Raw genomic sequence first — 252500 nt, 5'->3', positions numbered from 1 at the left:
CGTTACAGAATGGTCTTCCATTATAGAATGATCTACCATTACAGAATGATCTACCGTTACAGAATGATCTACCGTTACAGAATGATCTACCGTTACAGAATGATCTTCAGTTACAGAATGATCTACCGTTACAGAATGGTCTACCGTTACAGAATGGTATTTCGTTACAGAATGATCTACCATTACAGAATGATCTACCGTTACAGAATGATCTTCCGTTACATAATGGTCTTCCGTTACAGAATGATCTACCGTTACAGAATGGTATTCCATTACATAATGGTCTTCCGTTACAGAATGATCTACCGTTACAGAATGATCTACCGTTACATAATGGTCTTCCGTTACAGAATGATCTACCGTTACAGAATGATCTACCGTTACAGAATGGTCTACCGTTACAGAATGGTATTTCGTTACAGAATGATCTACCATTACAGAATGATCTACCGTTACAGAATGATCTTCCGTTACATAATGGTCTTCCGTTACAGAATGATCTACCGTTACAGAATGGTATTCCATTACATAATGGTCTTCCGTTACAGAATGATCTACCGTTACAGAATGATCTACCGTTACAGAATGGTATTTCGTTACAGAATGATCTACCGTTACAGAATGATCTACCGTTACAGAATGATCTTCTATTACAGAATGATCTACCGTTACAGAATGATCTACTGTTACAGAATGATCTACCGCTACAGAATGATCTACCGTTACAGAATGATCTACCGCTACAGAATGATCTACTGTTACAGAATGATCTACTGTTACAGAATGATCTACCGTTACAGAATGATCTACTGTTACAGAATGATCTACCGTTACAGAATGATCTACCGTTACAGAATGATCTTCCGTTACAGAATGATCTACCGTTACAGAATGATCTTCAATTACAGAATGATCTACAGTTACAGAATGATCTACCGTTACAGAATGATCTACCGTTACAGAATGGTATTCCGTTACAGAATGATCTACCGTTACAGAATGATCTACCGTTACAGAATGGTATTTCGTTACAGAATGATCTTCCGTTACAGAATGATCTACCGTTACAGAATGATCTTCTGTTACATAATGATGTACCGTTACAGAATGATCTACCGTTACAGAATGATCTTCTGTTACATAATGATCTACCGTTACAGAATGATCTACCATTACAGAATGGTCTTCCGTTACAGAATGATCTTCCGCACACATGCATATGTACAATAAATACATTTGTGTCAAATGTGACTTCCTATGAGGTCTTGTTTTTTACTCTTTAATGACCTGTAATGGAACAGAAAGTGATGCCAGCGGTTGATGTAACATGGAACTGACTGTTGTGGCAACACCAGTTGTGGTTGATATTACCATCATGTTGTTATGTAAGTGCCTAGTACTTGGCCTTCGCACGTGGCACAAGTTTTTTGCTTTCAACTGGAAAAGTTGGAATGCCACATCATACTTAACTTTTACCTCTAATTAAGTCACAAGCTGACCTCATTGAGCAGGGGATAGGGAAACATAGAACATATTAGATAATTACTGACTGGAAGCATAATGGGAATGTAGTAACATTGTAAGTGATTGGCTGTATTTGTGTTTAGCACCTTAACTATGCCATGTGTATTTGTTCAGCTTTTGTTCCAGAAAGGGATACAGTGGCTGTAGACGCTAAGGGAAATGTTATTAATTGCATATTAAAAAGTAATTTGACAGGCTTATGAACAAGAGTTGCGTGTCACAGACCTCCCTTCATAATAGTCTATTTTTACCTCTGTTCTGCTCTGTTTGGTCAGCACACCTTTTCTAATCAAAGTGTTTTCGACACAATTAAAGCTCAATTAAAACAGCTGAAAAAACAGTAAGGATGAAGAGATACACCCCCCCGTAGAAACCTTATGGAAACCTTATTATATTGTATCACGCTGGAGACGCCAAGCGTTAAAACACTGCGTGGCTTTGAAACAATACACAAGGAAGAAAACAGTTTAGTTTTGAGTTGCAGTGACTGTGCTCTACTCTATACAGGCACAGTCACTGCAACTCAAAACTAAACTGTGACAAGCCAAAGGGAAGATTGTGATTTTCTATGAATAATGTTGATCTTATCCAGAAGATTGGTGGGACTAAGGGCCAAAGCAGAAAATGCTGACGAGGGTGATTCTGATTTCATTCCGCCCCTTTTGTTGTGGAAGTAAGCAGTGGAATAGTAGAATCTGGCTATCATGAGAAGGAATTAATGGGAATTAGCACAGGCTTTATTCAAACTGACAAGGGGCTCTGCTTCTAACAATATGAGGTAATTGTCCATAAAGTGGACTCTTCACTTCATCTGTCACTAGTAATAAAAAAAAAATCTATGCCGAGCCTGGTAAGTGTGTGATGGTGAAACTGCAGAGTACGAGAAGCAAAACGAACTGTTGAGCTTACAGGCATAACTCAGTCTGCAGAAAGGTGAGGTCAGAAAACACTGCTTGACCCTACAGACGAGCCAGTATGCACATGATGAACGGAATTAAGCGCCGCAGGGCTGGAAGCATTTTATGGAGGGAAGGGGATTTTTACCCCAAATGTCTTGTTAAAAACCTTCTACATATAGTATTACGAAAATATAACCCATCTGCTTAACCAGTAACACTGGTGCTTTGCTAAAGCACTGAAGTACTGTAGCTAGCACCACTCTCCCTTGACACATGACATGAGTCATGCTAATTACCGATGCTTCATTTCCTGCAGATGTGCCATTCCTCAAGCAGCTTTCCCACCTTCACACTCTGGCCTCAGTATTTGTGGAGAGCAAGAGGTCTTTAGGTATCGCCTGGCTAACAACCCATGTTAAGTCAAATCAAATCAAATCAAGCATTATTTATACAGTACAATACACTACAGTACACTTGTTCAGTAGATAATGCGGAATTCAGATGAACAAAAGGACTTGAGTTCCTGTGTGTTGTTATGATTACACCACGACTCGTTAATCATAAGGCATACACCTCCGCTCTTCTTCTTACCAGAGAGATTTTTTTTGTCGGCGCAATGCGTGAAGAAACCAGGTGGCTATACCGACTTTGATAACGTATCCCAAGTGAGCCATGTTTCCGTGAAACAGAGAATGTTATAATCTCTGATGTCTCTCTGGAAGGCAACCATTGCGCATATTTCGTCTACCTTGTTGTCAAGAGACTGGACATTGGCGAGTAGTATACTCGGGAGCGGTGGGCAATGTGCACGTCTATGGAGCCTGACCAGAAGACCACTCCGTCTGCCCCTTCTGCGGCGCCGTTGTTTAGGGTCGCCTGCTGGGATCCGATCCATTGTCCTGGGTGGTGGACCAAACAGAGGATCCGCTTCGGGAAAGTCATTCCTCCCGGCTGTATGTAATAAGACTTAAGATTTCCTGGGGTACCAGTGTAAGAAGTAATACATAAAAAAACAAAAATACTGCATAGTTTCCGAAGAACGTGAAGCGAGGCGGCCATCTCTTTCTGCGCCGGAAGTACTTCATACTCTGTCTGCGCCCGAAGTACTTCATAGTACTGCTTGCTTGTGGTGCCCCTTGCTTAGTGGTGTTGCAGACTCTGGGGCATTTCAGAACAGTTGTGTATATACTTAGATCATGTGACAGATCATGTGACACTAAGATTGCACACAGGTGGAGTTTATTTAACTAATTATGTGACTTCAGAAGGTAATTGGTTGCATCAGATCTTATTTAGGAGCTTCGTAGTAAAGGGGGTGAATACATATGTACACACAACTTTACCGTGTTTTAATTGTTTTGAATTTCGCTTCACCAGTTTGGACTATTTTGTGTATGTCCATTATATTGTGTATGTCCATTATCCAAACAAAAATCTATTTAAATTACCGGTTGTAATGCAACAAAATAGGGAAAACGCCAAGGGGAGTGAATACTTTTGCAAGGCACTGTATATCCATATTTCCTTTGCGTGGTAGGCTACAGCACATACTGTCTCATCAAACTTCTCATCAGGTCTTTCTTGACTGATACCCACCCTAATGTCTTATCTTATCTCTGAATAATACTGCAATCTCATCACATTTAGAAGTGGAGGAAAGTTCACATAGGTTTGCAGGGATAGGATTTATCAGGCCATCAATTGTCGCGAAATGCACTCTCAAATTATTATTAGTGATAAAGTTAGGAAAATGTCTAATTGTCTTGTTATATATGCCATGTTGCTCTCTCAGAATATCATAATGGCCCTGCAACTTTCTCCACTTACGCTCTGCCTTTCTGCAAATTCTCTTTAATTTATTTGTTTTCCTCACTCATCCAAGGGGCTCTCCAGTTTGGATGTGGCCTTTTTCAACTTTACTGGAGCTATGGCATCAATGGTTGCCCTTAATTTGCTATTAAAGTTATCAACTAAATCATCACAAGAGGAAGGCAGAATAAATGGTGGAGTATTGTTCATACACTCAATAAACTCTGTAGCAACTTCAGAGGTAGGATAGTGTTTCTTAATAATGTATTCAGTATTACCCTGACATATGGGCAACTACGTAGTAAAATCACCAGAGTGGTGATCAGATAAAGCTACATCAAAAATAGAGGATACGTCAATAGAATTCCCCTTGGTAATAACCACGTCCAGAGTATGGCCGTGGTTATGGATGGGCCCAGTAACATGTTAGATAAAGTCCATAGAGCTCAAAAGATCCATAAATTCAATGGCCTTGGAGTCAGTCTCTTTTTCAACATGAATATTAAAATCGCCAAACACAATGAATTTATCATAGTTCTCAAGGAAAATATACAATAGTTCAGAGGGATTAGTAAAGAAAGTGGGGCAGTGCTTTGGTGGCCTATACAGGGTTATAGGCAGCACTGGTGGCTGACATTTAAACAGTATAGCATGATGCTCAAAATACCCAAAGTCACCAAGTGCTACAGTATGTCCTTACAGCTGAGAGCATTAGTAAAAATAGAGGCTGTCCCCCCACCCTTTCCCTTTTCTGATAGAGTATGAAAAGCTGTAGTCCGGGATGGAAGATTCAATAAGTGCGGCACTACAGTCTGAAGACAGCCATGTTTCAGTGAGAAACATGCAATCAACTTTGCACTCGGTTTTGAGGTCATTCATGAGAAAGGTTTTACTAATGATTGTTCTTACATTTAAAAGTTCCATATTCTGCCTCGAGGTAGCCAATGGAATAACAACCAAATTGCATATTAACGTTACAACCACGTTTTCTGAGTCTCCAATCTATCAGAATGGTAGGAGGTGACAGTTTGTAAAACCTAACTAGAAGGCAGAGTTAGAAGAACATAAATTAGGTTATTCACACTAACCATAGTGCCATTTCTAGGGGAGCTGATATGCTTTTCAAGTCCTCTGTTGCTTATTCTGACAGGGAGGACTGGAGCACTACCAGACCCTGTCTGTCAGTCTCTAAAATGGTTTGCGATGTTGCTGGAAAAAATCCTGGAACCGCTGTGGTTAGAGTGCTGGTTGCTTCCCACAGCAAATCAAAGTTGTCACAAAAAGAGACATTCCTGTCCTTGCAAAGTTTCTTGAGGTACTTGGTTAGGCCAACGAGTCAGCTGAAACGTTCTGAACCCCTTTGGTAGCATGGGAGGAGATAATTATTCTCTTCCCTCTGCTAGCAATGGTCAGTTCCTCAGATCGCCTAAAACTATCAAGGCTCAGGAGAACACCCAGATGCAGACAGTTTTGAAGTAACAACAGTTTATTACAGAAACAGGGGGCAGGCAAACAACAGGTCAAGGGCTGAGCTCAGTAATCCAGAGCGGAGTCCAAAAGGTACAGAACGGCAGGCCGGCTCAGGGTCAAGGTCAGGGCAGGCAGGCTCAGGGCAGGCAGAATGGTCAAAACTGGGAAAGCTGGAAAGCAGGAACTAGAGAAAGACAGGAGCACGGGAAAAACACTGGTAGGCTTGACCAAACAAAACAAACTATCAACAGACAAACAGAGAACACATGTATAAGTACACTGGGGATAATGGGGAAGATGGGTGACACCTGGAGAGGGGTGGAGACAAGCACAAAGACAGTTGAAACATGTCAGAGTATGACAAAAACGAAAGTCGTTAAAAACTATGTGAGTGACAATGGTGTCAACATTGGAGTAGTTGGCCAGAACCATGGGCAGGAGAGAGTTGATGTCATGGACACAGGCTCCTGGGTGACAGTGTAGGCAGGCCAAAACCTCTCACCATCAAGCTACCCATAATGAAGGTGATAGTGATGGAATCCGATGGGCCAGCGACCTGCTGTACTGTGTGGAAGGGTGTCACTGGGCGGCCACCAGTTGTTGGTATCCACTCGGGATCCGTGCTTTCTCCCGGGGCTGGTAGGTCTGTCTCAAGCGGGGCAAAGCTGTTTGATAGCTGGATCGGATCTCCTAGAATTGATTGGTGGCCAGACTTCCTCCCCGATCTCCTACGCCTGTATCCAATCTCCCATGGGGCCGCGGAGTTGAGCTGAACATCTGTCCGTAGTATTGGGACAGATCAACGCCGCCCGAGTCATCGACAGCTTTGCTATAGGAGGTTCGGTTTGCCTGGATTACAGCAAGGTTGGTGTACTTAGAAAGCAGGTTTTCCTTTTCTCGCAGCCGGGATAACAGCCAGAGGATCTGTTCCCTAAGATGGTGGTAAATTTAGGGGCAGACAAATCCCTGTGCATTTTCCAGTTCCAACTCATCTTCATCTTGTGTGGACATCATCTCACACCTGAAGCATTTGTGCCCAACCGTGGATAAAAAACACTTTGGGCTAGCACTGTTAGCATTAGCCTGTTCCATTTTCATGATGGCTAGCAGCTAACTGCTACTTAACAGGAATCTGGGATAAAAACTTGCGGTCCCAGCCGTAAAAAGGCTGACCGCTTTGTGGAATCTGTAGAAATACAAAAAAAAAAAATTCTATGATTCAAAATGATATAATGATTTAATAAAAGCAACAAGTTGAGGCTCTGATGAAATCTGTCGCATCACACTCCGAAAGAGAGCTTTTTGTAAGAGAGTCTGATTGGAGGTTGTGGTTATTACATCACATACTGTTATCTGTCTTTTCTTCTTTTCCATTTCAATGTATTTCCATACCCTTGAAGCCATCAGGGATCTTCACAGCCTTGGTGTCCGTATTAGGTACCTTGTAAAGTCTTGTCAAAATTCCTTGGCGTGGTGATGTTGGAAACATTTCCATTTTGAATGTGTTTTGCTTGCGCGTGTTAGTTTATTTGTTAGGGAGGGAATGTAAGTGGTGTCTGTGTACGTATTGTATGTATGTATGTGTGTTGGTGAGGCAGGTAAATTAGAGATTCCACGTGAGGTTCGTGGGGTTAACCTCTGAATAATTGCTCAGCTGCAGGGCCGTCAGTTGTGGTGACAGCACGCTACTGCTATTTTGCAGCTGCTCTCTTTATCATCACCAATATGATACAATTCAATTGGCCTTCCACCCACATACCAGAGCACTTAAAGTAGTTATATTTTCTCAGGCTTCGTATACTGTCAAAACAACACACATGGGAGAATTGTGTCTCTTATGTATTTCGAATCCAAACAATATTAGGTTAGGAACAGGCTTGAAACAATGCACTTGTGAGCTACACAGCAGGGTTGCGTTGAGGTCTGAGAGAATGCAGTGTGGATGGCACATGAAAAAAGAGCTAAGGGCATCCATAGCCTGACAAGCCCCTGAGACATTACCCAGATTCAAAAAGAAGCCCTCTCTATTTCTCCTCACCTCGTCTGTTATTTTAATATGAGGGTTTTATCATTTCACCAGATGGACATATTTGTGCTTCTGCAACAATGCTTCTGTTGCTTTTCCTAAGAGCACCATTGACATCATAGATAATTGGAATTGATCAGCCATGCTTTCCCTTAAATGTGGGATGCAGGGTGCCAGTGCAGGCAGGCTCCACAACCTCTGGGCATGCAGCCAGCCAGGCAGGACACAGGCCACGGCTGCCCTGGAGAAACGCCAGGCCCCTAGTCTCCTGTTGGCCAGCCCAGAGCAGGAACCCCACAACTTGGCAAGTTCTCCAAACACACATATAGACATACAGTAGAAAGACACACACACACACACACACACACACACATACACACACACACACACACACACACACACACACACACACACACACACACACACACACACACACACACACACACACACACACACACACACACACACACACACACACACACACACACACACACAGTACAAAGACACACACAGTACAAAGACACGCACACACACACACACACACAGACACACACACAGTACAAAGACACACATAAAGTACAAAGACAGACACCCAGTACAAAGATAAAGACACACACACACCCACACACACACACACACACACACACACACACACACACACAGTACAAAGACACACACAGTACAAAGACACGCACACACACACACACACACACAGACACACACACAGTACAAAGACACACATAAAGTACAAAGACAGACACCCAGTACAAAGATAAAGACACACACGCACCCCCCCCCCCCCCCCCCCCCCCACACACACACACACACACACACACACACACACACAGAGCACAAAGACACACACACACACACACATACACATACACACACACACACAGAGCACAAAGACACACACACACACACACACACACACACACATACATATTCAATAGGAAGAAACACTCATCCAAAACGGTGAAAAGGCATGGGGGTGTGGGGTGGGGGGTGGTCGGGGGCTGAAATGTTGGCCGGAATTACTTCGTAACTTAATGATGGATTTGTCCTCCTCTGTGGTGAGTTGAATGTTTGCAGGAAATGCGTCTCCACCAGACGTCTATGGGGGAAAAAAAGAGACAGAGGCAGGTTTCCCCTGAGAAGCTCCTGGATATAATGGTTTTCTCTGGCAATGGTGAAGAGAACAGAGGTCTAGAGATGAGAAGAGGAGAGGAAAAGAGAGGGGGGGGGGGGTAGAAAGAACAGCCTTATTCGCTGCATGTAATCTTACTATTTGTTCTCATAAAAGAGCTTTAGGCCTGTGGAGCAAGCAGGAGAGAAGACATTTTCGCTTTCTCCTCCCGAGTGACACTTGAATAGCCCTGTAGCATTCAGGGGTTGCAGGTGAAACAATTGATTTCATGGTATCTTCTGTGACGAGACCAACCATTGTCTTAGCGTGGGGGTCCAGAAGAGGCCATGCGACAGATTGCCATCCTTGAGTTTATTCGGAACTGTTTTACAAATTCGCCGGAGAAGACACAGAAAGAAAGGTTGTTTTAAATTGGTCTCGTGTGGTATTCCCCTCAGAATTTGTTCCTCTCATGGGTCAATTTCAATAGGTTAATGAACCCCCACCCCGCTTGACATTTGAAAGTATCTGAGTGTACCAAATGAAGCTTGAGCACTGAGCGAGTGCTGGATGAACTTTTGAACCCGTTACCTCGCCATTCTCCTCAGCGGCTGGATGTGAACTCTCACTGCCTTTGTGTGCTTTGCTGAAGACGTAATCTGTGAGGTTGGACTTTCACTGAACTTTTCTCATTATCCTAATGCCATTCCCCCTCTCCCACTCCCCCTTCCACCACCACTGTTGCCTTCTCCTTCCCAGACAATCCATACCACACCACAAGCATCTCGAAAGGAACATGGAGAGCTGCAGTTACCCCATGTGGAGCCAAGTCCAGATCAAAACCACATCCACACAAACAGGCTAGCTCAGCACCAACGCACAGGGAAGAACACAGAAGCACATGGAAGAACACAGACGCACTGGGAGGAACACAGACGCACTGAGAGGAACACCGACGCACATGGAAGAACACAGACGCACAGGGAAGAACACAGAAGCACTGGGAGGAACACAGACGCACATGGAAGAACACAGACGCACAGGGTAGAACACAGACGCACTGAGAGGAACACAGACGCACATGGAAGAACACAGACGCACAGGGAAGAACACAGACGCACTGAGAGGAACACAGACGCACTGGGAAGAACACAGACGCACAGGGAAGAACACAGACGCACTGAGAGGAACACAGACGCACATGGAAGAACACAGACGCACAGGGAAGAACACAGACGCACTGAGAGGAACACAGACGCACATGGAAGAACACAGACGCACAGGGAAGAACACAGAAGCACTGGGAGGAACACAGACGCACATGGAAGAACACAGACGAACAGGGAGGAACACAGATGCACTGGGAAGAACACAAACGCACAGGGAAGAACACAGACGCACTGGGAAGAACACAGACGCACAGGGAAGAACACAGACGCCCTGGGAAGAACACAGACACACAGGGAAGAACACAGACGCACTGGGAAGAAAACAGACGCACTGGGAGGAACACAGACGCACATGGAAGAACACAGACGCACAGGGAAGAACACAGACGCACATGGAAGAACACAGACGAACAGGGAGGAACACAGACACACTGGGAGGAACACAGACGCACTGGGAAGAACAGAGACGCACAGGGAAGAACAGAGGTGCACATGGAAGAACACAGACGAACAGGGAAGAACACAAACACACATGGAAGAACACAGATAAACAGGGAGGAACACAGACGCACTGGGAAGAACATAGACGCACAGGGAAGAACACAGACGCACAGAGAGGAACACAGACACACATGGAAGAACACAGACGAACAGGGAGGAACGCAGACGCACATGGAAGAACACAGACGAACAGGGCGGAACACAGACGCACAAGGAAGAACACAGATGCACTGGGAGGAACACAGACACACATGGAAGAACACAGACGAACAGGGGATAACACAGACGCACACACATGCATGTACATGCACACAGACAGGCACACATGCACACATACACACAAACGGTGAAGCATACAAACGTACACACACAACAGGAGATAGGTGGGTGACTCACATATAGTGAAGCAGAGTACACAGTGCGTGCCTCTATGATGATGATCTAGGGTAACCATCACATAGAGTATTACATTTTAACGACAACCTGATGCAGGATTAGGATGGAATAAGTAACACTAAGATTCCACCGACTTGGGTTTCAAGTCTTGCCCAAACACCTGGGCCTGTATATTAGGCACCAAGAAGCAGCTGGGAGATTTTGGTTTAGAAACTGATTAGACGCTTGGCTCTTAACTCCAGAATGCTGCCATCACGCTGCAAAGTTTCAGGGTGGAAACTGAGATGGTTCTGGAGTCATTACCCTCACTAAATGGGTTCAAATGTTTCCCTATGCAATGGGATGCCTCAACTAGCCCTTCCTGATATACTGGGGCACTTTTAAGTCATCACGCCAACCTTTTTGCTGTTGAGTAGATGCTTTGTGAGCTGACTATTCATCCATTTCATTATTGACTAATGTTATTGAAGAACTTGATCTGTATGTGTTCAGGTATCTTCCAAAGCTTGTAAAAAAAAAAATATTGCATTGTAGTCAGCCTGGAACGAGGCCATAAAATGACATGCAGCGATTAACATTTCTCATTTTCTACTACAGGTGTATGATTGAAATTTAGCTCTACAACAAATATTTAGAAACAAGTTACAATGCGATATCAACATGATCAAACACAAGTTAACCCTTAGCTACAAATAAACATTGTCAACTGAGAAACTGTATGGCTAAAACCAAACCTGTAACCAGATCAAAAACACATGTGATCCAGAACCCTATTTCACCTGTCACCTAACAAGAAGACAAAGATGCGTGTGTGCCCAGTTTAGACCCGAGATACTGCTCTGACAATTGAATAATGTACACGTAACTGCCAAAATAATGGAAACACTTGAGTGACTGAAGTATACCAAGTATATTAAAAGCAGGTGCTTCCACATAGGTGTTTTTCCTGAGTTAATTAATCAATTAACATCCCATCACCCCATGCTTAGGGTCATGTATAAAAATACTGGGCAGGCCATTATTTTAGCTACCATGAATATGCCCTCATAGTATGACAACGCCCCCATCCACAGAGCACGAGTTTTCACTGAATGGTTTGATGAGCATGAAAACGATGTAAACCATATGTCATGGCCGTCTCAGTCACCAGATCTCAACCCAGTTGAACACTAATGGGAGATTCTGGAGTGGTGTCTGAGACACCGTTTTCCACCACCATCAACACAGACGAACAGGGAGGAATGAGCATGGCCGTCTCAGTCACCAGATCTCAACCCAGTTGAACACTAATGGGAGATTCTGGAGTGGTGTCTGAGACAGCGTTTTCCACCACCATCAACACAGACGAACAGGGAGGAATGAGCATGGCCGTCTCAGTCACCAGATCTCAACCCAGTTGAACACTAATGGGAGATCCTGGAGTGGTGTCTGAGACAGCGTTTTCCACCACCATCAACACAGACGCACTGGGAAGAACACAGACGCACTGGGAAGAACACAGACGCACTGGGAGGAACACAGACGAACAGGGAGGAATGAGCATGGCCATCTCAGTCACCAGATCTCAACCCAATTGAACACTAATGGGAGATTCTGGAGCAGTGTCTGAGACACCGTTTTCCACCACCATCAACAAAACACACAAATGATGGAATTTTGCATGGAAGAATGGTATTGCATTGTAGAATCTATGCCAGGTGCTTAGAAGCTATTCAGTCTTGTGGTGGCCCTGTTAAGACACTGTATGTTGGTGTTTCTTTTACTTGGGCAGTTACTTGTAGGCTATGAGCAGCTATGTACAGTCTGCAATTTAGGGGAGATGTAGAACTAACAACAGTTTTGTACTGATCTCAGAGTAACCTTCCTTAAGAAAAAAAGAAAAACAGTAGTGATGAAGAACAACGTGAATGGCTATTCAGAAAACAAGTGTTCCTGGTTGCACATTTTATTTCCAAAGCTTGGAAGATGGAACAACATAAGTTGTATAATTGAAAGGTTTTTGTCTTGTGTTTCAATTGGTTTTATTTCAGTAGGAACGCAAATGTGTACATGTAGTCATACACCCACTGGGCACAGGACGTCAATTCAACGTCTATTCCACATTGGTTTAACGTATTTTCATAGAAATGACTTGGAACCAACATTGATTAAACCTGTGTGTGCCCATTGGGCGCATAAAGTATACAAGTACGATCCGTTTATTTGCACACAACAAATACATGTGGACTCATGAAGATGTATGACATCATCATAAAATCAAGCAATGTTAAAATGCTTCTAGCCCAGCTAACAATAGGCATATAGGTATCGCCGAACCGCTGTACAAAAAGGATTTGTCACTGAAAATGTTGTACATTCATAGAAAGTAAAACCAATACAAATAGTATCCAATTACTTTCCAATTGAATAGCCTAGTCATGTGTAAGGTCTTTGTTATTGCTGCATGTCATTTTATGGCCTCGTTCCAGGCTGACTACAATGCAGTAGTCAGATCTCACAAAACCTGGATAGATGTTAAACATATCGACTTACTGCATGAGATGATCTAGCAATATAAAAGACATGGTTACAATCAATCAATCAATCAATCAATCAATCAATCAATCAGACATTTAGGTCTATCTGAGGGTTGACTTGTTGCATATAGCATTTGTAGTGTCTGCATGTGTAAGCTGACAGGTTTCAAACCTGGGTCAAATAGAGACCTCAATATTGTCTTAGTCCACGAGTCACACGCATGCACACACCCTTAGCCCAGCTGACACGGCTCCTCATCAACAAGCGAGCCAATTGAGGCCAACATGACGTGGAGCCCTCCTCCCTCCTCTTCCCTGCTCTCCGCAGTAAAACAATTAAGCTGTTTACTGGGTGAGGGATATCCGTCGAGCTACCCCGCAAATTGGTCTCCAGTGAGGGGCCCATTCCCCGGCAGTGCGGCCGGACAGCTGGAGGTGCTGGCGGAAGCCGATGTGCTCGGACCATCTGGAAAAAGTAGCAGGATTCCAAGGCTGACGACGAGGTGAGGAAAAGTGCTTTCCCCTCTGCGCTTGCCGGAGCTGTGATTTGTACCGTGACGTTTTGCATGGAAGGAGCTGCTCTTTCTCACAGCAACCCTTTCTGACATCATTCACCTCCGATATATCTCTTTCTGTCTCTCTTTCTGTCTCTCTTTCTGTCTCTCTTTCTGTCTCTCTTTCTGTCTCTCTTTCTGTCTCTCTTTCTGTCTCACTTTCTGTCTCTCTTTGTCACATGTCAATGTGTGTTAAACAACACTACAGGTCACATTTTAACCCTTCCAAACAGGTACTCCCAATCACTGATATATGGGCATGTTTGTACCAGGTGTTCTAGAAAGCAGAAATATAGACAGGCTTGATCAGCAGTCCTACTTGAGATGATTTTAAACACAGGCCCTGGGTCTGTATCAACCCTCTTTGTCTCAACCCCAGAGGGTGACTCATTTTGGAAACCAGAAGCAGGGGCCCTCTCAACTCCCATCAGGATGAGATGGCGAGTGACGGGGCCAGGCTCAGAGGAGTTTAAGTGTGTGAAAATTGGGCAGCGATAACAGCTTTTGGGAATATGTCCACGAATTCCCTGTAAAAAAAATATAATAATAATAAAATAAATAAATGTGTAGCCAGGCACTGGTCTCTCAAACCCTAAACAGGGGCACATCATCCGTCATCCCACACTCTGCTCATGTAGCCATTGTCCAAAGGCATCGTTTCCTTTTTTTTTTATCTTATCTCTGACAGAAGACTGGAATGAAAGCATTATGTTAAAGGCCCAGTCGGTAATTTCAACATCCTAACCCCGTCACTTTGTTTGGTAGGATGGGGCTCTGGAAATCATTCTCAAATGAATAGACAGAGCCAGTGCCAGCATCTTCTATTATGTCCATTTTGATGGAACAATGGGTTTATTCACTGTTGTGTGTGTTTTTTTACGGGTTGTAATGATACTCTTGCTACTACTGCAGGTCACTAGAATGCCACTGTGCTGTTTTGAAATGTACATACCTTGTGGAAAATAGGCACCAGCGTACCACAAAATATACATTTTTTAACTACCATAACTTTTTAAATTGCGATTTAGAAACTAAATCAACAGTAACAGTTCCTTTTCTGTTAGCTTAATCCAAAACAAATGAAGACTGACGCATGAAGAATTTCCACTTCCTGTACTCAGTCCAATCAAAAGACATCCATCTCCATGGCCATGGCAGATGCAGCACAATGATGATGTCAAAGTATCAATCTGGGCTGGGTTTCCCCTATTCAGTCAGTGTCTGTTAGACCAGTAAGACCATAGAGGGACAAAAAAATGTATTTTCGGTGAGTATTGTATTACTGATCCACTATAGTAAGACACTATAGTATTTTATGTGATGAATCTTAATACCCTTGGGGGGTCAATGGATGTGGACCCACAATAAGTAAGACTGCATGATACACTGTGGGTCTGATTCAATTCGGGAAAAAAGTAGTTCCCCTGGACTTCCTTAGATTTCCTTCCCAACGCCTTCTAAACTTTCCTTGAAAACAGAGCTGGAGAGATCTTGGCACAGACCTCTACATATTTCCCTGAACACAGAGCTGGAGAGATCTTGGCACAGAACTCTACATATTTCCCTGAACACAGAGCTGGAGAGATCTTGGCACAGACCTCTACATATGTCCCTGAACACCGAGCTGGAGAGATCTTGGCACAAACCTCTACATATTTCCCTGAACACAGAGCTGGAGAGATCTTGGCACAGACCTCTACATATTTTCCTGAACATGGAGCTGGAGAGATCTTGGCACAGACCTCTACATAAGTCCCTGAACACAGAGCTGGAGAGATCTTGGCACAGACCTCTACATATGTCCCTGAACATAGCGCTGGAGAGATCTTGGCACAGACCACTACATATGTCCCTGAACACAGAGCTGGAGAGATCTTGGCACAGACCTCTACATATTTCCCTGAACACAGAGCTGGAGAGATCTTGACACAGACCTCTACATATTTCCCTGAACACAGAGCTGGAGAGATCTTGGCACAGACCTCTACATATGTCCCTGAACACAGAGCTGGAGAGATCTTGGCACAGACCTCTACATATGTCCCTGAACACAGAGCTGTAGAGATCTTGACACAGACCTCTACATATTTCCCTGAACACAGAGCTGGAGAGATCTTGGCACAAACCTCTATATATTTCCCTGAACACAGAGCTGGAGAGATCTTGGCACAGACCTCTACATATTTTCCTGAACATGGAGCTGGAGAGATATTGGCACATACCTCTACATATTTTCCTGAACACAGAGCTGGAGAGATCTTGGCACAGACCTCTACATATGTCCCTGTACACAGAGCTGGAGAGATCTTGGCACAGACCTCTACATATTTCCCTGAACACAGAGCTGGAGAGATCTTGGCACAGACCTCTACATATTTCCCTGAACACAGAGCTGGAGAGATCTTGGCACAGACCTCTACATATGTCCCTGAACACCGAGCTGGAGAGATCTTGGCACAAACCTCTACATATTTCCCTGAACACAGAGCTGGAGAGATCTTGGCACAGACCTCTACATATTTTCCTGAACATGGAGCTGGGGAGATCTTGGCACAGACCTCTACATATGTCCCTGTACACAGAGCTGGAGAGATCTTGGCACAGACCTCAACATATTTCCCTGAACACAGAGCTGGAGAGATCTTGGCACAGACCTCTACATATTTTCCTGAACACAGAGCTGGAGAGATATTGGCACAGACCTCTACATATTTCCCTGAACACAGAGCTGGAGAGATCTTGACACAGACCTCTACATATTTCCCTGAACACAGAGCTGGAGAGATCTTGGCACAGACCTCTACATATGTCCCTGAACACAGAGCTGGAGAGATCTTGGCACAGACCTCTACATATGTCCCTGAACACAGAGCTGTAGAGATCTTGACACAGACCTCTACATATTTCCCTGAACACAGAGCTGGAGAGATCTTGGCACAAACCTCTATATATTTCCCTGAACACAGAGCTGGAGAGATCTTGGCACAGACCTCTACATATTTTCCTGAACATGGAGCTGGAGAGATATTGGCACATACCTCTACATATTTTCCTGAACACAGAGCTGGAGAGATCTTGGCACAGACCTCTACATATGTCCCTGTACACAGAGCTGGAGAGATCTTGGCACAGACCTCTACATATTTCCCTGAACACAGAGCTGGAGAGATCTTGGCACAGACCTCTACATATTTCCCTGAACACAGAGCTGGAGAGATCTTGGCACAGACCTCTACATATTTTCCTGAACACAGAGCTGGAGAGATATTGGCACAGACCTCTACATATTTCCCTGAACACAGAGCTGGAGAGATCTTGGCACAGACCTCTACACATGTCCCTGAACACAGAGCTGGAGAGATCTTGGCACAGACCTCTACATATTTTCCTGAACACAGAGCTGGAGAGATCTTGGCACAGACCTCTACATATGTCCCTGTACACAGAGCTGGAGAGATCTTGGCACAGACCTCTACATATTTCCCTGAACACAGAGCTGGAGAGATCTTGGCACAGACCTCTACATATTTCCCTGAACACAGAGCTGGAGAGATCTTGGCACAGACCTCTACACATGTCCCTGAACACAGAGCTGGAGAGATCTTGGCACAGACCTCTACATATTTTCCTGAACACAGAGCTGGAGAGATCTTGGCACAGACCTCTACATATGTCCCTGTACACAGAGCTGGAGAGATCTTGGCACAGACCTCTACATATTTCCCTGAACACAGAGCTGGAGAGATCTTGGCACAGACCTCTACATATTTCCCTGAACACAGAGCTGGAGAGATCTTGGCACAGACCTCTACACATGTCCCTGAACACAGAGCTGGAGAGATCTTGGCACAGACCTCTACATATTTTCCTGAACACAGAGCTGGAGAGATCTTGGCACAGACCTCTACATATGTCCCTGTACACAGAGCTGGAGAGATCTTGGCACAGACCTCTACATATTTCCCTGAACACAGAGCTGGAGAGATCTTGGCACAGACCTCTACACATGTCCCTGAACACAGAGCTGGAGAGATCTTGGCACAGACCTCTACATATGTCCCTGAACACAGAGCTGGGGAGATCTTGGCACAGACCTCTACATATTTCCCTGAACACAGAGCTGGAGAGATCTTGGCACAGACCTCTACATATTTTCCTGAACACAGAGCTGGAGAGATATTGGCACAGACCTCTACATATGTCCCTGAACACAGAGCTGGAGAGATCTTGGCACAGACCTCTACATATGTCCCTGAACACAGAGCTGGGGAGATCTTGGCACAGACCTCTACATATTTCCCTGAACACAGAGCTGGAGAAATCTTGGCACAGACCTCTACATATTTCCCTGAACACAGAGCTGGAGAGATCTTGGCATAGACCTCTACATATTTCCCTGAACACAGAGCTGGAGAGATCTTGGCACAGACCTCTACATATGTCGCTGAACACAGAGCTGGAGAGATCTTGACACAGACCTCTACATATGTCCCTGAACACAGAGCTGGAGAGATCTTGGCACAAACCTCTACATATTTCCCTGAACACAGAGCTGGAGAGATCTTGGCACAGACCTCTACATATTTCCCTGAACACAGAGCTGGAGAGATCTTGGCACAGACCTCTACATATTTTCCTGAACACAGAGCTGGAGAGATATTGGCACAGACCTCTACATATGTCCCTGAACACAGAGCTGGAGAGATCTTGGCACAGACCTCTACATATGTCCCTGAACACAGAGCTGGAGAGATCTTGGCACAGACCTCTACATATGTCCCTGAACACAGAGCTGGAGAGATCTTGGCACAGACCTCTACATATTTCCCTGAACACAGAGCTGGAGAGATCTTGGCACAGACCTCTACATATGTCCCTGAACACAGAGCTGGAGAGATCTTTGCAAAGACCTCTACATATGTCCCTGAACACAGAGCTGGAGAGATCTTGGCACAGACCTCTACATATGTCCCTGAACACAGAGCTGGAGAGATCTTGGCACAGACCTCTACATATTTCCCTGAACACAGAGCTGGAGAGATCTTGGCACAGACCTCTACATATGTCCCTGAACACAGAGCTGGAGAGATCTTTGCAAAGACCTCTACATATGTCCCTGAACACAGAGCTGGAGAGATCTTGGCACAGACCTCTACATATGTCCCTGAACACAGAGCTGGAGAGATCTTGGCACAGACCTCTACATATGTCCCTGAACACAGAGCTGGAGAGATCTTGGCACAGACCTCTACATATTTCCCTGAACACAGAGCTGGAGAGATCTTGGCACATACCTCTACATATTTCCCTGAACACAGAGCTGGAGAGATCTTGGCACAGACCTCTACATATGTCCCTGAACACAGAGCTGGAGAGATCTTGGCATAGACCTCTACATATGTCCGTGAACACAGAGCTGGAGAGATCTTGACACAGACCTCTACATATTTTCCTGAACACAGAGCTGGAGAGATCTTGGCACAAACCTCTACATATTTCCCTGAACACAGAGCTGGAGAGATCTTGGCACAGACCTCTACATATTTCCCTGAACACAGAGCTGGAGAGATCTTGGCACAGACCTCTACATATGTCCCTGAACACAAAGCTGGAGAGATCTTGACACAGACCTCTACATATTTCCCTGAACACAGAGCTGGAGAGATCTTGACACAGACCTCTACATATTTCCCTGAACACAGAGCTGGAGAGATCTTGGCACAAACCTCTACATATTTCCCTGAACACAGAGCTGGAGAGATCTTGGCACAGACCTCTACATATTTTCCTGACATGGAGCTGGAGAGATATTGGCACAGACCTCTACATATTTTCCTGAACACAGAGCTGGAGAGATCTTGGCACAGACCTCTACATATGTCCCTGTACACAGAGCTGGAGAGATCTTGGCACAGACCTCTACATATTTCCCTGAACACAGAGCTGGAGAGATCTTGGCACAGACCTCTACATATTTCCCTGAACACAGAGCTGGGGAGATCTTGGCACAGACCTCTACATGTTTTCCTGAACACAGAGCTGGAAAGATATTGGCACAGACCTCTACATATGTCCCTGAACACAGAGCTGGAGAGATCTTGGCACAGACCTCTACATATGTCCCTGAACACAGAGCTGGAGAGATCTTGTCACAGACCTCTACATATGTCCCTGAACACAGAGCTGGAGAGATCTTGACACAGACCTCTACATATGTCCCTGAACACAGAGCTGGAGAGATCTTGACACAGACCTCTACATTTGTCCCTGAACACAGAGCTGGAGAGATCTTGACACAGACCTCTACATATGTCCCTGAACACAGAGCTGGAGAGATCTTGGCACAGACCTCTACATATGTCCCTGAACACAGAGCTGGAGAGATCTTGGCCCTGGACCTCTATATATTTCCTTGAACACAGAGCTGGAGAGATCTTGGCACGGAGTTTATTTTAATCAGAAACTTCTGACTCTATTTAATTAAGTTGGACCGAGAAGAGAGATTTTGCAAGAGTGTACTGCAATGAAGCCTTGCCAGTTTTGGTATTACAGTAATCCATTAAAAAGTGCTGCAGAATTAGTGTAGTTGGGCGGAATTACAAGAGATGAAGAATTTAGTTAAGACGTACCCGCTAATTAAGACTATTCTTGAAACTTGGAAGTTAACACTTGTTTTGAGAAACAAGTGTATTGGAGTACTTTGACAATTAGATGCTCTGGATATAGGCAAAGCTTATTGAGGATGCTCCTATCATTCAAACCTCAACTGTGTTTTTTGTGGGACAATTTTATTTGTAGTTTATACTGAAGAGAAAAGAGAAAAGGAGCTTTCCTGTCAATCACAATGCAACCGTCAGCTGACTAAGGGAGACCTAAGTCTCGGAAAAAACTTGCCATTCAGAAGAACTTCATGTATGTTCCAAAGTTGGAAACGGGTCTACAGTATAATGTACAGAGGATGTTAGAGGACAGATTATCCCAGGACAGATTATCCCAGGACAGATTATCCCAGGGATTATGCTTATCCTGGGGCAAGGAGGAACTCTTTGTCCTAAGATTTTAGTGCAGTGGGCTAAATCAGGGTCACACAGAGTGTTTAATGGAAGTCTGAAACAAATTTACTTTGAGAAAAAAGTATACACCTCACACATATGGTTATGAATTTAAAAAAGAAGAGACCTGTACCATGTCAGATATAGAGTTGAAATGTATTAGATTTTGAGTTTGCATCCCAATATTACACTTTATATACATTACAGAAGACCGAAATATAACAAAACCGTTTGACATAGAAACACAGAATTTTCTGCAGTTTTTCATTTAGATCATTTTTAATAATTATGAAATTATGAAAAATATGAATAACATTCCACCGTAAGGCTACTAGAATGTGATTTGGTCATTTGACTGCAGGAAGTGTAGGCCTATAGCTAGAGCTGTATATTATGATTGGTTGACTTTTTGTATTTGGCTAAGATTGGTAATACACTCAGAAAAAAGAGTCCCAAAATGGTTATTTGGCTGTCCCCATAGGATAACCTTTTTTGGTTACAGGTTCCACGTAGAACACTCTGTGGAAAGGGATAACTACATACAGAACAGAATAGCCTCAATTCGTTGGGGCATGGACTCAACAAGGTGTCGAAAGCGTTCCATAGGGATGCTGGCCCATGTTGACATCAATGCTTCCCACAGTTGTGTCAAGTTGGCTGGATGTCCTTTGGGTGGTGGACCATTCTTGATACACACAGGAAACTATTGAGAGTGAAAAACCCGTTGCAGTTCTTGAAACAAACCAATGTGCCTGGCACCTACTGTACTACCACACCCCGTTCAAAGGGACATATTTTGTCTTGCCCATTCACCCTCTGAATGACAAACATACACAATCCTTGTCTCAATTGTTTCAAGGCTTTAAAATCCTTCTTTAACCCGTCTCCTCCCATTCATCTACACTGGCTGAAGTGGATTTAACAAGTGACATCCATAAGGTAGTGTAGCTTTCACCTGGATTCACCTGGTCAGTCTATGTCATGGAAAGAGAAGGTGTTCATAATGTTTTGTACACTCAGTTTATGTCAGGGATAGGGCCTAACTACTCTATGCATGAATAACTATTTTGGGAAAAATGGAACATACTGAAATTTAGGGTTAATGTTATGATATTGAGAATCAATGGTGTGAGGTAGGTTGAAACAATCATAATATTGACTTGTTTATTATAAATATACTTTAAATTAAGAAACCTAAAGGTCCAATGCAGCAGTTTTTATCTCAATATCAAATCATTTCTGTATAATAATGACGTATCTTACTGTGATTGTTTTCAATTGAAATAGTCAAAAATAAACAAAAATTGCTTCTTAGCAAATGGCAATTGTTCAAGCAAGATTTTTCTTAGGACTGTCTGGGTCTATGAAACAATTTACAGCCTGGTGTTGACACCAGGCAGGCCAAAACTCCATCCCACCAAAACATGCTGAAATTTCTGGCAGTATTTTCAAACAACTCCTACACTACAATGGCATTATCATAATTTCACAGCATTATTCCAACCTTATTTGGAAGTATTTATAAAACACAGTAAAGTCACGTTTTCGACTGCACTGGGCCTTTAATTGTTGTCTGTATAATACTGCCCTCTGCAAAAGTCATTAGCCAGCAACAGCCATGAGTGTACCTACAGTCATAAAAACATAGTAGAAAGGAAGGGCTTATTGTAATACCAGATTAATGGTATGTTATGATAATATAGCCAATTATCAACACTAATTAGACGCAAAGACCCCGGAGGGAGTGGTTGGCAACAGTCTGCTGCTGGGCCGAGACTGCTTCCTCTGTCACCACAGCAACAAGTAAGCAAAGCTGTCCTTCATTTCAGAAGTCCACACTGTTATGGTTCCCTGTCAAACGAGAGACCTTACATACTCCAGTCTTTTATTGACTACCTGTCTTTTATTCATTGACAAGTACCTGTATGTTTAAACATATTGCATTTTTAGAAACAAAAGTTAGGTCATTAAATAATGCTAAATATCTTAAAGTATACAGTATGTTATCTACTCCCACGGTTGAATTTTTCGAAGAACTTTACATGGAAGTTTAAATGTCTTTTTAAGTGGTTGTGGTGTAATTGCATATCATAAAGTGAAATGTTTGCTTTAGAGCGAATGTATTTTAATGTCGAAGGCAACAAAGTGATATTCTGAGCTCAACTGGAAACCAGGAATGGAAACCACTTGTATCTGTAAGACATTCCTTTTGCTCAGTGGTGTACCATTTTGTTGGTTTGTGACCTGACTATATTATGTTGTTAAGGATTATCTTGTCTGTCTACGTAATTTAGAAATTGTCGTATAGCTTCACAGCCCTATTTTTCCAGTGTTGTAAGCAGTTCCCTCTCTTCTGCAGTGATGTAAACCGTTCCCTCTCTTCTGCAGTGATATAAGCAGTTCCCTCTCTTCTGCAGTGATGTAAGCAGTTCCCTCTCTTCTGCAGTGATGTAAGCAGTTCCCTCTCTTCTGCAGTGATGTAAGCAGTTCCCTCTCTTCTGCAGTGATGTAAGCAGTTCCCTCTCTTCTCCAGTGATGTAAGCAGTTCCCTCTCTTCTCCAGTGATGTAAGCAGTTCCCTCTCTTCTGCAGTGATGTAAGCAGTTCCCTCTCTTCTGCAGTGATGTAAGCAGTTCCCTCTCTTCTGGAGGGAATTTCTTCTGAGACTTTTTAAGGCTATTCCTGAGTCAAATTGTGCTTCATATATACTCTGTAAAAATGTAAATTGTCATGTAGGGTTAAGTAAAATACTAAATGCAAATGAAATGCCACATGCAGGCATAGCACAGTACATAACATACACTTCCATGTGTAGTATTTCAATGTTTTTATGAATAAGCAATTTAAATATGCAAATCAAGTGTGTATTTTTTGTAATTTGTGCTATACCATTATTATGCTTTAAAGCCATCATTCCTTGCCTGTCGTACCTCAACTTTGGAGTTCATCTACTTTATACCAATGGATCTATCGAGTGCTGGAGATTTCAAGTTGAAGATTCTTAGGCTGAGTCATCGTTTCCACATGTACAGTAATTGATCCCCCTTCCCAGCAAGGAGTGCTGTACAAGCACCTTCTCATTATGTGGGTTGACTATCTTCACACGCTGACGAGCAGTGCAGGTAATTGAACCACCATCCTGTTTATATGGAGTTTCAAACAAAGTTGGGTGAGGGATTTGCAGACCTCGTGCAATCAATCACAGGTTAATGTGGTTTCGGCTCTTACCATCACTTTTATTCTGTCTTCAGTCACCTTTTCACCTTTCCCTCTGCTCCTTCCCCCATCTTCTATGTACACCATGCTAGCAGTCAACAGAAAGTCATTAAAATCACATTTCCTAAGAATGCCTTGTGCATAAAGTCAATACTACATAATTGGTTACAAATGCAGGATATGAAGTGCCTAATATAGGTGTCAATTGAAAAGTGTGTCAAAAAAGGTTGTATGACTTAAGAAATTAGATGCAGCAGAATTTCCCTTTCCTCAATGAATGTTCTGCATTTCTGAACCAAGGCCTTTGCTTGCACCCTATCGAATTGCCATCAAAACCAAAAAAGGTTACTGGTATGATAAAAAAGGTATTGTATCAGACCCATGCTGGTTTTATGTTTTTATCTCATAATATGTACAGTGCCTTGCAAAACTATTCACCCCCCTTGGCGTTTTCCCTGTTTTGTTGCATTACAGCCTATAATTTAAATTGATTTTCATTTGGATTTCATGTAATGGACATACACAAAACAGTCCAAACTGGTGAAGTGAAATTAAAAAATATAACTTGTTTAAAAAAATATATAATGGAAAAAGTGGTGCGTGCATATATATGTATTCACCCCCTTTGCTATGAAGCCCCTAAATAAGATCTGGTGCAACCAATTACAATCAGAAGTTACATAATTAGATAAATAAGATTAGATAAATAAGGTCCACCTGTGTGCAATCTAAGTGTCACATGATCTCAGTATATACACCTGTTCTTAAAAGCCCCAGAGTCTGCAACACCACTAAGCAAGGGGCACCACCGAGCAAGCGGCACTATGGAGCTCTCCAAACAGGTCAGGGATAAAGTTGTGGACAAGTACAGATCAGGGTTGGTTATTAAAAAATATGTGAAACTTTGAACATCCCACGGAGCACCATTAAATCCATTATTAAAAATGGAAAGAATATGGCACCACAACAAACCTGCTAAGAGAGGGCCGCCAACTCACGGACCAGGCAAGGAGGACATTAAGCAACAAAGAGACCAAAGATAACCCTGAAGGAGCTGCAAGCTCCAGAGCTGAGATTGGAGTATCTGTCCATAGGACCACTTTAAGCCGTACACTCCACAGAGCTGGGCTTTACGGAAGAGTGGCCTGAAAAAAATAGGCAAACATGTTTGGTGTTCACCAAAAGGCACGTGGCAGACTCCCCAAACACATGAAAGAAGGAACTCTGGTTAGATGAGACAAAAATGTAGCTTTTTGGCCATCAAGGTAAATGCTATGTCTGGCGCAAACCCAACACCTCTCATCACCCCGAGAACACCATCCCCACAGTGAAGGATGGTGTGGTAGCATCATGCCGTGGGGGTGTTTTCCATTGGCAGGGACTGGGAAACTGGTCAGAATTGAAGGAATGATGGATGGTGCTAAATACAGGGAAATTATTGTGGGAAACCTGTTTCAGTCCTCCAGAGATTTGAGACTGGGTGGAGGTTCACCTTCCAGCAGGACAATGACTCCAAGCATACCCAAGCATACTGCTAAAGCAACATTCGAGTGGTTTAAGGGGAAACATTTAAATGTCTTGGAATGGCCTAGTCAAAGCCCAGACCTCAATCTAATTGAGAATCTGTGGTATGACTTAAAGATTTCTGTACATCAGTGGAACCCATCCAACTTGAAGGAGCTGGAGCATTTTTGTCTTGAAGAATGGACAAAAATCCCAGTCGCTAGATCTGCCAATCTATAGAGACATACCCCAAGAGACTTGCAGCTGTAATTACTGCAAAAGGTGGCTCTCCAAAGTATGACTTTGGGGGGTGAATAGTTATGCACGCTCAAGTTTTCTGTTTTTAAGTCTTATTTCTTGTTTGTCTCACAATTAAAAATATTTTGCACCTTCAAAGTGGTAGGCATGTTGTGTAAATCAAATGATACAAACCCCCCATAAATCAATTTTAATTCCAGGTTGTAAGAAAACAAAATAGGAAAAATGCCAAGGGGGTGAATACTTTCACAAGCCACTGTAAATGGTCAGATAACACCTGGAAACACCTCTCTCCTCCTGCACTATGAGGACTGATGGAAACACCCCTCTCCTCCTGCACTATGAGGACTGATGGAAACACCCCTCTCCTCCTGCACTATGAGGACTGATGGAAACACCCCTCTCCTCCTGCACTATGAGGACTGATGTAAACACCCCTCTTGCAATGCACTATGAGGACTGATGGAAACACCCCTCTTCTCCTGCACTATATGGACTGATGGAAACACCCCTCTCCCCTACACTATGAGGACTGATGGAAACACCCCTCTCCCCTAAACTATGAGGACTGATGGAAACACCCCTCTCCTCCTGTACTACATGGACTGATGGAAACACCCCTCTGGAAGGCAGGTAACCTAGTGGTTAAGAGCATTGGGTCCGTAACTGAAAGGTTGCTGGTTCAAATCACGAGGTGACTAGGTGGAAAATCTGTTGATGTTCCCTTCAGAAAGGTACTTAACCCTAATTGTGCCTGTAAGTTAACCATCAACCAACACCATCATGTATTTACCAGACACTTTTAACCGAAGCAACTTACGGTTATGCATACATTTAACGTATGGGTGGCCTAGGAAAGAAACGCACAACCCTGGAGGTGCAACGGCCATACAGGACCAACTGTAACCTATCCTCTCAAGGTCACTTTTGGACATGTTAGACAAACTGTCAAATAACATTATACGGCTAAACATTATACGGCTAAAAACACTCAGTGGCAGTGTTAAAACACAGCTAGCAACATCACAGTCCATGATATATGGACCTAGTTGGAAATATGATGTAAAGTCTGCTGGTTGAATTGGTGAGCACCATAGAGGTGCCATCCCATTGTCTTGCAGTTTGAATAGCTGAGCACCATAGAGGTGCCATCCCATAGTCTTGCAGTTTGAATAGCTGAGCACCATAGAGGTGCCATCCCATAGTCTTGCAGTTTGAATAGCTGAGCACCATAGAGGTGCCATCGCATTGCAGTTGAGCATCACATGCCGTATAAGCGCCCTCCCCATAGTGTAACTTGACAGGTACGTATGTACAGATCTGCAATCTTCATTTGATTACTCTGTTGTCGCAGAGATTTTTCGTATGCAACAGGAAATGCAAATTGTAGTTTAATCAAGGTTTAAACAGGCTTCTAAAGTTTGTAATGTCAACTTAAAATTCCCAGGCTTGATTTCCACTCTAATGACAAATGTATCACCCCTACAAAAAAATGATATAAATGACAATCCACATAACAATTCAAATTTCCTGTTGCTGAATGACTATTTTCCTGCTTTGAGAAGCAGGGTCAAATTAAGACATTGCATATGAATGGCCCTCAAGTCTGCAGTTTGCTTTAGCCAGTGCTGTACACTCATATCAGGCAGAGCTGACTCATACTTGGTGGTCCTGGGCTGCTGGACACTGTTCAAGCCGGGTCTGCCGCAAGGGACCTGCCTGGATCAGCTGGGGCTCGGTGGGGAGAAAATAAGGGAGAGAACAAAAGAGGAGGAAAAGCAAGACGAGGAGGGAGAGACGGAGGGAGAGAGAGGGGAAGAGGGAGAGAGGGATAGGGAGAGAGGGGGAGAGGGATAGGGAGAGAGGGATAGGGAGAGAGGGGGAGATAGAGGAGGAAAAGCAAGACGAGGAGGGAGAGACAGAGAGAGAGAGAGGGGAAGAGGGAGAGAGGGATAGGGAGAGAGGGGGAGAGGGATAGGGAGATAGGGGAGAGGGATAGGGAGAGAGAGAGGGTTAGGGAGAGAGAGAGAGGGATAGGGAGAGAGGGAGAGAGGGGGAGAGGGATAGGGAGAGAGGGGGAGAGGGATAGGGAGAGAGAGAGAGGGATAGGGAGAGAGGGGTGAGGGATAGGGAGAGAGGGGGAGAGGGATAGGGAGAGAGGGGGAGAGGGATCGGTAGAGAGAGAGGGGGGATAGGGAGAGAGAGAAGGATAGGGAGAGAGTATTAGAGGGAGAGAGAGAGGGGGAGAGGGATAGGGAGAGAGGGGGAGATAGAGGAGGAGGGAGAGAGAGGAAGAGGGAGAGAGAGAGAGAGGGAGAGGGGGGAGAGAGAGAGGAGGGAGAGAGAGGAGGAGGGCGAGAGAGCGAATGAGGAGATCTGGAATGGGCTTGGATATTCTAAATTCACACCAGCTGTAATGATGACAGTAGGCAGCTCCTCTAATATCCCGGGCCTCCACGGCGCGACAGCTGCGTATAAATCTGTGTTCTCAGGTGCGTCGTTTGAAGTCAGCTCAGGTTGGAAAGGGAGCCTTGTCCCAGGCCAAGCCCTCTTTCTCTCTCTCTCTCTCTCTCTCTCTCTCTCTCTCTCTCTCTCTCTCTCTCTCTCTCTCTCTCTCTCTCTCTCTCTCTCTCCCTCCCTCCCTTTCTCTCTCTCTCCCCCTCTCTCCCTCTCTCTCTCCCTTTCTTTACCTTTCCCTCTGTCTCTCTCCCGTACTCTCTCTCCCTTTCTCTCTCTCTCCGTCTCTCTCCCTCTCTCTCTCCCTCTCTCTCTTGCTCCCTCTGCCTCATTCTCTGGCACGCCTTCTTCCCATGAACCTAAGCCCCAGAAACAAAGTGGGGGACGAAATGATCTCCCTCTGACCTAGCGGGACTGTGCCTTCTTCAGACTTATTTTTCTCTCTCTTGCATTACAAATCCATTGAGTCCAGCACTTTGATATGGCAATGCGGTAGTCTCCGTAAACACAGCAAAGGTTGTTCAAATATATCATCATCACATTAGGATTTGCCATCTGTTTTGTTAGGAAGACGACTTGAGAAAAGCCTCCGTTTGAACTGTTGCATCGACTAAGACAATGTGTTAAATCTACAGGCGAATTAGAGTCGCTGCTTATCTGAGAACTTCATTTTGTCGATGCTCACGAGGATTGTTCTTGATAGTGTTGAAAAAAAATTCAAATAATAAACATGCCTCACAAGGCTGTTCCTGGGTTTTCAGAAGCCAACAATCTGAAACCATTCAAATCTCAGAGGTTTAACTGCCTTGGATTCAGTAGGCCAGGTATTCAAATCAAATCACAATTTATTTGTCACATGCCTGGTAAACAACAGGTGTAGACTAACAGTGAAATGCTTACTTACGGGCCCATCACAACAATGCAAAGTTAAAATAAAGCAGAGGAACACTGCTTGTGTAGACAGGATGTTTAAGCTTCAGAGCCCTGTGAGTTTTATCAGTGACCCTGATTTTGATACTCTAACCCTGTGAGTTTGATACTCTAACCCTGTGACTTTGATACTGTAACCCTGTGAGTTGTTTTTACTGTAACCCTGTGAGTTTGATACCATAACCATGTGAGTTTGATGCTCTAACCCTGTGAGTTTGATACTCTAATCCTGTGAGTTTGATACTCTAACCCTGTGAGTTTGATACCATAACCCTGTGAGTTTGATACTGTAACCCTGTGAGTTTGATACCATAACCCCGTGAGTTTGATACTCTAACCCTGTGAGTTTGATGCTCTAACCCTGTGAGTTTGATACTCTAACCCTGTGAGTTTGATACTCTAACCCTGTGAGTTTGGTACCATAACCCTGTGAGATTGATACCATAACCCTGTGAGTTTGATACTCTAACCCTGTGAGTTTGATACCCTAACCCTGTGAGTTTGATACCATAACCCTGTGAGATTGATACCATAACCCTGTGAGTTTGATACTCTAACCCTGTGAGTTTGATACTCTAACCCTGTGAGTTTGATACTGTAACCCTGTGAGTTTGTTACTGTAACCTTGTTAGTTTGATACTGTAACCCTGTGAGTTTGATACTGTAACCCTGTGAGTTTGATACTGTAACCCTGTGAGTTTGATACTGTAACCCTGTGAGTTTGATACTGTAACCCTGTGAGTTTGATACCATAACCCTGTGAGTCGAGTTGCAGTCGTTTCAAGGGGCAGGCAACAGGCAGGTTGAGGAAAGGCAGAAGTTAATTAACCAGGTCTGAAAGGTAAAGTGGGGCAGGAAGGCTCGAGGTCAGGCAGGCAGGCAGGCTCAGTGTCAGTGCAGGCTGAATGGTGAGGCAGGTGGGGTCAGGTCAGGCAGGTGGGGTCAGGTCAGGCAGGCGTGGTCAGGTCAGGCAGGCGTGGTCAGGTCAGGCGGGCGGGGTCAGGTCAGGCGGGCGGGGTCAGGTCAGGCAGAACAGGTTGGAACCGGGAGGGCAGGCTTGACATGACAAGACGAACTGGCAACAGACAAACAGAGAACACAAGTATAAATACACTGGGAATAATGAGGAATATGGGCGACACCTGGAGGGGGGTGGGGACAATCACAAAAACAGGTGAAACAGATCAGGGTGGAGTGAAGACAAACACAAAGACAGGTGAAACAGATCAGGGTGTGACACCCACTTTGACAGCCAACTCAATGTGAGTGCCTGTAGTTGTTTGACTGTAACAACTTGAAGTGTATCCAAGTGTAGAAATGGGCAATCAGGATTCTAAGGTGGAGAGCTGGAAGCAGTAAAGCATTTTGGCTTTACAGATTGACTTGCAGACATCGAACAGATTGATTGGATTTAGCTTTTCATTTCAAGCTAAATCCCAATGTTGCTGTATCCTTAACTTCTTCAGGGTGATCTTGTGATATATCAATAAGTTAATGTTAATCAAATGTGAATCAATCACACCAACTGGAGACTAGTATGCCTTTTTGGCTTCCTAAAGCTATCCATTAAACCTTAAAGCTCAATGCTGGCATAAGTTGAAATAATAATACTCACAATCTCTTACATAGGCACCAGTTTAGCTCAAATCCCCTTTTTTTCTGCATGTTTTATAAACTTGAAATGCATTTACCAAAATGTCTAGTTATTATATCAGCTGTCAGATTCTTACTTTTGATAACACGAGTCATCTGACGACATCTTATTTTGATAACACCAAAGGTAATTTGGATTAAGCCTTGATGGCTGAGGTGTGTTCTGACGCCCCTGCACTGCCCATCCTGTGACGTCCACAGAAACAAGGAGTCCACCCAAACAGGATGACACGTATCTAACTGGTGGCTATTCACCTCTGACCTGGTTCAAAGTGGAGAGGAGTTCAGTTTAAGGTGGCTCCTCTAATGCATGTACCTTACACTCCTAGAGGAAATGGTACTATGTACTGTAATAACAACATGAGGTGGTTCTATTGTAGGAGGCTTACATTGTGTTGTGCTCATGCTGTGTTCAGTTACTTCTCATACATGAAGAGGTAGTTCAATTAGCCTTCATACATTATGGTTTAACGTGACCAACACAAACTATTCCGGCCAATAGAATTTAGGAAAGTTCATTCCTCAATCCTGCGGTAATGTACAGCTTTATGAAGCACTGTTCTATCCAGTGAAGGCCAGTGAGACAGTGCTCCTCCTAGAGACCAGTAACCACTTCCTGCCACTAGCCAGTCAGAGCCGCCGATGCCGCCCTGCTCTAGGGATCCCGTCCAGGATGCTTGAGGTGTCATGGTCCTGCAGCCTCCGTAACGGCCGCCGCGCGGGCTCCCACGCTCAACCCCGACATACTTTCCTCACCGCCAAGCTAGGATTACACAGGCACAGCCCTTGTCGAGTACCCAGAGTACATCTTGCCAGCCTGGTGCCTTAAATTCCTGGGTGGTTTTTACATTCCTCTATGGTCGAAGAAAAACACCCGTCCACTTCTTAAAAGAAATAACAGCTTACAGGGGTTACGAGCCAATTTATATTCTCTTATACTATTAGAAAAAAGGCCAATTTCCATGTTACTGGTGGATTTATGCTGCACTGTCTCCAGACAGTGCCTTTAAAGATTAGCAGAGCCCTTTGATTGGGTGTGTTGCGTTATGAATGATGTGTCTCTGAGATGGCACAGCACCAGTAGTGTAATAATTATCCCAACCCAAGGGAGACAAACTCTGTAGCACTAACCACATGTCGTAACTGACCATTGGCCGTAACTAGTCCACGGTCAAAACTTGTCTACGGGCCATTAAGAGGGGGCAGCTTGGGATTGTGGCTAGAAAAAAAGGACTCCTGTTAATAATTTCTTCCAAATTGTAAAGAAAAGTTGGCTGTGGGGAGAGCTATTTAATAGGAGCAATATCCAAAGCAAACAGAACCACTCCCACTACTAACATCGAGATAGGCAGCCGTTACCCCCTGTGCCTAACCTGGCTTAAAGAACAACCCTCAACTCAATACATAAAATACATATACCACGATATTGCCCCCAAAAATACTGTACAGTGTGTTACAATTCGTACCTTTCACAGCAATATAGATCCACATGGACATTATATTGCAGTTGTAAAAGATAAGGCGCCATTTTCTGGAGTGACAAGATGAGGGAGGACTCTAATGAAAAGAGAGGCTCAAATGATGATCGGAGCAATGCTACTGCAATCCAGAGAGGTTCATTACAGATAAGTAGGTGTCAGTGCCATTTATGATGAGGGAGGACCATGGTTCAACCCTACAGAGTGCTGTAGAGGCTACTGTAGACCTTCATTGCAAAACAGTGTGTTTTAATAAATTATTTGGTGACTTGAATGTATTTAGTATAGGTTCATCTAAAAAGGATAACTTTTTCAATGTACTTCCTGGAGGATGGTCCTCCCTATCCTCTTCTGAGGAGCCTCCACTGTTACAGATAGTTCCCAGAGTTCAATACCGACGTGGCCATGAAGTTTATGAGGTTCCATTCGAAATGAATGGAACCTCCACAACAAACCAAGGACGATGGCTCCTGACACAGCATACTGTACATCCATTAAGAATAACTCAACTAAAAAGAAAGGAGAGCCTGAGAGCCCAACTTCTAATACAACCGTTCAGTCATGGCTCCATTGCATTGACTCATTGGATTTTTGTGCATATTTTCAGATAAAGAGTTGACAACGGTACTGGTACTGTCGCGTCAGTATGACACAGCGAGGACAGTGCTGATCTTTCTTGACTTTCTTGATGCGGAGACCTTCAGATGACATGACAGGCGCTTAGCACGGACTGCATCAGTCAGAGATCTGACTAGGAGCACAACACCAACACGAGTTGTCCTCATCCACACATCCAATTACTCAAACTGAGATGGCACAGCACCATCATCAATGTGTTGAGTAAAAGTGATATGAAATCAGCCCAAATGTTTATCTCTTTCTTTCTCACAACAGGCAGGGGCATGAGAAGTTGAACATTTTTAAGCTGCAAAGCACCTACCACACCATGTCAGATTGAAGATAATTCAGAACAAGTAAAAACCAACTGTTGAAGAGCCTGCAGCTATAAAGTGTGTTGCCAGTGCATGTAACTGAATGCAGATAGTCTGTCAGATGCTCATTTCCCTCATCGTCAATTCAAGTCAAGAGAGTATTGCAAGAGCTAATGCTTCATTCCTGTCAAGCCCTCTTAAATCAGCAGCTCACACATTTTGCATTAACATTTTAGTCATTTAGCAGACACTCTTATCCAGAGTAACTTACAGTGGCAATTAGGGTTAAGTGTCTTGCTCAAGAGCTCATCGGCAGATTTTTAAGAAATTTGGCTCAGAGATTCCAGCCAGTAACCTTTCGCTTACCGTCCCAGTGCTGAGACGAGTCTTATTCACCTCAGTTCAATCAACTCTTTTAGTGCCTTCAGGCGCAATTATGACAAACAAAACTGGTGCTGAGAGAAGAGACACACTTGAGTTAGGCTACTACAGGATACTTCTTACGTAATTGACCCTAATCCCCGCCCCCCCTTGGTTACTGTTGCAACCTCGGACAACAATTTCCCGGGAAACCCGATTCCACCTTCGAAATCCCTTCACAATGATCTCAAACAGTGTTTCTAATACACAATGAACACAGACGACACCTCAGGGAACTCTCGAGTGTTGTGGTGTACGGTCATTACAATTGCTTCACAGGAACCTGGTAAAATTATGTTTATAGTGTAGCTAGCCACTGTGAATGGCTCGGAAGCATCACTTTCAGCTTGGAGTCAAAGCTACTAACCACTCTTGGAGTTAAGTGTTGCTCTCAGAACATATCCTGTTGTCAACAGCTTATGGGGTTTGTAATAAGAACATGGCTAACAGCTAGCTAACAGACATTTCTAGAAAACAAGTTATATTCATTAAGTGGCTAGCTGCATAGTGTTAGCAACATTTGGTGGTTAATGAGACTAAGAGCTAGCTAACCAGCTGAGCTAGCAAACAATGTAACAAAAAATATAAATACAGATTCAAAATACATTCCATCAACAGGCTCTGCCTTTCAGGGATTACATTAGCAGGTACCCCTGGTGTACTGTTCAATTATTTAAAGCTACAATATGTAACTTTTTGGGCGACCTGTCCAAATTCACGTAGAAATGTGACATACAGGTCTTTCATTCCCGTTGAAAGCAAGTTTAAGAAGGGATAGATGTGCTATTTCTATGCTTCCCATTATTACGTTTTGTTTGTGCGTGTTTTACTTTGGGTTTTGTACACCAGCTTCAAACAGCTGAATGTACAATACTTTGGGTTGTAGAAATGATATTATACAGTGGTTTAGATGGTAAAATTATTCTCTACGCAATAACTGCTTGTTTTGGCACATAAAATAAATTTAGGCCAACTATTAGAATTTTAGCAACCAGGAAATGGCCGAGCAAATTCTGCATAGTGCATCTTTAACAATTTAAACAATGTATATATATATATATATATATATATATATATATATATATATATTTAAAAAAAAAATATATATATATATATATATATATATATATATATATATATATTTTTTTTTTTACCACTGCCCTCATTGTGTTTCACACATGAACTTGTCCAAGGTGTCGGACTCAACGACAGTTTCTATCCATTGGAGCGCTATGATTGGTTCCTCAAAATTCTGGGGAGGAGTTTGGCAAAGGATACATTTTACAGAGAATATGCGATTAAAGTTTTCATTGATGGGATTATTGTTGAAGATAGTATAAAATAGAAAAGCTTTGCAAAATGTTTTACTGAAGCATGATAGAAATTATTATTTTCTGAAAAGAGTACAATTCTTTGCCACTAATCTCAAATAACCAAATAATCCCACAAATCAAATCATTTTTTAAATATGCATAGGAAACTGTATTGTACGTGTGAAGAACTAACATAGAATCACACATATCCGTAAGTCACAACGAGGTTGCATCAGCCTTTTTGCAAGCTCGACACACACACACAAACAAATGCACACACACACACACACACACACACACACACACACACACACACACACACACACACACACACACACACACACACACACCCACACACACACAGAAACAAATACACACACACACAAACAAATACACACACACATACACTAATTCATTTGGGAGAAACCACAGCAAATAAACCGCAGCAAAGACTTGACAAAATGTTATAAGCAGCCTCAGGAAAACCTCCTACTACTCGGAGGCGGCAACTGTGCACTCCGTTCAAGAGGAACTGCAGTGCATGTTTTACCAGGCATTTATGGGTCCAAGTGAGAATCCTTGTGGGACGTGGGGGTGGAAGGTGCGGGCCACTGGAGTGGCAGTCTGCCTAGGTTAGGTGTGTTTTAAATAGCGAGACAGCAAAGTTACAAGTCTGGTAATGGCGAGGAAGTTGCGTTACACCGAGTATGGACGGCATTAAAAAGCCTTGCCAATCATTACTGTATCAAAAAGGCATTGGACTTTTCAACCCTTGTTTCTCTTTTTTTATACCAGTAGCCAACATCTTCAATAACTTCCACAAGTTTTTAAGATGCTCCTATTTCATGGTAGGCTGAAGGATGTTTACGATTCCTTTTCGTGTATTTAATAAAATACAGCACTTGGGCTAATCAAGAAGTCACTATATTTCCCCCATCATTGTCATCATCATTTATACATTGTAGTCCCTTGTGCTGACAGCATCTCTCTCTCTCTCTCTCTCTCTCTCTCTCTCTCTCTCTCTCTCTCTCTCTCTCTCTCTCTCTCTCTCTCTCTCTCTCTCTCTCTCTCTCTGTCTCTCTCTGTCTGTCTCTGCCTCTGTCTCTGTCTGTCTGTCTGTCTGTCTGTCTGTCTGTCTGTCTGTCTGTCTGTCTGTCTGTCTGTCTGTCTGTCTGTCTGTCTGTCTGTCTCTGTCTCTCTCTCTCTCTGTCTCTCTCTGTCTCTCTCTGTCTCTCTCTGTCTCTCTCTCTCTCTCTCTCTCTCGGCTGTGCGTTTCTGTTAGAACATGTCTATTTATCTTGATATCATGTGTGAACAGACTTCTGGCAGCCCTGTGTTGGGACTTGTAGCACACCGGTCTGACAGAGATGCTTCCAGCATTACGTCATTTGTCAGAACAAAGGCACAGTGGGGATGGGATGGGTGGGGGTTGTGAGGAGGGGATGGGTGGGGTTGTGAGGAGGGGATTGGTTGTGAAAAGGGGATGGGTGGGGTTGTGAGGAGGTGATAGGTGGGGTTGTGCGGAGGGGATGGGTGGGGTTGTGAGGAGGTGATAGATGGGGTTGTGCGGAGGGGGTGGGTGGGGTTGTGTAGAGGTGATAGGTGGGGTTGTGTGGAGTGGATGGGTGGGTTTGTGAGGAGGTGATAGGTGGGGTTGTGAGGAGGTGACAGGTGGGGTTGTGCAGAGGGGATGGGTGGGGGTGTGAGGAGGGGATAGTTGGGGTTGTGAGGAGGTGATAGGTGGGGTTGTGCGGAGGGGATGGGTGGGGTTGTGAGGAGGTGATAGGTGGGGTTGTGCGGAGGGGGTGGGTGGGGTTGTGTAGAGGTGATGGGTGGGGTTGTGAGGAGGTGATAGGTGGGGTTGTGCGGAGGGAATGGGTGGGGTTGTGAGGAGGTGATAGGTGGGGTTGTGCAGAGGGGATGGGTGGGGTTGTGAGGAGGGGATAGTTGGGGTTGTGAGGAGGTGATAGGTGGGGTTGTGCAGAGGGGATGGGTGGGGTTGTGAGGAGGTGATAGGTGGGGTTGTGCGGAGGGGGTGGGTGGGGTTGTGTAGAGGTGATAGGTGGGGTTGTGTGGAGGGGATGAGTGGGTTTGTGAGGAGGTGATAGGTGGGGTTGTGAGGAGGTGACAGGTGGGGTTGTGCGGAGAGGATGGGTGGGTTTGTGAGGAGGTGATAGGTGGGGTTGTGCGGAGGGGATGGGTGGGGTTGTGAGGAGGTGATAGGTGGGGTTGTGCGGAGGGGATGGGTGGGGTTGTGAGGAGGTGATAGTTGGGGTTGTGAGGAGGTGATAGGTAGGGTTGTGTGGAGGTGATAGGTGGGGTTGTGAGAAGGTGATAGGTGGGGTTGTGAGGAGGTGATAGGTGGGGTTGTGAGGAGGTGATAGGTGGGGTTGTGAGGAGGTGACAGGTGGGGTTGTGCGGAGAGGATGGGTGGGTTTGTGAGGAGGTGATAGGTGGGGTTGTGCGGAGGGGATGGGTGGGGTTTTGAGGAGGTGATAGGTGGGGTTGTGCGGAGGGGATGGGTGGGGTTGTGAGGAGGTGATATTTGCGGTTGTGAGGAGGTGATAGGTGGGGTTGTGCAGAGAGGATGGGTCAGGTTGTGAGGAGGTGATAGGTGGGGTTGTGAGGAGGTGATAGTTGGGGTTGTGAGGAGGTGATAGGTAGGGTTGTGTGGAGGTGATAGGTGGGGTTGTGAGGAGGTGATAGGTGGGGTTGTGAGGAGGTGATAGGTGGGGTTGTGAGGAGGTGATAGGTGGGGTTGTGAGAAGGTGATAGGTGGGGTTGTGAGGAGGTGATAGGTGGGGTTGTGAGGAGATGATAGGTGGGGTTGTGAGGAGGTGATAGGTGCTGCTGAGAACGGAGGGAGAAGTCATCATTGGAAGTAAGGAAGAAGGAAGGAAGGAAGGAAGGAAGGATGGAAGGAAGGAATAGCCGTGGGAGGATATACAAACTTAAGGTAGGTTTAAGCTAGGCTGTTGATAAGAGAATAGAATCACTCTCATTAAAAAGCTTAATTTTTTTAATGTGCTTAAGTTCTCTTTCATGTGAGAATTGCCTTAGTTGGCTCTACAAGCAACATTCCGAGTAGATTTTTGAACAGATTTAATAGGGACATTCACAGCGTCTGATTTTTAATGGTCCTATATAGACTGATTTGGTACTTTAGTTCAATACTTTAGTTATCACACGATTCTAATAACTTTGTTTGAAAATGTTTGGCAATGCAGATTATTATCTCAACTCCATCACTTTGCAATTATTAAAGTATGTAGAAGTCTATTGCAGTATGTCATCTTAAAATAATAGGTCACATTCTGATCGTCCGGATCGTCCATCTATAGATGTTCCTAATTCTAAATTGCTTACGTTAGCAATATAACCATATAAATACAACTTTTAAATTGTTTCCAAAATGTGACAAAATGTTAAATGATGACCACAAATATCACAAATGAATGTCCAAAACCGCAGTATATTGTCCCTCACACATCTTGAGAATACTCACTATAGAAATGACACACCCTTTCAATCTCCTAGATCTCTGTTTAGAAGTCATTATAAGGACATAGCATCTTTTTTGATCTGTTGGAAATATAGGCTAGATCTTTTTATCTTGCGGCTAATGCATGTATGACATCTGAAGAGAAATTGATTGCACAGGATCTTTAAATTTAGAACTATAATAAGAACTCACAAACTTGAATTACTCAAGGTCTTGTTTGAATTAGAAGCAAAGGGTTAACTCTGTACTAACAAATGGTCACGTTCGTCGTAGGAGGAGACCAAGGCGCAGCGTGAATTGAATACATGATATATTTTAATGAAGACGGACACTAAACAAACTACAAAACGAACGTGAAGCTATACTACAAATGTGCAGACACAGGCAACTAGACATAGACAGTACAAAAAACACATACAGTGCCTTGCGAAAGTATTCGGCCCCCTTGAACTTTGCGACCTTTTGCCACATTTCAGGCTTCAAACATAAAGATATAAAACTGTATTTTTTTTGTGAAGAATCAACAACAAGTGGGACACAATCATGAAGTGGAACGACATTTATTGGATATTTCAAACTTTTTTAACAAATCAAAAACTGAAAAATTGGGCATGCAAAATTATTCAGCCCCCTTAAGTTAATACTTTGTAGCGCCACCTTTTGCTGCGATTACAGTTGTAAGTCGCTTGGGGTATGTCTCTATAAGTTTTGCACATCGAGAGAATGACATTTTTTCCCATTCCTCCTTGCAAAACAGCTCGAGCTCAGTGAGGTTGGATGGAGAGCATTTGTGAACAGCAGTTTTCAGTTCTTTCCACAGATTCTCGATTGGATTCAGGTTCGGACTTTGACTTGGCCATTCTAACACCTGGATATGTTTCTTTGTGAACCATTCCATTGTAGATTTTGCTTTATGTTTTGGATCATTGTCTTGTTGGAAGACAAATCTCCGTCCCAGTCTCAGGTCTTTTGCAGACTCCGTCAGGTTTTCTTCCAGGATGGTCCTGTATTTGGCTCCATCCATCTTCCCATCAATTTTAACCATCTTCCCTGTCCCTGCTGAAGAAAAGCAGGCCCAAACCATGATGCTGCCACCACCATGTTTGACAGTGGGGATGGTGTGTTCAGCTTTGTTGCTTTTACGCCAAACATAACGTTTTGCATTGTTGCCAAAAAGTTCAATTTTGGTTTCATCTGACCAGAGCACCTTCTTCCACATGTTTGGTGTGTCTCCCAGGTGGCTTGGGAAATCTTTTTATATCCAAATCCGGCTTTAAACTTCTTCACAACAGTATCTCGGACCTGCCTGGTGTGTTCCTTGCTCTTCATGATGCTCTCTGCGCTTTTAACGGACCTCTGAGACTATCACAGTGCAGGTGCATTTATACGGAGACTTGATTACACACAGGTGGATTGTATTTATAATCATTAGTCATTTAGGTCAACATTGGATCATTCAGAGATCCTCACTGAACTTCTGGAGAGAGTTTGCTGCCTGAATGTTGGTTTGAAGCCTGAAATGTGGCAAAAGGTCGCAAAGTTCAAGGGGGCCGAATACTTTCGCAAGGCACTGTACATCACCCATGTCACACCCTGACCTGACCAAAACAATGAAGAAAACAAAGAATACTCAGGTCAGGGTGTGACACAAATATCAAGTTTTAATTCAAATATGAAGTTAGCTGAAGCCTGTTTCCTTGGACCATACTATTTTTAACATAGTATGATGGACTGTGTTGATCCATTTTCAGAAACATTGACACATTCAGACACATTGAAACATTGAAATTAGTCAAAATCTATCTTGGTGGGCACATGTTGGCACAAATACAGACATGTTTATTTGTTCTCTCTTCACTTTGATTACAGTTTGCAGAAGTTATGGGTCTTGCAACTGTGAAAACTTCACGTTCACATGTGGAATTACAGATTCACGTGTAGGATTTAAATAATGATATTCTCTGCACATGGCGGCTCTCAACACCTGACAACAGAAAGATTTGGCCACTACTATCCAAGAGATTGTTTGAGAGGATATTACCTCTGCCATCCACATGCAATTAAACTGATCAATTCATCTCTTGAACTGCTAATTTCTAAAGTGGACACCGACTCATAAAAAGTGGAAAGTTTGGAGACATTGACCAATGTGACAGAAGGTAAATTCCATGACCTGGAAAATAGCGCGAACTGAGCTAGAAGGGGAATTCAATATTCTAATATCTCCCTCAAAAATCTTTCCTGTAAATTCAATGTGCGGATCACAGGACTTGAAACTGCTGTGGAAGCGAGCAACCCAACTTCATTCATGAGTAATCATTCTATGAACTGTTTGGGCAGGAGAATCCGGGTCCCATGCCGCTGACAATCTATAGTTTTGAAGTCAAATGGCAAATTGTTCGCCTCACAGCAGAATCGGGGGCTCTGACCTATGCGCAGAAGAGTATCAGCATATACCCAGATCTGAACTGCTAAAACAGAGGGCAACCTACAACGTGGTGAGATCCCAGCAGCTAAACCTGAGATGCTGCTTCGTCTGAACTGCTAAAACAGAGGGAAACCTACAACGAGGTGAGATCCCAGCAGCTAAACCTGAGATGCTGCTTCATCTGAACTGCTAAAACAGAGGGCAACCTACAACGAGGTGAGATCCCAGCAGCTAAACCTGAGATGCTGCTTCATCTGAACTGCTAAAACAGAGGGCAACCTACAACGAGGTGAGATCCCAGCAGCTAAACCTGAGATGCTGCTTCATCTGAACTGCTAAAACAGAGGGCAACCTACAACGAGGTGAGATCCCAGCAGCTAAACCTGAGATGCTGCTTCATCTGAACAGCTAAAACAGAGGGCAACCTACAACGAGGTGAGATCCCAGCAGCTAAACCTGAGATGCTGCTTCATCTGAACTGCTAAAACAGAGGGCAACCTACAACGAGGTGAGATCCCAGCTGCTAAACCTGAGATGCTGCTTCATCTGAACTGCTAAAACAGAGGGCAACCTACAACGAGGTGAGATCCCAGCTGCTAAACCTGAGATGCTGCTTCATCTGAACTGCTAAAACAGAGGGCAACCTACAACGAGGTGAGATCCCAGCAGCTAAACCTGAGATGCTGCTTCATCTGAACTGCTAAAACAGAGGGCAACCTACAACGAGGTGAGATCCCAGCAGCTAAACCTGAGATGCTGCTTCATCTGAACTGCTAAAACAGAGGGCAACCTACAACGAGGTGAGATCCCAGCTGCTAAACCTGAGATGCTGCTTCATCTGAACTGCTAAAACAGAGGGCAACCTACAACGAGGTGAGATCCCAGCTGCTAAACCTGAGATGCTGCTTCATCTGAACTGCTAAAACAGAGGGCAACCTACAACGAGGTGAGATCCCAGCTGCTAAACCTGAGATGCTGCTTCATCTGAACTGCTAAAACAGAGGGCAACCTACAACGAGGTGAGATCCCAGCTGCTAAACCTGAGATGCTGCTTCATCTGAACTGCTAAAACAGAGGGCAACCTACAACGAGGTGAGATCCCAGCTGCTAAACCTGAGATGCTGCTTCATCTGAACTGCTAAAACAGAGGGCAACCTACAACGAGGTGAGATCCCAGCAGCTAAACCTGAGATGCTGCTTCATCTGAACTGCTAAAACAGAGGGCAACCTACAACGAGGTGAGATCCCAGCTGCCAAACCTGAGATGCTGCTTCATCTGAACTGCTAAAACAGAGGGCAACCTACAACGAGGTGAGATCCCAGCTGCTAAACCTGAGATGCTGCTTCATCTGAACTGCTAAAACAGAGGGCAACCTACAACGAGGTGAGATCCCAGCAGCTAAACCTGAGATGCTGCTTCATCTGAACTGCTAAAACAGAGGGCAACCTACAACGAGGTGAGATCCCAGCAGCTAAACCTGAGATGCTGCTTCATCTGAACTGCTAAAACAGAGGGCAACCTACAACGAGGTGAGATCCCAGCTGCTAAACCTGAGATGCTGCTTCATCTGAACTGCTAAAACAGAGGGCAACCTACAACGAGGTGAGATCCCAGCTGCTAAACCTGAGATGCTGCTTCATCTGAACTGCTAAAACAGAGGGCAACCTACAACGAGGTGAGATCCCAGCTGCTAAACCTGAGATGCTGCTTCATCTGAACTGCTAAAACAGAGGGCAACCTACAACGAGGTGAGATCCCAGCTGCTAAACCTGAGATGCTGCTTCATCTGAACTGCTAAAACAGAGGGCAACCTACAACGAGGTGAGATCCCAGCTGCTAAACCTGAGATGCTGCTTCATCTGAACTGCTAAAACAGAGGGCAACCTACAACGAGGTGAGATCCCAGCAGCTAAACCTGAGATGCTGCTTCATCTGAACTGCTAAAACAGAGGGCAACCTACAACGAGGTGAGATCCCAGCTGCCAAACCTGAGATGCTGCTTCATCTGAACTGCTAAAACAGAGGGCAACCTACAACGAGGTGAGATCCCAGCTGCTAAACCTGAGATGCTGCTTCATCTGAACTGCTAAAACAGAGGGCAACCTACAACGAGGTGAGATCCCAGCTGCTAAACCTGAGATGCTGCTTCATCTGAACTGCTAAAACAGAGGGCAACCTACAACGAGGTGAGATCCCAGCAGCTAAACCTGAGATGCTGCTTCATCTGAACCGCTAAAACAGAGGGCAACCTACAACGAGGTGAGATCCCAGCAGCTAAACCTGAGATGCTGCTTCATCTGAACTGCTAAAACAGAGGGCAACCTACAACGAGGTGAGATCCCAGCAGCTAAACCTGAGATGCTGCTTCATCTGAACTGCTAAAACAGAGGGCAACCTACAACGAGGTGAGATCCCAGCTGCTAAACCTGAGATGCTGCTTCATCCACCTGGAAAAACTCATCCAGAATATAACACACACATTTTCCACTGCTGAGGACGCTAAAGACTTCTTTGAGAAGTACATCAAGCCCAACAGACAAGGGGTAGAGCTGAAAGATCTAGGCTAAACCCATTATGACTGGCTCAATATTCAGGTATGATATCCACGCACAATCACACAGCTGTGGCTGTGATGCTGCCCTCAGCATAAGTCAATGATGAGTACACCCCCTCAATTGGGTAAAAGAAACACTATTATTATTAATAATATTATTTTTATTATTATTATTATTATTATTATTGCTGAACATTGGAACGTGTTATTGTTTTATTGCCTATGGTCCAGGGCCCGGTTTCCTAAAAGAATCTCAAGTCTAAGTTCACTGTTAGATTCTTTGTAGGAGCATCGTTAAAACTCTGAGCTGTTTCCCAAAACCATCGTTATTATTAATGTTGATCTTGAAAACGCTCGTAATCTAACGCCTGCCTCAGACTGCTTGTAGAAAAGCTAAGTGTATAATTTATGCACAGAAAATTTCTGCTAAACATATAATCACATGGTTTATCATCTCTTTGTGAACACTGATAACTTGAGAACAAAGTTGACTACAAAAAAACATTGTCTTTGCAAATGATACAAACAACAACGTCTAAAAAAGATGCTTCAAATGACAGCAAAGACAAATGCTTTAAAATAAACACTGAACAAAAACATGAACGCAACATGTAAAGTGTTGGTCCCATGTTTCATGAGCTGAAATAAAACATCCCCAAAATGTTCCATACACACCAAAAGCCTATTTCTCAAAAATGTTGTGCACAAATTTGTTTACATCCCTGTTAGTGGGCATTTCTCCTTTACCAAGATAATCCATCGACCTGAAAGGTGTGGTATATCACGAAGCTGATTAAATAGCATGATCCTTACAAAGGTGCACCTTGTGCTGCATACAATAAAAGGCCACTCTAAAATGTCCAGTTTTGTCACACAACACAATGCCACAGATGTCTCAAGTTTTAGGGGGTGTGCAGTTGGCATGCTGACTGCAGGAATGTCCACCAGAGCTGTTGCAAGAGAATTTTATGTTAATTTACTGACTGGTTTTCTGATCCACACCCAAACCTTTTTTATGTATCTGTGGCCAACAGATGCATATCTGTATCGCCAGTCATTTGAAATCCATAGATTAGGGCCTAATGAATTTATTTCAATTGACTGATTTCAATTGACTGTAACCTGTTAAAATCTTTGAAATTGTTGCATGTTGCAATTATATTTTTGCTCAGTATATATGCCAATCCCTCAGCCATAGTCATAACAGGAAATATCTGATTTGCTCTGCTCAGAATCACTAGAAGAAGCAGACACGGTGATCCAATTGCGCCTTTGCTATTCTTATTATCCATGGAACCCATGGCCCAGGCAATTTGTCAACCGAGGGAAATAACACACATTTTCCTAAAACCGAATGATCACTTCATCTCATTAAACACAGACAACATTTGACTGTATCTAGACAATGTATCTCAATCACTTACAAATGCATTGAATATCATAGATTAATTTTATAGTTTGAGATGAAGCTGAATTTATCTAACCAAATGAGCCCTACTGCCGCTCAAGACCCCGATGGAGGACTCCATCTCTGCTTATGGATTCCCATTCGTTTCCCATTTTACATATTTGGGAGTAGATATACTACCTTGCTTAGATAAAACTATTGCCAGAAACTTTAACAGAATGCTCAAATCAATTCAATCCGACCTCAGCAGATGGAATATTATCCCAAATGCTTCAACCGGCAGAATATCTAATGTCAAAATGAATTGATATGGTTCATCACTTCCCTTCTCTCCCCGTTCTGGCTATTGGGATACATTCATAGTCTGCTTTCAAAGTGTATATGGCGGAAAAAAATCATAGATAAAATGTAATTATTTACAAAGAGAAAAAGACGTAGGAGGATTATCTGTACCAAACTTTCAATTCTATTTCCAGGCACTAGCATTTCACTGCATCCTAAAGTAGTGAAAAACCTCTTTGGGATGCAATCCCGTTAACGGGATGATATGACAACAGCCAGTGAAAGTGCAGGGCGCCAAATTGAAAACAACAGAAGTCTCATAATTAAAATTCCTCAAACATACATGTATCTTATACTGTTTTAAAGGTAGTGTTGTTGTTAATCCCACCAGTGTCCGATTTCAAATAGGCTTTACGGCAAAAGCACCACAAATGATTATGTTAGGACAAAAACTTCAAAAAGTTATATTACAGGTCGAAGAAACATTTTAAACTAAGTACAGAATCAATCATTAGGATGTTTTTATCATTAATCTTCAATAAAGTTCCAACCGGAGTATTCCTTTGTGTCTTCAGGAGCCATGGAACGCAGGTCGCTATCATGTGAAATGTGCGTGACCAGAAAATGGATGACTGCCAGACACCTGATTCATTCTGCTGTCATTCAGTCCCACAACACAGTAGAAGCCTCATTCAAATTTATATAGACGGTTGACATCTAGTGGAAGCCCTAGGAAGTGCAACATCATTAAGATCTCAAGGGGATTTCAATGGGAACTGTGTTGAATACATACCGACCTCAGATTTCTCACTTCCTGTTTTGATTTCTCCTCAGGTGTTTGCCTGCCATATGAGTTCTGTTATACTCACAGACATCATTCAAACAGTTTTAGAACCTTCAGAGTGTTTTCTATCCAATACTAATAATAATATGCATATATTAGCAACTGAGACTGAGGAGCAGGCCATTTACTTTGGGCACCTTATTCATTCAAGCTACTCAATATAGCCCTTCAAGGCAATGATACCAAAAACGAATTGAGTGTATGTAAACTTCTGACCCACTGGGAATGTGATTAAAGAAATAAAAGCTGAAATAAATCATTCTCTCTGCTATTATTCTGACATTTCACGTTCTTAAAACAAAGTGGTGATCCTAACTCACCTAAGACAGGGAATTTTTACTAGGATTAAACGTCAATAATTGTGACAAACTGAGTTTAAATGTATTTGGCTAAGGTGTATGTAAACTTCCGACTTAAACTGTATGTGTTTGAGCACACACACACACACACACACACACACACACACACACACACACACACACACACACACACACACACACACACACACACACACACACACACACACCCCTTCTTGGCATCCATGGCAACCCCCACGGGAACCTTTCCCCAATAGAATCTTTTCCCACAGGAACCACACCTGTTGGCATTCTCACAAACAATCACAACATTGTTTCAATAATATATATAACTTTTCTCACAGTTCTGGTATTTAAAGCTTTTTTGAGGCCTTACTCACAATTCATTCTGTGGCAGCACAATGACCTAACAATATACTGTATGTGAGGCTCTTGATCATATATTTGATCATGAGACTGGTGAGGAGGAGAAATTCCTTGTTAAACATTGACACAAAGTAGTTTGTGATAAATAGCACAATATGTTTCATCTGAGTATTTGTTATAGTCAAAATAATCCATACATTATGCTTTTTTTTACTCAAAAACGAGTTGCATGAACTCTGGTCAATGAGGCCTACAGGTCATAAATATCAAATAGAAGTTCAAAACTTGTAATGTTCACAAGAACTTAAGTTGATAAAAGATCTAATACAACATTCAATGATAATATATGCATTATTATGGGTTTATTATCAACTATAATGGGGCGGTCATTTTGGACAGGGAACACAGAATTAATTAACATGAAACAAACACAACAGTAGGGTTAATTAAAGTTCCCACGTATGCTGAGCACTTGTTGGCTGATTTTTCTTCACTCTGCAGTCCAACTCATCCCAAACCATCCCAATTGGGTTGAGGTGGGGTGATTGTGGAGGCTAGGTCATCTGATGCAGCATTCCATCACTATCCTTCTTCATCAAATAGCCCTTACACAGTCCGGAGGTGTGTTGGGTCATTGTCCTGTTCAAAAACAAATGATTTGTCCCACTAAGTGCAAACCAGATGGGATGGCGAATCGCTGCAGAATAATGTGGTAGCCATGCTGGTTAACTGTGCCTTGAATTCTAAATAAATCACAGACAGTGTCAACAGCAAAGCACCCCCACACAAAAAAGGAAGAGAGACTTGCTTGGGCCAGGAAACATGAGCAATGGACATTAGACCTGTGGAAATCTGTCCTTTGATCTGATGAGTCTAAATTTGAGATTTTTGGTTCCAACCGCAATGTCTTTGTGAGACGCAGAGTAGGTGAATGGATGATCTTCCCATGTGTTTCCCACCGTGAAGCCAATTTTTTTAGGGGGTTGATCAGCTTTAATATTGCGGATAGATTGTCGCCGGGGGCAAACTACGTTCCCGCCAGGACACCTACAGCACCCGATCTCAAAAGAAGGCCAAAAAGATCATCAAGGACAACAACCACCCAAGCCACTGCCTGTTCACCCTTCTACCATCCAGAAGGCAAGGTCAGTACAGGTGCATCAAAGCTGGAACCAAGAGACTAAAAAACAGATTATATCTCAAGGCCATCAGACTGTTAAACAGCCAACATTAATACAGAGAGGCTGCTGCCTACATACAGACTTACACTCATACATCACTCATTGGCCATTTCTATAAATGGATCACTAGTCACTTTAATAATGCCATTTTAATTATGTTTACATTTCTTGCATTACCCATCATATATGAACAGTATATACTGTATTTTATGCCATCTATTGCATCTTGCCTATGCCGCTCTGTCATTGCTCATCCATATATTTACAGAGGCTTGGCATTTTTCGTATTTGTTGCCTTACAACCTGGAATTAAAATAGATTTTTGGGGGGTTCGTATCATTTGATTTACACAACAAGCCTACCACTTTGGAGGTGCAAATTATTATTTATTGTGAAATAAACAAGAAATATGTAAAAAAATAAAAAATAAATGAGAACTTGAAAGTGCATAACTATTCACCCCCCTCCCCCAAAAGTCAAAACTTTGGAGAGATACCTTTGCAGCAATTACAGCTGCAAGTCTCTTGGGGAATGTCATCTCTATAAGCTTGGCACATCTAGCCACTGGGATTTTTGCCCATTCTTCAAGGCAAAAAGGTTGGATGAGTTCCGCTGGTGTACAGCAATCTTTAAGTCATTCCACAGATTCTCAATTGGATTGAGGTCTAGGCTTTGACTAGGCCATTCAAAGATATATATTAAATGTTTCCCCTTAAACCACTCAAGTGTTGCTTTAGCAGTGTGCTTAGGGTAAGTGTCCTGCTGGAAGGTGAACCTCCATCCCAGTCTCAAATCCCTGGAAGACTGAAACAGGTTTCCCTCAAGAATTTCCCTGTATTTAGCATCATCCACCATTTCTTCAATTCTGACCAGTTTCCCAGTGTCACGTTCGTTGTATTGATGAGACCAAGGCGCAGTGTGAAATGAATACATCTTCTTTTAAAGAAAGAACACAAAACAAACTAACAAAATGACCGTGAAGCTAATACGAGTGCTGAACATACAACCACAAAACCAAAATGGCAAATGGCAACCTAAATAGGATCCCCAATCAAAGAGAACGATAAACAGCTGTCTCTGATTGGGAACCAATTCAGGTCACCATAGACCTAGATATACCTAGACATACTAAAACCCTATAGATATACAAAAAAAACCTAGACAGGACAAAAACACCAAGACAATACAAAAACTAAACCAACCACCCTTGTCACACCCTGATCTAACAAAAATAATAAAGAAAACAAAGATAACTAAGGTCAGGGTGTGACACCCAGTTCCTGACGATAAAAAACATGATGTTCTCGGGGTGATGGGAGGTGTTCGGTTTACGCCAGACATAGCATTTTCCTTGATGGCCAAAAACCTAAATTTTAGTCTGATCTGACCAGAGTACCTTCTTCCATATGTTTGGGGAGCCTCCCACATGCCTTTTGGCGAACACCAAACTTAAAGCGGTCCTAAGGACAGATACTCCAATCTCCGCTGTGGAGCTTTGCAGCTCCTTCAGGGTTATCTTTGGTCTCTTTATTTCCTCTCCGATTTATGCCCCCCTTGCCTGGTCTGTAAGTTTTAGTGGGCGGCCGTCTCTTGGCAGTTTTGTTGTGGTGGATAATTAATTAATAATGGATTTAATGGCACTCCGTGGGATATTCATAGTTTCAAATATTTTTTAGAATCCAACCCTGATCTATACTTCTTCACAACTTTGTCCCTGACCTGTTTGGAGAGATCCTTGGTCTTCATAGTGCCTCTTGCTTGGTGGTGCCCCTTGCTTAGTGGTGTTGCAGACTCTGGGGCCTTTCAGAACATACTATATACTGAGATCATGTGACACTTAGATTGCACACAGGTGGATGTATTTAACTAACTATGTAACTCCTGAAGGTAATTGGTTGCACCAGATCATATTTAGGGGCTTCATAGCAAAGGGGGTGAATACATACAGTATGTACAGTGCCTTGCGAAAGTATTCGGCCCCCTTGAACTTTGCGACCTTTTGCCACATTTCAGGCTTCAAACATAAAGATATAAAACTGTATTTTTTTGTGAAGAATCAACAACAAGTGGGACACAATCATGAAGTGGAACGACATTTATTGGATATTTCAAACTTTTTTAACAAATCAAAAACTGAAAAATTGGGCGTGCAAAATTATTCAGCCCCTTTACTTTCAGTGCAGCAAACTCTCTCCAGAAGTTCAGTGAGGATCTCTGAATGATCCAATGTTGACCTAAATGACTAATGATGATAAATACAATCCACCTGTGTGTAATCAAGTCTCCGTATAAATGCACCTGCACTGTGATAGTCTCAGAGGTCCGTTAAAAGCGCAGAGAGCATCATGAAGAACAAGGAACACACCAGGCAGGTCCGAGATACTGTTGTGAAGAAGTTTAAAACCGGATTTGGATACAAAAAGATTTCCCAAGCTTTAAACATCCCAAGGAGCACTGTGCAAGCGATAATATTGAAATGGAAGGAGTATCAGACCACTGCAAATCTACCAAGACCTGGCCGTCCCTCTAAACTTTCAGCTCATACAAGGAGAAGATTGATCAGAGATGCAGCCAAGAGGCCCATGATCACTCTGGATGAACTGCAGAGATCTACAGCTGAGGTGGGAGACTCTGTCCATAGGACAACAATCAGTCGTATATTGCACAAATCTGGCCTTTATGGAAGAGTGGCAAGAAGAAAGCCATTTCTTAAAGATATCCATAAAAAGTGTTGTTTAAAGTTTGCCACAAGCCACCTGGGAGACACACCAAACATGTGGAAGAAGGTGCTCTGGTCAGATGAAACCAAAATTGAACTTTTTGGCAACAATTCAAAACGTTATGTTTGGCGTAAAAGCAACACAGCTGAACACACCATCCCCACTGTCAAACATGGTGGTGGCAGCATCATGGTTTGGGCCTGCTTTTCTTCAGCAGGGACAGGGAAGATGGTTAAAATTGATGGGAAGATGGATGGAGCCAAATACAGGACCATTCTGGAAGAAAACCTGATGGAGTCTGCAAAAGACCTGAGACTGGGACGGAGATTTGTCTTCCAACAAGATAATGATCCAAAACATAAAGCAAAATCTACAATGGAATGGTTCAAAAATAAACATATCCAGGTGTTAGAATGACCAAGTCAAAGTCCAGACCTGAATCCAATCGAAAATCTGTGGAAAGAACTGAAAACTGCTGTTCACAAATGCTTTCCATCCATCCTCACTGAGCTCGAGCTGTTTTGCAAGGAGGAATGGGAAAAAATTTCAGTCTCTCGATGTGCAAAACTGATAGACATACCCCAAGCGACTTACAGCTGTAATCGCAGCAAAAGGTGGCGCTACAAAGTATTAACTTAAAGGGGCTGAATAATTTTGCACGCCCAATTTTTCAGTTTTTGATTTGTTAAAAAAGTTTGAAATATCCAATAAATGTCGTTCCACTTCATGATTGTGTCCCACTTGTTGTTGATTCTTCACAAAAAAATACAGTTTTATATCTTTTTGTGTTTGAAGCCTGAAATGTGGCAAAAGGTCGCAAAGTTCAAGGGGGCCGAATACTTTCGCAAGGCACTGTACCTACAACTTTTCAATTTATTTATTTATAATTTTTTGAAACAATTCATTTTTTAAATTTCACTTCACCAATTTAGGCTTTTTGGTGTATGTCTATTACATTAAATACAAATACAAATCCAGTTTGATAAAATACATTTTTTTTTATTGTAATTTTGGGTAGAGCAGACAATTCCATATGTCTGTGTTAGCTGCATGTGTGACATAACTCCACTAGTAATGTTTATGATGTAATTTACAAAGATGATACCTTTTAATAACATTTTATCAACAAAAAAAATATCTTTATCAATTAGTATATTTGAGTTTAACCTCAATATTTGTTGTATTATTTGTTCTGATTTTCAGGTGGATTAAATTGAATTTGCAACAAACTTTCTATGGCTTGTTTAAAAAATAACAATATTTTGGAGATATTTATTTTCAAATAACCCAAAGTGATCTGTTGTAATCTGAATAAAGGGAAAAAGGCAATTCTTGAACATGGGGTGAAACATTCTTACTAATTTACTAGAGAACCAGTTTGGATTTAAGTATAACTTTTCTATGACTGATACATTTAGATTAATTATATGAATAGGCCCTTTTAATTAGGTCTGGCTTGCCATTCCAAATAAAATGGAATATTTTTTGCTCATATAATTTAAACAGCTTGCTCGATGTAGGCAAAACCATAAAAAATAGGTAAACTGTGATATGACTAAAGAGTTAATCAGGGTGATTTTCCACAAATCAACAGGTATTTTCCTTTCCATGTAGCAAGACCTTGTCTATTTTTGCAAACTTTCTATTCAAATTTATTGGAGTGAAATCATTTCTTTATTTCGGGATATGTATACCGAGTGTGTCCACATCCCCGTCAGACCATTTCATTGGTAAACCACACGGTAATGTCTTTTTTTGTCATCCAATACGTAATATAGTCATGATTATCATGATTTGGTTTTACTCCAGAGAGGTTAGAAAAAGTATCTAGATTCTCTATGAGGCTGTTGAGGGATTCTAATTGTGGATTTAAAAGCAAACATGAATCATCAGGATACAATGACACCTTTGTTTTTAAGCCCTGGATTTCCAATCCATTAATATTATTGTCGGATTGAATTTTAACAGCTAACATTTCAATGGCAATGATAAATAGATATGCCGATAGTGGACAACCTTGTTTTACTCCTCTTGACAGTTTAAAACTTTCTGAGATGTAGCCATTATTTACTATTTTACACCTAGGGTTACTATACATAACTTTCACCTATTGAATAAGAGATTCTCCAACATTGAAATATTCCAGGCATTTATATATAAACTCCAGATATTTCATAGTGTTCTATTGTTTCCAGTATTTGTTGTTTATTATCTCCAATGTATTGTCCATGTAGAATTTTTGCATCACAACATTGAAGTGTAAGAGGCCTCCATTTTTTTTTAATGACTGGATCTTTATATATATCAATTGGATCCTGTTTCAGTAACAATGAAATCAGACCTTCTTGTTGAGTGTATGTTAATATACCATCTATATAGGAGTGGTTAAAACATGCTAATAACGGTCCTCTGAGTATATCAAAAAAAGTTTGGTATAAATCCACTGGTATGCCATCCAGCCCTGGAGTTGTCCCAGACGTAAAGACTTAAATTGCATCAAGAAATTCCTCCTCTGTAATTTGGCCTTCACATGAGTCTTTCTGTACAGATGTTAATTTTACATTATTAATAGGAAAAACCTGTTAATTGAAATGCATTCCAGGTAACTACCTCAATAAGCTGTTTGAGAGAATGCCAAGAGTGTGCAAAGCTGTCATCAAGGCAAAGGGTGGCTACTTTGAAGAATCTCAAATATAAAATATATTCTGATTTGTTTAACACTTTTTTGGTTACTACATGATATGTGTTATTTAATAGTGTTGATGTCTTAACTATTATTCTACAATGTAGAAAATAGTACAAATAAAGAAAAACCCTCAAACAAGTAGGGGTGTCCAAACTTTAACTGGTAATGTATATACTAGGCGTTGTCCGAGGAAGGCCCAAAAAATGGTCAAATACTCCAGTCACGCAAGTCATAGACTGTTCTCTCTGCTACCGTACGACAAGTGGTACCGGGGGGTCAAGTCTAGGTCCAAAAGGCTCCTTAACAGCTTCTACCCCCAAGCCCAAAGTCTGCTGAACAATTAATCAAATTGCCACCCAGACAATGTACATTGACTCCCCCTTTGTTTTTACACTGCTGCTACTTTTACACTACTGCTATTTATTATCTACGCATAGTCACTTTACCTTCATGTACAAATTACCTCGACTAACCTGTCCCCCCTCACATTGACTCGGTACCCGTAGCCCCTGTATACAATATTTCCTCATTACTGTGTTGTAATTTTCTTGTGTTACTTTAGATTATTTTTTTTTCTATAATTAATTTCTTAAATATTTTCTTAATTACATTTCTTGAACTGTATTGTTGATAAGGGCTTGTAAGTAAGTGTTTCACTGTAAGGTCCACAGCTGTTGTATTCGGTGCATGTGACAAATACAAATTGATTTGATTTGAGTTGCATATCTACCATCTGTAGATCATCTATAGTGGACCATCCTAATAAAGATCAAAGCTATTAAACAAGATGGCCTCTCTTTCATGTTAGAAAGATAGAGAATAAGAGGAAGGAGATACAGACAGACTACACAGACAAAAATGCAGACAGACAGACAACACAGACAGTTCAGTTCAATTCAGAAATGCAGGACTGCAGAGCTATGGTCCATATCCAGACTCTATGACAACTTAAGCTTTGGTAAATGAGTTGTCTACTCTATGACAACTAAAGCTTCAATGAGTTGTCTAGAGACTATAACATCTAAAGCTTCAATTAGTTGTCTAGAGACTATAACATCTAAAGCTTCAATGAGTTGTCTAGAGACTATAACATCTAAAGCTTCAATGAGTTGTCTAGAGACTATAACAACTAAAGCTTAAATGAGTTGTCTAGAGACTATAACAACTAAAGCTTCAATGTGTTGTCCAGAGACTATAACATCTAAAGCTTCAATGAGTTGTCTAGAGACTATAACAACTAAAGCTTAAATGAGTTGTCTAGAGACTATAACATCTAAAGCTTAAATGTGTTGTCCAGAGACTATAACAACTAAAGCTTAAATGAGTTGTCTAGAGACTATAACAACTAAAGCTTAAATGAGTTGTCTACAAACTATATGACAATTATAGCTTCAATGAGTTCAACATTCTGAACAGGTGCAAACATGAAGTAGATCTCACCCAAACAGACAGACAGATACACACGCATATCTCCATCTTGACTTTCCTTACTAAGGTTGTGATCTGCCTTCCAGTGAAGCCCTACGTTCTGGAACACATGCCAGGCAGCGGATGGGGTGTCTTGTTGGCCTAGAACGTGGTCCAAAATGCCAGTCATGGATTGAATGTAGGACATACCTGAGATGCCCAGAATAAAAGCTCTCCCTCCCACTGTTAGTGAACTGTTCAGCAAGCTGGCCTTGGCAGAGGGATGGGCACATTGACATAACTTCGATGGATGGTACCACAGGGCATCAGATCGTATTCCACCCAATGAGTTAGAGGAAAGGGAAATCCTACAACACTACATTGTGTGTTCTGTGTAGAAGCAGAATATAATTATCATCATTCTGTTCTGCTTTTGAATACAACTGCTGATTCAGCATTACCATCAAGAGGAGGGTTGTCAATTATCACAAGTGTGAATTGTAAAATGTTCAAACATTGTAGGGCTACATGTTGATGGTGCCACAGAGCACAGATCTGTTTAAAAAAATACTGTATAGTGTTATTTTTCCTTTTCACAATGAAGTTGTGTAGGCAACTGATGTTGACAGATAAGTCATGCAAGCCTGTCAGATGGTTCAATTTACAATCAGAATAATCACAATGAAACAAGTACTTTATATGGAGGTTATTCAATATAACATTCCATCTGTCTTCTCCACAATGCCAAACTGGGAGACCATGTGAATTATGAGCACTCATAAAGTATTCAGACCCCTTGACTTTTTCCACATTTTGTTACATTACAACCACATTGTAAAATGTATTAAATTACCTTTTTCCATCAATCTACAGACAATACCCCATAATAACAAAGCGAAACAAGGTTTTTAGATTTTTTTGCAAATGTATTGAAAATAAAGAACAGAAATACCTTATTTACATAAGTACTCAGACCATTTGCTATGAGACTCAAAATTGAGCTCAGGTGAATCCTGTTTCCAAAGATCATCCTTGAGATGTTTCTCAAACTTGATTGGAGTCCACGTGTGGTAAACTCAATTGGTTGGACATGATTTGGAAAGGCACACACTTGTCTGTATAAGGTCCTACAGTTGACAGTGCATGTCAGAGAAAAACTAAGCCATGAGTTTGAGGGATTGGTCCATAGAGCTCCAAGACAGGATTGTGTTGAGGCATAGATTTGGGGAAGGGTACCAAAAAATGTCTGCAGCATTGAAGGTCCCCAAGAACACAGTGGCCGCCATCAATCTTAAATGGAAGAAGTTTGGAACCACCAAGACTCTTTCTAGAGCTGGTGGCCCGGCCAAACTGAGCAATAGGGGAGAAGGGCCTTGGTCAGGGAGGTGACCAAGAATCCGATGGTCACTCTGACAGAACTCCAGAGTTCCTCTGTGGAGATGGGAGAACATTCCAGAAGAACAACCATCTCTGCAGCACTCCACCAATCAGGCCTTTATGGTAGAGTGGCCAGATGGAAGTCACTCCTCAGTAAAAGGCACAGCCCACTTGGAGTTTGCCAAAAGGCACCTAAAGGACTCAGACCCTGAGAAACAAAAATTCTCTAGTGTGATGAAACCAAAATTTAACTTGTTGACCTGAATGCCAAGCGTCACATCTGTAGGAAACCTGGCACAATTCCTATGGTGAAGCATGGTGGTGGCAGCATCATGCTGTGGGGATGTTTTTCAACGGCAGGGACTGGGAAACTAGTCAGGATCATGGAAATGATAAACGGAGCAAAGTACAGAGATCCTTGATTAAAACCTGCTCCAGAGCTCTCAGGACCTCAGACTGGGGAGAAAGTTCACCTTTCAACAAGACAAAGACCATAAGCACACAGCCAAGACAACGCAGAAGTGGCTTCGGGACAAATCTCCGAATGTCCTTGAGTGGCCCAGCTAGAGCCCGGACTTGAACCCGATTGAACATCTCTACAGAAGACCTGAAAATAGCTGTGCAGCGACGCTCCCAATTCAACCCGACAGAGCTTGAGATGATCTGCAAAGAATGGGAGAACTCCGCAAATACAGGTGTACCAAGCTTGTAGCATCATACCCAAGAAGACTCGAGGCTGTAATCACTGCCAAATGTGCTTTCACAAAGTACTGAGTAATGGGTCTAAATACTTATGTAAATGTAATATTTCCGTTTTAATTTTTTTAATAAATGTGCTAAAATGTTGGATTGATGAGGGGTAAAAAATTATTTAATCGATTTTAGAGTAAGGCTGTAACATAACAAAATGTTGAAAAAGTCAAGGGGTCTGAATACTTTCCGAATGTGCTGTAGATACGGAGAAACAGGATGCAGATTCAGAATTTAACCGACAAAATGAGGCCTCAGGTAAGTCTTCTCGGAACTGAAGATTAGAAAGAGAACAAACAAATATCACCTTTTAAAACAGAGCCAAACTCTAGACTTTTTTAAATTTAGGGACTGGGATCCGACTACAGTAAAATCACCTTACCGAACTCACACACACACACACACAACACACCACACACCACACATACACACACACCATACCACACGCACACACACGCACAAACACACACACCACCACAGGCCACACACCACACACCACACACACACATACACACACACCATACCACACACCACACACCACCACACATACACACACACCATACCACACACACACACACACATACACACCACCACACACCACACACCACACATACACACACACCATACCACACACACACACACACACCATACCACACACACACACACACACACACACACACACACACACACACACACACACACACACATACACACACACACACACACACACCACCACACACACCACCACACACCACACACACACATACAGGGAGATAACTGCTTCAACATACAGGTAACTGCCAAAATAAAGGAAACGCCAACGTAGATTCTACAAGTTTCTGGAACTCTATTGGAGGGATTTGACACCATTCTTCCATGACAAATTACATCATTTGTGGTTTTGTTATGGGGTGGTGGACTACACTGTCTCAAACAAGCACGCACACACACACACATACTCTGTGATGAACAAATAACTGACAAAAATATATTTTTAAGGAAAGTTACAATCATCATTCGGTTTTACCCAAGCCTGCATGCACACAGCATGTTTATGCTGATGGATTTGTGGTGTGAGTGAGGATTTGTGGTGTGTGTGAGTGAGTGTTTGTTCATGAGTCATGTGTATGGATTTGTGGTGTGTGTGTGTGGGTGTTTGTTTATGAATCATGTGTATGGATTTGTGGCGTGTGTGTGTGGGTGTTTGTCTACAGTGGGTATTGTTTGTATATGTTTCTGAATCATGTAAATGAGTAGAAAGTAGGAAAGGAAAGCGTTAAAGGCTCAGCTCTATAACAGTCTCTCCTCTGTAGGGAGCGAAGTATCACATGACATACACACACTTTAAACAGACGCACACACCTCATGCACGACACACTCAGAACCAAACTCCATGCATACAGTGCCTGGCAAAAATATTCATCCCCCTTGGCATTATTCCTATTTTTTTGCATTACAACCTGTAATTTAAATATATTTGGATTTCATGTAATGGACATACACAAAATAGTCCAAATTGGTGAAGTGAAATGAAAAAAATTACTTGTTTACTATGTATTTGCTATGAAGCCCCTAAATAAGATCTGCTACAACCAATTACCTTCAGAAGTCACATAATTAGTTAAATAAAGTCGACCTGTGTGCAATCTAAGTGTCACATGATCTGTCACATGATCTCAGTATATATACACCTGTTCTGAAAGGCCCCAGAGTCTGCAACACCACTAAGCAAGCAGCACCATGTTTGGCAAGCGGCTCGCCAAACAGGTCAGGGACAAAGTTGTGGAGAAGTATAGATTAGGGTTGGGTTATAAAAAAAATATCAGAAATTTTGAACATCCCACGGAGCCCCATTACATCCATTATTTAAAAAATTTAAAGAATATTGCACCACAACAAAACTGCCAAGAGAGGGCTGCCCATTAAAACTCACAGACCAGGCAAGAAGGGCATTAAATCAGAGGCAACAAAGAGACCAAAGATAACCCTGAAGGAGCTGCAAAGCTTCACAGTGGAGATTGGAGTATCTGTCCATAGGACCACTTTAAGCCGTACACTCCACAGAGCTGGGCTTTACAGAAGAGTGGCCAGAAAAAAGCCATTGCTTAAAGAAAAAAATAAGCAAACATGTTTGGTGTTCGCCAAAAGGCATGTGTGAGACTCTCCAAACATATGGAAGAAGGTACTCTGGTTTGAGGCCATATGTGATGGGTACAGCATTAATGATAAATTGGACTATATCAATAGTGACAATGCTGCCGACATGAGAAAAGCATTCACGGTGTGCTTCCCCATTGAACAACGAGATGAAGTACATGACGAAGATCACCTTAATGACCCAGAGCTCTGGAATGACCTAACCCTTGAAGACAGCTCGATGCTGCTATTGCAAAAAAAAACAGTGTTTGCAGTGTTTTGCCCACACTCTCCAGCTGATGGTGGGAGATGGCTTGAAAGAAACAAAAGTGACGACTCCTTCGCTTTCAAAGTTATCAAAAACCAGCTCACTGCTGCATACAATCACAACATACAAAGAGGTGTTTGAGGCTGAATGTGGGGAAAGAGGCATCCCTGCTGCTGTCAACACAAGATGGATCTCAACACTGAGACAAGTGAAGGCAGTTGTTCAATGTGACCATCTAAAGCTCAGTCATGTTCTAGAAAAGGCTGGGCACAAGGAGTTGTTGTTCATAGTACAGGAGTGGAATAAGTTGAGGGAGTTGTTGGACATCCTGAAGCCATTTGGAGAAGCAACAGATATGACACATGGGGAGAAGATGGTCACAATCAGTTCTGTTATTCCCTCGGTCCTGTCCCTGAATCATCAGCTGGAACAGCGGAAGCCTCAAGTCCATTTCCTGAGCTGCCTGTCCAGGCATCCCTGGAATCTTCATCAATGTGAAAATGGCCAGGACACAAGATGGAATCACTGCCCCTTTTTCAGATCCAGTCTACCTCAAAGCAGCTGCCTTGGATCTGGCTTTTTCTCTGTGGGTGGAGCACCATGTGCTGGTCAAGGAACAGGTGGCACAAAGAGTGAAAGGTAAATATTATTGACTTTAATGTGACTTTATATCAGAATTTAATTCAAATGACTGCAACAATAATACTTGTTCAGTTTAACCCACTGCATCAACAATACTCTAATACCGGGCTTTTTGGTTCTGCTATGCTTTTACATGTTTTGCAAGAACTGATTCTGCAAGATGCTGCAGGGACTGAGCAAGCTGTGCCTCTTGTTGATGAGGAAGAGCGAGAGGATCATTGTCTTGGACAAGAAGAAGGGCTGTTTGCAGCATACTGTAAGAGGCAGAAGAAAGCTGTTGGGACCTCTCCAGCACTACAGCTAAGTCACTACCTTGACATATGCGAAGGACAGAATGCTCTCTTGTTCTGGGCAATGAACAGGAAGGCTCTTCCTTCACTGTGCCGAGTGGCCATTGGGGTCTTGGCAGTGCGTCCAGTGCTCCGGTGGAGCGTGTCTTCAGCCATGGTGGCATCATACCGCAGCCTCATCATGCACAAATGACTGACAGATTTTTATCGAATTTGGTCTTCTGCAAAGGCAATGCATCATAGGGCCCTGACATAAGATAAAAAAATGTAACCGTTTATCCATTGTACACACACACGTAGTCTCCATGTTCAGGTTGGGATCTGTATTTTCTTCTCAGACATTCAGGCCACTGTTCAAATTGTAGCTCTACTTGAAGTTCAGTAGCAGTTGTTCTGATGTAACTTTTAATAAATGATTGTAACTTTATGTCAGGATTTATTTAGGTGTGTAGAGTGTATCTGGAGAGAGAGCACTACAATATGTTGTTTTTGTTGTCATATTGATGTCTTTCTCATGGCTACCCATGTATTTCCATGGAAATATAATGTTTATTTGGAAAGTAATATAAATATATATATATATAAAGTTTATTTGGAATATATATATTACTTTCCAAATAAACATTATATTTCCATGGAAATACATGGGTAGCCATGAGAAAGACATCAATATATATATATATATAAAAATATGTATTCATGATTTCCGTAAACTTAATATACTAACTCTTACTCTTGTTAAATATGACATGGTATTAAATTTGGTGAAGAACACATTATGAATTGTTTAGGACTTGAGACTTGACTTGCGACTTGTCTGTCTTGGCTTGAGACTTGACTCGGACTTGCCTGTTTTGACTTGGGACTTGACTTTGACTTGAGTGCTAAGACTTGAGACTTACTTGTGACTTGTAAAACAATGATTTGTTCCCACATCTGGTGGTTAGATGTGCCAAGCTTATAGAGACATACCCCAAGAGACTTGCAGCTGTAATTGCTGCAAAAGGTGGCTCAACAAAGTATTGACTTTGGGCGGGTGAATAGTTATGCACGGTTTTCTGGGGGGTTTTGTCGTTTGTTTCACAATAAAAAATAGTTTGCATCTTCAAAGTGGTAGGCATGTTGTGTAAATCAAATGATACAAACCCCCTAAAAAGTATATTTCAATTCCAGGTTGTAAGGCAACAAAATAAGAAAAATTCCAAGGGGGGGGTGAATACTTTTGCAAGCCACTGTACAGCTCAGACAGGCACATTTACAGCACACACATGATAGAGAGAGTGAGAGCTAAGATCAAGCATGGATTAACATAATCAAATCATTAGTTAAGACATTCTTTAAACAATGCAAAGGCCACAATAATTTGGTATTTATTTTTAATGAAATTAGCCACCGCTGTGCTATTGACATTTAAAGACACTAACATATTTCCATAGAAATGAAAGGTCTGACCCCATTGCCACACTGACATGAAAATAACAAATTAATTCATCTTATAACACTCATCCACAGCTGACTAATGGGGAAATTCAGTTTCACCCACTTCTATCCCTCGATCTCATTCCCTAGGAACAGGGATTGGAAGAAGCTGTTCTCTTCTTTGTTTTGGCTGAAAATAAGTCATCTATTTAGTACAGTATGTCGTGACAGCATACACAAAGAAATGAAACAAAAGTCAACATTTTCTAACTGACGAAACAACACCCATATGCAGCACTAGTCTAGAATGATTCAAATGTGGAACCGGTCACAAGGTTTCACACCTAAATATAGAAAGACCAGTTTTGTTCCTGAGGTTGTCCATGTGTTACTGTATGTTTAAGACTTTGTCTCAACAAAAGTGAAAGATTTGTGGTTTTATGAAACTGCAATTCACAGTGAACCAGGTGCATCAACAAAGAGTTCTGGAGGTCTGATGTCTGCTGTCTGTCTTTAGTCAGAATCACGTTCACACTGGAACGTGACGGACAGATCTTACCCAAGGGTTCAAATGGTCTTGAAATGTGAAAAAGTCTGCTGCAAACTGCATACATTCGTAAGGAATTTTCTCCATCATATACTTGAACAGTGGTTTACGCAGTCTTGCCAGGTTTAGATTCCTGTGGATGGAAATGGCTTCAAATGAGAAATCTACTGTATGTTTCAGTGTTCCTCGAGGCTCTATTCTCAGGCCACTACAGTCGGTAACCCTCACTGACTCCTGGCCCTTGACCCCTGGTACTGTGGTGAGGAAACCCCAACAAAGCCACGGAGGGACAGTTTGATTACATTTCCATAACCTGTTTGCTATGGTGAGTGGACACTTCACTCTGGAAAAAAAAGCCAACATGGCAGCAACCCTCCACACCACGGCCGCCACAGAGCCGGCATCAAGTCACTTGTGACAGTTTATCTCCTCATTAGTGACTGGATGACATTTCCAGCATCTTTCCAACCACTTCTGTGCTCGGGTTTTTCTGGCGAGTTTCAGTTTCTTTCCAAGGTAAAGAACCAAGGAAGGCAGACCAGGGGCAATCCGACACCTTATATGATGGGAATGGTAACCAAGTTCAGACCTCAGTAAGTGAGCGTTATGGTTAACGCAGAGGAAGACACAGGGAAAATGAGAGCCATGTAGGACAAACCTTGCCCAGATACAGAATGAGGGGAGAGCCATCCATGAGAAACTTGCCCAGATACAGAAGGAGGGGGAGCCTTCCATGGGAAACCTTGCCCAGAAAAGGAAGGAGGGGGGAGCCATGCATGGGAAACCTTGCCCAGATACAAAAGCAGACTTTGCCCGTGCTTCTGCACCTGCATTGCTTGCTGTTTAGGCTGGGTTTATGTACAGCACTTTGTGACATCAGCTGATGTAAGACGGGCTTTATAAATACATTTGATTGATACAGAAGGAGGGGAGAGCAATGCTTGGGAACCTTGCCCAGATACAGAAGGAGACTTCCCTGCAAACCAAAATTGGTTCTGTGAATGTTCCCAGAACATTCATTAGGTTACCCCAAAAGTTCTAATAACACAAAAACTGTCCAGTTGTGTTGATAATTATACAATGTTTGTATAAAACATTCTCCTGATGTTGCAAGAAGTTTCCCAGGAACATTATTTGAATGTTTTTGGGATGTTATCATTCTAATGTTAGATACAACCCTGACTATGACCTAATGGGAACATTAACTAATGTTCAGGGAATGTTAGCTAATGTCCTGGGAACGTTAGCTAAGGTCCTGGGAACGTTAGCTAATGTCCTGGGAACGTTAGCTAATGTCCTGGGAACGTTAGCTAATGTCCTGGGAATGTTAGCTAATGTCCTGGGAAAGTTCCACCATGTACAATCTCATTTAATGAATGGATCAGAATAATAATGAATGATATTCTTCAAAGGAATAGGCACTATATCATGCAAAATGTATTGTCATCAGTTTTATGAAATGACACTGCAGACTTGTTCTCAAGTGGTTTTGACACCTTTCTGTGTGGCGCTTGTACAGAAGGTTCATTAGAAACAAGTACGGTAGTGCTGCATAGTTAATATTCATGTATCACAATAAACGTTGTAGTTAAATAGGTCAAGTGTAAGACTCACAACATGAAACATAACACTTCTGTTCGTCTGTCTCCCCCTTTTTTCCGATTGATTTACATTAAAGCATACAAGCATTTTGCTACACTCACATTAACATCTGCTAACCATGTGTATGTGACAAATAAAATTTGATTTGATTTGACATTGCAACAGGGGCGGACTGGGACCAAAAATCGGCCCTGGCATTTCAAGCACACTGGCCCATTTCCTTCCTCAATGCCATCACACCGGCCCATTTTTTGGTTGAGGCCTCCATTATTAGTTCAGATAATGATAATTGTGTTGTTTTTTAAGTTAGAGGACCACTAGGCAAAACATGAACTCATTTGCCCTGCACTCCATACAGGAGGCAACATTCAAATCACATCCTGTGGCTGCCTTCATATTCCCTGGCAGGCCATTTCATTCAGTCAGCCTTGCACACAGTGGTGATGAATATTGACATTTCAAAGATAAGCTGATTGTTGGTGATTTTTTGGGGACAGATGTGTGGAGCTTGTTTTATGTGAACTCCCATAATGAGCTCTGGATATTGGAACCATAGTGAGCTCTGGTTATTGGTCCAATAGTGAGCTCTGGTTATTGGTCCAATAGACAGCTCTGGATATTGGTCCAATAGGGAGCTCTGGATATTGGTCCAATAGGGAGCTCTGGATATTGGTCCAATAGAGAGCTCTGGATATTGGTCCTATAGTGAGCTCTGGATGTTGGTCCAATAGAGAGCTCTGGATATTGGTCCAATAGAGAGCTCTGGATATTGGTCCAATAGGGAGCTCTGGATATTGGTCCAATAGAGAGCTCTGGATATTGGTCCAATAGAGAGCTCTGGATATTGCTCCTATAGTGAGCTCTGGATATTGGTCCAATAGAGAGCTCTGGATATTGGTCCAATAGACAGCTCTGGATATTGGTCCAATAGAGAGGTCTGGATATTGGTCCAATAGGGAGCTCTGGATATTGGTCCAATAGAGAGCTCTGGATATTGCTCCTATAGTGAGCTCTGGATATTGCTCCTATAGTGAGCTCTGGATATTGGTCCAATAGAGAGCTCTGGATATTGGTCCAATAGGGAGCTCTGGATATTGGTCCAATAGACAGCTCTGGATATTGGTCCTATAGTGAGGTCTGGATATTGGTCCAATAGACAGCTCTGGATATTGGTCCAATAGAGAGGTCTGGATATTGGTCCTATAGTGAGCTCTGGATATTGGTCCTATGGTAAGCTCTGGATATTGGTCCTATAGTGAGCTCTGGATATTGGTCCAATAGAGAGCTCTTTACATTGGTAACAGCTCCTCCTAGTGGTTAATTGTCAAACTGACTCAGCAAGAATCTCCTAATAAGTGATGAACGAGTGAGTGACATAGAATGTTTCAAATTCAGAAAAAACAAGACAGCAGCCTTCACTTAGCCAGTTTTTGTGGGGGGGTGGGGGGGGGGGCATAACAGTCTGTACCTAGGTCAAAGGTTACTGTAACTGCAGAGTGTTTTTTGCTGAAAGCTACTGGAATGGAAACATCACAGTAAATGATGTAGTTTAGAATTATATTGGTTGAGGAACACATGCTTAAGTGATCCTAGAAGGCTCTTGTGTATGAAATTATTGTCTCATTTTGAATTGGAGTTGTCAGACCAATAAGCATCTGCATAAAAGGGTCTGAGTCACTCTCCCACCTCCCTCTGAAAGTAACAGGCACATGTATGTGCCACGCACCCGCCCACGCATGCATGCATGCACGCACACACGTATTTAACACAGTCAGTTGGCTACCTTCATATCAGAAATGGTGTCCAATGGAGAGGACAGGTGTAGGCTTTAGAGTGAAATAGGCATCCACAACCAGCGTTATTTAAATACAAAACAGAGATCTTAGCATGGAAGGCAAGAGCAAAAGTATCCTGGCATTGCCTGATGGTTACTGTACATTCGTGAAGGCCTACTGATCTAAGTACAAACATAGTTTAAACAACGACATTAACACATTCTTACAGCATGTTTGGGAAATTAAATGTTAATAGATCATTCATACTGCATGACCCCACCACTGGTCCTCATAACAAGTTTGATAGTGTGCAAGATAATGCTTTCAGTAGCCTATCAAACCAATACAGTGCTTGTATTTTCATTATAGGATAAGCCTATTCACATTATTCGTTTATGCAGAATGTAGTGACATTGATGGCTGTGACAGCTATTGGTTCTCACCCCGACATTGTAGCCAAAGTATTGTAGTTGATAGAAGCAGCCAAGTGCTCTATTCTCTCCATGATCATTCATTCTAGCAAGACCTTCATTCTGGCTCAAACGTTATTATGATCTAAGAAAACAGTTTTGCGCTTCGCATGTGTAGGATTAAGTCAATCGATGTGCACCGCTTCATCTGTGAGACGAGGCGGAAAACATTTAGGGGTAGAAAGAAGTGTGTGCTCGCCAAGCAGAAGCACGTATTCAGTACCCCTGGAATCTAATCATGCCTCCAGATTGAGTGTTTTTATTTCAATGTGTTGATTAAGGTTGCGTTGGTGTCTTGTGTGCGCCCTCGCAGTTGGCACCATTTCAGCCTTTAGCGTGAAAGACTGATCCTATTGCTGAAAAAAGATTGGCCACTTGCCAAGAAATGGAACAAGTGCGCCTCCCTTCCCTAGTTAGGCGTATTCATAGTTAGGGGTTTGGCCGATTTTAAAAAGGCAAGCCTGGTCCGAAGTTGATCAGTCTGCTCAGAAAACTTATCCGGAGGGAAAGTATTAGAATCGGTTTCAAAGGAGGAAAAATCCAGGTTTTGTGCAAAGAATTGCATTGCAACCAGAGAGGACATAACTTCTGTCAATTAAGAGAAACAATATTGCACCCCGAAGTGTAGTCTTTGGTGATATTTTTACTTGTTCTGTGAATACTTTGATTTGTAAAGAATATATTTTTTCGTTTATTTTGACTGAAGTGTGCTGAAAGCACTCTCTCCATTTGGATGCGGACTGGTTTTTAGCTTTATAAATTGGATAATTTAACGCACGGGCATTGCCTGTAAATTATATTCACATTTGGTGTTTATCAATTGCAAGACGAATATGTTTCTCAGTTTTTGTCTACTGCTGACATTTGTCTTGGGGCTGACCGGGTCCTTTGGCTCATATGTACCATGCGAGCCGTGCGACCAGAAGGCGCTCTCTATGTGCCCCCCGGTCCCCGTCGGTTGTCAACTCGTGAAGGAGCCTGGCTGTGGTTGCTGCCTAACCTGTGCCCTATCAGAAGGTCAGGCGTGCGGTGTTTACACCGGAACATGCACCCATGGCTTGCGCTGCTTGCCGCGGAATGGAGAGGAGAAGCCCCTTCACGCGCTCCTTCACGGCAGGGGGGTGTGCACGAACGAAAAAGGATACAAACCCCTCCATCCACCCATAGGTAAGGAGACGCAGTGAATGCATGCGATTAGAGGAGCCACAGAAGATGGGGCTGTGTAAAATACAACAGCATGATATTGTCGCAGGGTTGAAATTCTGTTTCAGCTATACTGGCCCCGCTAAATGGAATTGTAAATGTTTTCGTTACATTTTAACAGAACGTTCCATTTGGTTCTTCCATGACCCCTCGCAAACGAACTTCTATGCTGTTTCGGGTTTTGTGAAGTCATAGTTTCACAGACAACTGTTGTGAGCATTTACATTAGCATACTGAAGTTTGGAATCCACATTTGAAATAACTGCCCAGGTAACGTTACATGAGCTGCTCTATACACTGTCTGATTTGTCAGTCTTATTACGGCAAGCTTTATTGTGAATCTGGGTCTTTATTCAACCGCAAAAATGTATCCGATTCATCACAGTGCCACAATAACAGCACGTGCGAGGAATAAATCCGTTATTGCGTAGCCTTCCATAGCAATAGCAAGTGTGATATATATGCAAATAGGCCTACTGGTGAGTGTTGTTAGTGTTGATCTTATCCGTGTGGGTATGTGCTTAAAATCAACATTCACAATAAGTTGCTGCTGGCGCACTTGTCAGTTTAGTTTTGAGTGAGTTTGTGTGCGCAGCAGTGGACTGTGCTGCGCTCTAACTTGCAGTCGCTGTATAGTGTTCGTTATGGATACAGTATTGTAGACTGAAAGCGTTCTGCTGAATATCTTTCGAAAGGGCTGTCCCCCCACAGACACGTGCCTGTCTGGACGTACATTCTTGTATGATAACACATTGTAGCCTATGTGGAAATACGTAATTGCTGCTATTCTAATTAGTTGACACATCTCACTTTGTTGGACACCTGCATTTCTTGCAAACATATTTGCGACCTTCAAAGAATATCAATATTTTCCAACATATGGTAACCCATCCTGTTATGTTCTGGGATACACCAGGAGGTGCGGTTTCTGCAGGTACCAGAATATATTTAAAACACAGTCTCCGGCTCCAAGGGCTGTGTTCCATCTCAGTGCTATGCACTCGTGTTTTGTTATTGTGTTTTAAGACTTTACCTACCTTTAACTCTTGACGTACCCACCCCCGAATAAATGATTCAACGTAAATTGATCGCTAACCTGAACCATTCTGAATGCATGCCTACATTTAAATGTTAGTTTCACTTTTGCCGAGTTTGACTGACAGCTAATATGACACCACATGGTGTAATTAAAACCTCAAACCATGGTTTAATTATGTTGCTGCAGTTCCACCAAGGGTTGGCGTTGTATTGGGAGATTGGGTTGGGTTCTTCTTATAGTAATTGACTGAAGAGGCCTCTGATCCTGGAGCGACAGACCTTTTTAAAACTGATTTGAGGTTTAGTCCCTGTGGGTGGTGTTGAGAGTCGGATTATCACTCAAAGATTACATTTGATTTTGTGTGTGCATGAGTCTGTGCACACTTGTACATCTTGGATGTGTGTGCACAGTGGGGAAAGAGGAGTTAGGTTTGAATTAACCAAACGTCAACATTTAGAGGTCATAGCTGGTATTATATTATTCATGATTTAGATTGTCACTTGTTACCAGATCATATTAGGCTAAATACGTTTTTTGGTGACAAACCAAATGTGATTAATGCCAGTGGTTTAGACCTATTCTTTGTTTGGCCAGGTTGAAAGACTCAGGCTATGCTTTGGATACACCCTACATGTACTGTACCTCCCTTGGGGGACAATGCATGAAATCACAACAATGGATTTCAGCCCCTTCAAGAGGTCACGATTGTCTGTAGTACTGGCAGCAAGGCTATACATCCCATAAATACTTGCAGCAAGAACTGAAATAAACCCAGTACACGTGTCTAGCAATAAGTATCACTGATCCAGGACATTGAATTCCAACACGCACTCTATCTGAAGCCGGTGCATGTGTGCAAATGCTAACTTTTGGCACTGAGTGGTAACAGGAGCTCGTCCGTCTTTCTGCCCCTGGCCAGACAGTGTGACCGCTCAGGCACAGTGCAGTGATTCAGCAGAATGCCTCCGGTTGCTCTTCTCTGAAGGGCCGTCCATCAAGGGCTCCTCTGATTGGAGTTAGACATGAGTCTTTAGTTTCCTGCCGTGTAGGGTTTCAACCTGCTCTGATCAGCTGGCAAACACAGAGAGGACAGGCCAAGTGTCCAAAGACGGATCCTCAGGGGACCCAATAGTTTCCATCTCTGGGCTGTATTCATGCAATTCTACCACGTTCTTGCAGAAGAAAAAGCCACTTTGGACCCAGTTGAACCCATCTACATATTATAAAGACTTAATGCATTTAAAGGGGGACTGCCACTTTAAATACCAGATCTGGATATGTTTCTTGAACGAGATGGAATTACATTGAATTATCTCTGTATTGGCATGACATGGGTATAACATTGTAATGCAATGTTGTCAAACTACACACTACCCTGTTGTCTCTCTCTTATATCTACAGAAGTCTGGTGTCACCCAGCATCTTGACTGTTGACTGTGTTGCAAGGAAATTATGCTTAGCTCGGATGGCTGGGCATAGGAGTTGGTTTGTGTTGCCGGCCACTCAGTTCACTGTGTTAGCCCAGAAGAATAAGAACCTGGAACGCATGCCAACAGATATGATTTCATGCCAACAGATATGACTACATGCTAACATATATGACTCCATGCTAACATATATGACTGTGCCAATAGATATGAGTCTATGCCAACAGATATGAGTCTATGCCAACATATATGAGTCTATGCCAACAGATATGACTCCATGGCAACAGATATTACATCATGGCATAAGGCCTCTTGCTCTCTGAGCTTGTGAAATATCCTTATGTTTGAACAGGTTTCCCTTTGCCAAGAAACAAGAAGATGATTAAAGAGACTGTATGAATCTAGAAAGCTTGACTTGCACATCAACATGCACGCAGTACTCTATAAACATAGCATCAGCCAAAGCCCAAAAGAACAGAACCATTTTGAGTTCAGGGTTTATTTTTGTGCCCCATGATAGTTTTTTATGCCTATTTGGTGGTGCATTTACAAGTTTTAGTGCAATCACAAGCCAATGCAATGAAGCCCGTTTGTCACCTGTCTTTGTTACCACAATTTACAATGGCTATGGGACAAAATAAACACTGGCACCCCAAATGTGGTGTTAACTTGACAACTTAATGCATGCACCAAGTGATTTGTGGCTCTGTACTCTTCTTGAAAGGCTATAACTAAGGGGATGAGCAAGTATTATTTTTAAGATACAGCCCCAGCCATCTTAGGAAAACATTTTACAGTAGCAGGGTCAACTTCAAGTATTCTTTTTAAGATACAGCCCCAGCCATCTTAGGAAAACATTTTACAGTAGCAGGGTCAACTTCAAGTATTTTTTTTTCTGTGTTCTTGTAATTAACCATCCTCCCTCATACAGCTCCTGGATGCTCCACACCAATTGTCCTCATGTGAATTGAACAGACAGACCAGCGTGGGTTGGTTTTAGTTAGCGTTACACATTGCTACTGCAATGTTATATTCCCAAATACATCAGACAATCTCTCTTAACAAAGAGGCCAGTGACAATACACATTGGTGTGAGGCAGCTTGGTTGGCCTAGCTACAATAGATGGCATACTACTGTACAGTAGACTATTAGTCCTGCTCCAGTTCAACCAGAGATGGCCCCAGCTGTTTGATGGTTTAATGGCTAGGTCATAAGGAGAAGAACATTGCTGAGGGAGATTTTGCAACTCACTCACCCTGATCCCTCTCCTCACAGAAGTGGATGTTGTTGTTGAATGCTAAATATAACCAACCTCATCAGATTCACATGAGAGAGTTTATCATGTACTCTTCTTCTGGTTTTCTAGAATGCTGTGCCATTTGACACATGTGTTAATCATGGGAAACCAATTGCCAGTGTAAGGTCTACTAACATGCTCTAGGACCAAGCTATGGCACTTTTCCCATGCACAGTATTCAAGCTAGAGAACTTATGTGGCAGTTTGCACGCTTGAATGAGTTTTTCCGGTGAAGTTTTACAGCAATCAGTCTGACACCATTGGATGCTGGTGGTAGGAGCTATTGGAGGATGGGCTCATTGCGATGGCTGGAATGGAATCAATGGAACACAGTCAAACATGTTGTTTCCATATGTTTGATGTGTTAGATACCGTTCCATTCATTCCATTCTAGAATTTGCAATGAGCCCGTCTTCCTATAGCTCCTCCCAACAGCCTCCACTGGCTGACACTTACATCAGGGTCATGCCCAGTAGAGAACGCTTTGCAAAGGACAGCAAAAAGGATTGTGTCGATAAAGTATTACCTTTCTGTTTCACTCCATTTCAATAATTTTTTTCCCTACTGGACATGACCCAGGACAGCACAAGAATAGTATCACTTACCACAGAAGAACCTAACTCATTGAAAGTCACTGTCAGGAGCTCAAGAAAAAAATCCTGTCTCAAGTTTCTATTCTGAATGAGAACAACAGATGTCCTAATCTCTATTCTGCAGCCTTGGTGCCTGTTTCAGCTCCAAAATGTGGATTTTGTCATTTTCACCCTAATGTCTCTGGCCTGAGTGTATGGAGAAGAGCTTTGGACGGTGGATGAGGAGGTTCCGTGTAAGCCAAAATAGCATCCTCTTCCACCAGGGAGTCTGAATTTCGTCACACCCCGGCAATTGTGTTGTGTTGACGGTGACCCAGAAAGGCAGCGTCCGAGTGCCTTGTAAAAAAGATAAAATAAAAATGATGTGGAATGAGATCTCAGACCCTAATTAGGCTTGCATACGAGAGCAGTGGCATGTAGCATCACGGAGGGGTGCTTTCAACTGCTGTCGTACATTTATTTGACATCAACAGAGAAATGTTTTCGGTACAGAAGTTGCAAGAGGGGCAGTGAGGTGCCCTACTTGGAAGGGACTCCCATCACCACGGAACAAGTGTTGCTTGAATTTTTAATCCCTCAATTGTTCCTGCTGCTATTTTTTAACTCTGAATCAAAAAGCAGGAAACGTTTTGATTGCACTGTACATATTTGTTGTTCATGGTACCTTGGGAAAAGTTGCTGATTAAGTCAGAATTCAGTTTCAGGAGAGACTCCCATGGTACGGACCGTGTATATCGATGTGGCTGTAGTGGAGCGGGTCGAAAGTTTCGAGTTCCTTGGTGTCCACACCACCAACAAACTATCATGGTCCAAACACACCAAGAAAGTTGTGAAGAGGGCACGACAACACCTCTTCCCCCTCAGGAGACTGAAAAGATTTGGCACGGGTCCCCAGATCCTCAAAAAGTTATACAGCTGCACCATCGAGAGCATCGAGACCGATTGCATCACCGCCTGGTATGGCAACTGCTTGATATCCAAGCTTATTTTGCTACAGAGGGTAGTGTGTACGGCCCAGTACATCACCAGGGCCAAGCTTCCTGCCATTCAGAACCTATATACTAGGCAAGTCATAGACTGTTCTCTCTGCTACCGCACCGCAAGCGGTACCGAAGCGCCAAGTCAAGGTCCAAAAGGCTCCTTAACAGATTCAAATCAGGTAGTAACCATCTAAAAGTGTCAATAAAGTGAATTGAAAGGAAGTTAAACATTGACTATCCACCAGCACTTACATTGGAACTATCTCAGCATCTTTTTGAGTTGATGATGTCACAGGACTAATGTTCTTTTAAATGTGTCCGCCTGCTGCCCATCCGAAACAGTTCGGGACAGTTTGTGCATATGTTATGATGAGATTAGGTGACATGTTTGTTTGTTTTGGTCTACTGCAAGAGATATTTCAGCTGTTCGTGCACACCAAAAAATGTATTTTAGGCAAGCTCAAATTGTTAGCTGAAGTCTACACCCCTTCGTCCAAGATTGGTCAACAGTAGGGATTCTTCAATGAAGTTGTCATTCAAAAAGACACGACTCATTTTCATGCTAATTTTTTCACTTGAGAAATAATGCAACAAACATTTTAGTTATTTGTAAAATTATGAGACTAAGAGCTCCTCAGCAGAAACGTCAACATTAATGACAGACATCTTGACTTATCTTAGATTAAGTCTGACTATTTTAAGGAAGTGAATACTGGCTACGGCGTCTCAATATGGACAAACAGTGCTATTGCCGCTTTTTTCTTGTTTTTTAATCAAACTGAAGCATGCTTTACACTGTATTGGGAAATGCAGTGGTTGAGTTGTGCCCCAACGAGTAAGCATTTTGCAAGGCCATTCGATGTGGTATTGAATGTGCTCCAATGGCTTTACATTTTGTTTAGATCCCTACACAATGAATGCTGTTGGTCTGGATCACCTACCTCTAATTGAATGACTGAAGTGCAGTGTTTCATTCTGGTCCAAGGGCTTTCTATATCTCCTTCTCTGTGCTACAGTGGTAGGGGTATCAGGCCATGGATTCTGTCCAGAAGCCTTGAAATATTAAGCAGCGAAATAAGACGGGGCAGGGTAGCCTAGTGGTTAAAGCGTTGGACTAGTAACCAGCAGGTAGCCTAGTGGTTAGAGCGTTGGACTAGTAACCAGCAGGTAGCCTAGTGGTTAGAGCGTTGGACTAGTAACCAGCAGGTAGCCTAGTGGTTAGAGCGTTGGACTAGTAACCGGAAGGTAGCCTAGTGGTTAGAGCGTTGGACTAGTAACCAGCAGGTAGCCTAGTGGTTAGAGCGTTGGACTAGTAACCAGCAGGTAGCCTAGTGGTTAGAGCGTTGGACTAGTAACCAGCAGGTAGCCTAGTGGTTAGAGCGTTGGACTAGTAACCGGAAGGTAGCCTAGTGGTTAGAGCGTTGGACTAGTAACCAGCAGGTAGCCTAGTGGTTAGAGCGTTGGACTAGTAACCGGAAGGTAGCCTAGTGGTTAGAGCGTTGGACTAGTAACCAGCAGGTAGCCTAGTGGTTAGAGCGTTGGACTAGTAACCGGAAGGTAGCCTGGTGGTTAGAGCGTTGGACTAGTAACCGGAAGGTAGCCTAGTGGTTAGAGCGTTGGACTAGTAACCAGCAGGTAGCCTAGTGGTTAGAGCGTTGGACTAGTAACCAGCAGGTAGCCTAGTGGTTAGAGCGTTGGACTAGTAACCAGCAGGTAGCCTAGTGGTTAGAGCGTTGGACTAGTAACCAGCAGGTAGCCTAGTGGTTAGAGCGTTGGACTAGTAACCAGCAGGTAGCCTAGTGGTTAGAGCGTTGGACTAGTAACCGGAAGGTAGCCTAGTGGTTAGAGCGTTGGACTAGTAACCGGAAGGTAGCCTAGTGGTTAGAGCGTTGGACTAGTAACCAGCAGGTAGCCTAGTGGTTAGAGCGTTGGACTAGTAACCAGCAGGTAGCCTAGTGGTTAGAGCGTTGGACTAGTAACCAGCAGGTAGCCTAGTGGTTAGAGCGTTGGACTAGTAACCAGCAGGTAGCCTAGTGGTTAGAGCGTTGGACTAGTAACCAGCAGGTAGCCTAGTGGTTAGAGCGTTGGACTAGTAACCAGCAGGTAGCCTAGTGGTTAGAGCGTTGGACTAGTAACCAGCAGGTAGCCTAGTGGTTAGAGCGTTGGACTAGTAACCAGCAGGTAGCCTAGTGGTTAGAGCGTTGGACTAGTAACCAGCAGGTAGCCTAGTGGTTAGAGCGTTGGACTAGTAACCAGCAGGTAGCCTAGTGGTTAGAGCGTTGGACTAGTAACCAGCAGGTAGCCTAGTGGTTAGAGCGTTGGACTAGTAACCAGCAGGTAGCCTAGTGGTTAGAGCGTTGGACTAGCAACCAGCAGGTAGCCTAGTGGTTAGAGCGTTGGACTAGTAACCAGCAGGTAGCCTAGTGGTTAGAGCGTTGGACTAGTAACCAGCAGGTAGCCTAGTGGTTAGAGCGTTGGACTAGTAACCAGCAGGTAGCCTAGTGGTTAGAGCGTTGGACTAGTAACCGGAAGGTAGCCTAGTGGTTAGAGCGTTGGACTAGTAACCAGCAGGTAGCCTAGTGGTTAGAGCGTTGGACTAGTAACCGGAAGGTAGCCTAGTGGTTAGAGCGTTGGACTAGTAACCGGAAGGTAGCCTAGTGGTTAGAGCGTTGGACTAGTAACCAGCAGGTAGCCTAGTGGTTAGAGCGTTGGACTAGTAACCGGAAGGTAGCCTAGTGGTTAGAGCGTTGGACTAGTAACCGGAAGGTAGCCTAGTGGTTAGAGCGTTGGACTAGTAACCGGAAGGTAGCCTAGTGGTTAGAGCGTTGGACTAGTAACCAGCAGGTAGCCTAGTGGTTAGAGCGTTGGACTAGTAACCGGAAGGTAGCCTAGTGGTTAGAGCGTTGGACTAGTAACCAGCAGGTAGCCTACTGGTTAGAGCGTTGGACTAGTAACCGGAAGGTTGCCTAGTGGTTAGAGCGTTGGACTAGTAACCGGAAGGTTGCCTAGTGGTTAGAGCGTTGGACTAGTAACCAGCAGGTAGCCTAGTGGTTAGAGCGTTGGACTAGTAACCAGCAGGTAGCCTAGTGGTTAGAGCGTTGGACTAGTAACCAGCAGGTAGCCTAGTGGTTAGAGCGTTGGACTAGTAACCAGCAGGTAGCCTAGTGGTTAGAGCGTTGGACTAGTAACCAGCAGGTAGCCTAGTGGTTAGAGCGTTGGACTAGTAACCGGAAGGTTGCCTAGTGGTTAGAGCGTTGGACTAGTAACCGGAAGGTAGCCTAGTGGTTAGAGCGTTGGACTAGTAACCGGAAGGTTGCCTAGTGGTTAGAGCGTTGGACTAGTAACCAGCAGGTAGCCTAGTGGTTAGAGCGTTGGACTAGTAACCGGAAGGTAGCCTAGTGGTTAGAGCGTTGGACTAGTAACCAGCAGGTAGCCTAGTGGTTAGAGCGTTGGACTAGTAACCGGAAGGTTGCAAGTTCAAACCCCCGAGCTGACAAGGTACAAATCTGTCGTTCTGCCCCTGAACAGGCAGTTAACCCACTGTTCCTAGGCCGTCATTGAAAATAAGAATTTGTTCTTAACTGACTTGCCTGGTTAAATAAAGGTAAAAAAAATAAAAATAAATAAGACTGGGGGAGTCATGGGTGGCCAGTGTTGTGGCTTAAAGATAATGACAGAGGACTTCCTGCTCCATTATCACTATCTCACCGCATACACCCCCCCGTCCTCTGGATTAACAGCACCTCTACTCAAGACCTATGATCTTGTAAAGGTGTCATTTCAGAGGGTGTTCTGTGCTAGCATTGATTAGGATACACTCAGTGGTGTAAGGTGTGTGAGCCAATGAGAATTTAAGCATCTCATTGTTGTGACGCATTTTCTGCCCAAAGTTGTATGACTGTGAATTCATAACGACCTGTTAGAGAGAAAAACAACTGAAAGAAGAGTGGCTTGTCTTTCATGCTTAGGCTTCCTGGCTGAAAGAAACTTGGGATATTCATGAAGCATAATTGCCCTGCACACGTGTTAATTTTTAAACAGAGGCATATGCGTTGCACATTGTTTGCCTGTCCCGTTCCTCTTGTCTTAATGAAAACTTTAGCGCAAGCAGCGGGAGAGATACCAATACCTCTTCAGCCGGTGCTGAGTGGAGGTGGCTGCATGTGACTGTGCTGTCTTGGCTGGAGGCCAGCATCTTGGCAGTGTTTCAGTACTTAAACACAGGCCTGCTAAGCCTCTTTTACAAGCTGGGGACCATAAGCATGGAAAAACTTTGTTTTTTGAGAGAGAGAGATACCCCGTTGTCTGCAAACATACTGTCTCCATGTCTTTGAATTGCAGCACAGCTTGTGAATTGGAAGTGTAACAACATTGTATTTGATGTTCTAAAATAATGGCACATTTGGAAGATGCTCAAATGTCTTGAAATCAGTATCACAAGTGTCTCCCATGCTGCATTTAAAGTAGGCCTATGATGTAGTGTGTGTTGTATTTGTAAAATGGAAGGGGGGGGATGCATTCTCGTGTTTGTGGTAAGTCAATTCCCAGTAATAGACCTCTCAGTGGTGACATACCTGTCCTTTTTTCCAAGGTGGCCATGTAAATCCAGTCCAGTGGTGCCTATACTTAAGATAACATTGAAATGTGGTTTGTTTTAATAATTTTTAATCATCCCCTTCTTCAGCTATCTGTCAATGTCCCGTGATTGTCTCTCCCCAACAATACTTGGCACATTCACTCAGCCCCAGAATTCCAACCACGCCCTTCCCCATGGCCATCGCTGCACCCACCCGCGGGTTTCCTCACTGGATAAATATAACCCCCGTCGTCTACAGGCACTGCGGCCACTCGCCAGTTGGGGCCTGGCAAAATCCCATGACAGCCTTTGGGGCCTTGTGTGCTTATGATAGAGTAAGCACAAGCAGGAGAGGAGCGCTCATCTCTGTGGCCTCAGAGAACCTCAGGCAGGCTAGGGCTCTTGACTTATGGGGGCTGAGCCCTGAGGAGGGACTGGGGGAGAGGGGATAAGGGATCAGGAGCCCAAATCTCTAGCCTGGGGAGACCTCAATATGTACCTCTAGGACTGTAGGTACCTCTGGGGGGTAGGATGGGGTAGGGGGAGAGCAGTGGCCTTTCTTCCTGGCTTCAGTTCTGTTCTTGATATGAAATGATACAGTACATTCAGACTAGGATGTGTCCACCTCTGCCGTAGGCTTCAGTTGCCATGGCTCCTCGGTTACCATGACATCAACGTCTCCAAGTATGATCTGTGAGAGATGTGACGTCTTTGATTAGACCCCATTATTTTTGTCTTTGCATGGACGTGCCAGATACTGTAAGTATGTATTACTAAAATAGCTTATGATCAACCTAATAAGCCACTGTGTCACACACAAAAGACTCCACATACCTCCTTAATATGATGTAGAAGAGACTGAGCTAAGATTTTGTATTTTTCAGTCAGCATTCAGACTTGTTTAACCAGACTTACTTTCTTTGCTTTGACCTCCATTAGTAGATGCTGGATTTGATGTTTTTGTATGGTGGGGGCTGGGGTGCAGTATGGGTAGAGGTAGTTAATCAGCTGTCGATCCTTGATCCTGCCCTCTCCTTTGTAAACAAATGGGAAAGCAACATTTGTTGGCCCAAACCCTGGGAAAAGCATCTGGTAGTCCATATTTTCGGTTGGGCAAGAATAACTTTTCTAACATTTTAGGTGGGGGTAATGTGACAAGTATGCTGTGTCTTTCCCCTGTGTAGATCATGAGTCTCTGGAACACGAGGACACCCTGACGACTGAGATCACGGAGGACCAACTGCAGCCCGCCAAAGTGCCGCTCCTCCCCAAGCAGGACCTCATCAACAGTAAGAAGATCCAGGCCATGCGCAAGGACAAGGAGCGCAAGCGGGCGCAGGCCAAACTGCGCTCCATTGGCCCCATGGACTACTCCCCACTACCCATTGACAAGCACGAGCCAGAGTTTGTAAGTACAAGAGTGGAGAGAAGGAAAGAGGGGAGCTAATGTTGAAGCTGTGCTGATGCTGATGTTGTTAGTGTGAAAACATATCCAACTCTGATCCTAGGAGAGCTGACTGAGTGCAGGATTTTGTTCCACCTATGGTGCTAGCACTGGGTGCTAATGTTAGTTGTGCCATTCCTCCACAGGGTCCTTGCAGGAGGAAGCTGGATGGGATCATCCAGGGAATGAAGGACACATCCCGTGTCATGGCCCTGTCCCTGTACCTTCCCAACTGTGACAGGAAGGGCTTCTTCAAACGCAAACAGGTGAGCCCTCTGTCATCATCCTTATACATGGTTTAACACATAAGTTATACATATTAATAATATTTATGCTTACACTCTCCCTCTCTCTCTCTCTCTTTCTTTGCCACCTGTCGTTGCACATCGATTGTCTCTACAGTGCAAGCCCTCTCGTGGCAGGAAGCGGGGCATCTGCTGGTGTGTAGACAAGTACGGCTCGCAGGTTCCCGGCACAGACTACAGCGGGGGGGACATCCAGTGCAAGGACCTAGAGAGCAGCAGCATCAACGAGTGAATAGGTGGCTCCGCCCCCACCCCGATCACCTGACCCAGGGCCTCACCTCCTCCTTTCCCTCCCACCTGTCTGCTTCGCCCTCCAGTCACTTTTTGAGATTTTCAAGATGAAAAAAAACAAGACAACTAAACAAATCAAATGAATGAACGAAAGGACAGGCTTGAAAAAAGGACACCTGAAATCTTTTTTATTTTTTGGACCGTGCGCTCATCTCTTAAAAGACGGAACCCAGCAGGTTTTAAGCCCTTGTTTGACCCTCGGGCCCCTCCCCCACTAAGAGCTGGGCTCGGGCCCCTCCCCCACTAAGAGCTGGGCTCGGGCCCCTCCCCCACTAAGAGCTGGGCTCGGGCCCTTCCCCCACTAAGAGCTGGGCTCTGGCCCCTCCCCCGCTAAGAGGTGGGAGCCTCACTAACAATTCATGAAAATATATACTTGTATTGATATATTTTTATAGAAACACCAAACTTTGTGTCATTTAAAGCTAACATAAAATGGATGAAAAAATGAATATAAGTCACTTTGATTATAAACAGGACTGTTTTGATCTTTCACATCTATTGCTATTGAGGTGTCAGAGGAGATAGCTGGACCTTCTATTGAGGTGTCAGAGGAGATAGCTGGACCTTCTATTGAGGTGTCAGAGGAGATAGCTGGACCTTCTATTGAGGTGTCAGAGGAGATAGCTGGACCTTCTATTGAGGTGCCAGAGGAGATAGCTGGACCTTCTATTGAGATGTCAGAGGAGGAGGAGGTAGCTGGACCTTCTATTGAGGTGTCAGAGAGGATAGCTGGACCTTCTATTGAGGTGTCAGAAGAGGAGGAGGAGGTAGCTGGACCTTCTATTGAGGTGTCAGAGGAGATAGCTGGACCTTCTATTGAGGTGTCAGAGGAGATAGCTGGACCTTCTATTGAGGTGTCAGAGGAGATAGCTGTTCCTTCTATTAAGGTGTCAGAGAAGATAGCTGGACCTTTTATTGAGGTGTCAGATGACATAGCTGGACCTGCTATTGAGGTGTCAGAGAGAATACCTGGACCTTCTATTGAGGTACCAGAGGAGATAGCGGGACCTTCTATCGAGGTGTCAGAGACAATAGCTGAACCATCTATTGGCAGAAAAAAAAAACTTGAGAGGGTCTTTCTGATACAGTTGACTCTATCTGGTATTTGGTTCTGTCAGAGCACTTTTGAATAAGGGAACCTGCTTGGATATGTGTTACTTCACTAATTTTGTGTGAGCATGCATGCATGTATGTGTGTGCGTGCGTGTGTGTGTGTGAAAGAGAAAGGGAGTGAGCTTAACACAAGAATGACCTTTTTTTCCTCTCGCTCTCTTTTGTTGTTTTTTTACAACAACAACATTTATGGCTGGTGCTTGAAGTAGTCTTGAGGATGGCTTTCTCCCACTAGGCTATGTAAAACTAGGTCTATGGGAGATGGAGAAAGTTCGACACAATAATCAGATCATTACAGACAAACCTATGTTAGTGGCTCATTGACTCTGCATCTAGCCTGACATGCCAACTGTGCCTATTGTTACCATACACTGCCATGCAGGGCAACAGAGAACTTATCGGAGAACGCTGCCCCTACTGGTGAAGGGAATACTGCCACAAAGTGCTCATACTGTCATCTGATGTGAGCTCTGCTTGGCCCAACAACCGGGACTTAAAGAATAGTGGAATGAACCCTACAGTCCCGCAATAACTAACAACAGTAATTCTTTGTTTTGCTAAAGTATGGGCAAAAATTGTAAGTACAAGGATTAAGCATGTTTGCGGACTTGCATTCACCAGTGAGGTTAGCTGTTTTTTTTTGTCTCAGTTGCTCGAGGGTGTTAGTCTTGTGTGGTTTTGTTTGTACTGTTGTGTAGTAACCGCCCACTTTTGAGCCGTGTTCCTTAACCAACGGGCCTGCTACCATGGTCACCACGGCTACAGTGGAACCTTGGTGTATTACTTTTGACTATAAATTAACTCATGTTTTCTTTTTTTAACTAAAGAAATACAATGTACTGTTGCTTGGGAAAAAGACGTGTGCATTTTAGCCTGTGAACAATTTGAATGGTTCCATGATGCCTGGCCATCCTTATTTGAATATGAGACAGTCAAAAAAAGCTATATCCCACCTATTTTCTCCCCCCTTGGCTTGCATGCCGCCCCTCCTCGACAACTTGTTTTCTATACAACACAACATTACTTGCATTCGAAATGGTGAGCAGTTTTCCTTTTATTTTTATTATTATTATTATTATTATTATTATTATTATTATTCTACCTTTATTTCAACAAGGAACACAGACTGAGACCAAGGTCTCTGTTAGAGCTGGGCCCTGCGTATACATGTTTACACATACAGTTTAAGTACAATGATTAAGAAACTACACAAGACAAACAAAACGATCACAGACAACACACAAGAATACAGCAGCAGATTGTTTCATTTACACACAGGTTATTCCCCTAATAGGTTATTCCCCTAACAGGTTATTGCCCTAACAGGTTATTCCCCTAACAGGTTATTCCCCTAACAGGTTATTCCTCTAACAGGTTATTCCTCTAACAGGTTATTCCCCTAACAGGTTATTCCCCTAATAGGTTATTCCCCTAACAGGTTATTCCCCTAACAGGTTATTCCCCTAACAGCACAAGAACTTGCATTACCCAAAACAGTTACAAGCAACACAAAAGGGAATACCTCTTCTGCCCAAGTGGGCTTCTTTGACCACTACCTGCAGGGTCAGTTGAAAGTGTACTTTTATGTCGTCTGTGTGCAAGTCGCAGTGCCTTCTTACATGCATATCCACATTTAAATAGTGACGCGAACGTGACGTGGTAGCTGTCTAAGGGACGCAAACCCTGCTGAGGCTGAGGCCCTCAGGGTAGTAGTTTTCTAGCCTGCCATGACGAGAGGTAGCTCTTGTGGTATAACTCTTGCCACAAACACATTGTGAATCTGTTGCTAATCCCTCCCTGTGTTTGAGTGTGATGGCAAGGAAGACCAGAGTGCCCGTCTCTGTCTCTTATTTTCAAAAAGCACTAAAACGCTAGAGTATTGCTTTCAAAGTTGACTGCTAATGTATTTGATTGCCAGAGAATAGGCAGGTGATGTTAGAATTTCGAGGCACATCATAGTTGATCACGCAGACTAGCATACTACTGCCTCTCCCAGTAGTCGGAGAAGAGATGGACGAGGCATTACTAGCCATCAGATCCTATTCCACAGCTTGTGTGGGTGGTCGTAATTACTCTAGCCAGGCCATCAACAGACAACAAATTAGGGAGCTTGTACTCCAGCCTCAATTAAGTCTGTAGTCCAATAATGACGTGATATTATCAGTTTTCGTAATACAAATGTGTTGAATAGGATACTGTTGTTTTTAATGGCTCATAAATTAGATGCTTGTAACATCAAAAATTGATTGATCTAAATGTCAGGCTTTATAGCCTCAGTTACTTTGAGAGAGAATTTGTGGGAAAAATAAGTTACTATACCCTGCTACCTTTCACATCCAAAATGTCTTCTTACATGGAAGTGAACTCCTCCGCCTTTTGGTAAATCCCAGATAAACTAGTTTGTCCTATACCCAATGCAGCGTAGCACCCTTCCCCACCTCCACCCAGTCCACATTGAAAGAAAGCAGCTTGCACTTATTGATAACACAGATAACATACAGTAAAACTGCCACTTGGGTAGAAAAACAAAACAAGCTAAACATGTAGTGTGATACAGGTTAAGGGTGTCTGCAAGGTCCCCTGGGTAATTGTTGACGGGGGCTTATGTGGTCCATACCTGGGAATTCTATCACCAACGTCCAATAAGAATAAAGGGATAATAACACACCGTACAGTACATTAACAACCACACAACAGTCCCACTTTCATATGTCTGCTGTCACACACAGACAGAGACAGACAGAGAGAGAGAGCGAGAAAACCATGGACAGTGGCCGCATTTAGGGGCTAGCCACACCCTCATCACGGAGGGCTCACCAATCGCATGACAGTAGACACAGTTAGGAACAGACACAAGGAGACCAGGGAAATCTGAGGAATAGGAACACAGCATGGAGTTTAGATGTTGACTCCCTCTCCAGCTTCCATTTGAGCACCAGACCATCAGAAGCCTATTGAAGCAGTTGGCCAGCCATATGGTGTAGTCTAACGGGGCGTTTTCTAAATCAAGATTTGTCTCTTGGGTCAAAGAAATTGTGGATAAGGGCATTGAATCCTTTGGCGTCAAATTAACCAATTGACACAATTCAACCAAGCTATGAATTGTTGAAATTTTCTTTGCGGTATGGTGGTAGATTGAGGTGTTGGAGAGGTTATATTGAAAGCTTATCCTCCTTTTAAAAGTGTAATTTACATCTGTTTCCAACTCGTAACACTGCCTTATTCAGATTCCTCGTCTCACACCTGGTTATGTACTCATACTCACAGTTCATGATACAATAGTAAGTAACTACAGCATTTATTTTTATGCATAATGTTTTTATTGATGAAATGAGACAAATGCAATCAGTTACTTTAATAACATGTGGTGTTAACTGGCTTGTGATTAAAATATCCATTGGTGCCAGAGGACAGTGCCGTAAAATGGTCAGCATTTGCAACTCCTCGTGAAACAACAACAATTAAAAAAAAAAAATACAAAAAATCTCAAACTATTAAAGTGAATATCACTGTGTAATATTTATTCAACTTGTAATTTATGTACTCTTTTAACCGTTGTCTTTTTTTTGTTATGACAAAGCATTTTATTTAAATAAAGTGATGTAATTCATTTAAAATCTTGGTAGTGATGTGTTTCTGTGATGTGCATTTTGACCTCAAAACCTAAAAACGGTTCATCAACCTATCTTCCAGGTACCCCAAGGCACTAACATATTGTCACATACAAAAGATACTGTAGATGAATACATTGGGGTGTATAGATAAAGACTGGTGGAGGTCTGGAAACTCCGATCACAACAACATCAGTTCTCAGAGTAATCCTAGCTATTCAAAACAACCCATGCAAATAGTTTCTTCTTTCTGATGTAAACTCAAATCTGGAAAAAAGAAACACAGGCACGTCTTGGTCGCTACACTACAGAAGAACAATGACAAGTAAAGCCCCATACGCAAAGCCCTCGGCCAATGAATTGCAAACTTCTACCGACACGCCCCCTGATTAATATGGCTACAACCAATGAAAATACTTCCTTGTTGTTGCCAGGAGCAGTGTGTATGGAGCCTAATGGTGTGGTGATCAGAGATGACATGATGAGGTCATATCTGCACACACTGGCCATGACATTAGTTGCAGGTTTTACATCTTACTTTTTGTATACTACATACATTGTTAGAAAAAAAGGTTCCAAAAGGGTTCTTTAGCTGTCCCTATAGGAGAACCGTATTTTTCCCCAGGTAAAATCATTTTGCTGGTTCCAGGTAGAACCATTTTTGAATCCATAAAGAACCCTCTGTGAAAACAGTTATACATGGGAACCAAACGCGTTCTACTTGGAACCAAAAGGGTTCTACATGGAAGCCAAAAGGGTTCTACCGGGAAACCAAAAGGGTTCTACTGGGAAAGCAAAAGGGTTCTACATGGAAGCCAAAAGGGTTCTACCGGGAAACCAAAAGGGTTCTACTGGGAAAGCAAAGGGGTTCTACATGGAAGCCAAAAGGGTTCTACCGGGAAACCAAAAGGGTCACCAGAAAGAAAGAGTGAGGGCAGTAGGAAGCTCTGTCATCCATTTATATACAGATGATAAAGTATTATACTTACACTCAGCTGGCCCATCCCTGGATTTAGCCTTGTTCTGAACATCTCCAAAACAAAGGTCATGTGGTTTGGTAACCACCGGTGTGGTTACTACCTCTGAGGGTTTAGTGGTTGAGGTAGTCACCTCATACAAGTACAGTGCCTTGCGAAAGTATTCGGCCCCCTTGAACTTTGCGACCTTTTGCCACATTTCAGGCTTCAAACAAAGATATAAAACTGTATTTTTTTGTGAAGAATCAACAACAAGTGGGACACAATCATGAAGTGGAACGACATTTATTGGATATTTCAAACTTTTTTAACAAATCAAAACTGAAAAATTGGGCGTGCAAAATTATTCAGCCCCTTTACTTTCAGTGCAGCAAACTCTCCCCAGAAGTTCAGTGAGGATCTCTGAATGATCCAATGTTGACCTAAATGACTAATGATGATAAATACAATCCACCTGTGTGTAATCAAGTCTCCGTATAAATGCACCTGTACTGTGATAGTCTCAGAGGTCCGTTAAAAGCGCAGAGAGCATCATGAAGAACAAGGAACACACCATACTGTTGTGAAGAAGTTTAAAGCCGGATTTGGATACAAAAAGATTTCCCAAGCTTTAAACATCCCAAGGAGCACTGTGCAAGCGATAATATTGAAATGGAAGGAGTATCAGACCACTGTAAATCTACCAAGACCTGGCCGTCCCTCTAAACTTTCAACTCATACAAGGAGAAGACTGATCAGAGATGCAGCCAAGGGGCCCATGATCACTTTGGATGAACTGCAGAGATCTACAGCTGAGGTGGGAGACTCTGTCCATAGGACAACAATCAGCAGTATATTGCACAAATCTGGCCTTTATGGAAGAGTGGCAAGAAGAAAGCCATTTTTTAAAGATATCCATAAAAAGTGTTGTTTAAAGTTTGCCACAAGCCACCTGGGAGACACACCAAACATGTGGAAGAAGGTGCTCTGGTCAGATGAAACCAAAATTGAACTTTTTGGCAACAATGCAAAACGTTATGTTTGGCGTAAATGCAACACATCTGAACACACCATCCCCACTGTCAAACATGGTGGTGGCAGCATCATGGTTTGGGCCTGCTTTTCTTCAGCAGGGACAGGGAAGATGGTTAAAATTGATGGGAAGATGGATGGAGCCAAATACAGGACCATTCTGGAAGAATGGAGTCTGCAAAAGACCTGAGACTGGGATGGAGATTTGTCTTCCAACAAGACAATGATCCAAAACATAAAGCAAAATCTCCAATGGAATGGTTCAAAAATAAACATATCCAGGTGTTAGAATGGCCAAGTCAAAGTCCAGACCTGAATCCAATTGAGAATCTGTGGAAAGAACTGAAAACTGCTGTTCAGAAATGCTCTCCATCCAACCTCACTGAGCTCGAGCTGTTTTGCAAGGAGGAATGGGAAAAAATGTCAGTCTCTCGATGTGCAAAACTGATAGAGACATACCCCAAGCGACTTACAGCTGTAATCGCAGCAAAAGGTGGCGCTACAAAGTATTAACTTAAGGGGGCTGAATAATTTTGCACGCCCAATTTTTCAGTTTTTGATTTGTTAAAAAAGTTTGAAATATCCAATAAATGTCGTTCCACTTCATGATTGTGTCCCACTTGTTGTTGATTCTTCACAAAAAAATACAGTTTTATATCTTCATGTTTGAAGCCTGAAATGTGGCAAAAGGTCGCAAAGTTCAAGGGGGCCGAATACTTTCGCAAGGCACTGTAGTTTGGAGTATGGCTAGACGGTACACAGTCTTTCTCTCAGCACATATCAAAGCTGCAGGCTAAGGTTAAATCTAGACTTGGTTTCCTCTATCATAATCACTACTCTTTCACCCCAGCTGCCAAACTAACTTCATTCAGATGACCATCCTACACATGCAATATTACGGAGACGTAATTTATAGATCGGCAGGTAAGGGTGCTTTTGAGCGGCTTGATGTCCTTTACCATTCGGCCATCAGATTTGCCACCAATGCTCCTTATAGGACACATCACTGCACTCTATACTCCTCTGTATACTGGTCATCGCTGTTTACCAATCGCAAGACCCACTGGTTGATGCTTATTTATAAAACCCTCTTAGGCCTCACTCCCTCCTATCTGAGATACCTACTGCAACCCCATCCTCCACATACAACACCCGTTCTGCCAGTCACATTCTGTTAAAGATCCCCAAAGCTCACACATCCCTGGGTCAGTCCTCTTTTCAGTTCGCTGCAGCTAACGACTGGAACGAGCTGCAACAAACGTTCAAACTGGACAGTTTTATCTCCATCACTTCATTCAAAGACTCAACCATGGACACTCTTACAGACAGTTCTGGCTGCTTTACATGATGTATTGTTGTCTCTACCTTCTTGCCCTTTGTGCTGTTGTCTATGCCCAATAATGCTTGTACCATGTGTTGTGCTACTAAAGGCATAATTGTGCTTTTAAAGGCATAATTGACTCAAAGAGGCACACACACACACACACACACACACAAACATGAACCCACACAAACACAAACGCAGGCAAACACAAATGGATGCCGCACAGGCATACACACACCTAGTCAAGAGTGTTGGCAGGGGTTGAAAGGGCTTAACAGTATGGATGTTGAAAGGGCTTAACAGTATGGAGGTTGTTAAGGGGTAAACAGTATGGAGGTTTTTAAGGGGTTAACAGTATGGAGGTTGAAACGGGTAAACAGTATGGAGGTTTTTAAGGGGTTAACAGTATGGAGGTTGTTAAGGGGTAAACAGTATGGGGGTTGTTAAGGGGTAAACAGTATGGAGGTTGCCCCATGGTTGGTATGTCAGGTATGGAAGCAATGACCGTTCTGCCCATGTTAAGTCCCAGTTTGCTTAGGCAAAAGTTCTGCAACTGTGTTATAAATCTTGGCTCTCTTTCTCACACACACACACACGCACGCACGCACACACACACACAGAAACACACACACACACAGAGAAACACACACACATATAATTTGTGGGCTCAATAACAGGAAAGAGGACGGTATTATCAGCTCTTCTTGTACACTCCTTCCTCTGAAGGGAGTCTTGCTTGTTTCGGGGGAGAGGGCCGGGTGGAGGGGGCATTGCTTTCTCATGGCTTCCAGGAAGCGACATGACGAGACAGGGATGTTGAGGTAAATTAGTTCTTCTCTGGGGATGCTAGGGCTTGACCAGCTCCAGATGTGTGTGATTGACGCAGCGTCGGCAAATGGGCACTGAGGGAGGAGCACTTGGTACCTTGGTTCGCCTGAATAGGCGTCAGTATTATAAGGTGAAGCAGGGTAGATTTTGGGGAAGTGGGACATGTGTAGGGGATTTGATTTGTGAGGTAGTGAACATGACAATTACTATTGCCTTCAAAGAAACTGACAACCACACTTAGGGCTTTGAAGCATTCATGCCTCTTTTATTACATAATTAGACCAATGACTATGGATTACTACATCTAATTGCAACATCGGCTTCGCTACACCAAACCTGTCCCAGAACAGGGTGATTTACGTCAAGTATTTGAGGTTTCTGAGGTTTATCGTCCTACAAACTCAAAGGTTTGGGAAACGTACATGCTATGGGTCTGAAATCACATGACTTAAAGGACTGTATACCCCAATGCTGGTCCTTTAAGACTAGAGTCCGTGAACACCGGGACATCTGATCCAATGTCTTCCAATCAAAAACTATCAGAGGCGGGATTATGTTTGGCTGGGAAATGTTCTAGTGAAAATGTCACCTAAACTTAATTTCAACGCATTCAGTAAAGTGCCATGTTCCACATCTTTCAATATTTTATAACATCAACTGTTTTTGACAACCAAAATACTATATATACAGTAGCTTACACAGATCAGAAAGACTGCTAGAGGGTGCAACCTTAACATCAAACATGGAGTGAAAATAAGAGGAAGAGGAAACAACCGATGAATGTACTTGGAAGGGCACATGCTTGTTTGCTCTGCTTAACCCTTGTGTTGTCCTGAGGGTGAAAAATGACCCGCCACTATGTTTAACAGGAGAGAAAAACCCCTAAATGATATTTTTTCAACTTGAAATTTGATGACTCTTCCCAGAGTGACCCCAACATTAGAAAAAGTGAAACATCGCCTTTGTTCACATTTCCATGAAAGCTGTACACCACCAGGGTACAAAGATTGTCTAATACCCTGACTACACCATTCGCGTCGCATGCGCGAGCGTTGCAAAATAAATGTAGAAATATATGTTATTCAATTACCGCACCCACACTGCTCTCGCGCGCCAAGGAGCGTCTGCGTTGCCAAGGGCTAAAATAGAAGTCCTTTCTATTTCTGACACAGATCGCGCTGCAAGTCCTGCCTCTCCCGTCTCCTCATTGGTTTATAGAATCAGGTACCCATTCAGGGAAGAGAGCACCGCCCCGCACAGCAGCCTCTGCAGCGCTTGTGAAAGCTGTTCAGGGGGCTGAATCTTGTCCTGATCCACCCGAGGCTGTAGCTGGGGCAGGCAAGAGGAGGAGATGCCAATTCTGCCCCCAAAGAAGGACTGGAAAATAAATACTATGTGCTGCACATGTGAGAAATACATCTGCAAAGTCCATGTACACACACTTGCATACTGTCCTACATGTGCTAATTAGAGTTGAATGATTTATGTTCTTGATGTTTTGTTTTGTATCTATTATCTTATTTTATTCTTATTTATTGTTGTTGTTTATACACCTTATGGGTCAGGGCAATGGTTCAAAAAATGGGAGAAGACATATTTTGTAGTTGAATTTCTCATTGTACAGTACATAAGAATATATCATTATGTTGGCAAAAAAATTCAAGACTGTTATTGCTTCCCTTCGATATAATGCATTCAAAACTACTTTCTCCACATTACTGCTACTTTCTTAGGCTATACAAGTGCTATCTCTTGCTAAAAAACATATGTTTACACCTATGCAGTCCCTTTAGCAATAATAATAATAATAATAACCCACTACTTTAGTAAAGAAAACAATAATGACAGGTGTGTTGTAATAAAAACGAGTGGTGTCCACTTATTAAATGCAGTCTTTCTGCATTGTGAAGAGGGAATCCCCAGAAATTCACAAAGTTTTTAATGAATGACATGTTGTTTCTTCATGCAAAATAGATTTAGGGTTCAAAATTCAATTAAGCTGCTTTATTTTAGGGGTTTAGTGAAGGCGGGTCATTTTTGACCCTTAGGACAAGAGGAGTATACAGATTGTTAAGGCTACACAAGGGTAGAATTCCCTCTGTCACCCACAGTGTGGTTCTTCAAACACAGGGACCTGCTCTGATAGTTTTACTCTGCTCAATGCCAAAACCCTCCCCACCGGGCACACATACACACACATACACACTAATCTCACACACACACACACACACACACACACACACACCACTTTAGCCCACTCTGACAAATCAATATACCCCAAAACCACAGGGATTAGTTTCTCTTTGTTTTCAAAGTAGGCCAGCGTCAAACTAGCGTGAAATGCAGTACACTACCAGAGGGTACAGAGAGATCTATACAGGAAATGAGCCAGAACTGTCAACATCCTCAAATAACTGGAATCCCCCTAAACACAAGTAATTCACCCTACCAAAAGGGAAAATGTCAGCCCTAATAGGCAGGTGGAATGGTTGGTGATGCGTTGTTAGACGACTGGCACCATCCCGGCAGACTGGCACTGACCTTTTGACCTTTTGCCAGCATGGTGCCAGTCTCCCATGCTGGCAGACTGGCAATCCAGAAGGTCATCAGGTCACCCATAGTATGGTTCTCCAAACACAGGGACCTGCTCTGATAGTTTTACTCTGCTCATTGCCAAAACCCTCCCCACCGGGCACACACACACACACACACACACACACACACACACACAATCTCATACATATGTTATTGTTTTGACCTGTCTTTCTTTGTTTTAGTTGCAGATCATTACATTGATACATTGATATGGTAGGATATGGTAGGACATGCTTGCCTGTTAGTCCTCGTATCATCATTTGGTCAATGAGCTGTTGTGTATTGGGTGTATTGGTGGTGGGCATGTTAAGAAGTGTGCAAAGACACTACCAGATATAGTATGCGTGCCCCATCGGTACGGATGGTCAACTGCCAACAGCATGTGTAAATAGCCTAAACTTACATTTCCGCCTCCTCGTTATTGGATTGTACTTTCATCACATCATGGACATAATATGGGTATCTAAGACACTCAGTGGTTGGCTGTCAGAATTGTGGACAGAAATCCAGTTCCAGGAGTGGTTAAAATAGGGCAAATTAGAGCAAGACCCACCTGCTCCCACTGAACCCTCCCTCCCTCCCTCCCACCATCCCTCCTTCCCTCCCTACGGCTTCCCCTTCTCCCTCCCTCCCTCCCTCCTTCCCTACCTACGTCTTCCCTTTCTCCCTCCCTCCCTCCCTCCCTCCCTCCCTCCCTCCCTCCCTCCCTCCCTCCCTCCCTCCCTCCCTCCCTCCCCTTCTCCCTCCCTCCCACCATCCCTCCCCTCCCTACGGCTTCCCCTTCTCCCTCCCTCCCTCCCTCCCTCCCACCATCCCTCCCTAAGGCTTCCCCTTCTCCCTCCCTCGCACCAACCCTCCCCTCCCTACGTCTTCCCCTTCTCCCTCCCTCCCTCTTCGACCTCTGCCTAGCAGTGTGGATTGGAGGTTTAGCATCCATGCCCCAGCGATGGAATAGTGGACATACATACATTTGAGAACCTGCTTTTATTATTAGACACTTTGTATCCCATTTGTCAATGTCAGAACTTGGTTCTAATCTCTCCCCACTGTCAACACTTCATTACAAATCCATCAACCTCAATGTACCCTTCCCTCTATCAACCCCCATTGATAGAGAGATGGGAGGAGTGGACAGAGAGAGAGAAAGGAGGAGTGGACGGACAGGGTGCAGAAAGTAGATTGATTGGTGAAAGGTGAAAGGGAGAGTGGCGGGCGGTCATAATTATGGAGAGAGGGAGAGGAGACACCAGGTGGATGATATAGAGGAAGAGAAAGAGTAGAGGGGTGACAAAGAGGAAGAGAGAGTAGAGGGGGTGATATAGAGGAAGAGAGAGTAGAGGGGGTGATATAGAGGAAGAGAGAGTAGAGGGGGTGATGTAGAGGAAGAGAGAGTAGAGGGGGTGATATAAAGGAAGAGAGAGTAGAGGGGGTGATATAGTGGAAGAGAGAGTAGAGGGGGTGATACAGAGGAAGAGGAGAGTAGAGGGTGTGATATAGAGGAAGAGAGAGTAGAGGGGGTGATATAGAGGAAGAGAGAGTAGAGGGAGTGATACAGATGAAGAGAGAGTAGAGGGGCTGATGCAGAAGAAGAGAGTAGAGGGGGGTGATATAGAGGAAGAGAGAGTAGAGGGGCTGACATAGAGGAAGAGAGAGTAGAGGGGCTGATGCAGAAGAAGAGAGAGTAGAGGGGGGTGATATAGTGGAAGAGAGAGTAGAGAGGGTGATAGTTATCTGAACAAAATGTAAAATGACCTAACCTTGGTTGAAGGGAGGGGCCTACATGATACATTCATGCAAAGGCGATTTGACCTAATATGTTTTTAGGGCAGCGCTATATCAACAACACAAATGTGGAACTGTACACCAGAAAGAGAAAAGATAAGAAGACAACGTGTATTAAAAAAAGGCAAATTAGGAACATATCATTTCCCCTACAGAAATCTCTAAACATTTCAAATTAACAAGAAACAATTCGGTAACACTGTACCTTAAGTTGCCCCTACAACATACCTATGTAACTACACAGTAATACCTGTATGGAACTGCTTTGTAATTACATGGGTAACAGAATGCAGTGGTGTAGGTCGCTATGGTAAAGCGCTGCCAACAATTAAAATTAGCATTAGCATGTAACTACATCGTCATCAATGGAATGATACACTTAAAACAGATTAGTGTGTTTATGATATATGGACATGAACATAAAGTGTCACCCAGGGTCCATTAGTTTGGTTCTCTATATGCCAGGGGCTTCATGTGAGGCTTTGTGAGTCCTCCACACATATCGACTGGATGTGATGAGAGAAAAGGTTTAATAAATAGATATGGAACGCGGTATGGAAGGCAAGCAGCTGCAAAAACGGGAAGTTATCTGCCGCCTGTTAGAACCAATTGAACCAGATGCAGCGAGAGCCCTGTGATTAGCATAGTGTTATCTCCGGCATTAAATGCTACTCCCAGCACCTATCCTGCGAAAAGCTGGGGACAGCTCACATAGATATGCACACACACTGTAAATACATCTTTATGAAACCTGCTTTGAATTGTAGTATAGATAATGTCTGATGAGCGTCATTGTGATGATGAGCCCAGGCATTCTGGGCGGAGGCTAACTACAGTTTAGTCTAAATTACACTATAGTACCTGGAAATACGATGACATTGCGAAAGTAGGCAAATATTTAGTAGGAAACAACTTTGCCATCATTAGCATGTCGTCAAATTTACTTTAGACAGTTGGCAATGTTGTCGTTAGCTAGCAAGCTTTGTCAAAAATAGCTATCATTGCTAACATTAGCTAACTAAAATCCAGTGTTCTCCCGTCAATCTTAGCTAGCTAGCTAATGTAATAATGTATCTAAAGTCAATCTGGCAACATCGAAATGGTGACAAAAGGTTTTTCCTATTAATTATTTGCCTCCTTGTTGTGACATATCATTGTATTTCCAAGCTACTGTAATACACCTCTGATGAAATATTCATCAGAACTCATTGACAATGCATTGAGTATAATGCTCAGTTGGGCATCAGTCCAAACTGAATGTTCAAAACTATTTTGTGAGGAAACATGCAACTCATGAACGCAGACAACAACACCCCACCTATGCATGCACTTAAACAAAAACATGTAAGCTACGGTTATATATTTGTTTTATTACTATTCATGTTTGGAAGTTGGACTTTAGCAAGTATAGCAGGTTAGCACGTAGGGCATATCGATTGGTATCACCTCGTTAGTCAGTACGGGTTACACCTGAATATTTGAAATACACCTTTGTGATAGAGTTTATGTCACTGACATCCACCTTGAGGGGTTATAAGATTGGTGGAATCATTTCTGAAAGTTGTATAAACACACAAGCTTATAAATAATAAAGCCATGGACTTTAAGTTGGAAGCATTTGTGGAAAAGCCTAAATGGGAGATGCAAGATAAAAGTACTAAGGTGAATCTGCTCTTTTTTGCAAAGCATTATAACATCAGTGACTTCTTGTGCAGTAATCAAAGAGTTGATCGGTACTGTTTTGGTGGAGGAGGAAATTCTCTCTGAGAGAGAGGCTGATGAAATTAGCACTACGGATAATGGCGTGAGCCCCATAGACGTGCTACTGTGAAAGGTAGAACTAAAGGCAATGATGGACCAACAGAAATAAGAGCTTGAAGACAAGGAAAGGGAAAGAAAACATGAGGAGAGACTACAGCACAGGGAAAGACAAGATGAGTGTGCAGCCAAACAAGAAAGACTTGAAAATTCCATTTGATTACAAGAGAGGCCATCCAGTCAAGCCATCCTGCACCCTCAACAGAGTTTGATCTTGGTCGAAACAGCTGACTTGTACCGCCTTTCAACAAAAAAGGAGGTGGACGTATATTTTACTCAGTTTGAGAGGATTGCCACATCCCTAAAATGGCCACGAGATATTTAGTCACTGCTCCTTCAAAGTGTTCTTGTGGGAAAAGCTCAGAAAGTGTACGCTACTTTATCTCTTGACCAGAGTTCAGATTATGACACTGTTTAAGCAGCTATCCTTCGGGTTTACGAGTTGGTCCCAGAGGTATACAGACAACAGTTCCGTAAATTGTGAAGACAGAATCACATAGCCATGTTGAGTTGGCAAGACAACAAGCATGTCTTGCAGATTAGTTTGTGTTGACACATAAAACTACCTTCACAAACAAAGCACCCAGTAGTAATCCCTACGCAAGAAGCAATCCAGAGAACTCACCTAATACTGCAAGATTTTAGTCAATTTCTACAGTACACAAAGATAAAGATCGGCAGAAAACTGTTTTTTTCGTATCCACCAGCTTGTCATTACTGCCGTTAGAAAGAACAAACTGTCTCTGTGTCCTGAGGTGAAACATAAAATGAGAGAGAGAAAAAGCCATTTCTTCTTGTGGGAGCACACCAGCACATTAATTATGTGGTTGGGACTGGTGTGTCTCCTAAACAAGATTTTGGATCAGGTGTGTATGAACCCTTTGTTTCAGACGCGTTTGTGTCTCTGCAGAGTGGAGATGCTGTTAAGCAGCCGGTGAAGATACTGTGAGACACTGGGCCAGCCCAGTACTTCATTTAGGAGGGTGTTTTGCCTTTGTCGGACACTTCAGCAACTGGTTACAATGTGTTAGTACAAGGCGTGGAGATTGGTCGCATGAAAGTTATTTTGTATAACTTGGAACTCGAGTCTGATCTAATTTCTGTTTCCATTGTCGGTGGAGTGAGGCCTAGACTACCGGTGAAGGGGGTCTCATTCATTTTGGGAAATGATTTGGCTGGAGAGAAGGTTGTGCCAAATCCCGTCATTTGTAAGGAACCCAGAGTAGAGGAACCTGATGGGTTATCAGAAAAGTATCCTAGATTGTTCCCAACATGTGCCTTTACACATACTATGTCTAAGAAAGTTGCAAGTAGCCAGTCTAGTGTTGAGGAGAATGGCAGTGATCCCACCATGGTTGATCTGTCCGAGACGTTAATGGGTGATTCTGATTTTGCTAAACCACCTGAGTTTACCTCTCCTTTGAAAACCACAAAGGTGTGCGAGTTTGTAGGACCACTGAAGGAAGAAAGGGTACCTACATGCGATGCTTCGATGACTAGGAAGCATTTGATTGCTGAGCAGAGTAAAAATGTTTCCCTCTTCCCTCTTTTTTGCTGATATACATCCAGAGGAGGAGTTTGATGAAGTTCATGTGGGTTACTTCGACAGAGATGGTGGTCTAATAGGCAGGATGATTGGCCCAGTGTGTCTCAAGTCATTCCAGTTGCGCTTTGACAAGAGATACGGAGGTTGGCTCACAATGGTAGTATGGCCGTCTTGGGCTCAACAAGACCCATAGTCTTGGGCTCAACAAGACCCATAGTCTTGGGCTCAACAAGACCCATAGTCTTGGGCTCAACAAGACCCATAGCCTTGGGCTCAACAAGACCCATAGCCTTGGGCTCAACAAGACCCATAGTCTTGGGCTCAACAAGACCCATAGCCGTGGGCTCAACAAGACCCATAGTCTTGGGCTCAACAAGACCCATAGCCTTGGGCTCAACAAGACCCATAGCCGTGGGCTCAACAAGACCCATAGTCTTGGGCTCAACAAGACCCATAGCCTTGGGCTCATCAAGACGTATGAATGTATTTTGCGTAACTTCTTCTGTCCTGGTCTGAAACAGGATGTTGTGGTTTACTGTAAATCATGTTGCATTTGCCAGATGATGGGTACACCGAACCAAGCTGTTACCAGTTGCACATTTGCAGTCTGTTTCTGCTTTTCACAACCCTTTCAGCAGGGTTCTGGTGGATTATGTTGGTCCTTTGCCCAAAGCAAAGAGAGGTTAACCATTTCTCTTGACCATCATACGCGCTGCCACTCGTTTCCCTGAGACCATTCCACTGAGGAAAATCACGAGAGGAAAGTTGCTACCAATATTGCAAGAGTTTCCCCCTTGAAATCAGACATGTCCATGGTAAGGACAACTTGATTGCTGATTGACTTTCAATGGTGGGCAGTCAATAGGTTGTGTTTTGTGTTTGGTCGGTGTGTAGCCCGGGCTCACAATTTGTTTTGACTAAACGTTTTGCTGTGTTGAAGATGACTATTGTTTTGGTTGCACTCGTTCCATAGGGATGAGAGTGTTAGAAACGTATATTATTTTACCCCCCATTTCTCAAAAAAAATGTAGTTTTAGGCAAATACAGTGCATACGGAAAGGATTCAGACCTCTTGACTTTTTCCACATTTTGTTACTTTACAGCCTTATTCTAAAATGTATTAAATTGTTTTTTTTCCCCTCATCAATCTACACACAATACACCATAATGACAAAGCAAAAACAGTTTTTTTGAATTTTTAGTTAATGTATCAAAAATAATAAACTGAAATATCACATATCACATTACATAATCATTCAGACCCTTTACTCAGTACTTTGTTAAAGCACCTTTGGCGAGTTTATCTTTCTTTTGCATCTTAGTGGGCAAGGGACAGGGAACGTAACAGCTACATTGAAAGAAACCCATGCACATGACAACTATGTCAGCTGTCAGTCAATTTGGACCGTTCCACTGTGGGTGGTGGGGGTATCTGTGTGTGAGTGAAGTGCTGTTATATCTCTGCCATCTGAAGGACGGCAGTGGACTGTGTTCCAGTCTCCATCTCCTGCTCCTCCACATACTGGCTGCAGTTGGGGTCCCCCCGCACCTTGGTGGACTGGGCGATCTGGACACCCGTGAAGGGGTTAACGCACCAGCACTCGCCCCGCTGACCGTGGGTGGACATGTGGCACTGGAACAGACAAGGGGAAAATGAGAGAGAAAAGGGTAGGAGGACGATGGGGTGATGGAGAGAGGTGGAGGGTTAACGAGGCCCTGGATCCAGTCAGATGGGGCGTTTTCAGGGGGCGGGTGGGGGCGACGTAACAGGAGGGCGTTTGCGTTTAGATTGGCCGGGATGAGGTGAGATGGAGGGGTGAGGCTCTGCCCCCCCCCCCCCCCAATAACAGCCCATCCTCATGTCATGCCCCCCATCCCCCCTGTGTCAACCACCCCATCCCTGCTCCCCATCCTCCCTGTGGAGACCCTCCTCTCTACCCCGAGAATGAGGTCATAACTCTACTGCGCGGGACTGGATCCGGGGGATAGGGACATAGGGGAGGAGAGAGAGAGCCAAAAACACACTTCATTTTTTTCCTTCAATGAGAAAGAACAAAAAGTGACAGTTACAGTATTAACCAGAGGAACAAGATGATTACCGAACGATTAAGTGTTGTTGGAGGTGCAGTATTTTTTGAGCCCTGGGAACCGAGGGGTTTTGTCATCAAAACAATGCCCTCATTCATTCTTTCTCTCTCTTACAACTTCAGACAGGTGCCTTGATGCTGTATGTATGTTCAGAATACAGATATGTCATATCATTGTTTTGACCACATTCTAAAAATAAGTGGGTCGTTCCAGCAACAAAGACAAGCTTGCAGAGGAAACTGAGAAAATTATCATTGGTAACCAATGTTTTGACTGGTGTAGTGTGGAAATCTTCCCAATGCCTGGCTACAGTCTGTCTGCAAATATTACCTTGTAACTCTGTTAAAAACATCACCCCATTCTCGGGCTTAGGGTGGGTGAGAGTGAGGGCGGGGGGTAAGGGGGTATACTTTTACACACTGTGCCTCTACCCTGTGTGTGTGTGTGTGTGTGTGTGTGTGTGTGTGTGTGTGTGTGTGTGTGTGTGTGTGTGTGTGTGTGTGTGTGTGTGTGTGTGTGTGTGTGTGTGGATAAAAAAGAAAATCACGACAACATTGTTTTTCTTCAACCATTTTCAATTGACCCTTTTACCAGAATGATAAATTGCATTAAACATATCAACGATTGGAGACTTACCTGTTTGAGATTGTACTGGCCTATCTTTTCACAGTTGGGGAATTTGAGTTGGTACAGATTATCAACATGTCCCCTGTTATCATGGAAGCTCATCTTGGAGATCTTCTCCATCACCTTCTCCAGCTCCTGTGCACAAGGGCCCTGAATAGTTCCGACCAAATACAAAAGTTCAGAAATAGACCATCAGCAGCACAAGGCAGGCCTACTGTAAGATATTATTGTCTGCTATGGCAGCAAGTTGTCTCCATGAATGTTAAACTTAGACATTCGAGTCAGCACCATACAGCAAATAAAGGATTGCATTGTATGACAGGTGCCCAGAGTAACAGAGCTGAGGGCTGAAGGTTTGTATGACAGGTGCCCAGAGTAACAGAGCTGAGGGCTGAAGGTTTGTAGGATAGGTGCCCAGAGTAACAGAGCTGAGGGCTGAAGGTTTGTATGACAGGTGCCCAGATTAACAGAGCTGAGGGCTGAAGGTTTGTATGACAGGTGCCCAGAGTAACAGAGCTGAGGGCTGAAGGTTGTATGACAGGTGCCCAGATTAACAGAGCTGAGGGTTGAAGGTTTGTATGACAGGTGCCCAGATTAACAGAGCTGAGGGCTGAAGGTTTGTATGACAGGTGCCCAGATTAACAGAGCTGAGGGCTGAAGGTTTGTATGACAGGTGCCCAGATTAACAGAGCTGAGGGCTGAAGGTTTGTATTACAGGTGCCCAGTAACAGAGCTGATGGCTGTAGGTTTGCTCTATATTGTACAGTAGTGTATCTGACAAGTATCATAATGGGTCAAAGTGTGTCCTTTGATGGCTTGGCCTGATAGGAGTGGGGCATGGCCTGCCAGCGATCTTATTTGGATCTTACAATACCATAAGGATGCAGAGTTCTAACACATTCTGTTGAGGGAAGGATAATGTAGAAAAAGCAGGCTCCTCTAAACTTCACAAGTCTTCTAATCTCTAGTTGGAGAAAATTATGATCTCACTATCTACCTCATACTCTGACAACTCACGGAAACAGAAAACCCATCTTTAACCATTCCAGCAGGCTGTAAAAATAGTGAATCTTCAGATTAGTTGTCCCTCTGCAAACCCACAACTCGGCTTTGGTATTTCTACTTTGTAATAGAAATGTATTGAAGGTCAAAATGCTGTCCATTTTTGACGGTATTTCGCAACAGTTATACCAATTGCAGTATTAAAATAAATAATCTGAATAATTTATATGAATAAATAACAATCTGTGTGAGCGTGCCAGCGTGTGTCCAGGCGAGGGCACTGCCGTACCAAATACCATGCCGACCAGGGTCACCACTGACCTCTGCATTAAGGCCAGTATTCAATAAACTACGGTTGAATTACAAATACCACTTTCTATACTGTAATCAACTTACACAGCAGCATGTTTAGGGAGGAAGGGAGGCTCCTATGACACAGTTCTAGAATGAGTTAACCCTAGCAAAATCCAACGCTTAGAGCTAAACTATGTAGTTCGAAAATACTAATGCTCATTAAGTTTCTGAATTGTATCTCTCGAATAGCAGATGTGAACAAAGACGTGTTTTACTTTTTTTTGTAATGGTTTTTCCTGACCTTCATGGGCTGCTGGGTCTTGGGTTCCTCGGGACAGTTGTTGGTCTTCATCTTGGTTTTGAGCTCGTTCTGGGCCTGCTTTGGAGCCATATCTTTGGACCATATCCAGATCCTGACATCTTTGGTCGGCTTCTTCATAGTGGGGCCCTCAGTGCCCGGCAGCTCCCCTATAGGTCCACACACACACACACACACACACACACACACACACACACACACACACACACACGCTTAGTTCAGTGCCTTCAGAAAGTATTCACACCCCTTGACTTTTTCCACATTTTTGTTGAGTTACATCCTGAGTTGAGTTGAGTTTAATTGGAGATTTTTCTTGTCACTGTCCTATACACAATACCCCATAATGTCAAAAGTGTGACATTTTTACCTTATAATAAAACATGAAAAGGTTTAAAATGTCATGAGTAAATAAATATTCAACCCCTTTGTTATGGCAAGCCTAAATAAGTTCAGGAGCAAACATTTGCTTAACAGGTCACATAATAAGTTGCATGAACTCTGTGTGCAATAATAGTGTTTAACATGATTTTTAAATGAATGCCTCATCTCTGTAGCTCACACATTTATCTGTAAGATCCCTCAGTCGAGCTGTGAATTTCAAACAAAGATGTCCAGGGAAGTTTTCCAATGCTTTGCAAAGAAGGGCACATATTGGTAGATGGGTAAAATAAAGCAGACATTGAATATCCCTTTGAGCATGGTGAAGATATTAATTACACTTTGGATGGTGTATCAATACACCCAGTCACTACAAAGATACCGGTTGTCCTTCCTAACTCAGTTGCTGGAGAGAAAGGAAACTGCTCAGGGATTTCACCATGAGGCCAATGGTGACTTTAGAACAGTTACAGAGTTTAATGGCTGTGATAGGAGAAAACTGAGGATGGATCAAAAACATTGTAGTTACTCCACAGTTCTAATTGATAGAGTGAAAAGAAGGAAGCTTGTACAGACTAAAAAATATTCCAAAACATGCATCCTGTTTGCAACAAGGCACTAAAGTAATACTGAAAAAGACGTGGCAAAGCAATTCACTTTTTGTCCTGAATACAAGGGGCAAATCCAATACAACACATTACTGACTACCACTCTATATTTTCAAGCATAGTGATGGCTGCATCATGTTATGGGTATGCTTATAATTGTTAAGGACTGGGGAGTTTTTCGGAATGAAAAATAAACAGAATGGAGCCAAGCAAGGCAAAATCCTAGAGGATAAACTTGTTCAGGCTACTTTCCACCAGACACTGGGAGATGAATTCACATTTTAGCAGGACAATAACCTAAATCCCAAGGCCAAATCTACACTGGAGTTCCTTACCAAGATGACTGTGAATGTTCCTGAGTGGCAGAGTTACAGTTTTGACTTAATAAATCAACTTGAAAATCTATGGCAAGACCTGAAAATGGGTGTCTGGCAATGATCAATAACCAATTTGATAGAGTTTGAAGAATGTTGAAAAGAATGATGTGCAAATGTTGCACAATTCAGGTGTAGAAAGCTCTTAGAGACTTACCCAAAAAGACTCAGAGCTGCAATCGCTGCCAAAGGTGATTCTTAATGTATTGACGCGGGGTTGTGAAATATTATCTAAATGAGATAAACACTTTTCACGTTGTCATTATGGATTATTTTTTGTAGATTTAATACATTTTTAGTTAAGTCTGTAACACAACATAATGAGGAATAAGTAAATAGAGGCTGAAGGCACTGTATTTGCAAAGAATACAAATCAAGGACATATGCACATAACAAGTTAATATGCACAGGAAACTCGTTCCAAACAAGGAAGGTGAGTGGTGAAGATAATTTTTCCTGTATTGGCTCTCGGGTTTGCAGAACACATGACATCTGTTTTCTTAGCTCCTATACACGCCCTTAAGTCAAGCAAAACGGAATCTGTGCCCTGAAACAGTGTGTATGAGTTCACACACACACACACACACACGCACACACACACACGCACACACACACGCGCACACACACAAAGGTCGTTACTAAAGCACTGTGTTTCTAATGACACGTTTCTGTAAACATTGTGTTGTCACGTTTAGAAGACAAAGATTCACATGGGCTGCCTCAATGCACCGTCCTGCTGGTATGTGTCTCACACACTCCTGCTGGGCAGTGAGTGTCAGAAGTGGTCGGGACTATAGTCTCATAGGCGACGGTGTGCACAACTGTATATACTGTATAGTACAGGTTTTAAATAGCCTGAGATTGGTTGTGCTGTTAAAGTCACAGCCCTCTGCACATACTGTATACAAGCCTCTGCCTGTGCGATATCAGAGGGCCCGCCTGTCTTCTGCTTCTCATCCATCTGTACAATTCATAAATAAATGATGAACTGCCAATCTATGTTTGGTCCACTTGAAGTTTTACCATCTTTGGTCACCTTGATGTATAGCTGTAATCAAGGTAAATGGTGGCTATTTGAAGAATCTCAAATAGAAAATATATTTTGATTTGTTTAACACTTTTTTGGTTACTACATGATTCCATATGTGTTATTTCATAGTTTTGATGTCTTCACTATTATTCTATGTAGAAAATAGTACAAATAAAGGAGAACCCTTAAATGAGTAGGTGTTCTAAAAGGTTTGAGCTGTAGTGTATATACATGTACATATATTTTGTAAAAAGATATTTCACTTTTTACTTTCCAACCACGAAACTAGTGAGCAACAATGCTTAGGCCTCTACTTCCAGCTTTGTTTTTACTTCTGTCCTTCCTCTACTCTCAACCTCTCCCATCTATTTCTGATGTCCTTCCTCTACCCTCAACCTCTCCCATCTATTTCTGATGTCCTTCCTCTACCCTCAACCTCTCCCATCTATTTCTGATGTCCTTCCTCTACCCTCAACCTCTCCCATCTATTTCTTATGTCCTTCCTCTACCCTCAACCTCTCCCATCTATTTCTGATGTCCTTCCTCTACCCTCAACCTCTCCCATCTATTTCTGATGTCCTTCCTCTACCCTCAACCTCTCCCATCTATTTCTGATGTCCTTCCTCTACCCTCAACCTCTCCCATCTATTTATGATGTCCTTCCTCTACCCTCAACCTCTCCCATTGATTTCTGATGTCCTTCCTCTACCCTCAACCTCTCCCATCTATTTATGATGTCCTTCCTCTACCCTCAACCTCTCCCATTGATTTCTGATGTCCTTCCTCTACCCTCAACCTCTCCCATCTATTTCTGATGTCCTTCCTCTACCCTCAACCTCTCCCATCTATTTCTGATGTCCTTCCTCTACCCTCAACCTCTCCCATCTATTTCTGATGTCCTTCCTCTACCCTCAACCTCTCCCATCTATTTCTGATGTCCTTCCTCTACCCTCAACCTCTCCCATCTATTTCTGATGTCCTTCCTCTACCCTCAACCTCTCCCATCTATTTCTGATGTCCTTCCTCTACCCTTAACCTCTCCCATCTATTTCTGATGTCCTTCCTCTACTGAAAGTGAGAGTTTGTAATCTGAATAAAGAGGAAAATGCCATTCTTGAACATGGCGTGAGACATTCTTACTAATTTGTTAGAAAACCAGTTTGGATTTAATTATAACTTTTGTATGACTGAAGCCTTTAGAGAGAGGTCTAATGCTTTAATATTTAAACATTTCTGCCCTCTGAATTCATATTCATTCCTATTCATATTCATTTTATAAATAGGCCCATTTAATTTTGGCTTGCCATTCGAAATAAAATGTAACATTATTTTCTCAAATTATTTCAATCACTTTTCACTAGGTGTAGGCAAGACCATAAGCACAAAGGTAAACAGGGATATGACTGAAGAGATATGACTGAAGAGTTCACCTTACCATGGTAGCAAGATCTTATCTATTGTTGATAACATGCCTAATCTGTATTACCACATGGTCAAGCTGTGTCCAGTCTCTTGACAACAAGGTTGATGAAATCCGAGCAAGGGTAGCATTCCAGAGAGACATAAGAGACTGTAACGTTCTTTGCTTCACAGAAACATGGCTCACTCGAGACACGCTATCGGAGTCGGAACAGCCAGCTGATTTCTTTACGCATCGTGCCGACAGAAACAAGCATCTTTCTGGTAAGAAGAAGGGCGGGGGTGTATGCCTTATGATTAACGAGACGTGGTGTGATCATAATAACATACAGGAACTCAAGTCCTTCTGTTCACGTGACTTACAATTCCTCACAATCAAATGTCGACCGCATTATCTACCAAGAGAATTCTCTTCCCCCCCAACTAGACACATCGACGGCCCTGAACAAACTTTATTTGACTCTATGTAAACTGGAAACCACATATCCTGAGGCTGCATTCATTGTAGCCGGGGATTTTAAAAAAGGCAATCTGAAAACAAGACTCGCCAAATTCTATCAGCATTTTGATTGTGCTACCAGGGCTGGTCAATCCCTGGATCATTGTTATTCTAACAGCGATGCATATTTTTTTTTAAACATTTTTTATTTCACCTTTATTTAACCAGGTAGGCAAGTTGAGAACACCTTTATTTAACCAGGTAGGCTAGTTGAGAACACCTTTATTTAACCAGGTAGGCCAGTTGAGAACACCTTTATTTAACCAGGTAGGCTAGTTGAGAACACCTTTATTTAACCAGGTAGGCCAGTTGAGAACAAGTTCTCATTTACAATTGCGACCTGGCCAAGATAAAGCAAAGCAGTTCGACACATACAACAACACAGAGTTACACATGGAGTAAAACAAACATACAGTAGAAAAATAGGTCTATATACAATGTGAGCAAATGAGGTGAGATAAGGGAGGTAAAGGCAAAAAAAGGCCATGGTGGCGAAGTAAATACAATATACAGAGTAAAACACTGGAATGGTAGATTTACAGTGGAAGAATGTGCAAAGTAGAAATAATGAAATAATGGGGTGCAAAAGAGCAAAATAAATAAATAAATAAATAAATACAGTAGAGGGAGAAGTAGTTTTTTGGGCTAAATGATAGATGGGCTATGTACAGGTGCAGTAATCTGTGAGCTGCTCTGACAGCTGGTGCTTAGAGCTAGCGAGGGAGATAAGTGTTTATATATATAAGGACCTTCCCCGCCCTCCTTTCGGAAAAGCTGACCACGACTCAATTTTGTTGCTTCCAGCCTATAGACAGAGACTAAAACAGGAAGCTCCCGCGCTCAGGTCTGTTCAACGCTGGTACGACCAATCTGATTCCACGCTTCAAGATTGCTTCGATCACGTGGATTGGGATATGTTCCGCATTGCGTCAAACAACAACATTGATGAATATGCTGATTTGGTGAGCAAGTTTATTAGCAAGTGCATAGGCGATGTCGTACCCACAGCAACTATTAAAACATTCCCAAACCAGAAACCGTGGATTGACGGCAGCATTCGCTCGAAACTGAATGCACAAACCCCTGCTTTTAACCAGGGCAAGGTGATCGGAAACATGACCGAATACAAACAGTGTAGCTATTCCCTCCGCAAGGCAATCAAACAAGCTAAGCGTCAGTATAGAGACAAAGTACAGTCGCCATTCAATGGCTCAGACACAAGAGGTATGTGGCAGGGTCTACAGTCAATCACAGATTACAAAAAGAAAACCAGCCCAGTCGCGGACCAGGATGTCTTGCTCCCAGACAGACTAAACAACTTCTTTGCTCGCTTTGAGGACAATACAGTGCCACTGACACGGGCAGTTATCAATCAATCATAATCCCAGTCTGCTGTTCCCACATGCTTCAAGAGGGCCACCATTGTTCCTGTTCAAATCAAATCAAATCAAATTTAAGAAAGTTAAGGTAACTGAGCTAAACGACTACCGCCCCGTAGCACTCACTTCCGTCATCTTCCGTCATCATGAAGCGCTTTGAGAGACTAGTCAAGGACCATATCACCTCCACCCTAGACCCACTCCAATTTGCTTACCACCCCAATAGATCCAAAGACGACACAATCGCAAACACACTGCACACTGTCCTAACCCATCATTTTGCACACCCAATTTTTCAGTTTTTGATTTGTTAAAAAAGTTTGAAATATCCAATAAATGTCGTTCCACTTCATGATTGTGTCCCACTTGTTGTTGATTCTTCACAAAAAAATACAGTTTTATATCTTTATGTTTGAAGCCTGAAATGTGGCAAAAGGTCGCAAAGTTCAAGGGGGCCGAATACTTAGAGAATAGAGAACACTGGTGACTAAATTGTTGACTAAGGAGCGAAATGTCATGGGAAGTGAGCACAGAATAGTATGGAAGCACTTTTAGTCTGGTTTTCTTGCTGAGTTATGACTCTCTGCCTGCCTTCTCAGGGGAGGTGAACTACCTGCCGGGGGCACTGTGTGAGCATGTGTGTGTGTGTGTCTCACTCCACTAACTCTTATCTGTAATTAGGGAGGCACAAACTGAGGAGTATGTCTTTGAGACATTAAATCACTCCCGGGAGGGAGAGCAACCCGATGACTCGACAAAGGTATTCATACAGAGTACAGTGACCGTGCCTGAGTGTCTGAGAGAGAGCAAGAGTGAGAGAGAGAGAGGGGAAGAGTCGGAAAGAGAGAGAGAAAGAGGGGAAGAGTCGGAAAGAAAGAGAGAAAGAGGGGGAGAATCGGAGAGAGAGAGAGAGAGAGAAAGAGGGGGAGAGTCGGAGAGAGAGAGCGCGAAAGAGAACAAGGGAATGAGAGAAGGGCTATTCATATCTAGTTTGGCATGACTTTACTCAGTATGCTTCTCCTCAAAATGTCAGGGATGGCTGTCAAAATGTCAGGTCAAAATGTCCTCAGCAGTAGAGAGTATAGTGTTCTGGCAGTCCAAATAAAGGTGACCCAGATTCAATGCTAAAATGCACTGTGGCAGAAGCTGTTGAAATTACACTTTTCAAACAGAAATATACACGTTTCAGCTTGTTAGAGTCACTTTGCAACACTAGTGGTGATCCAATCTTGGCCATAGAAACTGCATCTTACCTGTGGAAAGTCATCTGAACTGGGGACTTGTGAATGATTTTGGGTACACATTCCACTGCTCAAATCAGCAATATACTAAGAGTGAGTAATATACAGTGTTTACAATGTCATTTATGATGTTAGTTTCTTTTCTCAATAGTGGTTGTCATTTACAGTAGAACTGTGCTCTCAAAATGTGGTAACTACAGTATGTTCCAAATAAAACCTTCCTTGTCTGCCAAGGAAATGTCCATACTTAAAACAGTATTAGGCTACACTCGAGGCTAAACCACTTCAAACAAGTTAAATAATTGAGTAGGTTTTGTCGAGCCAAAAAACCCCGAACATTAGATGAGTTGCTGCTTCTTCCAACTCTTCAAAGTCTAAAGTCCAGAAGTCTTGTATTTGATGACTTAGCAATTATTCCAAATGGGAAGGAGAGGCATGGCTGTCGTATGTGTCAATTGCAACGTGGCTTACTTATGGTAAAAAAAAAAAAACAGGAAGTTCACAAAAAGTCACACAAAGTTATCCTGCGGGAATAGTCATGATGTGCCTAACCTTGTCCCCGGGCTAATTGTGCATATGAGCCTGGAACACCAGTAACAAAAAGGTGTCCTTTATGGGAGTGAACTTAAGTATTCGTCATTATTTGAACATAGCGAATCACACGACTGTGAATCAGAAACATGTGGTGTGCTAGCAAAAACATTCATTCAACATGACTTGAGTGGCTGAACTCTAGCTGGCTTAATATAGCAGCCTTGCTGGTTATATATATATCATCCAAATCTGTGATCAATATGTGCCGGAATCGTTGGGAAAACTAACAACCCTAAAAAAAAAACGACAGAATGGACTCAAACAGCAAGCTAAATTTGATGAAATCTCCACGTTGCATCAGACGAGCACAGAAAAGGCGAACATACACAGACATACACAAGACAGGGGAGGTGTTGTGGGTGATGATTGATGAGTGTTAAGCCAATGGCTATGCATCTGGACTTTCTCCCTGACTCTTTATATTAGCTTATGGACATTTTCCAGAACTTTCCACTGGCCCAACAAAGGCCATGTTTGAAGTGTTGGCCTACCAGACCTTCTGAGCACTGGGAGGAAGTCTGATGAACAAGATTAGGATGTGCTAAAATAGGCTAACTTATGATAACAAGTTGCTGACTATTGTGAGCTCTGTCTTTAAAACATACAGTATTTGATTAGTTTAGAAAACCACATTTTTCAACTGGTCTCCATCCTGTTTTGACCTCTAAATGGCTCATAATTCTCCTGGCCCATAGCTTCTCCTTTCACAACAGGTTCAATGTAAAGCTAATTGCATTCAATTAGGGAGAACATCAGCTGATTGCCTTCCTTGAAAAGGGAGTTCTTTATCCTCCTAAAGTGTGTGTCTTCAGGGTCACATGTACTAAAATGCAGCTTCCACCCAGAGCACTCCATCCCTCTCTATCTTTATCTCTCGCTCTGTCACACACACACACACACACGCACACACACACGCACTCACTCACTCACTCACTCACTCACTCACTCACACACGCACACGCATACACGCACGCGCGCACACACACAGTAATAAAACACCTGTAGGGGTGTGAGAACACCAAGTCTGAGCACACCATTACCTGCAGGGCTACAAGGATCAATGCCCGTCCAAAGACAACACACTGAGAGGAGAAAGAGAGAAAATAGAGATACAAAAATAGGTAATAGATTTAGGGTCGCAAGAGAGGGTGTATTATTGAAAACATTCTCAGTTTACCAGTAAACCATCTTTCAAGGATTGTAATTTATCACAAGACATCTAGTGGCCCTGTTAGGTACTACAGATTATCACAGGTGTCTGTAAGAATGTTCTGTTCCTCTGTGTGGCTTTATCACGTGTAAAATAGATATGAAATAATTAAATAAGATGATTTTAAAATAAAAAATAGAAAGCCAAAGCTGTAAAACATTATCCTAAATACAAACCAGGAACTTTGTGAATACCTTTGGTGTTCAATGGGAGGGTTTCAGCATCAAATATCCTTTATGCATTTTTCTTTTTTACAATGTATTTATTTTACTATGTCAATATGTGTTTGTTGTCAATATTTTGTGACAACTGGTGGCAGTTGTGAAAAAAATACAATATTTGGAAGAGTTGCATTGTTATTTAAAAATAATAATCATTGTTGATGACATGCTTTTTAAAAATGAGTTAAGCCATTTCCTCTTCAACCATATGGTCAATCTACTAGAAACTCATGGACAACATGGACACAAATATAATACACAAATACTATATGTGCAATTATTTAATTATAAATGATCAAAGCTACGATAATTTGCCATAGATGTTCTGTTCATTACCAAAGGTAGTGAGGTCTGCACAACGCATCACCGGGGGCAAACTACCTGCCCTCCAGGACACCTACACCACCCGATGTCACAGAAAGGCCATAAAGATCATCAAGGACATCAACCACCCGAGCCACTGCCTGTTCACCCCGCTATCATCCAGAAGGCGAGGTCAGTACAGGTGCATCAAAGCTGGGACCGAGAGACTGAAAAACAGCTTCTATCTCAATCAGACTGTTAAACAGCCACCACTAACATTGAGTGGCTGCTGCCAACACACTGACACTGACTCAACTCCAGCCACTTTAATAATGGGAATTGATGGGAAATTATGTAAATATATCACTAGCCACTTTAAACAATGCTACCTTATATAATGTTACTTACCCTACATTATTAATGTCATATGCATACGTATATACTGTACTCTATATCATTGCCTGTATCCTTATGTAATACATGTATCACTAGCCACTTTAACTATGCCACTTTGTTTACATACTCTTCTCATATGTATATACTGTACTCGATACCATCTACTGTATCTTGCCTATGCTGCTCTGTACCATAACTCATTCATATATCCTTATGTACATATTCTTTATCCCCTCACACTGTGTACAAGACAGTAGTTTTGGAATTGTTTGTTAGATTACTTGTTGGTTATTACTGCATTGTCGGAACTAGAAGCACAAGCATTTCGCTACACTCGCATTAACATCTGCTAACCATGTGTATGTGACAAATAAAATTTGATTTGATTTGATTTGAGTTTCTGGTAACTTTGGTAAAATGCAGGTAACTTTGCAACCCTAAACAGACTTATGGTCAAACATCAGTCATGGAGCGACAACAGGAAAATGGATTTGATTGCTACCAAACTGCCACTATTAACTCTTCCACATCTGGGAATGTTTTTGTGTCGGAACAGTGTCTTTGAGAGACTGAATGCAGCTCCAGCCTGTGCAATGTGCACTCAGGCAGAAGAGGACAAAGGTTTAAATATCCATCCAAGCACATAATCCCTTTAAAGTGATGAGTGAAACCATTGAGTTAAGGGTGTACTGTGTGTACTCTCAAGTTTTTTTTGTTGCGTGTATTGGGGAACGAAAGCACATGGTGCATGAGTTCATGCAGCTCTTCAATTTGCTACAAGATGTGATGTCATGCCAATAACAGCAACTGTTATCAAACAAACACAAGATGGAGGGTGAAAAGAGGAAGACTCTGTATGGGTGTATGACGTGATACCTAATTAATGAGGATGTAGAGAGCCCCAAGGTGGTAGATCTGGGACATTTCCTCTCAAGTAAAAGACAACTGATAGCACCTCTGTACACTTGACTGGCTCGTGAAATGGAAATCTGATGTGAAGGGTATGCTGTATGTCAGATGGCACAGAGTTACTGCCAGCAGTATTCATGTTTGACCTCTGCTCTGGGAACTAGAAAAGGGGGGAAATTGTTAAACATTTACTTTCCGTTTAAAGAAATCTGAGAAATGGGGTCAGCCAAACATGATTAGCAGTTCAACAAAATATATATACTAATGGATAAAAAAAAATATATTTTTGAAAACAAAAAGAAGTATAATCTTTGTAAATGATGTCATAATAGGACAGGTGGAGTTATGTCACATGCAGCAAACAACAATATATGGAAATGTCTGCTCTACTCAAAATTACAACCAACTAATTGCAGCATTACAGCAAAAATGGAAGAGGAAAGTGGAAAGGGGAGAAAGTAGGGAACTTGTCTGATGACCCTGCATTAAAGACCATCATTGGCTAAAGAAAATTGTGCTAAATAAAAAAAATAGACCAGTTTCATTTAAGGACCAAAAAATTGACAGCTGTGTCATATAGATTGTAAAATAATTGGGAAGAGATTTTCAATGTACTGATTCCATGGCACATGGTCTATGAACTGATACACAAAGCAACGCTGGAATCAACATTTAAAAAAAAATTATATTTCAATTCTTCTTAAATTATTATACAAAATTCTCGCAACCAATAGAATGTTATATTTATGGGTGATACAACAATCCCAGCTCTGCAGATTTTGCTGCTATGAGACAGAATTATTTGATCATTTGTTTTGGTACTGTCCATACGTAGCTTGTTTTTGGTTGCAGGTTCAGGAATGGCTGAATAACTGCAACATTTACCTGGAGATAACTCTGCAAATAGCACTGCTGGGTGATTAAAAAGTCATAGTCAATCGATTAATAATATAATAATACTCTTAGCAAAAAATGTTGTCTTTAATTTACAATCTGTAGAATCTGTGAGCCTAGAAAGGTTCAGAACTTCTGTGAAACATCACAGCACAGTTGAAACATGTATGACAAAAATAAATCAAATCTTGATGGTGTTCAGAGATATATATTTTGGTACTTATTTTCTCCTTATTGGAGTAAACGAATGGATAACTCTTAGGCTTCTACTTCCAGCTTTTACATACTACAGTATATACATTTTACGGACACAGTATAATTTACAGTAGTTATCTTTTGTTTGTTTTTAGTCCCATCCTCCACTCAACATGTTTTTTTATGGGGGATTGGAAATGATGCAGACAATTACATTGATGGAAGGTACAATCTACCTGCAATATTAAAGCTGATCTACTCTCTAAGAAACAAAATGATATGAAAAAAAAAAGAAGTTTGACAAAAGAGGTTAGCTTGTTTTGCCTCAAAGATCAATATCATCTACCAGTTAGTCCAAACATACCATGTCAACATTTATTCCCAGATATCAATAGTGACCCATTTGAACACATATTTTGGTTTGGAGAAACAAAATACATGTTTTGCCTCTGGCCTGGTGCCATTTACAACTAATGAAGGAATTGTTGCATGCTGCTTAACAATGGAAGCCATTAAAAAAGACAATAGATATATTGCTGATCTAATTATGATAGAAACACCCAGAGAAGCAATATATATTCCGTATAATACCAGGTTATGTGACATGACATTTAGCAGATGCCATGCACTTTCATTGTGTGGAGACCTTTGTGGCCAATTAAATAACTCACACACTATGTTTTGGTTTATCATGTCACATGACCTGGGTTTTACTCTTTATTTAAATCATTTTCATTAAACTGACCTCTTGTTTTTTATGTCAGATGGTTCAGCACCATCCTCAGACTCAGACTCAGCTGTAATTTGTTGTCTAATTCTCATTTCTGGAAAAAGCTTAAAATAAAGGTTCAAATCCAGATCATGTGACATGATTAACCAAAACACAGGGCCCTGTGTATAACACAGAATACCCAAAATTAATGATAACCTTCTCTTAGTGACAGTCTAGTTACTTACCACTCGTGTCCCGGTGCTCTTCAGTGCGGTTGGGTACTGTGTCCACTTTTTGTGAGCATCGCCCTAACCCCTGAACCAGCTGCTCCAAGGGCAATTTTGAATCTACAGTGGGATAACAACGCAGCCCTGTGGAACACCTCGGTGTGTAGACGCCACAGAATTCACCTTCTAACCGGGCACACACCGGACAGCAGCCACAGGCGGGCTCCCTGACTATCTCAGTACAGTTGGTGGCGAGCTTAGGACATGCAGTTTGGCGCTCCGCAGTGCATTTAGGACAATAAAATATCAAGTCTCCGAGCAATAGGCCCGGCAGAACAAGTAACGTAAGCAGAAACAAACCGCAGCTAAAATATAGCACCATTCTGCCTCTAGCTGTACTGTTTATTAAAGAGTAACATGAAAAGATAAGGATGTAAACGTTGTGTCCAAAAGTGCAACTGTCATCTGTGTTAGCATAGCAAACAGGAGAGAGACCCAGTGGTGCAAGCCTCAGGGTCCTATCACCTGTCATGTTTCTGATAGTGTATGTCAGAATCGAAGGTGACTACATGCATCTAGTAGTGGGTTGTCTCTTACATAACGTTTGTGTGCAATGGATTACAAATTATTGAAGGAACAAATTGTACAATGTCAATATTTGAATAATTATGTGCTTGTGTGTTAATATCCATGCTTCTATAATAGCAAGAGCCTGCTGTGTGCTTTCTAATAATATTATCTCTAATAAGAAAACATTATATTTTATCTTAGGCTGCACTGCTGTCCCTAGTGAAACATTATCCTAAGCATTCATACGATTCAGCCATTATGTCAAGATAAGTTTTGCTCTTCATAAGAGTATGTTTAAATGACAAGCATACAAAATAATATTACAGCGTGTGCTGAGTGTCTCTGACATGACCACTCCATTTCTTGCATGTTCATTGACACTTAATTAAAGATGTGCCTTTTGGACCCCAAAAAAATGTCTCTCCCTCCCCAGTACGTCCCATTGATTTCTTGGTAGCGAGTAGCGGTTGTTGTGCTTATCCACCAAACAGGCTTCTGTAAACCCATACAGGGTGTCTGTATCTCTTGGCCACCGTTGAGAGCAATGGTTGTTGACTCAAGGGGGAAAAGATAGCACGTTTGTGTACATACATATGTGTGGGCAGCAGGTTACCTATCTGGAATGAATTGTGAAGTGAAGGAGGAGGAAACTGAGAAGCTAGTTTGGATGGAGATGTCTATTTATGTAGAACCTTAAACCACTTATTTAAAAGCAACTTATCAACACACAGTACATTAATTTGAGGATTCACAATATGCTATACAGATCTCTCAAACATCTACAGTATGAAACTAAATGTAATTTACCCACAAAAACATCAACTTTCACATGACAAGCAAAGCAATCCTGTAGCTGGGAGCCAACGATACATCAGCATTTGAGGGGTCAAAGAATGCTTTGGGGGCTTAGATTACACCATATGTTAATATTAAGAGTAAATTAAGAATAATAATTTGACAAGTTTTGTTGCAAAATAATCCTGCATCAACAGGATTTTTATGTTAAGTCCATAATGTGTTTTTTAACTGTGGTTAGGCTATTAGCTGGCCAAAATTAGGCTACATGAAAAGTACAATACTGTGTCAGTTAGTGTGTGTTTTCAGTGAATTTATGTACAGTGCCTTCAGAAAGTATTCAGATCCCTTGACTTTTTCAACATTTTGTTACGTTGCAGCCTTATTCTAAAATTGATTAAACATATTTTTTTCCTCACCAATCCACACACACAATACGCCATAATGACAAAGCATAAACAGGTTTGTAGAAAATGTTGCTAATTTATAAAAAAAATATAAAAACTTAAATACCACATTTACGTAAGTATTCAGATCCTTTACTCAGTACTTTGTTGAAGCATCTTTGGCAGCGATTATAGCCTCAAGTCTTCTTGGGTATGATGCTACAAGCTTGGCACACCTGTATTTGGGGAGTTTCTCCCATTCTTCGCTGCAGATCCTCTCAAGTTCTATCAGGTTGGATGGGGAGTGTTACTGCACAGCTGTTTTCAGGTCTCTCCAGAGATGTTAAATCGGATTCAAGTCTGGGCTCTGGCTAGGCCACTCAAGGACATTCAGAGACTTGTTATTAAGAAGCAACTCCTGCGTTGTCTTGGCTGTGTGCTTAGGGTCGTTGTCCTGTTGGAAGGTAAAGCATCAACCCAGTCTGAGGCGCTCTGGAGCAGGTTTTCATCAAGGATCTATCTGTACTTTGCTTCATTCATCTTTGCCTCGATCCTGACTAGTTTCCCAGTCGCTGCCGCTGAAAAATATCTCCACGGCATGATGCTTCCACCACCATGCTTCATCGTAGGGATGGTGCGATGTTTCCAACAGATGTGACGCAAGGCAGTCAGGCCAAAGAGTCTATTCTTGGTTTCATCAGACCAGAGAATGTTGTTCCTCATTGTCTGAGAGTCTTTAGGTGCCTTTTGGCAAACTCCGAGCAGGCTGTCATGTGCCTTTTACTGAGGAGTGGCTTTCGTCTGGTCACTTTACGATAAAGGTATGATTGGTGGAGTGCTGCAGAGATGGTTGTCCTTCTGGAAGGTTCTCCCATCTCCACAGAGGCACTCTGGAGCTCTTTCAGAGTGACCATAGGGTTGTTGGTCACCTCCCTGACCAAGGCCCTTCTCCCCCGATTGCTCAGTTTGGCCGTGATGCCAGCTCTAGGAAGAGTCTTGGTGGTTCCAAACTTCTTCCATTTAAGAATGATGGAGGCCACTGTGTTCTTGGGGACCGTCAATGCTGCAAAAATGTTTTGGTATCCTTCCTCAGATCTGTGCCTCGACACAATCCTTTCACAGAGCTCTACGGACAATTAATTCCACCTCACGGATTGGTTTTTGCTCTGACATGCACTGTGAGCTGTGGGACCTTAAATAGACAGGTGTGTGTCTTTCCAAATCATGTCAAATCAATTGAATTTACTACAGATGGACTCCAATCATGTTGTAGAAACAGGATGCACCTGCACTCAATTTCGAGTCCCATAGCAAAGGGTCTGAATACTTATGTAAATAAGGTATTTACATATATATATTTTTTATGTAATCCATTTAAGGTTAAGGTTGCAACGTAACAAAACGTGGAAAAAGTCAATGGGTCTGAATACTTTCCAAATGCACTAAATCACAACGCTTATCTGCACTTCCTGCAGGAAAATTCTCACATTTCGTGTGACCAGGACTCAGGGTAGCCACATAATATTTGCAGGATGCCACGCTGGGCAATCAGGTGAGAGGGAGAACACCGGTGTACCTTTTCCAGTTGACATACTTTCCCACACTTCCTGTGTCTAACCCTGGAGTGGGCACTGGGATTTCCAGCCTACAACGTAGCCTTGCCTGTCATGTCAAAGCTGGTCTCTGTGTGCCCTTACCTGGGACCAGCCTGGGAGGCCTCCACTGTGCCCAGCATGTGAGGTAATGTCTCTCTGTCCGTCCATTCTCTCATCACCATGTCTGTCCATACCTACCCTAATACCCTTCAGCAATTGTGGATCAGACCTGGGTAAAATAAAAGTCTACATATGGTCTCACAGTTGACAGTGCATGTCAGAGCAAAAACCAAGGAATTATTACATACCTGCGTCTGATTGTGTCGCCGCTGAGCGCAGCTTTACACTTTTGGAACTATTCCATAAATTGGTTCCATTAAGCCAGGCAAGGTCAATCAACTAGTCTTTCAAAAGAAACCATGGACCCAGGTCTGCCATGGATATGCTGTCTTGGCAGTGGTCACCCTTTAAGGGAACAGTGAATACTCACTAAATGTGCATTGTGTAATGTGTTATTATATTTAGTATGCATATGGACCACAGGAGGCTGCTGAGGGGAGGATGGCTCATAATAATGGCTGGAATGAAGCCAATAGAATGTAATCAAACATGAGGAAACAATGTGTGTGCTGTGTTTGATGCCATTCCCCTGATTCCTTTCCAGCCATCACCAGAAGCCCTTCCCCCCCAATTAATGTAGCAACCTCCTGTGACATGGAGAGCAGAGACTTACAGGATAATCTACAGCAGTGGATGCTCCTCAGAGGAGGACCATACTCGTCAGTGAATTTTCATAAAAATGTAAAAACTGAAGCATTTAAAAAGTTATCCTTTTTTTAGATACAACAATACTAAATATGTTAAAGAATTAGAGAAACGCAAGGCAACGTACTGGTCTGTGGAGACATGCATGCTAGTACAGCTGAAGAACTAGACACTATTAACAGTCACAGAGACAAACACCTACCAGGAAGCAACAACCTTTCCCTCCCCACATACCCCACCCCAGAAACAACTATGACAAAGTGAAAAACAAAAATGTAGTACAGCTCCTGAAGCTCTGTCGAACGCTGGGTCACAGTCAGCCCACTAACACCTCTCTCAGACCACAGTAAAATCACAGTGTATCTGAGAAGAGCGGAACCCAACCATGAAGCATCACGGCCCAATAAATTACATTGTACTAAACAGGCCTATAGATGGAATGCAAACATTACAGAAATCTACCAAAAAGCAATTAGTAGCAAAAAAAATACAATCTCTCCTGGACAACTTTTTAGCCTTAACATTCTCCACAGCCGTTTGGAACATAAACTTAATTTTTTTTACAAATTAGCCTCCTTGGCTAATGTAAAGAAACATAAGAGAAAACCAAAAAGAAGAGAAAATGAAAAATGGTTTGATAATGATTGTAAAAAAAACATCCTTACTGCAGGTATTTCCCCCAATATTTGGAACCAAGGATTGGTCACACTAATGTAGACAAATTTGACCAAAATAATTACAGAGGAACTTGCGTTAACAGCAACTTGGGGAAAATTCCTTGCAGTATCATAAATAGCAGACTATGTCATTTCCTTGATGAACACAAGGTCCTGTGCATTGGATGTCTAAAAAGTTATCGTACAACAGACCACAAATATAAAAAAACAAATATAATGAATTTCAAAAAAGGTCAGAAAATCTGGCTCAAAATGTTTCAATCAGTTACAGAACCAATTGCTCTATATGGCAGCGAAGTATGGGGTCCGCTGTCTAATAATGAATTTACCAAATGGGACAAACATCAATCGATGTACTGCATGCAGAGTTTTGCAAGACTGCATTGCAAGTGCAAAGAAAACCTCCAAATAACGCATGTGGAAGAGAATTGGACCAATACCCCGTCCTTATTCGAATAGAAAAAAGAGCCATCATATTTTACAACCATCTAAAAACAAGTGACCCCAAAAACATTCCATCACACAGCTCTACAATGTCAAGAGGTGAAACAAGAGAAGAGTCCCCTCAGCCAGCTGGTTCTGAGGCTCAGATCACTAACCCAAACCAACCCCATAGAGCCTGACATCACTCAGAAAATCTGGCCCAAACAAATCATCACAAAACAAAAATAAAAATATATCACCTATTGGAAAGACACCACAAACTCAAAGTCAACTTCAATGCTATTTGGCTCTAAACAGACAGCACATGGTGGCTGATTATCTGACCACTGTGACTAATAGAAAACCAAGGAAAACATTGACTAGGTACAGACTCAGTGAGCACAGTCTGTCTATAGAGACCGGTCGTCACAGGCAAACCTGGCTACCCAGAGAGGACAGGCTGTGCTCACTCTGCTCCAGGGGAGGGGTAGAGACAGACCTGAATTTCCTGTTACACTGTGACAAATACTCAGACCTAAGAGAAAATGTCTTTCCCAAAATGATTATTCAGTACAAAGAATTTGAGACTATAAAAGATGAAGAAAAATTGTGAATATTCATTGGGTGAAAAGCCAAATATGTCCTGCCACAACCTGAGGGACAGCCAGTGAAAAGTGCAATGTAATGTCAATAATATTTCCCGTTTAGTTTTGTTTTGGCTTTTATACCATGTCAGGTGGCTTCTCAGGACCAGTAGACTGGTCTACTACTATTGCTTTCATGTATTGTTATTCTCATTAATATTGTTGTTGTAGTTGCTGTGAATAGAAATCCCATTTCCACTACCACTATTATTATTGCTGTTGGTCCCCCCATTTTTGCTCTATGTATACTTTGACAATGTAAGTCATTTAACTTGTCATGTCAATAAATTCTATTGAATTGAATGGAGAGAGATTTCATATGTTTTTCTTTTACTTAGCTAGCTAATGCAGCCTACTCAAACATCCGGCCCAAACAGAGGGGGATGATATGTTAGCTAGCTGGCTATGGTTATCCAACACTAGAACTCTTTCAAGTCAAGGTATACGTTTGGTTTTACTCATTTATTGCCACCAGGGACAAGGCGACACCTGGATGGGGTAGAGACAATAACAGGGACAGGGGAAACAGATCAGAGCATGACAGAAACATACATTTGCCCAATTAAAATTCTCGTTTGCAACTGTTCAACTAATGATTACACCCTAGATCACCTAGATGCACGCAAGAGTGTGCAAGGCGGTATTGAATGCATCACCAACTGTCACCTCAACATGTTCTCTCAAACTATGTGCACCTACGTTGTAAACTTTCATTCATAGGCTAGGTTGTAGCAACCTCATGATGGGTACAGGGAACATTCTAGCATCACGTAGTAGTCTAAACCTATCGATGTTACATTGAACTGGGTGAATGGAATATGAATGGCAGTCATCCAGTATGCTCTTATAGAAATAAGGCTATGCTCATAAAGACAAATGTCTGTCCTCCCTCATCTTAAATGGCACCAACTGCCACTGTTCTACAGTAATATCCTCAGTGCTGAAATTATCCTTAGGCACATGTATAGAATGAGCTTATACCTTCCCCAATATCTTACCCTAACCACTAGAAAGGGAAACACAAAACTAGGGGTAACTTCATATCCTCAAAGTGTTGGGGTGGCAGGTAGCCTAGTGGTTAGAGTGTTGGGGAGGCAGGTAGCCTAGTGGTTAGAGTGTTGGGGAGGCAGGTAGCCTAGTGGTTAGAGTGTAGGGGAGGCAGGTAGCCTAGTGGTTAGAGTGTTGGGGTGGCAGGTAGCCTAGTGGTTAAGAGTTTTGGGGAGGCAGGTAGCCTAGTGGTTAGAGTTTTAGGGAGACAGGTAGCCTAGTGGTTAGAGTGTTGGGGAGGCAGGTAGCCTAGTGGTTAGAGTGTTGGGGAGGCAGGTAGCCTAGTGGTTAGAGTTTTGGGGAGGCAGGTAGCCTAGTGGTTAGAGTGTTGGGGAGGCAGGTAGCCTAGTGGTTAGAGTGTTGGGGAGGCAGGTAGCCTAGTGGTTAGACTGTTGGGGAGGCAGGTAGCCTAGTGGTTAGAGTGTTGGGGAGGCAGGTAGCCTAGTGGTTAGAGTGTTGGGGAGGCAGGTAGCCTAGTGGTTAGAGTGTTGGGGAGGCAGGTAGCCTAGTGGTTAGAGTGTTGGGGAGGCAGGTAGCCTAGTGGTTAGAGTGTTGTGGAGGAAGGTAGCCTAGTGGTTAGAGTGTTGGGCCAGATCAAATCCCTGAGCTGATGAGATAAAAATCTGTTGTTCTACCACTGAACAAGGTCGTTAACCTGCTGTTCCTAGGCTGTCATTGTAAATGAGAATGTGTTCTTAACCGACTTGCCTACTTAAATAAAAGGTTACAAATATATGTAAAAATAATAACGTACATATGCAAGTGTGAGATTTTAAATGATCATCTTAATGTGTATAAGAAAAGGGATAATATGGACTCTTCTGTGGATGGTGTTTTTACCGTACATGAGAACAGTCTTAATAGTCTGTGGATATACAGCCACAGGTCATGATCAGTTGTGGAATGTATAATCCTGGGATTATTTCATATGATTAGGAGTGAGGGGGTTATACCTTCCGGTTGGAAATGTGCAGTAATATTACCTGTTTTAAAGTCAAATCAAATCAAATCAAATGTATTTATATAGCCCTTCGTACATCAGCTGATATCTCAAAGTGTTTGATCACATTAAAGCTGACCTCTGACTTCATGACAAATCTTTTCAGTCTCCTGAGGGGGAATAGGTTTTGTCGTGCCCTCTTCACGGCTGTCTTGGTGTGATTGGACCATGTTAGTTTGTTGGTGATGTGGACACCAAGGAACTTGAAACTCTCAACCTGCTCGACTGCAGCACTGTCGATGAGAATGGGGGCGTGCTTGGTCACCTTTTTCCAGTAGTCCACAATAATCTCCTTAGTCTTGATCACATTGAAGGAGAGGTTGTTGTCCTGGAACCACACGGCCAGGTCTCTGACCATGATTGGGAGTCCCATAGGGCGGCGTACAATTGGCCCAGCGTTGTCCGGGTTTTGGCCGGTGTAGGCCGTCATTGTAAATAAGAATGTGTTCTTAACTGACTTGCCTAGTTAAATAAAGGTTAAATAAAAACATTTAAAAATTAAGCATGACAAGCCCCAATGTGCACAGGCAAATTCAATGACAGATGGGTGGAGATTTAGATTTTTATGTAATAAACGACTGCCAATAACCAACCAATGTCTTTCTCCCTGAAGTTTGAGTACAGTGGTGAGCTGAAAATACAGCACTGTTTCCACCCCTCAATTAGCTCACCAGTCCAGACAGTTTACCAAGTATTCATTTGTTGCTGATTCACATGCTGTATGGAATGTCAGTCCCCTGACCCATAAGGTCAGATGAATGATAATATGTGGAGTGTGTGAACCTTCTCACAGTGTACACATTTCTCAGCCCTATAATTAACTTTTACCCAAACAACACAGTCAATTTGCTTGATGTGGCCTTTACGAGGCCTTTGAACTACGAGCTGACCCATGGCGACCCTGCTTCTGATGCCAAAATACACAGGCAGCTTATTGTGCAGGGATATAAATAATGTTGCTGAGTAAGGAGAATGGAATTAGCAGTCACCCTGGTCACCTAAATGCCATCTGTGTGGATGAATCATCATCAGTGCTATGTAAAAGTGTACTGTACTATGTGTCATCAAGCAACACGTAGCAAGCCGTGTCATGGTGATTCATTATATTGTTCTTTTTCTTAATGATGAGGACACAAAAGTGGGTTGTGCTCTCTTGGGACATTCATTGTTTTCTTGTATTGGCTTGTGTACAGAGAGTTAAGGACAGTCACCACTGTAGTTACAGACTGGGTTAAGGACAGTCACCACTGTAGTTACAGACTGTGTCAAGGACAGTCACTACTTTAGTTATAGACTGTGTTAAGGACAGTCACCACTGTAGTTATAGACTGTGTTAAGGACAGTCACCACTGTAGTTACAGACTGGGTTAAGGACAGTCACCACTGTAGTTACAGACTGGGTTAAGGACAGTCACCACTGTAGTTACAGACTGGGTCAAGGACAGTCACCACTGTAGTTACAGACTGTGTCAAGGACAGTCACTACTGTAGTTACAGACTGTGTCAAGGACAGTCACTACTGTAGTTACAGACTGTGTCAAGGACAGTCACCACTGTAGTTACAGACTGGGTCAAGGACAGTCACCACTGTAGTTACAGACTGGGTCAAGGACAGTCACTACTGTAGTTACAGACTGTGTCAAGGACAGTCACCACTGTAGTTATAGACTGTGTTAAGGACAGTCACCACTGTAGTTATAGACCGTGTTAAGGACAGTCACTACTGTGGTTAACTATTAATAAAGAATGTCTCCGTCTTAATTTGGTTGGTACTGGTAATAAACACAATTTGCAGTCATACATGACTGTGTGTGTGTGTGTGTGTGTGTGTGTGTGTGTGTGTGTGTGTGTGTGTGTGTGTGTGTGTGTGTGTTCATCGTTGACTAAATTAGGTGGAATGAAAAGAAAGACTTAAACTAAGAAACTAAATCAAATATGGGTGGTATCACTTCTGAGGGGCCTAATGTGAGTCTGGAGCATTGTCCAGGATTCATGAGGATGCATCCCCCAGGCAACAATCCATTTGTTGGGTTGAATGTCCATCTGGAGGCCCAGGGATGAAGGACTCCCTCAACCCTGGGAGTATGAGCAGGAGGCAGCCTAGACTTGTACCCCAGGATGAGTGTCTCTTGCTGGGTGTCTATGTGAGGGACAACAGGCTAGATAAGATGGATTCACTGTTTGGAGAGGTTGAGGCTCTCAGGCTTTGAAGGGAACCTGTTACCCATACTGCCCTCCATGGCCCATAGTGTCTCCTCTTGCTGTTTGCATCGATCCCTCACCTAGAAATTAGGGAACACAGTAGATTAAAACACTGACAACTGTGTTTTCGATTGAAGCTACAGTTTTCACATGTTTAGATTACAGCTCAGATTTTTCCAGATTAAACCAGGCTGATGGAAATAGGACACCACAATAGGGAATTTTGGATAAGCATTTATGTCAGAAGCTTAAACGTACGGTATCCATATTAGGACAGCCTGAGTCTGACTCCAACTTGTCCATATTAGGACAGCCTGGGTCTGACTCCAACTCGTCCATATTAGGACAGCCTGAGTCTGACTCCAACTCATCCGTATTAGGACAGCCTGAGTCTGACACCAACTCGTCCATATTAGGACAGCCTGAGTCTGACGCCAACTCGTCCATATTAGGACAGCCTGAGTCTGAGGCCAACTCTTTATGACTCTGATGCTATCCGTACACGGATACGATGCCAGCTAGATGACATGTGAATATTCTTTTTCACTTCTCCACTCACCATATCAGTGTAGCGTATGAGAACTGGGCGAATCTTAAGCTGCATCAGCAGGTCTCCCAGAAGTATCTTCTGATGGTACCTTTCCATCCTCAGCCTCCTCTCCAGCTCTAGACTTGGGTTGAGGACCAGCTTCTCTGTCTTCCTTTCTCCCACATCACTGGCCTCCTGCTGGGCCCCACTTTCTACCATCAACCTCTCCTGTCGGAGCTTGGCCTGGAGGTCCTGGATCCTGTAGGTGGCTTTCTCTAACCTCACCTCCAGAGATAGCACCCTATGCTCTTTCCCGGCCAAAGCCATGAGCTCCATCCTAGACTCCATCAGTCTGGCTTGGGCCTCTCCGACCATTCCCTCCCCTCTCCTTTCTACCTCAGCCAGGATATATTCATCACTCGCTTCCTGGCCAGTAGACCTCATTGGGGCTGTCTCGGTAACCTCCAACCCACTGGCCCCTACTCTTCTACCCCTGTGCCCACACTGGTGCAGGTTCACCCACTGATAGGCAAGTTGAGCAGCCCTAGAGCTCTTATAGAGGATATCTGGTACAAGCCATTGGACCTTGGCGAACCGCTCAGTGAACCGCTCAGCCCCATTAGTATTGGTCAGTAGACTGAAGTTCTCTGCCTTGATTGGACCAGGGGCGAGCATCAAAGCCCATCTGCGTCGGAGAACAAGGAGCTCATTTGCCACCTTAGTCACAGATGTATGAGGCGGGCTTTGAGGGTCAGAGGTGAAAGGGACAGTCTGATCAGAAGAAGCGACAGTGCTCTCGTCTTCCTCAGTTACGTACAGGTTCTCGCAGAGAGGGACTACCACTTTCTCGTCAAAGGTCTCTTTCATGGTGCCGAGATATTCCACGAAAGAGAGAAGCCAGGTGATGCAACGCTTTATTTCCGAGTCTCTGTAGCCACTGACCTCCACCGCAGGCTCCTCTTGAACCTTGGAGAGGAGAACCCGCAGCTGCTCCAAGGTGTGGATTTCATCCGGCTGTTTTGTGGTTAGGGCACTCAAGACTGGGTGAAGAGCGTCCATGTTGAAGGAGTGTTTGCATTGCTGGACATGGTCCTGGAAGGAGGCTATCTCTCTCTTGAGGCACGTGTACAGGTTATCCATGGCTCGTGCTTTTCCACCGAGCAGCACCTATCTGAGACAATATTTTCCATTACACCAATGAGACACACTGTCCAAACAACACATTAATTCACTTTCGCAAAAAAAAACGTTTTTAGTTCGGACCCTGTCCTGTCTATACCGTATGTTTGCTCTGACACTAATGGTATTATGCTGACAACTAAGTGAAATGGAAACATTTTCTTATGACCCCTCCTGCACATTTCTCCAGCTGCAAATGCGTTGTTATTATATCATGTGTATGTTGCCTAGCAACTCAAGATGCATTAGTGAAATCGTCAAATCATTCAATTTTGCACTTAGGGAAAAAACAACTGACAGGGGTGATGAAAAGTGTTTTCACAGGACTCCTGAAAGGTCCATCTTTTAAGTGGTCGTGTAGTCGAGGCAAATGAAACACTACACAATGGTGTTCAAATTTTCCATTGCTCATTCTTGAGTTTAATTGAAAGGAGCAGAGTGAATGGACGGGTGCTGTTTGGACCAAAGCTAACACCCAAGACAGAACATTAGACTGACGAGATGAAAGGTTTGAGGGGAAAATGTTCCAGCTTTGCTTTAATTTCTTGTTGAATTGTAAAGAAACAGTGGGGACCTTCAAGTCTGAAGGCTTTAAGATGAACACTGGCCATGAGACTTAAAAATAATTAGACAGGCAGCACAGTATAAGTAAGAATGCGTGTGTGCATATGTGTGTCCATGACTTACCGTGGTAGGGCTGGATGCTGGTCAGATCCTTCTGACATTTGTGATGTGCAATCCAGGCCTCTTGTCATTCTTCAATCCATCTCAGGAACATTCCCAGAGTGCTGCATTCCAGAAGAATTGTCCTGAGATCCGAGATGTCACTAGAAAAAGACAGACTTCTTGAAAAGTTTAACCATTCTCTCCTAGGAAACTTCTATAGCCACACAACCCTAAACAGACACTTCAAATTGTTTTCAAATTTAATTCATATTCTTCATAGTTTAGAGAACAGATTGCATTAACTTTTGGGATTCAACAATAACATTGTCAGGTATACAGAGGGGATGGGACTGTATTGTTGTACAAGTGGTTGCCAAGGTAATAAACATGTCTCCCTCACAGTGGCAACCATAGGCTCAAACATGCGGTCTCTAAGCAATGACAGGGGCGTGATATCACTTCTGTTGCACTGGCTGTCTGGGCCCTGTCAATGTGTTGAGAGGTGAGTGTCACAGTCTGCAGGACTTCTAAAAGCTTTTCTGTTTACACAGCTCTATGTCGGTTAGCTGTGTTTTAGATAGTAAAGAAAGAGGCAGACAGGCATGGACTTAACCATGGGCTTATGAGTGAATGAGGCTTATTCAGACATTGCAGTAGCCTACTGCTCCTTTGGGTTTAGTATAGTATAATATAGTACAGTATTGCATTGCATGGTACTGAATAATATAGTATAGCATAGTACAGTACAGTATAATATAGTATAGTATAATATAATACAGTATTGTATTTCATAGCACAGTATAATATAGAATAACAGAATACTGAATAATATAGTACTGTATACTATAGTATAGTATAATATAGTACAGTATTGTTTTGCATAGTACTGTATAATATAGTAAAGCATAGTACAGTATAATATAGTACAGTATTTTATTGAATAGTAATGTATAACATAGTATAGCATAGTACAATATAATATAGTATAGTACAGTGTAGTAGTCGATCAAGAGCAAAGACTGAGTGTTGTCTTCAAGCATTTAGGGCATGCTCCTTTTTTACTATTAGATAAAAAGGAGCAGAATGAGAAAAAAATTAAGTGATTAAAGTTTTTTTTAAAGACTTCTGTGGAGCATATTGACAAAGAGATGACCAAAAGTATACAAGTAAACCTTTTGCTTGAGCAGTTTAGGCAGTGATTGAGTTGTGTTTGGTACATTTTACATTTACGTGACTTAACAGATACTCTTATCTAGAGCGACTTACAGGAGAAAATATGGCTAAGTGCCTTGCCTCAAGGGCACATTGGCAGATTATTCACCTATTCGGCCCAGAATTTGAACCAGCAACCTTTTCAGTCACTGGCTCAACATTCTTAATCGCTAGGTTACCTACCTTCCAGCATTAGGATTGAGAAACTTTTGGGTGAGTAATATGAAGTTGTCCATCTCAGTCAGTGTGGTATGTGTGTTGAAAAACAGCTTGCCTAATACTGTGCGTGCTTGAAAAACATCTCTCACAGTACACTTAAGCAATAAGGCCCGAGGGGGTGTGGTATATGGCCAATATAACACGGCTAAGGGCTGTTATGTGCCTGGATACAGCGTTTAGCTGTGGTATATTGGTCATATACCACAAACCCCCGAGGTGCCTTATTGCTATTATTAACTGCTTACCAACGTAATTAGAGCAGTAAAAATACATGTTATGTCATACCCTTGATATACGGTCTGATATACCATGGCTTTCAGCCAATCAGCATTCAGGGTTCGAACCACCCAGCTTATAAAATCCAGTAAATGAAAACAAATCAAATGTTCTTTGTCACATGCGCCGAATACTACAGGTGTAGTAGACCTTACAGTGAAATGCTTACTTACAGGCCCTTAACCAACAATGCAGTTTTAAGAAAATAAAAAAATAAATAAAAAAAAAGAGATAAGAAAAACAAATAATTAAAGAGCAGCAGTAAAAGACAATGCCGGGGGAATATACAGGGGGTACAGGTACAGAGTCAATGTGGAGGCTATATACAGGGGGTACAGGTACAGAGTCAATGTGGAGGCTATATACAGGGGGTACTGGTACAGAGTCAATGTGGAGGCTATATACAGGGGGTACTGGTACAGAGTCAATGTGGAGGCTATATACAGGGGGTACAGGTACAGAGTCAATGTGGAGGCTATATACAGGGGGTACTGGTACAGAGTCAATGTGGAGGCTATATACAGGGGGTACAGGTACAGAGTCAATGTGGAGGCTATATACAGGGGGTACAGGTACAGAGTCAATGTGGAGGCTATATACAGGGTGTTACGGTACAGAGTCAATGTGGAGGCTATATACAGGGGGTACGGGTACAGAGTCAATGTGGAGGCTATATACAGGGGGTACTGGTACAGAGTCAATGTGGAGGCCATATACAGGGGGTTCAGGTATAGAGTCAATGTGGAGGCTATATACAGGGGGTACCAGTACAGAGTCAATGTGGAGGCTATATACAGGGGGTACAGGTACAGAGTCAATGTGGAGGCTATATACAGGGGGTACAGGTACAGAGTCAATGTGGAGGCTATATACAGGGTGTTACGGTACAGAGTCAATGTGGAGGCTATATACAGGGGGTACCGGTACAGAGTCAATGTGGAGGTTATATACAGGGGGTACTGATACAGAGTCAATGTGGAGGCTATATACAGGGTGTGCCGGTACAGAGTCAATGTGGAGGCTATATACAGGGGGTACAGGTACAGAGTCAATGTGGAGGCTATATACAGGGGGTACTGGTACAGAGTCAATGTGGAGGCTATATACAGGGGGTACAGGTACAGAGTCAATGTGGAGGCTATATACAGGGGGTACAGGTACAGAGTCAATGTGGAGGCTATATACAGGGGGTACAGGTACAGAGTCAATGTGGAGGCTATATACAGGGGGTACAGGTACAGAGTCAATGTGGAGGCTATATACAGGGTGTTACGGCACAGAGTCAATGTGGAGGCTATATACAGGGGGTACCAGTACAGAGTCAATGTGGAGGCTATATACAGGGTGTTACGGTACAGAGTCAATGTGGAGGCTATATACAGGGGGTACGGGTACAGAGTCAATGTGGAGGCTATATACAGGGGGTACTGGTACAGAGTCAATGTGGAGGCTATATACAGGGGGTTCAGGTACAGAGTCAATGTGGAGGCTATATACAGGGGGTACCAGTACAGAGTCAATGTGGAGGCTATATACAGGGGGTACAGGTACAGAGTCAATGTGGAGGCTATATACAGGGGGTACAGGTACAGAGTCAATGTGGAGGCTATATACAGGGTGTTACGGTACAGAGTCAATGTGGAGGCTATATACAGGGAGTACAGGTACAGAGTCAATGTGGAGGCTATATACAGGGGGTTCAGGTACAGAGTCAATGTGGAGGCTATATACAGGGGGTACCAGTACAGAGTCAATGTGGAGGCTATATACAGGGGGTACAGGTACAGAGTCAATGTGGAGGCTATATACAGGGTGTTACGGTACAGAGTCAATGTGGAGGCTATATACAGGGGGTACCGGTACAGAGTCAATGTGGAGGCTATATACAGGGGGTACTGATACAGAGTCAATGTGGAGGCTATATACAGGGTGTGCCGGTACAGAGTCAATGTGGAGGCTATATACAGGGGGTACAGGTACAGAGTCAATGTGGAGGCTATATACAGGGGGTACTGGTACAGAGTCAATGTGGAGGCTATATACAGGGGGTACAGGTACAGAGTCAATGTGGAGGCTATATACAGGGGGTACAGGTACAGAGTCAATGTGGAGGCTATATACAGGGGGTACAGGTACAGAGTCAATGTGGAGGCTATATACAGGGGGTACAGGTACAGAGTCAATGTGGAGGCTATATACAGGGTGTTACGGCACAGAGTCAATGTGGAGGCTATATACAGGGGGTACAGGTACAGAGTCAATGTGGAGGCTATATACAGGGTGTTACGGTACAGAGTCAATGTGGAGGCTATATACAGGGGGTACGGGTACAGAGTCAATGTGGAGGCTATATACAGGGGGTACTGGTACAGAGTCAATGTGGAGGCTATATACAGGGGGTTCAGGTACAGAGTCAATGTGGAGGCTATATACAGGGGGTACCAGTACAGAGTCAATGTGGAGGCTATATACAGGGGGTACAGGTACAGAGTCAATGTGGAGGCTATATACAGGGGGTACAGGTACAGAGTCAATGTGGAGGCTATATACAGGGTGTTACGGTACAGAGTCAATGTGGAGGCTATATACAAGGTGTTACGGTACAGAGTCAATGTGGAGGCTATATACAGGGGGTACAGGTACAGAGTCACCAGTGTCGAGGTAATTGAGGTACTATGTACATGTAGGTAGAGTTATTATCGTTCAGTAATAGATTTGTAATGCAATGATACTGTCGGTCAAAGTGTTAAACTGAATCAAACTGTAGACAACATCTGTAGGCCCAACAACTACTGCAGATAGTTGTTGGGCCTATTTAGGTCAAATCAAATGTAGCCCAAGTTTTATTCACAATTCACAATTCACACAGTTTTACTCATGAAACAGAACAGCACACCATACTCCCCATTGCCTTCTGGCTTGCTAAGCTTCTGGAGACCCAGAGGGTTCAAGAGCAGGACTAAGAGCAGATTTACGGCATACATTTACTCAGGAGATAGCAGTAGGGGGGAGAAAACACAGCCCCTCAGAGAGAGTGCTACTCTCAGATAAATCTATTGCCTCTCCCTACAGTCCAATACATTTAGGTAGTAGAGAACTGAAATACGATGCTTGAAACGAGACAATATGGACATGAGGCGAGGGTGTAGACCTGGGTTGTCAATTTACGTCTTTAGAAAACTATTATATTGGAAGCTGTTTGTGTGTGTGTGTGTGTGTGTGTGTGTGTGTGTGTGTGTGTGTGTGTATGTGTGTATAGACACAACCTCTGTAGGCCCAACAACTACTGCAGATATCAAATGTAGCCCATGTTTTACTCACGTCACAATTTACACATTTCAATCAAAGCAGAACTTCAGCGAACTTTCGCTCTCCCTGATCTGTCATTCATTACAAAATAAATAAGCAACAAAGCCTGCATCCATTTGAGTGACTATTATCTGCTCCGGAAGTATCCTAGTAACCTTTTGATGATTCTTGAGGGTGGAAGTGGAGTGTTTATTTGGGAAGGCAAGTGTTTTAACTGCAACGAGCTGGAGGGGAAAATTGCATGGAATAGCAATGGCTGACAATGACCAATGTATTTTTCTGTAGGCTGGTTCTTGGACCAGCCTACAGTCTTGAACTCTATTGCTAGAGTACAACTTAGTCTCCACCCAAAAACTATATTTTGGTATTTATTTCATTAGTCCATTGTTGACATAATGCCAAAAATGTTTTGCTTGTTAGCAATCAAGTTTTCAAGATGTTTCAAAATACAGAAAACATCAGTATGATGCATTTTGCATAATGATGCTGCGTTTTGCCTTATATGTGTGCATTTTTGCATCAAATACAGTGTTTGGGTGGAATTTCCCTTTAATTAAATGGAATTTTATTTGTCAGATGCGCCGAATACAACAGGTGTGTAATGAACACGATGGGAGACAGAGAGCTGGTTTCAAGCGCAGGGCGCATCAGGTGTTTATTGTAGAGGACCACAGGAGGAGGCAGGTAGCTGGGTCCAGGGGCTGGCAGAAGGTCATACACAGGAGGAGGCAGGTAGCTGGGTCCAGGGGCAGGCAGAAGGTCATACACAGGAGGAGGCAGGTAGCTGGGTCCAGGGGCAGGCAGAAGGTCATACACAGGAGGAGCAGGTAGCTGGGTCCATCCGCAGGCAGAAGGTCATACACAGGAGGAGGCAGGTAGCTGGGTCCAGGGGCTGGCAGAAGGTCATACACAGGAGGAGGCAGGTAGCTGGGTCCAGGGGCAGGCAGAAGGTCATACACAGGAGGAGGCAGGTAGCTGGGTCCAGGGGCAGGCAGAAGGTCATACACAGGAGGAGGCAGGTAGCTGGGTCCAGGGGCTGGCAGAAGGTCATACACAGGAGGAGGCAGGTAGCTGGGTCCAGGGGCAGGCAGAAGGTCATACACAGGAGGAGGCAGGTAGCTGGGTCCAGGGGCAGGCAGAAGGTCATACACAGGAGGAGCAGGTAGCTGGGTCCAGGGGCAGGCAGAAGGTCATACACAGGAGGAGGCAGGTAGCTGGGTCCAGGGGCTGGCAGAAGGTCATACACAAGGGGTCCTAAAAGGCAACAGTACAGGCAGGGAAAAGACAAAAAGGTGTCGTTAGTGAGGAGGGCCAAAACTATCATACAGAGGAGGACTAATACCTAACAATACCTAACAATGACAGGGTGCAAAGAACTGAACTAAATCGTGTGTGTAAATGACATACAGGTGTGTGAGCAGGTGATCAGAATTCAGGTGATTGGGATCTGGAGAGTGAGCTGCGTTCAGGGGATCTACGTGTTTGAGAGTGTGAGGTGGAGAGTGAGCTGCATTCAGGGGATCTACGTGTTTGAGAGTGTGAGCTGGAAAGTGAGCTGCGTTCAGGGGATCTATGTGTTTGAGAGGGTGAGCTGGAAGCAGATGTTACAAGGTGTAGACCTTACAGTGAAATGCTTACTTAGAAGCCCTTATCCAACAATGCAGTTTTTAGAAAATACCTAAAAATATATAAATAATTTAAAAGTAAGTGATAAGAATAACAAATAATTAAGAGCTGCAGTAAATAACAATAGCGGGGCTATATACAGGGGTTACCGGTACAGAGTCAATGTGCGGGGGCACCGATGTCGAGGTAATTGAGGTAATAGTAATTGAGGTAATAATAATGCCAGCTAGATGCCTGAACTCTTTACTGACAAAAAAATAGATGGTAGATGTTGATGATACTCAGTAAGACTCTAGACATACTATCTGCACACCTGAAAGGTAGTTTCAGGCAGGGCTGGATTTAAGACTAAGGCTATAGCAGTCTAGAGCAGTCTACAGCAGTCTAGAGCAGTCTACAGCAGTCTACAGCAGTCTACAGCAGTCCACAGCAGTCTAGAACAGTCTACAGCTGTCTACAGCAGTCTATAGCAGTCTATAGCAGTCTAGAACAGTCTACAGCAGTCTAGAGCAGTCTATAGCAGTCTAGAGCAGTCTAGAGCAGTCTAGAGCAGTCTACAGTAGTCTACAGTAGTCTACAGCAGTCTACAGCAGTCTAGTCCATTAAATGTTAGAGCAAAAACATACAGCAAAAATTCCAGTTACTTTTCACAAATTCTGTGGTTTTCCAGAAATCTCGATCAGATTTCCTGCTTATTTCCTTGGAATTCCAGACATCTTCCAACCAGGATTTCTGGAAGACCGGGGAATTTCAGGAAAGCTAGCTGAATTTGGCAACCCTATTCATCAGTAATGGATATCAGGCTGTTGATGGTGGGCGTTGAAAGCGGTACGTCTCCTATTTCAAATAGAAGAGCTTTGTGATCCAACAGTCGCTTTCAGTTTTTAAATTACCAAAAAATGATGGAAAACACATTGTAACTAGTGTTGACTGGAAGAGTCATGCGGGACATTGGAATATTTCACGTCCTCTTCTCTCACTCCCAAATGGTCTGTGATTTATTTGAAACATAATTTGTTTGTAGACACAGCCAGTTATAGACATAAAATCACCAACCCACTGCCTATACTATCCAGTTCTAATGAATGGTTATAGTTATTTCTCTTCTTTTTGAATACATGTGAATAAACACACATGCACACGCACACACACACGCACACGCACACGCACACGCACACACACAATCATGGGGCCCTGAGCTCTCCATGACATATTCATGGCTGATGAGTGAGGGCAGAGGAAAGGGATAAGTAGAGCCGCATAGGACCATTGTTTTTGGTTTGTTACTGCCTTTCGGGAAAGACGTACAGCCTTTAGTCTGGGAAAGTTTTGTCCTGTCTCCTGGGAGTTTTCTTTATGTTGAGAAATTACATGTTTTTTGTGTTGAGATAATGTTTTTGTGTTGAGATAATGTTTTTTGTGTTGAGATAACACATGTTTTGTGTTGAGATAACACATGTTTTGTGTTGAGATAACACGTTTTGTGTTGAGATAACACGTTTTTGTGTTGAGAGAACACATGTTTTTGTGTTGAGAGAACACATGTTTTTGTATTGAGAGAACACATGTTTTTGTATTGAGAGAACACATGTTTTTGTATTGAGAGAACACCTGTTTTTGTGTTGAGAGAACACATGTTTTTGTGTTGAGAGAACACATGTTTTTGTGTTGAGAGAACACATGTTTTTGTGTTGAGATAATACAGGGATTTTTTGGGGGGGGGGGGGGGGGGCTAATAAACATGGGTAGCCACAATGTTCCGGATCATATTTCTCCGACATCACATGTTTGTTCAGAGCGAAGCTGTAGTGCTAGTCCATTAAATCAACTGTTGACATCGCCTGCGGGGCCCAGGCCAGGAGAGCTACATGATGTGTTAGGACGGTGTATTAACACGATGAACAGCATGACCGGTCACACCCTGACATTTGAGAGATTGGTACACGGTAGTCCAGGCTGTTTAGTACATGCTACATTTATTAGTCGCTTTTGTCAGTGAATCCCAGACAAATTCTTTACCCGTTCTCCCTGAACTGTGCACTTTTTCACTACTCAGTCCCCACTAAAAGGAATGGATTGAGTGAGAGAAGTAGAGAAAAATGGAACACTCCTTCAGCTCATAAGTAGTGTTGAAAAACAGTGTGGACCACGGGACCAACGTTACCAGTTGTTTGGGGCATTCACTGAAGGATGTCATTTTCCTACAGGTGCACCAGATGTTCTTCTCAATCTGCTCCTCCCCCTGATGTGTCCACATCACCACTCTGCCCCTCCCCCTGATGTGTCCACATCACCACTCAGATCTCAGCGATCACTGCCTCATTGCCTACATTCGTAATGCGTCAGCGGTCAAACGCTCCCTGAAACACTTCAGCGAGCACGCCTTTCTAATCGACCTGGCCGGGGTATCCTGGAAGGATATTGATCTCATCCTGTCAGTAGAGGATACCTGGTTATTTTTTTTAAATGCCTTCCTAACCATCTTAAATAAGCATGCCCCATTCAAGAAATGTAGAACCAGGAACAGATATAGCCCTTGGTTATACCCAGACCTGACTGGCCTTAACCAACACAAAAACATTTGATGGTGTTCTGCATTAGCATCGAACAGCTCCCGTGATATGCAGCTTTTCAGGGAAGCTAGAAACCATTACACACAGGCAGTTAGAAAAGCCAAGGCTAGCTTTTTCAAGCAGAAATTTGGTTCCTGCAACACTAACTCAAAAAAGTTCTGGGACACTGTAAAGCATGGAGAATAAGAACACCTCCTCCCAGCTGCCCACTGCACTGAAGATAGGAAACACTGTCACCACTGATAAATCCACTATAATTGAGAATTTCAATAAAGCATTTTTCCTACCCCGGTCAACAGCACTATACACCCCAAGGCAACTCGCCCAAGCCTTCCCCATTTCTCCTTCTCCCAAATCCAGTCAGCTGATGTTCTGAAAGAGCTGCAAAATCTTGACCCCTACAAATCAGCCGGGCTAGACAATCTGGACACTTTCTTTCTAAAATGATATACTACCCACCATTGCGACCTGTACGCTCTCGTTGGCTGGCCCTCGCTTCATACTCGTCGCCAAACCCACTGGCTCCATGTCATCTACAAGACTCTGCTAGGTAAAGTCCCCCCTTATCTCAGCTCGCTGGTCACCATAGCATCACCCACCTGTAGCACGCGCTCCAGCAGGTATATCTCTCTGGTCACCTCCAAAACCAATTATTTCTTTGGCCGCCTCTCCTTCCAGTTCTCTGCTGCCAATGACTGGAACAAACTACAAATATCTCTAAAACTGGAAACACTTATCTCCCTCACTAGCGTTAAGCACCAGCTGTCAGATCAGCTCACAGATTACTGCACCTGTACATAGCCCATCTATAATTTAGCCCCAACAACTACCTCTTTCCCTAATGTATTTATTTAATTTATTTTGCTCCTTTGCACATTCTTCCACTGCAAATCTACCATTCCAGTGTTTTACTTGCTATATTGTATTTACTTTGCCACCATGGCCTTTTTTTGCCTTTACCTCCCTTATCTCACCTCATTTGCTCACATTGTATATAGACTTGTTTCTACTGTATTATTGACTGTATGTTTGTTTTACTCCATGTGTAACTCTGTGTCGAACTGCTTTGCTTTATCTTGACCAGGTCGCAATTGTAAATGAGAACTTGTTCTCAACTTGCCTACCTGGTTAAATTAAGGTTAAATAAAAAATAAATAAAAAAATCGGTATCGGCGTTGAAAAGTCATAATCGATCAACCTCTAATTTGGAGGGCGAATTAGTTAGGATGTCATCTATGAGGGTGCCCATGTTTACTGATTTGGGGTTGTACCTGGTAGGTTCATTGATCATTTGTGTGAGATTGAGGGCATCAAGCTTAGTTTGTAGGATGGCCGGAGTGTTAAGCATGTCCCAGTTTAGGTCACCTAGTAGCACGAGCTCAGAAGATAGATGGGGGGCAATCAATTCACATATGGTATCGAGGGTACAGCTGGGGGCAGAGGGAGGTCTATAACAAGCGGCAACAGTGAGAGACTTGTTTCTGGAAAGGTGAATTTGTAGAAGTAGAAGCTCAAATTGTTTGGGTACAGACTTAGATAGCCTGCAGAGTTCTGTAATACTATCTTTGCAGTAGATTGTAACACCGCCCCCTTTGGCAGTTCTATCTTGGCGGAAAACATTATAGTTAGGGATGGAGATTTCAGGGTTTTTGGTGGTTTTCCCAAGCCAGGATTTAGACACGGCTAAGACATCTGGGTTTGCAGAGTGTGCTAAAGCAGTGAGTAAAACAAACTTAGGGAGTAGGCTTCTAATGTTAACATGCATGAAACCAAGGCTTTTACGATTACAGAAGTCAACAAATGAGAGCACCTGGGGGGTGGGAGTGGAGATAGGCACTGCAGGACCTGGATTAACCTCCACATGACCAGAGGAACAGAGGATAAGTAGGATAAGGGTACGGCTAAAGACTATACGAACTGGCTGTCTAGCACGTACAGAACAGAGAGTAAAAGGAGCAGGTTTCTGGGCACGATAGCATAGATTTAAGGCATAGTGTACAGACAAAGGTAAGGTAGGGTGCGAGTACATTGGAGGTAAACCTAGGCATTGAGTAATGAAGAGAGAGATATAGTCTCTAGAGATGTTTAAACCAGGTGATGTCATCGCAGATGTAGGAGGTGGAACAACATGGTTAGTTAAGGCATATTGAGCAGGGCTAGAGGCTCTACAGTGACATAAGACAGTAATCACTAACCAGGACAGTAATGTACTAGGCATATTGATATTAGAGAGAGGCATGCGTAGCCAAGTGAACATATGGGTCCAGTGAGTGGTTGGGCTGGCTGGGGACACGGCGATTCAGACAGTTAGCAGGCTAACAAGCTAACAGTTAGTAGGCCGGGGCTAAACAAGCTAGCAACTAGTAGACCGGGGCAAGCTAGCAGTTAGCAGGCCGGGTTAGCAAGCAGTTAGCAGACCGGGCAGGCAAGCTAGCAGTTAGCAGACCGGGCCCGGCAAGCTAGCAGTTAGCAGACCGGGTTAGCAAGCAGGCAGATAGCAGGGGCTAGCAAGTTAGCCTTTGGGGAACGTCGCGATTGGGGTAAGTCTGTTTTTAACTCTTCGTGCAGTGACGTCGATAGACCAGTCGTGGAATTAGTAGGGTTCCAAGTAGCACTAGGTAGCTAGCAGGCCTAGCTAGTTAGCATAATGGGCCTTCAGCGGGTGTCGCGCCTCAGGGGCCTGTTGGAGTCCTCGGGCAGATTATGTCGGTATTCCGGTCATAGGGGATCTGCGGGGTTCCATGCCTCGTACCGGCTGTAGAAGGGGTCCGGATATTGTAGCCCAGGAGTATACTTCGGTGGTAGCACAGGAGCCCTGGCCGGGCTAGCTTCAAGCTGATTGGTGCTTGCTGCGGGATTGCGGTAAGCTAGTTGTGAAGATCCAGATGAAAATGTTCAGTTTGCGGTAGGAATCCGGGGATAAAAATAACAGGTCCGTTTTGCTCTGGTTAGAGTCACGTTGTTCGAACTGACGAGAGCTTTCCGAGCTGAAGGTTAGCTGACTAATAGCTGGTAGTTAGCTGGCTAGCTTCAGTTGAGGGATTCCAGATCCGAAGTAAATATAAATACTTTAGGGAAAAAAAAAAGCAGATCCACGCCACATTGGGTGAGGCGGGTTACAGGAGAGTATTTAGATGTTGAGGTTTAGCAAAATATTTTAAAGGACATGCGAAGAAAAAGATGTGTAAAACGATATATACAAGGGACACGACAGGACAAAGACGTCTGACTGCTACGCCATCTTGGATGACCAAACCATGGTGCTAATAGTGTTGTATTATATTGTTATGTACTTAAATGAGTATAGAATATAAAGAGTTGATAGATTTATTTGAAACACATAATAAATATTTATTTTCAGACAAAAAAATAATTTGTTTTACAGTAGTTTGAAAACGCCTTTACAATAACAGCAGGCTGAATTGCTATTCAAGTATCCACATAACATAAGTACATTTCGGTATTGCTAATGCTAAAGTAATGAATAATTTACCATAAAATATACTCACGTAAAAAAAAATTCTCAGACCGACACACCACACTTCGTCATTATAGTCAGGTATCGTTTTCAGAGCAGAAAGAGTTATATCTCTGTTTGTGTGTGGCAATATGTTTATGTGTGTGTCACTATATTTGTGTGTGACATGACTGATTTTACCACACAAGTATAGCATGTATAAACCATTCAAATTTCTACATGAAACTAAAGTCATTGTCCTGTATTGAGGCATAAATAGTACGTCATAAGGGCTTCATTACAAGTGGCCTGCAGGACATATTTTCAATGCCTCAAGACCCTCAATTAAAGTACAATTCCCCTTTAAATAATCACTGACCTGACGTTTAGAGAATTCTGAAGAGAATAATAACTATTTAAAGGGGAGCTTCACCTTTATAACATCATATTAATTACATGGCGCAAACAAGTTGGGAATGACTCATTAATTCAAATGAATATGCAGTACAAAAAAGGACTGGGGAAATAGGAGCTCATTGTACAACAGGATGTCGCCACAGGGTTAGCGGTTCTATCATATTCCTTATGACAGTAGATACATAAAGATATACAGGAGTACATTTCTGATTGTCTACTTATTAATAGCCTTCACAAGTGTGCATAATGTACAGACAACAAAAACGTTCCTGGTCCTGGACATCCAATCAAATGAGGGAAAAACGGGCTCGGAGACTTTCAATCAAGCGAGAGGTCTAGGTAATGTCTGTTCAAAAATGACAAGGCTATATTCCTAGATTTTGGGTGGGTGGTCTGGTCTGTGCTAGCATGGAGGTATCAGGTGACGAAACATTGTGGATTCCCAACGTCTAACATGCCAGGCCTTTTTCCCGGCCCCATAACAATTCGATTTTCTTGTTCCTGTTCCAACACTCAGAGAATACTGACAGAACAACCCTTATTATCCTCTTGAATAATAACCACAATTCCAATTCTTCATTTTTTCCCCGACGACTGATGATTTTTTTTTAGTGTCTGTCTTTCTTCTGTCCCCTGAACACAATACAATGTCTATTCCACGTTGGTTCAACGTCGAACAATGTTGTCGCAACCAGTGTGCGCCCATTGGGTAGGCCTATACATTCAATAAGTCTCACATGGTGTGGGGCTAAGTAGGTTGTCCATACACAAAATGCATTCAATAAGTCTCCAATCCTAGCATCTAGCGTTAATACAACCAGTCAAAAATGGTTCTGCAACACAGCTCATGAAAACTTACATTTTAAATACACAGACATTCTGTGTGGGGTATAAACTCTGAACCTTGAGGCAAAGAGTCCATTCCAGTGACTTTACATGTTAATCAAATGCTAAGTTGTATAGAATCGCTTCTGAACCAACTGTGTATAACTTGAAAAACATTTGAAAATGTCATGACTGATTTGTGTTCACAACAGGAACAACAAACTATTGGTCAATGATCTGTTTGCAGTTCAAGGGTCAGGGTTCATATGAAGCTTCAGTACCATTCACATCCAACAGTTGCCCTCAGAACATGGAAGTACACAATGACAGTGGTGCTACACAGTGATTTTGATAACTGTGGCATAATTCCAGTGACTGGGACAAAGGTTTCAAATAAAGTTATTCATTGAACAAACAGACATTTAGAAAGCATCCCATATGTCAATATGGCTTCATAGAATTTTGGCAACTAAAACAACAACATAGGTAATATAACATTTCATTCGTATGGTCACAAATACTAAATAAACAATTTAAACGTACACAAGGTCAGCAGATCACAATGTGTTCACATATACATCCACAGTGACATCATTGGACTGGCATGTAATGCAGAATATACCTCATCAAGAAAAACTGCTCCAACACACACGCAGTCCTCAGTGCATCTTCGTTTCAGAGGAAATGCATTGAGAGGTCTCATCCAATGATTCTTCTTCTGTTCTTGGACCAGGGGACTGGTGTGGCAGTGCAGGTGAATCGCAAAGGTCAAAGATGAACGTGTCCTGCGAGTAGCAAACAACTAGAAACAAATAAAAGGGAACGTCATACTGTTTGGTTAGCGACGACATCAAACTGCACTGATAATGCCTACAGTATGAAGAGGAGGGGGAAGGCAGTTACGCTGAGGAGGCAGTGGAGTATTGGCTCCTGGTGAAACCTGTGAGGCTGTCGTACAACCAGTGTTCATCCCACCGGTGCCCCCAAAAATATGGGACTCCAACACTGGGCGAGGAAACCAACCTACTGGAATCCTTGGGGTTGTCGACACGTACGCCTGGACCGTTGAAGGAAATGGGGAGGAACCCATGTCCAGAGGGAAGAGGGTTTTTAAATGACTGGTCTGTGTTGACATGGTGCATTGTCCATGTCACACACTTTAGGATTCCTCACCCACACTGTCACAGTAGGGCAGTAGAGTTGATACTGACCTTCTGAGAGAAAACATCTATAGTTGGAGCAGGACACACAGAAACAAATCATAACAGTGGGGTTATTCCTTTACAGCATTTTTAGATCAAAGAGGAGCAAGATTTGAATATATACGTACACACAGTAATATACACATATAATATATATATATATATATATATATATATATATATATATATATATATATATATATATATATGTATACATTCTGTTTCTCTGTTGGACAAATATTCTACCCTCAGCACATCTGTGTGTGTGTGGGGGGGGGGGGGGGGGGGGGGGTGTTGAAAAACACAGCTACCCAGACATTATAAGGTTTGCCTTCCAAAGAAGCGTGCTCGTAATTGGTTCGTGTTGGAAGACAGAGAGAGCCTATTGGGCCTCCCCGTGTCACGTGTCTACACAAGCATGTGAATCTCGTTATACTCGTCCCGACCATCCTCATCAAAGTTGGGGGATGACTCGTCTTCCCCGTCGAGCTGTAGAGGGAGAGGGTGAGGGAGAGAGTGAGGGTGAGGGAGAGAGTGAGGGTGAGGGAGGTTGGGATGTCATCAACATCTGAATTAATTAGATTAGTGTCTTGATGCGTTGGGCCAATATAGTGAAACACACCACACACACACACACACACACCATTATCCTCTGTGTTTTGACAAAGTCCATTCTCAAGTTGGTTGTCATTTAGATCATGAGGTTTGGAGCCTTGATTTCAAGGACAGAAATATTTTAACTGAAAAAAAATTATGTTTGAATAGTCAAATGAAATACTACAGTAATATAGTAAGTGTGTAGTGTAGTTGTGTATCTTCCACAAACAAACACAAATTCACTGAGAATACATGGTATCCATGCTACAACTTTTTTAAAAGTTTTTTTTAATTAAAAAAAAATATATTTAATTAAGGGGGTAGATCTGCTTTAATATTGCAGATAGACTGTAGCTTCCATCAATGTAAGTCTGCATGACTTCCAATCCACCCATATTTTTTTTTGCTGTATATAGATATATATAAAACTTTCCCTCTATTATTTTACCCTAAACCTACCACCCCTCCCTAATTGGAGCTAACTAATGGACAACAATATTTAGGCTTCTACTTCCATTTTATACATGCTACACAATATACATTTAATGGACAGTATATTTTACATTAGTTATATTTTGTTTGTTTTTAGTCCCATCCTTCAGTTACCCTCAACCCCTCCCATCTATCTATGAAGACCTTCCAGTCCCAGCCTTCAGTTACCCTCAACCCCTCCCATCTATTTCTGAAGACCATCCAGTCCCAGCCTTCAGCTACCCTCAACCCCTCCCATCTATCTATGAAGACCTTCCAGTCCCAGCCTGCAGCTACCCTCAACCCCTCCCATCTATCTATGAATACCTTCCAGTCCCATCCTTCAGTTACCCTCAACCCCTCCCATCTATCTATGAAGACCTTCCAGTCCCAGCCTTCAGCTACCCTCAACCCCTCCCATCTATCTATGAAGACCTTCCAGTCCCAGCCTTCAGCTACCCTCAACTCCTCCCATCTATCTATGAAGACCTTCCAGTCCCAGCCTTCAGCTACCCTCAACCCCTCCCATCTATCTATGAAGACCTTCCAGTCCCAGCCTTCAGCTACCCTCAACCCCTCCCATCTATCTATGAAGACCTTTCAGTCCCAGCCTTCAGCTACCCTCAACCCCTCCCATCTATCTCTGAAGACCTTCCAGTCCCAGCCTTCAGCTACCCTCAACCCCTCTCATCTATCTATGAAGACCTTCCAGTCCCAGCCTTTAGCTACCCTCAACCCCTCCCATCTATCTATGAAGACCTTCCAGTCCCAGCCTTCAGTTACCCTCAACCCCTCCCATCTATCTCTGAAGAACATCCAGTTTTGATTTCAAGCCGCCATCATTTTTCCAATGTGCTGTGAAGTTTCACAAAAGTTCTGAACCTTTAAATTCTCATAGTTTCTAGACTGTAAATTAAAAATAAACATTTTTTCCTAAGAGTATTATTATATATTATTGACTGTTATTGATCAAATCATCCAGCAGAGTTATTTGCAGAGTTAGCTCCAACTAAATGTTGCAATTCTTCTGCCATTCCAGAACCTGCGACCAAAAACAAGCTACATATGGGCAGTACCAAAAACAAGGGATCTAATGACTGTGTCTCTTCGCAGAAATATCTGCCGAGCTGGGATGGTTGTTTCCCCCATATATACTGAATAAAAATATAAATGCAACATGTAAAGTGTTGGTCCCATATTTCATGAGCTGAAATAAATAAAAGATCACAGAAATCGTCCATACGCACAAAAACCTTATTTCTCTCAAATGTGCACAAATTTGTGCTTGTGCTAGGGACAATAAAAGGCCACTCTAATATGTGCCGTTTTAGAGTGGCCACTCCAGTTTTGAGGGAGCGTACAATTGGCATGCTGACTACAGGTATGTCCACCAGAGCACTTGACAGAGAATTGAATATTAATTTCTCTACCATAAGCCACCTCCAACAACATTTTAGAGAATTTGGCAGTCCGTCCAACCGGCCTCACAACCCCAGACCATGTGTAACTATGCCATCTCAGGACCTCCACATCTGGCTTCTTCACCTGGGGATCGTCTGAGACCAGCCAGACAGCTGATGAAAATTAGGAATATTTCTTGTGGGGAACTCATTCTGATTGGCTGGGCCTGGCTCCCCAGTAGGTGAGTGGGTCGGCCTAAGCCCCCCCAAGCCCACCCATGGCTGTGCCCCTGCCCAATCATGTGAAATGCATAGATCAAGGCCGAATTCATTTATTTCAATTGACTGATTTCCTTATATGAACTGTAACGCAGTAAAATCATTGAAATTGTTGCTTGAGCTTATATTTTTGTTCATGTATTCGACATTCTATTGGTTGCAAGAATTTCTTAATGCGGTGTCGTTTTGTGTATCAGTTCATAAACCATGGGTCATGGAATCGGTACATCGAAAATCTCCTCCAACTATTTTGCAACATGTAAGGCGCAGCTGTCAATTTTTGGGTCCTTAAATGAAACTGGTATACTTTTTTACTTATAACAATTTTGGTCTTTAATGCAGGGCCGACATACACATTTCTTACCTTCTTCCCTTTCCACTTCTCCTCCATTTTTGAGGTAATGCTTCAATAAATTGGATGTGATTTTGAGTAGAGCAGATATTTCCATATACATTTGCTTGCTGCATGTCTGACATATTGCCACCAGTCCTATTTATGACAATTTACCAAGATTATGCTGTTTTTATTTTTTTCCCTCAAATCTTTTAAATATATCTTTACCAATTTGTTTATTTTAATTTAACCCTAATATTTGATCTAATATTTGTTTAGTCTTTTCTGGTGGATTAAACTGAAAGTTCAACCAGCTTTCTATTGCCTGTTTTAAAAATAGAGATATTTTGGAGATTATTTAATTGTCAAAAAAACGAAAGTGAGAGATTGTAATCTGAATAAAGGACATTCTTGAACACGGGGTGAGCCATTCTTACTAATCTGCTAGCAGTGGTTCTCAATCCTGGTCATGGGGACACAAACGGGTGCACATTTTTGTTTTTGCCCTAGCACTACACACCTGATTCAAATCATCAAAGCCTTTTGATGAGTTGATGATTTGAATCAGCTGTGTGGTGCTAGGGCAAAAACAAAAATGTGCACCCGTTTGTGTCCCCAGGACCAGGATTGAGAACCAGTGTGCTAGAGAACCAGTTCGGATTTAAGTATAGCTTTTGAAAGACTGAAGCCTTTATTGAGAGGTCCAATGTTTTAATATTTCATCATTTCTGCCCTCCAAATTCAAATTCATTATATAAATAGGGCTGTTTAATTTTGTCTGGCTTGCTGTTCCAAATAAAGTGGAATATTTTTTGCTTATCTAATTTAAAAAGCAAGTCGTTAGGTGTAGGCAGGGCCATGCTACTACTTCTAATGTGCGACCCAATGTTGCCCAGACCAGATGATTGGGCCAGAATTCAGATAATTCCAGGAATGTCCACCTACCGCCTGGAGCTCACGCTCCTCAAAGATCCGGGAGAGGATGAGGCGGCGGAGCGGCACGGTCATGATGAGGATGAAGGGGAAGGCGAGCGAGACCACGGTGGACTTGACCACCCACAGCAACATGATGCAGGCCAGCTGGATGATGGTGAACATGTTCATACGCCACGTCTTCACCTGCAACACACACACACACACACATACACACACACACAATTATGGGGCTATACATGCTTATGACAAGCCTAATGTATTATACCTGCATGCTTTAAGTACAGTGTTACGAATTGTATTGAATTCATACTTTATTGCCAATTACCAGTGTTTGGAAATAATTTATTTAGGGATAATGTTCTGGGCAGGACAATTGACATGCTAGACATACAGACAGATAGATGGGCAAAAAATGGTTGGTACCCTGCATATGGAATTTGTTATATAGAATTAGATGGATTGAGCTCCATCTACTGGGTGGATCTCCTCTAGTCTTTTACTTACATTGATCAGAAAAGTGACATTATATCAATGCCTTGGGGCAACTTCATCATATTGTTATTGATTTTTATATATATTTTTTACATTTTATTACAAATTAAGCCAACACACACAATCTCAATAAAATCACAAACAGACCAGGAATAGAAACCAGACATCTATAACAGAAACGGATCATCATGTTCTGGTAGAGGGAACACCTTGGTCACGTAAAGTATATGTGGTTAGACTCTCCATCATATTCTGGTAAAGGGCTCACCTTGGTCACATATATGTGGTCGGGGTGGTGCTTGGCGGGCGTGAACATGAGAGTGATGCGCTCGTAGAGCTGGATGCCGGTGATTGACGTGACGCCCATGTAGAGGAAGATCCCGAACAACACGGCCAGCGGAATGTGACGGAGCACATCTGTCATCACGAGGGACATGCCTAGGGAAAGTCAAAGGTGAAAGGTAAAATGTGTGACATCTAGGTTGCCTAGGGATCTGTAGGGTAGTTAATCTCAGTTAACCCAAGACTAAATGTTAAACCAGAACTAAATGTTAACCCAGAACAAAATGTTAAGCGAGAACTAAATGTTAACCAGAGCTAAATGTTAAACCACAACTAAATGTTAATCCAGAACTAAATGCTTAATCCAGAATTAGATATTAAAAAACAACTAAATGTTAACCATAACTAAATGTTAAGCCACAACTACATGTTAACCCAGAACTAAATATTAAGATAGAACTAAAGGTTAAGTAAGGACTAAATGTTAACCCAGAACAAAATGTTCATCCAGAACAAAAAAAATCGACAAGCTTTGTGTTCAGGTGGAACACCAAACAGGAACGTAAATACAAGGTTGGTTAGTTTTAATCACAGAGGAAGCCTCGTTATACACAGATAAATAACACCTCTACAACCAGAGGAAGCCTCGTTAAACACAGATAAATAACACCTCTACAACCAGAGGAAGCCTCGTTATACACAGATAAATAACACCTCTACAACCAGAGGAAGCCTCGTTATACACAGATAAATAACACCTCTACAACCAGAGGAAGCCTCGTTATACACAGATAAATAACACCTCTACAACCAGAGGAAGCCTTGTTATACACAGATAAATAACACCTCTACAACCAGAGGAAGCCTCGTTATACACAGATAAATAACACCTCTACAACCAGAGGAAGCCTCGTTATACACAGATAAATAACACCTCTACAACCAGAGGAAGCCTCGTTATACACAGATAAATAACACATCTACAACCAGAGGAAGCCTTGTTATACACAGATAGAAAACACCTCTACAACCAGACTGAAGTCACTGTCAACTCATTATCTGTTTATTTTCCAATTTCTTGTTTTGCTTTCTATGTTACTTTCCTGAGTCCCAATGGTAAAGTACACCTCACAAGGTACCATAGTCAAAGACACCTCAGAATGGACCACTATCTACTATGAGGAACAACTTCCTTCACATCACAACAACCACCCCAGGACCTAGATATCCAATCCAACCCTTTCCAGAACAACAGCATCCTCCTCACCCACGAGCACGGCGACTACAAGGCCCGTCAACCGCTGCTCCTTCACCTCCTGGATCACAGGCTTCTCGCCGGGCGCTGTGGCCTTGCTCATGACAGTAAGGGCGTTGACGTGCGTGACAGAGCGCACCGTGGCGGCGGTGAGCCAGGGCAGGCCTAACAGAGGGCACATGGCGCCCAGCGTGACGATGAGCAGCAGGTCCAGGTGGAAGCCAGAGCCCTTGACCAGGCGACGCTCCTTCTTGCTGACGATGAGTCTGCGGTGGGGGGAGAGGGGGGGTAAGGAAAGTGTAAGGGAGGTATAAATAAACACACACATGCAGAAACACATTTGTGCAAGATCACACACACACACACACACACACGCATAAACACAGACTATAAGTGCAAAATCACACACACAAACGTGAGCATGTTCACATAGTCACAAGAAAATGCACAGCACATATCCTTTATGTGGTCCAGGACACCACAAGTAGAAAGAAGCCCTATATTCATGTTCTTATTTGTTGGTTATAGTTACACAGAGTATCTGGTTCTGTGCCTGTGATATGAAGATCGTAATTGTGTAACGTCTTTCCTCTTCACTTTACTACAATCTGATTGGTAAATTCAAGAGGTGGATCAGATGCCTGTTGGTTAACACTAGAAGTCAAGGATATGTTTTGTACAATTCTACAAGTCCTCGGTAAAAAAGTCGGCCTATAGCCTATTTTAGTTTCCGTAACAATAAAAGCATGACAGTGTAATCCATTTGATCAACTTTATTTGTATATTTGATTAGTAATAGAGTTATAGAAATGATTAAAGTCCAGTTACAGAATCTTTTGAAAAAGTTGAAAAGAAAAAGATAATAATAACTTAACCAGCCAGTTCACAGGTGACATGATTTGCCGTATTCCTAAAAAAAAGCACCAGTGCATGAACAAGTGTAAAGGATGAATTGCATAAATAAATATTCTGAAGCGGTTGCGTGGCAGGGTCTCTCTGAAAGGGTTGCGTGGCATGGTCTCTCTGAAGCGGTTGCGTGGCATGGTCTCTCTGAAGCGGTTGAGTGGCAGGGTCTCTCTGAAGCGGTTGAGTGGCAGGGTCTCTCTGAAGCGGTTGCGTGGCAGGGTCTCTCTGAAGCGGTTGCGTGGCAGGGTCTCTCTGAAAGGGTTGCGTGGCAGGGTCTCTCTGAAGCGGTTGCGTGGCAGGGTCTCTCTGAAAGGGTTGCGTGGCAGGGTCTCTCTGAAAGGGTTGCGTGGCAGGGTCTCTCTGAAGCGGTTGAGTGGCAGGGTCTCTCTGAAGCGGTTGCGTGGCAGGGTCTCTCTGAAGCGGTTGCATGGCATGGTCTCTCTGAAGCGGTTGCATGGCATGGTCTCTCTGAAGCAGTTGCGTGGCAGGGTCTCTCTGAAGTGGTTGCGTGGCAGGGTCTCTCTGAGTCGTTGCGTGACAGGGTCTCTCTGAAAGGGTTGCGTGGCAGGGTCTCTCTGAAGCGGTTGCGTGACTGTCTTGGTATTTTTGGACCATGATAGTTCGTTGGTGATGTAGACACCAAGGAATTTGAAACTATCGACCCACTACAGCCCCAATGTTAATGGGGGCCTGGTCGGCACACCTTTTCCTGTAGTCCACGATCAGCTCCTTAGTCTTGCTCACATTGAGGGAGAGGTTGTTGTCCTGGCACCACACTGCCAGTTCTCTGACCTCCCAATAGGTCGTCTCATCGTTGTCGGTGACCAGGCCTACCACTGTTGTGTCGTTAGAAAACTTAATGATGGTGTTGGCATCGTATTTGGTTACGCAGTTGTCGGTGAACAGGGAGTACAGGGGGTGACGAAGTATACACCCCTGAAGGGCCCCAGTGTTAAGTGTCAGCGTGGCAGACGTGTTTTTTGCCTACCCTTACCACCTGGGGGCGGTCCTTCACAAAGTCCAGGATCCAGTTGCAGAGGGAGGTGTTTAGTCCCAGAATCCTTAGCTTAGTGATGAGCTTCGTGGGCACTACGGTGTTGAACGCTGAGCTGTAGTCAAGGAACAGCACTCTCACATAGGTGTTCCTTTTGTCCAGGTGAGAAAGGGCAGTGTGCAGTGCGATTGAGATTGCGTCATCTGTGGATCTGTTGTGGCGGTATGCAAATTGGAGTGGGTCTAGGGTGTCCGGGAGGATGCTGTTGATGTAAGCCATGACCATCCTTTCAAAGCACTTCATGGCGTGAGTGCAACGGGCGATAATAATTTAGGCAGATTACCTTCGCTTCCTTGGGCACAGGGACTATGGTGGTCTGCTTGAAACATTACAGAATCGGTCAGAGAGAGGTTGAAAATGTCAGTGAAGACACTTGACAGTTGGTCCACGCATGCTTTGAGAACACGTCCTGGTAATCTGTCTGGCCCAGCTGCTTTGTGAATCTTGACCTGTATAAAGGTTTTGTTCACATCGGCTACCGAGAGTGTTATCACACAGTCATCTAGAACAGCTGGTGCTCTCGTGCATGCTTCAGAGTTGCTTGCCTCAAAGCAAGCATAAAAGGCATTTAGCTCATCTGCTAGGCTCGCGTTACTGGGCAGCTCGCGTCTGGTTTTCCCTTTGTAGTCCGTAATAGTTTTCAAGCCCTGCCACATCCAGCAATCGTCAGAGCCGGTGTAGTAGGATTCAATCTTAATCCTGTCTTAACGATTTACTTGTTCAATGGTTTGTCTGAGGACATAGTGGGATTTCTTATTAGCGTCCGGATTAGTCTCCCGCTCCTTGAAAGCAGCAGCTCTAGCCTTTAGCACAACACCAACGTCCTACAGAACATTGTCTTGGAGCCTGGAAGAGTACAGCTGAAGTCAGAAGTTTATATACACTTTAGGTTGGAGTCATTAAAGCTAATTTTTAAACCTCCACAAACTTCTTGTTAACAAACTATAGTTTTGGCAAGTTGGTTAGGACATCTACTTTGTGCATGACACAGGTAATTTTTCCAACGATTGTTTACAGACCGATTATTTTACTTATAATTCACTGTATTACAATTCCAGTTGGTCAGAAGTTTACATACACTAAGATGACTGTGCCTTTAAACAGCTTGGAAAATTCCAGAAAATGATGTAATGGCTTTAGAAGCTTCTGATAGCTGTGGATGTATTTCAAGGCCTACCTTCAAACGCAGTGCCTCTTTGCTTGACATCATGTGAAAATCAAAAGAAATCAGCCAAGACCTCAGAAGTCTGGTTCATCCTTGGGAGCAATTTCCAAACACCTGAAGGTACCACGTTCATCTGTACAAACAATAGTACGGAAGTGTAAACACCATGGGACCATGCAGCCGTCATACTGCTCATGAAGGAGATGCGTTCTGTCTCCTAGAGATGAACGTTCTTTGGTGCGAAAAGTGCAAATCAATCCCAGAACAACAGCAAAGGACCTTGTGAAGTTGCTGGATGAAACAGGTACAAAAATATCTATATCCACAGTAAAACAAGTCCTATATCGACATAACCTGAAAGGCCGCTCAGCAAGTAAGAAGCCACTGCTCTAAAACCGCCATATAAAAGCCAGACTTTGGTTTGTAACTGCATATGGGGACAAAGATAGTACTTTTTGGAGAAATGTCCTCTGGTCTGATGAAACAAAAACTGTTTGGCCATAATGACCATCGTTATGTTTGGAGGAAAAAGGGGGATGCTTGCAAGTCGAAGAACACCATCCCAACCCTGAAGCACGTGGGTGGCAGCAGCTTTGCTGCAGGAGGGACTGGCGCACTTCACAACATCGATGGCAACATGAGGTAGGAAAACTATGTGGATATATTGAAGCGACATCTCAAGACATCAGTCAGGAAGTTAAAGCTTGGTCGCTAATGGGTCTTCCAAATGGACAATAACCCCAAGCATACTTCCAAAGTTGTGGCAAAATGGCTAAAGGACAACAAAGTCAAGGTATTGGAGTGGCCATCACAAAGCCCTGACCTCAATCCCATAGAACATTTGTGTGCAGAACTGAAAAAGTGTGTGCAAGCAAGGAGGTCTTACAACCCTGACTCAGTTACACCAGCTCTGTCAGGTGGAATGGGGCCTACAAACCTGACTCAGTTACACCAGCTCTGTCAGGAGGAATGGGGCCTACAAACCTGACTCAGTTACACCAGCTCTGTCAGGAGGAATGGGGCCTACAAACCTGACTCAGTTACACCAGCTCTGTCAGGAGGAATGGGCCAAAATTCACCCAACTTCTTGTGGGAAGCTTGTGGAAGGCTACCCGGAACATTTGACCCAAGTTAAACAATTTAAAGGCAATGCTACCAAATACTAATTGAATGTATGTAAACTTCTGACCCACTGGGAATGGGATGAAAGAAATACAAGCTGAAATAAATAATCCTCTCTAGTATTATTCTGACATTTCACATTCTTAAAATAAAGTGGTGATCCTAACTGACCTAAAACAGGGAATTATTACTGGGATTAAATGTCAGGAATTGTGAAAAACTAAGTTTAAATGTATTTGGCTAAGGTGTATGTAAACTTCCAACTTCAACTGTATGCATGAGCAAACCTGTATCCTGATCACAAGCTGATCTAGTCTAACACATCTGACAAGCACCACTATATGGATTGACACTCTCTTCACTGAACAAAAGTGAACTGTGTTACCATAGCAACCTGCAACACTTACGTGGTGATCTGTGTCTCCATGAAGATGAGGATGAAGACGAGGAGGGCGGGCACCACCGATGCCCCCATCATCCACGCGGGGAAGGGCTTGAGGTCGCCGAACGGACTGATGAACCAGCCCCGCTTGTCAGGAGACGTGACCGAGAAACCAGACGGTACATTCAGCTTCTGTAAAACCCCAAGCGACAGAAACAGGACCAGTTGTTATGACGAGGAAGTACAGGAGAGTTGGTTGTGAGAGACGTTATTTAAATATTCAATGTGTTAGTGGTGTGTGAGTTAGGGCGTGTAGTTATCAGGGATGGAGTGTAGCCTTTAGATATCTGTACGGATAGATGTAGGAGTTAGTTGTCATGGTTACCTGCGTATATGTGTCGGGGACGGAGTAACTCAACAGTACAGAGAACAGGATGGAGATGGGGATCCCGAAGTCTCCGATGATTCTTCTGGCCTTGGGGGGGGGGGGGAAATCACATGATAAAATGTAATTCTTCAGATCATAGGGTCAATTGCAGAGATCATATAGGCCTAAAATAGGAAATTCATACTGCATCCATGACACTTCAAGTTTTTTGTTATCAAATTGTTATTGTAATTTGTAAGACAGATACACATAGACAAAAACTTGACATGAGCCCATGGACAACACACGAGGGGTTTCTGAGAAAATGGCTGCGATAGGTTACCTTCCCGCCCAGGAATCGACTGTTGCGCAATTTCCTAAGGAAGTAGGCCACAAAGAAGGTACCAAGCATGAGGATGAAAGACATCAGGGCTGTGTTGGGTTGGTTTAGGATGGGGCCATGGGGGTCTGTGGGGTTGGTGAACTCCATGCCGGGAAGGCCAAAGGCAGGCGGGTAGCTTCTCATCAGAGGATGCTCCTGGAACACCTGTAAAAAGGACAAAATATCCATGTCACAGTCAACTGGACGGATCCCATGCAACCAGCTGGGACTTACCATAAAATGATTTATTTAAATTTCCGTCATTATTATATGTCAAATACCACATCTGGTCAATTTGATCTATTCTATTATTTTCCAAAGAACAACGAAGTTACAGCCCTTTAGACTGTCGTCATGTAAAACATTGTCTACTGGTTGTACCTTGATGAGCTTGGAGAAGGTCTCGTAGATGAAGATGAGTGAGATGAGGAAGGCAAATATTTCCTGGGTGAAGGGTGAGATGTATTTAACCAAGAAGCTTCCCTCGGCCGCCACTATCAACAGCACTATGAAGACGAGCCAGAAGCCGACCCACACCCGGCCCGTCAGGTACTCAAAGCCCTGGGCCTGGCAGAACTAAGGGTGGAAAAGGGAGGGAGGGAGGGTTGAATAGATGTTTAACCTTTTACTGCAGAGGGCTAAATCAGGGTTACACAGTGTGTTTGTTGGTAGTCTTAAACAAATCTACTTTGAAACAAAAGTATACACCTCACACACATGGTTTTTGCCTTAGAATAAAGAAGACACATGTACCACGTCAGATATAGGGTTGAAATGTATTACATTTAAAATTTGCATCCCATAATTACACTTTACATACATCACAGAAGACTGAAATATAACAAAACCGTTTGACATAGAAACACTTTTCAGCGGGTTTAATTTTTTTTTAAATATTACTTCTCAAAAAATGTATAACATTCCACCCATGAGGCCACTAGGTCATTTGACTGCAGGAGAGGGCTATTAGGCTCAGAATAGGAGAAAATAGGCATTCAAATGGAACATGAACTTTCCTAACGTTGTCATGACAATTTTTTTAATGCATAAAATGACTGTGATTTTTGGATGGATTAAAATCTACCATCGCCATGCTGTAAATATGTTTTTGTTCAGGCACCTTGTAGAAGGCCTCCTCAAACACCAGCAGGGGTCCTGAGAAGCCGATGATGAGGAGGGGCTGTCCGGCCATCAGAGAGAAAAGTACCCCCAGGGTCGCTGTGGAGATGATGAGCTCCGACACTCCCATCATGCCCTCTGTTTTCTCTCCTGTTTAAATGGAAAGGCAGAAGGATATTGACTGACAGTTTTAAACTTCCTCTCATTCAGTAACAGCTACTTTCTAGTTAATGAGAACACTACAGTATCAATGAATGAATCAGTGTCTAAAACCTACAGTGACATGTACAATAGAGATACAAGGAAATGGAGACGCCCAGGTAGCTAGGTCGTCACAACATTTTTTTCCAATTTGAGGATCTATCAAGCTAGCTGGTTATTTAGCTAGCTAGCTCTTTTTGGAGTACACATTCTCTTAGGACAGATAGCAAACATGTCAGTCAATCACATTCTTGAGGTAGAAGAAAAACAATTATTGTGGGCATGAGCCCCCATGCTCTCTTACCCAGCAGCCCTCCAAAGGTGATTGTGGGTGAGAGGGCGGCGAAGTAGATGAAAATGACAGCGGCGATGCACTGTGAGTCCAAGGCGTCCTTTATGTCGCTGGCGTAGCGCGGGTAGCGCCGCCTGATGTCATGGATGAGGCCTCCGAAGGGGATGCCCGACCTCTTCATGGGGTCCACCTCCTGGTCCTCTTCCTCTTCCTGCTCATCCTGGCTCACCTCTGGTTTGGACAGACGGACAGACAGACAGACAGACTTGCACATTCATTCATTCTACTTGCACATTCATCTTCTGCACATCTATTTAATTGCTAAATTGTAATTATTTCACCACTATGGCCTTTATTGCCTTACCTCCCTAATCTTACTACATTTGCACACACTGTATATGGATTATTCTATTGTGTTATTGACTGTACATTTGTTTATCCAATGTGGAACTCTGTTGTTTGTGTCGCACTGCTCTGCTTTATCTTGGCCAGGTCGCAGTTGTAAATGAGAACTTGTTCTCAACTGGCCTACCTGGTTAAATAAAGGTGTTCTCAACTGGCCTACCTGGTTAAATAAAGGTGTTCTCAACTGGCCTACCTGGTTAAATAAAGGTGTTCTCAACTGGCCTACCTGGTTAAATAAAGGTGAAATAAAAATAATAAAAATAAAAAAAAGACAGACAGAAACTTACATATATATGCCTGGGATTCTCAATCTAGTCCTGGGACCCTAAACGGGTACATATGTGCTTCACACATCAGCTGAATAAACAAATGGTCTTAGAACATATACCCTTATTGTTATATAAGGACTGTATGAATACAAAAAAATACAACAACAAAAAATAATTCAATCAATCAATCAAAGACATTATAATCACCTTTGGTCTCCTGGTCTGTCCAGGGGGTGGTGTGGGTCTTGATGTTCTCTCTCTCCTTCCTCTTGCGCAGCATCTGTTTCTGGAAGGAGGCCACTGTCTTCAGCAGGTCCTTTCCTTCCACGTCTGACGGGGGGATGACGATGCTGCAGTCCAAGAACTCATTAATGCCGTTCAGCAGGTCCTGCCGGTCGTCCGCAAAGTAGGCCACCTCGTGGAAGTTCTGCGGAGGTTTTTAAAGAGATGGGCAATGGTCTGTAAGATCTTGAAGAGCTGATTCCCTGACCCAGATTTAGCTTAGTTCTTGATTTAGAAGCACTTTCAATGGAGGTTGATTACTGATGATTTTTCTGTCCAGGACTAGTTTTAATCTGACTCTGGGAAACCAGCCCTGAATGGAAGTACTATTGGTACCATTTACAGCTCAGAGGAATTAGGGAAAAAGTTTTGTGACATTTTTTGTTGTTGTTCAGGTTGGCTACCTTGTCAGACATGAGGGTGGAGAAGGAGCGTCCAATCTCATGGTAGTCCATGTTGGACTGAGCGGGTCCAAGCAGTGCAAAGAGGAAACGAACCGGCACCGGCACCTCCAGGACCGACTCCAGCAGGACCGCCTCACTCAGCCTGATGAAGGCCATGGCTGGCTGCTCCAGGAACTCCACGCAACCTGAGGAATGACACACAGTGGAGGATCTCTGGGACCAATGCTTGTACTGATGGGTGATGGCTAACAAAGCATGGACTGAATATATACAAACGGGTGATTCCAGGGCAGCTATTTTGTTTGAGAAATCACATTTGCTATCACTGTCAGGGGAGAGGTGAGTTGTGCCAGCTAGAAATTATATGAATTGGTATACAGGGTTCACCCCAGGTTTTTTGAACAAGGTGGTACTGCTGAGTACGGCGAGGGGCGGAGCATGGGGTGGGGGGGCGGAGCATGGGGTGGGGGGCGGTGTCTAGAGCGATTCAGATAATTATTTATTTTTTAACACCTGTAACTGCCATTTCCTGCAATCTAGAGCAAAACATTTTGTTACTATATTAAGGTATGGTGCATGGCCTTAAATGATAACAATTAAAGTAAAAAAAAATATATCTATATATATATATATATATATATATATATATATATATATTTGACATAGTGGCACAGCCAGTCCACAAGATGACGCAGCACCACGCTTGCATTCTTTGGGGAGAACCCTGGTACACAACGCCTTAGGCCTATGTCGTGAACGGAAAAAGTCAATATTTACTAATGTAGCCTGGAAATACATGTACATCCAAAACGCACGCACACGAAACATACATTCATACAAACTCACACACAAACACACACACACACGTCACACACTCCTGCACAGATGCTTGCACATAGGCACCCGCACCATCACCCACACAATCCTTAAGCTTACCCACTAAGACCACGGTTGCTTCTGCGTCCTTGGGAATCTTGGCTAGGAGTTTTGTGTGTTTGGTAACCTGTTGTTGGAGAGCCATCGGCAGGGGGGGATGGAGTGATTTCTGATGTGATAAACCAGACAAACGTTAACAGGTGGGTGAAAGATAAACATGAACATTTCATGTGAAGCCTGTGTGCTAACACAAGCTTTTACCAGACATTCACAGCACATGCACAGGCTCTTTCCTCAGTTAGTCCAAAGCTCACAAGTCCAAAGCTCACAAGCCTACATTTGTCAATTTTACAGACTGTTATGAATCTCGAAGAGTCGAACAGTAAAACAGTCAAACGGTGATTGTCAGTGTTTAATGAGCATACACCAGGGGTCAGCTAGATGCCAGTGAGGGATTTTTTTAGGGTCTCCACAAAGTTTTTGTCATAAACAAGACTGTAAAATCACTGTAAAATCACCAAGAATTCAGCAAAAAAATATATATATTTCGGAAATGTTATCCCAACTATTCCCACAATAAACAAAGAAACATACGTGATCATGTCTCAATGTAATCAAGTTATGAATTTATTGTTAATTTCAAATACAATCTCTTTTTGAGCTTAGTTGTGATCAATTTGCAGAGTACAAAATATTCTAATTATGTTTCGGCCCCCTGACCATCCACTCCGACAAAGATCGGCCCGCGGCTGAATGTAGTTGTCTACCCCTGACATACAGAAATCGACAAAGTGACCAAGGTACGAAATGTTAAAATCCCTGTTAAACGTTTTTAATACGACTGGAGTTATTGATTTTTTATGAGTTGTTTGAAATGTTCCAATGTTTCAAGCCACGGGGAACATTACAGTTTCACAGTCAAGAAGTTTTAACAAAGAGCACATCTGTAAGCTGACTAAGAACCTAATTCGCCACATGTGGAGTGGCTAATAGGAGCTCTCTTTCTGTTTCCAATTCCAAGAACTATCTGTGTTTCTCGGTTTCCCACCTTGGCTGCATAACTGCACTAGTCGCATATATCTGATGTTTTAGTACACTCGATAATGCTCTCAAACTCAACTCTGGACCTCAAAGCCAGTTCCATTGCTTCTTTAAATTGTTTCCCTCTAATCAGGGACATATTTCGACTTGGGACACCATGTGGGTGTACTTAATGATCAGGTAGAAGATAAAACCAGCAGGCTGCGGACCTCGTAGGGTCAGGGTTGAATACCCCTGACCTAATGTATGTTATAGACAGGTGTGTATAATGGGGTCAAAATAGAATACGATATGACATTTCGAGGTGGAATTTTTGTAATATCCTCCTAGTCTCAGTACTTGTAATCATCTACTCAGATGACTCCTCTACTGTTTTCAGAGGAATTGGACAAGGCTATTGAGCCAAGAAGCAGTGTCGTCTGTCCACCTGAAGGACGATTCGGGCGTGTGACTCAGATGCAGACACAAATATAAAATTATAATTGTCTCCGCAACTCTAACTGTACTGGACCACAACTATAAACATCCATCTCCACTCCAGCCTGCTGATTAAGATGAAGAGCTACTGGGCTCTATTCAATACGTATAATGGAAGTTCAGCGTTACAGCTGTGATTGGCAATGTACCTGCATTAGCGCAGACTGCATTCAAGGTTAATGCTGCCTATGTCGGCTCATTCTGAAATTACCTTGACATTTCTATCGCACAATCTGTAACGCTTCGGTGATTCAGATTAATTAGAGCCCTTAGATGACTTTATTGGTCAATTGCACACAAGGTCTAATTGAAATTTGACTTCTGCTTTTAAACCAACACTTCCAAAAAACACACCTACATTTTTACCCTTTATTTAAATAGGCAAGTCAGTTAAGAACCAATTCTCATTTTCAATGCTGGCCTAGGAACAGTGGGTTAACTGCCTTGCTCAGGGGCAGAACAACAGATTTTGTACCTTGTCAGCTCAGGGATTTGATCTTGCAACCTTTTTGGTTGCTAGTCCACCACTCTAACCACTAGGCTACACTGCCGCCCAACATACTGCATGGTCGGAACTAGAAGCACAAGCATTTCGCTACACTCGCATTAACATCTGCTAACCATGTGACCAATACAATTTGATTTGATACACAGGTTTTGGAGAGGTGCGTGGAGCTGCCACACTGGGCACACTAACCACTAGGCTGCCCGTCTAACCACTAGGCTGCCCGTCTAACCACTAGGCTGCCTGTCTAACCACTAGGCTGCCTGTCTAACCACTAGGCTGCCTGACTAACCACTAGGCTGCCTGACTAACCACTAGGCTGCCTGTCTAACCACTAGGCTGCCCGTCTAACCACTAGGCTGCCCGTCTAACCACTAGGCTGCCCGTCTAACCACTAGGCTGCCCGTCTAACCACTAGGCTGCCCGTCTAACCACTAGGCTGCCTGACTAACCACTAGGCTGCCCGTCTAACCACTAGGCTGCCCGTCTAATCACTAGGCTGCCCGTCTAACCACTAGGGTGCCTATCTAACTACTAGGCTGCCTGTCTAACCACTAGGCTGCCTGTCTAACCACTAGGCTGCCTGTCTAACCACTAGGCTGCCTGTCTAACCACTAGGCTGCCTGTCTAACCACTAGGCTGCCTGCTGGCAGAAACAAAGAGCAACATTCTTCCTAAGCAGCAGCCAAGCAGCCTCCAAGCAGCAGCCAAGCAGCCTCCAAGCAGCCCCCAAGCAGCCGCTAAGCAGCCGCCAAGCAGCCTATAAGCAGCCTCTAAGCAGCTCCCAAGCAGCTTCAAGCAGCCCTCCAAGCAGCACCCAAGCAGCACCCAAGCAGCTTCAAGCAGCATCCATCTCCACTCCAGCCTATAGATGTGCACTAAACTAAACAGACAAGCTCACAAACACATCTCTGCTCTGCTGCTTCTTTTCATGGTGGAGGGCCTCTGTAGGATCTTCAGCCACTAGGGGCACCGTGGTTTCGGGAACGTGGTTGTGGTTGCGTTGAAAGCTGCCGTGAAGGCTTTTAGTAGAGTGGTTGCGGTGGAAAAGGCCCTCCTTTTCGTCGTTGGGGTGGCTGGAAGCAGGAGATACAGGAGGCTGTATTACATTAACAGCGTGGGGCTGGGAGAGGGACACAATGCAATCGGATTGGAACTTCATGAAGGTTGTTATACTATATAATGTGTTCCTTCAATAAGTTGGTGAGTGGCTGATAGTTTATACAGACAGAAAGGAAAGGAAACAGAAAGGGAACAATCCTCCATACATACTGTTCAACAGCTCTTTCAGCATATGGGCTCCACTGGATTGTAATGGGTGTGTCCCTGTTAACAAAGACACTGCAGTGTGTGTGTGTGTGTGTGTGTGCGTGCGTGCGTGCGTGCGTGCGTGCGTATGTGAGAGCAGACCCCTCACAACACACAGACAGTTTGATCACACTCCCGCTCCAACCCAAAGGTGACATCACCACCATCATTAGGTCCGTTTGCTCTCGTTACCCGCCTCCCGAGTTGGACACAAAAGCGCAACAAAACAAAGGAACAAGGTGTGACACCACACCGGATTGTACTCAGGCAGCGCCCAGACTGAGTAAGCCATGAGCTAAATTCTACAGCCACCTTGATGTCTTTCTTTCCACATCATCAATTCCTATGTTGAACTGGCTCAGCCAATTAGACAGCTTTTTCCCATGGAAAGCAGCTGGTAACATGGTGGGAAGCGGTGCCGAAAGGTTTCAACTGATGGGGTGTGTGTGACGAGGCCTGGTGGCGTGGGTGTTGATCGCCGTCTGTTATGTGTGTAATGTGTGTGTGTGTGTGTGTGTGTGTATGCTGCACATACAGTGAATCTCTCTGAACGATTGACAGAGCTGCCACCTGGCCCAGTTTGCTCTATGGTTGGTGACAGACTGTCAGGTGACTTGTCACTGACCCTTGGTGTGACATGGCGTACAGGGAGGTTGGCATCATAAGACAGGGACTAGGCAGGTGCTACTTCTGGGATGAAGCCAGAATACCTTGACAATGTATGGGACTTAATACAACTGAAACCATATTTGTCCTCAAGCTTTACTATCACAACTAGAAAAAGGACTTTGACTTTCATAAGAGACACTATTGACGCTATTTCCCTATTGTCCCTTCTGACAGACTCGGAAATTAGGTGATTGTAACCGATTCCAATCCAAATGCTCTGTAGCAACAGGTCTAAAAGAACACACTAATACAACACAACGATCGATCTCAGACACTGACCACAAAAGGCCTAGAGTTATCCATCCAATCATCCAAAAGGCATACCATTAAAATAAAAATGGAATATTGCTTGAAGCAAACCCCAGGAACACACCACAATAGTAGTCAGAAAACCATGACTGTTGAGTCTCTGTAAAACATTCATGATCCACCACAGAGGAACTGGAGACACCATGTTAAATGAATACTGTTGATGGACAAACATGGTACCATTCAGTCCTCTTCTTCACTGGAGGGCTTGGGGACAGAGCTGGGACCAAGCTGGGCCTAGGGACCAAGCTGGGCCTAGTGACCAAGCTGGGCCTAGGGACCAAGCTGGGCCTAGTGACCAAGCTGGTTCTAGGGACCAAGCTGGGCCTAGTGACCAAGCTGGGCCTAGGGACCAAGCTGGGCCTGGGCCTAGGGACCAAGCTGGGCTTAGCAAAAACTGAATCTGAGGTCAGGAGACCGATAGAAGGGAGGGTTCACACATATTGAAAAGGTGTGTGTGCATGTGTATATTTTGAGATGCATTGATGCCCCATAGGCCTGTGCACAAACGTAAGGCAACTTTTGGGGTTGTACTGAACTGTGGAAAACCCCCACATTGAAGACAACAAAATACACATAGAGAAAGTCTTCCTTTATCCTTCATGCATGTGTTCATCCTGCTCTGCCCTCAGCCTAATTACATTTGACTGCTGATATTCATTAAGCCTTTTTTCTCCATGATACTGTATAATTCCGGTTGAAATCTATCATGTGCCGCCAACGCAGCAGCTCTGTTAGGGCAAATGGTAATGAATAGATAGATAAACCAATGGAGGCTGGGAGGTGAGGGTTGGCATCGGGGTGATACTCTTTTGTATTTTCATGTAGGACAGAAATTACTTATATTTGAATGACTTAAAACTCTGCAGTAGCTTATTTCACTGGGGAAGTCACATTGAGATTGACATCTCTTTGTCAAGTGAGATTTTTTTTTTAACAAATGTTTTATCTGTTTTATGCAACAATCTCTGCTATCTACTGTTGATCTCCCACTTAATCCCACGTAATCCTGGTTTGAGGTCCAACATCACTTACTACAACCCCTGTAGATGTGGCCTCTCAATGGCACTCTATTCCCTAAAATGTCCACTACTGTTGACCAGAACCACAGATCCTATGGGCTTTGGTAAACAGTAGGGCAGTAAAAAACATTTTTTCCTTTAGTTTATTTAGTAAATATTTTCTTAACTCAATTTCTTCAACTGTATTGTGGGTTAAGGGCTTGTTAGTAAACATTTCACGGTAAGGTCTACTACACCTGTTGTATTCGGCGCATGTGACAAATAAAGTTTGATTTGATTTTTGAAAAGTAAGACACTACATAGGGAACAGGGTGCCGTTTGGAAAACAGCCCTAGACTTCCTTTCTCTGATTGACATCTGATTAAGATGATACACGTTCTTGACAGAATGTATATTAACGGGTGTGGAATCTTAACGTCCTCTGAGCTAAAGCCTTGGTAGATGACCACTCACTGGTGTTTGAGCAGCAGGGCACGGAGCACGTTGGCCCGGTCCTCCGCTCTGATCTGGTCTGAGATGATCATGGTCTCCACCACCAGGTTGGCAATGCCAGGCAGAGTGGTCTGCTCCAGGTCCAACAGGACCACACCTTAGAGTGGCATAGAGGGGGAAGACAAGGTTTTATGACTGGGTGTGTATCTGTGTGTGTGTGTGTATATCTCTGTGTGTGTGTATGTGTGGTATATCTGTGTGTGTGTGTGGTATATCTGTGTGTGTGTGTGTGTGTGTGTCTGTGTGTGTGGGGTATATCTGTGTGTGTGTGGTATATCTGTGTGTGTGTGTGTGTGTGTGTGTGTGTGGGGTATATCTGTGTGTGTGTGTGTGTGTGGGGGGTATATCTGTGTGTGTGTGTGTGTGTGTGTGTGTGTGTGTGGGGTATATCTGTGTGTGTGTGTGTGTGTGTGTGGGGTATATCTGTGTGTGTGTGTGTGTGTGTGTGTGTGTGTGTGTGTGTGGGGTATATCTGTGTGTGTGTGTGTGTGTGTGTGTGTGTGTGTGTGTGTGTGTGTGTTACCATGTGTGATGGTCCTGCGAAGCTCCAGCAGGCTGCGGAAGGAGAGTGAAGCCACATGGGGTTTTCCCCAGCGGTCTGTCTCCTCCTCCACGTCCTCCTCAAACTTGATCCAACGAGCCGTCTCCTTCCAGCGCATCTTCTGGTTTTTATCCACTATCAGCTCGTTGAGCTCCACAAACACCTACAGGTACCAAACAGACAACTAGTTATCCATAACTTCACCTACAGGTACCAAACAGACAACTAGTTATCCATAACTTCACCTACAGGTACCAAACAGACAACTAGTTATCCATAACTTCACCTACAGGTACCACACAGACAACTAGTTATCCATAACTTCACCTACAGGTATCACACAGACAACTAGTTATCCATAACTTCACCTACAGGTACCAAACAGACAACTAGTTATCCATAACTTCACCTACATGTACCACACAGACAACTAGTTATCCATAACTTCACCTACAGGTACCACACAGACAACTAGTTATCCATAACTTCACCCACAGGTACCAAACAGACAACTAGTTATCCATAACTTCACCCACAGGTACCAAACAGACAACTAGTTATCCATAACTTCACCTACAGGTACCACACATACAACTAGTTATCCATAACTTCACCTACAGGTACCACACAGACAACTAACAGACAACATAACTTCACCTACAGGTACCACACAGACAACTAACAGACAACATAACTTCACCTACAGGTATCACACAGACAACTAGTTATCCATAACTTCACCCACAGGTACCACACAGAAAACTAGTTATCCATAACTTCACCTACAGGTACCAAACAGACAACTAGTTATCCATAACTTCACCTACAGGTACCACACAGACAACTAGTTATCCATAACTTCACCTACAGGTATCACACAGACAACTAGTTATCCATAACTTCACCTACAGGTACCAAACAGACAACTAGTTATCCATAACTTCACCTACAGGTACCACACAGACAACTAGTTATCCATAACTTCACCCACAGGTACCAAACAGACAACTAGTTATCCATAACTTCACCTACAGGTACCACACATACAACTAGTTATCCATAACTTCACCTACAGGTACCACACAGACAACTAACAGACAACATAACTTCACCTACAGGTACCACACAGACAACATAACTTCACCTACAGGTATCACACAGACAACTAGTTATCCATAACTTCACCCACAGGTACCACACAGACAACTAGTGATCCATAACTTCACCTACAGGTACCACACAGACAACTAGTTATCCATAACTTCACCTACAGGTATCACACAGACAACTAGTTATCCATAACTTCACCTACAGGTACCAAACAGACAACTAGTTATCCATAACTTCACCTACAGGTACCACACAGACAACTAGTTATCCATAACTTCACCTACAGGTATCACACAGACAACTAGTTATCCATAACTTCACCTACAGGTACCACACAGACAACTAGTTATCCATAACTTCACCCACAGGTACCAAACAGACAACTAGTTATCCATAACTTCACCTACAGGTACCACACAGACAACTAGTTATCCATAACTTCACCTACAGGTACCAAACAGACAACTAGTTATCCATAACTTCACCTACAGGTACCAAACAGACAACTAGTTATCCATAACTTCACCTACAGGTACCACACAGACAACTAGTTATCCATAACTTCACCCACAGGTACCAAACAGACAACTAGTTATCCATAACTTCACCTACAGGTACCAAACAGACAACTAGTTATCCATAACTTCACCTACAGGTACCACACAGACAACTAGTTATCCATAACTTCACCTACAGGTACCAAACAGACAACTAGTTATCCATAACTTCACCTACAGGTACCACACAGACAACTAGTTATCCATAACTTCACCCACAGGTACCACACAGACAACTAGTTATCCATAACTTCACCTACAGGTACCACACAGACAACTAGTTATCCATAACTTCACCTACAGGTACCAAACAGACAACTAGTTATCCATAACTTCACCTACAGGTACCACACAGACAACTAGTTATCCATAACTTCACCCACAGGTACCACACAGACAACTAGTTATCCATAACTTCACCTACAGGTACCACACAGACAACTAGTTATCCATAACTTCACCCACAGGTACCACACAGACAACTAGTTATCCATAACTTCACCTACAGGTACCAAACAGACAACTAGTTATCCATAACTTCACCTACAGTTACCACACAGACAACTAACAGACAACATAACTTCACCTACAGGTATCACACAGACAACTAGTTATCCATAACTTCACCCACAGGTACCACACAGACAACTAGTTATCCATAACTTCACCTAGAAGTACCAAACAGACAACTAGTTATCCATAACTTCACCTACAGGTACCACACAGACAACTAGTTATCCATAACTTCACCCACAGGTACCACACAGACAACTAGTTATCCATAACTTCACCTACAGGTACCACACAGACAACTAGTTATCCATAACTTCACCTACAGGTACCAAACAGACAACTAGTTATCCATAACTTCACCTACAGGTACCACACAGACAACTAGTTATCCATAACTTCACCCACAGGTACCACACAGACAACTAGTTATCCATAACTTCACCTACAGGTACCACACAGACAACTAACAGACAACATAACTTCACCTACAGGTACCACACAGACAACTAACAGACAACATAACTTCACCTACAGGTACCACACAGACAACTAGTTATCCATAACTTCACCTACAGGTACCAAACAGACAACATAGCTTCAGTAGGTCCTATGATTGAGTGTCGTCTGGCCCAGAAGTGTGAAGGTGAACGGAAAGGCACTGGAGCAACGAACCACCCTTGCTGTCTCTGCCTGGCCGGTTCCCCTCTCTCCATTGGGATTCTCTGACTCTAACCCTATGGCTGACTAGTGCTCTTCCATCCCGTCCCTAGGAGGGGTGCGTCACTTGAGTGGGTTGAGTCACTGACGTGATCTTCCTGTCCGGGTTGGCGCCCCCCCCTTGGGTTGTGCTGTGGGGGAGATCTTCGTGGGCTATACTCAGCCTTATCTCAGGATGGTAAGTTGGTGGTTGAAGATATCCCTCTAGTGGTGTGGGGGCTGTGCTTTGGCAAAGTGGGTGGGGTTATATCCTGCCTGTTTGGCCCTGTCCAGGGGTATCATCGGACAGGGCCACAGTGTCTCCCGACCCCTCCTGTCTCAGCCTACAGTATTTATGCTTCTTCCTAGGTTCTGGCCTATTCCAGGGAGTTTTTCCTAGCCACACCTGCATTGCTTGCTGTTTGGTATTTTTTAGGCTGGGTTTCTGTACAGCACATTGTGACATCAGCTGATGTAAGAATGGCTTTATAAATACATTTGATTTAGTTATCAATAATTTCACCTACAGGTACCAAACAGACAACTAGTTATCCATAACTTCACCTACTTCTCATACAGTCTAAAAATAAATCTCCTAAGCTCATGACTGAGGGCTTAGACCTATGTCATGACTGAGGGCTTAGACCTATGTCATGACTGAGGGCTTAGACCTATGTCATGACTGAGGGCTTAGACCTATGTCATGACTCCAACAGGAGATTCTGGCAACACGCGTCCTTACTGTAAAGTCCCCTGGCTTTAGAGCTGCTTAATCTTTAGTAAAAAAAATACTAGGAAGATTGTGTGTTATTAATTATCTTATGCATCCAATCAATCAATTTATCAATTAACCAATCAACAACTAGTCTGATGTCTCACCTCATGGGTCTTCTTGTCAGCCACCCTCTTCTTCCTCTTCAGGCTGGACTGGGGCGGAGAGCTTTTGCTGTTCTGAGTGAGCTGGCATCGAGACGACTTCTTCACCAGATGACGCCTCATCCCAGGGTTGTCCTCGAATCGGTGACCTTAAAGCACCACAACAGAAGCTATTGTTAATGACACAGAGGTCAGCTGCAGAAAAGGTCGACTGTGTTCACTCAAAGGCCTACGATAGTACACACTCAGGTTGTCCAACTGATATAGGACACATTTGACATTTGTTTTATTTTGTCTGCACAACAGAACCGTCTCCATCTTCCTCTTTTTTTAGCACAATCATTGTGCCAAATGCGTTATACAACCTGTGTGCACTAGGGCCAAAGACTGGCTGAGCACTTTCTCTATGGCGGTGCTATGTCTTGTGACAATAAGAAAAATCTGATTTTAGATGTTCATTAAAGTTTCCGTTGGAAATAAAGAGAACATAGAAATAAGGGGAAGCAGCAGGTACATGAGGTAACTGAGGTTCTGTGCACAGCTAGGGTAACGCACAGGGGTGCTTATTTTGGGTGGTTCTTCGTCCACAACAGACCTGTAGAAGCTAAGAAATCCTTATTAAATTTTAAAGCTCTTCAAGCCACAAACTATATTTTATTGAATTTTGCGTAAATGGCATTATCTACTCATCAGGAGAGGGACCATAGCGAGCATGTAGGGGGAGAGGGCCTGGTGAGGCTATAGGGGGTGGAACAAGGGAGAGGGCCTGGTGAGGCTATAGGGGGTGGAACAAGGAAGATGGCCTGGTGAGGCTATAGGGGGTGGAACAAGGAAGAGGGCCTGGTGAGGCTATAGGGGGTGGAACAAGGAAGAGGGCCTGGTGAGGCTATAGGGGGTGGAACAAGGAAGAGGGCCTGGTGAGGCTATAGGGGGTGGAACAAGGAAGAGGGCCTGGTGAGGCTATAGGGGGTGGAACAAGGAAGAGGGCCTGGTGAGGCTATAGGGGGTGGAACGAGGGAGAGGGCCTGGTGAGGCTATATGGGGTGGAACAAGGCCCTCTTTTCCCCTTTTGGGGGGAAAAGGCTAGCCAGGTGTGTGAGTGTGTGTGTATGTGTATGAATCCTTGTGTGTATTCAGATGCTCGACCGTGGGCTGTGTCATCTCCTTGGGGAATGGGGGTGGGAGCTCACTCACAGCTTTGTGTAGATGATAGGTGCATTGCCAATCAGAGGTTTTGCAGACAATCTGGGGAGAAGACCAGACCACCTCTAGGCCTCAGCTGCTTTGTGTGGTGTTCTAGACACACCCACCACAGAGAGGGCCAGAAACAATGTTCCCTTTCTCATCCTCCATCCCTCTGACCCAAAATTCATCCCTCCATCCTTCCATTCTTCTTTGTGTGGTTCTGTTCAGACAATATATTCATAATAAAAAAGGCTCTATGCTGACAGGTCTGGGAGTGCTCCCAGGGAGAAGTCGGTATTGACCTGGAAGAGACGCCCTTTGGCTGGACTCGCCCTGAGCTTTGCTAGCTAAGTACACGTTCTTCTGCTGCTCGTAAAATGCATTCGCTTGAAAACAACACAACACACATTCTTTTGACAGATGCCATTTCACAGTACATTTGTCTCACCGGTTAATCATAATAAGAAGCCATTGTTGTGACTTCATAATGGGATAATATATTGTAGCTAATTCAGGGTGTCACCCCAACTGGGACTTGAACCCAGGGCCTGCGACTGTCAACCTAATACCTTATCCAAACCTCTCGACAAGGACACTATGTGTTGGGTTAAGGTCGCTACACTACCCACGTCCTTCAGGGGAAGCTCCGTATAGCTTTTCAATCCAACAACTTAGCGGCGAACGCCAAGAAATCCTTGACGAGGCCGATAGCTGGTGGGTTAATGTCGCTACAATATGCATGTCAATGTAAATTCAAGTCGTCATCATAACTTCTCAATGTATCGCCCGTGTCCTTCAGTAGTCCCTATCGTCCTGTCTGCAGGCTCAATCTGGTCTCTGTGTTTCAGAGTCCCTATTGTCCTGTCTGCAGGCTCAATCTGGTCACTGTGTCCTTCAGTCGTCCCTATTGTCCTGTCTGTAGGCTCAATCTGGTCTCTGTGTCCTTCAGTAGTCCCTATCGTCCAGTCTGCAGGCTCAATCTGGTCTCTGTGTCCCTTCTAAACCCTCTATAAAAGCACTTCTCTCACTCGGTCCTTCCCATACCCTCTTTGTTCCACTGAATATGCCCTTGAGAACGCCACTTTTCCCCGTCTGCCCCTTCGATTCTACAATTACCAGTCTGAATGGAACAGCTTTGATTCAGATTAACACAGTAGTGGAAATGGACACCCCACTTCCTTGGCATAGTCTCTACAACGTAGCACCCCATATAGCTGGTCTCTTCTCCTGTGAATCTTCTATCGCCCCTTAGTGAGGAAGTAATGTTCATTCATTCTGTATTCTACCACAGGTCTCGTTGTAGCCCCTCTATTGCCTTTCATCAACAGTGTAGAAGTATTGCACAAATGCGTATGATGTGGTTTATACATGTAGCATATCGTCAATTCCTGACGACAGAGTGACTTTGTGACTTTTCCAATTGGGAAAATTTAGATATTGATCGATCATCAACTCATCATCATCATCATCACCTTCTCCTCTTTAGTATAGTGTTGTGTGTCCCTGTGTGTCACGTGGGAGACTGGGGTTCAATTCTCTGACAGAGAGGAAGGAGTAGCCTGTCCTTATAAACAAGAATGTGTTTGGAACTGACTTGCCTACTTAAATAAATAAAAATCCCTGGGGCTGGTTGTGTCCCTAAGGTAACCCCTATACGTACCCTATGGAAGGTGTAACGTATAAACAGTATGGCTCATCTATCCAGAGCCAGCAATTAGATTATACATCCTCTGTCTCTCTCCCTCTTGCATGATTCAATTCAAAAGCGATTTATTGGCATGGGAAAAATATGTTTACAATACCAAAGCAAATGGAATAGACAAACAAGAAGGGAAATAAACAATAAAAAATGATCAGTAAACATCACACTCACAAAAGTTTTTAAATAATATAGACATTTCAAATGTTATATAAATGTCTAATGTACAGTGTTGTGACAATGTGCAAGTAGTTGAAGTATGAAAGGGACCATAAAGAAAGAGAATGTAGGTTGTATTAACAATGTTGCTTGTGCTCCTCTGGTTGCTCTTTTGTCATGGCAACGGGCCACACATCGTGCTGCTGTGACGGCACACTGCGGTATTTACAACAGACATGGGAGTTTAGGAATGTTTGATTTGTTTTCAAATGATTTGTGGGTCTGTGTGAACTGTGGGAAATGTGTGTCTCTAATGTGGTCATACATTTGGCAAGAGGTTAAGAAATGTAGCTCAATCCCGGTGTTAACTGTGCCACTAGAGATTCTGGGTTTGAGCGCACAATTGGCCCAGCGAAGTCCGGGTTAGGGGAGGGTTTGGCTGGCAGGGATGTTCTTGTCCCATCGCGCTCTAGCGACTCCTGTGGTGGGCCGAGCGCAATGCATGCTGACATGGTCGCCAGGTGTACTGTGTTTCCTCGGACACATTGGTGCGGCTGGCTTCCGGGTTATGCAGGCATGGTCTCAAGAAGCAGTGCGGCTTGGCTGGGTTGTGTTTCGGAGGACGCACAGCTCTCGAGCTTTGCCTCTCCCGAGTCCGTATGGGAGAGGCGAACTACCAATTGGATACCACGAAATTGGGAGAAAAAATTTAAATAATAAAAAGAAACTCAGTTTCCACCTCATTTTGTGGCCGTGGGCACATAGCCTGTCCTCTCTAGAGCCAGGCATGCCTATAGCAGCCTTTCTCAATAGCAATACTATTCTGACCGAGTCTGTACATAGTCAAGGATTCAATTGGGGTGTTGAGTTTTATGTTCCTTTTGATGGTATAGAAGGCCCATCTTGCCTTGTTTCTTAGATCGATCACAACCTTGAGAAAGTTACGTGTGGTTTCAATGTTTAGGCTGAGGTAGGTTTAATTATTTGTGTGCTGTAGGGCAACGGTGTCTAGATAGAATATGTATTTGTTGTCTTGGCTACTGGACATTTTTTGGAACAGCATTATTTTTGTGTTACTGAGATTCACTGTCATGGCTCAAGTCTGTGCAGAATCTATGCAGAAGATCTAGATGCTGCTGTAGGCCCTCAGTAGCAGGAGATAATCTGCAAACACTAGACACCCGGCCCTTCCAGTAGGGTGAGGCTGGGGGCTGCAGACTGTTCCAGTTAATTAGCCCTTGCCAATTCATTGATATACATGTTGAGGAGGGTGGGGCTCAAGCTACATCCCTGTTTCATCTCATGGCCCTGAGGAAAGACATCTGTGTGTTTATTGCCAATTTTAACTGCACACTTGTTGTTTGAGTACATAGATTTTATAATGTCATATGCTCCCCCCCCTCCCCCAACAACGCTTTCATGAATTTGTATAGCAGACCCTCAAGCCAAATTGTCCTGCCCTCCCCCCCTCTCTCTACCGGTCCTGTCCCCCTCCTCTCTCTGTCCTGTTTCCCCGGCCCCCCCCCCCTCTCTCTCTCTCTACCGGTCCTGTCCTGTTTCCCCGGCCCCTCCTCTCTCTGTCCTGTTTCCCCGGCCCCTCCTCTCTCTGTCCTGTTTCCCCGCCTCCTCTCTCTCTCCCTATTTTTCTGTCTCTGTCTCTCTCGCTGAGGAGATCTTTAGGAGCTTGTCCTTCATGTCCATTCTATCCATCGTTGTACAGCAGCGCTACATCAGAGGAAGCTGGTGGGAGGAGCTATATGAGGAAGGGCTCATTGTAATGCATGAATTGGAATTATTGGAACGGAGTCAAACATGTGGTTCCCATATGTTTGATGTGTTTTAATACCTTTACATGAATTACATTCCAGCCATTACAATGAGCCGATCCTCGCATAGCTCCTCCCAACAGCCTCCTCTTTGCTACAATGCCATCGTGACCAGCACCTAGCTATCCCTCATAGCACTACTGCAGAATACCAGTGTGTCCCAATCCAATGTTAGTCAGAAAAAGAGCCCTACAGTTTGTCAATGGGATATCTTTCCAGTCCAGTAAGTGGAGAGGCCCCCCAGGGCCAAACGATCAATAGGTTAGCAGGGAACAGTGAGAGGTAGAGAGGGTGCCAATTCACCCATGACCCAGGACTTGAGAGAGCTTTGATTTCCACACCACCATTGCCAGGCCAACCAAGCATTGGCATTAATTAGCTTGTGTTTGTTTCTACATTCAAATCAATGAAAACAACTCTGAATTCTCCCCAATCAATCGCCAATGTCAGGGCTTTCCACCAAAAGGGCAGAGTGCTATTCCATCACGTCAGACTCACACTCGTTAGTACGGAAACAGCTATGTAATATTACTGGAATGCTGGAGTTGCTCTGAAGTACATTAGTGAATGGGAATTATGACGCACGTCTGTAAACAGAGATACAGTGTTTATAGCCAAGGGAAACAATTAAGTGTACCAATAATACAGGGTTTCCCCAAAGTGGTTCTCGGGATCCCAAGGGCTGCACATTTTGGCCGAGCACTACACAGCTGATTAAAAAGAGAATCACCTAATCATCAAGCGTTGATCATTTGAATCAGCTGTGTTGGGGGGGGGGGGGGGGGGGGTGACACACGACTAAACGTGTAACCCTTGGTGTACCGAGGACAGAGTTTGGGAAATGCTGCAATAATGTGTTTCCAAAAATCCAGTGTATGTCAATGAAAAAACAAAACAATTAAGCAAATAGTAACTAGATATATCAACAGTTACACTTTACATCAGACATGCTTGAATGAGACCCATGCATCTGAGAATAAAACGTTCTAATATTGATAAATAAGAACCTATTCTGGAAACAGTATACCAAACAAAAAAGGTTATCACACACTGACTCCTCATTCGTGATTAAATCATACAGTCACATTTTATAGAACTCTGCCAGAGTAACTAGCAGAGGAACTAGCAGAGGAACTAGCAGAGTAACTAGCAGAGTAACTAGCAGAGTAACTAGCAGAGGAACTAGCAGAGGAACTAGCAGAGGAACTAGCAGAGTAACTAGCAGAGGAACTAGCAGAGGAACTAGCAGAGGAACTAGCAGCAACATAATGTATGTATGATTGTCATTTACTTATACAGTTACCCTAGCCTAAATGAAGATCAACGTAATGCTAAGTTTCCCATTCTTCCATGGCCACACATTGCTTCCCTCTGGGGGGGGGGGGGGGGGGGGCTGGTACTTACTGATGGGTCCCAAGGGTTCTGGGTTCTCAGGGGATCCCAGCTGGTCATGGTCGGGCTCCAGGGGGACTGCGTCCTCAGGGGACCCCAGGTGGTCATGGATGGATTCAAGCAGGTCGTAATCGTCAAAATTCAACACAAACTCCTCAAAGTCCTCCAAGCCCTCCATGTTGAACTGAGAGGCGCGGTGCACAACCTCTGCTCCCTCGTTGTGCCGGTGGTTCACAGAGGGGCGCTGGTGTGGGGTGCCCAAGGTCCCTGGTGTGTGAATGTTGGTGGTCGTCTTGGTTTTTGGGTGTTTTTCCCCCACCACCACCACCTCTGGACAGGGGGCTGGTGGTCCCTGGTTCTCCTGCCCCATGGGGTCTGTCATCTCCTGGGTCTGTGACGGTGTCTGTGGTGCCTCTTCCCCACCCCACTCCGGGTGGGCGCCCTGCTCATCCAGGGTTCTGACGTTCTCTCACCTGCAGCTCCTCACCGTTTGTTGGTGTTAGCTGTAAGCCAAGCCTGAGCCTCACGGAACCAGAGAGCGGTTCTGTGTTTTGATGGGGTTGATATTCGTCAGGAACAGAAGCTCCAGCACAAGCCAAGCTGAAGTAGTGGCTGCTGGTTACCAAAAGGCTACATCCAATCTGCAGACTACTATAAATAGGTCCTCGTATGAAGTATCTGCTGTCACTGGAAGTCCACTCTAGATAACGGTTTGGGATTTTTTAAAAAGCTGACAAAAAAAGACTACTAAAAGGAGATATTTATCTTCTTAGCGTCCCAATCAAACTCAAAAGTGGAAGAGAAATGTCACACTGCTGCTGTCCTCTCAGTGGCATAGACAGAGGTAATAGTGGTTTCTCTAGTAGATTTCGGCTGGGCACGATTCAGCAGCAGACTGGCTCAAGCTGTCATTCCAAAAATAAGTATTGATACAAACTGCAGCACTTGTTTTCAGACCTTCCTCTAATCTATTGGGCTAATTCACCAGTTTCCGTGGTGCCGGCCATCCATTGATCCTGGGATAGATGCTGGGATGAGGCGGGGCATGCGGGTGGGGTGACGCACCCCAGTTTTGGTTTCCATGGCACCCTGTCACAGCCAGGGCAGGCAGCAGGAGCACAGTCAAGGCTAAATCAGAGGCTCAAGAAAAAAACATGGAAGTGAAAGCTCTCTTCTTCTCTCAGAAAACATCCAAACAACTGAAAAATGCATTATACCCTATCACAGACACAGAGACAGAAAAACTGTAGTCATACTGCCTCTGTACAGAATGGAACTCTGGTTAGGAGCAAGAGCCTGTCTCCAGCACTGTCTCCATGGAAACGATGATTACTTCTAATGTCCTGTCATCCTTCGCCCGCAAAGGGTACCTGAGTTGAACACTGACCTTTCCTCAAACCTGTGTTTACAGTGTGTGTGTGTGTGTGCGAATGTGTATGTGTGTGTGCGCGTTTCACTTGCTTAGAGGCATTCTGAACATAAGCACATGTTGATTATGCTTCAATGCAAGCCTGCTCCACGGCATTGTGTCAAGCATGGTCGCTGGTAGCCAACATCAGCCATTGGTAGCCCACACCAGCCATGTTACTCACAGTGAATGAACAAGTACACTCTCAGTGGGGCAATGGAACTCACAGTGCCTCGGGCAAGACAGGGCAAACCTCTGTCAACATTTGAAACGGTTGTCATGACTGCTGCAGTTCTAGATTAAACTGCAGTACTATACTGGACGTTTTACTGTGACAAGACTCTGCTGAACAAGTCGAACAAGTCAATGGTCACGCAGAGAAGTTAAATTTGTTTGGAATAGTAATTAATGAAAGTTATGTCCTGTTAAAAAAATCTATTCTACGGCTTACATAATGTCAGTTAACCATCCCAAAACTTCAAACCATCAAACAGTAACACATTATACTATCATCCTGCATGATAAATACACTTCTGTGTGCTGTGACTGAATTACAATATGTACTCATCGAAGTGGAAGAGGTGGAAAATACATGAGCTAATGGATATATGCGGTAAAGCCTGAAATCTTTCTGTCCGTCCCATCTGATAGCTTGTCTGTTTCTGGTTCTATTTTAATCTAGTCTGAGCGGCCGGTCAATGATTCCCATGCTGGGTGGATAAAAGCAGGAAGAGCCTGGGGCAGGGTCGCTGTCAAGGAGAATCGATCACTGATCTCGTGTTAATTATTGCCGCAGGATCATGGGATAGACCAGAGAGTGCTGCCCATCCATTTGCCAAAATGGTCCATCCTCTCTCCCTCTCTTTCTCCCAATTAAAATACATTCAAAAGGTGTTGATGGCCTGGAGAATGCAATCAAATATATTCTCCCTCTTTCTCTTTCTTTCTCCCTTTCTCGCTCTCAATTCAATTTCAATTCAAAGGGCTTTCCTGGCATGGGAACATTTACATTGTCAGAGCAAGTGAAATAGATAATAAATAAAAATGAAAAAAACAAAGAAATAAACAATAAAAATACAATAAACATGATACTGATTCAAGTATTTTCTCTCTCTGCTCTGCATCCCTCTCTCTCTCCCTCTGTTCTGTTTCTCTCTCTCTCTCTCTCTCTCTGATCTGCATGTCTCTCTCTCTCCCTCTGTTCTGTTTCTCTCTCTCTCTCCCTCTGTTCTGTTTCTCTCTCTCTCTCCCTCTGTTCTGTTTCTCTCTCTCTCTCTCTCTCTCTGCTCTGCATCCCTCTCTCTCTCCCTCTGTTCTGTTTCTCTCTCTCTCTCTCTCTCTCTGATCTGCATGTCTCTCTCTCTCCCTCTGTTCTGTTTCTCTCTCTCTCTCCCTCTGTTCTGTTTCTCTCTCTCTCTCCCTCTGTTCTGTTTCTCTCTCTCTCTCTCTCTCTCTCTGCTCTGCATCCCTCTCTCTCTCTCTCTTGTCTGTTTCTCTCTCTCTCTCTGCTCTGCATCCCTCTCTCTCTCCCTCTGTTCTGTTTCTCTCTCTCTCTCTCTGCTCTGCATCCCTCTCTCTCTCTCTCTTGTCTGTTTCTCTCTCTCTCTCTGCTCTGCATCCCTCTCTCTCTCCCTCTTGTCTGTTTCTCTCTCTCTCTCTGCTCTGCATCCCTCTCTCTCTCCCTCTGTTCTGTTTCTCTCTCTCTCTCTCTCTCTGCTCTGCATCCCTCTCTCTCTCCCTCTGTTCTGTTTCTCTCTCTCTCTCTCTCTCTCTGATCTGCATGTCTCTCTCTCTCTTGTCTGTTTCTCTCTCTCTCTCTGATCTGTGTCTCTCTCTCTCTCCCTCTCTGGTCCGTTTCTCTCTCTCACTCTGATTTGTCTGTTTCTCTCTCTCTCTCTGATCTGTATGTCTCTCTCTCTCTGATCTGTATGTTTCTCTCTCTCTCTCTGATCTGTATGTTTCTCTCTCTCTCTCTGATCTGTATGTTTCTCTCTCTCTCGCTCTCTCTCTTGTCTGTCTCTCTCTCTCTCTCTGATCTGTGTCTCTCTCTCCCGTCTGTTTCTCTCTCTCTCTCACTCTGATATGTATGTCTCCCTCTCTCTCTCCCTCTGGTCTGTTTCTCTCTCTGATCTGTATGTCTCCCTCTCTGGTCTGTTTCTCTCTCTCTCTCTGCTCTGCATCCCTCTCTCTCTCCCTCTCCGGTCTGTTTCTCTCTCTGATCTGTATGTCTCCCTCTCTCCCTCTCTGGTCTGTTTCTCTCTCTCTCCGGTCTATCTATATTAAATTCAAAGGGCTTTTTGGCATGGGAAACATACTGTATGTTTACATTGCCAAAGCAAGTGGAATAGACAATAAACTAAATGGAATTAAACAATCAGAAATTGAGAGTGTACATTACACTTACAAAATGTGTAAAATAATAGACATTTCAAGTGTTATATTATTGGATATGTACAGTGTTGTAACAATGCGCAAATAGTTGAAGTATGAAAGTGAAGATAAATAAACAGATAAATATGGGTTGTATTTAAAATGGTGTTTGTTCTCCACTGGTTGCCTTTTCTCTTTGGCAACAGGTCACAAATATTTTTGCTGTGGTGGCACACTTTAGTATTTCACCTAATAGGTATGGGAGCTTATCATCAAGAATGGATTTGTTTTACAATTATTTGTGGCTCTGTGTAATCTGAGGGAAATACGTGTCTCTAATGTGGTCATACATTGGACAAGTTAGAAAGTGCAGCTAAGTTTCCACCTCATTTTGTGGGCAGTGTGCACATAGGCTGTCTTCTCTTTGGGAGCCAGGTCTAACGATTGCGGCCTCTCGAATAGCAAGTCTATGCTCACTGAGTCTGGACATAGTTAAAGCTTTCCTTCCTTTTGGGTCAGTCAAAGTGGTCAAGTATTATGCCACTGGGTACTCTCTGTTAAGGGTCAAATATTATAGTTTGCAAATGTTTTTGTTAATTCTTTCCAATGTGTCAAGTAATTATCTTTTTGTTTTCTCATGATTTGGTTGGGGCTAATTGTGTTGATGTCCTGGTGCTCTGTGGGGTATGTTTGTGTTTGTGAACAGAGCCCCAGGACCAGCTTGTTTAGGGGACTCTTCTTCAGGTTAATATCTCTGTATGTGGAAGGTTTGGGAATCGCTTCCTTTTAGGTGGTTGTAGAATTTAACGTCTCATTTCTGGATTTTGATAATTAGCGGGTATCGGCCTAATTCTGCTCTGCATGCATTATTTGGTGTTTTACATTGGAAACAGAGGATATTTTTGCGGAATTCTGCATGTAGCGTCTCAATTTGGTGTTTGTCCCATTTTGTGAATTCTTGGTTGGTCAGCGGAATCCAGACCTCCCAACCATCAAGGGCAATGGGTTATATAACAGATTAAAGTATTTTTAGCCAAATCCTAACTGGTATGTTGAATTTTATGTTCCTTTTGATGGCGTAGAAAGCCCTTCTTGCCTTGTCTTTCAGATCATTCACAGCTTTGCGGAAGTTACCTGTGGCGCTGATGTTTAGGCCAAGGTATGTATAGTTTTTTGTGTGCTCTAAGACAATGGTGTCTAGATGGAATTTGTATTTGTGGTCCTGGCAACTGGATATTTTTTGGAACACCATTATTTTTTACTTACTGAGATTTAGTGTCAGGGCCCAGGTTTGACAGAATCTGTGCAGAAGATCTAGGTGCTGCTATAAGCCCTACTTGGTTGAGGACAAAAGCACTAGATCATCAGCAAACAGTAGACATTTGACTTTACATTCTAGTAGGGTGAGGCCGGGTGCTGCAGACTGTTCTAGTGCCCTTGCCAATTTGTTGATATACAGTATGTTGAAGAGGGTGGGGCGGCAGGGTAGCCTAGTGGTTAGAGCATTGGACTAGCAACCGTGAAGGTTGCAAGTTCAAATCCCCATGCTGACAAGGTACAAATCCCCATGCTGACAAGGTACAAATCCCCCAAGCTGACAAGGTACAAATCTGTCATTCTGCCCCACTGTTCCTAGGCCGTCATTGAAAATAAGAATTTGTTCTTAACTGACTTGCCTAGTTAAATAAAAAGGGTGGGGCTCAAGCTGCAGCCCCACAGCCCTGTTTTAACTGCACACTTCTTGTATGTGTACATGGATTTTATAATGTTGTATGTTTTTCCCCCAAAACCACTTTCCATTCATTTGTATAACAGACTCTCATGCCAAATTGAGTCAAAAGCTTTTTTTAAATCAACAAAGCATGAGAAGACTTTGTTTTTGTTTTGGCTTGTTTGTTTGTCACTTAGGGTGTGGAGTGGTCTGTCGTACGGTAATTTGGTAAAAAGACAATTTCACATTTGCTCAGTATATTGTTTTCACTGAGGAAATGTACGAGTCTCTTGTTAATGATAATGCAGAGGATTTTCCCAAGGTTTCTGTTGACGCATATCCCCCGGTAGTTATTAGAGTAACATTGGGGTGATCTGTCCTTGGTTCCAAATATTGGGGAAGATGCCAGAGCTGAGGATGATGTTACAGAGTTTAAGTATAGCCAATTGGAATTTGTAGTCTGTATATTTTATGATTTTATTGAGGATATCCAAACCTTTTTGGTTTGGAGGGTTGGTATTTTGTCATGTAGTTTATTCAATGTAATTGGAGAATCCAGAGGGTTTTGGTAGTCTTTAATAGTTGATTCTAGATTTGTATTTGATCATGTATATGTTTTTGCGGTTTGTTCTTTGTTATAGGGACAAAAAGATTGGAGAAGTGGTTTAATCTCCATTTTGGATAGAGAACTCTGTGTTGTTGTTTGTTAAGTTTGTTCAAATTTTCCCAAAGTGGTTAGATTGTGTAGAATCTTCAATTACATTGAGATGATTTATTACGTTGTCTAAAAGGGATTGAATTTGTTGTTGCCTAATTGGCTTTTACACTATTTTCCATCCATCTACATTATGCAGTTCCTTTGGCTTTGATGCATCATGACTGAGTATTGCTCTGTTCAAGTAGACTGTGATTTTGCTGTGATCTGATAAGGGTGTCTGTGGGCTGACCGTGAACACTCTGAGAGACCCTGGGTTGAGGTCAGTGATAAAGTAGTATACAGTACTACTGCCAAGAGATGAGCTATACGTGTACCAACCGTAGGAGTCCCCTCGAAGCCTGCCATTGACTATGTACATACCCAGCGTGCGACAGTGCTGCAGGAGTTGTGAGCCGTTTTGTGTCTAGGGGGGTGGGGGGGGCATATGGGGGAGAGAATGCTGTCACCTCCAGGCAGGTGTTTGTCACCCTGTATGTTCAGGGTGTCAGGTTCTTGTCCATTTCTGGCATTTAGGTCGCTGCAGACTAGTACATGTCCCTGGTCCTGGAAATGATCGATTTCTCCCTCCAGGATGGAGAAAATGTCTTCATTCAAATATTGGGATTCTAGTGGGGGGGATGTAGGTAGTACACATGAGAACATTTCTCGCCAAAATTTCTAGCCAAATGTAAAATGTAAAATGTAATGGAGTGAGTTAGGTCTGCTCTATACCAAATTAGCATACCCCCTGAGTCTCTTCCCTGTTTCACAGCTGGTAATTTGGTGGATGGGACTACCAGCTCTCTGTAACCTAGAGGGCAACCAGTGGGTCCATCTCCTCTATACCATGTTTCTTGTAGGATGACAAAGTCTATTTGTCTCTCTCTTTGGAAATTTCTCTCTCGATTGCTCTCTTGTGACAGGCCAGTTTCCTGCCATGTGTTCCCCAGACCTACACAAACAGGTCCTAAACAAAACTCTCACCCCCAAACAATGACACTTGCACAGTCCGGCAAACAAGCACAAGCCTCCTGACATTCATCTGTGTGAGGGACAGTAAACAACAACAAGCGTATCAGCTTCCTGATTTCCACACTCATATACTGTAGCATTCCCTTCCCAAGGGCCTAATATCATACATACCACCCTCCTACAGGCCAGTAGACAAGCATCCCACCTAAGGTCAGGGCATGACAGTACCCCCCCCAAAGGTGCGGACTCCGACCGCAAAAACTGACTCTATAGGGGAGGGTCCGGGTGGACATCTAGCTTCGGTGGCGGCTCCGGTGCGGGACGTAGACTCCGCTCCGCTCGCGGATCCGCCAGCTTCGGACCGTGGATCGTCGCCGAGGACTCCGGACCGTGGATCGTCGTCGAGGACTCCGGACCGTGGATTGTCGTCGAGGACTCCGGACCGTGGATCGTCGTCGAGGACTCCGGACCGTGGATCGTCGTCGAGGACTCCGGACCGTGGGAACCGTCGCTGGAGGCTCCGGACCTTGGATCGTCTCTGGAGGCTCCGGGCCATGGATCATCACTGGAGGCTCCAGGTCATGGATCATCACTGGAGGCAAGACTCCCTAAATTTTATCAGCATATCGATTGCGCAACCAGGGGTGGAAAGACCTTGGATCATTGTTACTCTAACTTCCGCGACGCATATAAGGCCCTGCCCCGCCCCCCTTTCGGAAAAGCTGACCACGACTCCATTTTGTTGATCCCTGCCTACAGACAGAAACTAAAACAAGAGGCTCCCACGCTGAGGTCTGTCCAACGCTGGTCCGACCAAGCTGACTCCACACTCCAAGACTGCTTCCACCACGTGGACTGGGACATGTTTCGTATTGCGTCAGACAACAACATTGACGAATACGCTGAATCGGAGTTCATTAGAACGTGCGTTGAAGATGTCGTTCCCATAGCAACGATTAAAACATTCCCTAACCAGAAACCGTGGATTGATGGCAGCATTCGCGTGAAACTGAAAGCGCGAACCACTGCTTTTAATCAGGGCAAGGTGTCTGGTAACATGACCGAATACAAACAGTGCAGCTATTCCCTCCGCAAGGCTATCAAACAAGCTAAGCGTCAGTACAGAGACAAAGTAGAATCTCAATTCAACGGCTCAGACACAAGAGGCATGTGGCAGGGTCTACAGTCAATCACGGACTACAGGAAGAAATCCAGCCCAGTAACGGACCAGGATGTCCTGCTCCCAGGCAGACTAAATAACTTTTTTGCCCGCTTTGAGGACAATACAGTGCCACTGACACGGCCTGCAACGAAAACTTGCGGTCTCTCCTTCACTGCAGCCGAGGTGAGTAAGACATTTAAACGTGTTAACCCTCGCAAGTCTGCAGGCCCAGACGGCATCCCCAGCCGCGCCCTCAGAGCATGCGCAGACCAGCTGGCCGGTGTGTTTACGGACATATTCAATCAATCCCTATACCAGTCTGCTGTTCCCACATGCTTCAAGAGGGCCACCATTGTTCCTGTTCCCAAGAAAGCTAAGGTAACTGAGCTAAACGACTACCGCCCCGTAGCACTCACTTCCGTCATCATGAAGTGCTTTGAGAGACTAGTCAAGGACCATATCACCTCCACCCTACCTGACACCCTAGACCCACTCCAATTTGCTTACCGCCCAAATAGGTCCACAGACGATGCAATCTCAACCACACTGCACACTGCCCTAACCCATCTGGACAAGAGGAATACCTATGTGAGAATGCTGTTCATTGACTACAGCTCGGCATTCAACACCATAGTACCCTCCAAGCTCGTCATCAAGCTCGAGACCCTGGGTCTCGACCCCGCCCTGTGCAACTGGGTACTGGACTTCCTGACGGGCCGCCCCCAGGTGGTGAGGGTAGGCAACAACATCTCCTCCCCGCTGATCCTCAACACTGGGGCCCCACAAGGGTGCGTTCTGAGCCCTCTCCTGTACTCCCTGTTCACCCACGACTGCGTGGCCACGCACGCATCCAACTCAATCATCAAGTTTGCAGACGACACAACAGTGGTAGGCTTGATTACCAACAACGATGAGACGGCCTACAGGGAGGAGGTGAGGGCCCTCGGAGTGTGGTGTCAGGAAAATAACCTCAAACTCAACGTCAACAAAACTAAGGAGATGATTGTGGACTTCAGGAAACAGCAGAGGGAACACCCCCCTATCCACATCGATGGAACAGTAGTGGAGAGGGTAGCAAGTTTTAAGTTCCTCGGCATACACATCACAGACAAACTGAATTGGTCCACCCACACAGACAGCATTGTGAAGAAGGCGCAGCAGCGCCTCTTCAACCTCAGGAGGCTGAAGAAATTCGGCTTGTCACCAAAAGCACTCACAAACTTCTACAGATGCACAATCGAGAGCATCCTGGCGGGCTGTATCACCGCCTGGTACGGCAACTGCTCCGCCCTCAACCGTAAGGCTCTCCAGAGGGTGGTGAGGTCTGCACAACGCATCACCGGGGGCAAACTACCTGCCCTCCAGGACACCTACACCACCCGATGTCACAGGAAGGCCATAAAGATCATCAAGGACATCAACCACCCGAGCCACTGCCTGTTCACCCCGCTATCATCCAAAAGGCGAGGTCAGTACAGGTGCATCAAAGCTGGGACCGAGAGACTGAAAAACAGCTTCTATCTCAAGGCCATCAGACTGTTAAACAGCCACCACTAACATTGAGTGGCTGCTGCCAACACACTGACACTGACTCAACTCCAGCCACTTTAATAATGGGAATTGATGGGAAATGATGTAAATATATCACTAGCCACTTTAAACAATGCTACCTTATATAATGTTACTTACCCTACATTATTCATCTCATATGCATACGTATATACTGTACTCTATATCATCGACTGTATCCTTATGTAATACATGTATCACTAGCCACTTTAACTATGCCACTTTGTTTACATACTCATCTCATATGTATATACTGTACTCGATACCATCTACTGCCTATGCCTATGCTGCTCTGTACCATCACTCATTCATATATCCTTATGTACATATTCTTTATCCCCTCACACTGTGTACAAGACAGTAGTTTTGGAATTGTTAGTTAGATTACTTGTTGGTTATTACTGCATTGTCGGAACTAGAAGCACAAGCATTTCGCTACACTCGCATTAACATCTGCTAACCATGTGTATGTGACAAATAAAATTTGATTTGAGGCGCCGGACCATGGATCATCACTGGAGGCTTCGGGCCATGGATCATCACTGGAGGCTCCGGACTGCAAAACGTTGCTGGAGGTTCCGGAATGTGAACCATCGCTGGAGGTTCCAGGCTGGGAACAGTCACTGGAGACCTGGTGCGTAGAGCTGGCACAATGCGTCCTGGACAATTGACCACCTTCGCATGGCAAGTGTGGGGAGCTGGCACAGGACGCACGTGGGCTGTGAAGGCACACTGGGGACACTGTGCGTAGAACCGGAAAACATGGCACCTGAACGGTGACCAACTCCACACGGTGAGTACAGGGAGTTGGTTCTGGTTCCCACCTTGGCTCCGCCAACCACCCCGTGTGCCCCCTCCAAAACATTTTTGAGGCTGCCTCTCGGGCTTCCTTCGTGGCCGCGAACCCGGTGTGGTTGTTGTTCTTCGCTGCCTCCGCATGCTTCCATGGCAGGCTTCTGTCTCCTGCCATAATCTCGTCCCACGTCCAGGATGTCCTCCACTCCTGGCTTTCCTCCCAGGCCCAGGATCCCTGCTCCTACTAGGCACGTTGCTTGGTCCATGGGTGGTGGGAACTTCTGTCACGATCGTTGGAATAAATGGACCAAGGCGCAGCGTGCGTAGAGTTCCACATGTTTTAATAAATGAAACTCACCAACAACAAACAGAACAAACGAAACGTGAAGTAAATGCAGTGTTCACAAACACGACACAAGATCCCACAACAAACAGGTGGGAAAAGGCTGCCTAAATATGATCCCCAATCAGAGACAACGATAGACAGCTGCCTCGGATTGTGAACCATACCAGGCCAACATAGAAATAACAAAACTAGAATGCCCACCCTAGTTACACACCCGACCTAACCCAAAATAGAGAATAAAGGATCTCTAAGGTCAGGGCGTGACACACACATTCTTGAAAAAAAATGTACCCCCCTTTTCTCCCCAATTTTGTGATATCCAAATACGATCTTGTCTCATCTCTGCAACTCCCCAAAGGGCTCGGGAAAGGTGAAGGTCGGTCATGCGTCCCCAGAAACTTGACCCGCCATAACCGCGCTTTTTAACACCCGCCCGCTTAACCCAGAAGTCAGCCGCACCAATGTGTCGGAGGAAAAACCGTTCGACTGACGACCGCAGTCAGCCAGCGCGCTATAAGACGACACTGGGCCAATTGTGTGCTGCCCTGTGGGACTCCCGGTCACGGCCAGTTGTGACACAGCCTGGGATCGAACCCGGGTCTGTAGTGAGACCGCTGCGTCACTCGGGAGGCCATACGCACCCTATCAAATCCCAGTATTCACATACCCACCCTATCAAATCCCAGTATTCACATACCCACCCTATCAAATCCCAGTATCACATATCCACCCTATCAAATCCCAGTGTACACATATCCACCCTATCAAATCCCAGTGTACACATATCCACCCTATCAAATCCCAGTATGCACATATCCACCCTATCAAATCCCAGTATTCACATATCCACCCTATCAAATCCCAGTATTCACATATCCACCCTATCAAATTCCAGTGTACACATATCCACCCTATCAAATCCCAGTATTCACATATTCACCCTATCAAATCACAGTATTCACATATCCACCCTATCAAATCACAGAATGCACATATCCACCCTATCAAATCACAGTATGCACATATCCACCCTATCAAATCACAGTATGCACATATCCACCCTATCAAATCACAGTAGTCACATACCCACCCTATCAAATCACAGTATATCAAATCAAATGTATTTATATAGCCCTTCGTACATCAGCTGATATCTCAAAGTGCTGTACAGAAACCCAGCCTAAAACCCCAAACAACAAGCAATGCAGGTGTTAAAGCACGTTGGCTAGGAAAAACTCACTAGAAAGGCCAAAACCTAGGAAGAAACCTAGAGAGGAACGAGGCTATGAGGGGTGGCTAGTCCTCTTCTGGCTGTGCCGGGTGGAGATTATAGTATACACATATCCACCCTATCAAATCCCAGTGTACACATATCCACCCTATCAAATCCCAGTATTCACATACCCACCCTATCAAATCCCAGTATTCACATACCCACCCTATCAAATCCCAGTATTCACATATCCACCCTATCAAATCCCAGTATTCACATATCCACCCTATCAAATCCCACTATTCACATATCCACCCTATCAAATCCCACTATTCACATATCCACCCTATCAAATCACAGTATTCACATATCCACCCTATCAAATCACAGTATTCACATATCCACCCTATCAAATCACAGTATTCACATATCCACCCTATCAAATCACAGTATATCCTAGTACTAAAACATAGCAACACCATGTATTACACTCTCACATAAGGACATATACATCGGGACAGATATGTCCTATATTGTTACGTCAATAGAGGGTGCCCTAAACTAGCAGATTTTCCATCACTTGTTACGTTCACGAATATGAACTATGGTAATACAGTACAGTATCATTAAACATATTGCCACACTGGCATTATTGCAGTACATCAATCTTGGGGTGTAAGTGATTTATATTTTATATTTTATCCCAGTACTCAGACCTGCTTCAAACTGTCACCCTCAAACTGTCCCACAGCAGAACAGCTGGGAAGGCAACTGGAGCATTGCATCCAATTGGTCTGTCCATCAAGAGGCACCAAATGAGGAACCCGAAAGTTTGGTGAAAATATATTTACTAAGTCTCAAGGTATGCATTTTTTATTTAAACCTGCAACCAACGTTACTTAGTATTAAATTACACTACCTTTACCCTCTACTTTCATTAGAAATGGTATGCCCTTGTTCAGGAAAAAGGGGCTACACCAGGCAGGGGTGGTCAACCCTCCTCCAGCAGCTGGGTATGCAGGCTTTTGCTCCAGCCCTACATAAATACACCCGATTCAACTAAAGTCCCGATAAGCAGCTGATTAGTAGAATCAGGTGTGGTAGATTAGGGCCGCAGGAGGGTTGCTCAACAGCAGGAGGGTGGGCTAGAGGGGTTGATTTGGGAACGGTCCGTTCTCTCTGGTGTGTATGTGTGTGTCTTACTCTTCATGTCGTCCAGGTCGGAGCTAGCCAACATCTGAGCCTCAGCCTCGTCGGTGGGCACCTTCCGGTACACGGCTGTTTCCACGGCTGTCATGCTGCCGATACAGACGCGCTCCCGCATGTCGTAACTGGTCCGCGGTGCAGGGTGGAGAGGATTCCTCCTGAACCAGCCACGGGTGTTCATGCTAGGGGGGCCCGCAGAGGTGGGGCACCAGGGGAGGGGAACACAGGGGGGAATCACGGAGAGTGCAGAGGGAATACTTGAGTACGTGTGAAAACCCATCATAGAGATCATATTGTATTTGATTCTTTAAACGTTTACTTTTGAAGTATGTCAGGTAACTAACTATCTGTTATCTATTGTGTCAACTATCAACTACCAGTTTCATCTCAATCTCTTCATTCAAAGACTCAATCATGGACACGCTTCCTGACAGTTGTGGCTGCTTTGTGTGATGTATTGTTGTCTCTACCTTCTTGCCCTTTGCGCTGTTGTCTTTGCCCAATAATGTTTGTACCCTGTTTTGTGCTGCTACCATGTTGTGTTGCTACCATGCTGTGTTGTCATGTGTTGCTGCCTTGCTATGTTGTTGTCTTAGGTCTCTCTTTATGTAGTGTTGTGGTGTCTCTCTTGTCATGATGTGTGTTTTGTCCTATATTTATATTTTATTTATTTTTCTTTTTAATCCCAGCCCCCGTCCCCGCAGGAGGCCTTTTGCCAGGCATTCATTGTAAATAAGAATTTGTTCTTTACTGACTTGCCTACTTTAATAAAGGTTAAATAAAATAAATAAATACAAATCATGAAGGACCATCAGCCATAAACCAGTTCAGAATTAGATTTTTTTTTGTCCCAAAGTGTTAGAACTCCAGAATATACTAAATCCTTCTTTAAAATTAACATGGTATCAAACGTCAACCCAGTCTATACGAACAAACATCTTGACTGGCATACACAAACACAGTATGAATAATCTTGGAGGGGTCAGATTGTTGGGTGTAGTGTGGTCCATCATGCAACAGAGGGCACCAGAACACAGCACAGCACTGCAACACTGACTTCCTCACCCAGTGAATCGTTGGCTGCTTTAACTCAGGCAACAATATCCTAACCTTACATGACATTGTGACTACGTTCCTTTTTTGCTGCTGCAATAATAATAAATCAGTGAGATTAACCGCCCTGCAGAGAGGGAAACAAGTACCCTGGTTGTATTTATTAGGCTACAAGCGGAAGAAAACAAAATGAAGCAGGGAGGGACTACCTGGAGTTGTCCAATAAGAAAAGTACATTTTCTGTTTCCGTTGCAAGATATTTTTCTATGTTGAGCCCTAATGAATATGACCCTCGACTCCATAGTCTCTGCCGTCCCATGATGAATGCATATATTATTCAATCCATTACCAAATACCAAATATACTCATAGCTCTGTGTTGATGAGTCAGATAGGATCTTTATGAGCAAACCTATCTAGGACACGAGACATGATGGTGACAGGCAAAAGGTTTCCTTTTATAAATGTTTTGATTGTTTTTAGATGTTCACTTAAAAACAGATAAATCTACCAGAAGAATCGGGAGAAATGAGCACGGAATTTTTGAAGTTTTTAAATGAAGAGCATTGTAGAAAGAGCTGGGCTCCTTGTTTGATGAGCCCTTTAAATATCTTCAAATATTGAGTACCGACCTATAAAATAAATATTGTATGCACTGTCCTATTTTTAGTGCACTCTAGTTCTGTGTTTTCTTAGTTCACAATTCATGAAGCATATCATCCTTCTAGTTACATCCCAGGATCACCTTGTGTCTTACGGCGAGCTTTGCTAACAAAATAAGTGATGGTTGCTGGTTGCTGCATATTGAAGTGATCCATACAATTGGCTGATTTGAAAAAACATTGTTTCACCACACAGCCAAGTTCCTGTGCCTAATCTCCTGCTAGCTACCGTGACATCGCTTTATGCATCCAAACATCTGATTCTGGGCACACCTGTTGGTGGGCTCTTCATCACCCTCCTCATCCTCTGGCTGCTCCCGAATGTCCTGTTGCGCCTCTTCCAACTCCCCCTCCACCACCTCTGCCGTGGCCAGTGTGGCCTTCTCCGGCGGCGGATGTTGTTGTTCGCTCTCCATGTGGAAGGAAGTTAGTGGGACGGTCGGCTCCAAATTCTCCTCACTCCCCAGGCTAAACTAAGAGGAGAGGGAGTTGGTTACATTGGTCTTAGCATCTCTCCCATAGAGTGGCGCACAATTGGCCCAGCGTTGTCCGGGATAGGGTTTGGCCGGGCTAGCCGTCATTGTACTTGCTCTTAACTGACTTGCCTACTTAAATGAAGGTTAAATAAAAAATAGATGTACAGTGTTTTCAACAATGTGCAAATAGTTGTAGTATGAATAGTATGGGAAGATAAGCAAACTCTCTCTCTGGCACCTGTTAGACTAGTACTAACAGATCTTCATCTTTCTTGGGTCAGCTACTGCCTGCTCTTTGTAAAACGTCTCAAATTACACAGGAGACCAGAATTCTCTGCCGCCTTCACACAAAACATGTCATGTGTGACAGACATTTCTCTCTGGAGTGTCTTTGAAATGAATACACTGAATGAATATATAACAAATGAATAAACTAAACTTCTACTTGCAACATTCCAAACATTGTATTGGACTCTATAAATAATAAAAGATCAATAACAAAAAGAGGTATTCCGAAAGCTGTCAGACATGATCACACATTTCTCTGTTATGTTACCTGCTGTTGGTCGTCGGGCTGCTCGGTGGGCGTGGCTGCCAGGTCCCGCCCCTCTGTCTCAGACTCCTCCTCCTCGTCTACCTCATGGATGGTGGGTGTGACCTCAGAGGGCGCCATGGAGGTCTTTTTGTTCTTGCGCTTCTTCTTGCGCCGGCGTTTGCGGTCCATGCTGAGCACCCGCTTGCGTAGGCGCTGGGGTGGGGGTAGATGGGTGGACAGCGGGTGGTGGGTGTGGTGAAAGGTGTGCCGGTGATCTGTGAAAGGAATGGTAGGCGTTTAAGTGAAAATACCGTCCTCGCCTGCCGGCATAATGAATGCAAGACTTGTCATAAGCAGTTACAACCCTTCTATAACGTTTTTGAACTATCTGACGGTAAAAGAAAACTCATACAGATCCTGACAAAATACTAGACATTTTAAAGCAATTGAATTGTTGATGAACAGACAGAAATGCCCCTGATATTACAAAGGCTATTATGCTTATAACAACTTATGAAGAATTATACTGGCAGGCTTAAGTTAAAGGCCCAGTGTCAGTCAAAAACGTGATTTCCCTGTATTTTATATACAATGAACAAAAATATAAATGCAACATGTAAAGTGTAGGTTTTATGAGCTGAAATAAAAGATCCCAAGATTTTACATACCTCACAAAAAAACATATTTCTCTAACATTTTGAGCACAAATTTGTTTACATCCCTGTTAGTGAGCATTTCTCCTTTGCCAAGATAATCCATCCACCTGACAGGTGTGTCAAAAACGCCCCCAACGTCATTTTAACCTCTCTAGCATTCAGAATTTTGGATGAAAAGCATGCCCAAATTAAACGGCCTACTACTCGGGCCCAGAAGATATGATATGCATATAACTGGTAGATTTGGATAGGAAACACTCTAAAGTTTCCAAAACTGTTAAAATAGTGTCTGTGAGTATAACAGAACTGATTGGGCAGGCAGAAACCTGAGAAGAAATCCATCCAGGAAGGATTTATTTTTGTTTGTTGTAGTTTTCTATTCAATGCCATTACAGTATCCATTGACTTAGGACTCAATTGGCAGTTCCTATGCCTTTCACTAGATGTCAACAGTCTTTAGAAATTGTTTCAGGCTTGTATTCTTATAAATGAGGGAGTAAGACCAGTCTGAATGAGTGGACCCTACCGTGTCGCAGAGCTTTTTCATGCGCAATCCCGAGAGAGTGCATTTCTTGTTTACCTTTTATATTGACGACGTTATTGTCCGGTTGAAATATTATAGATCATTTAGGCTAAAAACAACCTGAGGATTGAATATAACTTGTTATGGCTGCAATCCCAATACCGGGATCGATATGACAACTACCAGTGAAAATAGAGGGCGCCAAATTCAAACCACAGAAATCTCATAATTACAATTCCTAAAACATACATGTGTCTTATATCATTTTAAAGCTATTTCGTTGTTAATCCCACCAAAGTGTCCAATTTCAAATAGGCTTTTCAGCGAAAGCACTACAAACGATTATGTTAGGTCTCCACCAAACCACAATAAGCACAGCCATTTTCCAGCAAAATATAGCATTCACAAAAAGCATAAAGACAAAATGAATCACTAACCTTGAATTATCTTCATCAGGTGACACTCATAGGACTTCATGTTACACAACACATGCATGTTTTGTTTGATAAATTTCATATTTACATAAAAAAATCTGAGTTTACATTGGCGCGTTAGATTCACTAGTTCCAAAAACATCAAGTGATTTTGCATAGCCACATCGTTTCAACAGAAATACTCATCATAAATGTAGATGATAATACAAGTTATACACATAGAATTATAGATATACCTCTCCTTAATGCAACCGCTGTGTCAGATTTCAAAAAAGGTTTACGGAAAAAGCAACCCATGCAATAATCTGAGACGGCACTCAGAACAGTAGCAAAATTAGCCTCCATGTTGGATACATGATAAATGTTTCCTTACCTTTGATGAACTTCATCAGAATGCAGTCCTAGAAATCCCAGGTCCACAATAAATGCTTGATTTGTTTGAAAATGTCCGTTATTTATGTCCAATTAGCTACTTTGGTTAGCGCGTTTGGTAAACAATTCCAAAGTCACAAAGCGCGTGACGAAATGTCCAAAAGTTCCGTAACAGTCAGTAGAAACATGTCAAACGATGTACTGAATCAATCTTTAGAATGTTTTTTACATATATCTTGCATAACGTTCCAACCGGAGAATTAGAATGACTTCAGATGAGCGATGGAACGCAAATCCTTCCCCTGTGAACGCGCCTGGTGAAAGCATGGTCCACTCATGGCTGTGGTGACTATTTCCTGTGTCAATCGACCCCCCTTCACATTAGAGTCATCAGACAAAGTTCTATTGACTGTTGACATCTAGTGGAAGGCGTAGGAAGTGAAAACTCATCCATATCTCGCTGTAATTTCAATTAAACCTTGGTTGAAAATCTGCCACCTGCAGAAAAAAACAGGAAGTGGAATTTCTCAGGTTTTTGCCTGCTATATGAGTTCTGTTTTACGCACAGACATAATTCAAACAGTTTTAGAAACTTCAGAATGTTTTCTATCCAATGTTCTGGGCTAGGTATGTTTTGGGCTAGGTATGCTTTCGCCGAAAAGCATTTTATAAATATGACACTGTGGTTGGTTTAACAAGAAGTTAATCTTTAAACCTATGTAAAATATGTTTTGTTTTCTGAATTTTTATAATATAGCATTTCTGTATTTGAATTTGGCGCTCTGCAATCTCACTGGATGTTGGCCAGATGGGACGCTAGCGTCCCATATACACTAGAGAGGTTAAAGAATTTGGCAGTACATCCAACCGGCCTCAGAACCGCAGATCATATGTATGGCGTCGTGTTGGCAAACGGCTTGCTGATGTCAACGATGTGAACAGAGTGCCCCATGGTGGCAGTCGGGTTATGTTATAGGCAGGCATAAGCTACGGACAATGAACACAATTGTATTTTATCAATGGCAATTTGAATGCACATAGATGCCATGACGAGATCCTGAGGCCCGTTGTCATGACATTCATCTGCCGCCATCACAGATTCATGTTACCATTGATTACTTTACATGTCCAAGGAATGTATGTGTTGGAGTCAGTGGAGTGTGGATAATAACTAGGTCTATGGAAAGTTACTGAGTGAGAAAGGGGGAGGTAGAAAGTTTACATTCTGTTAAAAAATGTTACCGTTAAATCTCATGGATCCTATGGAGGTCTGGTTTCAGTCACTGATAAGGTAGGACAGTCGTGGATTTGGGAGGAGCAAGGAATTCGGCCGAGGTCAGATGAAGTGAGAAGGAACAGCCCTATCCCACACACATATATTTCCACACCCATGAAGGTTCTAGCAGGAGGAAGGGCCATGACTACACCAGGACCTAGCTAATGTATTTAAATTGACTGATTTCCTTATAAAATCTTTGAAATTGTTGCATGTTGTGTTTATAATTTTTGCTCAGTGTATATTTCCACACTATGAGGTTGGATTCATATTATGAAATTGTGAAAATTATGATAATGCCCTTTTAGTGTAAGAGCTGTTTGAAAAGACCGCCTGAAATTTCAGCCTGTTTTGCTGGGATGGAGTTTTGTCCTCAGTAGGCAGTACATTAGTTAATAAACCAATAAGAAAGAGAATTCCAAACCTCTCTGCCGATAACAGTTAGTTTCCTGTTTCCCCCTTCCCACTCAGAACACTACCAGACAGTCCTAGTAAAATTATTGCTCTTTGTTAAGAAGCTATGTCTTTCTTTTTGACCATTTTAATTGAAAACAATCAAAGTAAGGTACTTACATGCTACCCAGAAATGGTTTGATATGGAGATAAAAACTTCCTTTAAGTGATACCAAAATATAATTTAAGCCAAAACACATTCCTGTTGGCAAAAATTGATATTCCAAAAACTATGGAGAACACCCCCAAAAAACTGGGTAAGCAGTAGTGTTGCACGAAACTTTGGTACTTTGTCGATTTAAAAAAATCATAAAACGGTACTAGAATTTTTGTTATGTTCAAATGTTGTCTCACGTGATCAAGAGGATTAAGTCTGTCTCAGAGCGATGAATGAGGTAGTGGAGCTCTTTGCTCTTCATAGGTTAAATGGATTGCAGTCTGGGCTGCATTAGCTCTCCGGGCTGCATTAGCTCTCCACTCATTCTGCACAGAAGTTAACACACTTAAATAATGCAACACAGCATGTGGAACCTGTTAATTGCTGTTCTCAAAACAATGTTCCTACAGGCTAGAACACTTTACAATGCAAGAAGATACCGGTAGCTTCTAGCTTTATAGGCAAACTTTCCTTGCTAGCTAACAGCTGAATTTCCTACAGCTGAATTCACTTTTTCATCTCCCTTGCCTATCATCTGGTTTCCACTAGATTCCATAGCCACAAAGTCAGATTCCACAGCCACTTTCTGCCTAGAAAATGAAGTCATTACTTTCTTAAAGAGACAGCGCACACATTTATAAAAGAAGCGATTGCTTCTTCTATGCAAATGTTGTTTATCACTTCAATAAAATAATATGTTCTAATAGCAGTTGGCGATAAAATAAGTCCTACATTAAAGGGAACATTTGTCATCTGTTGCCCCATGCTATCAGCTAAAACATGCTGAATAACTCAATGCACACACACTCATATTGAATGATATGCATGCACAAACTCCTATTGAATGATATGCATGCACAAACTCCTATTGAATGATATGCATGCACACACTCCTATTGAATAATATGCATTAACCTGTATTGTGAATAGACCTAGTCTACATCTTGATTTACTCAGTTTATCAATAGAGATTTACCATTCAAATAAACAATTACCATTATGTTATGTAGTTAGATGGGTGAAAACCAAGTCAAATTGATTGGATGATTGTACAGTTGATCAAATTAATGCATACATGGCTGTCTCAACTACAAACAAGTACATAAAATGTTCAGATTAAATGATATTGAACTCACAAGATGCCCAACAATTGAACAGAGTAGGAGCCGAGGTTATCTGTCTGGAGCAAGTGGCATTCTTTCACTAATTAGGCTTTTTTTTGTGGTATCGTTTAGGTATGGAGTATCGTAATGGTCTCAAGTATTGTGATAGTATACCTGGTATCGGTACTGAAATAACAATTCTAGTATCTTGACAACACTAGTAAGCAGACATTCATGGAATGTTTACTTTGTGTTCTACAAAAGCAGAGAAGATAAAGAAGACTAAAGACTTACACTCAAAATCCTTCTCGTTGTAGTTGGGGCCCATTTTTTCTCCGCCGCTGATCGCGGAGTCAGTGATGATGTTCCCGAACCTCTCCACTGATAATGCATTCTCCCAGTCCTCGTCCTTCTCCTGCTCCTCTGTGGAAAAGTCATCATCCTCCTCCTCCTCTTCTTTCACATTAATCTGTACAGAGAGAGAGAGAGAGAGAGAGAGAGTTCTTTCCACAGGGCAGGGGGTGAGACAGGGATGCAGCTTAAGCACCACCCTCTTCAACATATATATCAATGAATTGGCGAGGGCACTAGAACTGTCTGCAGCACCCGGCCTCACACTACTATAATCTGAAGTCAAATGTCTACTGAGTCTAAGGAGGGCCTACAGCAGCACCTAGATCTTCTGCACAGATTCAGTCAGACCTGGGCCCTGACAGTAAATCTCAGTAAATAATGGTGTTCAAAAAAGGTCCAGTTGCCAGGACCACGAAAACAAATTCCATCTTGACGCCATTGCCCTAGAGCACACAAACTATACATACCTCAGCCTAAACATCAGCACCACAGGTAAATTCCAAAAAGCTGTGGAAGTTATGACATTAAAAGGAAAATAAAATTTGACATACCAATTAGGATCTGGCTAAAAATACTTGAATCAGTTATAGAACCCATTGCACTTTATGGTTGTGAGGTCTGGGGTCCACTCACCAACCAAGAGTTCACAAAATGGGACAAACACCAAATTGAGACTCTGCATGTAGAATTCGGCAAAAATATCCTCTGTGTGGAATGTAAAACACCAAAAAATTCATGCAGAGCAGAATTAGGCCAATACCTGCTATATATCAAAATCCAGAAAAGAGCCATTAACTTCTACAACCTCCTAAAAGTAAACGATTCCCAAACCTTCCATAACAAAGCCATCACCTACAGATATATTAACCTGAAGAAGAGTCCCCTAAGCAACCTGGTCCTGGGGCTCTGCTCACAAACACAAACAGACCCCACAGAGCCCCAGGACAGAAACACAATTAGCCCCAACCAAATCACGAGAAAACAAAAAGATAATTACTTGACACATAGGAAAGAATTAACAAAAAAACTGAGCAAACTAGAATGCTATTTGGCCCTAAACAGAGAGTACACAGTGACAGAATACTTGACCACGGTGACTGACTCAAACTTAAGGAAAGCTTTGACTATGTACAGATTCAGTGAGCATAGCCTTGCTATTGAGGAAGGCCACCTTGGCAATGTAAACATATGTTTCCCATGCCAATAAAGCCCCTTATATTGAAATTGAGAGAGAGAGAGAGACAGAGAGAGAGAGAGATATGTACAATTACCAAGCCCTGCAATGCCAAGAGCTGAGCAAAGAAAAGAGTCCCCTCATCCAGCTGGTCCTGGGGCGGAGTTCACAAACCTGTTCTACTAACACACTGAAGCCTCAAGAGCAGAACATCCAATCAATCAGGATAAACCAAATTACAACACAGTCAAAACTATATTGCTTATTGTGAAAAACAAGCACAAACACAAAGCAAAATGCAGTGCTATCTGGCCCTAAATCGACAGTACACCATGGCTAAATATTTGACAATGGTTACTGATCAAAACCTTCACAAAGTACAGGCTCAGTGAGCACAGCCTTGCCATTGAGCAGGGTAGACACAGGAAAACCTGGCTCCCTGTAGAGGAAAGGCTGTGCAACCACTGCGCAACAGCAGAACCTGAGACAGAGCTGCATTTCCTGACAAAATGTCAAAAATATAAAACAAATTTGAAACCCTTATTCACCTGTCTGATGAGAGTAGGCTACCTGTCCTGTTGGGGGAGGACGCAGAGAGCTGTGGGTTGGCAGCGCACTACATTGCTGCCTGCCATAAGTTGAGGGACAGTGTCTGACAGAACAATCAACCAGCACATGTACTCTACTGTATACTTATTGTTATTGTTGAATGTATGGTTATTTTATCACTTGGTTATTGTTGTTACTGTTGTCCCGTTGACACTTTGATTCTCATTTTTATATTGTAAATATCCAAAATAAGCTTTGGCAATATGTACATTGTTACTTCATGCAATAAAGCAAATTGAATTGAAGTTAATTGAATTGAGAGAGCGCGCAAGACAGAGAGAGAGAGAGAGAGAGAGAGAGAGAGAGACAGAGAGAGAGAGAGAGAGAGCAAGACAGAGCGAGAAAGACAGAGAGAGAAAGAGAGCAAGACAGAGCGAGAGAGAGACAGCGCAAGAGACAGAGGGAGAGATGAGAGTGAGCGAGACAGAGCGAGAGCGCAAGACAGAGAGAGAGAGAGCAAGACAGAGACAGAGAGCAAGACAGAGCGAGCGAGACAGAGAGAGAGAGAGAGAGCAAGAGAGAGAGAGCAAGACAGATTGAGCGAGACAGAGAGAGAGAGAGAGCAAGAGAGAGAGAGAAAGAGAGAGAGAAAGAGAGCAAGACAGAGCGAGAGAGACTGCGCAAGAGACAGAGAGAGAGATGAGAGTGAGCGAGACAGAGCGAGAGCGCAAGACAGAGAGAGAGAGAGAGATGAGAGTGAGCGAGACAGAGCGAGAGCGCAAGACAGAGAGAGAGAGAGAGAGAGAGAGCAAGACAGAGAGAAAGTGGGAACTGTGTAATTACATGTTGTCAATGTCACAGATTCAGCTCTTACAAGCGCTTCATAATCAAGCTACTTATATCAAGTTGCTAGGTATCTAATTATTCCAATGTATTACAATATTTACCAAAATAAACTAACTTTCAGCGTGTCAGCAAGTTGTCACAGTGCAGACCATTCACCGGGGTTCGAAACGGGAAGGGTCAGTTACAGTTACAATTTTAGTATATTTTTATTTCACCTTTATTTAACCAGGTAGGCCAGTTGAGAACAAGTTCTCATTTACAACTGCGACCTGGCCAAGAAAGCAAAGCAGTGCGACAAAAACAACACTGAGTTACACATGGAATAAACAAACGTACCGCCGATAACACAAGTTGCATCAGTTTGGGAAACCTTGTGCTAGTTAGTACTATGTATACACAAGGGGACCTATCACTACGGCAACCAACTCAGGGTCGATGTAGCAAAGTGCTGAGAGAGGAAGTGAGGCTAACGCACTGCTGGTCCCTCTACTAACACACTTCTGTCCTTCCTTCATCTGAGAGACAGTCCCAATGCCGGGCTGCGTTTACACAGGAGCCCAATTCTGATATTTTGCCCAATTATCGGCAAACGAGCTGATCTGATTGGTCGAAAGACCAATTAGTGGAAAACAATAGCAGAATTGGGCAGCCTGTCTAAACACAGCTGTAGTTATACAACAAATTTCAAGGCTCCCGAGTGGCGCAGCGTTCTAAGGCACTGCATCTCAGTGCTAGAGGTGTCACTACAGACCCTGGTTCGATTCCAGGCTGTATCACAACTGGCTGTAATTGGGAGTTCCGTAGGGCTGTGCTCACAGACGCCATAATGAGACAAATACAAATCATCTACCAAAGTACATAATCACAGTGGGTTTCTAGAGCTGAGGCGGCCTAACCCTTTAGATCTCATTGGCCTCCAGAGGCTTTGATCTGGGCTTTGAAGTCAAGAAGGGGTCTGTTGTGAGGGTCACAGACTAGAAGTGGGTGGTGTTTGCTAAGGTGATGAAGGACCAACCAACAGGGGTCTGTTCATTTTACTCATTTAGCAGATGCTCTTATGCAGAGTGACTTACAGTATAGAGTAGGGATGCACAATATATCGGTGAACATATCGGGAATCGGCCGATAATAGCTAAAAATGCCAACATCGGTATCAGCCCGATGTCTAGTTTAGCTGACGTCTATATATATATATATATATATAATATATGACGTATTGACGCCTTGTAAAATTTTGCGCTACACGTGCAACACAGCATTCTTAACCTAGCCCACAATGTCTGCTGTGTGGATCGAGCAGTCAACAAGTCGAGCAGTCACTTGAAAGAGTAAGAACATTGCAGAGAGACAACTCAAAGGCAAAATCCATTAACGGCAAGATAATGGAATTCATTGCCCTTGACAATCAACCGTTCTCTGTCGTGGGTGATGTTGGCTTTCGCGACTGGTCGAGCACCGGTACACACTAACGTTACCAAGTGCGCTATTGTTCAGATATTGCCCTACCAGAGTTACACAGTAATAGCGTCACTGCTATAAGCTTCACGACATACTATGGAACGCCGTTTGGGTCTTTGCATGTCAAATAACACTATTTGACAATAACACTATTTGACAATAACACTATTTGACGCGTTAAACAAGCTTTTCATTTGACACGTCAAATAACACACAGTTCTATTATAGTATGTTGGGTGTTCTGAATTTGCACGTGCAAGCCAAGTGCCACCACTACCATCAGTAGCACTCTCAACGCTGTACAAAAAAAGTCTGCAAACAAGCAGACACCGGCCACAAACAATGTGTTTATAATACCGCGTTGGTAATAAAGCATTATTTGTTCGACTGCAACTTCCGGTGTAGTTAGCTAGCTCAATACAACCAGCCAGAAAACAATTACCAGTAGAAACTGCAGTCATTTTCACGATTCTTAGAAATGATTTAGGAATCCTTGTAAGTATTAGCTAGGTAGCCACTTTTTGTTCGCCTATTGAAATTGAACTACAGTACAAGAAAATACATAGCTAGCCAGGTACTTAACCCTGTTGTCCAAAGCTAAGGTTATAAGCAGCCAGCTACTTAACCCTGTTGTCCAAAGCTAAGGTTATAAGCAGCCAGCTACTTAACCCTGTTGTCCAAAGCTAAGTTTATAAGCAGCCAGCTAGCTTCATCTGCCTTAGTTAGGCTCAACCGGACCGGTCTATGTGTTAAGCTAGCCACAATAAGGATTAGGCACAATAGTGGAATTTGCGGTTTGCCTTCAAAATAAAAGTACCTATTTGAAAGTGATGCAGAAGGTTACAATTGGTGGAATCATTCCATATTTAGACTAGATCATGTTAAACAAGGTTGGAATGTGAAGCAATGACTGAAGAGTTTACGCAAATATTCGCACTGTAGCACTTATCGCAGGACTGTGACTGTGTGAAATCACCTTCCCAATCAACCTATTGTGTGTATTGACATTCATATTGCACTGTACAGCTTTACCTAAGGATTGGGGATCAATGAAATGGGGGTAACAGTCTACCCAATATATTTTTTCCCAACGTCCTCCTCAGATTTATCAGACTCCAAAACATCCACACAGTATTGTTTTACCTCGGGAATAGTGTTCAATACACATAGGTTGACAATAAATGTGGCTCAATTCACAGTTGTTTCAGAGTCCTGCAAAAAGAGCTACGATGTTAATGTTGTCTGTGTGTCACTGAGTAGACTGATACCCCATGTCGTTGATTCACAATCCATAGGTAAGGCTGTACAGTGAAATAAGTATGCCCCCAATGCAATTCTAAAGTATAATACATCCAGTGTGGTTTTAACAAATATTTGTCAAATTAACAAAAATTCCAACCTCGTTTAGCATGATGTATTCAGCTAAGGCATAATTCTACTATTTGTATTCATTTGCATCACTGTCAATGACATACTTTTATTTTGAAGGCAAACGGCAAAGTCCACGATTGTGGCTAATCTTTATTAAATAAGCTTTTCATTTGACATGTCAAATAACAAACAGTTATGTTAAATCAAATTAAATTGTATTGGTCACATACACATGGTTAGCAGATGTTAATGTGAGTGTAGCGAAATGCTTGTGCTTCCAGTTCCAACAATGCAGTAATATCTAACAAGTAATCCAGCAATTCCCCAACAACTACCTAATACACACAAATCTAAAGGGGTGAATGAGAATATGTAAATGTAAGTATATGGATGAGTGATGGCCAAGCAGCATAGGCAAGGTGCTGTAGATGGTATAAAATACAATATATGCACATGATTTGAGTAATGTAAGATATGTAAACATTATTAAAGTGGCACTATTTAAAGCGGCATTGTTTAAAGTGACTAGTGATCCATTTATTAAAGTATCCAGTGTTTGGGTCTCAATACAGTATGTACAGTGGCTTGTGAAATTATTAATCCCCTTGGCATTTTTCCTATTTTGTTGCCTTTCAACCTGGAATTAAAATTGATTTTTGGGGGGTTTGTGTCATTTGATTTACACAACATGTTGAGAGGAATTACGATGTGGGGAACAGAACTCCTCGCAATCAGGTTGGCCCTCGAGGAGTGGTGCCACTGGTTGGAGGGCGCACAACATCCCTTTCTCATCCTAACAGATAATCTTAATCTGGAATATAGAGGTGACAAGAGGTTAAACTCCAGACAAGCCCGCTGGGCTCTCTTCTTCACACGCTTCCATTTTCATGTTACTTACATCCCCGGGAAAGAAAAACGTAAAAGCTGATGCTCTCTAGTGCCAGTTTGACCTTCCTACCATTAACTCAGACCCTACACCCATTCTTCCTTCCTCTTGTATTATGGGACTGGCACAGTGGGAGGTTCACTCTGCCATACAAGAAGCTCTAACCTCAGAACTGGCTCCTCCTGAGACACCAGCTAGTAAGAGGTTCTGTATTTATTTTCTTAGTCAACATTGTGTTCTGTTTCTTTATGGCACCGAAGGAGATGAATCAGAAGAGAAGGATATACTTCAGATGCCCGACAAGGCCCTCATCCCCGTCATTCGCAGAAAGAAGAGACGGAGGTATCAAGGACAAAGTTCTGGGTGCCTTGTAAGTAGGTAAGTAGTGTAATTCTCCGGAAATTTTCCATGGGAAGTTAAGCCCTGGAATTTTGTGAATTTTGCTTGAATTCATCAACAAAATGTTTGCTTATAACAGTGAACCTTTGTTGTGGGATACACATGAGGCAATTCTAGGTCTTGTGGCATATTTTGGTTAAACTATCCCCAATTCAATGGAACTGCAACCCTCTGCATGCACAGTACATTCTAACATCACATGTACAGTGCACTCTTCCATCACATGTATAGCTGATTCTCAAGATCTTGCACACTAATGAGATATTACTGAGCCCACACGACTACACTGTCTAAGCCAAGGACGACATGCTTTCTGGTACGTCTTGATTACAATACTGGGTGGGGTGAATATATTTTATATGACATAATTTTATGTTAACTAGTAAATAGTAGCCTACAGCAAACTGTGTTTAAATAATTTCTAACTTGTTAACCTCTCTAGGGTAGGGGGCAGCATTCGGAATTTTGGATGAAAAGCATGCCCAAATTAAACTCGGGCCCATAAGATGATATGCATATAACTGGTAGATTTGGATAGAGAACACTCTAAAGTTTCCAAAACTGTTAAACTAGTGTCTGTGAGTATAACATAACTGATTTAGCAGGCGAAAACCTGAGAAAAATCCATTCAGGAAGTCGTTTTTTGGGGGGTTTTGTAGTTTTCTATTCAATGTCATTACAGTATCCATTGACTTAGGACTCCATTTGCAGTTCCTATGCCTTCCACTAGATGTCAACAGTCTTTAGAAATCGTTTCAGGCTTTTATTCTTATAAATGAGGGAGTAAGACCAGTCTTAACGAGTGGACCCTAACGGGACGCCAAGTTTTTTCAGGCGCATGTGCATTACTCGTTTACCTTTTATATTGACGACGTTATTGTCCGGTTGAAATATTATAGATCATTTAGGCAACAAAAAAAAACACCTGAGGATTGAATATAAACATCGTTTGACATGTTTCTATGAACTTTACGGATGCAATTTAGATTTTTTTTATCTGATTGTTTTGACTGAGTTTGAGCCTGTGGATTACTGAAGAAAACACGCTAACAAAACGGAGGTTTCTGGATATAAAGAGACTTCATCGAACAAAAGGAACATTTATTGAGTAAATTAATGTCTTCTGATTGCCACCATATGAAGATCAAAGGTAAGGGATTCATTTTCTCTATTTCTGAGATTTGTAACGCTTCTGCTTGGCTGGTTAATGTTTGTAATAATTTGTCAACTGGACTATATTCTGGGCTAGGTATGTTCTGGGCTAGGTATGCTTTCGCCGAAAAGCATTTTATAAATATGACACTGGTTGGTTTGACAAGCAGTTAATCTTTAAAACCTATGTAAAATATGTTTTGTTTTCAGAATTTTTTATATGAGCATTTCTGTAATTGAAACTAAACTAATTAAAAACGAATTAAACTTTTGTTATTGACCAAATACTTATTTTCTCCCATAATTTGCAAATAAATTCATTAAAAATCCTACAATGTGATTTTCTGGATTTTTTCTCCTAATTTTGTCTGTCAAAGTTGAAGTGTACCTATGATGAAAATTACAGGCCTCATCTTTTTAAGTGGGAAAACTGGCACAATTGGTGGCTGACTAAATACTATTTTGCCCCACTGTATTAGTGTCACGCCCTGACCTGAGTATTCTTTGTTTTCTTTATATATTTTGGTTAGGTCAGGGTGTGACATGGGTGATGTGTTTTTTACTGTCTAGGGTTTTTTGTAGGTTTATGGGGTTGTTTACCATCTAGGTGTTTATGTATGTCTGTGGTTGCCTAGATTGGTTCTCAATTAGAGGCAGCTGTTCATTGTTGTCTCTGATTGGGAACCATATTTAGGCAGCCATCTTCTCTGGGTATTTCGTGGGTTATTGTCTGTCTAGTTGCCTGTGTCTTCACTGTTTATATATAGTGTCACGTTTTGTAAGTTTGTTTTAGTGTTCCTTCTTCATTAAATATAGAACATGTATTCATATCACGCTGCGCCTTGGTCTCCTCCATTTGATGAACGTGACAATTAGAGTGGCCACCCTTGGCATTTTTCCTATTTTGTTGCCTTACAACCTGGAATTAAAATATATTTTTGGGGGAGGGGTTGTGTCATTTGATTTACACAGTGCCTACCTTTTTGAAGATGCAAAATATTTTTTCTTGTGAAACAAACCAGAAATAAAGACGAAAAAACTTGAGCGTGCATAAACTATTCACCCCCCCCCCAAGTTAATACTTTGAAAAGCCACCTTTTGCAGCAATTAGAGCTGCAAGTCTCTTGGGGAATGTCGTCTCTATAAGCTTGGCACATCTAGCCACTGCGATTTTTGCCCATTCTTCAAGGCAAAACTGCTCCTGCTCCTTCATGTGGAATGGGTTCCGCTGGTGTACAGTAAATCTTTAAGTCATACCACAGATTCTCAATTAGATTGAGGTCTGAGCTTTGACTAGGCCATTCCAAGACATTTAAAATATTTTCCCTTAAACGACTCGAGTGTTGCTTTATCAGTAGCTTAGGGTCATTGTCCTGCCGGAAGGTGAACCTCCGTCCCAGTCTCAAATCTCTGGAAGACAAACAGGTTTCCCTCAAGAATTTCCCTGTATTTAAAGCAACCCATCATTCCTTCAATTTTTATCAGTTTCCCCACAGCATGATGCTGGTGTTCTCGGGGTGATGAGAGGTGTTGGGTTGCGCCAGACATAGCATTTTCCTTGATGGCAAAAATATCAAATTTAGTCTCATCTAACCAGAGTACCTTCTTCCATATGTTGGGGAGTCTCCCACATGCCTTTTGGTGAACACCACATGTGTTTGCTTATTTCTTTCTTTAAGCAATGGCTTTTTTCTGCCACTCAGCCGTAAAGCCCAGCTCTGTGGATTGTACGGCTTAAAAGTGGTCCAATGGACAGATACTCCAATCTCCGCTGTAGAGCTTTGCAGCTCCTTCAGGGTTATCTTTGGTCTCTGTTGCCTCTGATTAATGCCCTTCTTGTCTGGTCTGTGAGTTTTGGTGGGCGGTCCTCTTGGCAGGTTTGTGCTGCCATATTCTTCCCATTTTTTTAAATAATGGATTTATTGGTGCTCTGTTCAAAGTTTCAGATTTTTTTATAACCCAACCCTGATCTGTACTTCTCCACAACTTTGTCCCTGACCTGTTTGGAGAGCTCCTTGGTCTTCATGGTGTCATTTGCTTGGGGCCTCTGGGGCCTTTCAGAACAGGTGCGTGTGTATACATATACTGAGATCATGTGACACAGATTGCACACAGGTGGACTTTATTTAACTAATCATGTGATTTCTGAAGATAATTGTTTGCACCAGATCTTATTTAGGGGCTTCAAAGCAAAGGGGGTGAATACATATGCACGCACCACTTTTCCATTTTAAAATGTTTTTCTTTAACTTCACCAATTTGGACTATTTTGTGTATGTGCATTACATGAAATTCAAATAAAAATCCATTTAAATTAAAGGTTTTTAATGCAACAAAATATGAAAAATGCCAAGGAGGTGAATACATTTGCAAGGCACTGTACCTAAATTACCTCGACTAACTGGTGCCCCCACACATTGACTCTGTACCGGTACCCCCTGTATATAGCCTCCACATTGACTCTGTACCGGTACCCCCTGTATATAGCCTCCACATTGACTCTGTACCGGTACCCCCTGTATATAGCCTCCACATTGACTCTGTACCGGTACCCCCTGTATATAGCCTCCACATTGACTCTGTACCGGTACCCCCTGTATATAGCCTCCACATTGACTCTGTACCTGTACCCCCAGTATATAGCCTCCACATTGACTCTGTACCAGTACCCCCTGTATATAGCCTCCACATTGACTCTGTACCAGTACCCCCTGTATATAGCCTCCACATTGACTCTGTACCGGTACCCCCTGTATATAGCCTCTACATTGACTCTGTACCTGTACCCCCTGTATATAGCCTCCACATTGACTCTGTACCGGTACCCCCTGTATATAGCCTCTACATTGACTCTGTACCTGTACCCCCTGTATATAGCCTCCACATTGACTCTGTACCGGTACCCCCTGTATATAGTCTCCACATTGACTCTGTACCGGTACCCCCTGTATATAGCCTCGCCATTGTTATTCTACTGCTGCTATTTAACTATTTGTTACTTTTATTTTCAGTTTTTTACTTAACACATTTTTCTTAACTTCTTAAAGCATTATTGGTTAAGGGCTTGTATAAGCAAGCATTTCACCTGTTATATTTGGCGCATATGACACAAACAATTGATTTGAAGTGTGTGTGTCTGTGTGTCAGTCAGGGTTTGGTTATTTTTAAGCATGACAGTGACACTCTGGATGTGGTCTTTCTTCTTTGAGTTACCCTGACACAGAACATGACTGGATGCCATCCCTCAAATCTGTACTGATGTCTTTACGCTACAGGCTAATGTCCAAAAAACTACTGGAGATGCTTCACTCTACAAGGTCTGAGTAGAATCTCCTGGGGTCCAGGAATTTTTTTAAACAAGTTAATTTTTTCACTTGACCAATTTGGACTATTTTGTGTACGTTTATTACATGAAATCCAAATAAAAATGTATTTAAAAATGTTGTAATGCAACAAAATAAGAAAAAAACAGCAAGAGGGGTGAATACTTTTGCAAGGCACTGTATCAATACATACACACAACATATTCCGGGCCTTCCTTTCACACCGATGCATTTCCTAATGAAGCCGGTGACGGAGGTGGTTAGCTCATCGATGATATCGAAGTGTGATATTGATGCTATCGTCAAGATAGTATGTTCATATGAGTAGAATACTGTACTGTCAAGCTCACTAACACAGATGATCTCTCTGTAAAATCAAAGTAATTCAAATCAAATTGGTCACATACACATGGTTAGCAGATGTTATTGCGAGTGTAGTGAAATGCTTATGCTTCTAGATCCGACAGTGCAGCAGTATCTAACAGGTAATATCTAACAATGCCACAACAAAACCCAATACCTAACAAATTCCACATCAAAACCTAATAATACACAGATTCTAGTAAAGGAATTGGATGAGAATATCTAAGTATAAAATATATGGATGAGCAGTGACAGAGGAATTCCCTGTTCTTCTGGGTGTCCACAACTGTAACTACACATTTCCTACTTGCTCTGTTTTGGACTCAAGGTGCTGGCACACCGCCATACATACGGCACAAAAAAAGTCAGATTGGTGTGATTCACTTTTCTGTTTGATTAATGTTTTGTCCAGTTTGACATGTTCAAACTGCATTCATCGGGTTGAGACAATGTGCAAGTGTCTTTACTGTTCAGGCACACAAGCATGTGTTCTAAATCTCTGCTTCAACTGAGAAAAGGACACCTGTAAACAAGCAAAAGCACAACTTTGAAGTATATTGCTTTTGACAACTATCTATACTCAACACAAACATGTGGGCCTGAACAGTGCCGTCTTTTCGGCACACACATTTTATCTGTCCATTGTATGAATGGCAATTGAGCGCAGTAAAAAGGTTATGGATTGCATTTACATTTGTTAAACAAGCAAGACAAACAAGAATGGATGGCGCTGGGAATTCAGGAGAGGCCTACAGATGTGTTTGTACTCTCTTCAATAGGGCTCTGAGTAAACTGCAGACAGAAGACTGCAGGCTGTGCCAGATAAGAGATGAGAGTACACATACAGCTAGCAGACTTCTCCATTCCCACAGCTGGTCTTCTGGAACCTATATAACATGTTCTTCCATCCAGCATCACCAGTTAACAATGATCCATCTTGGGCACACATTTACCTAATCCAAGTATGTGGTCACAATGTGCCCTCTCCCCCCCCGCCGCACATGCTAGCGTGGGTGAACCTGCGTTTGTTTACACGGCCGTAATGTCTGTGTTTGATGTTGCCTTGTGTATATGTGTCAACCTGCCATGTACATCACCATTGCAAACCCAGTCCCAGCTGGTTCCTGGGGATAGGGCATGTGTTTCATTTAACCCCCCCTGTTGCTATCCCTCGCCCATCTGCAAGTTCTGCAGGCTCTAGTTTTGTCTAATCTTATTGTCCAATCGTGTGGTCCAGTGCTTCAAGGAAAGACCTAGTTAAGCTGCAGCTGGCCCAGAACAGAGTGACACATTTTGCTCTTAATTGTAGTTCCAGTAATTGTAGTTCCAGTAGTGAGCTACATGGTAAAACAGTAGTGTGTAGTTCCAGTAGTTAATTACAAATTTTACAGTGTAGCTAACGACTGAAAATATTACCACGTTTGACTATAATTTAAACTACCACTAAGCTACACCATCGCACGCTAAGGTGGAGCCTATGTCTCTTTTGGTTAAGCTTGACTGCTCTTTCAACCTTCACCTCAGCTAGGGTGAGGTGGGCTACACTGTAAAAAATGAGCCACGGGCTTAGTAAATATTGCAAAAGAAAATAATAGATTTTTACTTCAAATAATACGTTTTTGGTTTTACTTACATTTTTGAATACATTTATTTATATTTGTGTTGAAAGACTGGCATTTGCAAATAAAAAATCCAAGGTAATGTGCTGCTAAATTTGAACAAATATTTCTAAGTCACAACTTAAAAATATGATATTCAAATTATTATTATGTTGGACTGACATGACTGACAGATCTAGTTATGAACTTCAATTGTGCTCGGAACATTTCAACGGACATCGTCTTGATCATTCTCCTCTGGAACGGCCATGTGGCAGGTAAGGACCAAATTATCACTTGGAATCTAGTTGTTTCGATCGCTCTCCACATATTTTAGAAGAAATGTCAGAAATATTGGAAATATTGGTGGAAAACGTTAAATAATATTCGAAAAGCCTTTAGCTAGCTATATTGCCAGAGTACGTTTATATATTTTCACGTTGATAAGCTAGCTAGTTAACGGCCATGATGTCTGTATAGTTAGCTCGTGGTGGGCATGCTACTACCTAGTTAACGGACGTGATGTCTGTATAGTTAGCTTGTGGTGGGCATGCTACTAGCTAGTTAACGGACGTGATGTCTGTATAGTTAGCTTGTGGTGGGCATGCTACTAGCTAGTTAACGGACGTGATGTCTGTATAGTTAGCTAGCATGCTACTAGCTAGTTAACAACCAAATGGATTGACCACGTTAGGCAACAAAAAGTTAACACGGAATTCCGGAAAATAAAACAGCACAGTAACACCTTCACAAAAATACATAGGGTATACTGTATGTATTTAGTTTCCGGTATTAAATGCAATTATTTGTATAACATATTATAGTGCAACACCAGCCAGGAAAGAAGACACATTGTGATCCGTGGCCTTCATATACCTCGGTGAGAGGGTTGAAGACCTTATTACAGAATACAAGGTAAAGGTTTTTATTTTTGTATCCTTATTTATCTCGAAATGAGGCATCTTCATTTGTTTCCCTCTCCTCAAGATGCACAGATAATGTAACAGCCTAATCTGTTATTTCTTAATTTTTTCACTCCGGATGCTGACGACACCATGATCCGAGAGGACCTCGTTCAGCATGTGATGAAGGTGTTCACTGTGAAGTATCTGCACAAGAATATAGAGCATACGATCTGCATCGAAGGAGCATAGGTCCTGGCTGGTATTCACAGTATTGCACAGTCATGTACCTTGCTTTTGGGCCTCATCTATTGCTTAAATCTAAGGTACCCCAAGAACTGAAAGATGCCTTTGAGGTGTTCCAAAAACTATTCTTGGAACTTGATGATCTCAGGACCTCCCCACACGTCCAAGCTCTAAAGATGAAGTTACTTGTTTTCAGAGATATCTAAAGATATCTATGAGAAATCTCAAAGGGCCACTCACAAACTGTGGTCTAAACCCTACTTAGAAAGCTGAAAAGCTAGATGCTAGGTGGTATAGGAGCTACAGTTTACATGATGCTCCTTTTCAGGTGAAGTTATACGAGACATTGTCAATTCCTGTTTTAAAAAACAGCTTTGTTTTAAAACGTACTTCATATGCAATAGTGGATTTCTGAGATTATTTGTAGTCAGGTACAAGCTATCTGGATGTAACTTTACCTAAGGAGGCAAGGTGGAGGTATACCCAGAATATTAATCCTGTCAAAATAATATGTCCATATGGGCTTCACTTGTGGAGTCAGGTTTAAGGGACAATTTGGCATATATTTTGTAACAAAATGTGCAATGTATGTTTTGAAAACCCATGTTTTGATTAATCTAAAACAGTTTGAATGAGGTTGTATCCTCATTTTGTCCTATGTGTAAAGTCTAGATACATTGTTAATTTACGTTTCTGTTAAAGTATTGCTTTGTTAAGGGGCACACAGACCACCAGAGAATTCTTGCCAAAATGTACAAAATGTGAGGTCAAAGTGCTAATCCCAAACTATCACCTAAACTTTATGCAGGTGTGAAGATCTGAAATTATTTGTAGTCTGGTGCAAGCTATCTGGATGCAACTTTACCTAAGGAGGCAAGGTGGAGTTATACCCAGAATTCTTACAGATTACAAAATAATGAACTCTCCACAAATGCTAAAAGAGTAGGGTTTAAGGGGCAATTTGAGATTGAAGTTTGAAGAAAACCTTTATTCAAAATTAAAAAGGTGTTGAAGTTGAAAAACGATTATTTTTGCATATTCCCTTGTATAGAAATATATATTTTTTGGGGTAAATTATTCCAAGTATATTGAGGTAACTATTTGTTTTTTTAAGTATAGTTGTGAGTATATATTTAATTAGTAGGAAAACAACTTAAATACATTTTACTAACCTGAGTACCATACTTAACTGAGCAAAAAACATAGAATATCAATTACGATACTGAATAAATTCAGCAAATTAAACGTACAATATTAGTTCTGTAACTGATTACATTAGGTATATCAAACTTATAAAACATTAGCTCTGGGACTTGAAGGACTTCAGCAGGTCAAAAGAACTGTACTGAACCTGATCAAATTAAGTTGAATGAAAGCAATTTGAGATCCAGTTGTATGCACTTAATATATTTGAGTTTTAAATGCACTAAAAGCAAAGTATGTTATACTTAAAATATCCTCCTTGTTGGATTTACTTAAAAGGTTGATGCAAATAGTTACCTAGATTTTTTTAAGTAAAAGGGGCACAATATATTTTAGTGTGAGGTGGTATAGTTTGGGGTGGATGAGGTGAGGTGATATTTTATTAGGATGCCAATTAGCTGCTGCTACTCTTCCTGGGGTCCACACAAAACATGAGTGGTGTAGCTAACTACTGGAACTACACACTACTGTTTTACCATGTAGCGGTGTAGCCAATTACTGGAACGACAAACAACTTTTTTAGCTCAAATAAAATATGGGTGAAGGAGCGGCAGGTATCCTTGTGGTTAGAGCGTTGGGCCAGTAACCGAAAGGTTGCTAGATCGAATCCCTGAGCTGCCAAGGTAAAAAAATCTGTCATTCTGCCCCTGAACAAGGCAGTTAACCCACTGTTCCTAGGCTGTTATTGTGAATAAGAATTTGTTCTTAACTGACTTGCCTAGTTAAATAAAAAGGTTAAAAAATAAAATATTATTAACATCTCAGGTAAGCAGCACTGGGCATTCTTCCATCCAACTTCTACATAGCTAGTAGCTCCTACGATTCAGTGTCATTCATAACATTCTAAGAAATTGCATACATACCGTAGAATGATAAATCATGCAATTATTATTATTCAAGCTAATCAAAAGCATGTAGCTACGAACGCCTGTTCTCGCCACTGTCAGTTGAATTAATCTAACTTTCTTTCATGGCAACTCATAAGCAGGCCATGTCATATTTGTTTCATAGTCAATATATAATCATATTTCATGACATGTAATGAACAACCACAATAACAGTCTGGTGTTAAACTTTCTGCATTGTATTGACGTATCCTGAAAATGACATCTGTTGCTTTAGAGTGAATGGTCATATCTCAGTTATTGTTTTCATATCTACAATAAATAAGCTATTTTCTTTACTTTCAGATAGCGAGCTGATCAAGGGGTCAGGTACACTCCGATAGGTGTCTGCATCACATACAGTTCTACATCTTCTACACATGCATCTTCTATTGACATTATCTTCTATTGTTTGTCCTCATATGTCTGTCTTTCAGCATAAAGCATTCTATAGCCAAGTGTGGACACCTGGTGAGACTACACACACACACACACACACACAATAACAGTCTCTCTCCTTCACTTCATCCCCCTTCTCCCTAAATCCTCTAGGTTATATCAGCTGTGTTGGTGAACCCCTCCCGCATCTGAACTGGCTGACACAGACGGCACAGCGTGATCATAGGTGAGAGGTCACTTGGTCGGGTCAACAGGAAGTATTATTAAAAGAGATGCTTTACATTGAAATACAGATAGAGATGTAGTCGTCCCAGAGTTAATGATCCAAGGTCAGTTTTGCATTTCACCTCCTGATGACTGGCCATGTTAGAATAAAAAAGAAACAGGCTTAATCATGCATCCATCTGTCTCTCGTCTGCAGGTATGTTTTGATGTGCGAGAGGAAGCCAGTCCCGTCATCGCCACCTCACCAGCTCTTAAAATAACTTTCGGGCCAACTGGGGGCCCAGTTAAAATAACCTTCGGGCCAACTGGGGGCCCAAGGCTGGTTAGGAGACACCACATAATTGTGATTAACTGAGAGAATATTAGGGTACCACTGTAATTCATTAATCATATGCTGTCTGCCGCTGTTCTTACCTCTTTCCCTTTTCTGTCTTCTACACCTCTCTCCCCACCTCGTCTTTCTGTCTTCTACACCTCTCTCCCCACCTCGTCTTTCTGTCTTCTACACCTCTCTCCCCACCTCGTCTTTCTGTCTTCTACACCTCTCCCCACCTCGTCTTTGTCTTCTACACCTCTCTCCCCACCTCGTCTTTCTTCCTCATTTGATAATGCACACCGTAAGTGTGTGTGTGTGTGTGTGTGTGTGTGTGTGTGTGTCTCTGGCTGTGTGAGTGTGTCTCTGGCTGTGTGAGTGTGTCTCTGTCTGTGTGAGTGTGTGTGCACGCACGCACGTACGCGTGCTGGAGAGAGAGATAGAGAGATCGATCATGTGTGGCCTGCTCAGGCCAGAATATTGCAGCCGAGTGGTTCAGTAGTTACAGTTCTAAACATATTGAGGAATTATCTAAGAATGCAGAGACCCCATATATAAATACACAACATACAATCTTTCGCTGAGACAGTGGTAATGAGGGATTCTGCCAGACATACAGTGCATTCAGAAAGTATTCAGATCCCTTGACTATACAGCCTTATTCTAAAATGGATTAAATTGTTTGTCTTCCAGCATCAAATCTACACACAATACCCCATAATGACATCACAATACCCCATAATGACATCACAATACCCCATAATGACATCACAATACCCCATAATGACATCACAATACCCCATAATGACAAAGAAAAAACGTGTTTTTAGACATGTTTGCAAATGTATATAAAAAATAAATATCACATTCACCTTGCCCTCCAGCCGGCAAATCGAATGCTGTGATGTTTTTACTGTTAACGACCTATTGGATGGAAACCTAGCTGAGTGGTGGGCACAAATTAAACTTCAGAGCTTGCCAGAGTGATTTTGAGCGAGCACAACTGCATTTCCGCACACAGTAAATTAATTTGAGAGCAGACATTTTTTTGTTAGCCTGACTCAGAAATTACTGCACTCTCACAAATACGCCGCATCGCCACATGGATGTTTTCTCTCCCTCTCACTCCAATTTTCAAAAATCCATTTTCCTCTCACAAATGCTTACTATAATTGAATAATAGGAGGAAATTCTAGCCAATGAACATAGCCTGTAGCAGACCAACTGAAATGCAATTGGTCAGGTTTTTGGACCTTTTGGTTAGCTAGTTTCTCTACTGAAAAACTAACCAACTAGCAAGCTAATCAAAAAAGAAAGTAGTTATTTGGTATTCTGTTATTAAAGAAGGCTATTGATGAGGTAAGCTAAGTTAACATCAACTATCTAGGAAGCTAACTAGCTAACGTTTGATATTTTTTTTTTTCACCTTTATTTAACCAGGTAGACTAGTTGAGAACAAGTTCTCATTTGCAACTGCGACCTGGCCAAGATAAAGCATAGCAGTGTGAACAGACAACACAGAGTTACACATGGAGTAAATAATGAACAAGTCAATAACACAGTAGAAAAAAAAGGGGAGTCTATATACATTGTGTGCAAAAGGCATGAGGAGGTAGGCAAATAATTACAATTTTTCAGATTAACACTGGAGTGATAAATGATCAGATGGTCATGTACAGGTGTGCAAAAGAGCAGAAAAGTAAATAAATAAAAACAGTATGGGGATGAGGTAGGTAAAAATGGGTGGGCTATTTACCGATAGTCTATGTAACTTTTACTTAGTTTTTGTTTAGTTACAATAAATAAGAATGACTTCAAACCATTTCTCTCTCTCCGTCCCTCTTTCCATGCAGGTCCACTGGCACTAATATGTGGTAGTGAAGTTGTTTTCTCCTCATCTGACAGAGACAGGAGATACATTCCAAGTAGGTTACCTTGGCTCTTCTCTATGCACAGCACTCTGGGGACTTCCTGCAGGTAACCATGACATCCACCAATCATCCCCCTAAATGAATCATTAGTGGTACCGAGAGTTCCTCTAATTTCTTGGACACTGTATGAAGACATTGTGCCATAGGACATTTGTCACGTAGAGAAGATGATGACCAGCTGCTGTCTATTTGTTAGAGAATATGATTCTATTCAGAGGATGGTTCTATACTGAATGTATGTGATAGTCATTGCTAAACAATATGAGTAGTGTAGATAAGGGATGAAGTGAACCTATAGGAGGATAGCTCTTCACGAGGTGGGTTGGATATGAAATGACAGCAGGCTGTTCAATACTGAGCCATGCTGACTGACAAGTTGTGTGGATTGGTACAGGGCAACTCCACAATAACAGAGTGAGTTGTCTTGAGACTGTATGTATGTCAAACAAACCAATGATTGCAAATTATTTAAAGTAGTTCTTGTGCATAGAGTTGTATGGTTTTTCCACTTGGAAATCATTGGTTTTTGTTTGACATACAGTACATTTTAAAGTGAAAAATCTGAGCATCAGCGTCATTCTGTACCATTGAATTGCACTACAGCTGGGCTCAGTCCCACATTGCATGTTATCGCTTATTTGGCAAAATTATTATCCATAGGTTCCTCTTTAGATACAGCCTTAAAATTGACTGTTAAATTGAATGCAACATTAAGATGTTAAAACATTTCAACTCCAATTGAAATCTGACATCTTGTTTTCCTCCCTCTCTCACTCCAGTTGTTCTCAGAAGACAGGTCAGTGTGTGTAGAGAACACGTTTTACCTGGTGGAGTCAGGTTTCTACTTCATCGCCCTGGACCACGACACCATCAAGGCAGAGGACGGAAGGTTTAGTGAGTCCGCAATCTTATGCCTAACACCAGCTATACCCAAACAGGGGTACGCACAATGCCGTCAGGGTACACCAAATAAAATGTTGATTCACATTTTCAAACAGTCCATTTTGATTTCCCAACGGGGCTATACATTTGGGTGATGTTTTTTTCTCGACTGAGAAGCCTCGTTTCACTGCCAAAAATACAATTAAACCATCTAGTGTTCAGCGAAATAACAAGCAAAAGCCATGACAGGGAGACATAGTGGAGTGGTAATGCGAGTCCCGACGCCAATTGGGTACCCTGCAGCATCTACCGAGAGGCTCTTGGGTACCCTGCAGCATCTACCGAGAGGCTCTTGGGTACACTGCAGCATCAACCGAGAGGCTGTTGGGTACACTGCAGCATCTACCGAGGCTGTTGGGTACTCTGCAGCATCTACCGAGAGGCTCTTGGGTACCCTGCAGCATCTACCGAGAGGCTCTTGGGTACCCTGCAGCATCTACCGAGAGGCTCTTGGGTACCCTGCAGCATCTACCGAGAGGCTCTTGGGTACCCTGCAGCATCTACCGAGAGGCCGTTGGGTACCCTGCAGCATCTACCGAGAGGCCGTTGGGTACCCTGCAGCATCTACCGAGAGGCCGTTGGGTACCCTGCAGCATCTACCGAGAGGCTCTTGGGTACCCTGCAGCATCTACCGAGAGGCTGTTGGGTACCCTGCAGCATCTACCGAGAGGCTGTTGGGTACCCTGCAGCATCTACCGAGAGGCTGTTGCTGCCAAGGTAATGCCTGGCAGCTTGAAAGACGTTTTGGACACTAAAGTGAAAATGGTTAACTTTGTTGAAGCAAAGGCCCTGAACTCTCGTGTATTTTCTGCATTATGCAATGATATGGGCAGCAACCATGTAAAGCTTTTACAACATACAGAAGTGTGCTGGTTATCAAGGGGGAAAGTGTTGACACTTACAAAAAAAAAAATTGAGACAAGCTTTCTTTACTGACCATAATTTTCACTTGTCTAACTGCTTGCATGACGACTAGTTTCTCACATGACTTGCCTATCTGGTGTTTTTTCCTCACCTGAATGATCTGAATCTAGGATTACAGGGACTCTCCGCAACTATATCCAATGTGCTGGACAAAATGAGGCTATGACTAAGAAGTTGGAGTTCTTCTCTGTCTGCATTAACAAGGACGACACATAGGTCTTTCCATCATTTTATGATTGTTTGTGTGCAAATGAACTCATGTTTATGGACAATGTCAAATGTGATATGTGAGCTGGGTGCACAATTATGCAGGTTTTCCCGAAATGGAAAACACAAACAACTGGATTCGTTATCCCTTTCATGCCCTGCCTCCAGTCCACTTACCGATATCTGAACAAGAGAGCCTCATTGAAATTGCAACAAGAGGTTCTGTGAAAATGTAATTTAATCAGAAGCCACTGACAGATTTCTGGATAGGGCTGCGCTCAGAGTATCCGATCTTGGCATTTCACGCTGTTAAAACACTGATGCCCTTTGCAACCACGCACCTATATGAGAGTGGATTCTCTGCCCTCACGAGCATGAAAACTAAATACAGGCAAAGACGGTGTGCGGAAAATGATTTAAGACTGAGACTCTCTCCAATACAATCCAACATTGCAGAGTTATGTGCATCCTTTCAAGCACACCCTTCTCATTAACCTGTGGTGAATTACTCACCATTTCTGATGAGCAAATAAGGTTTCATATGTAAGATGGCTAAATAAAGAGCAAAATGATTGTTTATTATATTATTATTTGTGCCCTGGTCCTATAAGAGCTCTGTGTCAATTCCCACGAATATGGGAAAGACCTTTAAACAGGTCAACATTGACAAGGCAGGAGGGCCAGATGGATTACCAGGACGTGTACTCCGAGCATGCGCTGACCAACTGGCAAGTGTCTTCACTCTCATTTTCAACCTCTCCCAGTCTGAGTCTGTAATACCTACATGTTTCAAGCAGACCACCATAGTCCCTGTGCCCAAGAACACTAAGGTAACCTGCCTAAATGACTACTGACCCGTAGCACTCACATCTGTGGCCATGAAAAACCTTTGAAAGGCAGGTCATGGCTCTAATCAACATCATTATCCCAGAAACCCTAGACCCACTCCAATTTGCATACCTCACCAACAGATCCTCAGATGATGCAATCTCTATTGCACTCCAGACTGCCCTTTCACACCTGGACAAAAGGAACACCTATGTGAGAATGCTGTTCAATGACTACAGCTCAGCGTTCAACACCATAGTTCCCTCAAAGCTCCTCACGAAGCTAAGGATCCTGGGACTAAACACCTCCCTCTGTAACTGGATCCTGGACTTCCTGACGGTCTGCCCCCAGGTGGTAAGGGTAGGTAACAACACATCCGCCACGCTGATCCTCAACACGGGGGCCCCGCAGGGGTGCGTGCTCAGTCCCCTCCTGAACCCACTGTTCACTCATGACTGCACAGCCAGGCACGACTCCAACACAATCATTACGTTTGCTGATGACAACAGCGGTAGGCCAAATCACCGACAATGATGAGACAGCCGATAGGGAGTAGATCAGAGACCTGACGGTGTGGTGCAAGGACAACAACCTCTCCCTCAACGTGATCAAGACAAAGGAGATGATTGTGGACTACAGGAAAAGGAGGACCGAGCACACCCCCATTGTCAACGACAGGGCTGTAGTGGAGCAAGTTGAGAGCTTCAAGTTCCTTGGCATCCACATCACCAACAAACTATCATGGTCCAAGCACACCAAGACAGTCGTGAAGAGGGCACGACAAAACCTATTCCCCCTCAGGAGACTGAAAATACTTGTCATGGGTCCTCAGATCCTCAAAAGGTTTTACAGCTGCACCATCAAGAGCATCCTGACCGGTTGCATCACTGCCTGGTATGCCAACTGCTCGGCCTACGACCGCAAGGCACTACAGAGGGTAGTGTGTACGGCCCAGTACATCAAGCTTCCTGCTATTCAGGATCTCTATACCAGGTGGTGTCAGAGGAAGGCCCCCTAGTCATAGACTGTTCTCTCTGCTACCGCACGGAAAGCGGTATCGGAGTGCCAAGTCTAGGTCCAGGAGGCTCCTAAATAGCTTCTACCCACAAGACTTCTGAATCGCTTCTACCCCCAAGACTTCTGAATAGCTTCTACCCCCCATAAGACTTCTGAACAGTTAATCAAAGGGCTACCCAGACTATTTGCATTGCCCCCCCCCCCCCCTCTGGAACGCTGCTGCTACTCTGTTATTTTCTATGCATTGTCACTTTAATAACTCTACCTACATGTACATATTACCTCAATTACCTAGACACCGGTACCCCCTGTATATAGCCCTGCTATTGTTATTTATTGCTGCGCTTGAATGATTTGTTATTCTTATCCCTTACCTTAACCTTACCTTGTCAAAAAAGTGTTAGGTATTTTCTTAAAACTGCATTGTTGGTTAAGGGCTTGTAGGTAAGCATTTCACTGTAAGGTCTACACACCTGTTGTATTCGGCACATGTGACAAATTAAATTTGATTTGACTTACCGCTAGCAGCATTTTAGCCAAATGATATAAGGAACTGGCAACTCGTTATCATTCTGAGTAATAAGGTAGGCCACTTGATTTCAACATCTGAACAAAGTGGACAGGTTAACATGCTTTTCAAACAGTTGGAGACAGACAGAAAGTTGTGTTCATAACAATTCAACTGTTCAACCTTGTTAGCTAGCGAATAGAGCCAAGTTGGCTAAACATGAAATATAAAGATGAATTGGCTAAAAATCACTAACACGTGGGCTTGTGATTTTTGGATGAGACCTGTGTTCATTTTCTATAGCCTGCTACAAGAAGCTAGTCATTATTTTTTATTTTTTTCTGGGTTCGCGCCCAGGCTTTGTCGTAACCGGCCGCGACCGGGAGGTCCGTGGGGCGACGCACAATTGGCCTAGCGTCGTCCGGGTTAGGGAGGGTTTGGCAGGTAGGGATGTCCTTGTCTCATCGCGCACCAGCGACTCCTGTGGAGGGCCGGGCGCAGTGCGCGCTAACCAAGGTTGCCAGGTGCACGGCGTTTCCTCCGACACATTGGTGCGGCTGGCTCCCGGGTTGGATGGCTACCGGGCTGGCTACCGGGTTGTATCGGAGGACGCATGACTTTCAACCTTCGTCTCTCCCGAGCCCGTACAGGAGATGTAGCGATGAGACAAGATAGTAGCTACTAAAACAATTGGATACCACGAAATTGGGGAGAAAAAGGGGTAAAATAAAAAAATATATATAAAAAAGTTTGTCATTACTGAATGACTAATGAATGTGTATCTGAAAGACAGATCAGTAAATATTGCAAAAAAAAACTCTGGTTAAACTATTTTGAAAAAAATGTGCATGACCTTTAATTGTACAACAACGTTAGAGAGAACATTAAAAAATTCTCTCTCTCATATATACACACACACACACACACACACATACACATTCTGCTGCAGTCACAAAAGATTCATTTAGAAATAGCTTGGGAGCAACTACAGTTGACTGACTAGCCTATATTCTACTGAATGTTCCTCCTGCTCAAAGCCAGAATACAGCCTTCATTATCTTGTTTACATTCCATTCAAAGGAAATGGAGACATCAGGTCAATCATTGACAGGTCATTTTGTTCTGCTTTCCTTTCATGTAGAAATGTCACAAACAGTTGGGAGATTAAAGAACTTGCAAGCTAAAGGAAATCCTTGATACAGTAGCTCACTGTATGCATGTCATTGATGTCTATTTACCACTGACCTTACAGGACAAAATCCCATAGAGACATTCAGCAGTGCCAGCATACCTACAGTATATCTATCCGTACACACACACACACTTTCTCCTCAGTGAGTAGTCGCAAATGTCATAGTGCATCTCACATGGCTTGGCATGAAACTGCACTACTGGTGGTTGCTTAGGAGACGCCGTAGCAACCCAGTCTAATCAGGGATATTTAAGTCAATCTACTTCACAACCTGAATTCTGTTGCCTTTTTCCAAATGTTTTTCAAATTTCTGCTCTGGGTATGACTTTATGGTAAGCTGGACTTCAGACAAAAAGGCAACAATTGAAATCGTGACTGATGAGTAAGAACTTGTTCAGTACACAAACTAGTGCTGTGTTTAGAGGGATATGTCGTGTTGCCAGAAAAGCAACTGGTTTGCATCCCTGCTGGGTGTCTGTGCAGTTGGGTAGCTGACCTGTGAGCTCATCTGCCTGTTTCCCTGTTGAGTTCCCAGTTGACTTGTATCTATGTTTCAGGTATTAGGGATGTTTATTCCTTCTATTGAGAGCTGCGAAATAAATTTCCTCTTGAAGGAAAATCAACATAATCAATAAATCAATCTTACCTGATGCAGGTTGATCAACACATCCTTGGCAGGGCCATGGCCTCCTGCAGCCATGGGGCCGGGGTCTGGGAGTGGGGAGGGGGGGGGGGGGGGGGGGGGGGGGGGGGGGCTAGGTGTGGTTGGGGGGGGGCAGAGGGGTGGGTGGACTTGGGAGGAGAGTAGCTAGACCTTGAGGACTGGGGATCAGCCCTTCTCTTTCACAGTGGGGGTTCCAGGAAGCCTGTGGGGTGGCATAACCTGTGTAGGCAAGAGAGAGAAGTGAGAGGTAGGTGGTGAGGGAACCTTGTTTAGCTTGGAAATAGGTCAACTGACACACACACACACACACACAACCCAACCATAACTCCAGCTGTAACCCTAACCATAACTCTTGATTTGCCTATATTAGCACTTATAACTTAATAAATTACAATATTGATTTAGTATATATTTATTTAAGGGTATACATATTTAGAGGTTGATCCTGTGGTGGTCTCTTCTCACAACAACAAGGCCTTATATTGGGCTTTATAGCCACAGCTCCTGAACATTTGGACCCACCTGTGACACTACTGAGCACTTTTTGTTGATTCTGGTAGTTTGGACTTTGCTGTGGGACCCCCCACATACAGTCTTAACAGCCTGTAGAAGTGTTATTGTTTTAACTAGAAGTTTATCAAACCTATGGGCCCGTGCACCCTGTCCCACTTGTGGGTAAGATACCTCAGTTCCCTTACCTTTTTTATTTTTTTTTATTTCACCTTTATTTAACCAGGTAGGCTAGTTGAGAACAAGTTCTCCTTTGCAACTGCGACCTGGCCAAGATAAAGCATAGCAGTATGAGCAGACAACACAGAGTTACACATGGAGTAAACAATTAACAAGTCAATAACACAGTTGGAAACCCCAAATCCAGTTGGAAACCCCAACTCTAGTGGAAACCCCAACTCTAGTGGAAACCCCAACTCTAGTGGAAACCCCAACTCTAGTGGAAACCCCAACTCTAGTGGAAACCCCAACTCTAGTGGAAACCCCAACTCCAGTTGAAACCCCAACTCTAGTGGAAACCCCAACTCCAGTTGAAACCCCAACTCTAGTGGAAACCCCAACTCTAGTGGAAACCCCAACTCTAGTGGAAACCCCAACTCCAGTTGAAACCCCAACTCCAGTGGAAACCCCAACTCCAGTGGAAACCCCAACTCCAGTGGAAACCCCAACTCCAGTGGAAACCCCAACTCTAGTGGAAACCCCAACTCTAGTGGAAACCCCAACTCCAGTGGAAACCCCAACTCCAGTGGAAACCCCAACTCCAGTGGAAACCCAAACTCTAGTGGAAACCCCAACTCTAGTGGAAACCCCAACTCCAGTTGAAACCCCAACTCTAAAGGAGTTGGCAAATAATTTGATTTCATTTAGAGCAACATTGACAGAATGAACAGAGTAGACAACTTAAACATTGGTGAACTGTATAACACTTAGAGGACTTGAAAGAGACTTTACATCAAACAAGAAAATGGGAGAGGCAAGTGTGATAGAAGTGAGTGAGGGCATATATGAGGAAATTGAGAGGTGGTACTGACTGGGTTATTATAACACAGTACAACCATGTTGATCTCAGTTAGTGCACCACATTCAAATAGCATGCACTTCATACAACACTTCATACAACAACAAGGCAGGTAACATTGTGAAATTCAATGACTGTAAAATGCAAGTGCAATAAATATGAAATTACATGAGATGTGAAACCATGACAGACAAGGACAGTACCTCTGTCCCAGTGAGGTCATTGACCCACATGTCACCCTGGTGCCCTGACCCTTCATACAGTAGGCTACATGGGTAATGTTTACTAGGCCATAACATGGAGAAGAAAAAAAATAATTCACAACACAATCATTCTTATTGGACATGTTCAGATTGTACCTCTTCCGTTGCACCTAAGCTTTAAAACGTTTCTTCAATTTTTGTCACTACTGACCATGACCCAGGAATTGACCAGCAGATCAGGGAACCCCTGCCAAATGTTAACCTAAACTGCTCGGGGCTAGCCAAGGGAAACTTTTCCTCAGCCAGGGGAAAATAACAGGAAGAGTATGATGTTGCAGAGGACTGCTGCCTGGCAAAAAAACAAAAACACACACACTGAAGGAATAGGTCTTTTCAGGATAGTGGCCAGAACAAACATCTGCTCCTGATCATCATCGAGTCCCCCTCCACTCCACCACTCCTGATTATCCCACTCCAGTACCCCTCCACAACTCCTGATCATTTCCAGTGGCATCCTGCCATCTGTTATTACGTTGGCTTGATGGGGGAGGTTTATGACCATTTCTCTCTCTCTACTCTATAGAGTTGACTCTTGAAAAAGCCTTTTGTTAACATAGAGAGTCTGGTGACAACAAAAGATGGGAAACGGAACCATATTTCGGTACTCCAACCAGTTGAAAATATGCGTTGGGACTTAATGAATATGATGTCAGTTCAGTTGGAGTCTGAGACATGATTACTGATGATAGGACGACAAACTGTATCTTGGAAAGTCTACACAACTTTATAGAAAGTCTACACATTCACATGGAATTATTGTGCATTTAAATGTTTAAATATGAAACTATTTGTGAAAAGATTACATGTAATTTAGTTTCTTAATGAGAGAACGATTTGTCAGAGTAAACTCTGCCAACTCAGTGGCCCCGCCCATGTGAACAGACAGTGGTTGTAAACTCTGCCAACTCAGTGGCCACGCCCATGTGAACAGACAATGGTTGTAAACTCTGCCAACTCAGTGGCCACGCCAATGTGAACAGTGGTTGTAAACTATGAAACACGGCCCTCTCTCCCAATCCTATATAAGCCCCTTAACGAAAAGGTAACTTTCTGTTCCGAGGACGTTAGGGCGACGGTCCTACGTTAAAAGGGTCAGATAATAACTGGTTCCAAGGACGTGTGGACTTGAGGTCCCCACGTTGAAAGGACAAAGACCACCTACAGAATTAAGACAATCTTAGAGAACGTAACGAAATTAGCATAGAATTTCAATGTGAAGGTGACAACCTACATGCCAGAAGGATGAATTTCCAATATACCAGCCAGAATATAGCATGAGCATATAGCATAGCAACTTGGTATGAACTTTGAACACTTATTCACTAAAGAAGTTATACCTCCTAGCCGTCGCGTTAGCGCAGCAACTGTAGACGTGGGCTACGAGAGGACGGGCAGAGTATGTGTTCTACCACAAGACGACAGTACTACCAAGTGTCCATTCTACCATCAGACATTCTTCAAAGGACAACTCGGCCTCCCATCTACGACCAACCGATCGAAGCGCAGCTCAGAGTAAATATTTATTTCATTTTCCTTTTTCAAATGGGCGGTAATTTAGAATGCATAAGATACTGTACTTATGATAGCATAGCTGCCTACGTCCCAATAGAGACATAGCTTCACCCTTTGTTGCTCAGTCTTCCCGCTCTTTCATTCAAAACCCCACCCTCTTTCTTTATGTAACCAGCTGTCATATCTGTTCCGTCCGCTGAGGACGTTTTCCTTTATGACATCATTTGTAATCAATGTATGATACATTCTGTGTATATGTAATTCGGTGTGATTATTTAGGTATATAGTAAATAAATAATTAAATAAAATGTTGTATTGCCGATTCAACTTGTTAGCCAGGGTTCGTGAAGATAACCAAGAATTTACATCTTTCAGATGAGACTAAATAAGGTGACGATAAAATATTGATTGCTATTGATGTAAAAGATTACTAGGTATTAAGAAAACAGCTCTATAAACATTATTTTGTGGTGCTCCGACTTTCTAGTTAACTATTTACCTGATTAGCTTAATCAGGTAAAATTAATTACAGAGAAATTATTTTATAGAATAGCATGTCATTTCACTTAATCTGGCATAGCCAAAGACATATCACATCCCTAGAGGAATGCCCAACCCAACACCCACTCTCTCTCTCTCACTTGCTCTCCTCTGAGCCCAACAAAAAAACAATCTGTCAGTGCAACTTTAGGTAAGCCCATTGGCCATGTGAATGTTGTACCCTTCTCAACCTTGAAGGCGGGCATGATGCTTATACACTTAGGAAAAAAAAGCTGCTATGTAGAACCTAAAAGGGTTCTTTGGCTGACCCCATAGGATAACCATTTGAATAACCCGTTTTGGTTCCAGGTAGAACCCTATTGGGTTCCATGTATAACCCTTTCCCCAGAGGGTTCTACATGGAACCAAAAAGGTTACTACTATGGGGACCCTTTTGGAAACCCTTTTTCTGAGATTTTACAGCATTGTCCCCTTTAAGACTGTGCTTCATGACACTGCTCTCTGACCACAGGGCTCAGTAATCTCTCCTGTCCTATTTACACTCCATACAGATGACTGTAGGAGCACCTGCCCTGAGATAACATATATCAAATGTGTACTCTACCGAGGCACTTACACTCCTCCACCTGTTCTATGCTCTGGTCACTGATGGGGATTTATTTCGGAGCTGATGATTGCTTCCTGTTATTCTTGACACATCCAATTCTTATGACATGATTCAACAAGTTTGACCTATGGTGAAAGGATAACATCCTGGATCTGAATGTCACCAAATCACAGACTATAGGAAGCAATCATCAGCTCCAAAAGAAATCCCCATCGTTGACCAGAGCATAGAACAGGTGGAGGAGTGTAAGTGCCTTGGTACAGTAGTTGACAATAAGCTGATGGTCTGGGGTGGTGTGTCACAGCATCATCGGACTGAACTTGTTGTCATTGCAGGCAATCTCAACGCTGTGCGTTACAAGGAGGACATCCTCCTCCCTCATGTGGTACCCTTGCTGCAGGCTCATCCTGACATGACCCTCCAGCATGACAATGCCACCAGCCATACTGTTTGTTCAGTGCGTGATTTCCTGCAAGACGGGAATGTCAGTGTTCTGCCATGGCCAGCGAAGAGCCTGGATCTCAAACCCATTGAGTACGTCTGGGACCTGTTTGATTGGAGGGTGAGGGCTAGCGCCATTCCCCCCAGAAATGTCCAGGAAATTGCAGGTGCCTTGGTGGAAGAGTGGGGTAACATATCACATCAAGAACTGGCAAATCTGGTGCAGTCCATGGGGAGGAGATGCACTGCAGTACTTAACGCAGCTGGTTGCCACACCAGATACTGACTGTTACTTTGATTTTGACCCTCCCCCCTTTGTTCAGGGACACATTATTCAATTTCTGTTAGTCACATGTCTGTGGAACGTGTTCAGTTTATGTCTCAGTTGTTGAATCTTGTTATGTTCATACAAATATTTACACAAAATAAACGCAGTTGACAGTGAGAGGACGTTTCTTTTTTTGTTTAGTTTATATGCAAAAACATATATGGGGGATTGGAAGTGATGCAGACAGTTACATTGATGGAAGCTACAATCTATCTGCAATATTAAAGCTGATCCACCACCCTAAAAAAAGATTAAAAATCTAACAATTAAAAGGGGGAAAAATTATCTTGTTGTTACTACTAGAATAACAGAGGTCCATGAATTTCAATCTATCAATCCAGAGATACAAATCACTGTTGAAACAATACAATTTTCACAGCCAGATGTAAACAAACAACCATTGGTGAATATGTTACTTTGATTTCAACACAGTTATTGGCGCCAGACTAGCTAATAGGCTTGCAAAACAAAATATTAATTTCAATGTTCTCCAGATCTTTACATTCAGATCTCCTGAATTTACTTGATTCGCTATATCAAACTCTCTCTCTGCCCCTATTACTAGGGCTCTATAAAATCTGTGTTGTGGAAAACGTGGACAGAATCACAGAATCCAGACCGAATTCAACAATATTCAAAAATGTATTGAACTTAACAGGAAATCAACTAAATATATTGAATTTACTAGAAAATGCATGAACTTGCCCAAGATTCTCAAAAGACATTAACAAAACGCATCAGTGAATCGTATTTCCCTTAAACATTCGGAAGAGACTCAAACACCCAAATATCTAACGGGACAAAAAGTATGTGAGGATGTTTGTTGGTGGTCTGGAGGTGTGCTGTGCTCTCTGTCCAGAAGTCTGAGAATTTAGAATTTTTCAAACACCTGAAAAGGCTTTTTCCTGCCATCTAGAGCCATAATCATTATGCTTAAACTAAATATGCTTCTCGGCATCTTTGCTAATCTGGGTGTGCAACTGAAAGGAATGTGAGTCTTCTTCAGTTCATTTAGTAAATGCTTAATTTTCTAAAGTCTACCAACCTAGCCAGCAGGCATGCCAGCTAAAATGGTTAGACGAGCTAACTACGCTAACTTGATTAATAGCCTGAAATGGCTTCTTGGTAGCTAGTTATGAGGTTGGGAGATTGACGACCTATCTAAAGTCTACTTCATAAAATTACTATGTGTCTAGTATTATAGAGAAACAACAACTTTTTAAAAAAATGACAGGACAAATCTGAGGGGGCAAATGGCCCTGTGCCCCCCCCCCCTCCCTATGGGCATGATGCTTCTGGGGGCATCAACACAGGAATGCCCCTGTATTTATGTGCGTGTTTGTCTACCACTTTAAGTAGCTGTTAGCGATAACGCTAATGTAGGTTCCATAAACCCTTCTCAATTAAATGTTAACTACAAATTAGCCTGTGCCTACCTGGTAGAATCATACTGTATCATGATTATTTCCATCCAGTGGCCATTTGTTTTGCAAATATCACTAACCAGTCTCTGGCTGGTTCCCAGTTGAATTAAAGGGTAACTATACCCCCCAAAAATGGTAACTTCTTAGATTTTTCCCAGACCTCAAAAGTGGTCTCCTGATGTGGTTGTTGTGGACATCCAATTTTGTGCACCAGAGAGAGGCAGAAAGACAGAGGTAAATCACAATAAGTAAAATAAATGGAGCTAGCTAACGAGAAGATTTACATCAATGATCAGCTGATAGCCCATCCTCTTTTCCCAAATGTTTTACATTTTGAACACCTGCCCCCCTGAAAGGTCTGTGCACGGCCTTGCTTAGTACATTGCCAAGGAATTGTCTCATGCTAACCCAAAAGCAGCTACGCTATCTAGCTAGAATATTAATAGGCAGGCATTGATTTTAATGTTTCTTTATGTTCTACAATCAACCCAAGTGCAGGTGGAAATCTGCTATCAATGTAACTACCTTGCTCAGTTACATGGCTGCCCATCCACATCGTTCTGACCAACGGATGTTTCTTCTCAACCATGAGTCTGGATTTGGCTCCCTCCCCAAAGATTTCTAGTATGCGAACACATTCTGACCATTCTGATTGGTGCCAAGAAAACAATGGGTTGGGCCAGAGCCTGTGATGACATTATCAACTTTGATATGCTGATCGGTTAGATTTGTTAAAGACGATCCAATCACTGATTAATTTGTTTTGTACAATGTCCCTCATTTCGAATTCACACAAACAACTTATAGGAAGGCAATTTCAGACTGAATGTACATAGCTATCAATAGAGCAGAGAAATCCAATTCATGGTGAGTCGTCAGGCAACTTGCTTAGGGCACCTTGGATAACTTAATAATCATGATGTTGCCAAAATTGCTGCAGCGGATTTATTTCTGCTTGGGAAGAAGCAACAGGTGTCTCTCATCCATGTAAATATGCCATGGATAGTAGATCTGTAATTACCAAGACCAGGGCAATGGGAGAGAGGTCAAGGGGGTCCAACAACAATCTTTCCCCCTCACGAAAGATCTGCCTGTCTGGATGACATCCAGGATCCAGACACCTTCTTGTGTATTGTTATGCACAGTGCCTCAGAGCTGGCTAGGACTGATCGCTCAGAGAATAAAGAACAATATTGCTAGTGAACAGTATGATACTTTCAGTGGGGCATGGGAACCAAAGATCCCCATTGGTTAGAACAAAGGGCACATATACAGCATGAGCTTCTTAACATTCGTAAACAATAATATGCTGAACATTCCCACAACAGGCGATCAGAGGGCAAAGTGGGCCATTACCATTATTCTTTACATCAGACCTGCCCAACCCTGTTCCTGGAGAGCTACCCTCCTGAAGGTTTTCGCTCCATCTCCAGTAGTAACTAACCTGACTCTAATTAACCTGACACTAACCTGACATCGAATTATTAGAATCAGGTGCGCTAGATTAGAGTTGGTGCGAAAACGTACAGGATGTTAGCTCTCCATGAGCAGGGTTGGCCAGGCCTGCTTTATATCTTACGTATCCAATCCTTTCAGATCTACATGAGTGCCTATGGGGTAGGGGTTAATGGTCAATTTGGGACTGGCTTTTAGCCATCATCCCGTTATTGAGCAGCTGTAATGATTTACAGACCCCTGTCAAGTGACAGAGTGACAGTCAGAAAACATCCTCAACTTTCACTACTCAGACAGCATAACAACAGTCCTGTTCAGAAACAACAACTAGCTCCCTAGTGTAGGTCTGAAAGAATTGGACTGGTTTAAACTGTTAATTCAACATGACCACAATACCAACAAGCCTATCAAAAGGGCACGCTAGCTATCAAAACGGTCTAGCTAGCTACTAGTTCCAGCCTGCACTTCTAGATGCCCTTGAGATTCCCCAGTGTCTGTGGGCCCCCGTGCTGCGAGCCAGACTGACTGAAAAGCATGCACAATCTGTGTGTTACACTCAACAGTTCAAACATCCAACCATGATGAATAGCCTAACCTTGGATGTCAGCCTGCATGGAGAATCCCCCCGTTACGCTGTAGTGCTGAAGCTATCTGAATGTGACAAGGCTCTAAGAACACTAATCTTGAGCATGCCTTGTTTTACTGCCTCCTTGTGCCCTTAAAACACGTCTTGAGCTCTGCACAATAAACACTAAAGGTCCTACCTTCCCTTCTCTCTGGTATGCCAGGGTTTCTTCTTGTTAGCCGGTGAAGTGTGTCGCCACCCTGGCCACAGCTAACCTTTTATTGTATTATTGACTATTAAAAAAAACTCCACATAGGCAGGAGCCTCTGCAGTCAACCACCTTAACCTCTGGACAGACCTGTACCAAATGTCAAGCCCGTCACTCTACAGTATCTAGCTGGCTAACAGCTGGTCATAGACTCTGGGGGTTGGGTTTATGACTGAGTATCTGAGGGGGGCAGTATTATGTGAGAGGGATGATCAAAGTATGTGTGTGTGTGTGTGTTTGTCCACATGCATAAAAGACTGGCATATGAGGAATGCCTTCATCCAAGGAGAAAGCAAAGTGCTCTTTGGCAAGCATAATGAGAGACAGGCATGTAAATACAAATGTCCACAAAGCCAACAAGGAGCAGAACTCTGGAAACAGTTTCACTTGTCCAACAGTAATAAAACATGCAAATGTGCCATTTGAATCCAGAATAGATACCTGGATCCCTCCTATTTTGTGCTACCATTATATGTCTATCCTGCATGACACCAACATGAAGGGAATTGACAGCTGGAGCCATTCCCATTTCAGCATGTTAGAACAGGCCCCCCTCCTCGGCTAGTCCAACCGAAAGAGTGTGCTCGCATAGGGCTGTTTGTCCATTTTGAGACGCCATAGCCTTACTCAAAATAGTCTAAATTAATTCAAGATAAAAATCAAAATTTAAAGCATTTCTTGAGTTTTGCCATGGAGATCTTGGTAGCACAATTTTACATTAAGATTAAGACTTTGTTGAAGAATTCTTACTGTTGAGCAATCGACGAAGAGGGGGAGTAGTCTTTGGCTACAGACTTCGGGTTGCCTTGAGAGAAAAAAGTTGTGCGCCTGAACAGCGTAAAAAAAACCCTTGTCGAAGTCCAAAACAGACAAAAACGTCACATTGTTATCATTATATACGCACAAACTGTTCCGAACTGTTTCGTCTGGGAAACATGCAGACACCTTTAACCCTTGGACAATCAATACATCTAAAGACATGGTATAATAGGCACGCATTGATTCCATGTTAGACTTAGATTTATTATTTGGCAAATTACTATGATTAATTGGCCTAGGGTGTTAGGTAGTGTGGATGTGGATTTGTGTGGTACGCTAGCAAGTGTGTCAGACAATTGGTAAGCATGAAACATACATTAAGCTGCACCTCTTTTGCCCTGGGGGTTCCATAGGAAGGATCTAGTACGGCTTCATACCAGTCTGGAGTATCAAGAGAGTCTAGGGTGGGAATACTGATTTAGGATCAGTTGTGTCTTTTAGATCATAATGTATAAGATTGTATAGACACAGGGGACATTCGCTCGTGTTCATATAGCGTCTCAAAGTGGGAGTGCTGATCCAGGATCAGCCTTGCCAGTTCCCCTCTTTCCACTGGGGTTTTCTTCCTCAAACCCTATTACGTGGGCTGAGTCACTGGCTTACAGGTGCTCTTCAATGCCGTCCCTAGGAGAGGTGCGTCACTTGAGTAGGATGAGTCACTGATGTGATCTTCCTGTCTGGGTTGGCGCCCCCCTCGGGTTCGTGCCGTGGGGAAGATCTTTGTGGGCTATACTCGGCCTTGTCTCAGAATAGTAAGTTGGTGGTTGAAGATATCCCTCTAGTGGTGTGGGGGCTGTGCTTTGGCAAAGTGGGTGGGGTTATATCCTGCCTGTTTGGCCCTGTCCGGGGGTATCGTCGGACGGTGCCACAGTGTCTCCCGACCCCTCCTGTCTCAGCCTCCAGTATTTATGCTGCAATAGTTTATGTGTCGAGGGACGAAGGTCAGTCTGTTAAGTCTGGAGTATTTCTCCTGTCTTATCCAGTGTCCTGTGTAAATTTAAGTATGATCTCTCTAATTTTCTAGTAGGACTTGAGCCCTAGAACCATGCCTCAGGACTACCTGGCCTGATGACTCCTTGCTGTCCCCAGTCCACCTGGCCGTGCTGCTGCTCCAGTTTCAGCTGTTCAGCCTGTGGCTATGGAACCCTGACCTGTTCACCGGACGTGCTACCTGTCCCAGACCTGCTGTTTTCAACTCTAGAGACAGCAGGAGTGGTAGAGATACTCTGAATGATCGGCTATGAAAAGCCAACTGACATTTACTCCTGAGGTGCTGACCTGTTGCACCCTCGTCAACCACTGTGATGATTATTATTTGACCCTGCTGGTCATCTATGAACATTTGAACATCTTGGCCATGTTCTGTTATAATCTCCACCTGGCACAGCCAGAAGAGGACTGGCCACCCCTCATAGCCTGGTTCCTCTCTAGGTTTCTTCCTAGGTTCTGGCCTTTCTAGGGAGTTTTTCCTAGCCACCATGCTTCTATACCTGCATTGCTTGCTGTTTGGGGTTTTAGGCTGGGTTTCTGTACAGCACTTTGTGACATCAGCTGAGCTAAGAAGGGCTTTATAAATACATTTGATTGATTGATGTAAATGAATACGTTTCAAGTTTCTACATTTATATGTTCTTCACGTACACAGGTACGTATAGTGAAGTATAGTGAAATTCTTACCTGGAGAGCTCTTTCCCAACAATGCAATGGTAAGAATGATAATACTATACAATGAGTATACAAAAACAATCTATAGACAGCATTGTAATGGAGTAATGTATCTAATCAATAATCACTTCAGCAGCAGTGTAAGTTGTGTCTGAGTGGGTAGAGACCTGTGGATGGGAATAGAGTAAGTGTGGATAGGCTGTGGGAGAGGGAGAGCATAGTTGTCAGCCATTTAACAGTCTTATGACCAGGGGATAAGAGTCTGTTTGTCTGAGCCTTGATATTGTTGCACTGGTACAGCCTACCGGACAGGAGCAGGGAGAACATTCCATGTCTCGGCTGGCTGGAGTCTTTGGACATTTTTCGGGCCTTTCTCAGAACGCCTGGCATGAACGTCCTGGATGGCTGAATAAGATAATATGGACACTTGAAAAATACTGCACTCACACTCTGAGATGCTTTAGGAATATGAGCCAAGGTCCCCCACGTCTATGAAATCTTATACATTATGATCTAAAATACAAAACTGATCCTAGATATGTTTTCCCACTCTGAAATGCAGGTCCTGGTTAAAAAGTCTAAAAGTTGTCATTACATTGTGATAATGGCCACTGTAAGTAAATGTCCAGGCTAACACAAAGTAAGCCTGACAAAAACGGTGCCAGACGTTCAGCTGAGAATGCTGATCTGTCATTCAATGGGCACTTCAAGCCGATAACACAGCTCACTTGAGGCGATATCGCCCCACTCTAAGCAAACTATTAGCCGTCCTATCTGCTGATGTATATGTCTATGTTTAGAGACTAGTGGGCTGCTGCAGAGACACTAGGATGGTTCACATTATAGAAAAACGGCCTCAAACAGACAGTGTTATGGTGGAGAAGACCTGGATCCGTTCAATTAGGTAGAACATTCCAAAATAGCATTTTGGTTCAACTACCTGAGCAGTCTCACAGCCATTTGAAATCATTGACTCTGTTACAGAGATGATGCATGTGATCTAGGCTGGGCAAAAGGCCAGCAGGCCAGGAATTAAAATAGCTACAAAATGCTGCTTTCCTCAATATATAGGCTTAGCTGGTTGAAGCTAAAGACTCTGATACAGACAAATATGTGAGCTTATTGTTGCTTATTCAGAATTCAAGACACACTTAACCAGCATGGCTACCACAGCATTCTGCAGCGATACGCCATCCCAATTGGTTTGCGCATATTGGGACTAGTTTGTTTTTCAACAGGACAATGACCCAAAACACACCTCCAGGCTGTGTAAGGGCTTTGACCAAGAAGGAAAGTGATGGAGTGCTGCATCAGATGATCTGGCCTCCACAATCACCCGACCTCAACCCAATTGAGATGATTTGGGATGAGTTGGCCCGCAGAGTGAAGGAAAAGTAAACAACAAGTGCTCAGCATATGTGGGAACTCCTTCAAGACTGTTGGAAAAGCATTCCTCGTGAAGCTGGTTGAGAGAATGCCAAGAGTGTTCAAAGCCGTCATCAAGGCAAAGGGTGGCTACTTTGAAGAATCTCAAATATATTTTGATTTGTTTAACACTTTTTTGTTTACGACATGATTCCATATGTGTTATTTCATAGTTTTGATGTCTTCACTATTATTCTACAATGTAGAAAATAGTAAACATAAAGAAAACCCTTTGAATGAGTAGTTGTGTCCACACTTTTGACTGGTACTGCATCTCTTAGGCTACTTACAGTATCATTCTATTTATTTATTTTACCTTTCTTTAACTAGGCAAGTCAGTTAAGAACTAAATCTTATTTACAATGACAGCCTACCCCAGGCAAACCCTAACAACTCTGGGCCAATTGTGCACCACCCTATGGGTATAATTGTGATGCTGTTCAACTGCATGTATGTTAATTGATAAACATACTATATTGACATTGAAAACTCATAATACCGAGACCATGTGGTTTTCAACCAAATTCACTGCCCACCTCCCATTCTGCAGAACCAATAGGCTTGTGGAATGAAGTCCTGCACCTGATGTCAATTTATCCTCTGCTATCCTACCATCAATTTCATGGCATGGGCCATAAAACAGAATAGCGAAGGCTGCATGGCATGAACAGATGGACATTTGTGGAATAATTCAAGCGTTTTGTATTGACTGAAATATTACTAAGAATATTAGTAATAAGATTAAACTATTTTCGGTTAAACAATTTTCATATAAATCCGAATTTGCCCAATAACGTGATGGGATGTGCTTTCATTCAACAAATTACAGTCCTTTGTTCTATGCAAATTAGCATTCTTATCTGCATGTTGATTTAGTGGCCGAAGTAATTGTCATAACGGTTTGCCTTATAAGGTGGCAGAAAAGCACCATTAAACTAATGACACAAATATAAAACCGTCAAATGCAGCGCCAAGCCGCCTCAACCCATGATTCACCTGCATCGACACAGTGAATATATTGCGATACACAGCGCTATCACCCGTCTGTAGCCTATGGATAACCTGCATGGACCCTTAGATGTTAATTTACAAGGTTGCATTGGAATGCTGCATGTCATCATCAAGTCCTTTATTCCAGGTTAATATTAAACGTAAATAGGCTACTTTGATGACTGGATAAACGTAGTTCTGGGTGCTTGGGAGAAGCGGCGACTCCTCCTACCAATTTCCTTGAGTCAAGACGATGGCTAGTGGTCTTTATTGTTCTTTCCGAATAGCATTTTTATATGGTCTTGGTCTGAACGTTTTGTCAATCGGATTTGAACGCTTACCTGCGCGTTTGGAGAGCAGTCCAGTTGGAAACGGGAGGAAAGGCTTGCAGTCAAATTGCGCAGCAATCGCGATGATGCTTCATATTGAAAACGCGCTGCTAGTATCTAGCCAGCTGCTTAATAGAATGATGCTTTAACCACGTGACCAATGAAGCAACATTCCCCAAGCATCTGGTCCAAAACAGAATAGTCCACTTCTAGTAATAGTAGTAAAATCATTATTTTGTGAATATCGCTAGCTGCAACAGCTATTGTGGATACCATTTTTATGGTTCTGTGTCCAGTATGAAATAAGTTAGAAGTAGTTTCACAAGCCAATGCCAACAAGCTCAATGACTGGACGTTTACAGGAACAGATAGCAGGTTAGCTGTTCCTGTTCATCCGATTCTGGGGAAGTAGATACAGGGATTCATTGCAAAGTCTCGAACTACCCCTTTAATATGGAGCAGAAACAGTCTTTGGAGCTAATTACAGGGGGGTTTCTGTATAGGAAAATTCTTAGGTGGGCCTTCTAAGTGACAATTTTTGGGATGAAAAAAACTGTTTGTCAACTTAAAAAGCATGCAGAAAAGATGTTGAACGAAATATATTTTAAATAATACGATATTTGACAACTAATAGTCAAATTAAAGCTAGACAGTCAGGGAATCGAAAATCTATAACATGCATTTAATTACTTCATAACTGCAAAATTGTCTCTCAGCTCCATGCCAAACTGTGTAGAATTGCTGGAAATGTATGCTACCAAGATAGCTTTCTAGCTAATAGACTATGTCAGAGTTAACACTTTGTCTTCCAATGCAAACACATTGCTTGGCCGGTTTGCCTGGGTGGAGGTCCGTGGGCAGAGCTGCTCATTTACAGAGACTAACAGCACATGCCTTCATCTCTTTTTTTCCTTCAGCTTTTCACACATTTTAAAAAGCTAATTGATGAGACTTTCTGATGAAGTGAAGTAATTATATTAATTGGTATAAGGTCTGGTAAGGGCTGTTATGTAGCATGTTTGAATCTATAAGATATTGATTTCTACTTTATAATAGCTGCCTGTAATTAGCATGTAAGACTACAGTGTAAAATAGAAAATGCATATTTTTTACACAGAGGTCTGTGTAAAAGTGCATAGGGTTTACGGTTTAGAGGTTGACTTGGATTTGAGACAGAATGTAGAGTAGAGTGGCAGGGCAGGCTGTTTCAGAGTTAGCAATACACACTTTGCTCACTAGGTGGGACACTGATACCAGATATAAAAAGTAGTTAAGTTATTTCACAATTCTGAGGCAAATGCCGAACATTCTATGACATGTTTAATTAGTCACATAAAATAAAAACTTCAAGAACTTTCTTTCAATACTGAAATAATGTGAAATGAACAACAACCAAACCAGGCAAAAACAAACAGGATAGGGTTCTTTGATGAGTGTTGAGCCAACATATGAAGAGACTACATTTCCCTCTTTATCAATGAACTATCGATTTCATTTATTTCCATGTCCATTGCATTTGCAGACAGCAAGTTGTGACCCAGGATCCTGGAATGTCAACGCCTAGATGGAGGCCATGGTGTCGGCCTAATTATAAACAGGGGGAGGAGGGGGACTCCATCACTGTGACGGGTGGAAATCTGGAAGACAGATTGTCTGAAGTTGCTGAAGTGTGTCACTGCTACAAACAGAGCCAAGATGGAGGAGCAGGCTAGGAGAAAAGGCTCTACCAGGGTCGTGTTCATTTGGGCACACCATAGAACACACCGTTGCGAAACGTTTTGGGAACAGAAAACTAAAATGTGTGTTTCTTATTGGAAGAGTTCAGGAGCTTTCACTTCAAACCATTTTCTTCCTACTGGACAACACCCATGGCAAGACTGCGTAAAAACAAAGATAGAGCCCACTTTTTTCATCAGTTAATTAAAAGGTTAATAAAAGCTCATGTTGAATTTTATTCTTGTTCCCTTGTGGAAAATAAAATGGCAGTGAGGTGGAATCCAGTTCCAGACTGGCCCCTAGAATGTGGTTTTAAACACAAATCCACAAGACTTCTGGATAAATGTTGACACTCCATCCCCCTGTCTTGCGACGCCAGCTAAGTGAAGCTATGACGAGAGCCGTTTTCAAACAAAAAGTTCCTAGCAGTGTCAAACGACGCAGGGGTGGGGGTTGGGGAATAGTTGTGGAAGAATCCCATTGGTATTCATCAAGTGTCTTACATGGGAGATACAATATAAGATACAATATCAAGTTTGGAGGAGCCGTTATAGTACAAACATTAAACATACTGTATTGTAGATATATACTGTAGGTTACGTATACATTTTTAATTATTGCCTTGGCTTTTAATTTTACAATGTTCCTCAGCTTTGATAGCCTTAATGCAAACCTTAACCAATGCTAAAGATACACAAAATTAAGGTTGAGTATCATTTCATAGGAAAGTGTAAAAACAAAGTGTAAACACACTCCAGTCCACAGACAGTCCCCCTCCCCACACCCCCCCTACATAGTCATTCAGATGGTCTTTCTCAGTAGTCCTGTGGGCTATAAGTATCCGTTGTCTCCCAGTCTCCTAGATAGTGGCCTAGGCACTGTGGTTGTGCCCTAGGGGCTAGGCTGTTTCTTCAGTGATTAGAGACCTAGCTCCCATAGGAGAGCACTGCTTAAAGACCACTGGGAAGACTAGTGTAGAGAACTGTTAAGAGGAGAGCACTGCTTGAAGACTTAGTTCTTCCTGGCATATTGTCAAATCGTGCAGGATATGTAAACAAGGGATATTTCAGACCGGTTTGCACCAAAGAAGACACATTTCACGTTTTTAACGTGACTGATAAAGAATCTGAATCTGACTAGTGACTATATGAATCAAGCCCACAGAAAGTGAAGAGATGACCCTGCAGAGTCTCAGACATGATCACAGAGCGCCTTTGTGCCCTCATGAAATGCATCTATTGTGCAATGAGTACTGCCTCGAACAATTAGCTGAAGCACTATCTCCAAATACTGAATACTGTGGCTTCAGTGTAAAGAATCTCTGCTGCTTCCTGGGAGAATTGTGAAAGAACAACGTACAGTATGTGCTCATTTTTGTTTGTCTGTTATGCATGGATCTGCAGCTTTTCTCATTTTAAAATGTACATAGATATTTGCTTTAAAATATAAAACTGCAAAAATTCAATGAAAGAAATGATAGATTTCAAACTAGTGGGCAAACTCAGATATGTTCAAAATAAAACACTTTCTCAAAAAGTGTAAATTCTTTTGAAAAATGGAATCGTATTAAAACATGCTGTCTTTTAAAGCAAAGATTGTTGCTTTTTTAGCGTTTTTCTTCAGAGTATAACGCAGCACATGTGCTGGAACGGAACATACAGCGAGGCCAAGGCAGACATTTTGAAAGAAAGTTGGCAGGAGAAAGGCTGCAAATGTGCAGATGATGAAAAACATGGCCCTTGAGATCCCAGTTCACAGGAACTAAACATTTAAAAGAACAGTTCTGGTGCAGAAGATGAATGCATTGTTGAAGCAGTTGAATCGTACATGTACGTATGTTAGGAGATGGAACAATTATCATGTTCCTATGTATGGTAAGTACCTGAAATTACTTATCACAATATATTAATAGATTGACTTTGTGGAATCAAAAGTTTAAATCCGAATGTGTAAACTTGAAGCCAATCCAAACGTACAAGTACACAAGAGCACACACACGAACGCAGTAGGTGGAGTCAGATTTTAGATTTGTTTTAGAGAAGGATAGCCATGTGAGGAGAGAGGAACAACCAAGGTTTCCTTCCAAAAAAACCCTGTCTGAAAATTGCACAATTATATCATATTTCCAACAGTGCCTTGCACATTTAAGTATAGTAATTGAGACCTTGTTGACTAGAGAAGCCCAAACAAATACTTAAGAAGCTCCGTAACAATAGGGACAGACTTAAACAGACAGAGAAGACGGTTCAACCAGCCGCACAAAGCAGGGAGCTGAACAGTAGAGGAACCGCAAACAAGACATCCGACTTTACAAACAACATCTGCACAGCCTCCACACCCACAAAGACCCCAAGGAGTAGATACATTTCAGGAGTCCTAGTAACACTCTGGAACAGAATGTACTTTGTTCTTTTCTGGCCTGAGCTTCCTACAAGAGAGAAGATTGAAGACTGGTTCTGGTCATTGAATCCCGACAGCCATGATAGCAAACTACAAAACAGAAATGGAGCCTGGAACATAGCCAACCTTATGGAAACTGAAAGCAACTTATTTGCACTTGTAATCTACGCAAAATCTACTTGGGTACTGGATCTGTTTTTGATCAAGATTGGAACCCACTGGGCACTGACGTCAGTTCAATGTCTAGTTTTGATTTAAAATGGGTTGCTTTGTCAACCAACATCAATTCAACGTGAAATCAACGAAAACATTTCCGTCATTGGATTTAGGTTAAAGTTGTGTGAAAACAAGATGTAATTCCCTGACGTTGAGGACTTTTTCAAATCCAATCAGTTTTCCACGTTGATTCAACGTCATCACATTGAATGTTTTGGTTGAAATAACATGGAAACAATCTTGATTCAAACTGTTTTTGTCCAGTGGGAAATTGTCTTAAAGAAGACACAGGAAATAACACATTTTTCACATTGGCTGCAAATACCAAAACAGAGAGTCAGTTGTTTAAAAAAGCAACAATGGTTTAAAATTTCATGAATATGAACCCCAGCATGACTTTTGATCCACATGGGGGGAGGGAGGGGGGGGGGCATGTGAACCATATATCAAGGTGTCAGTCTTATTGTGGCCTGACATATCCCTAGTTCTCTTTAACGAGATGGCAGTATAAGGCCCTGACTGCAGGGTAAACAGATTCCCAGACATGTCTACACAGAGGAAAACTGGGACATGGAGCAAGAAGGACCTGGATAAACACTGGCAAACTGCACTAATTCTAACAGGTATTCATTCTGGCAAGTATTCAGTTGGCACCATGAGAAAATAAATAAGAAAATAGAATTGAACGGGGAGGAACTACCTCAAGTTGCAAGTTTAACTTTCTTCAAGTTTCAAGTTTTTATTAGTCCGTGTGTATCAGACCATCTCAATAATATATCATGAGGAAAATGATGGTTTCTAAATTATTTTCTCAAAGCCGCTACTGACTTTCTGTGCCTTTAAACTACACAGTACTACTAAATTCTTCATGTTTTGATTGGATTCTGACAATAATGCTTTTGGTTGAACATGTCCTTGGAGGCCGTGGTTTGTGAAGGGGAAAAACTGCAAAGCTGCGCAAGACTTGTAAGGAGAACGGAGCAATAACTCCTCTCATTCTCTCTCTCTCTCCTCTCTCTTCTTAACAAACCCTCAATTATGTGAGCTAACTTGTAACAACTAAAGAAGTACAGTCACATTTAACATGGTAAATTCATGAGCACATATAATGTTGCCCCATGATGAAGGGGGCCATGACAGAAAAAGTTTGGGAAGCACTAATCTCAAGAAAAGTACATTTTAATGGCGTCACCATTAATTTATGTTAATTCGGAGTAGAAAAGTCACCAGAGCTGCACTCCAAAAAATGCAATGCAACATTCAATTAAATGGAACAGGGCTGTTCGGAATCAACAGTTAATTCTTAGGACTAGGCCCCTTTTTTCTCAATTTCCGCCTGAATGACGTGCCCAAAGTAAACTGCCTGTAGCTCAGGCCCTGAAGCCAGGATATGCATATAATTGGTACAATTGGAAAGAAAACTTTTTAAGTTTGTAGAAATGTTAAAATAAAGTAGGAGAATCTAACACACTATATATGGTAGGAGAAAATCCAAAGAAAAACCAACCAGATTTTTTGAGAGAGAGACCATCCTTTTAGAAAGGCAAGTAAAAGGTCATATTGAAAATTAGCTCCCTGGATGCAATTCCTATGGCTTCCACCGGGTGTCAGCAGTCTATGTTCAACGTTTCAGGCGTGTAACTTCAAAGACAAATAAGAAATATCAGTTTTAGTACAGGGACACAGTCTTGGAAATTGATGTTTGCGCGCACCATGAAGACAGTACACACCTGCTACAATTGGTTTCCTATTGAACATACTTCTTTCTGTAAGAAATATTATAGTTTGATTACATTTTAGGGTATATGAGGAGTAAATAGAAATGTATTTTGACTTGTTGAAACAAAGTTTAGGGGTAGATTTTTGTTGAACGAATGGATTACTCAAATCGATGACGTCAACTAAACAGATTTTTGGGATATAAAGAGGAATTGTATCTAACAAAACGACACTACATGTTATAGCTGCTACCCTTTGGATGACAAATCAGAGGAAGATTTTCAAAAAGTAAGTGAATATTTAATTGTTATTTGTGAATGTATGAAACCTGTGTGGGGCGCCTTCCTCAAACAATCACATGGCATGCGTTCGCTGTAATAGCTACTATAAATTGGACAGTGCATTTAGATTAACAAGAATTTAAGCTTTCATATATGTACCTAAATGTTTAATATCCATAATATATATATATATTGTTTTTTTTAATTGCGCGCACTCCAGTTTCACCGGAAGTTGTCCCGCTAGCGGGACGCCTAGCCCTAAACATAATGCAACATTCATTTAAACGGAACAGGGCTGTTCAGAACGACCTGTTGAAAAACATAATGCAACGTTCATTTAAATGGAACAGGGCTGTTCAGAACGACCGGTTAAAAAACATAATGCAACGTTCAATTAAATGGAACAGGGCTGTTCAGAACGACCAGTTAAAAAACATAATGCAACGCTCAATTAAATGGAACAGGGCTGTTCAGAACGACCAGTTATAAAACATAATGCAACGTTCAATTAAATGGAAACTGTTCCGAACGACCAGTTGAACAACGTGGAGAGGGTTGTGTTGTGGGTTCAAAATGCACCGCTGGCCTTCAAAATACGTCCCTCATAGCTTCAAGCCCCACCCATCAAAGAGCAAACATAGGTGTGTGTGTGTGGACCCAGGATAGTCTCTCTACTTTTAATTGTCAACGGGCACTAGTACAGTGAAATGCCTTTCTTGCTTGCTCCTTCCCAACAATGTAGTGATCAATATCAGTAGTGATCAATATCAGTAGTAATCAATATCAGTAGTAATCAGTATCAGCAGTAATTAATATAAGCAGTTATCAATATCAGCAGTAATCAATATCAGCAGTAATCAATATCAGCAGTAATTCATGCCAGCAGTAATCAATATCAGCAGTAATTAATATCAGCAGTAATTCATATCAGCAGTAATCAATATCAGCAGTAATCAATATCAGCAGTAATCAATATCTGCAGTAATCAATAGCAGTAGTAATCAATATCAGCAGTAATCAATATCAGCAGTAATTCATATCAGCAGTAATCAATATCAGCAGTAATCAATATCAGCAGTAATTAATATCAGCAGTAATCAACAGCAGTAGTAATCAATATCAGCAGTAATTAATATCAGCAGTAATCAATATCAGCAGTAATCAATATCAGCAGTAATTCATGCCAGCAGTAATCAATATCAGCAGTAATTAATATCAGCAGTAATTCATATCAGCAGTAATCAATATCAGCAGTAATCAATATCAGCAGTAATTAATATCTGCAGTAATCAATAGCAGTAGTAATCAATATCAGCAGTAATCAATATCAGCAGTAATTCATATCAGCAGTAATCAATATCAGCAGTAATCAATATCAGCAGTAATTAATATCAGCAGTAATCAACAGCAGTAGTAATCAATATCAGCAGTAATTAATATCAGCAGTAATCAATATCAGCAGTAATCAATATCAGCAGTAATCAATAGCAGTAGTAATCAATAGCAGTAGTACTATAAAAAATATATATAAGTCAAGTAGAACAAAAATACACAAGAAATAGATATAAGAAGAATAGGAGATAGTAAGCTGTATACAGGGACAGTTCCAGGGTCAGTAGCTGTATACAGGGACAGTTCCAGGGTCAGTAGCTATATACAGGGACAGTTCCAGGGTGAGTAGCTGTATACAGGGACAGTTCCAGGGTCAGTAGCTATATATAGGGACAGTTCCAGGGTCAGTAGCTATATACAGGGACAGTTCCAGGGTCAGTAGCTATATACAGGGACAGTTCCAGGGTGAGTAGCTATGTACAGGGACAGTTCCAGGGTGAGTAGCTATATACAGGGACAGTTCCAGGGTCAGTAGCTATGTACAGGGACAGTTCCAGGGTGAGTAGCTATGTACAGGGACAGTTCCAGGGTGAGTAGCTATATACAGTGACAGTTCCAGGGTGAGTAGCTATATACAGGGACAGTTCCAGGGTGAGTAGCTATATACAGGGGCAGTTCCAGGGTCAGTAGCTATATCCAGGGACAGTTCCAGGATCAGTGCCAATATCCTTATTACAATATGCATGGATACTGAAGTGGTAGTGTTAACACAATAACACAATATTATTAGGAAGGTGTTCCTAATGCTTGGTGTACTCAGAGTATATAAACAGGATAACAGCAGCGTATTTGATGATTGTATGTGCGTGCTGTGTGTGTTTGAGCAAATGATGTGAGTGAGTGAGTGAGTGAGTGTGAAGTGTCAGTGTGTGTGTGTGTGTGTGTGTGTGTGTGTGTGTGTGTGTGTGTGTGTGTGTGTGTGTGTGTGTGTGTGTGTGTGCATAGTGACAGTGCAAAAAAAACTCAAGCAATAGAAGGGTCAATGCAGATAGTCAGTGTATTTTATAGTCAGTGTTTTTTATAGCTATTTAGCAGTCTTATGGCTTGGGGATAGAAGCTGTTCATGAACCATGAACCAGTGTCAGACTATGGCTTGGGTGACTGGAGTCTTTAACAATTTTCCGGGGCCTTCCTTTCACACCGCCTGATATAGTGGTTTTAGATGGATTGAGTTCGGCCCCAGTGATGTACTGGGTGTGTGACTTGACCTGTACATTATGAAATGCTCATTTTCTGTTGAAAAACGTTTTGCCACAGTGTGCCATAATGAACACGGCGCTGGTGTGTGGAGTGGCAAAAATGCAGTATATTATCTCTGCCGTCCCTCTCTTTTGGTGTTAAATTCCTACTCAAGACACATTTGCAAAAATCACATGTTCAATGTGAGAATAACCTTTCGAATACATAATGTATGATTTTTCCATTATTGAACAGTCCATTTTATTCCATCGTGTATCGTGTATAGACCAGACAATCTCAAACTTCACTATGACTTTTAACCCTCTGGTCCCTTTTCCAGCATGTCACACATCTGGAGGATGTTCAGTTATTAACATGTCTTCAGACTGCACAGAAGATATGATAAAAGCCACTCCCAGCTTTTGTCAGGTAAACATGAGTTGCAGCTATTGCTTAGACCAACATCCATATTTGAGGGAAAATATCAATGTAAACACTGTGAGGGAATTGTTTGAAGTTGGTCCATTGCACTGCATTTACAGTATACCGTTTAGCTAATCATCATCTATAATGCAATTGGTTGGTTACTGTCAAGGTTAAGGCCACATCAGTACCTCTACAAAGAAATGTAATTTCAGTACTACCAAGTTGGGTAGACCTTCACTACATTCTAGCCCAGTCAGGGGCCAGACCAGGCCAGACCAGGGCCTCTGGTCAATCTGTGGCTCCAACTAACTACTAGGTCATTAGACCAGCCTCTCATTCCCAGCCTGATGTGGTGAACGGATATTCAGAGCTGAGGTCATCGTCCCTTCTGTCCTCCACTCATCATGGCTCCAGCATTTTCTGACTTCGAGGGGGTTTTGATAGTCGCTCTCGATGAGATATCATATTAACCATAAATAAATCATGGCAAAATGGGTATAATTGCAGGAAATGTTACGTAAAACTGCACAAAAAAAAGTTCTGTAAAACAAATATAAACTTTTACCTTTTGATAATAAAATACATGTTCTGCTAACAGATCCCTCAGTCTGTATTAAAGTATACTTTTTAATCCCAGTGCTGAGTTAATGTGTAGCAGCTCATTTTATAGCTAATATTGTTAGGAAGGGCCCGTAAGTTTGCATTTCACTGTTAGTCTACACCTGTTGTTTTTTAAGAAGCATGTGACAAATAGAATTTTGATTTGATTTTGATTGAATATTGTATTTGTAGATCGACTGAGGTGAATGAAGCTGCAGCAACCAATGTGATAATGGCTGGGTGTCACGTTCTGAACTTTATTTCTGTTGTTTTTGTCATTATTTAGTATGGTCAGGGCGTGAGTTGGGGTGGGCAGCCTATGTTTGTTTTTCTATGATTTGGGGATTTGTATGTTTCGGCCTAGTATGGTTCTCAATCAGAGGCAGGTGTCATTAGTTGTCTCTGATTGAGAATCATACTTAGGTAGCCTGGGTTTCACTGTTTGTTTGTGGGTGATTGTCTATGTTGATTGCTTGTGTCATCACAGTTCTCATTTAGCTTCACGGTCGTTATTTGTTTATTGTTTTGTATAGTGTGGTTCAGTGTTCAGTGTTTTCTTTATTAAATTTCATCATGAACACATACCACGCCACATTTTGGTCCTCCGATCCTTCTCGCCTCTCCTCTTCAGATGAAGAGGAGGACGCCCGTGAGTGACACTGGGGTCATTTTGGCTTGGAATAGCGGAAATACGGTTACAACACGTCTGTAGTTTGACAAAACTACAAGTTGGTTAGAAGTACTGATTACTGATGCAAAAGCAGCATTTTCAGAAGAAACATAAAACCAACTGGAAGACAAAAAAATAGAAGGTGGTGCCAAGCACAGCTAGTTTAGAAGGGGAACAAGAAACACGTGGACCTGCTCAATCGCAAATGATCATTGCTGGCTATAGGCCTTTGGATTAGATAACACTATTTGGTAGAGGTAGACGGTCTGCCTAAGAAGAGAATGTATGACTGTTTTACAACTCTATAAAGGGCTTTGAGTCTAATCAATGGCTACTCGCTGTGCACACACTTTGAATACTTTGAATAAGTCCAACTGCACAGGTATGGGGGGGATGCAGACTCAAGGGGAAGGGATTGAGGGAGCTAAATAAAAGCAAACATCAAATGGATGTCTCTAGGTACAGTACGTGAGCGCTGTGATTTTTATGATTCTGATTTGGATTCCGTGAACAACACCTCAGACCAATGACAAGACACTCACACAGACCTCTGCAGGCTGGCAGTCAGTAACACAGCAAACACATTCCCTGTAGCAACCACAGCCCCGGCAGTGTTATATAAATCACGTTGTGCTGAGTTGTCATTACTCACCTATCAGCTCTTTGTAACGTAACCTTCCCCGAGGCTCTGCCTTCCTTCTCCATCCATCCGTTCATTCATCCGTCAATCAGCTCCACTGCAGCGGCAATCATGCTCAGTTTTAGGACTGGTTTACATACATTGTCTTTGTAGAGGCATGCAGCAGCAGGCCTGTCTTGAGGGAGGATACTCTGAAGAACAGAGAGATTTAGTGTTGACTTGGGAGTCAAGGGACGTCAAGGTGATTTTATTGAAAACTTTATTTTATTTATTTAACCTTTATTTAACTAGGCAAGTCATTTAAGAACATATTTTTTATTTACAATGATGACCTACCCCTGCGAAACACTAACCCAGACGACACTGGGACAATTTAGCCTCGCCCTATGGACTCCCAATCACTGCCGGTTGTGATACAGCCTGGAATCGAACCAGGGTCTGTCATGACGCTTCTAGCACTGAGATGCAGTGATGACACAAGGAGATCTGGCGGTTCCAACTACCTCCCTAAAAAACATAATTTTTTTATTGAAAAAGTACACAGGAGTCGAGCTCAGAATTATATTTTCACTGTTATTTTTTTGATACTTTATTTGCTGCGTAAAATTCACAAAATGTAAGTTAGCCTGTGTTACCAGTAACTTTCCCATGTTCATTACTTTTTCGAAAGGAAAAAATAGAAATGGGTTCCTCCTGACTCACAGACTTCAGCATGATAAACCTCACTGGAACATTCCATTATGGACAGTAGAATAGGATACCCCCCCCCTCCCCATCCCCCTCACTCACTGGACACATGGGGGTGGCTGAAGCATCTGTGGAAGCATCTGGATTAAACTTACTGGAGCGGCAGTTTTTTTTTCTCTCTCTACTGTGGAAAAAAGGAGCTCACTCACAGGGCCCTTCTATAAAAGTATGACCTCAGCTGCATGCACATTTGTTTTATACCTAGTGATTATTGTGGTGTTGTAGAAGAGTGTAAACCTTCTCCCCAGGAAATGTGGCTTGTCTTTCATTGTATTTAGGCCAACAACCGTTTTATTTATCAGCATTAAAATGATGCTGATGTTGCTTCCAAAGGCAGTTTGGAACTCAATAGTGAGTGATGCAACTGAGGACAGACTAGTTTTTGGCGCTTCAGCACTCGGCAATCCCGTTCTTTTAGCTTGTGTGGCTTACCACTATGTGGCTGAACCATTGTTGCTCCTAGATTTTTCCACTTTACAGCTCTAGCAGGGCAGAAAGACTGAAATAAAGAAAGAAAAAGAAACAAAGACAGAAAGACTGAAAGAAAGAAAGAAAGAAAGACAGAGAGAAAGAAAGAAAGAAAGAAAGAAAGAAAGAAAGAAAGAAAGAAAGAAAGAAAGAAAGAAAGAAAGAAAGACAGAGTATCTCACCACAGCAGGTCAGGAACAAATAAAATAAAGAACAATTAATCTAAGACCCTTTTGTAAGCATCTGAGCTGTTTGGATTCAATAGTATTACTGTAAAGGTAACCTCCAATCAGATATCAGACCTGCATGATGTAACCATTGCCTCTCAGAGTGACTATGGGTGTTGGCAAGACCAACACAGAGAAGGCTGATTTCCACAGACAACACAGAGGACATTTGTGTGTACAGTTTATGTAATCAGAAAATGTAATCTAAAATAGAAATTGAGCAACCTATTAACATTAATCTATGTATACGTCTGGAGAATACGTCTAAGGATAAGCACACAACATGTGGTGAACATAGATGCTTCGTGAGCTGAGAAACATTTGTTGGCGTGTGGGACGAGTCTGACTTGAAATGGCAGTTGAAGACAGGTACACAGAATTTAGACGACCAAACAACAATCACCAAACACCTAATTAGACCCAATCACCATCTCTTCAAAGTGAGTTAGCACATATAGTCCAGTTTGTATCATTCTCTATGAAATGTGCTTTTAAATCATGTGTAATTCAAAGTATTGAGCTTTGAAATTATGGATGAATATTTATTTAAAAGTGGTTCAAATTCATGACATTTGGATGTAATTTTAGCCTGTGGTTTCTGGCCTAAAGATTAGTAATACCCCTACGTCCCTTGTGGTGAACCTGCCAGACATCTCAGGAAATACTTGGTTGAGTTCCTGAGACTGGAGCTGTAGTCATCATTTTCCAGTGTGTTACTCTGCCCTGTCTCGTCTGTCTCACAAAACATGAGGATACTCCACCAGTCTTACTTTTACCCAGAGAGGTATACCAGATGCAAATAGTAGGGAAAATACAACTGTGCTCCTCAATAAAATGTTGGCTGGAGGGACAAAGTCCAACTATCATAATTCTGTCAAACATAAAAGACTATGCATAGTTTTTTACAACTACAATCAAGGTTTCTTTGCAATCCATTTAGTATTTTTGTCTCTAAAAGGTACAGAAATGTCCAGTATCTCTTTTTTTGCATGTAATGCTCTTTGATTTACGCAACTGCGTGATGAGGCCAGAATAGCACAAGACTGGGCTAGATCTTGAGCTGGAAGGTAATTACCAATGTTTTCATGCTTATAATACATCCCACATCTTGCAGCATAAGGACACCCCTACAGTATGTACATACTGTACCTAGCTTTAGCTATAGCTTAGCGCTGACCCTGGTCTCTGAGTCAATGAACCCTGAAGAGTCGTGTTCTTCTGCCCTGCATTATGGGTTACCCTCCTGGAGCCTCCCAGGCTACACTGCCTGGAAAGTAAACACAAGTCTGAGTCCAGTATTCAAAGACTGGGAGGTCCCGCCATCCCCCAACTTAGACGTCCCTCTATCCCCCCCCCCCCCCCCCCCCCACCCTCTAAGTCAGACATCCTTCTAACCCCCCTTTAAGATAGCTGGGCAGTGAGTCATACTCTGTGGTCCCAACGCTCTTCAGATTTTCCACTAGGTGCAAATCATTTCCCTACCACCATGTAAAACCAATTATACATGTGGTTCTCACGTTAAGCAGTGTAACTCAAAAAGCATTGATAACTATATTTTTTCCACTTTTTTTGTTGTCAGATTCAGACATTTTGTGTTGCTCTCAATTACAGCCTTGAATTAGTAGTTTTGATCAGCTTTCTCTAAAAGCTTGAGAATCATGATCAGATAGAAGGGATTTTTTTTAAAGTTGCACTTTTATAGTGATTTTGGGGAACAATGCCTACTCTTAAACGTGTCAATTTAGGAAGAACAAACAATAAACAAGAAATATGCATCTACAGTGCCTTCAGAAAGTATTCAAACCCCTTGATTTTTTCCACATTTTGTTCTGTTACAGCCTTAGATTAAGATTTTTTTTTTTTCCAAACAAAATTCAATATGTTGACAAGTTAATAAAAAATGAAAAGTCTTGAGTCAGTAAGTATTCAACCCCTTTGCTATGGCCTTTTAGGCAGAGTTGTAAAGAAAAAGCCATATCTCAGACTGACCAATAAAAATAAAAGATTAAGATGGGCAAAAGAACACAGACACCGGACAGAGGAACTCTGCCTAGAAGGCCTGCATCCCGGAGTCTCCTCTTCACTGTTGTCGTTGAGATTGGTGTTTTGTGGGTACTATGAAGCCGCCAGTTGAGGACTTATGAGGCGTCTGTTTCTCAAACTAGACACTCTAATGTACTTGTCCTCTTGCTCAGTCGTGCACTGGGGCATCCCACTCCTCCTATTCTGGTTAGGGCCAGTTTGCGCTGTTCTGTGAAGGGAGTAATACACAGCACTGTACGTGATCTTCAGTTTCATGGCAATTTTTCGCTTGGAATAGCCTTTATTTCTCAGAACAAGAATAGACTGACGAGATTCAGAAGAAAGTTCTTTGTTTCTGGCTATTTTGAGCCTGTAATCGAACTCACAAATGCTGATGCTCCAGATACTCAACTAGTCTAAAGAAGGCCAGTTTATTGCTTCTTTAATCAGAAGAACAGTTTTAATCTGTGCTAACATAATTGCAAAAGGGTTTTCTAATGATCAATTGGCCTTTTAAAATGATAAAGTTGGATAACACAACGTGCCATTGGAACACAGGAGTGATGGTTGATGATAACGGGCCTCTGTACGCCTGTGTAGATATTCCTTATAAAAAAATCTGCCGTTTCCAGCTACAATAGTTATTTACAACATTAACTATGTCTACAATGTATTTCTGATCAATTTGATGTTATTTTAATGGACAAAAAATGTGCTTTTCTTTCAGGTGACCCCAAACTTTTGAACTGTATGTAAATTAGATATGTCTGAATTTAAGTTTTTATACATTTGCTAACATTTCTAAAAACATGTTTTCACTTTGACATTATGGGGAATTTTGTGTATTTCACACATTTTGAATTCAGGCTGTAACACAACACAATGTAGAATAAGTCAAGGGGTGTGAATACTTTCTGAATGCACAGTATGTGTGTGTATCTGTCTTGACTGTAGAGTTCAACATATTTTACTGTACACAGCTAAGACATACACTGACCTATGAACATGGGATGCAATTAACTAAGATGTAGCCAGTGCTTTCCATGACCCCACAGGTAATGAAATCCCTAGCCTAGGTTCCCTTTCTCTCCCTGTATGAGCTTGTCTGAGAAAGTGACAGATGACTGTTGTGTTTTCACTTGATTCTTTATTTCCTCATCTGTCACTGCATACAGCCTTAGTGTCCGGTCAGTTTTGAGAAGTCCTGTTGGAACGTGCTCCAAGGGATCCAACAGTACCTTGAAAATCTGTTCAGGGTTGATACTCACCGTTAAGGAGGAGTTATTGAGTAGGAGGAAAGAAGGAGAAACAGACCTCAGGTCAAAGGAAACTCACCTGGGCTACCTACGTACTATACAGAAAGTCCATGAACTTAATTGCAATTTAAAGATGTAATATGCAGAAATCGCTCTGCCTGTCCCTGGTTGCTAAAATTCAAATAGTTTGCCTAATTTCAGTTTGTGTGACACAACAACCAAGTGTTGTGTAGAATATCAGTGTACCATCTAAACCGCTGTGAAATATATTTTCCATAACCCAAAATATTGTATTTTCAGCTGTTTGAAGCTGGTGTTCAACACCGAAAGTAAAAGATGCAACAAAAAAAAAACTTAAACACGGTAAGCATAGAAATAGCGCACATAGAACAGATATACCGCTTCTTAGACTTGCTTTCGGTGAGAATGACAGATCTATAACTCACATTTCTATGTTAGTTTTGTTGGATCCCCAAAGCGTTACATATTGTAGCTTTCAGATATACTTCCAAGGGAAACTCTTTAAGGGGCTGAGAAAAACACGGACCGCTAACCTACTCATTGTAAAAAAAAGAAAATCAACTAAATGTCCACAAACAAGTGGCAAGTAAAGACCAGTTTCATGACCCATGAATTGCTGAAAATTCCTTGGTTCACTCAGGATGCTGCGCCTCTTGTCAAAAGTTCAACAGGAAAGCTCCGCAGGAAGTAATTCATTTCTCATCGGGGGATTGGAAGTCAATGCTGGGTTCATTGCAGCAGGAGGTGTTCATACTGTATGTTGGCACTGAAGTGCCCTGAATACGTTGGGGGCTTCCTTAACACATGCCTGACAGAAACATGCCTACCAGGGGCTAAAAACAACATAACCCTCTTGACTCTAGATGGGTTTCAAATCACATGATCAAAGCATGGTAATGCCATGGTAATTCACCTTCATCAATTACCATGGAAAGCGCAGGTCATGGTTTCACGTTTCCAGTAATGTTGGTTGATTATGGTGCATAGACGGACCTACTTGCATTTTTTTGAAAAATGTAGTGTGAAACATGACATGAACTAAGATGTGCCACTGTTATGTACTTTCACCCTTAGGGCCCCCATAGTTATGAGGATGTTAAAAAAGGGTAAGAACATACAGGTACAACAAATGTATGGGAGACATAAAAAAATGGTGGGATGTATGTTTACTTACATTAGATACAAACCAAACCTTGAACGTGCATTGCTCTCCTCCTATATAACGACACTGCCTTGTTCAAAGTACTGTATCTCCTGTTTTTTTCCCTCTCGTTTATTGGCCACACATGTCCTCTGGTTCAAGGAGGTAGATGTCTTTTGCAGATGAACAAGAAACTTCAAGTTGGAAGAGGGAAAGTGATTAGGATCTTGACTGGGCAGCTTGGTCATATGTAGAACTGCTTCTTTGATCCTGGGGTTGTTGTGGAGGGAGATGTTAACGGCAGGACATACTGTAGCATGAGGGAGGTTTCCTCCGTAGGAAGTCTGCTCACAGCTTACATTACCATGGAGAATTACCAGGGAGAATTACCAGGGAGAATTACCAGGGAGAATTACCAGGGAAAGTTACCAGGGAGAATTACCAGGGAGAATTATCAGGAATAATTACCAGGGAGAATTACCATGAAGAATTACCAGGGAGAATTACCAGGGAGAATTACCAGGGAGAATCACCAGGGAGAGGCTTCTGCCAATAATACAATCCTTGCTGCAAAGATATTTAGTTTTTCTTGACACAGAAAGAGAACTGCTCTAATCCAAACAATACTGTGACGCCATGACACATTTTAGAAAGGATACGGTGCGTATTCTGCAAAGACCATTTGACAATCCTGCAGTAAAAACCTTGGTTATGGGTACATATTTCTTCCATCCGCTTTGTATACAAAGGAGCAAACAGGAGTCAAAAGAACATTTGTAGAAAAGTGTTTTAAAAAATCATATGTGGAAACAAATGCTGTTTTTTGTTTCAGAAGTGGGGGAGTAATTCACTTCATGATGGTGTGTGAGCTCTGGCTGGATAAATTGTTTATAGCAATATTTGGCAGGCGTTCCCTTGGAGACGTTGCTAATTATTTCCATTCTCCATTCGAGTCCACTAGCTGAGTCTGAGGTTGTTTAGCCTCTATCAAAGAAGCCCACTTTACAATTCCCTTACATTTGATCTACGATTCAACCATTTCTTAGAAGGAAGTAGGGAATGTATGTTCCTAGGATTGAAGAAAAGCTCATGGGTTTTGTGTCTCTTTAAATGTAGTTAGCTACAGTAAAGAAACACAGTCTGAAGCCTAACATTTTAGGACATCTTTCTAGAATAAGAAAAACACTTTCGGAAGGAATCGTCTTTCTCACAGAAATGTTTAGGATGGTTCACAGATGTAGCCACATAGGTTAAAGGTGGTGAATATTCCTCCATCTTGGAAATTACTTACAGTAAGGGGAGGTGCTAGATTATAGAACAACCAATTAAATTGAATGGGGTTTCTCCCGCTATTGCCATTAGCATTCCACTTTTAGGGGCGGCCGTCTATAGGAGGAGTCAGAACAAGGATGGATGCAAGTTGAGCTCTGTCAGAGTTCTAAAATGCTTCCTTATTCTACTAATCTGTAAAGACTGGATGGGTGAAGCTAGCATGGCAAAGCTCTTCATTACCCACCACACTGTTTGGACCAACAGGCCCCTTAGTATTATTAGTACACCACAGGAGGCCGGTGGCTCTTTAATTGGAAAGGATGGGCTCATGGTAATGGCTGGAGCGGAATTAGTGGAATGGTATCAAATACATCAAACACATGGATGCCGTGTGTTTGATGCCATTCCATTTGCTCTGTTCCAGCCAATATGAGCCATCCTCCCCTCAGCACCCTCCACTGTACATCTATTGTTTCAGCGTAGAGTATTATTTTAACATACGTTCTTTCAAAATCAATGGTGGAAAGTGAATTTGGGTAAGTAACATTATACTCTTGTAAGGAAAGGACATAATGTAGGCATTTTTTAATACAAATATTAAAGGAGAAAGCGAAGGAGCATTGTAATTATTTCTTAAGACTGCTATCTGGGTTTAAATAACTCTAGCTGCTTCCGCTCTTTCTTATATTACTGCAAGTGATGACAGCATAATGATGGTACTCAGCAGTCACTCTCCTTATGAAATTCAAACCATGGGTTGTAGATTGATCTACTGTTTATCAACCAAGGTAGTGAATTATCTTTCTGCATCAGAACCAGATGTATTATAGTAGCTTGACGTGGATATACTAGATCAGGGTTGATAGCTAGATGTGCAAATACTAG

The 252500-nt window shown here is 42.8% G+C and overlaps 5 protein-coding genes and 1 long non-coding RNA gene across 11 annotated transcripts; 2 read left to right on the top strand and 4 right to left on the bottom strand.

Annotated features, from left to right (window-relative positions):
• The first annotated feature begins 13673 nt into the window (after positions 1 to 13673).
• On the top strand, positions 13674 to 24676 carry LOC118944635. Its single transcript, XR_005039942.1, has 3 exons — positions 13674 to 13939; positions 23460 to 23666; positions 23949 to 24676. It is a non-coding gene; the product is annotated as an uncharacterized LOC118944635 (long non-coding RNA).
• Positions 24677 to 36592: 11916 nt separating this feature from the next.
• LOC118944718 (leucine-rich repeat extensin-like protein 5) lies at positions 36593 to 38074 on the bottom strand. The gene has a single exon (XM_036965213.1). It carries the CDS (start codon positions 38072 to 38074, stop codon positions 36593 to 36595), a length of 1482 nt encoding a protein of 493 aa, XP_036821108.1.
• Positions 38075 to 66639: 28565 nt separating this feature from the next.
• LOC110520602 (insulin-like growth factor-binding protein 5) lies at positions 66640 to 81956 on the top strand. 3 transcript variants are annotated; one of them, XR_005051383.1, is made up of 5 exons: positions 66640 to 67340; positions 78474 to 78697; positions 78880 to 78999; positions 79136 to 79838; positions 79905 to 81956. XR_005051383.1 is itself a non-coding variant. In XM_036975230.1 (4 exons), the coding sequence occupies exons 1-4, from the start codon at positions 67007 to 67009 to the stop codon at positions 79268 to 79270; spliced, it is 813 nt and encodes a 270-aa protein (XP_036831125.1). In that variant the 5' UTR covers positions 66640 to 67006; the 3' UTR covers positions 79271 to 81956. The 3 variants fall into 3 exon arrangements, 1 of the variants encoding a protein (XP_036831125.1); XR_005051382.1 differs by having other exon boundaries at positions 79872 to 81956; XM_036975230.1 differs by having other exon boundaries at positions 79136 to 81956.
• Positions 81957 to 97119: 15163 nt separating this feature from the next.
• Positions 97120 to 113240, bottom strand: LOC100136304 (insulin-like growth factor binding protein 3). The gene is given in 4 exon segments (NM_001124557.1): positions 97120 to 97567; positions 98659 to 98799; positions 100247 to 100413; positions 112872 to 113240. Coding segments are annotated over 4 exon segments (852 nt in total). The 5' UTR covers positions 113236 to 113240; the 3' UTR covers positions 97120 to 97387.
• Positions 113241 to 122630: 9390 nt separating this feature from the next.
• Positions 122631 to 126084, bottom strand: LOC110520600. Its single transcript, XM_021597995.2, has 3 exons — positions 125353 to 126084; positions 123517 to 124657; positions 122631 to 123037 (listed from the first exon to the last, which is right to left on the bottom strand). Exons 2-3 carry the CDS (start codon positions 124624 to 124626, stop codon positions 122930 to 122932), a joined length of 1218 nt encoding a protein of 405 aa, XP_021453670.2. The 5' UTR covers positions 124627 to 124657; positions 125353 to 126084; the 3' UTR covers positions 122631 to 122929.
• Positions 126085 to 137857: 11773 nt separating this feature from the next.
• Positions 137858 to 219187, bottom strand: LOC110504803 (anion exchange protein 3). Of its 4 annotated transcripts, XM_036975226.1 has the most exons (22): positions 219085 to 219187; positions 193539 to 193713; positions 188292 to 188545; positions 187533 to 187732; positions 185543 to 185727; positions 165839 to 165984; positions 162066 to 162246; positions 161504 to 161639; positions 158644 to 158818; positions 155780 to 155888; positions 154844 to 155028; positions 154365 to 154584; positions 153496 to 153714; positions 152992 to 153140; positions 152253 to 152447; positions 151833 to 152036; positions 151508 to 151597; positions 151148 to 151314; positions 146506 to 146759; positions 145225 to 145394; positions 144474 to 144647; positions 137858 to 140936 (listed from the first exon to the last, which is right to left on the bottom strand). In XM_036975226.1, exons 1-22 carry the CDS (start codon positions 219136 to 219138, stop codon positions 140856 to 140858), a joined length of 3723 nt encoding a protein of 1240 aa, XP_036831121.1. In that variant the 5' UTR covers positions 219139 to 219187; the 3' UTR covers positions 137858 to 140855. The 4 variants fall into 4 exon arrangements, with proteins under 4 accessions (XP_036831121.1, XP_036831123.1, XP_036831124.1 ...); XM_036975228.1 differs by lacking the exons at positions 193539 to 193713; positions 219085 to 219187 and having other exon boundaries at positions 187533 to 187727; positions 188292 to 188430; XM_036975229.1 differs by lacking the exons at positions 185543 to 185727; positions 188292 to 188545; positions 193539 to 193713; positions 219085 to 219187 and having other exon boundaries at positions 187533 to 187715.
• Positions 219188 to 252500: the final 33313 nt, after the last annotated feature.

This window comes from Oncorhynchus mykiss, chromosome 3 (genome assembly GCF_013265735.2).
Source record: "Oncorhynchus mykiss isolate Arlee chromosome 3, USDA_OmykA_1.1, whole genome shotgun sequence".
NCBI lineage: Eukaryota > Metazoa > Chordata > Actinopteri > Salmoniformes > Salmonidae > Oncorhynchus > Oncorhynchus mykiss.
Note: the sequence above shows the minus strand (reverse complement) of the source record. Positions and strands in the feature narration are given on the sequence as shown.

Excerpts from the sequence above, each read along its gene's own strand:
- LOC118944718 (XM_036965213.1), bottom strand. The coding sequence starts at position 38,074 with ATGACTTCTCCCTCCGTTCTCAGCAGCACCTATCACCTCCTCACAACC.
- LOC110504803 (XM_036975226.1), bottom strand. The coding sequence starts at position 219,138 with ATGGCTGCAGGAGGCCATGGCCCTGCCAAGGATGTGTTGATCAACCTG. Across the intron at positions 185,728-187,532 it reads GATGAAGAGCCCACCAACAG|CATGAACACCCGTGGCTGGT; the intron begins GTGTGCCCAGAA and ends GGGCCCCCCTAG. Across the intron at positions 145,395-146,505 it reads TGTAGTCGCCGTGCTCGTGG|GCATGTCCCTCGTGATGACA; the intron begins GTGAGGAGGATG and ends GACTTTCCCTAG.
- LOC110520602 (XM_036975230.1), top strand. The coding sequence starts at position 67,007 with ATGTTTCTCAGTTTTTGTCTACTGCTGACATTTGTCTTGGGGCTGACC. Across the intron at positions 67,341-78,473 it reads ACCCCTCCATCCACCCATAG|ATCATGAGTCTCTGGAACAC; the intron begins GTAAGGAGACGC and ends TCCCCTGTGTAG. Across the intron at positions 78,698-78,879 it reads ACAAGCACGAGCCAGAGTTT|GGTCCTTGCAGGAGGAAGCT; the intron begins GTAAGTACAAGA and ends ATTCCTCCACAG.
- LOC110520600 (XM_021597995.2), bottom strand. The coding sequence starts at position 124,626 with ATGGATAACCTGTACACGTGCCTCAAGAGAGAGATAGCCTCCTTCCAG. Across the intron at positions 123,038-123,516 it reads TCATACGCTACACTGATATG|GTGAGGGATCGATGCAAACA; the intron begins GTGAGTGGAGAA and ends CCTAATTTCTAG.